The sequence below is a fragment of the Staurois parvus genome, unplaced genomic scaffold (genome assembly GCF_062004578.1).
Source record: "Staurois parvus isolate SC_StPar_1 unplaced genomic scaffold, SC_StPar_1.0 ptg000099l, whole genome shotgun sequence".
NCBI lineage: Eukaryota > Metazoa > Chordata > Amphibia > Anura > Ranidae > Staurois > Staurois parvus.
Window position 1 is genome coordinate 3,327,488 of NW_028317895.1, and position 288,358 is coordinate 3,615,845.

At 39.6% G+C, this 288,358-nt stretch overlaps 1 protein-coding gene across 2 annotated transcripts; it reads left to right on the forward strand.

Annotated features, from left to right (window-relative positions):
* Nucleotides 1-27,418: 27,418 nt before the first annotated feature.
* On the forward strand, nt 27,419-235,819 carry CPLX2 (complexin 2). Of its 2 annotated transcripts, none has more exons than XM_089671110.1 (4): nt 27,419-27,692; nt 190,370-190,467; nt 202,704-202,879; nt 232,726-235,819. In XM_089671110.1, exons 2-4 carry the CDS (start codon nt 190,437-190,439, stop codon nt 232,921-232,923), a joined length of 405 nt encoding a protein of 134 aa, XP_089527236.1. In that variant the 5' UTR covers nt 27,419-27,692; nt 190,370-190,436; the 3' UTR covers nt 232,924-235,819. The 2 variants fall into 2 exon arrangements, with proteins under 2 accessions (XP_089527236.1, XP_089527235.1); XM_089671109.1 differs by lacking the exon at nt 27,419-27,692 and adding an exon at nt 139,902-140,123.
* Nucleotides 235,820-288,358: the final 52,539 nt, after the last annotated feature.

The following is a 288,358-nucleotide window of genomic DNA, read 5'->3' on the forward strand; positions in this document are numbered from 1 at the left end:
GGTTTGATGGTGGCGTTGTTGGATGTGATGGAGAAGTCATTGGGGGGTGGTGTCCGGGCTGGGGGGAAGACAAGAAACTCGGTTTTGGAGAGGTTCAGTTTAAGGAAGTGGAGCGACATCCAGTCTGATATGTCACTCAGTAGGTGTGTGATTCGGGCGGAGACCGAGGGGGTGAGGTGGGGGGTTGAGAGATAGATTTGTGTGTCGTCGGCAGTAGAAAAACAACTACACAATTGACACAATTCGCAAGTAGAAAAACAACTAATATAACGTAATCATTGTGATGGATATGGACATTCCCTGAGAGAGGGGGAAAGGGGATAAATGAGAGGTACTCAGTGTAATAGGAAACATTACACCCCCAGCGTCCCTTATGAATGTAGTGCTCTTTGTAAATATTTGACCAAAGATGAAACTCCCAGTGCAGTAAGCCTAAGGAAATTTCTGAAGATGCCAGCTACTAAAAAACAGGTATATAGACCTCAAGTTCTATATGGAAGCATGGGAGATAAAATAAGACAATTACAGGATTAGCGAGATTAGAACCAGCGGAAATATGACTTTTTGTGACCTTGTCTACAAATTGCATTTCTATTTGACAGTTTCTTGTTCTGGATTAAAACAGAATGATAATCTTTTTTTCATAACAACATGAAATTATAAATTGGCATGTAATAATACATTATGTGCATTTAAAAAAAATGAGTCTCTTCTTTTAAAATCTGCATATAAACAGAACACACAGCATAGAAAAAAAGAACAGTAAAAAAAAAATGAAATCCATATGACAAGTTTATTCTGGCAAGCATGTTTTTGGCAGATTACTCTGTCACCAGTGCCTGAAACACATAATTCTTTTTTAAGCAGTAGTAATAAAAAGGATTCTGAAAGGGTATAATTTTAATGAAGAACTATACCAATATATATTGTACATTAATACCCCCAAAAAATAGCTGCTTATAAGTATTTGCTTTGTTTTCAGGAGTCATTTGGACAAATTCAATATAAATTCCTTTTTTTTTTTAAAGTCAAGCTATACTTTCACATGCAGAGCAAACAGAACCATTTTAATACTGCTCCCCACCACTCCATTTGGCCACCAGAAACAAGGAGAAAAAGCCCTGTGTATGTTTCAAGTTGCTTAAGGCAAGCAGCTGCAGAGCTTACACTAGCCTGAAACTAACCTCCATGTCTTCAGTTGACAGTGAAGGTGTCTGAGCAGTTAATCACCAAGAGTTTGCACTGTCACATGAAAGGAAAAGATGCGAGTCATGTGTTTCCTGTACCCACAAGTGTTAGTTGTTTTTTTTTTTTCAGAGTGCGCTGTTGGGGGCCTGCCTATGAAAAGCATTGGTTTGCTTTAAAAAAGAATTCCAGGAATTCTTTTCAACATGCAGTTGGGCTGTGCCCACACTACATGGGTTAATGGGTCATTTTTCTCTAGGGGTGAGGACAGCGAAGATATACTTACCTAATCCGCCAATCCTCCCAGCGCAAGACTGGCCCCTGCTGCTCCTGCCCCCTCCCCCTGCTGTCTAGCGATCTTGTGTGGTGGACTGTTCCTGATGTCATCACGCCCATAGACCAGCTCTGGACAGCAAGAACAATCCACTGCTAGATGTGGGGGAGAGCCGTTTTCCTAAGGATTGGTTGAGTAAAGCCTTTCTGTGTGCCCATGGACAAAACGATGAGTTAACCCATGCAGTGCAGGCATAGCCCCCACTGCATGGGAAAAAAAAAGGTTCTGCTGTAAGCGTTTTTGCACAAATTTACAAAATCATTTTAGGCCTGTAGATTATGTAAACCCCCAAAACATTATATACGCATTTTCTGAAAGCAGACTCCCTGGAGTTTTCCTGTGCAAAACAAAGAGTGAACAGAAAAATGTGTACATTTTATAATTACAGTACCTTGTGGGCAGCTTATTGAGGGCAGGGATTGATGTAAATGCACAGTATGCAAAGCACTGCATTCATTGTCAGTACTATATAAATACTTATTATTATTAATAATAATAATAATAACAACAGTATAATAAATTTTACTGAACTCAAGTTAGCGAATATGCAAATATTTAGGACCCCTATGATCCCTTCATCAGATTTCATACAGTTCTTTATCTAAGAAAAGGAGATGTCTAAAGCTTTCAACTTTTCTATCTTCAGCTAGCCAATGATTGTATCCAGGCGTGGACTGACCATTTGGAAACTCGGGCATTGCCCGAGGGCCCGGGGTCAGTAGGGGGCCCCATGAGATGCCCCTGGTACCTTTTTCATAGGCTTTTTTGAGTTTAGGCAAGGACACAGGGGCCCCATGATCCACTATTGCCCGGGGGCCCCATGAGTTATCAGTCCACCCTTGATTGTATCACTTAAACTTCAAACTTTCTGCATTGATCAACAACTAACATAGTACAAGACTCTTCTGCTATAACTGAAGTGGAGAACAGTCAGGTCATCAACCCGGTTCTGCTGTGTGAAATGGCTGTGTATATCTCAGGACTGAACGGCCAAAAGCATTTTCAGGTAACACTTGAATTCAACAGTATATTTAGCTATTTGCCTGGAGTTTTAAGTGGAGATTTAAAGATTTAAAGAGGATCTGATCTCTGGAAGCAGCAGTGGTTCAGCTCAGCACTGCACATGCAAAGATTTTGAACCCGGATAAGCACTGGTACTTGTGATGCTGGGTAGAGTTGGGCTTGATGTTGGAATCAAATGTAAGTTCGACTCGAACATTGGCCGTTCATGTGTTTGATCAGGGCGTTCAGCGGGATGGTTAAATTAGTTTAATAAAAGGTAGCAAAAAAGTAAAGTAAAAAGATAAGCTGCTTGCAAAAAAATCAGATAAATTGTGTACAAATAAACATAAATAGATTGCCGCTCTAAATCATCCCTAATTGCAAATGTGTACATATATAAAGGATAAGTGTATAGAAAACACCATCAACATAAAGTCCCAAATTCAGTCCAAATTGGAAGAAACATAGAAAAATGGTGTTTTCTATACACTTATTCTTTATATATGTACACATTTGCAATTATTGAAGGTTTAGTGTGGCAATCTATTTATGGTAAATTGGTTATCTATTGCACTCTGACAGTTCATTGTGATTGACCAAAGTAATGCACCTGACCACAGGTCCTGACCTTTCATTTTCTGACCTGCCAGGCTGCATGCTCGGATAAGGATCTGGTATGGATTTTGGGGGGGACATCCACGCCATTTTAAAAAAATGCTGGCGTGGGTGTTCCCCTCAAAATCCATACCAGATCCGAAGGGCCTGGTATGGATGGGGGGAACCCTACGCTGTTTTTAGTCAAATTTATAATTGCCGTCAACCCTGCTGACAGCTGAAACAGTTTTTCACTACTAAAATACTGCATGACTTAGTAATATGATTCACGCTGTATTTTAGCAGCTGCGCAGTAACTCAGTTGTGGTAAGATACAAATTAGTGAACTGTTCCAGTTCGAAGTTTAAACTTTCATTAGGTTTGAATGTTCAACCGCGAACCGAACAGGGGGGTGTTCGGCCCATCATTAGTGCAGGGGCTACATGCCCAGCATACAGGGGCTACAGGCCCAGCATACGGCACTTCCTGGTATCTATATAGGACAGGGAGGGTAGTTAAAACTGAGAATTTCTCTGACAGGCTTGAGAGAGGCTGCACACGACCTACAGGTATGACATTTCAAAGAAGAAGCTTCTTTTTAAAACCTGCACAGTGATATTTAATCTACTGGGGACTCTTGAAGTCAAATGAACTTTATTGGAAAGGTGAACTTAGCCTTTAACAGATCAGTAAAAGGTGACTGCAGATTAGAGATACGCAAACAGGTTTTTGTTAAACAGAAATTAAGTCAACTCACAGAATAAAAGTTCACTGCTTATCTACGGTACTGCTGGTTGATTTAAACCTAACATCAGAATACATATTTTTGTTACTTTTTTTGTTTTTAGATTACATAGCAATTAAAATTGTTTTTGGAAATCAATAGTGTCTAAAGAAAATCTTGTTTATTCTGGAAAAAAATATACAGTTAGGTCCATATAAATCTGCACACAGGCACAATTTTTTCAGGTATTTACCAAAACATATTCAACCTACAGTTATATAATGGACATGGGCTAAAAGTGCACACTCTTGGAATTAATTTGAGGGTATGTACATCAAAATTGGAGGAAGGGTTTAGGAATTACAGCTTTTAAGAGAAGCCATCCCCCTTTTTCAAGGGACCAAAAGTAATTGGACAATTGAATCAAAAGCTGTTTCATGGCCAGGTGTGGGCTACTCCTTCATTTTTTCTTTATCAATTAAGCAGGTAAAAGGTCTGGAGTTGATTCTAAGTGTGGTATTTGCATTTGGAATCTATTGTTGTGAACCTACATCATGAGTTCAAAGGAGCTGTCCATGCAAATGAAACAGACCATTGTAAGGCTTCAAAATTGAAACAAATCCATCAGAGAGATAGCAGCAACATTAGGAGTGGCCAAATAAACAGTTTGGTACATTCTGTGGAAAGAAGAATGCACTGGTGAGCTCAGCAACATAAAGAGGCATGGACATCCATAAAAGACAACAGTGGTGGATGATCGCAGGACCTCTCTATGGTAAAGAAAAACCCATTCACAACATCCACACAAGTGAAGGGCACTCTCCAGGAGGTCGGTGTATCATTGTCAAAGTCTACAATCAAGAGAAGACTTCACGAGAGCAAATACAGAGGGTTCACCACAAGGTGCAAACCATTCATAAGCCTGAAGAATAGAAAAGCCAGATTAGACTTTGCCAAAAAACATCTAAAAAAGCCAGACCAGTTCTGGAAAAGCATTCTTTGGACGGATGAAACTAAGATGAATCTGCACCAGAATGATGGAAAGAAAAAAGTGTGGAGAAGGCTTGGAACAGCTGATGATCCAACACAACGTCATCTGTAAAAGATGGTGAAGGCAGTGTGATGGCATGGACATGCATGGCTTCCAGTGGCACTGGGTCATTGGTTTATTGATGATTTGACAGAAGACAAAAGCAGCTGGATGAATTCTGCAGTGTTTAGAGAGATACTGTCAGCCCAGATTCAGCCAAATGCAGCAAAGTTGTCTGGACGGCGCTTCACAGTACAGATGGACAATGATTCAAAACACATTGCATAAGCAACCCAGGAGCTTTTGAAGGAAAAGAAGTGGAATATTCTGCAATAGCTGAGTAAATCACCTGATCTCAACCAAATTGAGCATACATTTCACTTGCTGAAGGAAAAACTAAAGGCAGAAAGACCCACAAACAAAGTACAACCGAAGAAAGCTGCAGTTAGAGCCTGGAAAAGCATCAACAAGGAGGAAACTCAGTCTTTTTGGTAATGTCCATGGGTTCCAGACTTCAGGAAGTCATTGCCAGTAAATGATTCTCAACAAAATATTAAAAATTAACATTTTATTTATGATTTTATTCATTTGTCCAGTTACATTTGAGCCCCCTGAAAATGGAGGGACTGTGTATAAAAATGGTTGCAGTTCCTAAAATTTGTACTTGATATTTATGTTCAACCCCTTGAATTAAAGCTGAATGTCTGCACCTCAAATTCATTTGTATTGTTTTGTTTTAATTTATTCTGGTGGCATACAGAGCCAAAAGTATGAAAATTGTGCCTGTGTCCAAATATATATGGACCTAACTGTATGTATTTTTTGTTACCTTAAAGAAGAATTTCAGCCTCAACTGTTTCTGTCCTCTGCCTCTGATGCTTGGTGGAAGACTGTGTTGCTTTGCATTTTTTAACACCTTCCTCTCTCCACTGTATTGCTACAATTTTTTTTTTAATTGAAGGGCACTGCAGCTGTCACACTTCCTGTCTGCAGGCGCCAAGTCTACCAAAAGGCTGTCTGAAACTGTTATTGACATGCTTTGGGCTTGATGTGGCCTATGTGGTACATAACTTCCATAGAGCTAGTTTCATCTGAATAAGTAAGGGTTACCGCAGTGCCTGCCCACTCTGCACACTGAATCCTACCTAGGACATAGGAACTGTAGCCAAGGGTATGTTATAAGTTGTGTTGCTCCTTGTGTGTGAATGCAGTGTTCTTCCTTTTTGAGTATGTAGCGCCACCCTCACGAGAGCTGCTTGTATTATTGCCCAGGTCTCACACTTTTTCGCCTCACAGCCAAGCACAAGGTATTTTTCACAGCCAGGTACACAAACACTCATGCTCATTGTTTTCAATGACCAGTCTAGGAGATGTTTGTTTTTGGAGTTTATTGTAGAACTGGAGACAGGGATAGGAAATGTAGTAGGATACTCCAAAATTAGAACTATTCACACTGAGGACATCTAGCTGATCTCTTAGTTGAGCACTTTTGAAGTCTTGGCTGAAGCAGATAGCAGATTTTAATTTGTAGCAGCAAGTAGTTTAGGAGTGAGCAAAGTCCCTTTTTGCAGTAGTAGTTGCAGGTCTGAGCTCCTCAGGTACAAGCCAGTTACGACAGACTGCAACAGCCCAATTGTAGCTGAGCAAAGTCCTTTGCAGTAGCAACAGCTGGACAAGCTCTTCAGAACACTTTTTCTCAGACCCAAGCTGACCATCAAGCACCAGGGATGGGAGGGTAGCAAGCACACAGAGTTCCCAAATTCCTCAACATGTGCACTTACTAGACCCAAGGACAGAATGGTTGTCTCCTTCCAATCTTCCAGAATAGTTGCCTCTTTCCAATTGAAACCCTCCAGTGATACCAGAGTTTTGGCATACAGCTTCCCTCAGTCAGCTTACTGTAGAACCAGGGTCACTCTGTCTAACTTCAGGCCCTCAAATCGACCCACCTGGTTTGGTTTATTCCTCTCCTGCAAAAGACACAGGATCCATGTACTCACAGAACATAACTTGCACTCCCAGCATGCAATGGAACTGCCCTCTCCTGCAATTGGCCAGGGCTGTATCCATATTCATGGTGTTCATTTGCCTAGTTCCTTCCCAGGTTCTGAAAGGTTCTCATAGTTTCCTGAAGGCAGGCAGAACTCAAGGCAAACTCAGCAGCACCAGAGCATCATGAGCAGACCTGACTAATCAATCAATCACAGCACTCTGTTAAGCAGAGAGCTTAACTATATTTTACTAACAGCCTCTCTGTTAAACAGCTATGCTTAACCTAACTATACAAATCCTACCCTAGGTTCTTATTGTGTTAGGAGATAAAATACAGTATATTCTTGCAGACTGGAGTACTGTTTATTTCATGACAAACTTATTACTGAATTATTAGGCCCAATAATTAAATATACATACTACACTGGTCCCTATAGTGTATACAGATATAGGAGCTCAAGTGCTTACATCGAACCATAATATCATTGTGTGCATTATGTTCATATGACCAGCTGAATATTTTATGAAAACCTTTTAAAAATGATTTCTGTTTGTCTGAGTGTGTTTACCTGTTTTCATTTTACTTCATGATTATTCCTGTTGCTATATCTGCCTTTATAAAACCAGGCATGTCAACTCCAGAGTAGCACCCTGCTTTTTAAACCTCTCACCTAGTCACCCTGTATGATGTATAAATCTCCCTTGATTTCTCTCAAGTCCCAGATATCTGGCCCTAACCTCTTCCCTGCACAGCTGTCAGGTGTCCTATATTTTGGTTACTGGTTCTAGAATGTTGACCACATTTACATATGGGCATAACACAGAACCATGCCTTCTATTGTGCACACAGGATATCTCTTTTCTGTTCTTTGTAAGTAAACATGACACGGTATCTATCAAGATACAATAGCTGCAGTGGAAATTTGTCCATCTGCACTGGGTAGCATGGATGGATGGAGCTCTGTGGGTGAACAGGAAAAAAAAATTATGTGTGTGTGGCCAGCTTTACTTCTTTCCTAATCCTGATAATCTGCTATTGCCATCACTGCAGTCTATTGTTTCCCATTCAAAAATGTATCTGCTAGCTTGCCTAGTGAATTATATATTGATCCTCTTCCTGACTGTGTTGCCAGATATACAGTGCTTTATACATTACAAACCAATGAGTGATGTGTGCCAGGCTGGGCCAGATGGCAGCCATTTATCCATGACCTGTTTGTATGTTACACACATATTATCTGCTTCTCGACCACCGCACACAGATATACCACTGAGAGCAGCTGCTCTGTGCTGGATCACATATCTGGTACATGATCAGCGATTCTGAGTAGGACACACTCTTGTGCGTCTGCTCACCCGCCACCCCGGCTGTGCTGTGAATCATTACAGCACAAGCTGATCAGCAGGTCCCCGCCAACGATTGATCGCTGGGACCCCCTGATTGGCTAATTGATCCATGGAAGAGAGCTCTCTGTTAGTAAACAACACAGAGCTCTCTACACCGACAAGTGATCTTACTGTTTTTTTATTCCCTGAACAGCAGGGAAAAAAACAAGATTGTTTGTTTGTTTGTTTATTTGTTAAAAGCAGTACATATACACACATTACATATTGTTAGGCATGGTTAAGCCCCTGATTGACCCTGGATGTTAACCCCTCCCCAGCCAGTTTTATTAGTACAGTGACAGTAGTATTAGCACTGATCACTGTATTAGTGTCACTATTGATGTACAGTATCCCACTGTCGTTGAGCACCGCCATTACTAGTATAAAAACATAAATTAATAAAAATTCCAGTAGATACTGTACACCATAGTTTGTAGACACTATAACTTTCATGCGTATCAAATCATATACATTTATTAGGATTTTTTTTACAAAGACATTAGAAATTCATGAAGAAATTAGATTGTTTAAACATTTTTATTGGATATGTTTTATAGCAGAAAGTAAAAAACATTGTTTGGTTTTTTTTTTTCAAAACTTTTAGTCTTTTATTATTTATATAATTAAAAAAACAGCGGTGATCAAATACCACCAAAAGAAAGCTCTATTTGTGTGAAAAATTATATAAATTTCATTTGGGTACAGTGTTGCATGATCGTGCAAAAAATGGACTGGTCATGAAGGGGTTAAAAATCTTTCAGAGGTCCAGTGGTTATCTGTGTGTCACATACTTATGTTATTTGTTTTAATGTTTACTATTTGCATGTTGCATACTGTACTTGTTATTCTATGCAACACAAGTAAAGCAATACACTTTGTTTATGATATCTATTTATGTGTTTATAGGTCACTCATATACATCTGCGTTCATACCTTTACCATCCCAGATTCAGTGGGAGAGCCCTGAGATTTGAACCAAATCCTGGTGTCCCGCGAGTCTGAGCTAAATCCTTGAATCCAGTGTTGGAACAAGTTCTGGCACATGGCTCTCCTAATTCACCATGTAGAGGGGCACTGGAAAGAAAGCCCAGGTTTTGTTTAATCATGCTCCTTAAGCCTTTCCCATGGATAACATTTTGGATAAAACTACTTTTTGCAATGGCGTGTCTAGAGATGAGCGAATCGAACCAGGCGAAGTGGAATTCGTTTCGAATTTCAGGAAAAATTTGATTCGCGTTGAATCCGAATATTTGCATACTTCGGGTGCGCGAATCGTATTTTTCCCGATCAGCCGGCAAAAGTGTCCCTGCAGAGAGCTCCGCTATTTCTGACAGTTCTCTGACAGTTCCTTCACATGTACAGCGGTTGAAACATTGTATCTATTTGTTTCCATTTAGGATACAGATGTTTTTATTCGGAAATAAATAGATACAATGTTTCAACCACTGTAAATGTGAAGGAACTGTCAGAGAACTGTCAGAAATAGCGGAGCTCTCTGCAGATACACTTTTTGCTGTACTGGAATACTTCTTCTTTTCATTCTTCTTTTCATTCTTCTCATTCTTCTTTTCATTCTTCTTTTCATTCTTCTTCTCATTCTTCTTTTCATTCTTCTTCTTCTTTTCATTCTTCTTTTCATTCTTCTCATTCTTCTTTTCTTCTTCATGAAAAGAAGAATGAGAAGGAGAATGAAAAGAAGAATGAAAAGAAGCATGAGAAGAATGAAAAGAAGAATGAAAAGAAGAAGAAGAATGAAAAGAAGAATGAGAAGAATGAAAAGAAGAATGAGAAGAATGAAAAGAAGAATGAAAAGAAGAAGAAGAAGAATGAAAAGAAGAAGAAGAATGAAAAGAAGAATGAAAAGAAGAAGAAGAAGAATCTTTTCATTCTTCTCATTCTTCTTTTCATTCTTCTTTTCATTCTTCTTCTTCTTCTTTTCATTCTTCTTCTTCTTTTAATTCTTCTTTTCATTCTTCTTCTTCTTTTCATTCTTCTTCTTCTTTTCATTCTTCTTTTCATTCTTCTTCTTCTTCTTTTCATTCTTCTCATTCTTCTTTTCATTCTTCTTCTTCTTCTTTTCATTCTTCTTCTTCTTTCCATTCTTCTTTTCATTCTTCTTCTTTTCATTCTTCTTCTTCTTCTTTTCATTCTTCTTTTCATTCTTCTTCTTCTTTTCATTCTTCTTTTCATTCTTCTCATTCTTCTTTTCATTCTTCTCATTCTTCTTTTCATTCTTCTTTTCATTCTTCTCATTCTTCTTTTCATTCTTCTTCTTTTCATTCTTCTTTTCAATTCTTCTCATTCTTCTTTTATTCTTCATGAAAAGAAGAATGAGAAGAAGAATGAAAAGAAGAATGAAAAGAAGAAGAAGAATGAAAAGAAGAAGAAGAAGAAGAATGAGAAGAAGAATGAGAAGAAGAATGAAAAGAAGAATGAGAAGAATGAAAAGAAGAATGAGAAGAAGAATGAAAAGAAGAATGAGAAGAATGAAAAGAAGAATGAGAAGAATGAAAAGAAGAATGAAAAGAAGAATGAAAAGAAGAAGAAGAATGAAAAGAAAAATGAAAAGAAGAAGAAGAAAAATCTTTTCATTCTTCTCATTCTTCTTTTCATTCTTCTTCTTCTTCTTTTCATTCTTCTTTTCATTCTTCTTCTTCTTCTTTTCATTCTTCTTTTCATTCTTCTTCTTCTTCTTTTCATTCTTCTTCTTCTTTCCATTCTTCTTTTCATTCTTCTTCTTCTTCTTTTCATTCTTCTTCTTCTTCTTTTCATTCTTCTTTTCATTCTTCTTCTTCTTCTTTTCATTCTTATTTTCATTCTTCTCATTCTTCTTTTCATTCTTCTCATTCTTCTTTTCATTCTTCTTTTCATTCTTCTTCTTCTTCTTTTCATTCTTCTTTTCATTCTTCTTCTTCTTTTCATTCTTCTTCTTCTTCTTTTCATTCTTCTTTTCATTCTTCTCATTCTTCTTTTCATTCTTCTCATTCTTCTTTTCATTCTTCTTTTCATTCTTCTTCTCATTCTTCTTTCCATTCTTCTTCTTTTCATTCTTCTTTTCATTCTTCTCATTCTTCTTTTCTTCTTCATGAAACAGAACATAACAGAACAGAAAAGAGAACATTGTTTCAACCGCTGTATGGAGTGAATGTCAGAGAACTCTCAGAAATAGCCTATTTCTGACAGTTCTCTGACATTCACTCCATACAGCGGTTGAAACATTGTATCTATTTGTTTCCATTTATGGAAACAAATAGATACAATGTTTCAACCGCTGTATGGAGTGAATGTCAGAGAACTGTCAGAAATAGCGGAGCTCTGCAGATACACTTAGCGGAGCTCTGCAGATACACTTTTTGCCGGCTTGGAATTCTTCTTATTTTCATCCTACTTCTTCTTCTTCTTCTTCTTCATCATCCTCATCCTCTTCTTCTTCTTCTGAGGATGAGGATGAAGAAGAAGAAGAAGAAGAAGTAGGATGAAAATAAGAAGAATTCCAAGCCGGCAAAAAGTGTATCTGCAGAGCTCCTCTAAGTGTATCTGCAGAATACAGGAGCTCTGCAGATACACTTTTTGCCGGCTTGGAATTCTTCTTATTTTCATCCTACTTCTTCTTCTTCTTCTTCTTCCTCTTCATCCTCATCCTCATCCTCTTCTTCTTCTTCTGAGGATGAGGATGAGGATGAAGAAGAAGAAGAAGAAGAAGTAGGATGAAAATAAGAAGAATTCCAAGCCGGCAAAAAGTGTATCTGCAGAGCTCCGCTAAGTGTATCTGCAGAGCTCCGCTAAGTGTATCTGCAGAGCTCAGCGGTTGAAACATTGTATCTATTTGTTTCCATTTATGGAAACAAATAGATACAATGTTTCAACCGCTGTAAATGTGAATGTCAGAGAACTGTCAGAAATAGAGGAGCTCTGCAGATACACTTAGCGGAGCTCTGCAGATACACTTTTTGCCGGTTTGGAATTCTTCTTATTTTCATCCTACTTCTTCTTCTTCTTCTTCATCCTCATCCTCAGAAAAAGAAGAGGATGAGGATGAGGATGAAGAAGAAGAAGAAGAAGTAGGATGAAAATAAGAAGAATTTCAAGCCGGCAAAAAGTGTATCTGCAGAGCTCCACTAAGTGTATCTGCAGAGCTCCGCTAAGAAATAGCGGAGCTCTGCAGATACACTTTTTGCCGGCTTGGAATTCTCCTTCTTCTCATCCTTCTTCTTCTTCTCATCCTTCTTCTTCTTCTTCTCATCCTTCTCCTTCTTCTCATCCTTCTTCTTCTTCTCATCCTTCTCCTTCTTCTCATCCTTCTTCTTCTTCTCATCCTTCTTCTTCTTCTCATCCTTCTTCTTCTTCTCATCCTTCTCCTTCTTCTCATCCTTCTTCTTCTTCTCATCCTTCTTCTTCTCCTTCTTCTCATCCTTCTTCTCATCCTTCTCCTTCTTCTCATCCTTCTCCTTCTTCTCATCCTTCTCCTTCTTCTCATCCTTCTCCTTCTCATCCTTCTCCTTCTCCTTCTTCTCATCCTTCTCCTTCTTCTCATCCTTCTCCTTCTCCTTCTTCTCATCCTTCTCCTTCTTCTCATCCTTCTCCTTCTCCTTCTCCTTCTTCTCATCCTTCTCCTTCTTCTCATCCTTCTCCTTCTTCTCATCCTTCTCCTTCTCCTTCTTCTCATCCTTCTCCTTCTCCTTCTCCTTCCTCATCTCCAAGGGCATTTAAATTAAAGGTACAGTGTTCTGCACTAATTTAAAGGCTCTCTGAAGCCTAGAAACCCTTTTTATAAGTTAAATTCGTAGCGAATAAATTCACATCGAATCGAATTTCTTCCTCAAATTCGGCGAATCAGCCGAATTGAATTTTTGAATAATTCGCTCATCTCTAGGCGTGTCCATCATTCCAGAGTTCTAAAGTTGGGAGGTATGCACTTTGTTCATCTCACATGTCAATGGCACATATTATTTTTGCTATGTGCTATTATTTGTTCACAAGTGTGATTATTTGTTCAGTTGCAGTACCCCCTTCTGTGGAGTAGTTGGAACCAGTTCAACCACAGTGCTACATTTTGGAGCTATTTTTCACATTTAGGATTTTTTCTTTATATTATTTTCAATAGCAGTTGGTTTCTAAGAACATATTGCCTCCAATCAAACTTTTCTTATGCCCTCACTAGGAACTATTAGCATGATGTTATTTACAGGAAATTGTCACTCTATAATTATTACTTAAATATATATATTTCACAGTCCATCATTACCCACCAATTTCCAATCATACACAAGGCATGCACAGTGCATCACTACCATGCAAGCAGAATGTAATGGCATAATAACACCACATCGGAAATGCTTATCACTGTGATGGAAAGCTGCATGGTAAGTATGTGTGTGTATATATATATATACAGTGGGGATCGAAAGTTTGGGCACCCCAGCTAAACATTTGTATTAATGTGCATAAAGAAGCCAAGGAAAGATGGAAAAATCTCCAAAAGGCATCAAATTACAGATCAGACATTCTTATAATATGTCAACAAAAGTTAGATTTTATTTCCATCATTTACACTTTCAAAATAACAGAAAACAAAAAAATGGCGTCTGCAAAAGTTTGGGCACCCTGCAGAGTTAATATTTTGTACTGCCTCCTTTGGCAAGTATCACAGCTTGTAAATGTTTTTTGTAGCCAGCCAAGAGTCTTTCAATTCTTGTTTGAGGTATCTTTGCCCATTCTTCCTTACAAAAGTCTTCCAGTTCTTTGAGATTTCTGGGCTGTCTGTCACGCACTGCTCTTTTAAGGTCTATCCATAGATTTTCAATTCTGTTGAGGTCAGGAGATTGTGAAGGCCATGGCAAAACCTTCAGTTTATGCCTCTTGATGTAATCCCTCGTGGATTTCGAGGTGTGTTTAGGATCATTATCCATTTGTAGAGGCCATCCTCTCTTTAACTTCAGCTTTTTCACAGATGGCATCAAGTTACCATCCAAAATTTGCTGAAATTTTATTGAATCCATTTTTCCTTCTACTCGTGAGATGTTCCCTGTGCCACTGGCTGCAACACAACCCCAAAGCATGATTGATCCAACCCCATGCTTAACAGTTGGACAGAGGTTCTTTTCATTAAATTCTGTGCCCCTTCTTCTCCAAACGTACCTTTGCTCATTCCGACCAAAAAGTTCAATTTTAACCTCATCGGTCCACAGAACTTGTTTCCAAAATGCATCAGGCTTGTCTATATGTTCATTTGCAAAGTTCAAACGATGATTTTTGTGGTGAGGACGTAGAAGAGGTTTTCTTCTGATGACTCTTCCATGAAGAGCATATTTGTACAAGTATCTCTTTATAGTGGAATAGTGTACCACAACTCCAGTGTCTGCCAGATCTTTCTGGAGGGATCGTGCAGTCAAACGTGGGTTTTGAATTGTTTTTCTCACAATCCTGCGAGCTGTTCTGTCTGATATTTTTCTTGGTCTTCCAGATCTTGCTTTAACTTCCACTGTTCCTGATGACTGCCATTTCTTAATTACATTCCGAACAGAGGATATTGACATCTGAAAACGCTTTGCTATCTTCTTATAGCCTTCTCCAGCTTTGTGAGCGTCAACTATTTTCAGTTTCAGTTTTCTAGACAACTGCTTAGAAGAACCCATGGTGCTGATTGTTGGGGCAAGGTCAGATGAGTCTGGGCATTTAAAACCTTTGAGATTGACATCACCTAGTCTGCCGAGACGATGATTGAGAACAATCCATGACACTGGCAGGTCTCAGCTTTGCAAAGGGGGCAGTGCATGCTATAAATTCTGCAGGGTGCCCAAACTTTTGCAGACGCCATTTTTTTGTTTTCTGTTATTTTGAAAGTGTAAATGATGGAAATAAAATCTAACTTTTGTTGACATATTATAAGAATGTCTAATCTGTAATTTGATGCCTTTTGGAGATTTTTCCATCTTTCCTTGGCTTCTTTATGCACATTAATACAAATTTTTAGCTGGGGTGCCCAAACTTTCGATCCCCACTGTATATATATATGTATATATATATATATATATATATATATAGTACTTTTCTGTGTTATATTCAGTTAGATAATTGCATTTAAACAAATGTGTTTTTTTTTTCTTTTTGCTCATGTGATTATGAAATACTGCTTAGAAATATTTTGTCTGTACAGCTTATAGCAAGAGGTTGCATGTTGGGCTACTGATTCCAGTGCTGGCAGTGAGTTACTGCTATGCCGTGAATGTAGGTCTGTTAACAAAACCCACAGGTTTTCCTCTGCTTATACATGTAGCTCTGTATAGATTTCCAATTAGAATGAGTCTGTGAGCAAGTGAAAGAGCAGTGCTGGCCATTCCTATTAGAGAGACTTTTGTGCTTTGCAACATAAATATAGCGGAAAATTCATTTTTATAAATGACAACCAGTAACTGATTAGCTGTACTGAAAGCAACTGCTTTCAAAGCTAACCCTTTATTTTAGTTATTAATTTATTTATATTCTTAGAGTGTATATTATATATTATTATATTCAGGGGAGGACTGACAACTCATGGGGCCCCCGGGCAATAGGGGATCATGGGGCCCCTGTGTCCTTGCCCAAACTCAAAAAAGCCTGTGAAAAAGGTACCAGGGGCATCTCATGGGGCCCCCTACTGACCCAGGGCCCTCGGGTAGTGCCCGAGTTTCCAAATGGTGAGTCCGCCCCTGATTATATTATTAAATTATATATATATATATACACATACAAACAATAGTTGATTCCCACATATGTTAATTTAATACAATTCTGGATACACACTGTAAGAGATATCCAGCAAATGAAGACAAAGGTCAGGACACTCACAAGTATTTGAAAGGGCATAAATAATCCAAAGCTTTATTTACTACCTTTTTAGTGGGTCACAGTCCCACAGGCCTTGCTAAATGTGTGCTGTGACCCACTAAAATGCCAATGAAAAAAAGCCTTGGATTATTTATGGTCTTTCAAATACATGCAAGTGATCTGGCCTATAGATATACACACAAAGAGATAATAGTATAACATATTTTTGTAATGTGGGGAAGGGTTAAAGACTTTCTGATATAGGAAGTGAGTTAAAATCTCACTGAAGAAGACACAGGCAGCAAAAACAATATGTGGGGGTTCTAACACTTATCCATCTCACAATATGTAAAATTTAAAATAAAGTTTCAGCTACACTTCCATAGTGGGGTAGCCATGTTTTCAGAAAAAGTTTAAATTATAATCTCAGAATATTACCAACTGCACCCTCTGCTCTCCTCTCAGCTCTCTAATATCAGGTTTGACCTTGGTTATCATGGTTTCATACCTTAGTAAATATGTTCTTGCCCACTTTCCCTGTAAGTACGATCATAGACTTTGACATACATAGAACTTTGTCTGACCTCCCAAGGAATGCCATGTGTAAGATCCAATAAATCTATGCTTCCAGAATTGTGACATGATCCAAAAGATATACAAGTGTTAAAACAGTTTCCAAGGTAAGTCTGTCTCCTTTGCTTTCTTCTTCTTGTAATAAGGTTGATTCACTTAAGAAGTAGCGCATGTTCACTTTGAAAAGTTAGGGTGAGTTTTAAATGAACTGAACAATAAAACACATACACTGTTAGAAAATTGTTTGTTTCCATCCTGCTCCTTTCCAAATTTTTTTGTCACTGGGGTTTCACCCCACTAATGCGGAATGACCCCATTCTGAAAATGAAACATTTCAAACCAAATTCTACTAATGCATAGCCAGCTTTATTGTGGTTATAAAACCTAAACTTTTTTTTATCTTAATACATTCCTTGCATTAAGGCAAAATATGTTTAGGCAGTGGTATCCACCCTCACCCCCCCCCCCCCCCATTTACTTACTTGCCATTTGCTCCCGGAGCTGCCAGTGATGAGAACGTGTGGGGGGTTTGGGGGGTGCACTGGCCAAGTGCTCTGCAAGGGAAATAAAAATAACAAGAATACAGGATTTTTGCTTGCACATGATTATATGATTCAATATAATTTCACCTCATTCACTAAGCTAAATGGATTTTCAATTAACTTAGTGAACAAGGTAGAGCTGTGCCAAACCTCCAATCAAAAGCAAGTGCAAATCTGTTTGTTTGCTTTTTTATTGTTCTCATGCTTAAGAATTCAAAATGAACCTAGAATGACCTCATTCACTTTGACCTAAAAATTCACTTTGGAAAGTGAGCATGCTCTACTCCTTTAGTAAATCAGCCGATACTGTGAAAGATTTTGTGAAACATTCAGGGAACTTAGCCTTTGCAGTCCTGGATGCTCTCCCATCATCCCTAACTAGCAATATACTTGTCCCTGCTCTTCTGAGATGTTCACTATGAGACTTGCTTGGTGCTGTATAGCCTCTTTTTGGATCTTGCTACTCCTATATCACAATGAATGTCCATACTCCACAAATCCCAATGTCAAGCAGGTTGGACAGCAAACATCTCAGTGCAGACAGCTAAGTATGTGGATTATTTAGGGATACAGGAGAGGGAATCATGGCACAATAAAGTGTTGTTAAACCCCAAAAAAACAAGTATGTAATATGTTGCAGCTCTTAGATACGGTTGCTGCATTAGTTTTCTTTTTAATATTTTTTCCTTTATTTAAACCTAGAGATCCTGCCAATAAAAAACTTCCTGTATCAGGTGAAAATGCTTACATATCATTCAGCATCTACAGAGGAGCAGCATAGTCACCCCAAGACAGGACTAAGGAGCTCACCGCCTTTTCTTTCTTCTACTTAACATAGGAGGAGGTATTTTGTAGACCACAATAACAGCTTGGAACAATCCTAATTTATGAGTCTGCACAGTTTCCTTTAATTTATGTTTTATAGTGGTATTGTCTGTCAGTTGATTTGGCTTTTTGCAATATTTCATATTCACTGGAAGAGGGTGGGTTGGCACTCTGAGCCAATCAGAGAAAAGTGTTGTCCAAACATGCTTCTAGTGGAGGAAGGCAGACGTATGACATCATCAGTTGTGTTGCTGTTGCTGTTCCTTCATCATAAAATTTGCAAGTTATGGCAGGTCCTAGACAAAGCTTTTCTGCTTAACCACTTGCCTACCGGGCACTTATACCCCCTTTTTTACCAGGCCAATTTTCAGCTTTCAGCGCTGTCACACTTTGACAATTGCACGGTCATGTAAGATTGTAGCCATATGAAATGTTTATCTTTTTTTTCTCACAAATAGAGCTTTCTTTTGTTGGTATTTAATCACCGCTGGGCACTGTACTTTTTGCGCTACAAACAAAAAAAGTGCAAAACATTAAAAAAAAAAAAGAAATTTCTTTGTTTCTAATATAAAATTTTTCAAACAAGTAATTTTTCTCCTTCACTGATGTGCGTTGATGAGGCAGCACTGATGGTAACTGATAGGCGGCAGTGATAGGCACTGATAGGCAGCACTGATGGGCACTGATAGGCAGCACTGAAGGGCACTGATAGGCGGCACTGATAGGCAGCACTAATAAGGTGGCAAGGATAGGCGGCACTGATAGGCAGCACTAATGAGGTGTCACGGACAGGCGGCACTGATGATGGGTACTGATAGACAGCACTGATTGGTGGCACTGACTGGCATCACTGCTGGGCACTGACTGGCGGCACTGCTAGGCATTGACTGGCACAACTGCTGGGCACTGATTGGAACAACCGCTGAGCACTGACTGGTGGCACTGACTGGCAGCACTGCATTGATGGGCACTGGTGGGCACAGGTGGGTGGCACTTTTGGGCTTCGGTTCTCGGCAGTACTTTCCTCGCGCTCTGACAGCCGAGAACCGGCAATTGCATTTCCCAGTGATCAGCATGTCATTGGACACGGCTGATCACGTGGTAAAAGTCCGCTGTGATTGGCCTTTTACCACATCACGTGATCAGCTGTGTCCGTAGGACACAGCTATCATGGAGATCACCGGGTGCGCGCCAGGGGAGCGCGTTCTGGGAGGACGTCATATGACGCCCTCCCAGAACTGGCCGGCCGCAGTGTAGCTGTCATTTGGCTATCTGCGGTTGGTAAGTAGTTAAAGTGGTTGTAAAGACTGTTTGTTATACCTTAGTGCATTCTCTTCATTAAGGAAAAAACACTTCTATTGTCATCTCCCCCCCACAGCCCACCCCCCCCCTCAAATACCTGAGCTGTGAGCCCAATCTTGATCCAGCACTGTGCCTGAGAGCAGATTTACTGATATCTCTCTCTCTCTCTCTCTCTCTCTCTCTCTCTCTCCTCACTGGACTCCTTTAACTCCTGCTGCTGTCAATCAAATTCAGTGATGAGGAAGCAGGGGTTTGATGGACACAATCTAAACCCCTATTCAACCAGCGCAACACACCCTAAAATAATATGATAGTGCTCTAAATAGTTTCTGCTAAAACTCTGTTAGTGACTTCACAGCACCTGTACCAAAATGAATAACAATAAAGTGTAGCACAACAGACTGACACCATATAAAAATAAATATCAAACAATAATTAAAATCTCATGAAAGTGCAATATGTATAAGATAAATCTCTCTTCTTCAGTGCCAACGCTCAACATGTGGAAAGACTTGTGTACACCCTCTGTGGTCTTCCTCCAGCTGCTATCCCGGCACCGCCACAGTATACACTCTTCCACTTCCTGGTCCAGAGGTGTCCCAAGATGGCTAACGAAATCACTTATGGGTTTGGAGGTGATCCAAGATGACCAATGACATCACTTCCAGGTTTGAAGGTGATCCAAGATGGCCAATGACATCATTTCTGGGTTTGGAGGTGATCCAAGATGGCGGATGGCATCACCTCCGGTGGCCAGGAAGTGATATAATTTCTGGGGGTAGGGAGAAAGGATATGTGGGTTATTTAAGGGCTCTACATTTGCTGGCTCTCTGCCTACTGAGGAAGCCCAAATCTGAAGCTGAGCCCTAGAAGTTTTGAACTGATGGCCATCTGGGAGAGCGGGGTGAGAGCACTATAGTTCCACTTTTCTGTTCTCCATAATACATATTATATGAGAGCATCAGCTGGAGAAGTGTATACTGTGGCGGTGCTGGAAGAGGAGCTGGAGGAAGACCACAGAAGGTGTACACAGGTCTGTCCACATGAGCGCATAATGACCTAGTGATGATGTCATAAAGTGAGGTGAGCAGGTTCTTCACCTAATGGTGGTGGCATAGTTGGCACTGAAGAAGAGAGAAGATTTATATTATACACATTGCACAGTGGTTTTATAAGAGACTTTTTCATGGGACATTAATTATTGTTTAATATTTATTTTTTTATGAGATATTACTCTGTTGTGCTACACTTTATTGTTATTCATTCAGGTCGATGGACACACACAACTCTGCTCAGGATTGAGCCTACACACGTGCCGCCATTGAAAGCATCATCATATGGTAGCACATAGAGAAGAAGAGAAGCCAGGAGCATTGGTGAAAACATGAGAAGAAGAGGATCAGGGCTGCTATGTTTATATCCAATGCACAGAGCAGGTAAGTATAATATGTTTGTTATTAAAAAAAATAAAAAATAATTTTTCAATAACTTTAAGCACAGTAGGAAAAGGTAAGGTCTTAACCTCCTTGGAGGTATTCCCGAGTGTAGCTCGGGGCAAAGTTTCAGCACCACAAGCTACACACGGGAATACCCTGCAGCGTTGCTCCGGGATCTCTTCTTCACTTACCTTGTCCTCCGCTCCCGCGATGTCCCCCTGCAGAGTCCCTGGCAATGACCTCCAGCCGATGCCGGTATCTGTCTTCTGGGTTCTGCTCCCTGCGACATCAGGACGTACGGGGACGGAACTGGCGGGCAATTTAAAAATGTCATAAAGTGACATTCACCAAATACACTAAAATCACATAGTAAAACATTACTATATCAAACCATTTCACATACTTTTTGTCCCTAGTGCTTTGTCCTGTGCCCTCCCTACATTTTTACTGTTCTTTCTGCCTGGAAACAGAAATGTCCATGGCGTCCAAAAAGCGTCCCTTTAGGTCAAAAGCGGTTTTAGACCAGCTAGAGAACAGCGATAGTAAATTAGAACCACTTGCAGAATTGAGTGATAATGATTCGTGGGGAAATTCGTCATCAGACACTGAAAATGATTTTGCGACTTTTGCTCAGTGATGTGCGAACTTGGCGCTATATTTCAAATTTCAGTGTTTTTGGTTTGATTATATTATTGAATTAAATTTATTATTATTATATTATTATTTTTTATGATTATTTATTAGATTATAATTTATGATTTCGTGTTTCAAATTTTAACATACCCGGGATGTTTACTAGACTCTTATTCAGACAGATTTCAGTGAATTATTCCTAAAAAAGACAGGCCTACAATTAAAAAAAACTACATATTTCCATGCAAAAAAAGTACCGCTTTGAGCACAGAAATACTGACATAATCAGACGTTAGGGAGCCTACGCTAGGTACACACTAGCATTTTTTTTCTTTCAACCCAGAAGGCTGAATGAAAAAACCTCAAGAGCTCAAGAGGAGCTCGCTGTACTAACTATGCAATGTTAGTACAGCGCTTTCCCCACTGAGTTATTGTGTTCTGACAGGGTAATGGCCACCCTACCAGAGCATACTGGTCAGCGCTGGCAGCCATTGGCTGCTAGCACTGATCGGATGCTAGTTTTCCAGCATGCCCGTTCCACAGAAGCCAACTGTTTGGCTGGCTTCTGTCGCACAGGCAGGTGTACACACCGGCCGAATGTTGGCTGGTTTCTATTGAACCAACCAATACCAGCTGATACTCAGTCTGTGTATATGGGGCTTTAAACCTGGCTGAGCTGCTGCCAGGGATTCATGGATTTCAAAACTAACTAAACAGATTTACATATACTTGGTATACCAGGTATAACATTAATTTATTGTGAGGTTTGCTGTAGTTCACCTTTAGGAAGAGATAGCCCAACAATGTTTGAACACAACACAAGCTTACCATACTTGAAACTAAATTATAATACATTAATGGTACCTATAGGCAACTGTCCTTATCAGGTGATCATTGCCTGCCTATCTGTGCCTGAAGAAGTTGTACCCCACACTTTTAAGGGATTTCCTAGCTTATCTAGCCACTTTTGTATGCCCCAAGACAAACTGATGATGTCTCTGTTCAGCTTCCCTACTCTACAGACATTAACATGAAGGCTCAATGTAGCCAAGTTTCTATGAGCTTAACTTTAAACTATATTTGATTGCTCCTATGAGAAAATAAAAGTATTTCCTTCTCTGTTGTATGTCTATGCAAATAGTTTTATGCCATAAGCTAGAGTGTCATGTTAGATTTTAGATGTAAAAACGTAAACAATGCTACCTGCATGGTAGCAGTCAAAAAATTTGAAATTATTAATACCTTTCTTTCAACTATATGTTCAAATGCTACAAACAGAGATTGCCAAGGGATCACTTATTTGGCAGCTGGAATCAACAACAGTGTTTCATATGATTAGACTTTAGGCTATAAAACACCAGTACCATCTGCTATCAGTGAATATAAACAGCTTTGTAGTAACAGGTTTAAATAAAGGCTTATCACTATAAACCTCTCAATGTTATTTGCTTTCTCTGGTCTATCTAGATTAAAAGTTCTAATCCTTTTTTGGTGTTGCAAAAGCTGATCAGAGTAATAACCACTCAGCCCTATTTCTGGATTAGTTATACAAAAGTCATAGATTAGAAAAATTAAAGACACATTAAAGTACATATAAACTCTAACTGAATGGCATATAGTTTGTTACAGCACTGCATATCATAAACAAAGGCCATTCTTTTAAACTTGTTTTCACCTTTTTTTTTCATCCTTTGTTGAATCCAAGTGCTGCAGGTTCTTTGCAGCCACATTCTGTCTACATGTATTCTGTTTCTAAAGGTAAGCTTCTAGATGACAGGTCAGAGGACAATGCTGCATAATGTGTGTTGAAACTGCCAAGTAAAGTTTCAATTATAGGCTGCATTACAGGTGACAACACAGGTGGGCAATTGAGAAACAAGGACAGAGAGTCATCTCCAAATATCAAAAAGAGCCCGAAAAAAGACCTTAATGGCAGGATGACAGGTTGTCATTTTAATAAAAGCTATAGATTTGCATATAATCGACATTCATATTGAATCAATATGAGCATGTTAAAGAGTGATGTTTTAAAGCTGAACTCCAAGATCAATGAAAGGCTGCCTGCAGGGTCCTTGCTGAAGACAAAAGAGGCCTGACGTCATCACAGGTGGACAATAGGGGGCCAGTGGTCCTGGGGAACCATCACAGCACTGGACTAGTGGTCCCCTGAATCAGAACTGGTAGCACTAAGGAGCCTCTGCTGGCTGGGGTAACCCAGAATATTGCTGGCTTCACAAGGTAGGGGGAAAAAAAGACTGTCAGCATAGGTTAGAGGTAGGTGGGAGGAAGGATAAGTAAAAAGTTAGTTCCAGAGTGGGACTTTAATGATTGGGGTCACATATGGTGCCTACAAGGAGCTTGAATAGTTTTTGTCAAGCTTCTTATAGGCAGTTAAACATCGTGCAAGCCTGCCTCTCTCCAAAACAGGCTGCTAAAACTTATCATCCACAACATTTTTTTCCAAAAGACGTTTTGTGACCAAGCATTGTAGAAAAAGTTTTATGTCACACACAGAATGTCTCATGACTGCATCAAATCCTTTGCATCATGATAATAAATGATTGGTAAACTTTGCAAAGGTCAAGTTAAGTTAAGAACTCAAACACAGAAGAAAGATATCATTCAGTAGAGATGGAAGTTTCGAAAGCACATTCGACCTTGTGTGTGCAGAAGTCATATCAGAGTATCATAAGTGAACAAATGGGCAATCAAATTAGTCTAAAAAGTTAGTATGTTGTCCTACCAGGGCAGTGTATGAAAATTTTGATTGTTTATTGCAATACACAAATTCTGGGTGAATGAGGAAGGAGATCATTAGAATTAGAATTGGTTTGTATGGTGTAGCTAAAAACTGCCAGCTCTGTAAGAAATATTGGTACAATTCACATCAATTTATGTTAAAATATTAACAATGTGAAAACTGTTCATACAATGAGCTTGACTCAAGAAAGTGGAAGTAGACATGTGTACGCCTGAAATTTGCATTTTGTTTTGTTTCTGAATCTTAACCCAATTTGTTTTCGTAATTTGTTTAGTATCTTCTGCATTCATTTAATTTATTCCTTGGTCTGAGTGTATTTGAAAAATATTGCAGTTCTTTCGGAAGATTGCTGTATAATCAATATATTATTGAATCCGATGGATTAGATTTGGACAAATTAGATATTTTCGGATGCTAGTCCAACCCACCAAGAAAAATGTCATGAGCTGATTGGACAATATCAACTGGTGTCACGTGCATCTGAATTAACAAATGGAACAAAATTCAGATCCATTCATTTTCCGAATTAATTCCGAACTGCCGGTTGCTGTTGTAAGTATGAAAACTATGATTGGTGCAGGCACTTTGCAGTATCTTCTATATACACAATTGAGGTATTTCACTGCAATCAGCTAAGGGGTCACCTTTGCAGTAATAAAAGTGTACCATATGTTATATGTGAATGTCATTAACGGATAAGTTCGCCTTTGGAACATGTTACATGTTCAACCCGTTTTTAGGGTGGAACATGTAACATGTTTCCATAGCTGCAGCCATTCCCCCTGCTCCCCCCTCCCTCTGACAGATAGTACAGGGAGAAGTTTCCCAATACTATCTGTAAAATTTGAAAACAGCGCCGCCAAGTCATTCATTCACAGACTTCCGTGAATGAATGAACTGCAATTCCCGAAAGCCTTGGGGGCTGTGAGCTTGTAGTTTGCAATGGACTACCACAGCGATGTGGAGTGCTGTGGTAGTTCATTGAAGCTTCCTCTCAGAATATCTGCTTGACTGTACATCCTATACGGCAAGCAGATATTATGACAGGTCTGCAGGAGACCTGCATGGCATCAACGATCTACTGATCACTGGTGCAATGTTTTTCAGGCTCTTTTGGATAAAAATAATTGCACATTTTTTTTACCCGCAAAAAAATGTGCATTTATTATTTATGTTCAAAAGGTGAACTTATCCTTTAACCCCCCCTGGCGGTATTCCTGAGTGTAGCTTGGGGTAAAGTTTCAGTACCAAAAGCGGTAACCCCGAGCTACACTCAGGAATACACTGCGACGCTGCTCCGGGATCCCTCGATCACTTACCTTGTCCCACGATCTCCCTCCTGCAGTGTCCCCTGTAATTTCCTCCGGCGGATGCCGGCATCTGTCATCTGGGTTCCGTCCCCTGCTACATCAGGACGGAACGGCGGGAAATTTGAAAATGACAGAAAGTGACATTCACTAAATACACTAAAAAAACATAGTAAAACATTACTGTATCAAACCATTTCACATACATTTTGTCCCTAGTGCTTTGTCCTGTGCCCTGCCTGCATTTTTACTGTTCTTTCTGCCTGGAAACAGAAATGTCCATGGCGTCCAAAAAGTATCCCTTTAGGTCAAAATCAGTTTTAGATCAGCTAGAGAACAGCGATAGTAAATTAGAACTACTTGCAGAATTGAGTGATAATGATTTGTGGGAAAATTCATCATCAGACACTGAAAATGATTCTGCGACTTTGCTCAGTGATGTGCGAACTTGGCGCTCTATTTCAAATTTCAGTGTTTTTAGTTTGATTATATTATTGAATTAAATTTATTATTATATTATTATTTTTTATGATTATTTATTAAATTATAATTTATGATTTTGTGTTTAAAATTTTAACATACCCGGAATGTTTACTAGACTCTTGTTTGGACAGATTTCAGTGAGTTATTCCTAAAAATTACAGGCCTACAATAAAAAACTACATATTTCTTTGCAAAAAAGTACCTGAGTGTAGCTTGGGGTAAAGTTTCAGTACCAAAAGCGGTAACCCCGAGCTACACTCAAGAATACACTGCGGCGCTGCTCCGGGATCCCTCGATCACTTACCTTGTCCCGCAATGTCCCTCCTGCAGTGTCCCCTATAATGTCCTCCAGCGGATGCCGGCAACTGTCATCTGGGTTCCGTCCCCTGCGACGTCGGGACGTACGGGGGACGGAACAGTGGGAAATTTCAAAATGACAGAAAGTGACATTCACTAAATACACTAATAAAACATAGTAAAATATTACTGTATCAAACCATTTCACATACATTTTGTCCAAAAGGTGAACTTATTCTTTAACCCCCCTGGTGGTATTCCCGAGTGTAGCTTGAGGTAAAGTTTCAGTACCAAAAGCGGTAACACCGAGCTACACTTGGGAATACACTGCGGCGCTGCTCTGGGATCCCTCGATCACTTACCTTGTCCCACGATGTCCCTCCTGCAGTGTCCCCTGTAATGTCCTCCGGCGGATGCCGACATCTGTCATCTGGGTTCCGTCCCCTGTATGTCCCGACATCGGCAGGAAATTTGAAAATGACAGAAAGTGACATTCACTACTGAGAAACTGAGAAATGTCCATGGCGTCCAAAAAGTGTCCCTTTAGGTCAAAATCAGTTTTAGACCAGCTAGAGAACAGCGATAGTAAATCAGAACCACTTGCAGAATTGAGTGATAATGATTCGTGGGGAAATTCGTCATCAGACACTGAAAACGATTCTGCGACTTTGCTCAGTGATGTGCTAACTTGGCGCTCTATTTCAAATTTCAGTGTTTTTGGTTTGATTATATTATTGTATTAAATTTATTATTATATTATTATTTTTTAGGATTATTTATTAAATTATAATTTATGATTTCGTGTTTCAAATTTTAACATACCTGGAATGTTTACTAGACTCTTGTTCGGACAGATTTCAGTGAGTTATTCCTAAAAATTACAGGCTTACAATAAAAAAAATACATATTTCCATGCAAAAAAATGTACTACTTTGAGCACAGAAATATGGACATAATCAGACCGCTAGGGAGGTTAAACTGTGCTCCTTTTAATCCTATGGATTGCAAAACATGGTCATTTTTGGTCATTTTATATTTTAAAAAATACAATTTTATTTAGTTTGTTCATCAATCCTTGCTATGACTACCATAAAAAAAAAGACTTACTAGTTTCTCTTAGCTTTCCATAGAAAGATAAGGACTGGTGCCAGACAAGTCAGCTGTTAGTCTGCAAAGCACATAGAAAGAGACAGCATCAGGGTGAGATAGTGCAGGTCTGCCTGGGAGAGTGGATGCTACAAATTCAAGCAATGTATAGGATGTGCTAGTTTCATTGCCAGGCGTGAGCAATCTATTTTTAGAAACCTTTTCTTGCAGAGCAGGAGTGGGAGAGCTGTTAAGTGGTAGAGAGACACAGAAATATAGTGACAGAAAGAGAAAGCAAGCAAAAAGACTGAAAAATACAAAGCCACAAGCCTCTGACTTCATCTCAGGAATACAGTAACATTCCCTAGCAGCATCCATATCCTTCCTCTGTGAGGTAGGTCCATACATTTTAATAATGATCTATCTAATGTTTGACTAGCATTGGTCGTGTAGGCCCAGCTGCATGTGTTTCATTATGAAATCAGGCACAGTACTTAGCTTGTGGTGTTGAGAATGGTGTATTATAATCTAGGCGGTGATGGGGAAAATGAAGGCTGTGTCTGGAGCTGCCAGTGATGTGTATCTGTATCAGCACCATGAATGAAAGGACAGCTCCTCCTGCCTTCTCGGCTCCACACCAAAGCAGACACTTTAGATGGGCAATTAGACTGCAGGGCTGTGCTAAACCTGAATTGTCCCCTTGCTGTTTATATCATCGCTACATGTGCAGCCACTACTGTCCAATGTAAATCCATGTCAGCAAGCACCCCTGGGTGATTCCCCAGTGTAATTCTCTCCTTATTGGGCAAACATTGTACTGATCTCTAATAGTTGCATGTGATCTTTGTCATTAACAGTTTAATAATTTTGGACTACTTCAGTATAAAATAATTTGTACAATATATTCTTTACCAATTGCCTAGATTTTATATATATAGTATATATATATATATATATATATATATATATATATATATATATATATATATATATCATTGATTATGTTGAATAAAGAAGATAACTAAGCACAAAGGGGTAGATTTACTAAAACTGGAGCACTCAGAATCTGGTGCAGCTTTGCATGGTAGCCAATCAGCTTCTAACTTCAGCTTGTTCAATTAAGCTTTGTCAATAAAACCTGGAAGCTGATTGGTTTCTCTGCAGAGCTGCACCAGATTTTGCACTCTCCAGTTTTAGTAAATCTCCCCCAAATTTCTGACTTGTTCTATCATGGTGCAGCTGTGCATGGTAGCCAATCAGCTTCTAACTTTAGCTTGTTCAATTAATTGTCAATAAAACCTGGAAGCTGATTGGTTTCTCTGCAGAGCTGCACCAGATTTTGCACTCTCCAGTTTTAGTAAATCTCCCCCAAATTTCTGACTTGTTCTATTATGGTGCAGCTGTGCATGGTAGCCAATCAGCTTCTAACTTCAGCTTGTTCAATTAAGCTTTGTGAATAAAACCTGGAAGCTGACTGGTTCATCTACAGAGCTGCACCAGATTTTGCACTCTACAGTTTTAGTAAATCTCCCCCAAATTTCTGACTTGTTCTATCATGGTGCAGCTGTGCATGGTAGCCAATCAGCTTCTAACTTCAGCTTGTTCAATTAATTGTCAATAAAACCTGGAAGCTGATTGGCTTCTCTACAGAGCTGCACCAGATTTTGCACTCTCCAGCTTTAATAAATCTCCCCCAAATTTCTGACTTGTTCTATCCTGCTGGCTTTTTATGTATCAGAATTTCAATGTAAATATCCTGCTGCCAGGAAAGGGTTAATTGTCGTCCAAAAGTGGGTCCGTACCAATCATTTGACCAAATAAAAAACATAAGAAACCTTAATATTTTAATAGCTGAAGCCGCACAGATGAGTGGATGCGTTGGTTAGCATTGTTGCCTTGCAGCTGAGATCCTGTACTTTATTCCTACCAGAAAGAACATCTGTATGGCTTTTGTTTGTTTGTGTGGGTTTCCACCATGTGTTTTAGTGTCCTCTTAAAAGTGAAACTGGTAGGTTAATTACAGTGTGACCAAATTGGGCCTAATGTGCTCATGCATGTCTTTGTGTGACTGTAGTAGGGTCAATAGATTGTGAGTTGCCCTTTATTGAGGGGACTGCTATGAATGGTTCTTTGTTCTGTTGTTTAATATCTATACATGAATGTAGATTATTCTACACATACTTTTAAAAAGGACATTTAAGTATATTTTTGTGTAAATATTTAAGTTGTGTTATGTATTTTAAGCCATTTAATAGGCCCTTTAGTTGGTTCTGCCACACCAGATGCTAGAAATAAAACATAAACTCAGCAGCTACAATGTTAAAGGTGCACATTACAACCTGTAATATGCAAAAATTAGAAATGCAATTATTTTAAAATACCTTTCAAACAGTTGGATAGTCACCAGGTTAGTAGTCAAAATGTGTTTCTGCAAACATACTTATTTAGAAGGATGTCTTTGTATTTACAGTTGTGGCCAAAATTATTCAACCCCCACTGAAATTGAGTGTTTTGGCCAGTTTGACATTGCTTTTGATCATTCAGTCATCTTGCTTACATTTACATTAAAGAGGCACTTGTAGGTCAGACAAATATAACATAACAGTTATAATGAAATAACCACAAATGTCTTTTCTGTGCTCACAGCATTATCAGTTTTATTCAACCCCCAAGTGACATTCAATCTTAGTACTTAGTACAGCATCCTTTTACAGTTATAACAGCTTTTAAACGTGAAGCATAGCTTGACACAAGTGTCTTGCAGCGATCTACGGGTATCTTCGCCCATTCTTCATGGGCAAAGGCCTCCAGTTCAGTCACATTCTTAGGCTTGCGCACTGCAACTGCTTTCTTTAAGTCCCACCAGAGGTTCTCAATCGGATTTAAGTCTGGTGACTGCGATGGCCACTCCAAAATGTTCCAGCCTTTCCTCTGCAACCATGCTCTAGTGGACTTGGAGGTATGCTTGGGATCATTGTCCTGTTGAAAGGTCCAACGTCTCCCAAGCCTCAGGTGTGTGACGGACTGCATCACGTTTCCATCCAATATCTCCTGGTACTGAAGAGAATTCATGGTACCTTGCACACGCTGAAGCTTCCCTGTACCTGCAGAAGCAAAACAGCCCCAAAGCATGATTGACCCTCCACCATGCTTCACAGTAGGCAAGGTGTTCTTTTCATCATAGGCCTTGTTCTTCCTCCTCCAAACATAGCGTTGATCCATGGGCCCAAACAGTTCTAATTTTGTTTCATCAGTCCACAGAACACTATCCCACAACTTTTGTGGTTTGTCCACATGGCTTTTGGCATACTGCAGTCGACTCTTCTTATTCTTTGGAGACAGCAAGGGGGTACGCCTGGGAGTTCTGGCACGGAGGCCTTCATTACGCAGTGTGCGTCTTATTGTCTGGGCTGAAACTTCTGTACCCACATCTGACAAATCTTTTCTCAGTTCCTCAGCAGTCACACGGGGACTTCTCTCCACTCTACGCTTCAGGTAGCGCACAGCAGTCGAAGTCAGCATCTTCTTTCTGCCACGACCAGGTAGCGTTTCAACAGTGCCCTTTGCCTTGAATTTGCGAATGATGCTTCCTAAGGTGTCTCTTGGTATGTTTAACATCTTTGCAATCTTCTTATAGCCATTGCCCTTCCTGTGAAGAGAAATCACCTCTTCTCTTGTCTTCCTGGACCATTCTCTTGCCTTCACCATGTTTGTAACCACACCAGTAAATGTCTAGAAGGAGCTGAGTATCACAGTCATTTTAAAGCTGCCTAATTGGTGCTTATTATGCTTGATTGCTGCTCGGTGACATCCACAGGTGTTTTCAATACCTGATGGAAAGCACCTGTATGAACCTCTGTTCTTCAGAGTGGTAGTCTTTAAGGGGTTGAATAATTGTGGCAATGAAGAAACCACATAAGAACCATTTACTACTGTATTACATAAACAATTGATGTCATTTTAGTTGCATTTGGGTAGTTACAACGTCCTTGTAGGATTTGATTCTGAATACAATTCCAAATGTACACTATAGTCCCTAAACCCCTTTACAGCATTGGGGGTTGAATAATTTTGGCCACAACTGTACATAGTATCCACAAATCTCAGATGCTTTGAAATGCATTATGAAAATATTAATACCATTAGATTTAGAATTTGAACAGGATCATGCTGTTATGAATCATATACAACTCCCAAGTGCACCTTATATATAATGAAAAATCCATGCCAAAGAATCTTTTGTTTCTTGACACCGCTGAGACCCACAAGACTCATATTTACTCAGAATATTAAGTTGACTGGCAGTGTATCTTATCAATAAAACATGCATGAAATAGTGAGTGATGCTAGTAAAAACATTGCCTCCCTATACATGTTAAAACTTATAATTATTATTTGAAATAAACCAATTTTATTGAACTTTACCATCTGCCAGATTTGTTTTCCTTTCCAGTTTAGTATGTCTATGAAACCATTCCAAGTATAAATTTTTATCAGTCCTGCACCTAAACTCAAAATATTTAGCTATTCATTTTTACTTATTAATCAATCAAATTCCTTTTTTGTACTCCCACAAAAAGTCACACTTTCTCCCTAGAAAGTATACAATTTCACATAACCTTTTTGTGATAACCATAAATTAAGTATAGTAAATTCATATAATCAAAACTAAAAAATAAAATAACAATCTATAAAGATATGTGAATTGTGTCCAAAATTTTTTTTTTTAACTCCCTATATAATCCCTTAAAATAGCAATTGTGTCCAATGTCCAAATCTCAAATTTTTTAAATTTTCCACCTTGATGCAGTTAGAAGGAAATCAATCCTAGATATTCTGAAATACCTCAAAATAAAAGAAAAGAAAAATCCATAGTGCATTATCTTTTACATATATATCACCCCACTCAGTGCTCAACACAAAAATCACTCTTAAATTGTGCAAAAAAAAATAAAACTTATACAAATATTCTTTTAATTTATATAAAATTCAAACCCAAAAAGTGAAAACTCCGTGATCACTATATAACCACACACTTTGTGATCAACCACTTCAATTCCATAAAGACACTCTGTGCACAACCCCTAGTGAATAGTGATACTAGGTACTAGTACCCTTTTTTATTCCAGCCACAAGTGATACCAGGTACTATTACCCTCTTATAGTTGTTTTCAGACATGGGCTATTAAAAGTACTCCTTCCTTTCCAATGCTTTACTTCAAGGGCAATCCTCCAATATCCTCATGAAAATAAACAGGCTCTTAGGCAGAATCCATATTAAAGGAACATATTTAATCTGAACTTACATAAAAGAAAGCAGAATCCGGCTCCCAGCATTACTCCTTCAATGGCTCTTTACAAACATTTGGTAAACCACATGTACACCACCAAAAAGATGGTCACGGCGACACTTCCGGTTTGGCGTGCGTGCGTCTTGAAGTCACTCTTCTAACGCGTTTCGTCACTTCCGGACTTCATCTGAAGGTATAGAATATAAAAAAGTAATCACCCTTATTAGAACATCTATGGAGATATCATAGAATAAAAACAAGTGCACCAGAGATAGTTGTTACAATTCCAAAATAAAGATACATCCTGAAACTCAATACATTTTATGGTTCACTTCATCAGGGGTTTTGATATTGTCACCTCTGGAAACAGAGGGTAGTATCAATACTTAGAACTCAATATAATACAACATATGTCTTTAAGGAACTATATCCTCCACATTGGGTGGTTACCATAAATGGGAGGTCTCTCCCGGTGGCTGTGGAGATGTGGGGGAGAAAATCCAATGGTGCACAGGATTTTACTTGTCCTTGAGGCATTTTTATCCCTTTTCAAAGTTTTGGTTAAGGGTAAACAGTACGTCATTCATGATCAAACAGGTTAGACATTTAAACAGGATTCCCAGCCAAACATTTGGATGGTTGGTTTGAGCCACTGGCAGTTTTTTATTGCTGTCGGTGTCCCTGTTGGAGATAGGCAAAAGCCAAAAAGTTGAACCAGTTTAAACAGGCTTTTTGTTGTGCTGGAGAATTTTCAAATTGTCCTCTTGGGGAATTCACCCTGACCATTTCTTTAAAATAGGATATGAGAATGAATCTCCCTAACAGGAACAAAGACAGCAATACAAAAACTGAAAGTGGTTGCAACCATTTAGAAAATAAAAAGTTTAATCACTATCTATGATTCACTGGAAGAGATTTCCCCTAATTACTCCAGAAGTGTGAGAAAATATTCCCAACAAGTGAACAGATAGCTGTAATGGTATTGCATTAGCCACATGGAAGCTGTAGGTGACAGCCGCCTTGTTAAGATCTCAGCCATTTTGATTTTCATGAGCTCAGTGATCCCCCTCCCTCCTCCTGAAAACTATGGAATTCATAGCTTCAGCTTTTAACACCCTTCAAAAGAGCCTGTTATCTCAAATTAGGGTCAGCAGACACCAGCACACAGGCCTTGGTCAGAGCTGTAAACCACCAATTAAGGCCTGGAAGGATGCCTGTTTTTATGGACTATAAAAAAACTCTCTAAAGCACTAGGAATGCATAGCATGCCATAAAATATCTACCCAGAAAGCAGGCAGCCGTGGGCGACCTCTGTGAGACCTCTGCCCAAATCACAACTTAACAAAATCTACACACAATTCATAAAATGCAACAGGACCAAGACACATTATTATGAAGTATATATATATATATATATAGGGAATATTATGCCGAACAAATAAAGGTCTAAGCACATGACTAAGCTAGCACATACGACAGGGGAGATACCAGTCTCCTATCTCCTGGGTGTCATACCCATCCAAAATACTGTGTTTGGTATCCCTGAACACGAAATATAATGCTGAGAAACAATCTACCAGTTTTCAGAATGCAACTTGTACATAGTGAAAGATATTAATATTAGTATTAAACTGTGTGTAAGGGAGGGCTACGATACAGTCATAAAATGTGGTGACCTCCCCCTACCCCTTAAACCGGGAAATTGGTCAGATGGTTTCTGGCAACACTGCTTTGATTCGACAGAAAAAGGAAATGTCAGGACCCTCTGACAGCCCTTCTTTAACATAAACCAAGGCACACCTAACTGAACTGGAGAGAGCCACTACACTGTTTTTGCTTGAACAATTGGACTCTGCTAAAACCAAAGACTTTGCAAGTATTTTTCTTTCAGCATAATTCTCTGTTGCTTTATTGTTCTCTTTATTTCTTTGTAACACCTTTTTTCTGTAAATATTTTATTTGGATCATTTTGACCTTTTTGTTATTAAACCCCATTTTGAAAAGTGTTGAAACTGTCCCTAAGGCATTTCAAGCAAATTAAGAATCCATGTCTCTTGAAGAATGCTACTGTATATGACAAATCTCTAAATATACCTGTCTGTGTTGACAGTGTGCGTACAGATGTTTATTTGTTCTTGCTAATATTATGAGTTTCTGCTTTATCAGTCAACAGGTGGTGGTAGTAGCTTAAAGAGTTAATTGCTTAGTAACTTAACCCAGTAACAATCGCTCTCAGGCTGCGGCACCTCGATTGTGGTTCCATGAGCTGGAAAATCTTTGTGCAGGGTGCCACTGAGAGTGGCATTGTTACGTAAGTGACAGCACAGTGTGAGATTGGCTGGTCTTTTGTCACAAGTTGGTGAGAAGGGCAAGGGTTGGGCACTACGCTCATCACAATAGCAGTAGCTTCTAACAGTGATTTTAAATCTCCCTCATTCTATCCAAAATTACATTTAAAATAGTTTTGAAGCAAGTGCTACCAAAAAAGTTTTAAGAGCTATAATATTAATATAAATAAAAGTCAGTCCTAATTAGTAAACCATGCGGTTTCATCAGTAAACCAAGAGATTAAGCCAGCTGCTGGTCCAGGCATCTGGGTGGATCCAGACCATATGATCAAGATCTTTTCAAAACCTGGACTGGCTCTGTGATGTCCGCCGTCAACAGAACTTAGCCCACTGTTGGCTGAAAATGTGTCACAGGTGTCCAGAACGAACTGCACTTCTGTGATCCCTGGGAGCTTTGGCTATGCTTCTCCTTTAAAGTATAGTCATAAACACTAACAGAAGATAAATAAAATATGCATATGTGTAAATAGGATTAATTCACATCAGACAATCTTGGTAAAATAGTCATATCATACTTTATACAGTATGTCAGGGCTAATAATTAACCTTACTATCTAACTCAAATAGGTACAATAATTAGTTTTTATTTTTTCCTTTTCTGTGTTTTACACATTTAATTACAGTTTGTAAATTTCTAACTTTAATTTTACAATGTAATGACAGGTAAATTTGCTACAGGTTTGCGGTTTGTTAACATAGTCATAATAGCCAAAGGGCAAAGCTGTGCCTTTGTAGGCCACATTTTTTCTGGCATTCCCTTTGCCCACAGATGTTCATTATAAACAGATAATTTTTTAATGGTATGTAAAACAATTTAGTTGCATGTCTGAGTGTAATGAAATGTTAATTTCTTGTTTTATTGCCTAAAGTAAAGCTGTAGATAGACTTTTGGATACGTAATATTGGATTGGATTATGATTGGATACGTAATATTTACATATTCCTAACAAGCACAAAACTGGCTTTAAAACAAACCTACACACACCTTTCTAGCCGCAGGCACTGTGGAACAATTCTTCCTCAAAATCCACAAGAAAAGCAGTAAAGTTGTTAATATTGGTTATTAGTACTCCACTCTCTCCTCTTTACCTGGGTACTGTAGGTACAGGGCTCTGTTTTCACATTAGCTGTTAGAAAGTTGTCTGGATGCCAAGTCCTGCTGGGAGGGGGAAAAGGATGAGATGAGCTGCTGAAAATGAGAGTGATAATGTTTCCACTGTAAATTTTAAGAATGAGTCACTCTACATTGCCTTCATCTACAGAGGTCAGCAAGTTTTAAAAGTCATTTACTGCTTGTAAACTAAGGAAACATTTAAATGTATATAGCATAGTCATAGTCTTTGTGACCAGAGACATTCATATAACTTCTGTAAAATAATTTGGACATGTCTGTATACATAATTATCTATTCTTAGCAAGCCTTTGCTGATCTTTATAGCTGCAGGGCAGGCACTGTGATGTAATTAATCCTCAAATATACAACAGAAACACCTTTCACTCTCTTATTTTCAGCAGCTCAGCTCACCCTGTTTTCCCCTCTCAGCAGAACTTGGTATCCTGCCAGCCATCTAATCCCTAACATAAAAACAGAGCAGGTGGACAGGAAGGGGAGTGAGAGCCGGGTGTCATGACACTTCTTAAATGGCTTTGCCATGTCTCTTGAGTATTGAGGATACATTTCTCCACAGTACCTAAAGCTACAGAAGTGAAGTAAAAAATGGCTTGTTTTAAAGCCAATTTACTGTTTAATCTAAACATGTCCATAGCCTTGTCACTGTTCTACTTTACACAATTAAACAAGGAGTGAACATTTTATTACACGCAGACATGCACACATTTTTAAAAGTTATATAAAAGTATCCAGTCACAAAGATCTGTGGACATAGGGATGACACAGTAAACATGGCCTAGAAGGTTATCTGTTGATAAACAATACCATCAATGAATGATTGCCCTCCACACTGAATATATTGCAAATGCTAAGAGTAGAGTTTCACCACAAACAATTTGCAATCATTCCTTGATGATCTGACAAAACTGGGTCATTGCACAGTCATACACCATCAAATATGAATGTTCACAGCAAAATGCAATAATCAGCAATCATCAACAAAGTCAGTGGAGAGGAGATTGACATGACTGATCACGGCAAGCAGTGACTAATTGTGTGCAATTTTCTGACATGTGGCTTGTGCAATTAAACTGAACTCCAGGAAAACTGCCAACTGCATAGATGAAAATACATATAAGGCAGCTGTTTTACCTGTCATAAGATTTACATTTCTATCCATTCTGTCCGGAGAGTCACACAGCCCTGTAACGCACCATAACCAGAAAGATGATACCACTTTTCTGTTACTACAAAAAAAATGGGCGGGGTAAAAAAAACACTAAAAAAACACAAATGCGAAAAAACGCAGCTAAACACTAATGCAAACACACTAAAAAACACTGCAAAACTCAAATTTCTAACGTGAATTTACACAGCTAACGTTATCAGCGTTATTAAAACGCCCAGTGTGCATGGGGCCTAATAGTTAGCAGGATGGATGCTCAGTAGAAAAATGGTGCCATCGAGTATAAAGCAGTTTTAAACTTAAACCCAAAAATTTAATATATTACAGCTTACCAATCATTGGATGTGGTGGCTGCATTCGTTTTCTTTTTTTAGGCTTTTTTCCCTCAGGTTATCTGTCTAGTAACACTCCTCTTGTATTAGTGTGCCCCCACTCTGAAGAAAGGAGCGCAAGGGCACCTTTGGACATCAACAATGTCCTTCTGAGGTGAGGGGAGTGTTAGATGTACTAGCAGATTTAGATATACTAACCAACTGAAGCCAAAATCCAGCTTATACTGTTATACAAACAGTTACTGCAACTGTTTTTTGGGAGACAAAGGTTTTCCATGAATAAAAAAAAAAGATCATTTTAAGCATCCCTGTCAGTGGTAAATGGTTTGTCTCAATACTCTTAATTGCTACGTTTGCAGCAGAGCATGTTCTGAAAAACAATAGACTTACTGGCCATATTGCTAGGTGAAAATAAAAGAAAGTAAGCTTAAAATAGAAAACAAATGCAGTCACCATGTCTTAGAATTGGTGATATAATAAATGTTTGCTTTTAGGTTTAAAACTGCATTAAAGCAGTATATAAATCTACACCAATATACTATGTTTTGAAGCAGTGTAGCTTTATTCACACAAAAAATAGACATTACAGACTAATGTTTCAGGACTGCACTGATATTCTTATCACTTTACCTTGAAAAAGGGACTTTGCACGGTTTCAAAAAAAATGGCCTATTTATTCATGGGAAAATGTCTACATTTCTTAAAAACACCTACAACATGGTGTGCTGGTGAAGATTTGTGTACTGGTGCTCATTCTAAGGCTAAGTTCACATCTGTTCGGGTGGTGTGGATCCGCATGAAAATCCGTGCAGCCGCACCACTCGCACAGAGGAATGCGGACCCTCAGGCGGGTGCCATTATTTCTAATGGCATGCCGACCGCACTGGAAAACGCAACCGTATTGGGAACCGAGGTTCTCGTGCAGGCTGCGTTTTCCAAAGAAGTGCAGGGACAAATGAATGGGCTCTCGTGCCTGTGCAAAACGTGGCCCACACAGCCACATATATGTGAACCAGGGGTTACTGCCAATGTGTTATTTATCAGCATATTTGCATTCAGCTCACCTGGTTCATCTCATTTAAGTGCCGCCCCTCCCTCTATGTCTAAAGCTGGTATAGATTGATAAATTTGTCTAGTTCATCAGGGACTGGCCAAGTTTTGATTCATGTCTGGCTGTGCCTGTGCGACAGAAGTTGATCATTAGATAGACTTTTGTCGAATAGGCTTAATGGAAAAATTTTCCCAATCAGTCAGCTGCTGTCTATTGGTTGATCAGTGTATTGTGACAGACAAGAGTTCTGCTGGCAGTATACAGGGTATCAGAGGGGATGATGCATTTATCCACTTTGCTTATGTGGATGGGGGATTCCGCTCATTTCATTTAATTCTCCCTGCTGGCTGAATAAAAAAAAAAAGAACATCTATGGCCAGCTTAATCTGGTGTTAATTCCAAAACCAAAATGTAATGTATTGCAGCTTACCTAATCACTATTTGTGGTGGCTGCATTAGTTTTCATTTTTAGGCTGTTTTCACCTGGTAATCTGCTCAGTAACCTCATTTTGGATGAAGGGGCATAGGTGCACCATCGTACAGCAGAATTGTTAACTGCTTGCCGACCTCCTCCTGTAGGAGTACCTGGCACTTCAGGGTAGGGCATACATGTGCTGCCGGCACGCCGGCTGTGTTGTGATTAGTCACAGCACAAGCTGGTCAGTAGGTGCTGGCCAATGATTGACTGCCAACACCCGATGATCAGCAAGGAGGAAGACAAAGCAGATCTCTTTTAATGTACATAATACAGAGCTCTGTCCTGTCAGTGGGGATGTGCCAATTTTTGTTTCCCTGTGAAGCAGGGAATAAAAACCGGCACATCCCTTAGTGAAAGTATCTTACAGTACACACATAAACACTGGTTAGGCACACATTTAACCTTTTGATCACCCTAGATGTTTAACCCCTATCCAGCCAGTGTCATTAGTACAGTGACAGTATATATTTTCGGCACTGATCACTCTAATAGTGTCACTGGTTCCATCAAAAGTGTAAGTGTCAGATTGCCCATTATACTATTGCAGTCCCGCTATAAGTCACTGATTGAAAAGGCTCACACTCGCACGCTGCTAAACTCTAAATAAAAGTAAAGAAAGGAAGATTGCTACACCCACTCACTAAGTGTACTCTCACTTAAAATTTATATAAACCAAGATGTAGTGCGCTAACTCCTCATCCAGACATATAAATGAAATAAAATAATCCTCCAGACCAATAGGGTCTCTTCTGTCATAAAAATCTTACCTGCCTGTTTCTTTAGTTTTATTTCACTTTAGGTCATATTCAGATATTTACACTAGTTGAATTTAAAAATATACATTTATTGATGTATTATACTACAATTGATGTAACATCAAGTAAATACTCAAACTGTAAGACTTTAGAATGGGAGACATCTGCTCTTTCATCTTAGTTTTCATTTACTTTTTTGTATTCTCTGCTTTGAGAGTTTTCTCAAAGTTGTCATATCCCAGTCCAGAACGTAAGCCAGCAATTAACAGATCCAGAGACCAGGCTATAGTTCCCTATGAAATACACACAGGAAAAGGCTTAGAGCAAAATTTAGGACTTCGGACAACACACAAAAGAATGATTTTTGGTATAACTTAACACTGCCAGGCTAAATGTCTGCTAACATACAATTATTCAGAGTGATTATCTTGATGTTAATGCCCAGAGGAAATTCCATTCGGCTGTGTTTTCATGTGTATACTTCCATAATTAACTCTCTTGGCATCTCATTTAGAGCGACATGCATTTTCCATTTCACAAGTCTAGTATAATTGTTTATTGCTGGTATCACCAAAAGAGGAAGCCAGAAGCCAAACACTGGAATTGGCTGACAGTTTCAGGCTTATTTTGATGATAAATATATTTTATTTGCATTAAGAACATGCTTTTCTTTATTTTTGCAATGGTTTATTTTAAAGGATCACTGTACTTTAACAGACATATTAGGTATTATAGCATATGCAGGGAACTCATGATAGTTGGCAAATATATCATTCGCCCTTTGTTTTACTGTGCTGTCAGACCTGTCATCCTAGACCCTTGGCCATTGTAAAAATTGCAGAGTGCCCATTATGCTTGTATGCATCTGTCCTGAAACTGCAGACAAGGACTGAGAATAAGGGAAGGCATGGCCCTGATTTACTCAAGTGTAAAGCAAGGTGATATACAGTGAAAGTGATGTAAAGCGAATCTGTATTTTCACTTCAAGTATGCACTCATGTGGAGGAGAGGCTGTGTTTTTAAAATTGGGCTTTACATGATTGAATGTTTGAAGTGAACACTTCTTTTCACTTCATCCTACTTCACATTTTATTAAATAAGTCCCAAGATCTCCAGAGTTAGTTGCCATAATTGATTAATGATGTATTTCACTGCACTCATATACTCAATGGAGATCACACACTGCTGGAAGAAGTAACATATAGTTTTGTATGAAACTACAGACAGCATGACATTAGATACCATAAATATTGTAAATATGAGGAGTCAGCCTTGTTTCATCAAGTCTGCCATGCATACGTTATTATTCACTCCTAATATATAAATAAAAATATCAATACATATGCTGTAGTTACTATGCTATAACACAAATCATGTAAAAACATTAGGTTTTTAGTCATTTATTATATAGCCATGTTTAAAATGTCACCTGTATTTGCTTGATACAGTAATATTTCATAAAGTTCATATGTGGTGCAGATTAAATACCTCATGTAAAAAAATGGGTATTTAAGGCTCAACTACAAACGTGTGTAAAAGGCAAATTGCATAAAAATAGCGCTGCTGTGCAGTGCTGAGCATGAATCAAATCATCATAAACATATAAAATGATGCAAATATGTATGAAATACTTGAGTAACACAAATGTGCAATATATGTGCAATGGGTAAAGAAACCAATAACCGTTACATGCAGACCACAATTTATAAAATCCTTGATTACAGTTCCAGTGCTTAAAAAAACAATAAAGTCCAAATACATTATCCAGGGTAATTGTGCAACTTCAAATCTGACATCATTAGTGAAGACCTCCACCAGAGACCCTCACGGGTGTGTGCTCATCTCACAGATGGTCCTTAATTGTGGAGCCAACTGGATTCTTATGTATGAATGTAGAATGTATGTACTCATATTAGTATGTCAGAGTAGTAGGCACATCAAAGTAGAAACCGCCACCTCCCATCAGGTCTCAGTACAACACCCAGCCAAACCACACAGAGAGAAAAAAACAATAGAAGCCGGTAGCACATTGCACGCCACACTCTCTGTAAAGCTGGGGTCTGTAACTCCACCCTATGCATTTTGTCATAGTGACATCATCAGGGGCACTAAAAAAAATTTATACATCTCTGTACTTATTAATACATATTTTAAATGCAAGCTGTAAGTACCTTAATTTGACCTGGTATTATCCTCTTGCTGTCCCTGTACAGTAGATCTCAGATTGGGGGAGTGAGAAACAGCACAATAAGCCAATCAGTTATGCTGCAGGCAAAGAACATGCTGATAAGACAAGAAATTGGGATATTGGATGTAAATATGCCAGAAGTCTGCTGGAGCAGGATTGATGTCATTTTTACCTAAATGAGAAAGGAGGGAGGGGCAGGCTGGACCAAGAATAAAAAAAATGATTAAAAAACAAGACAAGCCTGTGCTGTGTAGCAAAGCTGTGAAAAATCTAGAACAGGATGGACAAAAATATAAATTACTTGGCAAGTAAAACTGTTCCTTTATATGTAATTTATCTGCATTTAGATGTTTGTCTTGAGTTCAGGGCAAAGAAGGGAGAGCAAAAAATCTGTAAAAACTATGTAGCCTGTAGGTAGGCGGTAGTGCCCATTTAGAGATTCCACTCCCTTGGTGATGTAGTGGGTGGAGTTATGTTCCTTTTATATTCAGTTGTCAGTGGGGCCCTGGGCAGTAGGGAGCATTAGAATAGATCACCCCCTACCAACATCATGTAGGTCTGTGATCTGTGTTATAAAGTGAGCCTTTATGGGCTGGACTGTCCAGAGGCTTAAGATGAGGACCTATATTAGAGGGACTCAAGAAGGAGAGGGTAGAAGGACTTTAGCCACCTCTGACCTACATTTAGCAGGTCTGCAGTCTAGAGTGTAATAGGTCCTCTGGGTATGGGTCTGGAGAGACACCTTGAGTGGGGACCACCACTGGGGATCTCACAAGAGTTTACTAAGCAAGAGGAAGTTGTTCTGCAAGATCATTCTACAGTAAATGATTATAAATCAGCCTTAAAGTTTTATAATCTACCTGAAAAAATAACAGTAGAGTGTTTTATCTAATTTTTCTGAGAAAATCCCAATCCTTCCCTGGTCTGAGACATACATTGCAAGGATTTTGGCCAACTTCATTGCAAAGTGCTAACTGCTGCCACTTGTAAAAGGTCACATAGGCCACATCCTACCTCTGGATTGTTGAGAAGTCATGATCAGTATCGGTGTTGTAATAAATAAAATTGTTCGGAATAACCGTACGCTATGAGCAGGGGATGACATTTCTGGGGACATTTGTACATGAGTTTGTAGGAATTTTATGCCAGGTTTGGAATGGAAACTTAGCTAAAATTGAACTAGAATAGGCATGTGCACGCTGGAAAATTTTGTTTCATTTTCATTTTGTATACATTTCTTAGGTAGAAATTTAGTTTATTCTGTTTATTTGTGTTGGTCTGTTTCATTTTTGGGATTTGTTTCATTTCTTTGGCATTCATTTCATTTATTAAAAAAGTTTTCTAATCCACTCAGTATAACTTTAGACAGATCCAAATTAATTATGAATAGCTGTGGTTATATAAGAGTGGGTGACTGTCGCGTCCTTAACAACAATGACTCATCTGCTGTCAGCGGGTAAGCCAATGAAGTGCCTGTGAACAAAAAAATTTTAAAAAATCAGCGTGGGGGTCCCCACACCAACATTAAAAAAAATGTGTGGGGTCCCCCCCAAAATCCATACCAAACCCTTACCTGAGAGTGCACCCTGACAGGCCAGGAAAGGGAGGAGATGAGCGAGTGCCCCCCCTTCTGAACCATACCAGGCTACATGCCCTAAATATGAGGGAGTGCCTTGGGGAAGGGGGGCTCCTCCCCAAAGCACCTTGTACCCATGTTGATGGGGACAGGGGCCTCTTCCCCACAACTCAGAGTGGTGGTTGTCGTGGTTTCCAGATGGGGAAATTATTGAAATCTTGAAGCCTTTATCGAAAGGCTTGAAGCCTTTATCTGCCCCCTCAGAACATGACATGTCCCGTCCAGGGACACATGCCAGATGACAGGTAAACATTGGGATGGGGTCACCCAGTTACATCCCTTGGTGACCCCACCCCCATGTCTACCTGTCACTGGGCGAGGGTCTCTCCACGGGACACGTCACTCGCCGATTGACAGGTAAACATGGGGGCAGTGGGGGGTTTTTTTCATACAGGTTGGCGTTCAGTGTGATTGACATTGGATCTAATTCAGGGTACATTTATATTTTTTGGGGGGGTTGATAAAGGACTTGTCAAAACTGTCCCTGTGGGTTTTTTTATACATTTAACCCTTTTTTGTGTACTTTTTATGTACTCCATACTCACATGGGGCGGGATCAGATTCTGAAAAGCCCACTGGCCACAGACCTCCATATCAACATGGGGACAAGGTGCTTTGAGGGGCCCCGAAAGTGCCTGGTATGAATTGGGGGGGCCCAAGCTGTTTTTTTTTTTTAATTTCTAACTTTTTTTGTTTGCATTCTGCTGACAGTTGTTTAGGATGTAGTGGCTGCCCACTCCTTAACCCCTTCACGCAGGCGCCTCTCGCCCCTTTAAGGGGTTTCTGATGCCGGGAAGCGGGGCTGGGTTTAGAGTCATGTGACCACCGTGATTGGCTGTCACGGCAGTCATATGATCAGAAAGGTCCTGATTGCAAGGAGAGATCGGGACCTTTCCATGGGACACTGACACATGTGCTGGTAGCGCGCAGGGCGCATGCTCTCAGCACATGTTTGTTTACAAATGGTATGCAAATATGCGGCCACTCAGCATCAAGGCCCAGCTGCTAAGAGGTTGCATATTTGCGTACAGTCAATGTGAAGAGGTTAACAACCACAGCTATTCTCAATGAATTCGGATCTGTCTGAAGTTATAATGAGTGGATTGGAAAACTTCGGATCCAGGGCCAGGACAAGGGGGAGGGTGGAAGGGGAAACTGCCCTGGGGGCAGTGTGGGAGGGGGCGTTGGGTTGTGACCATACAGGGGAATCTTCCCTCCGGGTCTGTCATAATAAGAGTGGTAGCATGGGAAGGGGTGGGGGGCGGAACAAGCAAGACAACATTTCACTGTAGCCCCAAGCACAGTTTGCCATCCAGTAGTCACCAGAGCTCTGCCCAGAGTGGAATGAAGAAGTCAGAATATGGATGGCAAACTACGTTCTTCTCATGTGAGTCCTGACTATTCTGCCTGCAACACTGTATGGAGCTGTGCTGCAAAGGTGCCCAGCACCTTGCCAGAACAGGTATAGTGAAAGTAAAATTCTTGAGTATGTTAGGAATAAATTGGGACTTTTCAGGTGCTGCATAGGTGTATTCCACAAAATCATTCTTTTTATAGCATGTACATGGAATACCTCTATGAAGCACCTAAAAAGTCCCAGTATATTCCTGACATACTCAAGAATTTGATCATTATCAGAAAGTCATCTGTTACAACAACACAGTCTAACTCCAGGAAAGAAAAATAAAGTCCACCCTTGCAGTGTGTGGGGGGGATAACCTCTTTCACCTACCTGTAGCCATGCTCCAGCCAGCTCCAGTGCTCTCCTCCTCCACCCAGAACCTTGGCATCATCGCATACCATACAGTAACATTAACCCTGTATGATATGATGAGGAGGCTGGAGTGTGACCATAACCAGTAAAATATACACAGGATCAATGGGCAACCAGTGACAGTGCTGGAAAAAGCCTGCTGAAGCAAGGAATCAGGTAAAGCTAGATACACACAGATCAAAATTCAGTTTAACAGGAATTGGGCAAATTTTGATCTGTGTGTAACCCTCCCTGTTAGACAGAAACGGATCATTAGACTGACTTCTGTCAAATAGGACTGCTGGAAAACTTTGTTTGATCAGTGGCTTTTAGCCAATCAGCCGCAACACTGATCAGTGTATTCTGATAGCAGAGTCCCCGCTGTCAGAATACAATGTCCTTGTGTGGGGGATTTGTGTATCCAACTCACTTGTGTGCATGCAGAAATCAGTTTTTTTTTTCATTCAGCTTTCTGGCTGAACAAAAGAAATAAACTATGCTATGTGCCAGATTAATTATGTATTCCTTAAAGCGGTAATAAATTCAAAAGCAAATATTTGATATTTTTGCAGCTTGGCATGTTGCAAAACGGTCATGCTGAGCAATGTTACAGGCAGCATTACATGCTCCGCGGCTTCTCCAGACCCTTTCACATCTGTCACATGTGCTCAGGGGGAACCTGTTCTCATCTGTGAAAAGCACAGGGCACCAGTGGCAGACCTGCCAAGTCTGGTGTTCAATGGCAAATGCTAATCGAGCTCTATGGTGCCGGACAGCGAGCACAGGGCCTACTAGAGGATGCCGGGCCCTCAGGCCACTCTCATGAAGTCTGTTTCTGATTGTTTGGTCAGAGACATTCACACCAGTGGCCTGCTGGAGGTCATTTTTTAGGGCTCTGGCAGTGCTCATCCTGTTCTTCCTTGCACAAAGGAGCAGATACCGGTCCTGCTAATGGGCTAAGGACTTTCTACGAGGAGTTGGACTGCCTGTGCAACCTCTGTAGGGTCCAGGTATCGACTCATGATACCAGTAGTGACACTGACCTAGCCAAATGCAAAACTAGTGAAAAACAGTCAGAAAAGATGAGTAGGGAAAAAAATGTCAATGGCCTTTACCTGTAAAAGCATTCCTGTTTTGGGGTTTGTCTCATTGTTGCCCATCAAGTGCACCTGTTGTTAATTTCATTAACACCAAAGCAGCTGAAACTGATTAATAACCCCCTCTGCTACTTAACTGACCAGATCAATATCCCAGGAGTTTAATTGACTTGATGCTATACTCTGATTAAAAAGTGTTCCTTTCATTTTTTTTTAGGAATGTATTTAAAATACTTGGAAGTGTAAATCTCTTTGAAGAGAAGCAAATACTTTCAACTTTCCTTGGTTGTATAGGTCATTTACCAATGAATTCCATTAGTGACTCCAGTGTTCAATATTAGATCTGTAATACACAATGTGAGTACTGTGAATTTGTAATGGTTTACGATTGTCACCCACTGATGAGGAGAACAATTCTCTCCAAACTTTCCAAGATGCTCGCAAAGTTGTAGGGTGATTTTATTTTATTTTATTACAGGTACTTACAAAGAACTGTCAACTTACACAGCACTTTAAATAAAGTATATTGCACATCCACACAGGTTTCTAACCCTTAAGGAGTATACAATATAATTCTCTAGCTCAAATTCATACATACGCATACTAGGACCAATTTAATTTCAATACATTTTTAAATTTCAATAGTTTTTATTGAAGTTTTAGTAACAAGACATTGTAGGTAAATACGGTTTAGTTAGAAATAATGTAGTACAGGAAAGTAAACAAAACAATATTTTTCCCACCATTTGGCTGGGGGTAATACTAGAATAAGTGGGGTTGCATGAGAGGTATGCTCAGTATATTCTGAACCATGTAAGGTTGTAGAAGAGATCTATAGGAGGTGGAGAACAAGGAGTAGGGAAATAGGGGAGGTGGGAAAGGGGAGAGGGAAGGGTAAGTGCACCAGTCCAGGCAGATGGGTCAAGGTATTTTATAGTGAATTTATCAGAATTTTACGGAGCAGTTTGGGTTTTGTAACCATCGAGACCAATGAAGCTTAAATGTGTGATAGGTAGAATTGTTTGGGGAAGATCTTTTTTCCATTCAATACATTTTTATTATTTTCAAATTTTAATAAAACAAGTTCAAAGAAAAAATACACATTCGCAAACTGTAATAACATGACACAGTGAGTGTCACTTTTATCTGATAAAAAAAACATCATTATCGGTTAGAATACAGTATACTATAGGTAACCCAAATTAACCAATAATAGTAAAAATAGACAGTCACAGAGAACTACCATGAAATATTATAGTGCCATCTGTGCAAAATTTACTTTGAAAAGAAATAGTGATTGTGGAGCAAAGATTAGAATGTATAATTATAAAGATTAAACTATACAAAAGTAAATTCAACAGTTTATGGTTCAGGACCTAAGACTTGTGTCAATTTTGTTAGAGAGTATCGTGAAAGAACAAGGAGTAGAAGGTTTTTTTAGATGTATACCACTCATTCCATACCTTCCAATTCTTACTAAAGTTAGAGTATTTTCCTGCAATTGTGGCTAACATACATTCATATGTGTAGTGAGTGTGAAGTGTCAGTATGGTATCATTAATATTTGGGGAGGATGGTGTTCTCCATACACGCAGAATAGTCAGCTTTGCTGCCAAAAATAAATGAGTTGTGAATTGTCTAAAGAAAGGAAGAATATCCTCTATACTCAAGTTCAGGGTGGCCAATGCAGGAGAGGGTGGTATGGATAATCCAGGAACCTGGGTAAGAATATTAAACAGTGCCAGCCAAAAATTAGCTAGTTTGATACAGGACCAGAGATTGTGATATAATGTACAAGTCTGCATGCATTACCTCCAACATAGTGGAAATTGTGAGGATTAACATTTAGCCAATTTATATGGGGTAAGGTACCATCTTAACATAACATAACATAACATAACATATGAGAGTAATTTTCCATAGATTGACACACTTAGTAGAGGTGAATGTGTACCATAGGGCTTTTTGCCATTGTATATCAGAATAGGAGCTGGCAAGATCCCTTTCCCAGGCTAAAATAGAAGACGTTTTTGTAAACAAAGATTTCTCGTCAAAGTTTTAAAATATTGATACATCTCCCTAGTGGATAGTTGTAGACGTGTAGTAATATTCAATCATCCATGGAAGCTCTTGCTTAATGGGGATATTCTTGTGGGAATAAGATGCTACCCTGTGATAGGAATAAAATTCGGAACTAGGTAGTTGGTATTCCGATTGTAGAGAGACAAAAGATTTCAGAGAGGATCCTACAAATAGATCTGATACCTGTTGAATTCCATGTAATTGCCACTGTTCTAGATCTAGATCATACAGTAATATTGAGTATATGGAGATTGGGATGGTCAGTTGGACAGCAAGGGTCAAAATAGTTTTACCTAAAGAACCAATTAGCGTTTTTCATGCGTTCAACGTCACTAAGATTTGTAATGAAAATTCCTTTAGTTAGGTGAGGATATACTAATAGGTACGTATATAGATTCCTTCCTGGGATTTTTGTTTGTTCAATTTCCCCCCATAAGGATGCAGGTGAGTTCGGAAACCAGTACTACATTTGTGCTAATATTGCACTAAATGAGAAATAACCGTCTGTCCTAGACTCCCTGCGGATTTTGCTTTAATTAATTTAGTAAATGCGCAATGAGCTTTCTTCCCCCTCCCACAGAAATCTATGTAATATAGACTATAGGGTATGGGCAATTTTCTTGCTAGCAGGGATAGGTACTGATTGAAATACATAAAGAATTTGGGGTAGTAGTTGCATCTTGAATGCTGCTAATCTACCAGACCATGATAAAGCATGTTTGCTTAAATGTAGTGGACCTTCTTTAACTTGGTTTCCAAAGGTAGATGGTTGACTCTAAATAGTTGGGCAGGACAAGATGTAAGGGTAATACCCAAATAAGAAATTCCTTTCCAAAGATAAGGGAATTTAGATTGCAAGCTGTGTCTGTGTTGTGGTAGCAGCCACATGCCATGTCTAATATATGGGATTTGGTGTCATTTACTTTGTAATACACATTTTATAAAGAAGTGGTTTAGTCAGCATTTAAATAACATCATCAACAAATGGGCTTATAACATGTTTGCTACCTTTAATCAGAAAACCAGAAATGTCAGGGTGTTGTCTAATACTAGAAGCCAAGGGTTCCACCATAAGATTAAAATTAATGGAGATAAGGGGCATCCCTGGAGGGTGCTATTAATTATTTGAAAAGGCTTCAATAGTACTCCTGATGTATATATATATATGTATATATGCAGATGGAAGAGTATACCAGGTCAAAATGGCAGATAGCATATGACCCTGAAAGCCAAATTTAAGAAGCACTTTTTTCAGGAACATCCAATTCACTCTATTGAACGCCTTCTCTGCATCTAAAGCCAGCCGCAGAGAAGGCGTCTGATACCTCCACGCTAGGTGGATGATATTGATCAACCTCCTGGTGGCATCAGAAGTCTGCCTTTCTTTGGTAAAACCAAATTGATCTGGGTGAATTAGGGTGGGAAGAATGTTTACCAAGCTAAGTGCAAGTATTTTGGCATATATTTTTCATTGTTTAGGAGAGATATAGGCCTAAAATGATGAAGGGTATCAGGTGCCTTCCCTGGTTTTGATAACGTTACTATCATGGCCTCTAGTATTTCTGATGAGAAGGAAGTCGACAAAGCAGCTTCGTCATGCACTCTTTTGACATAAGGTGATATTATATTTTTAAATTGTTTATAATATTCTCCAGTTAGGCCATCAGGGCCAGGGGATTTGTTATTGGGTAGTATATCCATGATCTGTAACAATTCAGGTAAGGAAAAGGGAGAATTTAATTTTTTAAGTTGTGGTGAAGAGAGCTGTGGTAAATTTAGATTAGTTGTCTATAGAAGAAGAAGGTTGGTAAACTTGAGTATCTTGACTCAGGTTATAAAGAGAGCTGTAATACTTGCTAAATACATCCGCAATATGCTGGAGGTCATATAATTTGATGTTAAACTTGGGGTTGATTAGAAATGGGATTTTAAAACACTGACCTTGTATTACAGTGCATCCAGAAAGTATTCACAGCGCTTAACTTTTGCCACATTTTGTTATGTTACTGCCTTATTCCAAAATGGATTAAATTCATTTTTTTCCTCAACATTCTACAAAAAATACCCCATAATGACAACAAAAAGATGTTTGTTTTGAAATCTTTGCAATTTATTACAAATAAAAAACAATCATACAGGTCGTGAGAGTGCAAACAGGGTAGCAGAGATGGAGTTTTTGCAGAAGTAGCTGATGTAGAGTCAATTTGAAGATCTGGGGTGATATACACATAGTAGAATGGATCCTTGCTGTACTTTCCTGATCTTTCACATCAGACCATTCAGGAAACAGATTTGGTGTGTATTTGGAGCATAAACACCCACTAAAGTGAATCAAGTGTTATTTATATCGCAAACTATATTGAGGTAATGTCCTGCTGGATCTCTCAGTTCCATATGTAGTTGGAATGAGTCCTTAACAGCAATCATTACGCCTCTTTTTTTTAAAGCATGCTTGTGGTGAAATAATGTTGAACATTTTTGTGGGTGCATCTGGGAGCCACATCTTTGTGGAAGTGGGTTTCTTGAACACACAAAACATCACAATGCATTGAATCCGCTTCTTTCCACATCAATGCCCTCTTGGCGGGTGATTCAATCCATGTGCATTGACAGATAAAATTTTAATAGGCATATCAAGATCTATTTGTTATGCTGATGTTAATACGCTGCTGGTGCTTGCATAGAGACCAACTGGTAACTTTCCGCTGAAGGGAGGAAGTGGTAGATAAGCAATAACCATTTTTTGTTTCTTGGATGATCATATTGGAGAGTAGTACAATTGTGGAGGCAGACAAAGGCCCTGTTCCATAAGGAAACAAGAAATGAATTGAACACAAAAAACATTTAACAAAAAAACAAATATGTGAACAAAGGGTTTGAAAAAAATCCAGGTGCAGAATACTTCTGTGCAGGTATATTGGAGCGATATCATAGGCTCGAGCTCCTATTGGCGATGTTCACTTTATTGGGGCTATGTTCTCATCTGGTTAAGATGCCCCACAGGAGGAGACGTTTCTGTCAGGAATTAGACACCCGTTTCCATTCTGGCAAGATTCTACTTGGACTACTTAGAGGTGGAGATTTCGGTGCATCCCCTGGAAGGATATTCCAGGATTTCAGTAGTTGTAAACCTTTGTTGGGAGAGCTGATGCCATGTGTGGAACCATTTTTAGTGATTATAAGCTTTGTAGGATAGGTCAGTATAAAACTGGAGTTCAGAGTAATTAGTAGAGCGATGTTTCTCCTTGCGTGTGAGTGACATTAAGAGCTCTTTAACATGAAAAAATGTATGCAGAGTAAGGCATCTCTTGGTATATGCTCTGGTATATGTGAAGGCTTAAGAATACGATGAATTCTGTCTATAGTTAGTTCCAATGGAGATAGTGCTGGCATGAGGGATGAAAACATTGTTGTGACAAATGAATGGAGTGCTGCTGGTTGAACTGTTTCTGAAATTCCTCTAATTTTAACATTATTCCTCCTGGACCTATCTTCTAGGTCAGAGAGTTTTCCTTTTAACCAGATGTGTTCCTCTTTAGTGGTGTCATGTGCATCTATTAGCTCATTAATTGTGGTGGCATATTCCCCCATCTTTGTCTCAATATGACTCACTCCATTCCCTACAGCAGTGAGTTCAGTGTTGAACTTTTTCATACAAGCCATCATGTCAGTGCTTCTAAGATAAATTAACATGTCTTTTAAAGTAGTATCTAAAATTGGCTGCTTAGATGTGGGAAAAGCTGTAATAGATGCTGGTAATTCTCTAATGTCTTCTTGTGAGTCAGAGTTAGAATTCACCTCACATTGCTGCAGATTAGAGTAATCCATCCTGATTCTGGATTTCTCAGGGCTTCTTAATGATGGTGTTGAGGCTTGTGATGTTCCAGCAGAGCCTTGGTTGTTCCTGTGATAATTGTTCTGATCTCTGTGTGGGGATTGGGTGGCCACTGGAGAAGGGGTAGGTAATCCGGCGCCATCTTGCCCATGCTGCTGCTGAGGCTGGGAGAAGTAGACTGTCAATTTTTGGGGCCCGTGAACCTCTTTTCTTTTCCTGGGCATGTTGCCTGCAATTGGGGGAGTCAAACCGCTGCATCAAGGTACAATTAGGGAGCCCCTAAAAGCTGTATGCCGCTATTTTGCCCCACTGGTGCCGGAGCTCCGGATCTAAGCCGCCATCTTCAGCTGAGGTCAAGCCATGCCCCCTTACTAGGGCCAATTTAGACTGGAGCCAATTAACCCATCAACAGGTCTTTGGAGTGTGGGAGGAAACCCACACAGGCACAATATGCAGACTCCAGGCAGGCAGTGCAGTGGTTTGGATTTGAACAAACGACCCTAGAGCTGCCTGGCGGAAGTGCTAACCACTTAGCCACTGTGCTGCCCAGTTGTCTTATTTTGTGGTCTTTGTTATTCCCTGGAGTAGCATGAGTTCCTAAAGACCCCATAATGTAGTTGGTATAGGGCGAAACTGCTCTTTTGGTTGTGCTAGTACAATAGCTATATAATAATCAAAAATGTCCGTTAGCCCCAGACCACCAGTCAGTTTATTCTTAATGAGTTTAAGGTGAGTGCATCTTGCTTTCTTACCTTGCCAGATAAAGGCATTAATCATAGATTGTAGAGAGTGGAGATATGTCTGCGGTAGTGATATGGGTAGTGACCTAAAAAGTTACAAGATGTTAGGTAGGACTACCATTTTAAATTAAGCTAGTCTTCCAGACCATTTTAAACTGTGTGATGTTTAAGATTTAAGATATTTCCTCAAAATGTCTAAAACCTTGATGAAGAGGGGGCATGGTTAAATACAGGCTCCAAATGGTTGCACAGAATGGAGCTAAATTGTTTATAATATTCATCTGCAAATCTATCAGGTCCAGGTGATTTATTACTAGGGAGTTGAGCAATGATTTTAGCTATTTCAATGGATGTGAAAGGAGTATTTAGAATTTGCAGTTGAGATTGTAGGATTTTGGCTAAGTTGATTTTAGACAAAAATTGCTGTAAAGATTCAGGGGAGGGTAGGGGAATAGACTTGTCTGCTTTCATATTTTACAATGAACTATAGTAGTCGCTGAAGGCATTAGCTATTGTAATGCACCACCTGGCAGTACCTCTAGCATCCCACGGGATAGGGTTCCCCAGAGCGCGGAGTCTAAGTCCCAGTCTGCTTGTTCACCAGGGCCCCTGATGGTGGGGATGGACTTGGAGCAGACAGAGACCAGGTTGCGGCCCCTGAGTACACCCACCCGTGGTAGAGGGATCCGCCAGAGGTATATACTGGAGAAGTGCCTGACAAGAAGAGGCGGATAGGTCCGTGCAGGATGGATGGATGGATGGCAGAGTAGAAGCGTAGTCAGACAGGCCGGGTTGGTAACGGTGGGGACAGCGCGGTACAAGGCAGCAGGCACAGAGTAGTCGGGTCACTCACCGGGTCAGTAACAGGAGGGCAGATCCAATGAGGGTATCCAAAAGAGAAGCGAAAACAGGCCAGGGATCAGAGCAGGAGAAGTCAGCAAGGTCAGGATCAAGCAGGGTCAGCAGCAATCAATAACAGGTACACAGAAGCAGGAACAGGGAGATTAGACCATATGGCAACCAGTGTTAGTGCAGAGCGGATTTAAATAGCGCGCCCTGCACTGTCATTGGTGCCAGGCGCGCGCGCGCGATCCCGAGTGCGCATGCGCTAGTGCCGCTGTTGTCGCAGCCGCCCAGGACCTAGTGCCCGCATGCTAGTGCGAATCGGCACACTGCGCCTGCTCAGAGCCACGCGCCACGATGGCTGCTGACAGCTATATCCAACGAGTCGTATAATTGAGTTTTATAAACTGGGTGTTGTAAGGGATTTTAGTCTTATTAAAGTGGCCTTTTAATGTTCTTGTTAAAATCTTCCCTGCCTTATTACCAGATACAAAGTAGTTCATCTTAAGTGTCCTAACAGATTTTTCATAGGAGTCGGGCAACAAGGCCCTCAAATCATGTCTCTGCTTAGTTAACAAATACTTGATACCAGGTCAGGGACTACTTTTATTTTGTGCTTCCGGTTGTTTATTATCAGCCAGAACATCACCCATATGCTGCATTTTAATATTTTTCTGTTGGGATCGTAATTGGATAAAGATCCCATGCATGAAAGCTTTGTGAGCATTCCATAAACTGAAAGGGTTTTGTACAGAATTGCTTTTGTTGGAAGAGTTCTGTCAAGCGTTGTTGTAGAATGGCACGGTAGGTTGTATTTTACAACTAGGCTTGATTGGATCACCATGAGCAAGTGATGGTATTAAGAGGACCATCTTCTATAACCAAGCTCATGGGAGCATGGTCCGGCCAGGTGATTTCATGAATCATTGTTTTAGAGACCCTAAAGAGTAGATCCTTGTCACAAAAAATAAGTCAATCCTGTAATATGTGTAATGCCTGGATGACAGGTACATAAAGTCCCTTTCATTTGCGTGACAGTATCTCCAGGCATTGAACAGTTAATGTTTGTATATAAATGGTTGTAGACAGAAGGAACGGCATGTATTCTCAGCTGTAGTATTCATGCTACAATCTGGCATTAAGTTGAAGTTTCCACAGACCTGTAATAGACCTTGTTGTAGTTTAGTTACTTTTTCCTGTAGTTTCCCAAGAAAGGCAAGTTGATGTGAATTTGGTGCATATACATTTACTAAGGTATATTGTGTGCTGTTCATGGAGCATTTTAAAATGATATAGCGACCTGCTGAGTGATGAATGTGGAAGTCTACAGCATCTCTAATAGCTACCATAATACCCTGTTTTTTGGCAGCCATTTGTACTTGGTATATATGAGGGATGTTGTGTTGGGAGCAATTTGGGGCTGAGGTCTGATGAAAATTAGTTTTCTGAATGCAAAGTACATCACATTGCTGGTGAAGTGCTTCACGGTACAGTGAGTGCCTTTTAGCAGAATGATTTAGGCCATTGATGTTCAGAGAAAGGATTTTAAGACCCCTCGTGGTGGTATGGTAACACTACATGGATAAGCAACAGGGTACAGGTAATGCAACATGTGGTACTCAACAAAGCTGGTTGGACTGTGACTGAGTAGCGATGATCATCTTCTAAGTCATTAAAGAGGCAACAGAGAGTACAGAAAGATGATGAAAGCTGACTCAGGCAAAACAGGTAAAAAAATTTAAGAAAATAGTTTGCAAAAATAATTCCATATGTGGAATGAAAAAAAGGCTTTTAGAAGCCACATGCATCCAATGGTGGAAGGCAAAGTTCACTTGTGACAATATGTATAAATCTTGGCACTTTATGTGTTTTAGGGTGAAGTAAAACTACCAAATCACATTAAGAAAATGAAAGTAGTCACTGAGCAGTACGCTTTCCCTTTCGGGACACCACCTGCCAATAGTCCTCAACTCTAGCAGGAGAATGATCTTCATTGGAGGTTTCTGGGGTCTCAAAATGATGTTCCAAGTTTAGAAAAGTTGTAGGCCCATGTCCAGGGATGTAATAAAATGGGATTTGCTGTTCTTAAGACTGAGAGTGTAGAGGTATATTTCCAGTGGTAAGCAATCTTATGACATCTTAATGCCTTGGTAATAGTGTTCAGTTGTTTCCACTTCTGAAGTGTGTACTGTGATCAGTACATAGCTGAATAAAGGCATATGGAGCTGTGAGTTTACCCAGATATCTGGCTTTGTCCAGTAGCAACTTCTTCACATGAAAGAAATGGACTTCATGAGCACATCTCTAGGTAGATTTTCAGGGATAAAGGATGGCTTAGGAATGCGATGGATTTGATCAATAACCACCTTATTTTGTCTACGTCAGGCAGTAAAGCTTATATTAAATCTTGGTCATATCCACTAAGCTCTGATGGTTATACAGATTCTATAATGCCTCTTAGTTTAAAATTATTATGGTGTGACCAATCTTTAAATCTGCCAGTTTGTCTCTCAGACATTCTTGGTCCTCCACGCTATCCTCATGAGCATCTACTAAATCATTTATGGTGGTTGCAAATTCCCTTATTTTCTGTTCCACATGCTTTACCCTGTCCCTTAGAGAATTCACTTCTGTGGAAAAGCGCTGAATAGGAGACATGAAATCAGTGTGACCTGAGGGATGCAGAGAAATGAGCATGTCTTTTAATGTTGTGTCCATTACTGGTTGGTTCTCTGTGGGGAAAGAGGCTATGGAATTTTGCAACTCTCTAGTGTCATCAGTAGATAAGCTAAAAGGGCTCACTTCATTAGCATGGAGCCCAGGATCCTCCAGCCTTTGTTTTGACTTTGCAGGGCAGCAAGAGACAGGAGTGTAGGCAAATGGAGAGCTCTGTGGAGATGGCTGAACTTTTTTCCAGAGTCCCCCTGCTGTGCAGATCCATGCACTGTAGGAGTGGAGTGTGCCTGTTGTCCAGCTGAGCAGCTGAAATCCTGTCTGCCTCACACCGCTGGCTGTGAGAAGAATGGTGTCAGTTTTTGAGGCTTTTTAGTGGCTTTCCTCTTCTCTGTCCTGATGTGGAGCTGTAGTCCTGCTGGCTGGATAAGTTGAGATTGGTGGATTGCTTCACCCTAAAATCCTCTTTACGTGCCAAGAGCTATAGGCTTAAGCTGCCATACTCCTTGTGCACTGGCCATGCCCAGGGGTGGACTGACAACTCATGGGCCCCCGGGCAATAGGGGATCATGGGGCCACTGTGTCCTTGCCCAAACTCAAAAAAGCCTATGAAAAAGGTACCAGGGGCATCTCATGGGGCCCCCTACTGACTCCAGGCCCTCGGGAAGTGCCCGAGTTTCCAAATGGTCAGTCCGCCCCTGCCCACGCCCCCGCAATACTGCTCTTTTAAAGAAAAAAAAACACTTGTAATGATGCACTAATGACCAAGGAGCTTTTTATATCTGTGTGGAATTTATCTTTAAAGGTGACCATACAAATGTTTCTTTGTAGCGGAACTGCCTCATTTAGGTCTAGGGATCAAGAAAAGCAGTTTTACTTATCCAATCCCCACTCCTGCAGGTTACCTCATTCTGTAAAAGTGGCCCCTGCAGCCTCTTTTCTCCTATGCCCAAGGAATTGCAGGTCCTCTGATCTCCTCAAGCCGATGAAGGATCTATAGCCCAGCCAAAGCAGAAGACTGATGAGCTAATCTCTGTCTTTTTGCTCTCTCCTTCTCCTAACAGCATGTCTCTTACACTGCAGCACCTAGCTCCACACAATTACCAGTGCAGTTCTAAATAGCAAAAAGTGGCCTGGTTATGAAGGGGGTAAAATCTTTCGGAGCTCAAGTGGTTAAAGAAGTATCACCAAAAATATATGTTTCATTTATAGAAAATAATCCGTCTCTATGAATGGAGGGGATGAAGATATCAATTATCCATTAGGTCCCTTAAGTTAGGTCAATTGTGCTGTGATGTTGGCTGCACTTTGGCTTTAAGGAATAGTTTACCTTTAAAGACATTTACCAGTTCTCATTTGTGGGTACATCCAACCCTCATCTGCAGGACAAAATGCGGAGGACAACTTGAAAAGTAAGCATTCTTTTATGAAACAAACAGCTGCACATGTACTGAGGAGGCTGTAATGGTTTTTTTCAGTAAATGTCATTAAGAATTAAAGTATTGAAAGAGTTGCTGTGGCCACTTAAGGCCTTTTTCAACACTTTTTGTTTAAATGCAAAAACTTTGCTAGACAATTACATAGAACCCCCAAACCTGATATACACTATATTGCCAAAAGTATTGAGATGCCTGCCTTTACACGCACATGAATAATGGCATCCCAGTCTTAGTCCCTAGGGTTCAATATTGAGTTGGCCCACCCTTTGCAGCTATAACAGCTTCAGCTCTTCTGGGAAGGCTGTCCACAAGGTTTAGGAGTGTGTCTATGGGAATGTTTGACCATTCTTCCAGAAGCACATTTGTGAGGTCAGGCACTGATGTTGGATGAGAAGGCCTGGCTCACAATCTCTACTCATCCCAAATTCATCCCAAAGGTGTTCTGTTGAGTTGAGGTCAAGACTCTGTGCAGGCCTGTGAATTTCCTCCACCCCAAACTTGCTCATCCATGTCTTTATGGATCTTGCCTTGTGCACTGGTGTGCAGTCATGTTGGAACAGGAAGGGGACATCCTCAAACTGTTCCCACACAGTTGGGAGCATGAAATTGTCCAAAATGTCTTGGTATGCGGACGCCTTAAGAGTTCCTTTCACTGGAACTAAGGGGCTAAGCCCAACCCCTGAAAAGCAACCCCACACATTAATCCCCCCTCGACCAAACTTTGCACTTGGCACAATTCAGTCAGGCAAGTAATGTACACCTGGCACCCACCAAACCTAGACATGTCCATCGGACTTCCAGACAGAGAAGCATGATTCGTCACTCCAGAGAACACGTCTCCACTGCTCTAGAGTCCAGTGGCGGCATGCTTTACACCACTGCATCGCTTTGCATTGCACTTGGTGATGTAAGGCTTGGATGCAGCTGCTCGGCCATGAAAACCCATTCGATGAAGCTCTCTATGCACTGTTGTTGTTGTACTTTGAAGACCACACAAAGTTTTGAGGTCTTTAGCTTTTGACTCTGCAGACAGTTGCCGACTTCTGAGCACTGTGTGGTTCAGCATGTGCTGCCCCCGCTCTGTCATTTTATATGGCCTACTACTTTGTGGCTGAGTTGCTGTTGTTCCCAGTTGCTTCCACTTTGTTATAATACCACTAACAGTTGACCATGGAATATTTAGTAGCAAGGAAATTTCATGGATGGACTTATTGCACAGCTGGCAACCTATCACGGTATCACGCTTGAATTCACTGAACTCCTGAGAGCGATCCATTCTTTCACAAATGTTTGTAGAAGCAGTCTGCATGCCTAGGTGCTTGATTTTATGCACATGTCACCATGGTGTATTTTTAAACAGAGCCCATAGAGACTAAAATGGTGGGACTTGCAATTTTTTATGTCACACAGTATTTGCGCAGCAGTGTTTCAAATTTCCTTTTTCCTATACCATAGAGATGTTCAGGGACTTTCTGATTCCCTGTCATCTCTATGGTAAACCAATGGAACCAGAGGGTGGCTTATCTAAAAAAGCAATCCAAAAAAGCCACTAGGATTGCTTTTACAAAAAAGAGAACCAGGGTGATGCCTGTAGCTGCAGGAATCATCCCAGTATGCTACTGGAAACTGCCAACGTACAGGTACGGTAAGCTGTCTTAAAGTGGGTAATCTAAAGATTTTATAACCCACAATCCAGACTGTCAGCTCAGGATGCTTTCTTATTCAGTTGGGCACCAGAATAGTGTCAGGTTTAAACTGTTTTGTTGTGTTGTACATTAATTGTATTCTTCTTCTTTATTGTTTTTTTAAATACATGCATTTATGCTTTTTATTAAATCCAACATATATTTTAAATTTCTAGTATTTACCTCAGGGGGACAGATGAATACATTGTATTTACTGTGTCAAAACTATATTTCCTTTTTTTTGTTCATGCATTTATTACTGTATAAATGTTACTGTTTAAAAGTTGAACTAATCATGGAGTTTCACCAATTTTCGTATTTAGTATATATCCTAATATGATTTTGATTACAATTATGTCTGATCTGAAATAATCACTCAACTAAAGAACCCAATCAGTTATGATGCAAGAATTATATGGGTAAATCTGCATCCATGCATATAAGTAAATCAATTTGTAGATCCACCTTTTTTGCAAATCAGTTTGCTCATCATGAGTTTTTATATTTGGTACACATTTTGATACAGTGTATACTGTATACATACAATATGAAAATATATATATATATATATATATATACATACTGCAATTTATATATGCAGTTTCAAAAATAAAGTTTACTTTTTACTAGCCCAGCATACACACACTTACGCATATGTGTCAGTTTATGTGTGTCAAAATTACCTTTGTTACCTAGTACTGTATCTTTAACTTATCGTCATTGACAGATGACACCAACTCACAGTATATTTGCTTATCCAGGAAAGATAGGAAAAGATCATAAAAGTGCATTTATTGGACTCAGCAGAAATAGAATCCTTGCACTTAGTGGAGAAGGTAAATGTAAAACAGTAGCGGTAAATCACACTTGCAATGTACTTTCAAAGGCTAATTATGTTATTTTTTTATCTTAATGTCAACTAAAAATACTATTAAAAAGACTTTTAGGAAAATGGTGACCACAATTTGATAACACTGGATAATGCAATCATCAAACTCACATTTAGAGATAGTACAGATATGATAGAAAGAATTTCTGAAACATCTCCATTCCACTGAGTGAAACCCAACCATTCCAAGTTATCCTGTTTCAAATGACTGACTTAAATTTAATAGAGCTAGCAGTTAATGGGATGTTTCTGGAAATTGACTAGTTTTAAAAGGCTACTGTATTATTTCTGTGGCCTATTTTATACAGTGCCTTGAAAAGGTATTTATTTCCCTTGAAATTTTCCACATTTTGTCATGTTACAACCAAAAATGTAAATGTATTTTATTGGGATTTTATGTGATAGACCGACACAAAGCGGCACATTGTTTCGTGAATAATATGTTAGTTTTTCATTTTTCTGATTTACAAATGAGAAAACATTGAGAACTATACCTGAATGGAAACAAATATGTTTACTGTTTATGTGTTTGTTGTTTTAAAAGGCAGCCATTGTTATTTCTCTTTGTATGGCTTGGCTATCATTTTGGTAAGAAATCTCTTAATTTATTAATGTAGCAAGAAATCAATCATAGCCTATATGTGTTTTCCACAGCCAGAGTATCTCCCCCTTTTATTAGATCAAAGAGAGAGTCTGTGCTCCCCTTACTAGTGCAGAATGAAAAGTGGTGAAAGCCTACGTGTGTTCCCCACATTCAACGTCTGGCCTACCTTTATTAGAACAGAAAGAAAAGTGGTCATACCCTACGTGTGCTCCCCACAGCTAGAGTCTGTCCTCCCATTATTAAAAGAGAGAGAAATTAGATCATAGCCTGTGTGTGTTCCTCACAGTCGGGGTCTGTCCTCCCTTTTTCAAAAAAGAGAGAAATGTGATCATCGCCTGTGTGTGTTCCTCACAGTCGGAGTCTGTCCTCCCTTTATTAGAGCAGAGAGAAACATGGTCATAGCCAAAGTGTGTTCACACCAGCTGGAGCCCAATATTAGAGCAGAAAGGCCATAGCCTATGTAAGGAAAATAAGTATATTGATACAAACAATTATTAAAGAAAATCAAAGAGTCCCATAAATCAGGGGTATTGAATTAAAATTCAAGGAGGTCCGGGCATTAAAAAATTTTTCTGGCCGAGGTCCGAATCTCATGTTTGTGCTATGACTCAGAGTGTAGTAATTGTATGTCTATGAGAAATGAAAAATGTACAATTTCCATAGCAAAGAAGGAAGGAGTGGATGGAAGGAAGGAAGGAAGGGAGGGGTGGGTGGAAGGAAGGAAGGAAGGACGGGAGGGGTGGGTGGGTGGAAGGAAAGGTGGGTGGGTTATAGGGAGGAAAGGAGGGGTGGGTGGAAGGAAAGAGGGAAGGGGGGTGAGTGGAAGGAAGGGGGGTGGGTGGGTGGAAGGAAGGGATGGAAGGAAGGGAGGGAAGGGTGGGTGGGTGGGTGAAAGGAAGGGAGAAAGGGGTCTGAAGGAAAGAAGGGAAGGGTGAAAGGGGAGGGAGGAAGGGAGGGGAGGAAGGAAGGAAGGAAGGGAGGGAGGGAGGGAGGGAGGGAGGAAGGAAGGAAGGAAGGAAGGAAGGAAGGAAGGAAGGAAGGAAGGAAGGAAGGGAGGAAGGGAGGAAGGGAGGGAGGAAGGGAGGGAGAGTGGGTGTAATGAAGGAAGGGATGGTGGGTGGAAGGAAGGAAGGGAGTGGTGGGTGGAAGGAAGGAATAGGTGGGTGGAAGGAAGGGGTGGAAGGAAGGGAGGGTGGGGGGTGGGTGAAAGGAAGGAAGGGGTGAGTGAAAGGAAGGGAGAAAGGGGTAGAAGGGAGGGGTGGGTGGAAGGAAGGAAGGGAGGTGTGGGTGGGTGGAAGGTAGGTTAGACTCGCGTGTCTCATTCAGATGCATCAGGCTGTCGGCTGCTGTGTTCAGTTTCCCACCCACACCTCCACTGAATCTGTACAGACTGGAGTGTGGATGGGCACAGGGGAAGGCAGAGCAGATCCAGCCTCTCTCCCCTTTTCTCCTACTGGTGCAGAGATGGAGGGAGGGGCTGGGCATTGAGAAGAACACAGCAGTGGTGGGAGGGAGAGGGGGTGGGGTGTAGAAAGAAAACTGTATGTTCTTTGCAGAGGTGGAGGCAGTGACAAGCAGCGATCTCCTGTATGGCTTTCAATGAAGCAGCTGGAAGCTGAATCTCCTCCTTCACTGCTTGCACCGCCACCCCTCCCACACACCCCTAGTCCCGGCACTGCTCACTGCCCCCACCTTATTTCCACTCGTGGACGAGTTATGTTGCCGTGAGGACCACCCTGCTGAGCGGCAGATCTGTCATTGCGGGCTGGTGGTCCGGAAAGGGAGCGCTACTGGGGCCATTCTTGGACCGCGGCCCACCATTTACTGACCACTGCCATACATACTAGATGATCTGCCGTTGAAAATTAGGTTGATTTTTTGTATGCTTTGGTTATTGTTTTTCCAAGTAAAAAGCGTTGTTGACACACTTTGAAATTTTCTCTCATCTATGAGAATTTTAGCCAACCACTACCAGTAATGCAGTGTGCTTTATTCTGCCAATCATAGAGAAGATCTCATAGTGTGTCAACACCAGTCACTTGAAAAAGCAATAACCAAAGCATACAAGAGATACACTGAAATAAACCAACATTTTTAATGGCAGATATTCACAATTATCATGAGGAGACATGAGGCTGGTACCCATATCTAGGAAGGATCTTCATTGCTACACATGCTATGGAAGCTGTAGTTACTTGAAGCATATATTTTGGTGAGTTTTTATTTCACAAGAAGGTGGAAGTTCATGCTTTTTCTGACACATGGAAGATGGGAGTCATTTAAGAAGCTGGTGGATGATAAACCTTTTCACTGTCACATTTTGTATTTATGGGACTCATTGATTTTCTTTATAGATTTTTTTGTTTTGTTATATTTATTTTCCTTCATATCCTTGATATTGCACTGGAGATGTTATATATTAATTTATTGATGTTTATATGTGTGGTGCAACACTTTTTATTTTTTGTTTTACTTCCTTTCGGGTTTTGTATATCAGATCTTTGTGTTAGTAGCCATATTGACTGATTTGCACAGCGCGGATTTACATTTGTAATATTCATAGCCTATACGTGTTCCCACAGTCAAAGCCTGACCTCCCATTATTATAGCAGTGATAAAAGCAGTCATAGCCTGTGTTTTTGCCATACATCCTGTCTTTATTAGAGCAGAGAGAAAAGTAGTCATAGCCTATGTGTGTGTCCAACAGCCAGAGTTTGTCCTCCCTTTATTAGAGCAAAGTGGTTATTTAGTCTATGTGTGTTCCCTGCAGCCAATGTCTGTCCTCCCTTTATTACAGCAGAGGAAAATTCGGTCATAGCCAATGTCTGTGCCCCACAGCCAGACTGTATTGTTGAAATGGCAGCATAGTGTATGACTTGTTATGCTTGCCTACCAGCATGCTGTGTGAGTGTTGATGACTTGCCTGTGGGTTATGCAGCATCATTGCTATTCCTACTACAAGTCATTCTACAGAGATCTAGAGTCAAGTCACTGTCTGTGTTGTTTTTGAGAAGTTTGTCATATCCTTATGGGCAGGGGCTGGAGGTTAGTGCCAATTGCCTGAGGGAACATTGCTGTTACAATTTTATAAGGAAGAGTTAGATATGTGTTGTACCTTCATAAAGTTTTGCAACTAAATGCTTAGACTTTTAGCCTCAAAGTCTCTTTCCTCGAGACATACTGCTAGAATTTTTATTTTAGTTATAAATGTATTTAAAATCTTTCAGGCTTTTATTGCTATAATTTTCCCAAAGGGGAAGATTTAGTTACTTTATGTCCCAGTGACAGTGGTTACTGAGACAAAAAAGTCACAGGAAACCTACAAGACCACAGACAGCAATAAAATAATTTTTATTGTAGTATAGCAGGGGAACATTTGAACCTCTAATGGGTTTTTAATGTGGTCTTTATGTTTGAAATTGGACTAAAGGGTTCCTCCCATCTCCTTTTGAATCAAAAGCAAAATCCTGACAGAAGTTCTATACTTTCTCCACCTAAGCCAAAATAAAAAAAAAAAAAAACAACAACTGACAGGAGTTTCCATTTAATATGCAAATCCAATAAAAAAAATGAATCAGGTAACACAGACATATATTTCTAATGTGTCTGTGTTACCTTGTATTGGAATAAAAACTATCTCTATTCTCCCTGCATTGCTTCCTTTGAGTGAAATACCTGGTGATCTGTCCAGTCTCCCTATTTTCCTATTTAAAACTGCATATTAAAAAGCATATCCATCCCAATGTCAGTTTTCTTCTTAGCACTCTACTTGGGAACACTGTCTGCCTGTATTCCAGTAGTCAGAATTGGGCTGACACCCCCCCACACAACTAATTACTGGGAAGATCAGTGTACTGCTGTTTCTATGCCCCCTGCTGACATGCCAATCTGTTCAGGTCTGTTTCTGTCTCTGCATTTTACACTGGACTGTGCCTGTGCACTGTTCGTGCTGCTGCTCCCCACCGCCCCCTCCCCCTTCCCCATTCTCCATAAGGAGTCTTCAAACCATGAGCATCAATATGGAGTGCAGATGACTGTAATAGAGTCCTCTTGTGGGAAGGATTTCCACAAGATTTTGTGCACTTTGAGCCAAAAAGAACATTTGTCAAGTCAGGTAGTGATGTTGGATGAGATCTGCTTCTCAACCATATATCCCAAATGTGATCAGTATGGATGAGAGTAGAGCTTTTGAAGTCCTTTACACTAGACATATCAAACAATTTGTTTATGAGCCTGTTTTGGTGCACAGAAGCACAGTCATGCTCAAAGAAAGGGTTTCCCTAAAACTAATACCACAAGATTGGAAGCACACACTAGTTTAAAATGTCTTTGAATGCTGAAGCATTAACAGTACCCTTCATGAAAGCACCTCAATAATTTGTCTAGGTTTGCACATACGAAGGGGCATTCAAGTCCAACCAGGACTGTTAATTTTACAGCTATAAAAAGGCTAGCATGGTGGTACTACATGCAGTAGTAAGTGGAAAGTGTGCCCTATTACTGATAGGAAGTGCACATGTCGCGGGCCAGTCCAGTAACCGTTAATCAAGATGGCAAACATCAGTGTTAGTGCATGCATGGTCCAGCATGTGGTGATGAAGTTTCATGTGAATGAAGGAGTATAACCACGGATATCTACAGAAGACTTTAAGCACAGTACGATGATGAGGTGCTCAGCAGCAGTAAGACATTTGAATTGTGTAAACATTTCAAAGAAGGCCGTACATCTGTCAATGATTATCCCAGCCATGGTGGTTCCCAGCCCACAGCAGTCATTCCTGTGAACATTCAGAATGTGGATTGCCTGATCTTGGATATTCAATGCATAACTTGCATTATGTCTTGTGGGAATGATGAACACAATGATGATGAAGTGAAGCAGGCTGCACTAGGATGGTTCAGGTGGGCTGACAAATCTTTCTATGCCAAAGCTTTCAAGACATTAGTAAAATTCTAGGATAAGTGTATACTTGTAGAAGGAGAGCTTGTCAAAAAATAAATGTAGTTTCCACTCCATGAAATTTGTTATTTTGTTATATAAACTCAAAAGTCCTAGTTCGACTTGAACACTTTTCATACTTTGAGCCATATAAGTAGTTGTGATGATCAGGTGTCCACAAACATTTGTGTAAATTCAATACATACAATATGTATTCCTTTGGAGAATTGACTCGTGAACACAAACCACAAAACTCTTTCAGAAGGAATTCAGGTATCATCTGGGTACCTTACTGTGCTACTTTTACTGCAGTACATGACAGCAGTAAAGACCAGGTGACAGGATCATACCTGATCAGATTTTACCGTTCAGGGTAAATTATAATAATCCTGGTGCATCAAAAGTGCAACCAGCTAACTTGGTATACAGCACGCAATATTCTTATCCAATAACTGGTTTATGTGGAATGCACTTATTACGCACATTGTGATCAAGTAGGGATCACAATGTTGGTGCCTTTATATAGCAGTTTATGTAGCCTTTATGTAGCAGGGAGAAATATTAAGTTTAGAATTTATGTAAATATATAAACATGTAATTATAATTCAATTTTTTCAAAAGTTTATTCCTGTTTTGGAAAAATTGCTATTTACTGTCTATAGAATATGGCTCTTTTAGAAAAAAAACATGAAGCAGATTCTCTGCGTAGGGAGTGTGGAAGACAGGGTGTATTATTCATTGCCAAACAACATTTTTTTTCTATTTAATGGTTTACTGCTAATACACGATGTCTGCCCACTCAAAAAAAAACTTTGGGAAACAATTATTTCTGTCATATTTCCATGGCTGCATGAAAAACTACTTAGTCTTAGCATGTATGTTACGGGACTATGTCACGTTCCGATTAGCATGTCACCTAACCTTATCATTATCTTTACTGACATCCAGTTTTAGAAAAAAAAATCTTGGTGTAAAACATTTCAATTAGTTTATGTTCTCTCCAAACATGTATAATATGTCATGTATTCATTACCCATAGCCAAGCGTTAACTTCTTCTTTGAGAGTCTATCAAATGTGTATAAATGTAGCAGAGGAGTATCTAAAAAAAATAAATGCAGTTACCACTTTTTTAAATTTGTTCTATTATATAAAGACAAAAGTCCTGGTTTGACTTGAGCGCCCCTCATACTTTTAGCCATATAAGCAGCTGTGATGATCTGGTTTCCACAAACATTTTTGTAAATTCAACACATACAGTATATATTCCTTAGGAGAATCGACTAGAAAGCACAAATCACAAAACTCTTTCAGTATATAGGAGGAATTTAGGTATCATCTGGGTACCCTGCTGTGCTGTGTACTGTGCTGTTTTTACTGAAGTACGTGACTGCAGTAAAGACCAGGTGACAGGATCAGACATGATCAGATTGTACCACTCAGGGTAAAATAAAATAATCCTAGTGCATCAAAAATGCAACCAGCTAACTTGGTATTCAGCATGCAATATTCTTTATTCCAATTATTACAATAACTGGGTTGTGTGGAATGAAGATGTGCACCTATAACGCACCTTGTGATTAAGTAGGGATCACTAAGTTGGTGCCTTTATGTATATTTAATATGTTAAAATACAACTACATCTGAAACAGGTTGTTCTCTTTTATTTGAAGACACCTGGCTTGATATTCCACTTTCCTATCCAACTGCTGAAGCTCTTTAGTACCCAATACTGCCATTCATATCCTGTGGAAGAACTTCCAATATGTTGCAACATTTGGCAGAAAATATGCATACAATTTCAACTGAGATGTAAATAATTAAATACTAATTTATATTTTCTATACATGTTCCATAGTTTTAGAAACTGCTAATCTGATTAAAAATTCAGGGCTTGAACACAACATCAAGGGGCCTAAAACTGTCTGAATTCATATTAAAATGGATACGCTAACTTTGACTGGGAAACTTTAGTATAAAACCAGGAAAATTTGCAAAGAGTGATGTAACATAGTACTGTATGTTCACACTTGTAGCACACAAATTGTTACTAAACCCACAACAGTAAAATAATTCTGTATATGCAGTAAAGCATGCTTGTTACTCACTGTGGAACCTAATGGGTTAATTCTCTGCATTGCGTAAAAATGCAGTTTGATCTTGATTTCTCTGATCCTCCCCTTCTTCCAGTGCCCCCCTCTTAACTCCTGATAAGACATATCATGTGGAAACACTCTGCACATACTCAGCTTGGTGTGTATTGCTACAGATTTTTTTTTCTGAGAGAGTGCATGTGATCTGCACAGGGCCAATCAGTACTGTCCAGACAGAGGTCAGGGGTTCTGCATCCTCCTAGAGCAGAATGAAAATTCCTCCTACAAGATATAACCAGTGCTCTGCTGAACACTGATAGAAGTCAAAAGACTGCTCTAACTGCAGAAGAGAAAAGATATTTAGCAGTTTATATTTACTAAAATAATTGCATTTCCATGTAGTGTGTACTGTGGGAGACCAGAGTGAATGCAGGGTCCTGGGTTTAGTAACACTTTAAATACTGTAAGTTTTAAAGTGGACCTAATACTGACTTTACAAGTCTTTAACAAAAGAAAAATCCTGACTTGTTGCTCACTATATAAAAAAACAGTATAAAAAGGCAATTTTGAGTTTCACATAACTTTACCTGGGCTGAGAGGTTCAGGAGTATTATATTAATTTTCAAGGAGGCCTGGTCAGAAAAAATTTCTTCCTTAGAGGTTTGGCTCTCATGTTTGTGCTAGTATATGTGGGCATTTTAGAACTATAAAATAGGCACTGTACAATTTCCATAGCAGTTCACTCATATTTGTTGTTAGTGTCCCCCTATCAAAGTGCCCCTTACATCAGGTGTCCCCATCAAAGTGCCCCTTACATCAGTTGTCCCCATCAAAGTGTTCCATACATCAGTTGTCCCCATCAAAGTGCCCCGTACATCAGTTGTTCCCATCAAAGTGCCCCAGCACCTTTTAGTGCCAGGCAGGCAAAGGACAGGAGTGTGAAGAAGCAGTAGGCTGCAGGTCTGAAAGAAGGAAGTTCCACTTCCATCCTCCTGGGACCAGCAGTCTTCACAACCAATCAGTGTAGAGGAGGGTGGGAACCAGTGCTTAGCACTGGCTGGCTGTCCAGCTAGAACTGCCACTCAGACCAGGTTCAGACCAGGGGCGGACTGACCATTTGGAAACTCGGGCACTGCCCAAGGGCCCGGGGTCAGTAGGGGGCCCATGAGATGCCCCTGGTACCTTTTTCATAGGCTTTTTTGAGTTTGAGCAAGGACACAGGGGCCCCATGATCCCCTATTGCCCAGGGGCCCCATGAGTTGTCAGTCCGCCCCTGATTCAGACTGTGGTCCACTCTTTAGTGGTTAAGAGAATAATCAGTCTTCTGCAGGCAGGAAGAAGCTATTTTTTAGCCCACCCTCCCCTAGTCATCCCTCAGACAGTAACAATCTAACTTTGTACTACAACAAATGAGTTAGACACAGCATTAGGGGTTGATCTGTACGAGACAATATTGGTACATACTGTACAGTTCAAAACATAATTGCTGTTGCACAGGCATCAGATACAACATTATTGTCAGATGCAGGGGAAGGATTTTAGCTCAGGAAGTAGAAACTAATCCTGCATGATGTCTTATCTATGGCTGTTCTAGAAAGAAAATAAAAGCATTGTAATAATTGTAGTTACATGGGTAATTTAGAGACAGCCTGATACTATTCTTTATCTGTTTTAAGTACAGTAGGGTTGCCATCAGGGGCGGACTGACAACTCATGGGGCCCCCAGGCAATAGGGAATCATGGGGCCCCTGTGTCCTTGCCCAAACTCAAAAAAGCCTATGAAAAAGGTACCAGGGGCATCTCATGGGGCCCCCTACTGACCCCTGGCCCTTGGGCGGTGCCCGAGTTTCCAAATGGTCAGTCCGTCCCTGGTTGCCATACTAAAGTAGTAGAGAATGCACATTAGTAAAGTGAATGTTCACTTAGTTTGGTGCATAGTTATGTTACGTTCACATTGAATAACCAAAGGAACAAAAACAAAAAGAAATAAAATTTTGGTTGCACATGACTGGATGACTGAAGTTAACTCATCAGCTACAGTACCTTATTCTCTAAGCCAGGGGTATAAAACTGGCGGCCCTCCAGCTGTTGTGAAACTACAAGTCCCATCATGCCTCTGCCTTTGGGAGTCATGCTTGTAACTGTCAGTCTTGCAATGCTTCATGAGACTTGTAGTTTGGCAACAGCTGGAGGGCCACCACATTGACACCTGTGCTCTAAGCTAAGTAAATATTCACTTTGAATAATGAAAATTCTCACACCTTTAGTAAACCAACTATTTCATATCTGTTACAATCATGTACCTTGTTTTTTTCAGTGTAATGTTACTTAGTTAAATAAGCTGAGAAAAGAACTAATTCACCAAATTCTTTTACAATCTCTATTATAAAGGTATGGGGAAGTTTCATCACCAGCAGGTGATCATTACAATATGGTTAAACCAGGAATTATTTATAAGCATATAACACTGTTCAACAGGTAAAAAGTTTTGGGCATAAAATTAGCTAATCTTACATAATTTTAGGGTGCTGAAAACGAAAATGACCCTAAAAAATGTTGATTGGCTCTAGTTTCCATGATATATTCACCCATCTAATGACGTAAGCCATTCAAAATTATGATGCAACTTCAGCTGCATATTGCGCAATTGATACTGGTGACCAATAGAAAATTGCATGTATACTGAGATGATGCAATATTAGCCTTTAATTGCATCACTTCACTGCATAAAAGCTGCAGTATCTGTAGCTGATTGTAGTTCGACAGCGTCTTTACATTTCGTTTTATGCTTATATAGGCTACTCAGTAATGCCTCGAACTTGTGTGAATAAAGCAGATAAATTCTGCTATATCTGCGGTGAAATAACTTTTATCTCACAAAAAAGGAGGATAACAGGAATGATTAAGAAAGCCTACAACTTGTATTTTGGCTGCAAGATAGGAGACCAGGACAAGAGCTGGGCACCACATATATGCTGCAATTCTTGTGGGACGGCACTGGAGCAATGGTTGAATGGAAAAAAGGCATCTATGCCTTTCGCTGTGCCAATGATTTGGAGAGAGCCAACAGATCATGTTAGTAATTGTTACTTTTGTATGGTGCCTCCAATTGTAAAAGGGCTAAATAAGAAGAAAAAGTTATCTGTGCACTATCCAAATATTCCATCGGCAATACGTCCAGTTCCTCATGGAGAGGGGCTACCAATTCCTAAAGCACCAGAATCCTTTGTGGTTGAGTCAAGTGAGGAAGAACCTGAAGCGTGTAGTCACGTGCAGTTGTAAGAGATAGCCCTTTCCTCGAATACAAGAGAAAAGCCAAGAGAAGCAAAACCGACACAAACTGAAGACAAAACTAGTGAGAATCCTAAGTATTAAAATGATTCAACTTAGCTTATGGCTATAATTTTTCTTGGTAATCCTATGCAATATATTATGCCATTTAGGCTTTGTTATGTAGTCAATATCACTTGCTTTATATTTGTGGAAAGACATCTATCTATATAATTATTGTGCATTATGTAGTCATTACGCCTATAGTAGAAAACTTTCCGTTTACAGAAAAACTAGAGCCAATTGACAAATTTCATTGTTATATTTGAACTCAGAATGTGAAATTCATTAAGAAATGGATCCTTTTGTTTCCAAAACTGGCAAAAAATAAAAATGTGTTGAACAGTGTAATTAGAGAGGAGAGAAATTCAACATCTGAATCATCTTGCTATACAAATTATCTTTCAAAAACAGCTAAATTGGCAATAAACAGTAGATAATAATTTAATGTTAGGTAACATTACAGCCATCAAAAGAGAAAGTTGTGAACAGTCTGTGAGCCTTGCTGCTGGCTTGTCTCTACAAATAGAAATCATGAGGGGGGAAGAGAGAATCAGTGCAAGTTTTCAACCCATTACTTTGGGTACTTTTCTAGTAGTTATTGCACTGAGTATAGTGCATTTAACTCCAGAGTGATAATAAAAACACCAATTAATGCTGTTATAGATTTATAAATGTATTTTAAATACATCTAGTATGAATACCTAAATCTGACTTATATTTTAAATAAAAATATTAATAAATCTAATAACAATATAAAATAAGAATAAATCTGACTTAACCAATTCAATACCAGGCAATTTTACACCTTCCTGCCCAGGCCAGTTTTCAGGTTTCAGCGCTCTCACACTTTGAATGACAATTGCGCGGTCATACAACATTGTACCCAAACTAAAATTTTATCATTTTCTTCACACAACCAGAGCTTTCTTTTGGTGGTATTTAATCACCACTGGGGTTTTTATTTTTTTGCTAAATTAACAAAAAAAGACTGAAAATTTTGAAAAAAAAAACATGTTTTCTTTGTTTCTATTATAAAAGTTTGCAAATAAATAATTGTTCTTCATAAATTTAGGCCAAGATGTATTCTACTACATTTCTTTGGTGAAAATAACCCAAATTAGGATGTATTTTTTAGTTTGTAGGAAAGTTATAGAGTTTACAAACTATGGTATAGATCTGAATATTGATCAATCCTGAAGTACTGACAGCCAATCTAATTTCTTGAGGTCCAAGAATGTCAGAACAGTACAGATATCCCCAAATGACCCCTTTTTGCAGAGTAGACAGTCCGACGTACTTCATAAGAGGCATGGCGAGTTTTTTGAAGTTGTATCTTTTTTGTCATAATTTTTCAGAAAATTAAAAAAATTAAAAAATTTTTTTTTTTACATAATGTCTCCAGTGCAGTACAGCGTCATCATATAACTGGCATGGCGGTGATCAGGGACACTGACTGGTGACAGTATAAAAAAAAATTATATATTTTTTTTTTATTATTATTATTTTTTATAAAAAAAATTCTTTTTTTTTAAGATTTTTTTTCATATTTCACTATGACCAAAGTAGTACAATGTTACCATAGTAACATTGTGCTACTTTGGGGAAGTGATCAGTATTTTTTTTTTTCTTTACACAATTTGCTTATAGTAAAGAATTACTTTGCTATAAGCAAGCGTTTACCTGAATGACATCGATTCATTCAGGGCTTTTTTTTTTATTTTTATTTTTTTTTGTGCTTAGCTGTGATTTTGCCACAGCTAATCACATGACATGTGCATGTGTTTAGCTGTGACCATTCACAGCTAGGCAGTAGTATACAATGGATGGCATGAATGAAGCCATCCATTGTATACAACTGTCATGTGACCTGCTGTGATTGGTCACAGCAAGTCACATGGTACCGGCAACAGGGCCAATACTCAGATCTGTCATCAGCCATGTCCGAGGTACACGGCCAGTGACAGATCGCGCCGCTGCGCCGCTCTGCAGGAGCGCAATCTGCACCATATGGCGTCCACCTGGAACGCTGATGACATTTTCCGCCCTCCATTAGTCCCATAGGGCGGGCGGCAAATGGTTAATATCACCTCCATGTAATCCCTTGTAGAGAAACATTCAGTCTAGGGGATGTAAGGACAGCACTTGGGGACAAAAGAGTGTCCAATATTCACATGTTAATCAATTAAAAAAAAAAAGCTGTACAGAAATGCAGCATGACAAAAGTGCATAGTTTGAACAGCAGTAGCTGGATACAGTAAGTTTAAGTTATTTCTAAATTCTGTACAGATTTCTAGTTGATTTTCTTAAATTGTTACTTTTTTTAAATTTTGCTTATGGGTCTGTGTTGCTACTGGTGTAATTGTTTTTGTGCTGCTGAGCTGTTGAGTACTGGGTGTTATCAATTAGCATATGTAAGAGAGGTAACCTGTTGTATTTAAGAGGGGTAGCAACTCTGTAAACTTTGCTCTGTAGACTTTGCTCCTTGGAAGTGCAGCTGTACAGAAGTGCAGCAGGACAAAAGTGCAAGGTTTGAACAGTGGTAGTTTGAAAACAGGAGTTTGGAAACAGCCAACTATCTTTGGTTAATAATATGTGTGTTCGAATTTAAGTAAATCTTTTTTTTTAAATGTCTTGTTTAGTTCAGTGCAGTGATGTTCAGTTCGGCATTTGTTTTTGTGGTGCTTTTTGGAAGCTGGGATGCTGTCCTATTTGTATGCAGATTTCTAGCCTACATGATGATATTGCTTGTCTAAATTCACTGGTTAGTGCCCTGCAGTCTGAGATCAGTTGGTTGTCTAAGCCACTTTGTCCTGTTGAGCTACCTCTTCCTTAAAGACTATGCAGGAGAAGGGCAGTGTGGACAACTGTTGGGTCAGTAAGAGTGAGGCCTGTTGTCAGGAATGGACTTGCCAGTGGTGGTGGGACTCGCCTGCCTTGTGGGCTGCAGTACCAGGGCTGGCCAACGGGTGCTCTCAGCAACCAGAGGCTCACTCCTGCAATGAGCCATCACCTGAAGCTGATTACAAGAGGTGTATTTAAGGAATGGCCAGGCCTGTGATCAGGGCCTTGGTGTATGTTTCACATAGGCCCCTGTACCTGCATCCTGTCTGCTTTCTGCCTGATCCAGATTCTGCTTCGATCCCTGACTCTGCATGAACTCCGCCTGTCCTGACCTCGGCTATTCCTGACTACTCTTCCGCCTGCTCCTTGTGCCCTGCCTGCCCATTTGCTACCGACCTGGCCTGCCCGACTACGCTTAGTATTGTTATCTGTTGGAGGTTTGGGTTGGTTTGTTTGCACTGTGTTGTTGTTTAGTCTTGCACTGCATCTATGTTTTGTTTAGTCTTAATAAATTGTCTTATTCACACTATACCTGAAGTCTGCGTTTCCCTGTGTCAGTCCACACATTTCTGGTTATATCCGGATCCCTAACACCTGTGGACCATAAACATGTAGCTGTTGGTGTGACACTGCATAACTCCTATAGTGTTATTTCTGAGCTAGAAGCAAATACACAGGTTGCAAACATAGCTGATTGTGAGCATGGAAAGGAGGACCCTGAGAAAAAGATTGCTTTGCCAAATGTAACTGTTTTATCTGAGGTTCCATTCCAGGCAAGTGTTGTGGATAAGGCTCCTAAAAAGAGAAGTGATCTTCGTGTTGGGGATTCAATTGTAAGAGGTGTTTCTTTAGGAAATCATGTGGAAATGTCAAAGGAAGTTAGATGTTTGCCTAGTGCTTCTGTTGAGAGATAAAAGGCATATTTTAAAAATGATCAAAAAAGCTAGTGAAAAGTGCAATGTTGATGTTGCTGTGCACCTTGGCACAAATTATTTGTCCCAGAATGATGTGTTCTGTACAGAAGGATTTTCAGTTTTTTTGGGCAAGATCTTCAACAGTTGGGGTGTACTGTCACATTTTCGGAGGTCTTACCTGTGCATAATGGACAAAAAGAGAAAGTACTTCATATAACAGAGTTCAATGTTTGGTTAAAGGATTGATGCAAAGCTGAAGGTTTTGGTTATGTTAGTCAGGTGGTTTGACATTGAGCTGTACAAAAAAGATGGTCTGCATCTCTCACACAATAGCACTGAGCTTCTTAATAATGAATTTAGGAGTTTTTTGGACATGCATTTAAACTGAGAAATTGAGGCAGATATGTAATTGTTGAGGAGCATTTCTGTCCCCAGCAGGCTGAAACAAATGTGAGGGCTTGTGTTGCTAAGGACTGGGCTAATGGGGTCACTTCAGTTAAAGTTTCTGGTGGTAAAAATAAAGCAGTAAATAGCATTGTTTGTCATGTCATGTGCACAAATGTTCATAGTTTAGGCAACAAGCTTTGTGAGCTGACCGATCTTATGTCTAGGGACAACTTGGACCTTGTTGAAATTACAGAGATGTGGTGCAAGGATTCAAATGAGTGGGAAATAACTGTACAAGGGTTTACACTATGCAGGAAAGACAGAGTAGGGAAGAGGGGAGGTAGAGTTGCCATATATGTCAAAAATAGCATAAGGCTAACAATTCAAAAAACAAATGAGATACTCAAAACCCTCTGGGTCTACATTCCAACCAGAGCGGGATCTTCCCTTAGAATTCGTGTAATATACAGACCCCCAGGACAGACTGAAGATTATGATAATTTATTGATTGATGAGATAACTCAAATGGCAATGAAGGGGGAGGTTTTGATTATGGGTAACTTCAACATGCCTGACCATAACTTTAATTCTCAGACTTCTATTACAAGCAGAACCACTGAATGGGCTTTAATAAAAAAGTCTAACCCAAGGTGATCATATTCTAGACCTAGTACTGACAAATGGGGATCGAATGTCTAATGTTGAGGTGGGAGAAAATTTGGGCTGCAGTGGTCACCAATGTCTTTGGTTTGATATTTCTTTGCTATAAGCAAATTGTGTAAAAAAAATAAAAATAAAAAATAGTGATCACTTCCCCAAAGTAATACAATGTTACTATGGTAACATTATACTACTTTGGTCATAGTGAAATATGAAAAACAAATCTTAAAAAAGAGAAATAAAATGTAATAAAAAATAAAAACTAATAAAAAAATGTAAAAATTATCAATTTTTTTTCTCTACTGTCACCAGTCAGTGTACCTGATCACCGCCATGCCAGTTATATGATGACGCTGTACTGCACTGGTGACAGTATGTAAAAAAAAAATAGTGAAAATAATTTTTTTAATTTTTTCATTTTCCAAAAAATTATGAAAAAAAATTACAACTTCAAAAAACTCACCTTTTATGAAATATGTCTGACTGTCTACTTTGAAAAAAGGGGTCATTTGGGGGATATCTGTACTGTTCTGACATTCTTGGACCTCAAGAAATTAGAATGGCCGTCAGTACTTCAGGATTGATCAATTTTCAGATATATCCCATAGTTTCTGAACTCTCTAACTTTTCTACAAACTAAATAATACATCCTAATTTGGGTTTTTTCACCAAATAAATGTAGTAGACTACATCTTGGTCTAAATTTATGAAGAACAATTATTTATTTGCAAACTTTTATAACAGAAACAAAGAAAAACATGTTTTTTTTCAAAATGTTTGGTCTTTTTGTGTTAATTTAGCAAAAAATAAAAACCCCAGTGTTGATTAACTACCACCAGAAGAAAGCTCTAGTGGTGTGAAGAAAATGATAACATTTTTGTTTGGGTACAATGTTGTATGACCGCGCAATTGTCATTCAAAGTGTGAGAGATATAAAACCTGAAAACTGGCCTGGGCAGGAAGGGGGTAAAAGTGCCCGGTATGGAAGCGGTTAAAATAAGAAGTGAAAAATCATATACAAAAAAAAAAGTTTTAGATTTCAAAAAGACGTATTTTGCTGAAATGGTTGAATTTATAAAAAATTAGTTGAAAGGTTGGAGTAAAACTACAGGAGTAAGTAATCAGTGGGCCCTGTTAAAGTCTACCATCCTGGAGGCAACTAGATTATATGTCAAGCAAATTAGTAAGAATAAACAGAAGAAAAAAACAATATGGTTCACTAAAGAGATAAGTATGATAGTAAAGGAAAAAAAATCAGCATATAGGAGATTCAAGGAAACAGGAGGTGTAGCTGGCAAAGAAGAATAGACAAAAGAAGGCCAAGCACATTATTAGTGCTGCCAAAGCACAGAAAGAGGAGGAAATTGCTAAGGCTATTAATAAAGGAGATAAAACCTTTTTTAGGTACATTAGTGACTGAAAGAAAAAAAACGATGGGATCACTGAAATGAAAACTGAGCACAACACTTATGTTAAGGGAAACCTGGATGTAGCAAACCACTTAAATAATTGCTTTTGTTCAGTCTTATCAGAAATAAATTATACTAACAATAATAAGCTGGGAAATAATATTGGTTCTAGTAATGATGGTTCATTTTTAGGATTTCCGGAGACAGAGGTAACAAAGGAACTGGCTCGGATAAAGATTAATAAAGCAATGGGCCCTGTTGGTATTCATCCCAGAGTTCTAAGAGAACTTCCAGGTATAGTTGTTGGAACGTTAACTGATCTTTTTAATCAATCTATTCTAACAGGAGAAGTTCCTCATGACTGGTGGACAGCTAATATTGTACCTATCCACAAGAAGGGCAGCAAGGTAGAAGCTGGCAATTCCAGGCCAGTGAGTCTAACATCGATAGTAGTTAAGTCAATGGAATCACTCTTGAAGAGAAGGATCATTGATCACTTAAAAACACACAGCTTGCTGGATCAAAAGCAGCATGGCTTTACTGAGGGCAGATCATGTCAGACTAATGTAATTGGATTTTTGTGACAATATTACCAATATTTTGGACAGGGTGGTGCTGTGGGCTTAGCATATCTTGATTTTAGCAAGGCATTTGATACAGTTCTGCATAATGATCTAATACAAAGGTTGTACAAGCTAGGACTTAGCCCTTGGGTCATTCAGTGGATATGCAGCTGGATAAAGGATAGGTACCAGAGTGTGGTTGTAAAATGGGGTTCACTCAGAACAGAGACCAATCACTAATGGTGTACTACAAGGCTCTGTACTAGGTCCTGTTCTAGTTAATCTATATGTAAGTGATATAACTAAAGTTTTGTTGGGTAAAGTATATCTTTTTGCTGATGACACAAAAGTATGTAATAGGATTGATATCCCTGGGGGAGTCTGTAACATGGAATATGATTTGGCATTGCTGGAAGGTTGGTCAAAAAAGTTGAAATTGCAGTTCAATGTTTCTAAATGTAAAATAATGCACCCAGGCAAAAAGAATCCATTGAGAGAGTACAACATTGGGGATACAGTGTTGGTCAGCACTTCAGAGGAAAAGGACTTGGGGGTACATGTTTGCAAAATGAGCAAACAGTGTGGCCAGGCAGTGGGGAAAGCGAATAGAATTCTAGGATGCATCACTAGAGGGGTCACCAGCAGGAGGAAGGAGGACCTGATTCCCCTATACACATATTTAGTTAGACCTCATTTAGAATACTGTGTCCAGTTCTGGAGACCTCACAAAAATATATTGATAAGATAGAACAAGTGCAGAGACGGGTAACAAAAATGGTGAAAGGTTTGGGGGTTAAAACATATCAGGAGTGACTTCAGGAACTTAGCATGTACAGTCTGGAGGAAATAAAGGAAAGGGGAGATATGACTGAAACCTTTAAATACATAAAGGGGATGAATATGGTTCAGGAGGGCAGTAGTTTCAACACAAAATCAAAATCATCAAAACCAAGAACACGGGGACATGACCTTAAACTAATTGGGGGAAAGTTCAAAACTAATCTCAGAAAGTACCATTTTACTGAAAGAGTAGTTGGTGCTTGGAATAAACTTCCAGCAGAGGTAGTGATCCAGTCAACAGTAAATAGCTTCAAACATGCTTGGGACAAGCATAGATCTATACTCAGAAAAAAAAATTAACAACAAAAAAAAAATCTACCCCCTCTCCCTCCCCCCCAAAAAAACAAAAACAACAAATGGGCAGATTTGATGGTCTTTTTCTGCTGTCAGTTTTCTATGTTTCTGTGCGATCAAAGATAACATGTATCCAAATAGTGCTGCATAGTAATTGTACCAAAAGATATAAGAAATAATCAGAATAATAATATTCCACTATAACCCCCAATATTTATAAAAAACTTACATTTCAAGATTCAAAATTGTTGTCAGTTAAACTTACCCCTCACAGTGTGCTGTGATAATAATAATGATAATAATAAAAAAAAATCACCACATACAGTTTGTATATAGAGTGTATTGCTTCAATAAGATTGTGTTCTGTTCATCAAATTCCTGTGTTCATATCTTTATTGTATACATTATGCCATGGCATTATAGCTTTCTACTTTCCAATTTGTATAATTCTTTTTGTGATAATGTATTTCAGATTTGTTGAAATTTGTTACTAGTGTGATTCAGAAATTTAAATCTCCAAATAATGAAAATTGTGTACAAATTTTTAATCGTAATGAAACAAATCACACATATCTAGTCATCAGTCTATTGCTTCTTCTTCACTACCCAATCACAGGCTGAGTGCAGGGATGTAACGTGGCTGTGTTGCATACCAGGAACATAGAAACTTCAGATCAGCAGGCTGCCTTCACTGGCTATATGGTCTGTATAAATATTGGTTCTGGATGGACAGATATACAATTTTTGACAGATATGTCATCTCCTATATTGGTAATTTAGCTGTGTGCGTTCAGGCTTCAGCCTTAGATTATACAAGATTTGATATAGTTTTTTAATAGTAATTGATATTAATATATAATGAATCTATATACTGTGGGTGTGTGTGTGTGTGTATATATATATTCACTAAACTGTGCATTTAGGGAAACAATATATCAAAGGCTTTGTTTATATTCATATCCCAGGATAGATTCACTAGTAAATCCTATGCAAACAGCAGGGTTAAACTACTTTGCAAACTACTTTAGTCTGGCTTGTGGGGGTGAAAAAACTTCCTTGCCAGTCATTAATTAGAGGACTGCAGTGAGATCACAGTTTCCTGTCGAGCTTTGTGTAATTCTCGGCTCTGTATCATGTAATTACATCACCTTTAGCCTCATTTACTTCTCTGACAATTTTGCTCTGCTGCAAATAATACTGTTCCAATTCAAATTTAAAGGTGGCTACATTTTCATTAAGTAACCAACAGCTTCGTTTTTCTTGTGGGATCTTTTTTGGATTCATAGTTGTAGATGTTTAACAGCACACTCCAGTAAAAATTGAAAATATTCTGAAGGTTCATTTCCTCCATGCATAGTCCAGTACGCCAATAATCAATTGGTGGAAGTAAGCTGTTATTACCTTCTATATTGTACATTTTTGAAACTTGAGTACTACAGGCCTATCTCTGCCGTAACTTGACATGCTTATGTTGTCCACAGTGTCGCACTCTACCATGTTGTTTCTTCCTGTATTTTGGTTTAAGCTGTGTCTATGACCTGATTGATGCTGTGTGTGCATTTCTTTATATTTTCCTGTAACATGTTGTCACTTCTAAATAAACTTTTATGGAATAAAAAAAATTGAAAATAACCCTGGAGATGCAAACAGGGAGCACAGTTTAGTTTTGCTTTCTTTGCAGGCATTACTGTAGTACACCAGTATACATCTCTGCCATTTTGTTGGTAATCTGGTGATCTGAGAACCCCTGTTCTTGCTGCAGAAGAGCTTTGCCTAAACAATCCCATTTTCTGTGTGAAAGTCCAGTATGCAATGAATTCCAGTACAAGAAGGTTTTTTTCTAGACTCACCAATCAAATTAAAATCTACCGTAGATGGTTAAAAGCAACTGGTGATAATGGAAGCAGAAAAAGAGAGCTATAACAACCTAGGCTTATGGAAATACACTCCCAGTGGCTGTCCAGGAAACTCAAATTATGGTTCCTTAAGTGGACATTTTGTTTTAAGTACAGTTGCAGTATTTGCTGGGTAGAATTCGTATCACACTGATGGGTTTACCTTACCGCCTGAATTAGTTCTTCACCTCAGAAGTGTAATTTGTTTTATTTTTTCAAACCCTATATCCCTACACCCAGCCAAACCCCCCCCTTCCACATACACAGGCAACTTTTTTTCAAATCCTCCTAAAACAGGGGTCTCCAAACAATGCCCCATTGTGAGATTTTGACCCAGCTAGGGCCAGTGACAGATTCTCAGACAAATCACTTGGTCTTCATTCCCCTAATCCCGAAATCTTCTGGTCTGATGGAGACACCAAGAAAAGAGGTGACATTGATGAGGACCCTAATGTAAAGTAGATTCTGATGGAAAACACTGGTGTAACAGAGAACTCTGATGGGAAAACTGATGTTTGCTCTTCTTGCTAATTACATAAGATTCAAGTTTTCAATTATTTAAATGGTTTCATTCATTTATAAAATATATTGGATATTTTGGATTGGATTGGATTGGATTGCTGTAGTACATATGTAAAACCTGCAGCCCTTCATTTGGTCTAATGTTATCATGTGCCCTTCTTCTTTCTTGGTGGTTTCAATGGGAAGTTCATCCTTTTGGAGTGGTCAATGCACACATAGTGTTAGAGTGCTGCTCAGTCTAGGAGTACTGTTGGTTAAGGTGCGGAGATGATGTAGCCCTAGAGGTTGGGTCAAAAAAAAGTCTAGACCTACAAATTAAGGGGATAGGATGAATACAGCCGTTAGAAGTGAAAAATATTTCGAAACAAGGAATCATTAAACTTTTCCTACTCCTACAGTGAGAGAACAATGTTCTACATTACCTGTTATCTTCCCTAAAGTTCTGTGTCCAAACTTTCAAGTATATAATGCTTTCTGAACCGCTCCTTTAAGAAAAAGTAGGTAAGACTGCATTACACCATATGGGAAATTAACCATTTTTTTTGTTAGGGCCTATAATATTTCAGAAGCAAAGGGGTGATCAAATAAAAAAATGTTATGGATACACACCTACCAAATAAAATCTTGGAAACACAAGAAAAGTTAACTTTTAATTTTGATTGGCTAATGCAAAAACAATAGAGAAGCAAATAATGGCTAGTGAAGTTTTTGTATTCTAGTTTGAGATAGTTTATCAGCAATTCTAAAAATGCTGAAAATACATTTTTCTAGGAGTGAATAAATAACTCTGACGTGTTTTTATTGCTGTCTATGACCCTATTGCAGGGACGTCACTTCACCTTTACCCTTGTTCCTATTAAAACAGGACAAGAAATAAGGGAAACAGATGTCACTGGTCACTGGACACAGACAGTAATAATAACTTGACAGAGATTTCTGGAATTCCTTTTTTACTTTATACTGAAAAAAGTGTTAATTTGCAGTTTGTGTGTTCCAACTGGACAGGGCTACCATAACTTCCCGTCCTAGATGCTTGGCCTGAAAATGGTAAAACACATTATAGAGTATTTTTTTAAAAAATCTCAATATGCAGACTTTTTACCTGTTATAATCCTCAAGGTGCAGATGACCTTCCATTTTATAACTTTTTATCTTCCATAACACAGCCCAACAAGAGGCCTTCTTACTGCCCACAGCTCAGTTTGTATATTTGGCTCCAGATGGTGGATGCTGGCTGAGCAGGTAATGAAGCATCAATCCATAAATTGTAACCAGTCTGCTAAGCTGAACTGTTCCCAGCAACCTCACTTTCTAAGACACCAGGTGTGAGAGGCTGGCCATGCAGGGAATGAGCTGCCCGTGGTCAATAGTTCGGAGGCAGCATTCACAGCTTGGCACATGAACAAGCTGGTAATTGGTAATGAGAGATCGATTTGTACTCCTGGCAGAGAAATGGAACAGTTTATCACATTACTGGGATTAACTCCTCTTGTATAAAAGGCACAGGAGTGCCAAGAGCACTAAAATTAGCGTGGATGGCAATATTGTCTATAGTGTACAAACCTAAGCATTTACAGTGAAAACTGTTTTCAGTAAAATAATAATTACAATTCAAAGTGTAGTACCTGTTTGATTGCAGTACCTAATGCTGAATTGATATCATTTTTAATTTAGCAGGTCAGGCTGAGAACATTTTCAACAAGTATAGAAAATAACCATTTTACTTGCCAGAAATGCAGTGTCTGTATCACTTACTGTGAATTGAAAAAGGTACAAACATCCACCATGTAAGAGAGATGAACAAAGGCAGATATATTTGAAGTCCAGCCTGGGTGACAGCAATGACTCCCTCCATTGATACAGTGAAGGAGTGATGTAGTCACCCAGGGACATGAAGTATGTTATTCACAGGATCACCAGGTGAGCATAAAGAAAGAAAGCCTGAAAAAAGAAAATAATGCAGGCACTATATACTAGGAATGATATGTCAAAATATATTTTTTTGTTTTTGCGATTACATAGGTTGTTTTTACAAAAATACCTAGACTTTAACTGCTTCCTGACCGCCCTATAGCAGAAATACTGCTACAGTGCAGCATGGGTGTGCAAAATCACGTATACATACGTGATTTTGCATTCCTGGGTAGGGGGCAGCTGCTACTGTCAGTCACCAGGTCTTCGCCAGTGATTACTCGCCGGTGCCCGGTGGTTGCCGAACATCTCCGAAGGGGAAGAGAACTGTTAGTATACAAAACAGTTCTCATCCCTGTCAGCTCATGCACACTGCTGTGTGCTTACAGTGAAGCACATGGACACAGGACTTAGTAAAACAGCACACAGTTAATCCTTGGATCACCCCTCATTTTAACCCCTTCCTGCCCAGTGCCATTAGTACAGTGTCAGTGTTTTTTTTTTAGCAATTTCCCCGCAGTGTCAGAATGCCCACCACAATCCCACTATAAGTTGTTGATCCCCGCCATTACTAGTAAAAATAAAAAATAAAAATAAAAAATCCCAGTATATATACCACCATTTGTAAACCCTGTAACTTTCACATAAACCAAATAATTTACACTTATTGGGTTTTTGTTTTTAGCAAAGACATGTAGCAGAATACATTTTGGCCTACATTTATGATGAAATTTGATCTTAAAATTTTTTAATGGACATTTTTAATAGCAAAAGGTCAAAAATATTGTTTTCTTTCTCAAAACTCTCGGTCCTTTTTTTTTTTTTATAGCGCAAAAAATAAAAAAGCACAAGCGATCAAATACCACTGAAAGAAAGATCAATTTGTGGGAAAAAAAGGACGTAAAGTTCATTTGGGTGCAGCATTCCATGACCGTGCAATTGTCAAAGTAACGCAGCTCTATAACGCAAAAAAATGGCCTGGTCAGGAAGGGGGGGGGGGGGTAAATCCTCAGGAGGGCAAGTAGTTAAAGGATAATTTCACCTTTTGGGGAAAAAAATGCACATATTTTAGCAGGGAAAAAAATGTGCATTTATTATTTTTTCCCTAAGGAGCCTGGAAAGCATTATACCTGTGATCAGTAGATCAGGGGTGCAATGCCAGACTCCTGCAGACAAGCCCTGCAGCTTTCAGCCCATACCGTCATACGGCCTGTTTAGAAGCTGCAGGTCTTGTGAATTAATTAAAAGGCTGCTCCCCAGTGACCTCGCAGTCCATTCAGAACTACAATCCCTCAGATGCAATGTCTGATGGTAGTTGTAGTTTGTACATTTACAGGAAACTGTAAATGAATGAGAGGCTTGGCTGCGTTATTTTCAATTAGTGACAACAGCGAGGAGATGATCCTCTGTTCGCTTTCACAAAGGGGGGAGAGGCTGCAGCTGCTGGAACATGTAACATATAACTGAATCCCAATGGGAGGGCCCTGCTCCTGGGAGCTTACAATCTAATTCCAAATCGTACTCTCCACTCCTTCCATGACCTCCTGCTCTCTAGCTTCCTTGTCTCCTCCTCCCATGCTCATCTCCAGGACTTCTCAAGAGCTTCCGCCATCCTCTGGAGCTCTCTACCCCAATTTATCAGATTATCGCCTACTCTGCTCCCTTTTAGGCGATCTCTGAAAACCTTTCTTTACAGGGAAGCCTATTCTGCCCTCAGCTAATAATGGAATCTTTTACTCCTCCTACCAGTCCATCCCCACAGCTACTACCTTTTGTACCACTAGCCCCTCCTTCTTAGATTGTAAGCTCCAAGGAGCAGGGCCCTCCTAACCCTCTTGTATTGAACTGTATTGTTGCTGTATTGTCTCCCGTTATATTGTAAAGCGCTGAGCAAACTGCTGGCGCTATATAAATCCTGTATAATAATAGGGATGGACTGGTGGAGAAAAATGTAATACCACACCCCCACATGAATAGATAAGTGTACAGAGTACCCCTACTCATTCACAAAAAATGTGAACAGTAAATACACATCACACACTCACTTTGACAAGTCTTTTATTAAAAAAACAAACAAAACAATGTTCCACAATGTAAATCCATTGTCAATTATACCATCCAGCAGATACTCGTCAATCAATGATACCCACCTAAAGAAAAAACAAGTGGAAAGCCAAATATGGTTATGGCCATATTTGTTCAACGATGTCAGTCACCATTCAGGCCTCTTTGTTTGCATTCACCTATCAGTTAGGTATCCCCAAAGACAGCTGAATTGGCCAGGCAAATATGTTTCACTATTTGCCAGGAAGCTGGAAGCCACTGGCATAAGAATATATAGACAAGAGTAGGTGTCTGTGCTGTCTCTTGGGTACAGATTTTTTCCTGGTAAACAGGCTCCTTGATTATCTGGAACTTCTGCATTGGTTTGAATTTAATTGCCATTTATAACATAAATGTTTTTTCATACCTCTTGCAGCATCAACACAGTTGTTATTTTGTAATGCCATACCGAAGATCATGAACAGTTCATGCAGCAACATCCAATGTAGAAAGGTTTTCTCTATTAAGGGGAATGTTCACATACAGCTGTAGATAAACAATAACAATATGCCTTTATAACTAGCCACATACAGCCTAAAAACAGCAAGCAAAGCTCCTGATTTGTAGTATTTCTTGCAATTATCAAGCCATTTCTGTTCTTGCTGGAAGATTTTTTTTTTTTTGCAAGCTTATCTTCATTCTATACTCTATGGAGAAAAGCGAGAGGCCAGATACACTTTTCATGCACCAATGTAAACCTTTGGAGATGATCGAAGCAAGTGCCAGCTCTCTTGTGAGACATGCAAGGATTGGATCTAATGTTCTTCGGAACATATCTGTGTTTGTATTGCCCTGCCGTTGTTTATATATTAATGATTCTTTAGGCTCCATGTACACTGCAGCTGAAAAACTCACATATAGGAGCTTTTCTGCGTTTTTTTTCAGCAGCCCCTGAACTCTCCCTAATGTTTTCCTATGTGTCCATGTACACATCGTCGTTTACAGTAATTTACAAGCAGTTGAGTTTACAGTCGTTTTTTTGAACGCACCAAACTTTCATTCAGGGGTAGATTTTATCAGCGTTTCAAACATCAAATGCTTGTAAACGTGGCTAAGCACGTTTATAAGCGTTTGTGTTTGGAAATTTTTTTTAACTCTTCCATTTCCAGCTGCTGTCCAGAGCCGTTTTTCATCATGAAAAATGCATGAAAAGCATTTTCCCGGTACTCAAATGGACCTGGTACACCATACTTTGAGGTTTCACATGAAAAAAAATGTTAGACATTACTGCAATAATTTCTGCACAGAAATGAGCTGGAACACATCCAAACACCACAAAAAAAGACAGCTAATCTCAACAACTACTGCTCTCTCTGCTTGTGCTCTCTCTATTTCTCTCAAAATGTCTGAAATAGTTAATTTTTTACTGTTTTTCAGTGCATTCTGGGCATTTTGGAAGGTCTCCTGAGGTTATCTTTAAAAAACTCTTCTAAACGCAAACTCGCATAAATGCGGTATGCAAACGCGGCTAAACAGACGTTTTTTAACCTACATTTTCCAGCAGTCAGTTTCCATCGTTCAGAAGTGTCCCGTGTACATGGAGCCTTAAGATCAAATTTTACCATTCTTGATTCGATCAAAAGTGTCTATGTTGCTATGTTTTTATGCTATTACTAGCTAAAAGGATATGTGTATTATATTGAATCTAGCTAACAAATGTCACTGAAGATTGTATAGCCAGGAAACATTTGACTAATCCACAAGTTGATTTGTCAAAGCAAATGGCAAAGGAGCTTCAACACAGAAAAAACACAATTTAGCATAGACAATGTTTGCACACGGGACTATTTGACAAAGTATATTGGAAATACATCATATGTCTTCTGCAACCTTTTCTTACAATATCCTCTTCTTAACTGAATGTTATTTTATTCAAAGTCTCTAAACACAGTAGGCTGATGAAGATCCACAGATAGAAACTCTGATTGTACAATCTGACTGCTATGAAGAACAAAGTATAAAGCTCTCAACCCATAAGTTAAATTCTCCTTAAAGCTAATAGAAACATTTTCCATCTAACGCAATGATAAATAAAGCTTCAATTATAATTTGGGTTTTGATAGAATGGTATCACTGTATACTAGACACATTTATGTGCCCCTCAATCTTATCAGTCAACAATCAGGCTGTTATGTGTACCCAAATTGGTACTTGTCTGTTAATTCACCTGATTTATTTATATATATATATATATTTGTGATATATTTAAATAAAACATATAAAATATCTACAAACAGAAAATGCTGTACAATAAACTCTCAAAAACCATGTGCAGTCCAAACCCCACAAGTCCAATCTTTAAATCAAATTCTTCTCGTGTTCAAAAAAATTCCTCCGTTAATATACCTCAAAAAGAAAAAATATTCACATAGTGCATTATCTTTTTTTTATATATCCAAATAATAGTGACTTCATACAAGTGAATACCCAATCACATTAATCAGTGAAAAAGTGAACAAAGTGAAAAAACTGTGAAGCCAAAAAATGAAAACCCCCCGTGAATGTGAATCACTCTTCAGTGCTCTAATCCAACCAGCACTGTGACACTTCTAAATAAGGAATGCATACCCTTACCAATATTCAGAAAAAAAGGAAGCTTTTTCATATATCTTTCCAAAGGGAAGGTGGGAGACAGTCCTCCTATTGGTCTTTACTCAATATAGTCTGCCTTCATATTACCATCAAGATCCACCAGCCTTGAGACTCCATATATCCATACCAGGCATATTCCATATAAATATAAATATATAGGAAACAAAAATAGTATAATACCGCCAGAACCAATCTTAAAAACAACTTTAATCAGGGTGCTCACATTTTAACAGCATAAAAACCGCTTTAAAAGGTACTCAAAAGTAGTTTACTGCAATCCAGGAAGTGCCCAGGGGAAATCAGACGATCCTCCCTCATCCAAAATGACCGCCGGTCAACTTACGGTTCTCGTGTGCGCGTTGACGTCACTTCCCCTTGATGCGTTTCGTCATCGACTTATGATTAAGTGGCACACTCAGTGTCCTCAATTCAGAATGCTGTCACATATTCACCATTCACCATTTATATATATATATTTCAACCTGACATGAGTAAACATGGAGGTTTCTTTTACCACTTCTGAATATTTTCATTGCTTGGCTGTCACACTGAACCACTTGGTTCAATACATTACATTAGTGACCTATGACAAGTAATGCAGATACACTTATGCATGGAATACTTCAGAGAACATACACAAGGCTTTTACTGGAAAGTGGCTTCCTTTCTCCTTTTGCCTGGAAATGCGGAGTTCTTGTTCAATGACTTAAGGCATATAAAGTCTTACTTTTTTTAAAATAACAAACAGATATATATATATATATATATATATATATATATATATATATATATATATATATACAGTGGGGCAAAAAAGTATTTAGTCAGTCACCAATTGTGCAAGTTCTCCCACTTAAAAAGATGAGAGAGGCCTGTAATTGGCATCATAGGTAGACCTCAACTATGAGAGAAAATGAGAAAAAAAATCCAGACAATCACATTGGCTGATTTGGAAAGAATTTATTTGCAAATTATGGTGGAAAATAAGTATTTGGTCACCTACAAACAAGCAAGATTTCTGGCTCTCACAGACCTGTACCTTCTTCTTTAAGAGGCTCCTCTGTCCTGCACTCATTACCTGTATCAATGGCACCTGTTTGAACTTGTTATCAGTATAAAAGACACCTGTCCACAACCTCAAACAGTCACACTCCAAACTCCACTATGGTGAAGACCAAAGAGCTGTCGAAGGACACCAGAAACAAAATTGTAGACCTGCACCAGGCTGGGAAGACTGAATCTGCAATAGGCAAGCAGCTTGGTGTGAACAAATCAACTTTGGGAGCAATAATTAGAAAATGGAAGACATAAAGACCACTGATAATCTCCCTCGATCTGGGGCTCCACGCAAGATCTCACCCCGTGGGGTCAAAATGATCACAAGAACGGTAAACAAAAATCCCAGGACCACATGAGGGGACCTAGTGAATGACCTGCAGAGAGCTGGGACCAACGTAGCAAAGGCTACCCTCAGTAACACACTACGCCGCCAGGGACTCAGATCCTGCAGTGCCAGGCGTGTCCCCCTGCTTAAGCCAGTACATGTCCGGGCCCGTCTGAAGTTTGCTAGAGAGCATTTGGATGATCCAGAAGAGGATTGGGAGAATGTCATATGGTCAGATGAAACCAAAATAGAAATGTTTGGTAGAAACACAACAAGTCGTGTTTGGAGGAGAGAGAATGCGGAGTTGCATCCAAAGAACACCATACCTACTGTGAAGCATGGGGGTGGCAGCATCATGCTTTGGGGCTGTTTCTCCACAAAGGGACCAGGACTACTGATCCATGTACAGGACAGAATGAATGGGGCCATGTATCGTGAGATTTTGAGTGCAAACCGCCTTCCATCAGCAAGGGTATTGAAGATGAAACGTGTCTGGGTCTTCCAACATGACAATGATCCCAAACATAACACCCGGGCAACAAAGGAGTGGCTTCGTAAGAAGCATTTCAAGGTCCTGTAGTGGCCTAGCCAGTCTCCAGATCTCAACCCCATAGAAAACCTTTGGAGGGAGTTGAAAGTCCGTGTTGCCCAGTGACAGTCTCAAAACATCACTGCTCTAGAGGAGATGTGCATGGAGGAATGGGCCAACATACCAGCAACAGTGTGTGCCAACCTTGTGAAGACTTACAGGAAACGTTTGACCTCTGTCATTGCCAACAAAGGATATATAACAAAGTATTGAGATGAACTTTTGATATTGACCAAATGCTTATTTTCCACCATAATTTGCAAATAAATTATTTCCAAATCAGCCAATGTGATTGTCTGGATTTTTTTTCTCATTTTGTCTCTCATTGTTGAGGTCTACCTATGATGCCAATTACAGGCCTCTCTCATCTTTTTAAGTGGGAGAACTTGCACAATTGGTGGCTGACTAAATACTTTTTTGCCCCACTGTATATATATATATTTACCTGCTCTATGCAATGAATGGAAAGACACAGAGTAGGCTCCTCCTCTTCTCTGAGTGCTCTCATATCAAGCTGCGTGCTATGGGGGCACTCATGGGGGCTCGATCCTGAGCCGCGCTGCCTGCATCTATAGACACAGATAGCGTGGTTTAGCCTCACCTATACTCTCTCATCACAGGATTTGACTGGAGCCAATAGCTCCCACTGCTCTCAGTCTGTCCTGTGAGAATGGGGAAATAAGACAGAGCCATTGCAGATGGGCACAGTGCTGGATAGAGTAGGGACTCAGGTATGTATAAGGTGAATGGATGATACTATTGACTAGACATTTGACTAGGTATGTATAAGGTGAACGGATGATACTATTGACTAGACATTTTTTAACTTAATACAGGGAATGCATTAAGTTAAAAAACGTTTAGACTCTGGACCAACTTTAAGCCAAAACTTTTTTTTTTGTTTTAGTTTTGGATAGATTGGTGAGAGTTTAGAACCTTCAGGCTCCCCATTAGGGAAATTCACCTCTCTGTCTCTCCTGGTGATCACAGGAACTAGAACTGAGGGAAGATCTAAAATACTGAGTTGTCACCAGAACAGGAATAGAATGGGACTCTTTCATTTGGGACAACTGCTGTGGTGACAGCTGTCTAAGAGGGGGTTTCCCTAACTTTTCTAACTTTGGAAAGATTTCCTCTCACATCCTGTTGAGTCAACAAGACAGGAAATGAAAGCAAATCTTAAAACAAATCTTAACAATGTGACATTGATGCAAGAAAAATAGAAACTGACAGGATTTTAATTATTTTGTATTCTATTCAAGATGAAAAAAAGCTTTGGATTTTGATTATTTATTATTATTTGTTCTATTTTAGAACAAAATCCCTCTGCCTCTCTATCCGCAGTTTTACTTTAAAAACAGGGTGCAGTTTTAAAAACAGGGTGCAGTTAAATAGCTTCTCAAACAAGTAAGATACTTTTTTGTGGAATTGAAATGGGAGCAGAGAAAAGCGACTATGTAAATACAGGGTACGTGGACAGTGAATCAGGTTGAGACAGCAAACTATGACAGCTACAGAAACTAGGAATAGCTGATTTATTATTATTGCTCCAAAATATGTCTGTAAGCATACCAAATAGCATATGATATAAGCAGCTGATTAATTTATAAGAAAAAGTATATCGTAATGTCATTCCATGCTTACATCTATTAAACTAATAATTTTTTCAACTGCAATCTAAAAGTTACACAGGAAATAGATGTATAACTTTGTGATAGAACTTTGGAAAAAATGAAGAATGAACTAAATTATAACTGCTTATACTCTTTATAACTTATCTTATTTGACAGCCTGTATGGGAGATTGATTGACTGAGCTACTTACCTTGCTGCATGATCAGCACTGCCGGAGGAATAGTTTGTGTCATGCCAACTTGAAATTTCAAAGCTAGAAATGTGGAATAGAACACTGCATTTGTGACAGAACTTTTGGAAGGAACACAAAGACAAAATGTAATTGCTGTTTGCAACTCAACAACAGCAAACAAGTGCACTGAGGCTTTTCATGAAGTGGCTGGATGTTGGATTCTTAATCACATTGTTATAAACAGAACCAGATTGGGGCACTATGTGAGCCAATCAATGTGCCCTAGGGTAACATCATAGCAACACATCTGCACACAAACAGAGAAATGGCAATGAATGCCCAAACAAGTATACATTAAGGCAGGGGTGTCAAACTCCATTTCATCATGAGCCATATCAGCATTATGGTTGCCCTCAAAGGGCAGGTTGTATATATAAGACTAGATGTTCAGAGCTCCCCACCCCCCATTACATCAGATGTCAAGAATCCCACACCCTCCCTAATATCACCGTGCACCTCCTTTGGGGGCAGAGGTGGAAAGCAGTAAGTGTAGGGTCTGGAGGAGGACCAGAGGAGGAAAGGAGTCAGTTACCAGAGTCTGCTGAATGCTGAGACCAGGAGAGGTAGAGATGAGGGGGTGATGCAGCTGCACTGAAGTACAGGATTTGGCAGAGGCGTTCTATTCTCCTCTATGCTGCCATCTGCTGAGACAAGGTGGGAGCGGAGACAAGGGGGTACCTGCAGGAGAGGTGCAAGGGCCACATGAAATGCCCAAGGGCCTTGTGTTTGACACCTGTGCATTAAGGGATATAATGGTATGGGCAGGCTAAGTATGCAGCAGTCACTGTTTGCTTAGAGAAACAGAGATGGCACAAGTTTTTCTGTTGAAAAGTTCAATTCCTCTATATTGACTTGCTAATTCCCAGGATATAGCCCAACTTTTATTTTTTTTATTTATATTTGTTTGTTTACTATTGTGAACAAACCCAAGGTGGTGGCTTACAATATTATGAGCATTGTTGAGCATTGGATGAAGGAGGATTGAAGGGATTTATCAAATACTTTAACTTTGCTAATCTTTTTGGCTGCTTAAAGGACGCAGAAACCCAAGAATAAAAATGTAAAATATTGCACCTTACCTGCCCTTAGATGTGGTGACTGCATTAATTTTCATTGTACAGACTATTAACATTTTCAGCAAGTATAAAAAATATGGAGTTGGTGCAGCTGTGCATAGAAACCAATCAGCACCAGCTTTTGCACTCTCCGGTTTTAATAAATTAACCCATTTGTGTTGATTGTGCCTCAAATGCAGTGTCTTTGTCATGCTCTGTGAATTAAACTGATTTTTCAAACAATGTTATCTTTCTTCTAAACTTTCTGCTGTGAACTGCTATTTCCCCTACCTCCATGTAATAAAGATGAAGAGAGAAAGATTTGTTTGTAGTTCTGATCTAGGGTGAAAACCATGGATTCCTCCATATATACTGGGAAGGAGTGCGTTTAGCCACCCTAGGACAGGACGTTTGCAACTTGCAGTATTACCAGAAGAACGCAAAAGAAAAAAACCTGAAAAAGACTAGTAAGCTACAATATACCGGTAGTACATTTTTGAGGGAGTTTAAACATGGTGATTACAGAAAGCAGTGGTTATTGATATATTATTATTATTATTATTTATGATTCTTTTTAACTGGTCGGGGAGGGACAAAGTTATATTATTTTGGGTTCTTTAAAACCACCCTGTCAACAATCTGAAAATGCTCATAAAGTGCCTGTAATAGCACCTTCATTTGTGCAGCAGCCCTGCACCACTCTGAAAAGCATTCTGCGTTGGGCACTTGCAGGTTGCATGGGTCCAGTTTGCAAGCAGTGAAACCTGTCAAATGGGACATGCTGTTTCATTTTTGCAACTGCCACAAAGCACAGCATCACATGAACAGCATGTGCACTGCCTTGAGTGGCTGTAGGGTCCTTTTTTCAGGTGGGAGGTTGGGGGGGCTTAACAGCCTTTTTTTTATTGCTCTTGAGCCACATGTGACCCTGTGCTATAGCATATAAATGGCTACAGCGTAGCTCTCCAGTTCTGGGAGGATGTCCCTTGACATCATAAAATGTTATAACAGAAACTAAGAAGAACATTTTTTTTATTTTTGGTCTTTTTTCATTTATTTATCAAAAAAAAACCTCAAAGGTGAATAACCATTTGCCTTCTGGAAGATTTACCCCCTTCCTAGCCAGGCCATTTTTTGCTATTCAGCACTGCACTGTTTCAACTGGTAATTATGTGGTCGTGCAACACTGTACCCAAACAAAATTGATGTCTTGTTTTTCACACAAATAGAGCTTTCTCTTGGTGGTATTTGATCACCTCTAGTTTTTTTATGTTTTGCACTATAAACAAACGAAAAAATAATTTTGAAAAAGAAAACAATATTTTCTAATTTCTGTTATAAAAAATATCCAATAAACTCAAATTTCATCATAAATTTAGGCCAAAATATATTCTGCTACATGTCTTTTGTAAGAAAAATCCCAATAAGTGTATATTAATTGGTTTATGTGAAAGTTTTAGCGTCTACAAACTATTGTATAGATACGGGAATTTACGTCATTTTGTGCTGTATGGCGCTGCGCTAGTTTAACTGACAATTGTGCAGTCATGCAATGCTGTACATAAATGAAATATGTGTAGTTTTCTTCCAACAAATAGTGCATTCTTTTGGTGGTATTTGATAGCTGCTTACAGGAGCCTGAAATCCAATCACCCCTTTGAAAGCCTAATGGTGCGTAAATTTCACTTTCTCACTACCTATCACAGTTTCAGAGGCTCTGAAATTCCAGGATAGCACAACCTTCCCCTTCCCCTCAAATGACCCTTTTTGTAAAGTAGACACCCCAGGGGGCGGGGGGTGTACTATTCTGGCATTTCAGGGCCTCCAAAACTGTGATAGGTAGTCAGGAAGTGTAATGAGAAAATAAAACCCTTTAAAAGTCTGAAGGTGCTTATTGTATTTTGGGGTCCTGTATGCGGATAGACTGCAAAAACATTTCTTACATGTGGTATCTCCATACTCGGGAGAAGTAGCAGAATGTATTTTTAGGAGTAATTCTACATAAACCCATGGCATGTGTGAGAAATATATCATTAAAGTGACATCTTTGTATAAAAAAAAAAAAAGTTGTCATTTTCCAAAAACTTGTGGTAAAAAGTAAATTCTTCTATTGACTCAAAATGCCTCTCAGCAAATAGTGTTGGGTGTCTACTTTCCAAAAAGGGGTAATTTTGGGGGGGTTGTTATCTTGGCATTTTGAAGACCAGGCCTTTTCTGACACATTTTATTTACATGAAAAAATCTGAGTTGTTTGCTTTTGCTAGAAAATTACTTTGAACCCTCAAACAGTATATTTTTTTTAAAGCAGACACCCTAGAGAATAAAATGGTGGGTGTTGCAACTTTTTATGTCACACAGTATTTACGCAGCAATTTTTCAAACGCACATTTTTTGAAAAAAATTAAACTTTTTTTAATTTCAATGCACAAACACAGTATGTTGGCCAATTGTTTGGTAAACTATAAAAGATGATGATAAAATAGATACTAAACATGACACGCTTTAAAACTGCACACACCTTGTGTAATGGCGACGAACTTTACAGGCTAGCACTTTAGATTTACACAGGAGGTCTAGTGCTAGAATTATTGCCCTCGACCTGACGTTCTTGGCGATACCTCGCATGCATGGTGCAACTGCTGTTTACATACTGACTCGGGGCTGATGTTTGCATGGGGGGGTGATGGTGCTTTAATTTTTTTTTGTTAGATTTTTTTTTTTACACTGTCCCTTTCACTTTTTTTAATCACTTTTATTGTTATCACAGGGAATGTAAATATCCCCTGTGATACCAATAGGCAGTGATAGGTACTCTTTTCTGAGAAATCTGGTTTCCATTAGACTCTAGATATCTCCTCTGTTCTTAAATCATCTGATCTCACCAAGATCGGTGTGATCAGATACTTTCCCAAGTCCAAAATGGTGCTGTTTATATCTGGCGAAACCAAAGTGATGAAATGCTCTTAGCTTCCGGTTTCTTAGTCTATAGAGATGATTGAAGGAATTCTGGTCTTCAATCAGCTCTATGGTCAGCTGGCAGAAATGCCGACTGCATCCTCAGGTTCCCCGATGGGATGGGACTGCCTGATAAAGCCATAGAAGGCAGCGGGGGGGGGGGGGGGGGGTGATCATACATGAAATGTTCTTTTTTTTCCGCTCAGCCTGTGGGCTGAATGAAAAAAAGAAGAACCTCACAGATTCCTCTATTCACATCAATCGATGTGGATGAAGAAATATCTCCCCCCAAAAAATTTAACAAATATATTCCGAAGCATAGGAGCGATCCACCCACTGACCACCCCAGGCCCCCATGCTTAGGCATATATATTCTTTTTTTAACTGCGGATGAGAAATATCATCCAGCAGTGCTGCATGTACTGAGAGCACACCCTGTTGCTGTCATAATAAACAGATCGTTGCTGCAGCTGAATGGCATTCCTGCAAATATAACAATAATGCTTAACAATAAAACAGTAACGATAGAGTAGTAACTAAAAAAAAACCAAAACACTTTTTTATTGAAATCTGTGCCAAAAAATATGAACAAATATATATGCCGAAGCATAGGAGCGATTCACCCACTGTCCACCCTAGGCCCCCCTGCTTGGGCATATATGTTCTTTTTTTAACTGTAGATGAAAAATCTCATTCAACAGCGCTGCTCACACTGACATATATTCTGAGAGCACACCCTGTTGTTGTCAGAATAAACAGATTGGTACTGCAGCTGAATGTTCCTGCAAAGAAAACAACAACGGTTAGCAATAAAACAATAAAACATAGAACAGAACAGTAACTAAATAAAACAACAACTTTTTAATTGAAATCTGTGCCAAAAAATATTATAAAATATATACACACATATATATATATATATATATATATATATATATATGTGTGTGTGTTCTTTTTTTAACTGCGAATGAAAAATCTTATTCAACAGAGCTGCACACACTTACTTATGTATATTCTGAAAGCAAGACCCTGTTGCTGTCAGAATAAACAGATTGGTGCTGCAGCTGAATGGCATTCCTGCAAAGAAAACAACAATGGTTAACAATAAAACAGTAACTCAATAGAATGACAACTTTTTTTGTTATTATTTTATTTTTTTATTTTTTTTCTACTTTTTTACTTTTATTTTTAAACTGTAAACTTTCAAGAATTGTAGGGTCTCTCAAAAGGCAAGCCATTTGTGAGCAGAGAGAGGGGGTTTGGGGTACAGAGGTGAGCAGAGAGGAAGGTTTTGGGGTACAGAGGTAAGCAGAGAGAGGAGTTTTGGGGTACAGAGATGAGCATGAGGGGTTTGGTGTACAGAGATGAGTATACAGGGGGTGCGGAGGTGAACAGAAAGAGGGGTGGGGGAATGGAGGGAGCAGACAGGGAGTTTGAAGGTGAGTACTCCAAAATGAAGATTCACATCTGTGCTGCTACTTGTAGTGCAGCCCTTTCATTTCTATGAGCTGCCCTACCCACAAAAAAACAGGTAAAGAAGTCTCTGACCCTTTAGCTTAAAACATGGGGCTACCATTAAGAATCAGCAACACTGCATCTGATAAAGAGCATTTGTCTGTGTGTCAGGAACCCTTTCCTCAGTTTACAATAAAGCACCTTAAGGACTTTCAGAATGTGAGGGACAAGATTCTCTGGTCTGATGAAACCAAGATTGAACTGTTTGGCCATCTAGCCACTCTACCATAAATCCCAGATCGGTGGAGGACTGAAGTGATAGCTGTCCTGCAGAAACTGTGTCTTATCCCCACATAGGATCTCTGTTGCTCAGTCAAAGTGACCATATGGTTCTTGGTTACCTCAGTGATGTATTTAGGTTTTGTGCTGCCCTGGGCAACACAAAAAATCTGCCTCCCCCACCCCTCCCTGAATACTTTCTGAATGCACTATATACAGTACATCTATGTGTGTTTGAGCTTTGGGGTGCACACCCTAATGCCATAGGCTATGCACACCTATATTCACTATTGTCACTGTTATTGTAATTGCCTGGGTATTGTCACAGTTACTTGTACATTGTCATGATTGCCTATTTGTTGCCAGCATATTGTAATAATCACCTATTTATAATAAGTGCAGTGATTGCTCATTTGTTTCTTACATTGTCCAGATATTGCCACTTTCAGACAAGGCTGCATTGGCAAGGGCTTACTAAATCTGGATTGGCCCATACTTGTTTGGACAAGCAAAAAGATTTCGCTAGTGTACAAACTTATTAAAGTGGTTTATTATTTTTTGTGGAGTGTGCTGCGTTGAAGCTCAATAGGAAAACATTTCAAAGATATATATCAGTCGATTTCACTTTGTTAGTATACATATCTCAATATTCAAGTTATGGGTGGTGTTTGAGAAAAGGAGTTATTATTTTTTATTGTTTTTTTTTAACCCATTCACCTCTGGACCAGAGCAAGTTTTACAATTATGTTATGGGATTGTTTATTTGGTGATTTTTTTTCCCCTTATATTACAAAGTAACAGGGTACATATGTAATTTTTACTGGACAAGCAAGGCTTTGTTTTGGGGATAGCAGGGACAATTCACAAAGCAGTATCTTACCACATCCGAGTATGTGGTAAGATACCGTGCAGCGTTCTTCAAAAAAATTGTTGGTATTCACTAAAAAAAAGCTACTAAAATACTGCATGGTCCCTCCAAAATCCATACCAGATCCTTTTCCAAGCATGCAGATCAATAAAAGGGGGGGGGGAGGGCAATGAGCACCTTGTCCACATGTTGATGGGGAGAAGGGCATCTTCTCCACAATCCTGGCCAGTGGTTGTGAGGGTATGCGGGCAGGGGAATCTGGAAGCCCTCTTTAACAAGGGGGGCCCCCAGATCCTACCCCCCATGTGAATGAGCATTAATTAATGTATGTAGGCACTGGCTGTATTCAGCAATGTTGCAGTCATTTATAGCAAAAAAAAATAAAAATAAAGAGTGACACAGCTGCAATATAATTGGAAATTTAATTGGTGATTGAAGGGTATAAATACCCTCTTCAATATGGCGGATTTTGTACTTCCTGAGGATGACTTATTGGTCAAAACTAGTCGGGGGCTTATGACACAACTTCCGCTGATGTCACTTCCGGGATTTGGAACACATGCTGGAATGTGGCTTCCATCTTAACCTCCCTGGCGGTATGATTATTTCATACCATTTTTTTGCATGGAAATATGTATTTTTTTAATTGTAGGCCTGTAAAATTTAGGAATAACTCACTGAAATCTGTCCGAACAAGAGTCTAGTAAACATCCCGGGTATGATAAAATTTGAAACACAAAATCATAAATTATAATTTAATAAATAATCATAAAAATAATATAACAATAATAAAAAATTTAATTCAATAATATAATCAAACCAAAAACACTGAAATTTGAAATATAGCGCCAAGTTCGCACATCGCTGAGCTCAGTCGCAAAATCATTTTCAGTGTCTGATGACGAATTTCCCCACGAATCATTATCACTCAATTCTGCAAGTGGTTCTGATTTACTATCGCCGTTCTCTAGCTGGTCTAAACCGCTTTTGACCTAAAGGGACACTTTTTGGATGCATGGACGTTTCTCAGTTTCCAGGCAGAAAGAACAGACAAAATGCAGGCAGGGCGCCGGACAAAGCACTAGGGACAAAATGTATGTGAAATTGGTTGAGACAGCAATGTTTTACTATGTAAAATGTAAAAAAAAAAAAAATGAAATTTTTTAAAATTTTTAAATTTCCCGCCGGCGGCGGCGCCCGTACGTCCCGACGTCACAGGGACAGGACACAGAAGCCGGATGCCGGCATTGGCCGGAGGAGATGGCCGGGGACGCTGCAGGGGACACATCATGGGAGCGCAGGGTAAGGTAAGTGAAGAACACATGCCGGAGCAGTGCCGCATGGTATTCCCGAGTGTAGCTCGGGGTTACCGCTTTTGGTACTGAAATGTTACCCCGAGCTACACTCGGGAATACCGCTAAGGAGGTTAATTCCCATTCATAATATACAAGGCTGAATACACCTAGTACCAGGAAGGGCACTCTTTTTGTGAGTGGCATTTCTATTTTTTGACCACATATTAAAGTTTTATACAGTTTCACACTATGGGATGTCTGGTTTTGTTTTGATATATGCTGAAAATATGAAATACTGCTTGTGGAGGAGAGGAGTTGCCTAACATTGATGCAGATCTAGTGGAAAGTTATTGGTTACTACCAGCAACCACGGTTATAAGGGCGCAGGAATATCTGCCATCAGGACCGGATTGCAAACTGGGATAGTCCCAAAAAGTGAGTGTGACTTATCTAGAGATAGGTGGTCATGAAATGACGATGAGTTTACATCTATGTGGGGCACAGTGAAGCACTTGTCATTTCAATATGAAGTATCACCATTAAAGATACAGCACCATTGCACCAATTATTAAAATGTTGGGACTGAATATTAATATTGTATTTGTATTTTGCTCAGCGCTATCACTTTAAAGATTGCAAAGTTTATTTTGTCAATTTGTGACCTTAGCGCGGTCCATTTTTTAAATATATAAGATTTTGTGTCATGCCCATTAATGCACATTAAATCCGTTAGCACGTTGCAGCACCATTTATTTCAATGCACTAAGTCTATGCATTTCAAATATACATGCATTGCAGCACACCAATACACTGCCAAGTGCTGTAAAATAAAAAAAGCTGCATGTCCATTTATGATCAATAGTTAAGGGATGAAGGGTGATGAAGTTAGTTAGGGCCGAATAGAATTAACTACGTGTTAATAAGAGAAAATATAGAAAAAAAATTGCTAAGGGAGGAGGAAGTTATTTAAAGATGATTAGCATTAACTAAGGGTTAATAAGGGGTTAAATAGGAACAAACACTATTTATGTAATTTATTTGTAAGGTTGCTGTAACTGCTATCATATACCAAAGGTCACCCCTTTAAGTTTCATATAAATGAAACAGTAATGTTAATGTTACATTGTCTATCTCAGTTATAGAGAAATGTTAGCCGGGGGATATTTTTTCCACCTGCTCCTCTTCTAGGATGACATCTTTGAATATTGCGTGTGCCTGTGCGGCAGGTCTCTGCCAGGTCCTGTGTACTGGTAGCAGACCTTGTATAGATCTGCAGCTTGTATACATATGTACATGTATAACCCAGTGTGTGAGCACATGCACCACTTAAGAAAACACTGTCTCCTAGGATGTGTGACGTGGACATTGCAGGAGGCAGCGGGCTCCGACGTCATTTTTACCTAGGCAAGGAAGCAGCACAAAAGAAGGTAATAAGCCTTTCTACTAATGTGAAACTATGTTTCAGGTTCTCTCATTTCATAAGAAAAATCTATACTCTGTACAACTTATTGTTTATGCCTATCTTTATAAAAAGTTCAAGTCTAAAAATCTGCATGATAGTGGCAAGAGATAGTAAGAGCAAAGATCCAACTCAAGTGCACTCAATACAACTGAAAAAAACTATTCTCCTGCAATTATATTGCGCCCCTGTCCTCGGTGAACCAATTAAAACATCCTTGGGTCTTTTTACCCTATCACCTGATACAGAGTAAAGTATCAAAGTGGCTCTTGTCTTTTAATCTATTCCCACAATAACCTCGTTTCATTAGAGATTCATTGTAGTTACTGACTCTTGGGTTTTCTGTAGATTCCTAATATCTAGTTCCCATGCAGTCAAGTATAATTAATTAAATCTTATTTTATACATTTTTAAGCAGAGCTATAATTAAAAGTTTAGTAAAAGTAAAAGCAACTTTTTTTTGTCAGTTCAAGTGCAGCGCATACACTTTGTACTGTAATGTACAGTTGCAAAAAAGAAAGTGCTGGACCCAGAAGAACAAAATATGATGGCAACTGTGACCACAGAGGGGTGGCAGGAAACGCAAACCTCAGATTGCTGCAGGAGAGAAAACCAAGAGGTTTCTGTGCATACTTACACTTTATAGAAAAAGCTGCCATTGCCACACCGTTCCACTTTAAAGAGCATCATCCACAGCAGAACATGTTACACAGATTTTATACATCATAAAGCAGCAATGCAATACTGATACACTATTTTAACCTGTGGCCCCAGTGTGTACCTACATTATTGCACATTAACCTGTAAGTGAAAATTTTCCAGCTGCTATGTCCCCCTTATTCAATGTACAGTTACTCTTTATTGTGCATTCCTATTCCCATTCATGTCACACTAAAGCCTATCTTTAGGGAAAACAAAAACCCTCTCTTGCAGTGGGGCTGTCCCGGCACTGCAAGGGTTAAATGCTCATTTCTATCTAGGAGGCCAGAAAATGCCATTTTACTTACCTGGTCCTGCTTCCCCAGCAGATGGGGAGTTGAGGCTGAAGGGACCAGTCTAGCTTATGGAGAGATTATATACTTCACACTGCTCAGGTATTTACAGTATCTACAATATGCTATAAATTATATATTCCACACTGCTACACCGCATGACATCCCACCTGCAATTTCCTAGCACTCCAGTCTTGGAAATGTCAGACTATAGGTCTGGTGTACCTGACTGGTATCATTCTATTCTAGTCTATATTGTTTAAAATTGTAATTAAAAATTAACTGTTTGACAATCTTCCCTATAAGCTATAGTGCCCTCCCCCCTGGGAATTATCTGCTGCTCTACCTGTGTACAGTATTATTTATTTATTTCAGGTACTTATATAGCGCCGACAATTTACGCAGCGCTTTACATATATATTTTACATTCACATCGGTCCCTAACCCTCAAGGAGCGTAAAATCCATGGTCCCTAACTCACATTCATACTAGGGCCAATTTAGACAGGAGCCAATTAACCTACCAGCATGTCTTTGGAGTGTATAAACTGACTTATACAAGCAGGAATTGTCCACAGAAATTTGATAGGGTCTGGTCGCCTTGAACGGTTCAGTAAAATCACAGACCATATTTTCTCTGGTTGTTTAGGAGCACCTCCCATCTTTCCCCCCTCATCCCTTCTCCTTAGCTATTTTAAGTCCAACTCTAACTCACTTTTCCCCTTTTTTCCCTCTTTCCTCCCTACTGTCCCTCTGTTTTCCCCCTTCCAACGGCATTAATCCTGATCACTGATTTGGGTGCCGGTTTGGCTCGGCCTGGTGCACAACCATTGGTGGATTTTCAATACCAGGCTGCCCTTAAAAAGTATTCACTGTGTCAGTCATTCTGCTGCTGATCGTTTCCCAGGCTCTGGTGGGCTGGGTGGATTCCTATTACTCCCAACCTATACCTATGACTGGTTCCCATTGCTGGATGGATGTTTTTTCCTGGAGCCTGGAGAATAACGGTTTGCTGATTACTGTCATGCTGATGTGTGCCAGATGATCCCCTGAGTTACCTTTCCAGATCCAGATGACCAGGAGTGGTCTGATTTACTCAAATGCACGATATATTGCGCTTTCTAGTTAGTGCAATATACATTTGTTTTCAAGCCACTGGAGTCACGGAATTCACTTTATAATGTTTATTGGACTTTATTATTGAATCTATTGAATTTATTTATTATATTTGTGTAATTTCCGCACTTTAAACGTCAATACCAAGATGTTATTTTCACCATTGGATATAGCGCTCCACAGCGCAGTTGTTTACGTTAATTACATCATACATACATGTTGATATATTTATTTATTTACTCATTTTTTTATATAGCGCTCCATTTTACGATTACTGATTACTGATTTGCCTAAGTGTAGTTTACATTAAACTTTGTTCGTCACCTTGTGACTGTAGACGTATGACCACTGTAGTTTGGTAAAATTCTTGCATTTCTTATGTTCGACAATAAAAAAATCATGTACTTAAAAAAAATGAACTGTTGAGAAATATATTATCCAGGAGCAATGTTCTTTATTATCTGACTTAGAGGGACAATTTACATACTGTAGATCTTGTAATGGACTGTGGCACCACACTTTTAATTTGAGCTGCGTGATCTTCCAGTGGTGATCCCCCACCCCTAGAACCAATAAGGAGGCAGAGAGATGGAGGGACATAGTTTCGATGTCTGAGTCAGACTCAGCCTGCTGTTAGGAGATTTTCCCATTTTGGTGTTATGGAGACCCTCTCACTACTTACGCATAACTACAATCTGTACAATCTGATCACCAAATATTGTCACTTACATGACTGAAGCAGTCCCCTGAGTTTCCCATTTTCTATGCCAATATTTTTGTGATTCTATCATCATTGTGTGCTCTTCTAAAACAAGGACTTTCAATTTGGGACTTCTCAAGCACAGAACAGGTAGTTGTATTTGTATATCTCCTGTAACGAAGAAAAAAACAAAAGCGCACCAACCTTGCACATTACCTCCATAAGTAAAGCGTGAATTTGTTGAATTGAGATATATACTGACAAAAGTAGCAATAATAACAGCATATAAAATCCAACATCAGCGCACTGGAATGGGAGACACATGCAGAAACCATCGAGAGGGGAGACTCTCAGGATCAAGCTGACTCGTTTCGAAGGGGGATCCCTTCTTCCTCAGAGCTACTCAAACCAAGAATAACCTCCTCTTCCACTTGTGATTAGATCATATACATCTTTTTTGCAGAGTGATCTAAAAAAAGGTCCAGATTGTTAAAGCTCTTAAAATGATTCAAAATTCTTCACTCTTTAAAACCCTTTCAAGGTGGGCAAATAGATATGGCATTCAATTGTCTTAGATTTGTATAAATTGAAAAAATGGCAGTGGAGAGAGGAAATCTAAACAGCAGAGGCTGCTCCTGGGAGTTTTTAAGAATTTTGAATCATTTTAAGGTTGGTGCGCTTCTGTTTTTGTTCTTCATTACAGTTTTTATTGGGCTTCCCCAGCCTTGTGTTTAAGATGCACAGCCTTTGATAGGCTATTGGATGAACTTTTATATATTGTTCTACCCGTTGAATTCTGATCTGGGTTTCTGAGCACAGGAGGTTTTGTACCTGTTTCCATTCGTATATCTCCTTCAGAGGAATGGAGTCCTTCGGGGAAGAAAGATTTGCCACAAGTGTCAAAGCATGACATTATAAGAGTGGGTAGCCAGATGAAGGCAGCTAGGCTATCCTTCATCTCAGCACTGAGGTCTTTTTATTGTTGCCACAAGGTGTTAAAGAGACACTAAACAATATCTTTATTCTCCAAAAACAATCCATTCTATTTTTCAGGAAATTGTTTTATATTTTGCCACCTTGTAATGTCTTCCATGAGCTTCTGAAACTCACTTTATGTTAGTTGCTCCATGCATTATTCATCTCATAGTCCTTAGTCCCTAGTCCATCCTGGGGACCATAAAAGAGAAGGTGTCTACATTCCAACATATAGTGGGACCATGGGGAATGAACATAACCACTCTCTAAAAGGAAGTTGGATCACGGCAGCCAAAAAAAAAGGAATCTGGAGATTTGCAGGAAGCCAAATGTAATATAAAGTACTTTTCTGAGTTAAGAATACATACTTGAATAGAATATAGTGTGTTCTTTAAATCAGAGTTAGTAGTGTTACTTTAACCTCCATAAAATGGTATGAGAAGCAACTATACATGAGTCACACAACTGCAGTGGACTGGAGGTTTTTTATGCAGCAAGTATGCATCATGAAACTTTGTGCGAAAGCTAAGAAGAAAAAGAAGGACCAAACTTAACCATGGAAATAGATGAGACTGCAGATTGTGTGCCCCCTACAAAACAGTTGTTTTTTGGGGGAATTTGCAGAGAGTTAGGGTATTGTTTCCTAGTTCAAGTCTCCAACAGAGCCCTGACCACCTTCCTACATTCTATAACTGAAAGCATTAACTGGGGTCCATTATCTATCTGTATTTTGATTTATGGAAGGCATACTGCTGCAGCAGACTAGATGAACCATTTCTAGGTCAATCATAGTACCACTTTTTTGACACAGAAAAAGGACCACATACCCAAACTTTTGAGAGACTAAAGGGTAGTTTGAATTCGAGGAACATATGAGAATGAGGGAGTGTAAGACCCTACAGTGTTGTACTTTGCAGGCGGAAACACAAATATGGTGACATGTTCTATCGTGTACTCTATAGTATACTATAGTTTTTCTATTGCAAAATATTGAAATACTTAAAAAATTTTCATTATGATATACATGAATATGTTCATATACAGACAGTCCCCAAGTTACATACATCCAACTTAAATATGACCCATACTTACAAACAGAGGGAGAAAACAGGAAGTTAGAAGAAATCTACCCCTAGGAAGGGACATTCATTCCTGTAAGAGTTATCATGGGAAAAAGGTGTCTCCACTAAAGCTTTATCATCAATTCTTGTTTCCACAGCAATCCAAAATTTTCAAAATTGTCACATTTGTCACAGGGACAGAAAGTGAGGTGATATCTTCTGGATAGGGGCACTGACAGAAAAGCAAACATTACAGTGGTGTTAACCCTTCCCTATGCTATTCAAAAAAAAATGTGCTGGAGTTACACTTAAAACATTTATCTCTTCCAACTTACATACAAATTAGATTTCAGAACAAACCTACAGAACCTATCTTGTTTATAATTTGGGGATTGCCTATATGATATAAATTAGTTCAAAAATAAATATATTTTTTTCTATTTTTTATTCTTATGAGTGGCATTTCTTCCAGAAAATGGAACAGTACCATTTTTTAAACATTCCTTAATTTTTCAATAAATATGTCTCTGACATCCAAAAGTTTTCAAATGTTTGTACTGGATGAATTCCCAAAAATTTCAACTGTAATTCAGTTTTCGGTGGACAGCAAACAGTATAACTGAGAGTTATTACTGTTAAATGTATTTAGGTCAGTGTGCTATTACTGGCTGATGCTCTAGAAAGAGTGACCTATATTGACTATGAAGTATGAACTCATTTCTTTGAATTACATCAATTCATTTGATTATGCAAAGCTGATCCTAGATATGAATCATTTCTGTTTGTATCAGTGGTTAAAAAGTTTCACAACATGCATAATGTACCAAACAAGCACTTAGTCTTTTTAAAGAAGAAATACAATAATTTATATTTCTAAACATGATTTAAAATGTGTGAATTGTATTTTTTTTTTTAGATTACTGAGAGGAGTCTATTTTATTCTACAATGTGCACTGTAATTAAAGCCCAGTTAAAGCCCTGGCTAAAATAGTAAAAATGACACAAGGGTGCAGCTAAAGAGTAAAAGTAACCTTTCCTTGTCAGCTGCTGTCCAGTCAGTTGCTGATCCTCTCTGGGGCCATCTTGACAGCTTACCTGCCAGTTGAGGGGACCATTTTTCAATTTTTTCTCCCTTATACAACACCCCCTTGGCACAGTGGTGTATCTAAGTTTTGTGCTGCCCTAGGCAACACAACCCCCATGGAGAGACTCTGACACCAGCCAACACCCCCCTTCCCCACGAAGAGAGTCTGAAATTGACCAACAACACCCCAGTCCCCCACCCACCCCCACCTGAGAGAGCCTTCAACTACCACCGCCCCCCATACACTGGCAAAGCCCCCCACCCTGGCAAGAGATAAGACACCCACCTTCACAGCTTCCTGGGAACAAGAGTCATGCTCTGCATACACCATCAAGCAGCCTGCAGCCTCTCTCAGATCTCACCTGGTCCCCGTGCTGCACGTGTCCCTTTTTCCTTTCCTTCTTTCAGGGGATGGCACTGCCCCCCTGAAAAATGCTGCTGCCCCCCTGAAAAATGCCGCCCTAGGCAACTGCCTTGTTTGCCTTGTGGTAAATACACCCCTGCCTTGGCATACCCATGTTTAGTTGATACCCAGACAGAGAGAGAAATATGTGGGATTAAAATCATTGTATAACATTTTAAGGAGATCAGTTTACTCTGGTACTGTGTCTGAAACAGCAGATGATGTTCTGTAATACACATATACCTACCACATGGAACTCTGTCATTGGTATATGCAAAATGGATTCTGGGGATATATACACTCACTGGCCACTTTATTAGGTACACATTGCTAGTGCCAAGAAGATATCTGCCATACCATTACACCACCACTACTAGCCTGAATTGTTGATACAAGGCAGGATGGATCTATGCTTTCATGTTGTTTACACCAAATTCAGACCCTACCATCTGAATGTCGCAACAACCAGTCTGCCCGCAGTTTTTGTCCACACAACTGCCGCTCCCTGGACATTTTCTCTTTTTCAGACCATTCTCTGTATACCCTAGAGATGGTTCTGCGTGAAAATCCCAGTAGATCAGCAGTTTTTGAAAAACTCAGACCAGCCCGTCTGGCACCAACAACCATGCCATGTTCAAAGTCACTTAAATCCCCTTTCTTCCCTATTCGTATGCTCAGTTTGAACTTCAGCAAGTCATCTTCACCACGTCTAGATGCCTAAATGCATTGAGTTGCTGCCATGTGATTGGCTGATTAGCAATTTGTGTTGCCAAGCAGTTGAACAGGTGTACCTAATAAAGTGGCCGGCATTATGTATACATTATGCTGCATTAATGTAACTTCTACAGAACTCAATAGGTTACAATAACTAACTTAGTTTTAGACATATGCTTAGAATGCAAACTCAACAAAATGTCTATGATGGGAACTTTTTTTTAGTATTTGATGTACTGTATAATTTTAAATGAGAAAAATTAAATGGCTGATGGTTTTACCAGTCTGACAATTATTTAACACCGTGTTCTTCCCCAAGTTTTGATAAAAGTCCCAGGTTTTTACTATAAAATTGTCTGAATAAAAGGATTAGTGACATCTTGAATGCATAACTGAAAAGGGTCAGAACTCCTACTAGTCTGTACTACATAAACATTTTTTAACTTTTATTAAGTCCTAAAATTGAGTATGTTGCTCTTGATGATGAAGGTTAATGTTGTTGAAATGGTGGCACACATGTCAAATGCAGGGGTAGGAAGGTGAGTGGACATTTCATGTTACAACTTACATTATAATGATACTTTAACTATGACCTGTCTGGTTGTTGGTCAGTGGTCAAAAAAGTTGTTGGGTAAAATTGGGCTGCCTGTATATGCAACTACTCTGCTTGGTTACTCCACTGAGATTTCCATATATGACTGAGTTGCCTACATATACCAATGATCTACCTGTGTTCTTCTGTATGGAAGTTACACAGTTGGCTCCGGAACAACTCCCAAGGTGTTCCTTGCACTTGGTCATGTGATATCACAGATATCATTAATAAAGTGAAAATTTACCCGTAACAACTTGATGAAAAATAGTGTTCTTTAGCAAGGAACATACATTATTAGTGTGTGCTGTAAATCGCCTCCAGCATTGTTCCTGTTTTTTCTTTCTGGAGGCTGCCATTTTCATGACGTTCAAAGTCCTGAGCAGCAGGAATTCTTTAGACTGATAGCAGATCAACCTCTAGTGGCTATGATTTTTGGCACAGTGCCTAAAAATAGAGAGCAACTGAGAATGTGCAGAGCAGGGTGTGATAGTTTATTTAAAGAAACCCCCAATGGCTAAACAGCCTGTCCTGGGAGTGGTACACCAGCTCATGCCATACCCCCAGTACACATATAACAGGGGGGAGGTGCATCCAAAAGCAATAACTTACAAAAAATCTCAGAAAGAGATGCTGGCCCTTGTCACCCACTTCTCTTTCTGAGATTTTTTTTAGGGGGGGGAGGAGATGAGAGGGGGTCTGCTGTGGGGGTTGAAGGTGTCCTGGGGGGTGGAGGAAGGGGGTTATTGCTGGGGTGGAGCTGTGCCTTCTGGAAGGGTTTTCTTTGGGGGTGGGGGCGGTTTTTGGGCAGGCGGTTGGGGGATGCAGTGTATGGGATGTGCATTGTAATTTTTTAAGATCAATAAATATATCCTGTTCATTAGCCATTGAGGTACTATATTCTTTCTTTCTTGTGTGTTTTTTGTGAGATAGTCTATTATTGGAATTTAAACAGTATAGGTACTTATTTGTAATATTTTACATAACTATAACTGCAAGTGTCCAGCCTGAAGTGACCTAGCAGAACATCACTTTCAGACTAAAGTTCCACTTTAAGTACAGGAAATGCATGCAGAAACGTCCCTGTACCAGCCCATGGATGTCTCAGCAGAATTATCTGGCAATATTATTCTGCATTTTTAATATAAGTAGCATAGTAATGTGTGATATGTTCTAATATATAGACAATTGATGGGGTCTCAGGTACCAGTTGAGCAGGGGCCTAGCTGCAGCTACCAGTGCTCTGAGCCCTGTCCTTGCAACAGGGTCTATTAAATGGTTGGATATACAATTGTACCAAAGAACACAAGAGGTAGATGTATCCTCCACATAATCCTCTGGTCAGCTTCAGACAAAGGACCTAATCGCCACCTAGAAAAATGTGAATTCTATATTAGGGTGAGATTGCATAAGTTATACATTTTTCTGTTTATGGCAAAAGTGCTCAATATGTATGGTATGGTATCACACATTTTATGGTGTGAGCGTGTAATATGGGAAGAAAAAAAATCAATAAACTCGTACATAAAAGATTCTTAGTGTAGAGCCTGCTGTCTCCCCTATGAGAATATTTTGAGAACATGGTTAAGAATTATTCGGCTACCAGCCATTCAAGTGCTGATTGATGTGGAGGCAATTTGTGTTATGTACATAATGCAGGTATACATCAGCAGTAATGCTTTGTATATAGGCTTTGAATCCAGAACAGAACAATAGACACTATCCTTTAGTAGCACCTGTATTACTGGAAGCCCAGGTGCGCCAGTGTGAGCATATTCTGGAGTATGTCTACATTGTTTACACCATCTGTCAGAATAATAACACTGATGCCTAGATGAAAACATGCATGAACAGCACACAGAGAAGAGCTAGTATAATTCCCCAATCTCCAGAGACATAAACTGTTCATATTCTTTAACATGTTTCATCTGCTTGTAAAAACACTGCAAAATATGAAAAGATGTGGGAAGGTACTGACATATCTGCCTGGCATTTGTTCTACCCAGCACAATAATTCTGAATTTAAACAAGTATAGCATTTGTCTGCTTTTAGATATGAGCAAATCAATTTACCAAGTCCAAGACTCAACCTAGATCAGGCTGATTGGAATGCATGTTTGGTGGTTTGAGCTGTTTTTCTTACCAAAAGTACTACACTGTCCTAACATTGGATTGATGCTTGATTGGCTTTTCCATGGTACTTTGTACCTCTGTAACTCACTATCAGCTGTTAGGGCTTGTTCCCATGTGTGTTATGTGGCCTACTCAATGCTATGATTTAACTCTGTAAATGCCACACTGCCATGTCGCAGTTGGTTGCAGAATGGCCACATAGGCTTGCATGGGTCATGTTCACTGCCGAATGCAAAAAGCTGTTGAATGTTTGCATGGCACGTGCACAGCCCTGAGCAGTTGCATGTCGATGTCCAGGAGGGGGGTTAGGGGGTGGTTAAACTGCAGCTCAGCTGCCTGGTTTTACCCCTGCCTGGCCACTTGTGTGAATGGGCCCCTATTGTGTCTCTGCCATATTGTCCCACAACCAATCAGAACCATATTACAGTATTTAACAAATCTTGGTGGTGCTCAAAATGTTCACCAATAGTTGCATTGCTTGATCCTCATATTTTTCATCCCAAGACATCAATAGGTAAGCAGTACTGCTTGGAACCTTAACCACTACTAGCGCCATTACTTTTTTCATTCAGAATCCTCATGGTTATCCAGAGGTCATCAGCAGTGCCTTCTGGTGAATTCAATACAACTCTTTTTATTATACATCAGCAGTGCATCCTGGTATGTTAAACCATATGCAATGTTTAAACATTTTGATTTCCACGTATTGAAATCAGCATTTGCTAAGCTGAACTTCAGAATTTTTTTTCTTGACCAAATGCTGCCTTGTATCCATAAAAATAAAAAAGATTTTGGTGCAATACTCACCTTCAATCCAGAGCTGCCAGACCTCCCAACCCCTCCACGCCAGCAGTTCTTTTCCAGTACTGAATGTTTCCAGTCTTCAAGGCTGAATGAATGCCAGCACCATCAATCTCATTTCCCGTAAGCCCAGGGGGCTTCAGGAGGGAGGGAGCTGGAGTTCCATTATATAATTTAATTTATTTCTATTTAAAGAATAATTCCAGGTCTGGATATTTTTACATAGTTACATTGGTCCAGCTTGGAACTTTGTACAGTATATACCATACCTGTGAGATCCCTCTAGAAGCTTGGAACTTTGTACAGTATATACCATACCTGTGAGATCCCTCTAGAAGCTTGGAACTTTGTACAGTATATACCATACCTGTGAGATCCCTCTAGAAGCTTGGAACTTTGTACAGTATATACCATACCTGTGAGATCCCTCTAGAAGCTTGGAACTTTGTACAGTATATACCATACCTGTGAGATCCCTCTAGAAGCTTGGAACTTTGTACAGTATATACCATACCTGTGAGATCCCTCTAGAAGCTTGGAACTTTATACAGTATATACCATACCTGTGAGATCCCTCTAGAAGCTTGGAACTTTGTACAGTATATACCATACCTGTGAGATCCCTCTAGAAGCTTGGAACTTTGTACAGTATATACCATACCTGTGAGATCCCTCTAGAAGCTTGGAACTTTGTACAGTATATACCATACCTGTGAGATCTCTCTAGAAGCTTGAAATAACTCTCTGAGCATTCTCTGATTGAATGAGGCGGAGAGAGGCGGAGAGAGTTGTCACTACCCAACCTCTCCAACTTGTCCAATTAGAAAACACTTTGCATGATTTGAAAAAAGTGATCACTTAATGGTGCCGCCAGTTTGACACCCCTCTTCTAGAGGAATCCCACAAGATTGGCATAAGCATAGTTACTCTGATTCAAGCTGGACCAATATAACTATGTAAAAATATCCATACCTGGAATTCCTCTCTAATTTCCAGTGATAGCTGTCACTATTATGTTAATTTTTCTGAAGCAGCAGGATTTAGGCAAAAATCAAAGCATGGAGGTGATACTGAAGGAGGCCAGTGATGCTTTTCTACTGGTCCTGGAATTGCTCAATGTGTATGGAAACCCTTGTGTTTTCTGAATCTGTTGCTTACCTAGAGAACCTTCCAGTAATAGCACTTCCTGTTGCAGGCTGACAACACTAAGCTGCTGCCTTGCAGTTAGAAGCAAAGTTGTCAGCCTGCTATGCATGCTTCTATTTTTTTGCACCACACACATGATTGAGTATTAAAAGTGAACAAATGTTCAACATACTATCATTAGCTTTGCAAAGTGAACAGCCACTACACCTTTAGTAAGTTAACCCTTTTGTGTCAATGACCTGAAAAAAGCATTTCAAACATGGAATTCTGACTTTTCTGTGTTGTTTCTGATGGACAATTTAGGAGGAGGTAAACAATTGAAGCCACCATATTTTTCTTATGTTTGCTTTAAAAATTGCAAGTTCTGAAAATCATTGGAAAAAGCTATATTTTATCATTTACTATTGTAACTAATGTGTTTATATGTTGTCTCAGTTCTTTTCAAAATTAGTCAAATGAATGTTGATGTCTACACTGGAGTTGGGCAAGAAATAATGCCTGTAGTTTTGAAGATAAATGACTGCATATGACGTGATTGCCATTGCCAAGAAGTGGTTTGTAGCATGAGACTGAAATCACCAATGTAGTTGAACTTCTAGTCATAGGATTTACGTTTACAAGAACATAGGATTTGACCCTTTGATGCTATTGCCTATGTACAGTATGCAGATTTAAAAAGAGATTTGCCAGCAAGGGGTAGAACCAATTCTTAAATATTATTAATGTGTAATTGAACCTCTGTTTTAACTTGTCACAAATTCCCATCAGGAGTTTCTGGTAGCTGGTGGAAATGTACTGATTCTACACCAAGGAGGTTCAATCCATTTAAATACATGTATAAAACCATAAAATATTTCCCAAGATGGTGAAAACTACATTTATATGTCAACAAGGGAATATGGAAGAAATTTTATGGCCGGTATATACGATATATTCAGAGTATAATGCAATTATTCATGCTGTTTTGTCAGACCTATATTACCAGGCACTGCAAAAAAGTAACACTATTCAGTAACCCTTACAGATTAATAGAATTTCACCTTTCTTTAGCTTGGAGTTTTTATAGCTGATGATTGATTAATATGGGTTGCCACAATTTTCACACATTTCATATTTACCTAATTAAATAGCTGCCAAATGGTTACTGTCCTGTTGTGCTTAGACTATTTGTCTGCTCTAGTATGTTCCTTGTTAATTCTGATATGCTGGAGATTATTTAGACTCAGAACAGTCCCTAATTCATTGGACTGTAATTAATGGTAACTTTGATAAAGCAGGTGAGGACAGCTAAAGCAAAGTAATCTTTTCATATTAGCCATACTGAACTAATTTATTGAACTAGTTTTGGGTTATTATAATAGTTTGGGGTCAAATATAATTTTAGTTTTTATTTTTTTGCTATTTAAACTGCTTTTATTTACATTTTTAAATAAAATGTTTGATTATGCCCTACAGAGCATATTTTAATTTAAGCTTCAGCTATTGAGCTCTGTAAAAACAGACTTAAAGCAGTAGAGAAAAGCCAGGTTAACATGTAGAAAATAGCCTAGAGATCCACATTCAAACAGGAATATGTATTTATAAGCAATATTTCATATGTATTTTACTAAAAAAATAGGAAAAATTATTTGTAAAGATTTTTTTTTAGATGAATAAATCAATATAAAAATCTCTTAGAAAGCTATACATTTCCTCAACCACTTCCCATCCACTCCAGCATCCCTTTAAACAATAAGCCAGGTTAACATGTAGAAAATAGCCTAGAGATCCACCTTCAAACAGGAATATGTATTTATAAGCAATATTTCATATGTATTTGACTAAAGAAATATGAAAAATAATTTGTAAATATTTTTTTTAGATGAATAAATCAATATAAAAATATATTAGAAAGCTATACTTTTCCTCAACCACTTCCCAACCACTTTAGCATCCCTTTAAACAGTTTGAAACGGGGCAGGAAGGATCAACTATCACGTGACCACTGTCAGAATGGCAATATTCTGTTGGAAAGACTTGTGAAGCCAGGGACTGTGATACCTTCCCTAAGGGTACAAGCCTTTATTTGGTAAAACACAGTTTTGATGTTATGCTGAAGATAAACAGGCTTTGTTTTATGTTATCAAGCTATTTTCTTTTGCTGCTGGGAGCATGGTTTGTTTTGCATGTTGGGAAAAATAAAGACTGTTTCTGATGTCATATCACTACCCTGGTGATCCCTGAACATCCCATTCCCTACACAGAGCTGTCAGCTAACAGCTTTAAAGTGATTCTAAAGGCATAATTAAAAAACAAACAAACATGTCTATACTTATTTGCTCTGTGTAGTGGTATTCCATTCCTTCAAAGTAACTCAACTGACCTGAACAAAGGCTTTGCATAGCATTATAGATTGCTTTTTTTTCTAGCGGTAAACCTGAAAGATTTCGGCCAGTATTTTGTGATTCATGAACTTCACAAACCCTCGAACCTAAACCTCACCCATAGCCCCCATGGCAAGGTAACATGTAACACCCCTAGATTTCCAGATCTTCTGAGAGCATAGTAGAGAAGTTTGATCCTTCCATTTGTTTTTTGGGCCCCTTCCTCCTGTAGAACCTGGTCTCTCCTGATAAACATATAGGTTGATATTAGTAGAGTAGGGGCACACTCTAACCTGCACTCATGCTATGGTAATGGAGTCTAAGGGGAAGACTTTTATTTTAAATGTCAAAATTATTCCAAACAAAAAATATAATAGATACGTGAGCCTAAGTGAGATAAATAGCAAAAATGTATCCTACCTCATTCATATTTTCTTAGTGTTTGCACCTGTTTATTATGTTGTAATTTTTTGTTTATTTGCAGTATATTCAGCAGTCTATTTCAGATCTGTTTTCTAAGGTAGTCATATAATGCTGTATAGGAGTGGGAGACAAAGATACAACTGTGGATCAAATCTTTGACACAATCACTCATGAATCTTCATGAACCTTTCTATCAATAATAAGCCTTTCTGAAATCCATTATAATATTCCTATAGGCATTCTTAGGCTGTTACTGCAGTCACTATCACTAAGAGAACAGCTTGGGTCTTACAGGACATGCTAAATCGGGTAGAGCTTTATACTGCGAGTCTACCAGAAAAAGTAATTTTCCATTCTCACATTACTATGTAACTGTAACTAGTATGCTGTGTTGATTCTCATACATTCATTAGCACTAGCATTCCCTATGGCTTTGGCTACACCTACAGCATGGATTTACGCTAAGAAGCTGTTACAAATGCAATAGAACAAAATATTTACTGTTTGCACAAGATTGATTTTCTTTCTGATAAGGCTACACATGCTTGCACATTCATGAAAAAATCTTAGGAACATTTTTACACCAAATATATTTGTTAATCTGTCTTTTTAAAAAGCGCATGCAATGTCTTGTGCAAAAAAGCAGTAATGCGCATATCTCAAAATCAGAAAAGTTCAGCATAAAATAAAGCATTCCAAGTGAATTCTGTGGATTACTGCACTTTCCAGTTTGATCTCTGCTTTGCATTTCTCTTCAATCCTGTGCTAATGTGCAGTATGTTTTCCACATCTCTCATCTCCTAGCTCGTGCCCATATACTGGAGTCAGTAGTTCTCAACCCTTTCTCAAAGCTGGTTCATTGAAGTTTTGTGACATTTCATACACTGAAGCCCATTATCAGCATGTATTGCAGTCAATAGCCTAACTGTATCTGTTGTACTGTACAAGGCATGTCAGTTGTTTGCTTTGCATGTGGTCATTACCAAAGATATTGCTATCATAGTTGCAGTAGCGACACTTGGAACAATATATAGGGGGGCACATAAGATACCACAGTCAAATTCTGGGGAGGCACTAATCATTTTCACCACTAAATCATATCACTGAAAAAAACTAAATAAGTATATATAAATAAGATTGCAAAATATGAGAGTAAAGTTGTGTGCAATGATACCTTTTTATTGTACTAACCTAACACTTAAAAGATACATTTTCAAGAATTTTCCTTTTTTCCTCAGGTATTGCTTCAGACCTGAGAAAGAGAGGAAAACTCTTAAAAGCTATTCTTTATAGTTTACAGGACAGTGTACAGTGGTCAGCAGTATGTAGAGCAATGTACAGAGGTAAGTAAGATGTAATCCAGTGTACAGAGGTCAGTAGAATGTAGGGTAGTGTACAGAGGTCAGTAGTATGAAGTGCAGTGTACAGGGGTGAGTAGTATGTAGAGCAGTGTACAGGGGTCAGTAGGATGTAGTGCAGTGTACAGAGGTCAGTAGTATGTAGAGCAGTGTACAGAGGTAAGTAAGATGTAATCCAGTGTACAGAGGTCAGTAGAATGTAGGGTAGTGTACAGAGGTCAGTAGTATGAAGTGCAGTGTACAGGGGTGAGTAGTATGTAGAGCAGTGTACAGGGGTCAGTAGGATGTAGTGCAGTGTACAGAGGTCAGTAGTATGTAGAGTAGTGTACAGAGGTAAGTAAGATGTAATCCAGTGTACAGAGGTCAGTAGAATGTAGGGTAGTGTACAGAGGTCAGTAGTATGAAGTGCAGTGTACAGGGGTGAGTAGTATGTAGAGCAGTGTACAGGGGTCAGTAGGATGTAGTGCAGTGTACAGAGGTCAGTAGTATGTAGAGCAGTGTACAGAGGTAAGTAGAATGTAGGGTAGTGTACAGAGGTCAGTAGTATGAAGTGCAGTGTACAGGGGTGAGTAGTATGTAGAGCAGTGTACAGGGGTCAGTAGGATGTAGTGCAGTGTACAGAGGTCACTAGTATGTAGGGTAGTGTACAGGGGTCAGTAGAATGTAGGGTAGTGTACAGAGGTCAGTAGTATGAAGTGCAGTGTACAGGGGTGAGTAGTATGTAGAGCAGTGTACAGGGGTCAATAGGATGTAGTGCAGTGTACAGAGGTCAGTAGTATGTAGAGCAGTGTACAGGGGTCAGTAGGATGTAGTGCAGTGTACAGAGGTCAGTAGTATGTAGGGTAGTGTACAGAGGTCAGTAGAATGTAGGGTAGTGTACAGAGGTCAGTAGTATGAAGTGCAGTGTACAGGGGTGAGTAGTATGTAGAGCAGTGTACAGGGGTCAATAGGATGTAGTGCAGTGTACACAGGTCAGTAGTATGTAGAGCAGTGTACAGAGGTAAGTAAGATGTAATCCAGTGTACAGAGGTAAGTAGAATGTAGGGTAGTGTACAGAGGTCAGTAGTATGAAGTGCAGTGTACAGGGGTGGGTAGTATGTAGAGCAGTGTACAGAGGGTCAGTAGGATGTAGTGCAGTGTACAGAGGTCAGTAGTATTTGGGGCAGTATACAGAGGATAGTAGTATGTAGGGTGGTGTTTAAAGGTTAGTGGTATGTAGGGTGGTGTCCAGAGGTCTATAGTATATAAGGTAGTGTATAGAGGTCTGTATTATGTAGGGTAGCATCCAAAGGTCCATAGTATGTAGGTGTCAGAAGGCCACTCTGCACTCTGGGTGGCTGGGTGTAAACAGACTCTACTGTCCATTTACACCTGACTGCTTTTTGATCCACCTAAATGGAAGAGGAAGGATCCCCTTCATTTTTTTTTCAGCAGACCCAATTGGACTAGAGGTATGCAGGTGTAAACAGAAACAAGTCTGTTTACATCTGCCTGTCCATAAGGATTAATGGAGGGTCTGATCACGTTTGCCTCAAAAACTGACACTACGATTCTGCCCGCGATCACAAAATACTCTGCAAAAATGACAAATCGCACCATGCGTGTTCAGGTGCCCTTTGTTTTTAATAGCACCTAAATGTAGTGCAGTTCTGCTGCGATTTTGGTGTGATAAATCGTGTTGCAATCACGACAACCTGCATTGCGTGAATCTTGCTGCCCAAAAGAAGTTCCTGTTGCTTTTTGGGGACAAGCTTTTAGCAATGCAGTGATTTATTGCGCAACAATCGCAGCAGAACCGCACCTCATTTAGGTGCCATTGAAAATCAATGGCACCTGAATACACGTGCTAGAATTTGTCATTTTTGCAGAGCATTTTGGGATTGCAGGCATAATCTCAGCGATTCTACCCGAGATACAAAATGTCCAGGTGTGAATGGGGCCTTAGTGATGGTGTCAGCAAGCCGTGACTGTGGGAAATTGGGTTTAAAACTGCTTTTAACAGCTAACAACACTTTTTTTTACTGCTAAAGGTTTAGATAGAAGTAAAAAAGTGCTGTTAGCTGACAAAGATAGTGTCTCCTTTTTCATATAACACTGTCCTGACTGTGAGAAATTGGACAGTACAGAGTTTGAAATCCTATTTCTCACAGTCGCTGCTTGTGTTACATGAAAAAATGAGATATATGCCCGTTGCAGACTTTTACTTCTATAATAGCACCACAGTTTTACTATCTGTATATCAATAGATCCCACAGCCACAGAACTTACCTCAATTGCTCACACTGAATCAGATAAATAAATGGGGTGGGGCTTAGGCGGTCATCTCTGAGGCTGGCCACATCCTGTCCCACCCATTCACATGCTGGAGTCCAATGAGACCCCCTGGACAGAGCTGCTGGGGAAGGAAACGAGGGAGGGAGAGATATTCTGTGTCTCTTTAGCTTTCTGCCCGGGAGCTCAACAATGTATGTGCCTGGGTGTGGGCACCCGAGTGGCAATACATGTGAAAAAATCCCACAAAACCTAGTTGCAAGAGCTTAATTTAGTGTGGGGGGAACCTGGCAAGGAATAACCTGGGGGGGGGGCAATTGCCCCCCTGTAGTAACAGCACTGCAGAGTTGGAGCCCTTTTGGCTTATTGAGTATGTAAGCATGGACAGAGGAAGTGAAACACTCCTGCTGCTGCTCACACAAATTGTGCAATTAATTCATATCAGTGTATTATGTGAGGTTGATTTGTACAGTGATTTAAAGGTATTTCATTTTTTTTATTGTAAATGCATACATGTAAAAATCTGTGCTCTAATTAATGCAAGGAGTTCAGCTTTAATAAGAGAAAGCCCGGTTATACATAGTGCAATAATCCTTAGAAACTCATAGGAGATGATTTATGATAGGTTTGATTTTACTCCTAAAAGCTGAGATGTGGTTTGTAGGTGTGTGGTTATTTTCCATTCTGCAGTGTTATTGAAGAGTTAGTCCATCCAGAGGTGATACTTCAATTACAGCAAAAAGCACACAGCACAGAAAAGAAGACTTCTTTGTAAGAACTTCAGTGACTTCAAGCAATAGAAAAGTCAGACATGTCAGGAAATTTAATACCTAAGTGTCCTTGATATCAACACAGTGAATCTGTGCAAAGAAAAAGAAATAGCATTACTTCCACAATAGTAAGTTACTAGGGGGCACCATTAGGTTTTATAATAATGGCTACCTATACTGGACACTTCATAAATCAGGATTTGACTAAATGTGACAGTGTCTTTGGGTCCTGTGATAATGAATAATGTTCTTTTTACTCCTCTTGTTGATGATCATGGGTTTGAACTAGATGAATTTACTGTAGGCTATCCCTATCCGTTTGCTTAATGGAGAATGCTGGAGAATTAGAGGACATTTTTCATCATTTCACTTGATTTTTTAACAATAATGGTCTACATAATTTTCCAGTGCCCATACCACATTTCTATTGGCTATATGCACAATCCTGTACTTTTGGTAAGGTCACCTAGTGCAACTAGTTGACCTGTACCCAAATAACACTCATCTATCCTTACACTCATGCTCCAAAAATGACAAAAACTTTGCAACTCTCCAAGGGTTTAATGAAGCTAACCATGCAAGATCAACCAGTGTTTGTTGTTTTAACATAAGTATGCTGTAAAGCTGAACTCTAGAACATATAAAAGACACAAATTAATATAGCACTGCAATCATCCATACATCATTAACCCCTCTTTGGCTGCCAAACACATATGCATCACTGGGCAGCAAATGTTTATGAGCGGAGAGCGCGCTCACTGCACACAGACCAAGCTGTTGCAGACAGCCCTCTGCCTGGGCTACAAATTGGTAGCCAGCAGGACCAGGTTCTGATCACATGACCACTGTGACGGTGGTCACATGATTGCTGATCCTTCCCACCCCCAGGTGTTCCAAACTGCTGAAAGTACACTAGGGTGAGTGGGAAGGAGTTGTTTTTTTTTTATATAAGCAGTGTAACCGAGTTTGATCTGGTATTAACCTCTTGCTCTAAAGCTGGAGTACAAGAGAAAGAGAAAGAACAAGAAGGCAATCAGTTATTGTGCTGGCAAGAAGCACACTGTTAGGAAGAGAAGCAGAGTGACAGAGAGATGAGTTCATCACTGTGTATCTTCTCCTTTTACTGTCCAGTGACAGGTTGGGACAGGTCCAGGATGACCTGAGCTCAGAGGAATTGGGTTGATGGCAATTAGACTAAGGACATCCAACAGCAGAAAACAACTACTGTGGATAAATCTCTGGATTGAAGGTGGATATTGCAGCAAAAGTTGTTTTTTGTGTGAAAAACAAGGAGGCAATCAGTTATTGTGCTGACAAGATGCACACTGTTAGGAGGAGAAGCAGAGTGACAGAGAGATGAGTTCATCACTGTGTATCTTCTCCTTTTACTGTCCAGTGACAGGTTGGGACAGGTCCAGGATGACCTGAGCTCAGAGGAATCGGGTTGATGGCAATTAGACTAAGGACATCCAGCAGCAGAAAACAACTACTGTGGATACGTCTCTGGATTGAAGGTGGATATTGCAGCAAATCTGTTTTTTCTGTTATTTTATCTTTTTCTTAGCCTGTTCCTTTTCATCTTGATATTTTTGGCTGGAGTTCTGCTTTCCACTATAGCTGTCTATAACTCAAATTGTCTGTGTTATACTAATATATACTTAAGGTTATAATATAAAACTGTCTTTTTATTATTTAAAATATAAAAGAAATGTGAATAATATAAAAGCAAATGTGAATACAATTTGTGCAAATCTATATAATTGAGTTACACATTTGTCCGCAAGTCTGTGAATGTTAATGTGTACAGCTAACTCAATTTCTCTCTTGATACTCTAGTGTTCAGAAGACGCCAACAACAGCATAGTTCTATAGGTTACCAAGCTATATGGCCAGTTATGCATAGAAAAGGCAAACATTAATTCTCCTTTCCAGCAATACCTAAGACCATGCTGCATTTTCTTTGAAAATAGCTTCTATAGTTTCTGCTAATACACTTCAAGTAGCAGAACATGGACTAGATTAAAGGTTTCCTGTGTGTACAATTCAAGAATGTACCACTGGAATGTCTATATAAATAAATGAAGAATATATCCATCAGAATTAATTAGCATACAGCATTGTGAAAGCCTAGGCTTCTTTAGATTGGGGCTCCTCATTGAACCTTTCAGTAATGTTACCTGTACTGCTACTCCCTTCTGACCTGCTCCTTCGGTGTCCTAGCAACCAGTAAAATAAACATTGCTCCCTTTCTTTTCATGAGAGCACAAAGGTTAGCAATGAACCTCCCAACCTGATTTCAAAAGCATCTACTTTTCTACAGACATATGCTAATGAATGGCTTTTGGTGACAGCTGCTCTGCTTGAAAATTAAATTACAGTTAGTACTGTACTTGGCATCTTTGACGTTTTAATTCTTTCCAAATAATTTGAAGTTTTCAAACTTGGTAGTGTCACAACTGTTCTTATTGGCATATATATAAATATATATATATTTTTTAATTTTTCCAGTTTCCTCCGACACGCCAAAGACCTGCTTTAAGGTTAAATTGCTCTAGTATGTATAAATGTGAGTTAGGGACCTTAGATTGTAAGCTTCTTGAAGTCAGACATATGTGAATGTGCAGTATATATGTAAAGCACTGCATAACTTGTCAGTGCTGCAAGAATACCTATAACAAATAAATACACCTATGTCAACTGACCTTCTGTCTTTTAGTTCTGAAGACTCTTTCATGCTGCATATATGGAAGTTATTTTACTAAAGGGGCACCTTTTGCTTTTTGTTGTATTCAGTTCAAACACCCATTATGACCTTAGAAAACTTTAAAGAAGACATTACTCTGGATGTTGATAAGGTATTGGAGGTGAACAATTCAGGGGGAAAATTGCTTCTTTAGTAAATCAATTCAATTGCATTGTATTAGCATTTCCAGTTAACAGACTCACATACTTTACAAAGACTGTACTGGGTCCTTTGCCAATACCTTCAGCTAATAAGCATTAATAATATATGGTGCTATTGAAAAACCACTATGAGAATAAATGTAATATTTTGTGCTATTAGTATAGTAAGGAATGTCATCCCAGGCAACACAACTGCATCTGCCATTTTTCCCTTGGATGGCAAAGTACTGGGCTTGATATGCAAGTTATTTCAGGTATATGCCTATAGAAGATCTCCAGACATGACCTAAATATATCCCCAAATCCCCCCCAGAGCATTTCCCATGATTAATTTTTTTAACCTTGTTTATTTAGTGAAACAAAGCTTTTATTATTCCATGTAACATTCTCACTAGACTTGTCCAATTCTTGCAGGGGCAGCTACTTGAAGAAGGGATTAGCTAAGGCCATAATAGTTCTGATTGATTGTTGCATATTCCACCCTCCCAGATTCTTGGAAGTTAAAGTGGCAGCATTGTTTTCCTGGGAAAGAGATCAATGTATAAGGAAGGGTGGAGTTTTGGGGTCCAGCAGGGGAAAAACAAATGACTGAATCCCAACTGGAATTTTATGTCCCACAAGGGCTCCAGCAGTGAGATCTTTGTCTCATAGTGTATGGCCTTAAACAGAAGTGCAGACTGCGCCTCCAAAGAACCCAAAATGCAAAAAAACCCCTAATGTTTCCACTGTATATTTACACTACTCCACCAGAAATTGTATTTGCTGTTTGTGTTTAGTGATAAGAAAATCTGCCTGGGTTTGGTCTGTGAAATGTTTTGCAAGTTTTGTTCAAAGTTCACAAACTATATAACAAACTCCACTGAAATCTATAAAGGGCAAATCTTATCATTCTATCCCACCCAACTATTAAGTAAGCTATTCTCAAACAAAAGCCAATGCAAGCTGGGTACTGTCACAGAGGACATCTACCAATGTCAGGAATAATTAAATAAATAAAACATTAAAACAAACAAAAAAGAGCTCCAACACACTGGCAATATGGCTGCTGTGAGGCCACTTTTTTATAATTATTGGCTCCTGTGACTCAGCTGACCAGGGTCAAAAGTTATGCACTGCATTATAGGTTGTCCCTTATTTCTGGCTGCAAACCTAAAAAGTTTTTGACTGAAGGTTTGTGATTTGTATACAGGGAATTTGAAGTAAACCTATGGCAGTGGTAAACCTGAACCTCATCCCCATTTGAGTTATTGGCTCACTGTATTTTCCAGAAGTCTACACTTAGATACAATTTTGTTTACAAGTCTCTTAGGCTCTTCTATTTCTAAATGAATACAGATGCTGCAGTCATACCAAAACTGAATTTGACCAAGTGGTAATAATAAAGGCTGAACTTCCCATTCAGATATCTTTTTTTGTTCTCCTCACATGCAGGGTCCTCCTCCCTTGAAAAATAAGAAAGCATCTAGGATTAGGGAGAGCAAACACACTGCAATGTAGCAGAGGAGATAGGAGTACCATTTTCTGTTATTCTCTACATATTTGTGATTTTCATAAGGGCCACTTATAAAGATGTGGTTCCAAGAAAGCCTGCCCTGTGATAGTTAGAGGCAGCACGGGAACAAATCTTCCAGAAGCTTCCTGAAACACTAGAAAATACTTTATCAGTTTTTGTTCTTCATTTCTGTGTTGGCCGCTGACTGCATACCTGCAACATTTTGGCTGCAATTGTTTGTGCTTGCTGCAGCTATGGCTTTATAAAATGTGTAGGCACAGGGAACATATCTAATGGTTGGGCTTTCTCTCTTTGTTAAAACACTCATAAGATCCCCTAGCAGTCCTGTAACCATCCCATGGCAACTGCACCATTTTGTATTGGTTAAAAATCCCTGGTTAGCAGCTTAGGCAGCCAGCAAGAAGTAAAGATGGAGACCCAATTCAGACAGGACTTGATGCCAAGAAAAAACACATATATATAAAAATCCCATTTACATACAGTATTTGTGCGTGTTTCTATACCTTGACAGGTATTGCTAACAAATATATATTTGTTAGCCATGCTTGTTGCTCAGGATGTATATTTGTATTGCAGTCATCCTGCCCTAAAGTAGAACCAGAACCTGGGTTTATCCCAGCTTAGGTGACTCCAGAACTGGATATGAGATCTGGGGAAAGGAGAGAGGGCAGTGAGGCTAATAATGCGCACAGGCAGGCAATTAGCCCACGGTCTAAGCAGGAACAGACAGGACATGCTGCTTTGCCAGACACCCAGGGGAGGAAAGGAGGGTAGCTTAGACTATGGAACAACTTTGATCAGAGAGACATTAGTCCAAATTAAGGTAAAGAAAACTCCTAGGAGGAGGATAGTTATGGATGCAGACTTGTTATAAAGCAGATCAACCTGGCTTGGTCTGAATGGCTTAATCAACATACATACAGATATTGATCAATCTGCTAGGGTGTTGGAGAATCCATGTGGGCATAACAGATCTTTAAAATGCTGTGAGGTCACCAGAGAATGTTTCCCACTTGCAGAGGATACAGAACCCAAAGTGCCCAAAAAATATGGGTGACATATCCTTTTGCTTTGGAATCTACCATACAGGAGACTGAAGAAAAGAGAGAGGTATGGTGTGCTTAAGCCATCTGATACTATCTAGGAGTACCTAAGTCACATATAGAAGTGGCTGTCACCCGTGTATGGTGCTAATTGTAGGGGCAGCCTGTTTACATGTGATAATGGAAGACACATACTAGACACATACTAGCTGATTAGGTAGTAATCAAGGGACCATGTCAGAAGGATACAGTGTATTGAGTAACCTCACTGGGACAGAATGGGGCAGAAGGGAAAACCTGTTACTTTGCCTGACCCCTAGTTTTACTAGTGAGATTGACCAGGGTTTAGCAACCCTGACTTTAGCAGGAATGTCTATCAAATTAATTATTTCTGGCTGTACCCAGCTGATGCTTATTTGATAGATGGCATGGTTTCTTTTGGTTTCACTAATTTCCGCCCGATTGCCCACACCTGCTTGCTATAAGAACGTGTTCCTGGTTATAAAACATGGAGAGTCAATAGGGCTGGATGATTATTTGTGTTCCTCTCTGGCCAACCACCAGGGGTTTTGTTGCCAATTGTGCAAGCTGGGAAATTACATAAATATTTAGGGGTTCAGCACAAGTTTGAGAAAGAAGGACTGTCCTTTTATCGCCCCCTCTTACCACCAGCTCATAGAGGTTACCATGAGGCAGTAGGTACTGGTGCTGAATGCTGTTTTTTAGCTGTCTTCTGACAGCTAACAGAGCGGGTCCCCATAATGCCAGCCAGGGGAGCTGATGGTTTCTGAACACAGCCTTGCTTTGCCTCCACCTTGGTGATCTCTACCCCATATGCTGATTATCTAGAATTTTAACTAAGTGTGCTAAGTTCTTCTCTTAATAAATGATTATTTTATGCTAATGAGGATCCCAAGCTCCTGTTTTCTTGTTGTTTGAGCTGCACTGGATCATCCTTCTTCTTTAGAAGCTGCAATATCCACTTATTGCATGGCCCCTGGTCACCCTCCTGATCTGATTAAACTTTTTTGATGCCATTGATACTAGACATTGAAAGCTGGGACTTATAGTGCGCTGTGCTGGTTTGTGGATTTATTTTCATTCTGGTTTCTCTTAGATGACACTGTTCTGGATGTTTTTTTTTGGCACAGCTGACACAATGTTTTATACAAATGAGCTGTACAGACAAAATGTGGATGTAATTGTTGATCCTGACTTCTTTCATTATGTTCAGGCCTGTACAACTAGAAATATTCAAGTGCAACAAGATCGCATTGCCAGGACAGTGGATTAGTAAGGCTTTAAGTGAATTTTGGTTAGTTAACTGTGGGATTTCATAATTATTTTAGTGTTTCAGTAAGATTGTATAATGTGATTTTATATTTAAATGCTTTCCAGCACAGTGATAGGAGGCAAGCCTGTTAATTGCTGTGACTCCAGGGTATATTTATACCCCTATAACCAGGCCAAAGTTTTAAATACCATGCAATTAGTACTAGTCACCAATTATATATCAGCAGTCACATCCTCCTACATGGGTTGAACTAATTTGCAATTATTCATGTGTGCGTGTGTAGTTTTGGCAATATAATGTGCTACTGTTAGAAAAAAAAGTTTAATTGTGTAGCTTTACAGAAGAGATGCTTTAAATGACAGCAGCCCATATGTAAACTAATCTTAGAGCACTGTCATTGTGCCTCACAAAGTAACAGAGTCTTTTTAAAAAGCCACTTCATCCTTTGTAGCAATTTTTCTATTCTTATCACTAGAAAAGCTGACTCTGCATTTCTAGACTATGTAAACTGTGGTATTGATTAACAATAAACAGGGAAGGTACCACTCAAAGGAATCTCCAAGCTCTACTGAGTAAAATTTTAAGAGAAACTTTAGTGTTACAGCTTAAAGAACATCCATTATTTATTAGAAAGTATAATGTTCTGAAAGCATGGGTTAAGTAAGGTAAACCCTGTATGTGGCCCTTTCAACAAGAGAGCTTTTTAGATGTTTTTGGACGTTTTATGTGTTTCATGGAGAAGTGAAGTTTAAATTTAACAAAATGCACTCTTTTTCCCCAAAACTCATACAATAACATAATTAACCCCTTCCCAGCTGATTTGCTTATTGTTCTAATGCTATTTACATCATACATCATAACATATGATGCATAAGTACAGCCTCACAATGGAATATGGTAGCTGATTTTACATTGTACATAATGATGTTGCTGAGAAGGGCAGTGGCAAGACAAGCTAAAGATAGGCACAAAAAGCAGTTTCAGGGAACTGGTTGTCAAAGTTTGAGCTAGCGGGAAGAAAGGCTGCAGAGCCATGGATTAGCCACTTGTCTGTCAAAGTACATTTATAATTGTCCTGGTACTCAAGTGGGTAAAACAAACTCACGGCTGCAGCTTTTTACCATTTTATTTATAAATCCAAAGTTCCGTGCTAATCAAAACAATAATCATCAAGTGACACAATGGGGTTGATTTACTAAAGGCAAATATACTGAGCACTGCAAGTGCACTTGCTCCAGAGCTTAGTAAATGAGGCAAAGCTTCTCTTTGCAAAGATTACTCAATCATATGAAAGAAAATTTTTTTGCTTGCACATGATTGAGAGATAGAACTCAGTAGAGTGTGGTGTCATTTCAGAGCTTCCCTTCAGGTCTATACAAACTGCACTTGCAGTACACAGACTTTTTGACTTTAGTAAATCAATCCCTATTTCTGCCTTTAGTAACTCAACCAGCCCATATGTGAGTCCATTTAAATAAGTGCAAAAATAACAATACCAGTCCCAAAGATAAAAAATAGCAATACATCTTGATCCACACTTGGAATAATAGAAAAGAAGGAGCACCCAATATTCAAAAGAATGCACTTTTGATGGTAGAATAGGAGGCATCTATTGAAAGTAACAACAAGTACATCATGCCAATGCGTTTTGGGAGAAAAGACTCTCCCTTCTTCAGGCTGTTGCTGCACGCTATTAAATGGGAAAAATGCCCACTCCAGTTATATATTTTTCAGGTTTTGGAAGAAAAACTGACAGTGACCACGGTCATTCCAGGGGCTGCCTCTTAATCTACCATCAAAAGTGCATTCTTCTGGACATTGGGCACTCCTTCTTTTCTATTATTCCAAGTATACATGTGGAACCAACCTTAAGGCCATACCAGAAAGGCAGCAGCCCAAACCCTAACATGGTTTACCGCCAGTATCAACCATTGGCACAACTGACTGGAGGGACATCTCCCTACCCACCCACGCAACCACCCAGTGACTAAACCAGTTCAGAGCAGTCTTCTGCACAAACAAGAACTTCAGACACTGTGACACTTAAGTGATCCACCACCTTTCACTCAATAAACCACTTACCAGAGAAAATGGACTCTTTATATCAGAAAAAGAATCAAATGCACCTGTGGATCCATATGGTCCCCGCTTGGGATAATGTATCTCTGCCTGTGTCCAATTATGTCTTCACGGATACCTCATAGAAAAGGAAGAGAGCCAAGGGATCCACATAGTATAAAATCATAATAAGAAATTTATTAAAATGTACTAGCTACTTAGAATGGTAAAATAAAAGGGCTTATCTAAGATGAGCATGTCCTGGGACTCAGACCGACCTCTTTCTGTGTACAAGATGTGTGATGACGCCATGAGTCTTGGGTTTGCCCACTGGCTTTTTTTTAACCAGTTTCAGGCTTTTATATAAAAAAAGATCATGGTGATTAAATGAATCCCAGGACCACAGTAAACACAAATGGAAACACAGAGCTCTGACCATTTATGGGTTTAGATATGTCAAAAACTTGGGTGAAATGCTGTTCAAACAGCTGATTAAGTATAGTCTTGCACTTCATCAGCTGTAGCAGATGGCAATGGAGATAATAGGGGTCTAACAAACCCCTAATGTCTCAAAAAGAGAACCTGTCATCTGTCAATGCTATCGCATGGAGGCTAGTTAGCCCCCTTTGATAGGAAAAATGGTTGAATGAAAAACTATTATGAGCATTAAAAAAATTATAATAAACTAAATAAGAGTAACAAAAATAATTTGAAAAGCAACCTGTCACCCTGCACACACATGCAAATGTAAACACGTAGAGAGCAGATGCATATGTAAACAGCAATTGCCCAACACATAATAAGCATCACTGTGAAGGCTAGAATGAGAGCAATAATCCTGGGTTCATCATTCGCTGTTAACTTTAAAAGTTAACATTGCTTAAGGCATTGCTTATGGACAATTTTTTGTACCACAGTTTTTCACCGTTCCACAGGACTGCACAATGTTAATGCTTGACATGTTTGATATCTATTTGAGGCAGCCCCATCTTTAACAATGCACTAAAAAAGGTTGTTAAATTTTATGTGTGTGCACTAAAATGCAGAATACTGAAAATATGGGTTTGATCTACAGTTGTGCAAGTATCATATAACATAAAAATTGCAACCACCATTTTTACAAAACTCTCCTATGGTCTTTGTGCATTGGGGAGGTTGCCTGCTCAGAAGAAGCCCCCGATGATCGCTGCTATCACTGTAGTAGTGCCAACTACTATAGCAATTTTCAGCTTTCCCGTAGTCACTTAGGTATGAATTATGCATATTTACATTGGTCCAAGCTGCAAATCAGCTTTAAATACTTCACACCAGAACAGATATGCACACACACATGCACATGTGAACTTTTTTAATATTTGAGAGCTTTTCTGCATCTGTTAGGAATAATTAACCCTAAGTTATTGTTTATGTGTTATGCAAAGTGTGAAAGGAATATTTAAGAAAATACCTATCTCACTTCATTTTAATGGGTCTGATTAGCAGCCAAAAAAGGGTTTACCCACTTTTTGTAAATGTAATGTGCTGAGCTACAAACCTGTGTTATATGTGAAGTAACAACAGAGTAATAAATGGCATTTCTCCATAAAATGTATTTTCATATGTTTCACTACAGAAAGATGGGGCTCTTGTAGCAGCAGAGTTTGCACCTCTTTCTCAGTCTGTATTCAGTAGACATAGCCTTTCTTTCTGTCTGTTTAGAGGAACGGGGGAGTACTGAGAAGGTCAGAAACTATGAGATACAATACAGCTTCCTGCCCCTTTACCCAATTACCAACAGTGCTTCCGTTATCACTATGTAGGCAGTGGTGTATTTAGGTTTTTTGCTGCCCTAGGCAACAAGAAAATCAGACCCCCCCCTATCTAAAATCAATACCTTTTCTAATGTTAGATAAAGTGGTGAGTGTTTGGAAGTCATGTTAGGTTTTTACTGCTGTCTGTGTACCTGCTAGGGAGCTTCACCTTTTGAATTTCTTTTGGTGACAATTGTCAATGGAGCTGGAAGTGCTGCGCAATACAAAGTTGTCATCAGAACAGGAACAGAAATTAACTCTTCCTATAAGGACACATGCTTTGGTCTTGTTTCAGATGTGATTTTCCTCACTTTGGAAAGAGATCCTCTCCTATTGTGTTTACAGAACAGGAGAAAGACTTTGTCCATGCCCAGCTCTATAAAAATGTTTTTAAAAGATTCGGCTTTAGATATACTTTAAGAATCTTTCAAAGCTTGCTGAAGTCAGCATATTTAGGAGATGTAAGGTTGACAACTCTGCTCTCCTTTATATTCTGTCCTGTCAGTATCTTAGCCAGAAGAACCTCTTCATGCTAAGGGGATGGGAAGAACTGCCTAATCAAGTGAAACCTTGGCTGATCATCGATATATGTGCAGCATGTAATTGTTACGTGGGTGGCAAGAGGTTAAAAAGCCAAAGTATGTCATGAGCTCAGAAATATATTTTACACACAATATTCTTTAAGTGTGAAGAAAACATTATGGGTCTGATTTTCAGAAGCAAATGAGCATGAACAAATCATTACAATATTATTGCATTGCAGGCACATGTACACATACTGATCATGCTCCCACAACTTATCTAGATGAGAGTGCAGTGATGTCCTTTGTGCATGGTGTCATCCTGGTTTACCATGAACATTGAATGTTTGAACAATTATGCTTTTGTGGCTTCTGTTTTTATAGGGTGCACTAATGAATGTGAATTTCAACATTTTACTTAAAAACGCATAAATGTCCCTGGCTCAGTATCTCATAATATGTACTTGAACCATCATGGCATGTTAAACAAAAATACTATGCTGTCATAGGAGATAGGGCAGTGTATGTACAGTTAATTTTTAGTGGAATTTCTTTTCCAAGCACCCGCATATGGAATCTCATACATTAGCTATTGATTTAATTTTTGCATATGCACATAATTTTTTTTTGCTGGCTCCATGTGCACTTGATACAGCTTTGTATCTAAATACAAATAAAAAATGCTAACAGTAGTTAGACTGACCCAAAACAATTTGAGAAAATTACAGTGCATTTAATTTTAGGCACACCATGTTTTAGCTGGTGTACATTTGAATTCTGAAGCATACATTCCTTAGCAAACCGCACTTGTTAGAAAATTCCATATACATATGCTGTAGCCTATGCATGAACATCTGTGCACATTGTGAGCTCATAGTTGGCTGTTCAAGCATGCATATGCATATATTCTTTGGTAAATTAGGCCCCATGTTGTTTCCATTTAATTTTCCCTTAAGCTCTTTAGAACTCTTAGTAGTTCACTTGCGCCATCTAAAAACCCTTCCTAGGGAGAGTTTATTCAGCTCATTTAGTAAGAAATAAAAGATTTCCAGTTAGAGTTTGATGTATTTACATCAATTTATATATTAACCAGTATTATTCTTTTTTTCTATTGTAGTATGCTATCTTATCAGATAAATGATTTAGTGTGTCATAGTCATATCAGTTATGTAATCTCCTCATGTTTTATCAATCCTGACATTAAAAAGTAAGGGTAGTATGCTAGGGAACTAGAACCCCTTTATAATCTGCTTTCATGGCCCAGTGAGCTATATATCAGATGCCCCAGAGCAAATTGCAGGTCAGATTTGGCAGAGCAATGAAAGAATATTACTGGATCTGCTCATTTCTTATCTTCAAAATATAAAAACATATTTTTTTTCTAAAGGGGTTCTAGAAAGAGTGTACTTTATATTTGAAGACAACCTTCACTATTCTTTGATCGACATTATTAAAGGAGATCTGTCAGTTTAAAAAAGTTCTGCAGGTATAAAGTGCAGGTAACTGTTATTTATTCAACCGAATACGTAATAGATTTGGAGCATGTGATTAATTAATTTGACAATTATGCATTTTTTTTTATCTCAGTGATGATGGGGCCACTAACATCCTGCAGAGGTGGCCATGTAACCAAGGCCTGACCTTGAAGCCAAGGAGTTAAATCCCAAAAAGAATTGTACATATGTTTCTATGGAGCTGAAAAAAGAAATGCCATATCTGCCTTCTAATTAATTTTCTATAGAAATATTTGAAATTTGAAGGCAGAAGCAAAGAGAAAGGCAGCTCCTCTAGGACTGTGAATGCATGAAGCCCTCAGGAGACAGTTGGAGAAAAACAGAAATATCTGAAATCACTAACATTTATTAAAAGCCAAAAGTCACATGTTATTGATCTGTGACCCACCGACCTTGGGATCAGGTTTTCCACCACTGAAGTCACTTGACGTGGCTGTAAAATATGAGAAGGGATTTTATGTGAGAAACAGTAACTGAGGCATAATAGATCACCTAAAAATGACTCGGAGCAGGGGTCATTTTATGTGTTTCCTTGTAAGGCATAATAAATCATTAACACAGAGTCAGTCAACATTTTTGGCCAAGGTAACTCAGCTAGGGTTTACTAACAATCTGAAAAATATTATATCTAAAGGCATAGAACAAGAATTTCAGCACCAACATAAGTTTCTGTGTTCTAAAGACAAACAGAAGCTGCACGAAGAGGTATTATTGTCTATGATTCCTAGGTCATTGTGCTTCACACATACCAGTCTAAATACTTGGTGTGCTGGGCTGGTTAGTTTTAGGGAGAGAAAAAATTATGTTTTGTTTGTTTTAACTGCCCTAGTGTCGAAAACAAGTATAAACTCAAATTCACCAAATTCAGGAAATAAATCTATTTTCTTCAGCTTCTGTACATGTGTGATTCAACAGCTGTCTGTTGCATTTGCCTGTGCACATTCATTTTTTGGCAAATAAGGATGAGTGAATCTGCTCCAAATTATATCCTGTTAGTAAATTCTTTCCATTCTTAGGGCTAATGGGAAAACTACTGTAAAAAAAAAGAAAGAAAAAAAAAACAGGCATAGGAAGCTGGACAATGCCATCAAAATGTTTTAAAAATACCATACAGTAGGGAGAGGTTCTTTTCATGTGGTTTGAGGGCGACATTGAAAATGCACAAATCCTTGCGGTATTATGGAAGAAGTGTGATTTTTTAAGACAATTTCAATGACGGCATACACTGGCAGCTCATTTTCTTTCTTTTACAATTATCTTGGCTTATATACAGTAGTAGCACACTAATCCTATTTATTTCAGTTTGAAAAAAAGCCCCTTTGGGTAATTTCAACAGATGCATGTTTTTCTACAAGCAGTAATAGGCTTACTTTGGCCGCCTTGCTTCAACCAGATAGAAATTGTTCAGTAGATAACTGAGGCTGTTCTTGTTCTTGCTAATGCAAAACTGTCCTTCTGCTGGCCAGTTTTGACCATATTCTCATTAGGAATTAAAAGACTGCAGATGATACAGCAGTGTAAAATTAGCCAGAAGCAGGACAGTTTTAATGATGAACTAACTGAAATGTACTGGAGACAAAAGTACAGGCAGCCATTTTATTACAAAATTTGAGATACTGCACATTATAGAGTAGTGTAAAATTGGCCAGCAGTAGGACAGTTTTTTTTTAATCGGGGATAATAGGTCTAAACAGTTTGTGTCTAACTTTTATTTGTATTATGAGGATATGGGGGTGCTTTGAATTTGACTGATGTCATTTGAGATGGTTTAGGTGCCCAATATTCTTGTTTTCTTTCAAATGATGCCGTAGTGTGCAATAGAGTTGGGTTCAAAAACCGGCCATTCATTTGTTCTCTGACATTTGGACGGTAAGGCCATTCTGTTCACCCACCAAGTGCCCCACAATGTGCTCTCACAGTGCATTGTGAGAGCCATGATTGACCAAAGAAATGCACCAGACCACAGGTCAGGTGCAGTGCTTTGGCCAATCACAGCACAATTCACTGTGAGAGTCATGGTGACTTTGGCCAATCATGTCTCACAACTAAGTAATTGCCCCACACTACTGTATATAAGGCTGCTTACAATGCAGCCTTATGCAGTGTGTTGCTGGACACTGCAGAAAAAAGGGGAGAATATTAAAAAAATAAAAATAACACAAAAATTACATTTAAAAAAATTCATAACAGGTCCTTTAGGGCTTTTAGGAAGGTTAGGAGGGACCCCACAGTATTTTTTTTTAAGTGCATGGAGTTCCCCCTAAAAGCCATACCAGGCCCTTTAGGCCTGTTAGGACTTTTAAGGGGAACCCCACCTCCCAAAATTGGGGGGAAGAAAGTGCGTGAGGTTCCACTTAAAGCCATACCAAGCCATTTAGGCCTGGTAGGACTTTTAAGGGGAACCCCACCCCCAAAAAAGTGTGGAGTCCCCCCTAAATTCCTACCAGACCCTTGATCTCAGCACAGGCCTGACAGGGCAGGAAAGGGGGGGGGGATGATCGAGCACCTTCCCTCTCTGCGACTTACCAGACCATGAGCCCTCAGCAGTAGGATGGTTTCCCCATGCCGATGGGGACAAGGGCCCCCTGACCTGATGGTTATGGGGGTCTGCAGACAGGGGGGCTTATTAGCATCAGGGTACCCCCTTAAATAAGGTAGCACCCTGATGCTGTCCCCCTTTGTGAATGAATAAGGGGTACTTGTACTCCTATTCCATTCATTAAAGGGTTATATTTTGAAAAAAAATAAAGACGCCAGACTTTTGAAAAATCCCTTTAATTGAACAAAAAACAAAACAATAGTTTTTGACAAGTCCTTTAATTTAAAAAAAGCAAAAAAAAAAAGATTCCCTTTATGTAATCCATCACTCATGACTTCCAGACTTGCCGAAATTTAAAAAAAGCCCACCAACTCATCCGCACCTGCCGAGCACTCGCCGTAATATAACAGATCTGACAGATGCTGGTCATATGTAAACAATTAGGAAGGGGCCATGCTTTTCTCCCAATTTTTGGGGGTGGGGTTCCCCTTAAAAGTCCTACCAGGCCAGAAGGGCCTGGTAGTACTTTTAAGGGGAACCCCACGCACTTCCCCCACACTCATTTTTTGGGGGTGGGGTTCCTCTTAAAAGTCCTACCAGGCCTAAAGGGTCTGGTATGGCTTTTAGGGGGAACCCCACACACTTTTACTTTTAAATGTCTTACTGTATGGTCCCTCCTAACCTTCCTACCAGACCTAAAGCGTCTGGTAGGGATTGGGGGGGGGGGGCTCATGCTTTTTTTTTAACAATCTCATTCAAAATAAAAAATATTAGTCCAGCTGCAGGAGGTTCTATACATTGTACAGATGTGCAACTTTGCAGGTGGTTTAAGGGGACCCCCAGGCATGATATTTAAATTAATTTTTATTATATATATATATATATATATATGTGTGTATATATATATATATATATATATATATATATATGTGTATTTTTTTTAAGCAATGAAAAATGACTGCCCTGTTAAAAACAGTAGTTTTTGAAAAAAATTTTTCGCTGATTCATGTCCCTCAGGGCAGTACCCGAGTCCCCATACCTCTTTTATGGCCAATAACATGCATATAAGCCTCAAAATGGGTACTTTTGAATTTACAAGTTTGAGTCCCATAGACTTGCATTGAGTTTGAGGTTCGCGGTCGAACGTTCATTAGGTTTGAACGTTCGATCGCGAACCGAACACGGGGGTGCAAACAAAAAGCAGCTCTAAGAACAGGTGGCCAGTAAAAAGTGAAAAATAGAAACTATCAACATACAATAAAAACTAATACAGCCCCAAATTAAATGAAAACCCCAAGGAAGCTGACAGCATTCCTAACAACTGACAGGTGGGAAGGGGAGGAGGTAATAGCAGCAACCATGTCCCCTGCTACACAGCATACAGAGACAGGCAAATGCCAGCTAACATTTTTTAAGCTTTTTAAGCAAAAGTTTTTCAACCTTTTGGTTTTACATAAATGAATAAAAGCTGACAATTGTAAACAATTGTTTGTCATTGTTAAATTGTTTGCCTCAACCCTCTAACTGATGCTTTGTTAAGGAAGTTGAAAAATAACAGACTTACTGGTTGGATCATCATTTAAAACAAAGGGGGAAAAATAAACGCAGCCACTACATTTAAAGCCCAACACGTACACCAATCAGCCATAAATTATGAGCACCCACCTAATTTTGAGTAAGTACCCTTTTTGCCACTAAAACAGCCCTGACCCACTGAGGTATGGATTCCACTAAACCTCCGAAGGTATACTGTGATATCTGGACCAAGAAATCAGTACCAGATAACAACTTGTGCTGCCATGCCTTCCTCCCATAGAAAACAGGATTAATCAGAGCAGGCCACCTTCTTCTATCTCTTTGTGGTCTAGTTCTGATGTTCACATGCCTTTTGTATGTGATTTTGGCTATGGACATCAGTCACCATGGGCATCCAGAAAGGTCCGGGGCTACACAGCCCCATACAAAATAAACTGTGATGCCCTGTGTGTTCTGACACCTTTCTATCAGAACCAGCATTTACTTTTCAGCAATTTGAGTTACAGTAGCTCTTCTATTGGATCAGACTACAAACGCCAGCCTTCACTCCCCATTTGTATTAGGGAGCCTTGGCTACCCATGATTCTATTACCAGTTCACCGGTTTGCCCAGACCACTTTTGGCAGGTCCTGACCACTGTGGACTGGGAACATCCCATGAGAACTGCTGTTGCTCTGACCCATTCCTATTGCCATTACAATTTGGCCTTTGTCAAAGTTGCTCAAATCCTAGTGCTTGACCATTTTTACTGCTTTCAACACATCAACTTCAGAGACAACATGGTCACTTGCTGCCTAATATATTCCACCTGTTCTCAGCTTCCATTGTAATGAGATAATCAATGTTATTCACTTTGCCTGTCAATAGTTGTAATGCTATGGCTGTTCAACCAGGGTTGGGTCCTTCTCTCTTTATACTTCCTGCTAGGGTGCTTCTTCCGTGTTTACATGTCATGGTCTGTGAGACATGGACAATTCTCAATGGCTATCCATCAAAGGGGATCTCTTGGGATCCAGAAGACTAACATTGGACTGAGAGGAGTAAAGGGAACCATGTGGTTAAAGTAAAAGTTTAGCAAGGGACCTAGATGGGGAGTCTTAGGTGAGTATAATTTGCTCAACTGTGTAAGAAAGGTAAATGCCTCGCAGGATGGATGAAAGGAGTAGAAATGGATGCCCAGTGTCGGGCTTTAAAGTGGTGTTAAACCTACCAGTTTAACACCACAAAAGTTTAAACCTACCAGTGTTAAACCTACCAGTTTAACAAACAAAAATGCAATATATTGTAGCTTACCAATTCTTAGATATGGTGACTTTATTAGTTTTCTTTTCTAATACCCTTCCTGCCTGCCCTGACATTCTCTTTGGTGATCATGTAACCAATATGATTGACTATCAAAGCAGTCTTATGAGTGGAAGCTGGTCCCACCAGCTACCAATGTCTTCACTGGACCAAGAGCCATGTTTGGCAGCTCAGTCTTTGGGCTGGGAGCACTTAGAGAGCTCAGTCTCAGCACACAAACATTGCCCATCCAATAATGCATATGTGCAGTGTGTGGGCATTAGAGCCCAGCTTTTTGCTACCTCAAACATGGGTTACTGCCATGTAAAGGGTTAAATCATAATGTAAGCTTTGTACACATCATACAATCAGTGCACACATCCCTGCGTCCATTGTTTCGACATTTGATAGCATTTTTGTTTCTGAATGTTCAGAATCAGTACAGTATGTTTCCAGCATAAAACAAAATGTTTGTCTTCTACATTTCATTTATACTACCAATATTGGTATATGTAATGTCTTGGCATGAGGGTTATTTATTGGGAGATATTCTAATTTATATCAGCTGGTAAAAATGAACACAAGAAAGTGCAAAGAGCAATGATACTGTGCAATAAAGCAGAGCAGCCAATGCCATATTTGTTTTCTGTAGCCAGTGGATTTTGGACTGATTGGACCGCATACTTCCATTGTACCTGCTCTGCCTTTGTGAGTCATTGTTGAAGTGACAGGATGCATAGCAAAGCAGTGCTAATGCTGGAAGAGCCCATGACAACGCTCCAGCATCCGCAATGCCCGCACTAGGAGAGCACTAGCCTGCTCCGTATGACTAATTCATGAAGCCCTCTCTGCCTGCTACCAGGGATGAGTTTGGCAAGGGTGAAGGCGCTCTTTGTAGTCAGCCATCATTAATATTACGCTGCCCATTGAAGCAAACTTGACAGAAATAATGAAGTATCTCATTAAGATCTTTACAAGAAGGTCAAATGTGGGTTGTCTTCCGGGGGACCCAGCCTTTACAGCATGCTGTCAAAATGCAAGGTTATCCCTCCCCCCAACATCAGCCCCGTCCAGCATTCTCCCCCCTCCGGCAGATATGTTTAGCTGTGTTATACTAATGGGAGGCGCCTTCCTATACAGTCGAGTGGCTGCTGAAGGAGGCTGACAGCCAGCTGATCATTATCAATCAATGCGGAGCAAAGACTAGTTGGGATTTGCGCTGCTCAGGGAGGGAGTGGAAAGAGACGAAGGAGGAGGGGAGACAACGCGTCAGTCGGGAGTGACTGGAGAGAGAGGAGGCATCATCACCATCATCATCATCATCCAGGGGAACACTAAGCACATTCCTCCTCCTCTCCGCACAGCTCGGGACACGGCTGGGAACCGGGGACAGACACTGAGCTTGCACACGTCCAGGTTAGTGATCCATCCGTGCGGGAAGAGCTGGGAACGAATGGAGCGGAATGGTGCTCAATGGACAGCTCCTTATACAGCAAAAGGAATCTGTAGAAGTTCCCAGGCAGGGCTAGTAGTAGAATGAATGGAGCGGAGTGGTGCTGAATGGACAGCTCCTAATAGTTCCCAGGCAGGGCTAGCAGTAGAATGAATGGAGCGGAGTGGTGCTGAATGGACAGCTCCTAACAGTTCCCAGGCAGAACTAACAGTGGAATGAACGGAGCAGAGTGGTGCTGAATGGACAGCTCCTAACAGTTCCCAGGCAGGACTAGTAATAGAAGCAATAGAGCAGAGTGGTCCTGAATAAACAGATCCCCAATTACAGCAGGAGGAATGTAAAAAAGTTCCCAGGCAATGTTAGTAGTGGAATGAATGGAGCAGAGTGGTGCTGAATGGGCAGCTCCTAACAGTTCCCAGGCAGGGCTAGTAGTAGAATGAATGGAGCGGAGTGGTGCTGAATGGACAGCTCCTAACAGTTCCCAGGCAGAACTAGCAGTGGAATGAACGGAGCAGAGTGGTGCTGAATGGACAGCTCCTAACAGTTCCCAGGCAGGACTAGTAATAGAAGCAATAGAGCAGAGTGGTGCTGAATAAACAGATCCCCAATTACAGCAGGAGGAATGTAAAAAAGTTCCCAGGCAATGTTAGTAGTGGAATGAATGGAGCAGAGTGGTGCTGAATGGGCAGCTCCTAACAGTTCCCAGGCAGGGCTAGTAGTAGAATGAATGGAGCGGAGTGGTGCTGAATGGACAGCTCCTAACAGTTCCCAGGCAGAACTAGCAGTGGAATGAACGGAGCAGAGTGGTGCTGAATGGACAGCTCCTAACAGTTCCCAGGCAGGACTAGTAATAGAAGCAATAGAGCAGAGTGGTGCTGAATAACCAGATCCCCAATTACAGCAGGAAGAATGTAAAGGAGTTCCCAGGCGCGGTTAGTAGTAGAATGAATGGAGTAGAGTGCTGAAGAACAGACAGCTCCCCAATTATAGTAGGAGGAATCTAAATAAGATCCCAGGCAGGGCTAGTAGTAGAATTAATGGAGCAGAGTGATGCAGAATAGACAGCTCCCCAATTATAGTAGGAGGAATCTAAATGGTTTCCCAGGCAGGGCTAGTAGTAGAATGAATGGAGCAGAGTGGTGCTGAACAGACAGTCCCCCAAATATAGTAGGAGGAATCTAAATAAGTTACCAGTCAGGGCTAGTAGTAGAATGAATGGAGCAGAGTGGTGCTGAATTGACAGTTCCTTATTTAAAACAGTTCCCAGACAGGGCTAGTAATACAAGGATTGGAGCAGAGTGATGCTGAATAACCAGATCCCCAATTATAGCAGGAGGAATCTAAAGAAGTTCCCAGGCAGGGCTATTAGTAGAATGAATGAAGCAGAGTGGTGCTGAATGGACAGTTCCTTATTTAAAACAGTTCTCAGGCAGGGCTATTAATAGAAGGATTGGAGCAAAGTGGTGCTGAATAGACAGCTCCCCAATTACAGCAAGAGGAACATAAAGCTCCCAGGCAAGGTTGGTAGTAGAATGAATAGAGTGGAGTGGTGCTGAATGGACAGCTCCTTATTTACAGCAGGAGGAAGTTCCCAGACAGGGCCAGTAGTACAAAGTCTGGACACATGGGAAACCGCATATTTTCAATAAATGTCAATACATTTTACAACAACATTTTATTTCATAATCAGTACCATCTTCAATGTGATTTCCACCATTTGTGATGCAAAGTTCCATGCACTTTTCAAGATTCACTTGAACCCGATGCAGTAACTCCACATTTTTGTCAATTCGAGCACATTCATTTATGATGCATTCATTCAGGTGATTCATATCTGTGATTTTCATAGAGTACACCTTCTCATTTGGCATACCCCAAAAAAAAGTAAACAGGGTTAAGACCTGGTAAGATCATATATATATATATATATATATATATATATATATACACACACACACCTATAGTGATGTTATCTATGCAACCAGATTTTAGGGACACCCTGTACAATAAATGTAGTAGGGTTTTGCTGAATGGACAGCTCCTTACTTATAGCAAGAAGAATCTGTAGAAATCAGGCAGGCTAGTAGTAGAATGAATGAAGCAGAGTGGTGCTGAATGGACAGATACTTATTTACAGCAAGAAGAATGAATCTGTAGAAGTTCCCAGGCAGGACTAGTACTAGAATGAATAGAGTGGTGGTGCTGAAAGGACAGCTCCTTTTTTACAGTGGGAGAAATCTGAAGAAGTTCCCAGGCAGGGTTAGTAGTAGAATGAATGGAACAGAGTGGTCCTGAATGGACAATTTCCTATTGGCAGTGAGAAAATAATGAGTCGTGGAGTCAGTAGGAATGAACAATGACTATTAGAGGGAGTAATAGTGCCCCTTTATTGGTATCGGTGGGAAGAATAGTACCCCATCATTGGTTTCAATGGGAGGAATAGTGCCTCATCATTGGTTTCAATGGGAGGAATAGTGCCCCATCATTGGTGTTAGGGTAAGTAATAGTAACCCTTCATTAGTATCAGTGGGAGGAATAGTGCCCCATCCCATCATTGGTATTAGGGGGAGTAATAGTGCTCCTTCGTTGATATCATTGTTAAGAATGGTGTTCCATCATTGGTGTTAGTGGGAGGAATAATGCCCCATTGGTGTCAGTGGGAGCAATAGTGCCCCATCATTGGTGTCAGTGGAAGGAATAGTGTGGTGTCAGTGGGGCTGTGCCTGCTCTGCAAGGACAACTGTTTTTTTAGTTTAGGGGACCAAGAAAAGCAGTTTTGCTTACTAGGATCCTCTGTGCTGCTAGACTAGTCCCAGGAGCCTCCTCTCCCATAGGCAATAATGGTCTAAGGTCTTCTGAAGTCATCAAAACCAATGCTTGGTTCATAGCCCTACACTGGATGTGAGGATGCTGAGTGGTAGTCCACTAACAGAGCATCAGGGAGCATCATCTGCCAAGGGAGCAGAGGATCAGGTAAGTAAGTGCTCTTACCATCTCCTAGACTAAAGGAGTGGTTAACCTCTTAAGCACTTGGGCAGCCCAATTGCAAGGGAGGACTTTTAGTTGTGCTATAAGACACCTTCCCAACAGCAGAGCTATCAAGTATTTAAAGTACAGTATGATGTTTTATCTCAAAGGATCACTATTGAAGAAAATGATTGCATCATCAAAATTGTATGAGGGTAATGTGTGTATTGTTATAGCTGTTCAGCAAAAGTTACAGAAGTTGGGAAAAACTATAACATTATCCAAAAAGCTTGAGCAATTGACATGGCAGTAACTAATTTAGAAATATTTAAAGCTGAATTCTGGGAAAAAGAATATTGCTTCCTTGTAAAGGGGCAGGGTTAAATGCTTGTTTAGGTCTAGAGGCTGCAAAAGGAAAAAGGTCTTCTCAAATATGTATAGTTGCAGATCCTCTGACATCATCAAGTTCAGTGCAGAGCCCATAGCCCTAGCTGTTTTTTTACTGTGCATGCACAGCACAGTATTCACACTTAAAACCCAGATGTTAGGGTAGTTTACATGTAGCATGCATGCACTGGAGTTACATCATCAGCGGCATCATCAGTGGCTGTCCAAAGACCAAAAGTAGATAATGCTGGGTCATACGAAGGGCCAGAGAAGATGATAGGGCCAGAGAAGATGATAGGAACAGAGCATTGAAAACAAATTAGAGGAGGGCAAACTCAGAGGTAAGTCTTCCATGATGTGCAAGTATTCTCTGCATATTTGCACATTATGGGAATAACTTTCACACCTCCCATATCCATCAAAGTAAAGTTCCACTTTAAGCCATATGAATAAAATGTTTCAGTTATAAGAACATCTGGCAACATTATGGATTGTCCCAACCCCTCTCAATTTTGTTGGACAGTTTGGTGTGCTTGCAGTTGTAGAGGCAAATATAGGTGTGTGAAATAGAAAAAGGAATTCAAATACCAAACACTATCTTTACATATATCAGCTGCCTACAGCTAGACAAACTATTCAGTAATAGTAGTCTTTGAAATGTTGATACTTTGAGTGCAATTCATTGCAAGGTTTCAGTAACTGAGAGTTTCAAGCATGCTTTACATGATGTGCATTCGTATATTCTGTTTAGTCTCAGCTGTTACCTTAAATGACCAAGATACTTAAAAGACAAGTTTTTAGAAGGGAAAAACTAAAAAATAACCTGTTTGTAGATCATAAAGAGAGTGATATAACTTGCATATATGTTCCTTGGCTTTCCAACTTTTAGTTATATGTTATCTGGTATTATACACAAAAAGAGCAATATATCTAGCATTAGTGGCTATTAGTGTCACTAGACACTAGGTCAACTACAGTATATGTAGACAAATATCTCTTCCACACTGCTTGGTTTTTCTTGGGCATCCTAATCCTGATAAATACCTGAAACCTTTAACTACTCTTCCATGAAAGTTAATAATTGGTCCATTTATATAAATCCATTTCTATTTTTGGTTATTGCCCCGTTTAATTTCATGTAACAAACAAAAGTTATTTTTAATAGGGAATTCCAAAATTAGTTACAGTATACATTATATCTGCTACAGTAATTTTAGAAGAACCTCTGTCTGTATAGTCAACAGGGTGAATAATCACACAATAATGTATACAAGGAATACAGGAAAGGCATAAACATACATGGTAAATGAAAGTATCAGATGTGATAGATAAATTTGAAAGCCCCTCTACGGCTATCAAGTAGGATGGCTGATGTTCAGTCTGATTAGATTTTCCTCATGCATTGTAAATTACAGTCCATATGATAACTAATACATTTTATTAATCAATCCAGGCTAAAAAACATTTTGAATAAAGAGCAAATTGATTTTGCAGAACTGACGTTAAGACATCAGTCAACCACACACATTTATCATCAGATATGGATGGAGAATCTCAATCTAAGCTCAGCTGCATTTGATGTTATATGAAAGCTACTTTGTGTGATTCTTATGATTGTTTTGATTATAGAGGAAAATTGAGAGATCTGTGTAATCATGAAATGATTCTGTTGTTTAGCTCTATATAACTTAACATTTCTCCCTATAAACACACTTTGATTTTTTGGGGGTTTTTTTTAAGGACCACTATCATGGAAATTATTGTATTCTGATAACAGTTGTTATATGTTAATGTTGATCATTCTTGGTGATAGTATCCAGTACATTAATTCTTTTTGTATTTCAAATTTATGACTTCTTCATTTATATTTTTCCCACATTCACATGCAGATGCAGCTGACAGTGATAGGGGTTGGAACAAATTATCAAGCTGCTTGGAGAGCATGCAACAGTCACCTTTTATTAAAATGACCTACGTTTTGATAAAAAAAGATGTATTTTGCTGAAACACCCCAGCGTCACAAAATAGGAAAGTTTACTACTGTAACCCTTGGTGATTTTACAGTTTGTCCCAACCCTGTCACTGTCACCTTTGTGAGACAGCTTGGCATGTGTATAAATGTGGAGAAAATATAAATAAAGTCATGTGAAACAATCATGCACTTATTACTATCATCGTATGTATTAACTCCACAAAGTTATCAAAATACAGTATTCTTCATGATAGCAGTCCTTAAATTCTATTTTACCATTTGTACAGATAATTTTGATTGTTTATTCCTTTATTCCTATTCCATTTCACAAAAAGTATGTTGTGGAAATGGAATGAGTACATTAATAAGGGGTATGGGCAACCTAAGAAGAAAGAAAAAAGAGGCATTGGTGGTGGTGGTGGTGGTGGTGGAGGGGAATATGATCACCTTGTATATCACATAAATGATCTATATATAGTAAACCTGATGCAAAGAGCGTCACTTATAGATCATTAAAAACGACAAGAGGGCACTCTTTGCAACTGGAGAAAGAGAGGTTCTCAGATATGGAAAGACTTCTTTACAGTAAGAGTTGCACAAATGTGGAATAGTCTTCCACAATAGTTAGTTCAAACCAGATTGCTAGAGTAGAGGGCTGAATGTGTTTTTAAATGTAAAAAATATAACTGCACAGCATTACCAGGAAATATTTTTTAGGTGCAAATTGAACCCTACAGTATACATTTTTTTATTGCCTTCCACAGAATCCACTGTAAGTTTAAGGTTCTGAGGATACTAAGTTTTCCATTTATTTTGTCTTTTAAGTTGTATTTAATGGATGTGTCTGTTTTCAAGTTAACTATGCAATAATTTTAGTAAAGTTCCAGCATGGTTAAACCCTTATCGTTTTAGCTCATATGTTGTCCATTACTCCATCTAGGTTCCACAAATATATAGGCATAACTAGAAGACATTCTAAAAACATAAAAATCTAAGAAAAACACATTTTGGAAAGGTGGGGCTATATTTCCAACCCATTATGTCAATAGCGGTTGATTCTTTTTATTTGTTCCACAATAAAATAATACTAATAAAAATAATATATAGTGTGCAAGTTAAAGTGTAAGTGCATTTTTAAACAGCAGTGGCATAGCCATAAAGTGATCATATTGCATGTTTAAAAAGCACAATGGTGGTCCCCTAGTGTCCTGCATCCTGCATTTAGAAATGGGCCATAAATACAGACCATGTAATCCACTTCCCATTTCAAATGGGCCTTTAATGTTGTCCCAACTCCCAACCATGTACAAACCTCTGATGCTCACAGAGCCATATCTTGGCCTACTCGTGGCTCCAGCAGTGTTTATGTCCTTTGAAATCTCAGTTTATAAGCTGGGTCTACCATAAAGAATAATTGTCTATTACAGCTTTTGGTAGGCATGCACACTTACCTTTTTTGTATGCTTCTGCTCTGACAAAGCTGGCGGTGAAATGATGGCCTGGCACTGAATGCATATCGGTTCTTACGTAAAGACTTACAGAACATCTCCCTTATGTAAATTGGAGATTACTTGTATATAAAGCATATGTATGTGTAAGTATTCTCACATAATCATTCAGCTTTTCTGATATCTAGATTTTTGTGTTCACCGTCAGCATATTCATTTGTAAACACTGCACTTGTTCAAGGCTTCACCGTAATGCATTAATCTAGTATGCAAGTTATTTGCGTAATCTAAAATTCACTTCGTACTTCAAGCTTTGATAAAGCTTTCTGTGTTTTCTGCATTCTCCTGAGTGCTGAATGGACAGCTCCTTTTGATCACATTGGTTTGTCATCAGCACCTGCCAGGATTCAGGACTGCATAAAAAACCCAGTATAAAAGCAAGTGATGTGATCCTACCTATTGCATAGAGTCTATTGTTTTCTAATCTGTCCTGTCACAAATATTGACACAGTGAACAGATACTGCAGATGGTGTACTAGGGAATGAAAGGACATGTTGTTTTGTTCAGTTATTTTTGTAGGGATCTTTGATAATTCATTTACAGATCTAGTCAATAAAGCATAGAAAAGATTAATGGTGGTGAACAATCAGTTATATTGCAAGTTACTGTTGTCAGATCAGTGAAAAATTATATTTGATCAATTACTATGGATAACAACTCTTGGCACATAATTATTTCACTTTGTATCACCTTAAAGAGTCTGTTATTGTGTCTGTCACACCAAAAATGCATCATTTGAAGACTGTATTGGTGATTTATATCTACACTTAAGCTCCTGGGTCTACACACCTGCTGTGCCCATTTTGAAGGCTTTTTTCAATCTATTTTTTTGCCTTGAAGAATGCAAAATGAACTGCTGGGCGTGGAAACATACAAAACACCAAGGAGGACAGTTACAGATTTGGAAATATTTATCTTGCTGTTAGAGTATTTAAGATATAAGAATGCAGGGGTTAACTCAGCCTACCAGTCAACACAAAGATATCTATTTTGGGTGTGCTTAGCCTTTAATGTGTGTAGCATTGGATTAAAAAGTACATAGGTGTCATAGAGGATGCCCATATAAATTTAGGACAAGATACAACTACCTATCAACCATATTGAGTGCCTTATAAACCTCTATAAGTTGTAACTTATCACTACACACTAGACCCTCAAGACCCTCCCCCTTGAATATGATTAATTAGAACCAGCAGAAACAAACTTAACCACTCTGATTTTGTCGATTCTGTTCAGTTTGATGGCCAATGTTTTGGTTATATGATTCAGGAACATGTGATTACTATTCAACATATAGCTACCTTTGTTGACATTTACAGATTTTGTATTTAAACCTGCAGGCTTTGTAAGTGCATCTGTCTGTATATAGAGATATAATTGCACCTTGGAATGCATATAACACCTGTTTTACTTTTGTATCAAATAAACATATTTGAATAATAAGAAAAGCACATAAGTGAATGCCTTGGCCCTAAATAATTTGAATGCATGCTAATGGAAATGTGAAGCTCATCTACATTCACATAACTAGATTTGCCCACATCCATTGAACATCTGCTGGCACTCATTCCCACTCTTTGCAGAAGTATAGGAACATATGCAGGTATATACAAATTAACATTTTAAAGTGGACCTGAACTGTGGAGGTTATACCAAAAAAAAAGCAGATTGCAAAGATTAGTCTCCAGCATTGCCTGAAGGCTCCCTGCAGCTGATAGTTTCTTTATCACTGACTTACTATGACTTGTTCGGACTTGTCCTGAACTGTGTCTCTGTATGGCCAACTTGACAGAGGCAGGGCTTTTTGTTCCTCATGTATAAGCTGTTTCTTCATGCAAGAGCTGCCCCCTGGATAATTGGTAATCTAATTGATGGGGAATGTTTAAAAAGCAGCAGGAGAGGTTGAGAAAGCATATATCCAAAAAATGAATGAAGCAGAAGCAGGGAGATGCTTGCAGTACAGCTCTTCAGTTACAGCTCCATCTCAGACATGGAAAATACTGAACAGCATAGTAGTGACATCACCAAATTTTACTCCAGATGTTGTGAGACTAGCAGTCAGAGGCTATATTATCTTACATTGCAGATATATACACTAGAGGACAGGAGTATCTAGCCACAATCACACCAAGAACTCCAGAGGTACACTTTTAGGGTATTGCTTAGTCAATAGATAATCCCTTTAAAGCACCTCAACACTGTTCCATTACCAGGTCACCATGGAAACTGAATAACCTCTTTGGTGACTGGGTCATTGAGCACTATTGTCAGAGGGGACAATGGCATTGAAGCTCACCACTGCACTAAAGACCCCCTCCTCTAATAACAGCAGCCGTATCACTGAGTAAACTCCCACATCAGAGTCTAATGTGACTCCTGTGCAATGCCTTCCTGGGCCACACCCCAGCAATTGGCTACAGCTTGAATTTCATAGGTGTGTCATTACTCAGTGACTACAGGGGAGCAATGTGTTAAGAAAGGAGAAGCTTCCTGTGTATACAGTCCTGCTTCTACTATACAGCAGCCAGGGCTAACATTACACTTCTTCCTGCTGTACTGGTACCAGCACTGACATTGGAAAACCAGTTTCACAGTAGCATAGCAGTCGTTTTTGGAAAGGAATATAGCTGGTTATTAGTCTTTCATACAAGGATATCTGTGCTCTACATTTAATGTTTGCATATTATTAATATTTATTACCTATATAGTTTAGTAATGCATGCAGTGTGGAACAACAGTCATGGCAATCAGTGACTTTATAAGATTCCAGAATTCCACTGTGTGCTGCTTCATATATATCTCTTAAGGGCTCTTTCACATGGGCATTTCAATCAGGTCCACCTTCCAGTTTTTCAGGTGGACCTAACCAAAACATCCAAGAAGCCCTGGGACTTTTGTCCATTTACACCCATCTACCTTCTGGACCGTCCAGGTCAGGAAAAAATGGAAAAGGACTTTTTCATTTTTGTAGACAAGATTGGGGGTAGCTTGATGTAAATGGAAAGTGGAGTCCATTTACATTTGGCCACCCATAGAGCTAAAATGGATGCACCCATGTCCGCTGGGCAGAAACTAAATGGGCACAGATGTCAAGAAACTTAAGTCCAACCTATTCAGGTCCAATTCAGCTTCGGATATGCTCATGGATCTCCTGTTGAGTGGAGCCAACTCTGCTCCATGTGAAAGGAGCTTTAGACTTCCCAAGATTGATTGATTTTTTTTTTAAAGATCAGAAAATGTGATCACATATCCTATAATGTTTCTGTAATGTTATTTCTGCTTCAGACTGCTTTGACATTGTGACCGTAAACTCTTGCAAATCAATTTCTTTCCAATACAATATGTTTCAGTTTTCATTTGGTTATCCAGAAATTTAAAAAAAATTATAAAATTTGTTTGATTTTACAAGGCATGATACACCATCAAAAATGCCCCAAGCTTTCTCAATATTTTGATTTGCTTTAAAGTGTATATAAACCTACAACCTATTTCTCAGTTTATTTGGCATCATGTCTCACTGTGTACAGTTTTCTTAAGCAATTTTTTTTATTAATGTGTTAATGAAGTTCCTTGCATGGAGATCCTTTCAGTGACAGAACTTCTGCTTTAAGGCAGACAGCAAAAGGCTGCTACATCACAATTATCACCAGCATTGCCAGTCTGCTATTTGCATTCCTTCAGTTGGCTGTTGGGCTATGTATCAGGTCTATCAGATAGGCATCCCAATGGTCAACTGAAGGAGCGCACATGGCAGGTTGACAACCCTTCTGCTAAATGTAAAGCAGTAGCTTAGCACTGTCAATCTTCAGTAGCGTTTACATACACTTTAACCTTTAAAATGAAAATCAGAAATGTCAGTATATACAATATCTGTTCAACCTTAAGGTTTATTTCTTAAAATAAAGTCTGTTCAAAATTAACAGAACAAATGTTTTACTTTTAACTGGGGCTTAACTATATGTACTTTGTAGCTACCTATTTAGTCATATGCAGGTTGTGTAGTGCTGGCTCCTAGGTTTTTAAAGCTGGCTCCTAGTTCTGGGTGATGTATGTCCTTAGCTGCCCTATATAATAGCAAGTTTTAATTTTTTGAGCTCAGGTCTACTTTAAGCTGAAACCTATATGCAGTGCATTAAATGTACCATGATGAATGCCAACCCAGTGGGATCAAGCAGGGCTGGTCTCTATATGGAAGTCAAGAGTTGTCAGTGACGTAACACGTAGGTTCGCGAGTCCGCAGTTTCCGGTGTGCGGTGACGCACTTCCGGCGTACGACGCCATCTTGCTACACCTAGGAAGTCCCATTCACATGCAGTGTACCCACACATCGGTGAGGAGGGAGGACTGCCAGGGAATGTGAGTGTTGTTACTTCAAATCTTTTAATAAAGGAGTCATATAATACTACACTTAGAGGGTGTTTTCTTTCTTGGCTCACTGGATTGGTGAGCCACTGTTCTTCAGAGACACCTTGGCTGAACAAGGGAAATAGGAGGCCCATAAAGAAATCCAATGAAGGAGGAAAGCTGCTGGCCTATTTAAATTTAGGATCCAGGGTGATCCTGCAAGCCTGCTGGCCCTTAGGGGTCACTGGGAGGAGGTGAGGAGGAAATCTAGCCACCGTTAGGAGAAGATTTTGGCACAAATCACCAATTGATTATCACTATACATTGCATGAATATATTTATCACCTGATGGACATTGTTTTCAATTGATTTCTAGAAAGATTGGACAAACGTTTTTTTTGCACTATTTTTGGCACTTTAGCACTTTTTATCTTTATATAGGTTGTCACACAATTTGGTCACCATTTTGTCATTATTAAGCACGATATTTTATTTGAGACACTTGATTAATTTAGAGTGTGATCACCTGAGTTCTATTTGATACACAATTATAAATTATCATTTAACTAATTTTAGTTTATGCTAGTTGTGGAGTATTTTTGAGATTATATTATATGAATTGGTCACTTATTTGTATTTATATATATTTATTTATTTATTTTGAGCGCCACACTATTTATTTATTTATGGAGTTCACACTGCACTAGGTATTAGTAGGTGAGTGTTGGCAGCTTAATGTTGGTTGTTTGCCATTTATAGCGCAGGAGGATTTTGGATTATCTATATGGAAGGAACTGTGAATAATTTATACAACCAATAAAAAACACAAGTTTAAAATACTAGTGAGTATAGCCTTATCCATTCTATAAATAAAGCTAATATTACTGAGACTTCATTTTCCATTAAAGAAATATAAATTAAGATGTTGGGTGAGTAGTGACTTCATCAGGCAAACATGGAGGTGAATGTGCTTTGTAAATATGACAAATCGTTCAATGGCACAGAAGCAGCCTAATAAATATGCATCATTTAGTGTGCACAGCCGGGGAATAGTGCTTATCTCCTATTTCTATATATTGCCTCGGGGATGTGTACATAAAAGTCACCTGCCCATTCTCAAAGAAGTCTTTAGCTGAGAAACCTGGCAAAACACACTGTACTTTAATAATTAATGGCACCTTCATTTGTTGTATGTCATTGAATGCATTATGAAATATGTAGTTTTTTCATCTCCCTTGCTTCCGTGCTCTTTAAGCAGTAACAGAATATTTTGGGAAAAAAATTATTATCTGCTTCCACCCATATTAACTGGTCCTGTGATACAGTAAATGCTGCTCCCCAGAATGCTGAGCTGCTTGATGCAGATATCAAAGTCTTGTGTTGGAAACTGTGTCTCTCAGCGGCAGGAAATGAGTTTCTACTGCCAGTGACTAGGGGATTTCATCTAAACCGAAATGAAATAGACTTGCTTATCATTAAATGGCAAACATTCCTGAAGAATGCAGAGAATTTACTTATATGTAGAAGATAGGTTTCTAGACAGCTAACACAATTTACTGGAAAATTAGAAATTTATTTAAAAAATGAGCAATATGATATTGAAAGAATTACTGAGCACCCTGGAAAACTTTGGCTTAAATAGATGTGTGTGTTTGTTTGTATACTTGTATGCACGCATTACTATGAATACATTACAGGGCATGTAATGTAAAAAAAATAACTTCAGTCTATTCTTATATTCTGATATATTTCCAACATTTGTAGTCCCGAAAGAAGCAAAACAAGAACTTTAGAACTTTGGAGAAGTGGTTGCCAGTTTAGCCTCACTATGTAAACACTCCTTAAAGAAAAATTCTGAGTAGGGAATTTTTAAATAGTTACATTGGTCCAACTTAGACCAATGTAATTAAGTATACACCATACCTGTGGGATCCCTCTAAAAGCTGGAAATTATTGCAGTAGTCCCCACTGCTACAGTGATCTCCACTAGCTTCTGAGTTCCATGCCAAGCAGCTTGAGGACCAAGGGACGTATTTGTCCCATGTTTTTAATTGCGTGTATCATCTGCTTAAGAACTTAAAACGCTTTTTTTTTTTTTGGTTTGAGTCAAAATATTAGTTCTTATCAACAAACAACAAACGGATCTAGCTTTTTGCCAATTATTTCATGAAATGGCTTAGTTACAGCAACTGAAGTGTACGAACTTTAAAACAAAAAAATTGATTCTTTTGGCGTTCCAAAATCTTACGGTCCTCAAAGGGTTAATTACTGGGCACTATTCAGATAATGCTTTGCATTTTTTCATTGTCACTGCCACTGTCCCGCCTCTCAGTCCTGTCCAATCAAAGAATGCCTTGCATTCATTCGGAAAACAGGAACTAGAGGCTAGTGGAGATCACTGTAGTAGTGGTGTCTATTACAGTGATGTCCAGCTTCTAGAGGGATTCCACAAGTAAGGTATATGCATAGTTACAGTGGTTCAAGCAGACCTAATGTAAATATGTAAACATATCCATACCTAGAATTCTTCTTTAAAGTGGTTGTAAACCCATACATATAACAAGTGACCAGCCTCTTGTAATACACAGAGATTAAACAGATCCTCCTGCATAAGTTGCACATGTTTATCTGCAGTATTCTATTCCCTACATCTGTTCAAAGTCCAGAATTTATAAAGCTTTCTGAGATTCGAGAAAACAGGGGGCGGAGAACTGAAATTACACACTGCAGAGCTCAGTGAAGAGAGCTCTGAGAGCTGAAGGAAATAAGGGAAGAAACAGAAACAGAGCTGAGGCTGCCAATCTGTTGAGAGATCTCTCCCCTGTCACCTTTTTTCTTTTGCTGTCAGGAAAACTTGACAGAAATGATTAATGTTGATAGAAGAAAAATTAAGCCACAGACAGAAATGATAATTAGTGCTCTTAATTGACACAAATATACACTATAGAGGAATATGCTTTGTTCATACTTCATGTTTGAGGTTTGCAACCACTTTAACACCATCACTGACAGTTTAGTTCAGGCATCAACCTACAAATAAATTATCATATTGGTCCAAAAAGATAGGTGGGTAGGTGAATTAATGGAAAATTTGTCAAGTGGTTGAATAGATAGGTGGACAAAGAGCTGTTCAACACCTGCTTAAAATTTATTTCCACTTCTGCAGTCAAATTTAGGAAAACTATATGTGTTTATGTGTTCTGATTCATGCAACATATGAAAAAAAATATTTCTTAACTTCTTAAGTATCATAACAGACTGCAAGCATTTTTGAATGAGTTCAGAATGAGTCTACCCCAACAGGCCCGGACTGGTCATAGGGCACACTGGGCATTTGCCCGTTGGGCCAGGGCTGCCTGGATAGGAGGGGCAGACCGTGCATTTCTCTCCTGCCACCACTCCATTCCTACTTCTCAGCTGCTGGTGGCAGGAGAGAAATGCAAGGTTCAGTTTCTATATGTGCTGCCCTTCCACCCCTCCTATCATCTCCTGCTGCCGTGGGCTCCTGTATGCCCCTCCTCCCGTGGCCACCCCCCTCATCTCCTGCTGCCGTGGGCTCCTGTATGCTCCCACTGTGGTCAGCCTCCCTTCATCTCCTGCTGCCATGGGTTTCCTGTATGCTCCCCCCATGGCTGCCCCCCCTCATCTCCTGCTGCTGTGGGTCCCGTGTGCTTCCCCCACAGCCAACCCCCCTATCTCTTGCAGATCTGCCATCAAGTTCCCCCCTCCCTGCATCTGCTGTGGGGAATCTGTCAAGATAGGCTGTCCCCAGTGCTGACAGTTCCTCCACCACCACAGAAGGGAGAGGAGAGAGAAAGCTGATTCTGCCCCTCCTCCTGACACCCTCTCCTCCTCTGTCTGCCCCGCCCACAATCCCCAGCAGTCTTGTGTCTTCTCTCTTTTCTTCCTTATTTCTCTCTCTATCTCTCTCTCCCCCCCCCCCTCTCTCTCTCTCTCTGGCTTCTCTTTCTTTTTCTTATTTCTTTCTTTTCCTTCCTTCTTTCATTCCTTCCTTCTTTCTCTCTCTTTGTCTCTTTTCATCCTTATTTCTCTCTTTTTGTCTCTTTCCATCCTTATTTATCTGTCCTTCCTTCCTTCCTTCCTTCCTTCCTTCCTTCCTTCCTTCATTCTTTCTCTATTTTCTCTCCTTCTATCCTTCCTTCCTTCCTTCCTTCCTTTCTTTCTTTCTTTATTTCTTTCTTTCTCTCTCTCTCTCTCTCACACTCTCTCTTTCTCTCTCGCGCTCTCTCTTTCTTTCTTTCTTTCTTTCTTTCTTTCTTTCTTTCTTTCTCATCAGAACACAACATAACTTTTCAAGTTATTTGAATGAGAACTTTCAGGCCTTGTTTAGACCTACTTTGCTGTCTGAAGTAAAATCCCTGTTTGAAATGATATTCAGACAACGAAAGACAGTGGTGTGAAAGTGGTGCATCACCTCAATACTTGTCATGCATGTCATGATGGTCCTTTGGCATTTTTTTTTTTGGTTGGTTACAATGCTCGGTCCACCAGTTACTCTCTTGCATTGTCATGTTTTCTCATTTGCTTCCTGTAAAGATATATCCCAGGAGACATCAGGCATTTTTTTTTATTAAAAATGTTTCTTCTTAACCACGATGGCAACACGTAAATAGGTTGCCTTGTTGAAAGCTAAGTGCATTGCAAAATGCTGAATAATACAACACAGATTATGAAAGCTGCACAGACATGGACCCTTTACAGCAATGTCTCTGTGACTCAATCAGGGTAACATGTAGATGCATAGTATAGTCTTTATAAGTCTCTATATCAACAGAGAGTCAAGCTGAGAATCATTACTTCAGAAAAACTTTTCAGAACATAAACTGCTACTCATAATCAGTGTCCATCACAGTGAAGTCTAAGGCAGCTCTGCTAACACAGGTAAACAACTGGAGGGATCCAAGCAAAAAAGGACCACCCCACTGGAATTGTAGTATGCTGGTAGCAACTGGGGGAGGGGGGTCCTCACAGTAGCTGGGTCTTCAGGAGAAGCTGCACACACCATTAGGCTCCTGGCTAGCTGTACATATGTCAGTTCTGACAGTGGAGGTCCTTTCACTTTGCTACAGATCACTTGCACATCTATCTATGCCTTATCAAATGTGGCCTATCTGAACTGATGCATTAGGAAAGCAAAGACACATATATTCAATGGGTATGTTCAAGAACTCAGGGAGCTGTGGGAAATAGAGTTAAATTGACCTGTATCTGAGCATAGTAAGTAAATGAGAACTCCATTACAAGTATAGGTTCACTTTAAAAGATACAACTAAAACGTTATGAACAATGCTTTAGACTCTGAAAGGTTGTAGGTACCCCATATTTGGGGGGGGCTGCTAATCTTGTTTTCAAATGATACAGAGTTTACAAGATGTATTGTTTCTTTTGTTTTTATTCTATTTACTGACCTAGATACACTGACCTAGATGACTGACAAATGAGGCTCAGTGTAGATAAATTTAAAGTTATAGACCTCGAGCCTAAACAAGCATCATCATATAATGTGGTAGAAAACCTGGAAAATCAATAACACAGAAAAATCTAGGCTTCCTTACAACATACAATGCCAATCAACTACTGCTAACTCTAATGAGATACTTTCCTATGATAAAATAGGCACAAATGTCACAAAATTTGTGTTCCTATGCAAGAGTTCATCATATACAATATATGTACACTCACAAAATAGGACACCTAAATAATAGGGAACATAAAGGCCTTCAGCAGCAAGAAAGAATAAAGTGATATTAAACCCTTAAAAAAAACAAATATATATATATATATATATAGTACTATATATATATATTACTGGCTGGATCACCAAGTGAAAATAAAGGAAATAGAAGCCTAATAAAAGAAAATAAATGCTGTCGCCACATCTAGGAATTGGTAAACTACAATCTAGCCCATTTTTATTTTTAGGTTTAATATCACTTGCATCAAAGAGCATTGCATTTTGTTCTATTCTGCAATAAATGTGCTTCCAATGCACTAAAACAGACAAAAGTCAAAATCTAACATTAACATTTTTTTCTAAACCAGCACACCACAATTTATAACATGTGTTTTGGTGCAATGTAGTGCATGTGCATTGTTCACTACTGTTTGTGTGTGTTGAGGTATCATTCAGTATGAAGGACACTACACAGAGATATCAATTAGAGATGAGCGAATTATTCAAAAATTCGATTCGGCTGATTCGCCGAATTTGCGGGAGAAATTTGATTAGATGCAAATTCATTTGCCGCGAATTTAACTTATTAAAAGGGTTTCTAGGCTTCAGAGAGCCTTTATATTAGTGCAGAACACTGTACCTTTAATTTAAATGCCCTTGGAGTCTGCTGGGGAAGAGAAATAATACTGTCAGTCAGTATGACATGCAGATGAGTGCCGTCGATCTTAGAATCACCGCACACTTCACTCATTTGGGCAGTCACGGGGCACGACGAAGAAGAAGAAGAAGAAGAATGAAAAGAAGAATGAAAAGAAGAAGAAGAAGAATGAAAAGAAGAAGAAGAAGAATGAAAAGAAGAATGAAAAGAAGAAGAAGAAGAATGAAAAGAAGAAGAAGAAGAATGAAAAGAAGAATGAGAAGAAGAATGAAAAGAAGAATGAAAAGAAGAATGAGAAGAATGAAAAGAAGAATGAAAAGAAGAAGAAGAAGAATGAAAAGAAGAATGAGAAGAAGAATGAAAAGAAGAATGAAAAGAAGAATGAGAAGAATGAAAAGAAGAATGAAAAGAAGAAGAAGAAGAATGAAAAGAAGAATGAAAAGAAGAAGAAGAAGAATGAAAAGAAGAAGAAGAAGAATGAAAAGAAAAAGAAGAAGAATGAAAAGAAGAAGAAGAAGAATGAAAAGAAGAATGAAAAGAAGAAGAAGAAGAATGAAAAGAAGAAGAAGAAGAATGAAAAGAAGAATGAGAAGAATGAAAAGAAGAAGAATGAAAAGAAGAAGAATGAAAAGAGGAATGAAAAGAAGAAGAAGAATGAAAAGAAGAAGAAGAAGAAGAATGAAAAGAAGAAGAAGAAGAATGAAAAGAAGAAGAAGAAGAATGAAAAGAAGAATGAAAAGAAGAAGAAGAAGAATGAAAAGAAGAAGAAGAAGAATGAAAAGAAGAAAGAAAAGAAGAAGAATGAAAAGAAGAAGAATGAAAAGAAGAATGAAAAGAAGAAGAAGAAGAATGAACAGAAGAAGAAGAAGAATGAAAAGAAGAAGAAGAAGAATGAAAAGAAGAATGAAAAGAAGAAGAAGAAGAAGAATGAAAAGAAGAAGAAGAAGAATGAAAAGAAGAATGAAAAGAAGAATGAAAAGAAGAATGAAAAGAAGAATGAGAAGAATGAAAAGAAGAATGAAAAGAAGAAGAAGAAGAATGAAAAGAAGAAGAAGAATGAAAAGAAGAATGAGAAGAAGAATGAAAAGAAGAATGAAAAGAAGAATGAGAATGAAAAGAAGAATGAAAAGAAGAAGAAGAAGAATGAAAAGAAGAAGAAGAAGAATGAAAAGAAGAATGAAAAGAAGAAGAAGAAGAATTAAAAGAAGAAGAATGAAAAGAAGAATGAAAAGAAGAAGAATGAAAAGAAGAAGAATGAAAAGAAGAATGAAAAGAAGAAGAAGAAGAATGAAAAGAAGAAGAAGAATGAAAAGAAGAATGAAAAGAAGAAGAAGAAGAATGAAAAGAAGAAGAAGAAGAAGAATGAAAAGAAGAATGAAAAGAAGAAGAAGAAGAATGAAAAGAAGAATGAAAAGAAGAAGAAGAAGAATGAAAAGAAGAAGAAGAATGAAAAGAAGAATGAAAAGAAGAAGAAGAAGAATGAAAAGAAGAATGAAAAGAAGAAGAAGAAGAATGAAAAGAAGAATGAAAAGAAGAAGAAGAAGAAGAATGAAAAGAAGAAGAAGAATGAAAAGAAGAAGAATTAAAGTACAGCAAAAAGTGTATCTGCAGAGAGCTCCGCTATTTCTGACAGTTCTCTGACAGTTCCTTCACATTTACAGCGGTTGAAACATTGTATCTATTTACTTCCGAATAAAAACATCTGTATCCTAAATGGAAACAAATAGATACAATGTTTCAACCGCTGTAAATGAACTGTCAGAACTGTCAGAAATAGCGGAGCTCTCTGCAGTGACACTTTTGCCGGCTGATCGGGAAAAATTTGATTCGTGCACCCGAAGTTTGCTAAAATTCGGATTCGATGCGAATCGAATTTTTCCTGATATTCGAAACGAATTCCACTTCGCCAGGTTCGATTCGCTCATCTCTAATATCAATGTATATGTATAAATAGCCTATATAGAACATCTCACGGAAATGGCTCACGTTAATGTTACAATAATGGACAATAGGGCACACCTTGATGGAAGAAAAGAGTATGTGAACTTCTACACATGAAATGGGTTCTGCACTGTATGAGCTGAGAAACTGCAATTTTTGTATCATAGGTACTGGGTAAGTTCTAGGAAATTCAGTATATTAATATGTAATATATTGTAGACTGTTGATACAGTGAGTTATAGAATTGCATTAAGGGTTTTGATAGTATTTTATCCCTTCTAAGGGCAAATTGGAGCAAGACATATGCTATGTTATGCTCTTCTATACTATATTGTCTTTTTTGTTTTTCTCTGTATCAGCTAGACATTATAGGTTCTGAGGACTGAAATGCTTTTTTTAATCTATTTTTCTAGTGGATGAACTGTGTAATTGATCTTTTGGCTGGCTGCCTGATTCACGCCTACAATTAGGTTTTCCAAGTTTAGATCCTCCTTTTTTCATCCTAGGGTCTTTTATCCTCCCCCTACAATTCCAGATCTTCTATTCATTTAAGATTAAAAACCATACCTTAGGTATAATAATTATTCAACACCTGGAAACCCCAGATTGAATGAATATTGCATTGTTTTGTTATATTAATGCATTTTACATGTTTTTTGTTTTTTCAGAGATTCCTAAAAGATTAATTTATTAATCATAATGTGTTTTATTAAAAGGCAACATTAAACAAGTTCCAGCATAGAAGGAGGGGGGAGGGAGAACACTGTTTTCTAATTTATTAACTAATCAGAGAACTGAGGGACACTAATTCTTAAAATGGTTGTAAAGATAGAAATTTTTTTCTTTTCTTTAACCTTTATACATTCTCTGCATTCCCTCTTGATCCAGTGCTGTAACCAAGAGCAGCAGCTCTCTTCACTCTTTCTCTCCTCACTGGACATATAGGCAATAGTGGAAGCCATTGGCTCTTGCGGCTGTCAATCACAGCCTGTGAGCAGAGAATAGGGAGTTATGGTAGGAGCACCACAGGAGTAAAGAAGTCTAGTGCCTGTTGGAGCTACACTAATTGCTTCCCCCTAAATCTTAACCACTTCAATACCAGGCACTTAAACCCCTTTCATGCCCAGGCCAATTTTCAGCTTTCAACACTGTCGCACTTTGAATGATAATTGCGCAGTCATGCAACACTGTACCCATATTACATTTTTATTATTTTTTCACACAAATAGAGCTTTCTTTTAGTGGTGTTCAATCACCACTGAGTTTTTTATCTAAAAAAACACCTGAATTTTTTGAAAAAAATGCACTTTTCTTCATTTCTGTTATAAAATGTTGCAAAGAAATAACATTTCTTCATAAATTTAGGTCAAAATGTATTTTGCTACATTTCTTTGGTGAAAATAAAAATAATAATTGAATTTGTATTTTTTTTCAAATGTTTCTATTTTTTTTTTTTAATTACATTTTTTCTTTTTTTTACTATTTTATTTTTCAGCACACTGTGACCAAAGCAACACAATGTTACCGTAGTAATATTGAACTACTCTGGTCAAGTGATCAGGATTTTTTTTTTTACACATTATGATTGCTAATACCAATGTTACTGAATGAAACTGATTCATTCAGTCTTTTGTTGCGATTAGCTGTGATTGGTCAAATCTGGTCACACAATACAGATGGGCTGTGATTGGCCCTGTCTGTATCACGTGGCTGCCTTGACCAGTCACAGCTAACAACATAATTGTATACAATGTATGGGATGACAGGAAGCCATCTATTGTATACAATTGATATGTGATCTGCTGTGATTGGTCACAGAGGTCACATGATACTGGCAACGGGCCGGTGTAGTGATATGACATCGGCTGTGTCCCATGGACACAGCCGGTGACAGATTGCACCGCTGCGCGGACCCATGGCTCGTTTTGGCAGGACGTCATATGACACACAGTCACAATGGAGAGCCCAGCCGTCAATCTGCTATAGGCCAGGCGGTAAGGTGTTAAAGCTACAACCCAATGCAAAAGAGTCATAAAGACTGGTGTTAGCTCAGAAAGGTGCCTGAGCAGTATTAATCCTTGTACACACAAGCTGAAAATCAACAAAAATTGGTCGATTCGGCAGGAACCAGCCGATGTTCGACCCATGTTCTACAGAAGCCTGTCTTATGACCAGCTTCTTTCAAATGGGCATGCTGGAAAATCAGCACCCAACCATCATCTGATCAGCTCTGGCAGCCAATCAGTGTGTTCTGGCAGGATACAGAAAGGCAAAGCAGGAAAGATCACCGCACTAACATTGCTTGTGTTAAAATGGCAATCTCTCAGTCTTTTTCCATTCAGCCTGCTGGGTTGAACGAAAAAAAAAAAATTCTAGTGTGTACCCAGCTTTGGACACCTTGCTATGTCAACATCAGACTATACAAAGGAACAAATAAATAACACAGGTTTGGGTTGAAGCTGAAATCAGTGAATACTTCTTCAAATTGGTTTGCCGATGGTCAAGTGTTATCCCTGATAGGTATTTTGATTAGTGAAAAGAATAGATGGATAGATGGATGGACAGGTATTGTAGAAGCAGAGTATACATTTGATACTGCGATTAATGTTAGCAATAATTGCCTATAATGTGTTTCTATCAAATCTTGCAGTGTCAAAATTATTGTTACAAAAATTACAACTTTGAGTGTATAATCACATTGCTGCAATACCCTTGCATAAAGTAGTGTCAATAGATCCTGACTGTCCATGTATACAGTTGGGGATTTCATTACAGTTTTCACAATCGAACTGCTGATTGCTCAGCGTTGATGATATGCATTTTGAAAGCAAAACAGCTTTCTGCACTGTCAGTCTGCGCTTACAAATTATGACTTTTCTTTAGATCCATAAAATTTGTTTTACAGCTATGGATTTTGCATGAAACATTAATAAAATGGGAAAGACTAACCTGCTTTTCTACAAACCATTCAGGCAAGATAAGTAATTTATTAAAGGCTCTATCTTTAGGACTCATTCTCACTGCTCCTGTTACCCTATATTTTTGTGAGTTATATTTCAGGGCAATACAGAATGTAATGCTTTTAACTAAAGCATGCTGTAACATAGATGCTGCATTGTGGTGTGTCTTGAGAAAATCCAAGATGTTGAATGTGCAAATCAAAATGCAGCACACTTGGCAGTGTGTGGCAGTGTGCACTGGTACATGCGTTATGGTGTGAATGAACCCTTGAAAAATATATACTGTATGTATTAATTCTAAGGCTCATAAAATGCAGTTTAGTGATTGGAAGTGTGTGTGTGTTTGTGTGTGTGTGTGTGTGTGTGTGTGTGTGTGTGTGTGTGTGTGTGTGTGCCTGTGTGTGTGTATACAAGGTCTTTCTTTTGGCAGTACAAGTTTTTTTAAAAATAAATGACTGTTCCATTAGATACAAGTAGTTGGTTAAAAACTATGAGACTCAAAAGGGAATTCAATGCTCCCTCTGGATTCAAACCCGTGGTGTCTGGATCTTTCTGTTCTATTTTTATGTCTTCTGACATTATGGTATTCTCTCATCATCAAGTAGAGAGATTCCATTTAAAATGTTTAGTAGACAGAATTATCCTAATCTATACTGCTGTTGCACATGGCTTTTCTATAACAGATATTGCAAATGATATCCTTGTTTTCACAAGGATTTAACAACTGTTGTAGTAGAAAATACACAGACGATTATCACTAGTTTAGAGATGAGCAGAAATGAGCATATCTAAATAAATGTTATAAATAGAAACAAAGTTGTTGTGCATACGTAAAGGCAAAATCTTTTTTGTTTTTTTTTTTGTTTTTTTTATAGAGTAGGAAAGGATTAGATACTCTGGTCTGGTTACTTGTTTCTAGATGTGCAAAGCTGAAAGTGCCAGAAATAGAATGTTTAACTACTTTGCCTCTCACACATTTTTACATTTCTACTATAGACCTATTTATTCAGCGATAACTTTGGCATTTCTTAAAGAGAATGTCCAGTCTAGATAAAAAAAAAATAAGTCAGCAGCTACAAAAACTAGCTGCTGACTTTTAAAAAACAGTCACTCACATGTCCCTTGATCACGTAGTGTCCTCACACTGGCCGTGTTCACCGGCAATCTTGTGTCCCATATTACACACACCCTGTGTACAATGATGACACTTTTTTGGGCATGTCTAACATGCCCAGAGTCTGAAACTGGTTAAGGTCCAGGTTTATTTTTATTTAGAATCTTGTATAATAAAAAGCCAATTTGTGTTTGGAGTTCAATACATGCCCCTTCATCAGGGCTACAAAAAAACAAGGGAAGAGTTTCCCCCTTGTTTGACTAGGTGACCATTATCCCTGAGATAGGAATTAAGGGAAAGCTACAATTCTTGAGTTGTCATGAGTTTAAGTGGTGAGGGGAAATTTTCCAATTTGGACATATTTTCTGTAGACACCTGTCTAAGGGTTTGTTCTCACTAACTGTTGTACACTCCTTACTCCTATTGTATTTCCAAGATGGGTATTAAAGGGAACATTTCTGCAGCAGGATAAAGACTGCAAAAATAACCTATCAGGGGTTTTAACTTCTCTTACTTCAAAGAAAAACTAACCCATCCTGTCTTTTATAGCCATAGAAGTTGCCATCTTAGCCTCTATGTGATCAGCAGTTGGCATGGTGCTGCATTTGTGACCAGCCATTTGATGGCTTGACAGTTCAGTGAGAACACAAGCAACTGTGACAGTTATCATTCATGGCATGACGTGAATGTAATTGTGTTGGGAAAGAGTTACATTGATGGGTTTAGTTCTGCTTTAAGTGCTTGCACTATTCATGAAGTGTTGGCATCAAGCAGAGAGTAAGGTAAAAAGTGATTTTTACTCCAAGATATTATTCAGTTTACAATATTTGCTTGTCAAGTATAGCAAACAATCATTACACCACAAGGTAATATCTAGGAATGTTTGCACCCTATGCACAGACTGTGAGGGCTTTTGAGTCAAATCTGCGTCTATCTCTATACAAGTCACTGGGAATACAAAAGCATCTTGAAGCAGGCTGATGTAGCTTAGAAGGAGGTCAAATGCAGGCCAGTACTCTGAATGTTCTCTGAAGCATTTCAAACTAATGTCAAATGCTAGCAGAACACATCTGAAATCAAACTGCATTTGCCCATGGACAGCAGCCCTAATAGTGTTTCAATTCCAAGACTTTAGATCACTTTAAATTTGCATTAATTCTCATTGTAATACAAGCCAATTTTTAGATTAGATTACTGAAATTGTTATACATTACATAGAAATAATCATAATAATAATAAGTCATAATTAGTCATATACCTGCAGCTCCACTGCAGTATAGTGTATATATGTGTACAGTGTGTAGAGAGCTTCATAGAATGGGTTTCCATGGCTGAGCAGCTGCATCCAAGCCTTACATCACAAAATGCAATGCAAAGCCTCAGATGAAGTGGTGTAAAGCACGCTGCCACTGGACTCTAGAGCAGTGGAGACGTGTTTCCTGGTGTGGCAAATTATGCTTCTCTGTCTGCCAATCTGATGGACATGTATGGGTTTGGAGGTTGCCAGGAGAATGGTACTTGCCTGACTGCATTGTGTCAAGTGTAAAGTGTGGTGGAGGGGGGATTATGGCGTGGGGATGTTTTTCAGGGGTTGGGCTTGGCCCCTTAGTTCCAGTGAAGGGAACTCTTAAGACATCAACACACCAAGACATTTTGGACAATTTCATGCTCCCAATTTTATGGGAACAGTTTGGGGATGGCCCCTTCCTGTTCCAACATGACTGCGCACCAGTGCATAAAGCAAGGTCCATAAAGACATGGATGAGCAAGTTTAGGGTGGAGGAAATTGACTGGCCTCCACAGAGTCCTGACCTCAACCCAATAGGACACCTTTGGGATGAATTAGAGCAGAGACTGCGAGCCAGGCCTTCTTGTCTGACATCAGTTCAGTGGAGAGCACAAGCAGCTGTGACAGTTATCATTCACAGCATGACTTGAATATAAATGTGTTGGGAAACAGTTACATTGATGGGTTTACTTCTGCTTTAAGTGCTTTCACTTTTCATGAAGTGTTGGTATCACATATGTTTTACATATAGTGTATTCCTATTCAAATATATTTCTAAGTATTAGACACAGGCAGACCCTTTTCTATGGACCTGTCAACCTAATCAACGTACATTGTTTTCCCACCTTTTACTCTATTTACTACAATGGGGACCAGCTTTTAATTTATGTCTTGTCAACGTTATGTTTCTAGTCTGAAGAATACCTTTATTCTTGAAAATGTAGTCTGGTCAAGCATTCAACTTTAAATGTAGATTTTCTCAATTATTAAATGATATACACGTTTAGAGGCTAACAACTATTGCTTAATATTGAAATAATAATCGTAATGATGATAATACTACTAATAATAATATCAATAATAATAATAATAATATTAATAGCACATACAAAACTAGAACAGCTACAATTGCTGGGGAAATTGTGTGAAGTGTTCTTGCCTCCACCAGTAGTCTACAACTGGAGTGGGTGGAGTAGCTTTTGTCACTCTGCTGCCTGCTCACATACCTGGGTTCCTATGGCAACTCACTCTACAGCAAGGGCAGTGGAGTGGTTAAAAACAAACTGCTCCAACTTGCTCACTTCACTGGTGGTTGCCATTGTCAAACAGTTGTAGTTTTAAAACTATAAATCCTACACCGAAGAGCTTTATATTGTGAGGATCATAAGACCCAGACCTACATTTTGATGCATAGTATGTCTCTGAAATGTTAAAAATGAAGGCACAGTCGCAGTTTAGAAATTGCCCTTCAAATTTGAGGTGGCTAGAGTGGAGTTTCAATGAATGTCAATGGGCGGCATGAGTTGCAAACAAATGGTCATATTGTAAAAACTATCAGGACTATGGCTTACCCGGGGACATTTTTAGTGGCAGCAGGGATAGCTGAACGTTTTGATATAAGATTTGTGTAGGTGGGCTTGAAAATGAGGGAGTGATGGCAGTTTAGAAATCATGTCCTGATTTTTCATCTCACACTCTAGCTTTTGTCAGCTTCCACTCTAGTTTTGAACATTGCGCCATTCATTCCTATGGGACCAATTTCACCACAAAAACGGTGATATTTTGTGAACCATTCGGCGAAACGTTCCACAAAGTAATAGCACACCAATCGGGAACAATCCGCACGTTTCGGTATATTACTGTCTATGTAGTGTAAAAACTGTGGGAGGAGTTAGGGTGGTAAATTTGGCTATAATAATAAGAATATATATGTGAGATAACAGTAAGTGGTTTTGCCATGCAAGAACACTTAATAATATGAATAATATGAAATACATGGGTTTATATGAAAACCTACCGCACTACTAGAGTGCCTTAATGGTCTCATACAAACACCTTTTACTTGATATGAGCAGATGTTTCCCTGAGAACAACAAGCATTGTGTTATTTGCCCTTCCTGGATCATGATGTAAAGGTGGTAAGGATGCACCATGATTCTCTCTCAAAAGTGACAACCATACATGTGGAGTGCTATCCACCTTCACTCTTCCAGGCAGAATAAACCTGCTACTGGGGAGGTTTTACAACAAGGCAAATCACCATGATTGTCCCACAAATCACCAAAGGCACTTGTAATCATTATGTAGGAAATCAAAAATGCCCTAACATAAAACATGCTTATAATCAAATGCATTGTATATTATTTTGCAACTTTCACAGGAGCCTAGGTAACTACATCTGACTGTTTGCCACTGACTTTTTAAGTTCAAGTATTTGGCCTAGGATTGTAAATTATAGTTTATTACAGAAAGTACATAGATTTGAATATTGTTGTTGATTGCAGGATAATTAGGGCTGCTTTTTGCTTGGCCGTTTACATTTGGAAATGTCTTATTGCTTTTCTGGCAACATAAAAATATTGTAAGAAAAGCTTATTAACAAGTGTAAGGGATTAGTATCCAATAGCAAAGGAAACAGGCATTTCAGGATATCAGTCTAAGTACTCCTTTATGGCGTGTGAAAACAAAAAGTCCGGAATTTCCTGCACTCCACTCCTCAATATCTTTATTTAATACCAAATTACATCACAGGTATAGCAGGAACAATGAAAGGTAACTAATTTCACACTAAATACAGAGCTTACTTAAACCTCCTGTATTGCAATCTTAGCATAATATTAATATATATATATATATGACACAAGTGAAGATGATTGACCAATTAATTAATTGAAAGTTGCCTCCCATTGATCCCAGTGAGAATCCGATCCAATTCACTTTCTCGGATCTCATATGTCATGCCACATACACTACAACTATTGAAATCTCTCAAATCTCTCAAAAAATCACAAATATCCCACGGCTCCTCCCACCTGCCACACATCACTACCATAAACCAACTGCAATAGTGCACCATTAAGTAATGTGTGTAGAGTTGGGTAATGACCCATCAGAGCTAGCAGAACAAAAAGATTCCAATAAGCTGTGTGAGCCGATAAGGGCTCCCCACTGCCAGTAACAAATGACACGATGTAACAAGTCCATATAAACATGTAATAATAATAAGATGCCTTATTTGAAACTCGAACTCACAATGAATATTCCCTGAAAAAAAATGACTATCCTGAATAGGTCGGGGTGGTCCAAATATACAGTCAGGTCCATAAATATTGGGACATCGACACAATTCTAACATTTTTGGCTCTATACACCACCACAATGGATTTGAAATGAAAAGAACAAGACGTGTGTTAACTTCAGACTGTCAGCTTTAATTTGAGGGTATTTACATCCAAATCAGGTGAACGGTGTAGGAATTACAACAGCTTGCATATGTGCCTCCCACTTTTTAAGGGACAAAAAGTAATGGGACAGAATAATAATCATAAATCAAACTTTCACTTTTTAATACTTGGTTGCAAATCCTTTGCAGTCAATTACAGCCTGAAGTCTGGAATGCATAGACATCACCAGACGCTGGGTTTCATCTCTGGTGATGCTCTGCCAGGCCTCTACTGCAACTGTCTTCAGTTCCTGCTTGTTCTTGGGGCATTTTCCCTTCAGTTTTGTCTTCATCAAGTGAAATGCATGCTCAATCGGATTCAGGTCAGGTGACTGACTTGGCCATTGCATAACATTCCACTTCTTTCCCTTAAAAAACTCTTTGGTTGCTTTTGCAGTATGCTTTGGGTCATTGTCCATCTGCACTGTGAAGCGGCGTCCAATGAGTTCTGAAGCATTTGGCTGAATATGAGCAGATAATATTCCCAAAACACTTCAGAATTCATCCTGCTGCTTTTGTCAGCAGTCACATCATCAATAAATACAAGAGAACCAGTTCCATTGGCAGCCATACATGCCCAGGCCATGACACTATCACCACCATGCTTCACTGATGAGGTGGTATGCTTAGGATCATGAGCAGTTCCTTTCCTTCTCCATACTCTTCTCTTCCCATCACTCTGGTACAAGTTGATCTTGGTCTCATCTGTCCATAGGATGTTGTTCCAGAACTGTGAAGGCTTTTTTACATGTTGTTTGACAAACTCTAATCTGGCCTTCCTGTTTTTGAGGCTCACCAATGGTTTACATCTTGTGGTGAACTCTCTGTATTCACTCTGGTGAAGTCTTCTCTTGATTGTTGACTTTGACACACATACACCTGCCTCCTGGAGAGTGTTCTTGATCTGGCCAACTGTTGTGAAGGGTGTTTTCTTCACCAGGGAAAGAATTCTTTGGTCATCCACCACAGTTTTTTTCCGTGGTCTTCCGGGTCTTTTGGTGTTGCTGAGCTCACCGGTGCGTTCCTTCACTGATAGTGATTGCTTGCTTCACTGATAGTGACAGCTCTTTGGATCTCATCTTGAGAGTTGACAGCAACAGATTCCAAATGCAAATAGCACACTTGAAATGAACTCTGGACCTTTTATCTGCTCATTGTAATTGGGATAATGAGGGAATGACACACACTTGGCCATGGAACAGCTGAGAAGCCAATTGTCCCATTACTTTTGGTCCCTAAACAAGTGGGAGGCACATATGCAAACTGTTGTAATTCCTACACCGTTCACCTGATTTGGATGTAAATACCCTCAAATTAAAGCTGACAGTCTGCAGTTAAAGCACATCTTGTTTGTTTCATTTCAAATCCATTGTGGTGGTGTATAGAGCCAAAAATGTTAGAATTGTGTCGATGTCCCAATGTTTATGGACCTGACTGTATACGTAGCATATATAGCGTAGCATCAAGTACATGATATACTCAAAGTGTTAAACTATGAAGGCACATGTGACACATATATACTACATGGCTGTTCATATTATACACATAGTTATATTGTATAAATTATGCCTCTGTGTCCACCTGCATACAAACCCTATAACACAATGCTACAACGTATAGGAACATCTGGACAATGAACCAAAAGCAAAAAATAGACTCCACAAATCTCATCCTGGTACAGGACTAGGATGCACCACTGTACAATTTTTCTCATATACTATGATCAGTGGAAAATACTTATGTATTGTGGTCACCACTCTTTTTTTTTCTCCTTCATTAGGTTGTCCCTAGATGTAGCTCCAGAAATCTCAAGGACCCTATTTAGATAAGACTTGGAATAGCCCTGCTGAATGAAGGGTTGGCACATTTTTTCCAATTTCTGTTGTATACTCCACCTCATCAGAACAAATTTGGCAAATTCTTAGTAGCTGGCCCATTTTGGATCCCCTTGATGGTATGCTTTGGGTGCCCCAAGTCAGCTCTAAGACTGGTGTTGCCTGATAAAGGATTTCTGTAAAGGCTGTTTTCACCTTTCCCTCAAAATCTAATATCTCTACATCCAGAAATTGTATGACCTGATCACTCATCTGTCCCATGAACCTCAAATTTAACTCAATCCTGTTTAGGTAATCAATTAAATTTCCTGATACAAAATCAGATCCATCAAGGACAAAGATCGGGTCATCAATATAGCGACAGAATAATTTGATCCTGGTCCTGAAGGGATTCCCCTCACCATAGTTGTGGACCCTCTCCCTCCAACCCATACTCATTTTTGGCACATACTGGTAAAAGGAAAAAAGTGGTGCGTCCACAGGAAATACAAGTTCAAAGCTTTTTTTCCCACATTTACTCTTTAAACAGATAAAATGTCTTTCTGAAGTACATCAGATGCAACACAAAAGTTCCAGCATGCAGCACAACAGATCCAAACAGGTCTTAGCTCCAGCAGTCAATCAATTTTAGTGTGTACCCCCTTCTACTGACACTACCAACCTATTTACACACTGAGATGCCTCACCTCCATCAGAGACATATGACCTTCCACCTATGTGCCAAAGCCAGAGTTAGTGTTCCTTGCCTCAGGTAGTACCAAAGTTAGGGCACAGCATGAAGCGCATCTAGTACGAGACCCCAAGACCATGTTTTCCAGAAGGTCTACATTTTATGGTGTTTTACTAAAAGCACAGACCATTAAAGAAGATACATACTGGTGAAAGTATAGAGGCTGTAGCTGATTACCTCTACTTCTGAAAAAGTTATATGGTATAATGCTTAGGGCTACTGGCTTACCTCTGACTTCACCCATAAAAGTTTGTCCAAGTAAGCCACAGACAGGTCAATTAACCTTTTTTGACCAAGTCAATAAACCGTTTTAGAGGGAGGCCAACAATGACAATTCCATATTTTACTCAGTATATGTTTAGACCATTAGAAGACCAATAAACTTAAGCTGCAAGTTGATATATTTAGGGGAGATTTAATAGCTTTCACATGTATATTTGAAAAGGTTTTAAATGCTTTTCAGGCTGAGAGAAAAAGCTCTGAGTGCCAGTGAATAATTTTTGCTGCTAACTTCCTGTCTCTTAATCCCTTTAAAACACATTACAGTGAGCCCCTTCTGAGCCTCCTCCAGTCGGAAATGGCTGATAATGTAAATGGTTGAAAATGTAACCCAGCAGGTTGTTACACAAGAAAGAGTAACACAGTGTGAAATGTCTCATATTCTGTCAAAGTATAAAAACTAAGTTTCTTTTATAGGTCCTGTTAATTGCAAAGTACATGTGGCAATAACATACAACAATATAATTCTTTCCTATAGTCAGTTATCTTCTGTAGACTAAAATCTTGTTGCTATGAGGTACAGCATGTGCATTATTTATGTATACATTTTTTTTAGTAAAGCTTTCATTTTCCAGACATAGAGCCATGTTGATTATGTAGGGACATGTTAGTGTCAAATGACATCCTTTTAATATTAAAAAGCTAATCCACCATGATCCAGTTCCCTTTTAGTGCCTCAAGCTCTCTTGGGTCAACATCATGTCAGTATGGGTTTGTTTGTCTAAAAGACCTCTGACCTACCCACCCCTCAGTTAAAACTGGAAGAAGTTAAATGCCACAGTCATAATTCATCTTCCACTTACCCTTTAAATTCTCATATATGCATTTATCACACATATATATCATTTCCAGGTGAATGAAGTGAATATATAAAAGTATCACAGGGACAGAAGGGTTCATTGGCCTAGTTGTTTAGATAACCTTTAAAGGGCAGATCCACACTGGACTGCCTTTATAGAAGACTATGGGTTAAAAAGATCTAGTTCAGTGGCTGGTGCCTAGGGGAGTGACACAGTTTTAGGAAGTGCTTATCTAGAGCTACTTTTATAGGTATTTACTTATTCTTTTTCCCAGAAGACCTTGCCCTGAATCACATAACAGTCAGTGTTAACCTCCCTGCAGTATCTATGCTACAGCTTCCTCCATTTGTTTAAGAAAATCAATAAACCTGGATCAGTTACAGGTACCTTTCCTATGAAACTGAAAAATGGATACACTCTTAAAAATAGAAACCAAGTGAATTTATGAACAGATATGGTTTAATACAAAGCAGATTAAGTACTTAGTTGACTGCTAAAGGGCAACTCCAGCCAGGCAGCTAAATACCTAGTTGAAATTCATATTTAGGAATAACGATATCTGGAAAATGAAATTTAAAATAATGCACATACATTGTGAAATACCCATCCCCAGTTCTATATTGCTGGGTAGCTGTATGAGAGTGACTGTACTTTTTAATGTAGACTAGCAATGAACGAACCAAGCAAAGTTCAGTTTGCTGCACATTCGTCAAACCCATCAGTTTGCAAATTCCAAACATACTGCCAAATCCTACTAGTCTTTTTTCATGGCTAATTTGCAAGCAATAAAAAGGGCATTTGTACCTGGGTACATGTATCAGTGCAAGGCATTTTCTTTACTGTACCACTCAGCAGGGGTACCACTCTTTTATGTTGCCCAAAAGGCAATGTTAAAAATATACCAATCTTTTAAATAACATGCTTTATGCATGCCTTAAACCTGAATGTGAAGTTGCGGATGCAGTAGGATGTATTCCTTTAAAGGTCCCATTCACACGAGTGGTCCAATCAGGTCCACTTGTCCGTTTTTAGGTGGTCCCAGTCAGACCCTCCATTCTCCTCTATGGATAGTCGGATGTAAATAGACTTGTCTCCATTTACACCTGCTACCTCTGATCCAACAAAAACAAATTAAAGAGGGATCCATTCTCCTCGGTCTGGTCAGATCCGGTTCATTTACAACCGACTGCCCATAGAGCGGACTAGGCTGTGTTCACTCCGCTTATGCGGCAACACTGATCAGCTCAGCAGGAGATCAGCGGACGGATCACTGCTAATTAAAACAGATCCAGCCATTGTGAAAGGGTCCTTAAAGTGATACTGTTTACAAACAGCTGCCAGGCATTTGCCATTTAGTATCAGTGCCACTACCATCTTTAAATGACAGATCCCTGGCCAGCTTTTGTTGGTAAACAAACCAGAGGATCTGTTATTTATCACTGGTAGGTCTAACAACACTAAAGGACATATTTTCACTATTTTCTGTGTGTATATACTGTAAACTGGCCAGGAATCCTGGATTATGTGATTAACTATATTTAGTCAATGATGTTGCCTAGCATCCACTGACTGTTTGTTTACATACAGAAGCCAGACAAAGAGCTGTAATTTCTTTCCCTAGTCATGACCATGTTTTGTCATTGACATCACCCAGGATACCTGCCATCTTGTTTACAAAGAGAAGCAGGCTGGTGAACTAACATGTCATTTAGTGATGGTAGTGCCAAATATAACCTGTTCAACTGCAAACAGGCAGCTCACCCCTAGTGTATGTTCAGTGTAACTGCCTTATTTCCTGCACTGTGGACTACTGTGGAATGTTGACACTACCTACCAGTAAGTACCCCGCCTATGGACTCCTACCAATCCTACTTTTTACATTTTAGTGTGGACATGTGGCGAATGACTAAAGAGACAGTCTTAGGATTACTATGCCATATATACTGGACTACTTCTAAATAAATCCACAGTTCCAATTGCTGTTAGTGCTTTCAGGCATTGGAGCTACCTTCTTCAGGCTAGTGAGTAGTAGTGGGCACTCTTTAGAGACTAACTCTCTATTGGGCCTAATGACCATTCAGTCTCCTGTCTCCAAAGATGCCCTCCACTGACAGCTGGGTGCTACTTAATCACTTGGCAAAGGGCAGCTTGATCACCCACCATAGGAATATGAAAAGTAAAAAATGCACTGTTGAAAAGACCAATGGTCACCTGTAAAGGTTTTCGGTTTGGTTTCCCTCTTTTTCTTAAATCAGACAAATGTAAATAAGACACTTGTTGCAAAAGTGCATTTGTCCATTACGCATGTGACAAAAAACACCAAAATTCTGTTATATACAGTATATGGATGTATTGTTAGAAGTGGAATTTGCAAGCTCTTGGATACTGATGCAATAAACACTGCATTACTTTTATTATTATTGGGCTGACATTTGTGGGGCTTTCTAGGTTAGGCCTTCCCTCTTCCTTACCACCTGTCAATAGTCAGGAATTAACCAGTCAGGAATGGTTCACTAACGACTGGCTGTAAAAAAAAACTAAACACATCTCAGTGTTTTATAGAGCTTTCAAGGGTTTCTCACACCAGCGGCATTGGTCAGGGTCCTAATGTTTCTGTAAAGACCACAGCAATGCATTATGGTGCCTTGCAAAAAGTATAACAGACTGTATTTTTGTGCAGTGCACTGTGACGTGCTGCAAAGCATTGCAAGATTAAGTTAAAAAAGGAAAAAGTAAACAGTGCAATGTATTTTTACACCCCTACACACCAGAAAGCAGAGCATAACACACACTTACTGGTGTGAATGGGACCTAAAGCTAATAGTATACTCAGAGATTTCTTTCTTTTGGTGTAGGCAGAATAAAAGAAATCTAACATATTCCTCCATCCATGATAAACAGAATAGCTAGACTAGTCCATAGTTGTATACCCATCCTGAATACCCAAACAGGGACTGCAACTGATTGAATGCTGTCACTGCTCAGCCAACAATTTTCTTCCCGGCTCCATTGACTTTCAGATCAAAGTTTGTCAAGCTGGGTGGTGCTGATGACGCTGGATGGTGGTATGGTCAACTTAACTCAAACCTTCTTCTTAATCTTTATCACCCTCAGGCCTAATCAGCACTGAAATGAGATTCCCAACCTCCTCCCCCCTTCCTGGTTGGAGGAGCCTTCCGATTTTTTTTTTGCTTACCAGGCTGTACCTTTTATTGATCACAGTTACACATAACACAGGCTAGGCAGAAAGGTGGAACATTTAGTTATATTAGCAGAAAATGGCAGACATACAGTTACAAGAAAAAGTATGTGAACCCCTTGAGATTACATGGAGGTTTGCATGAATTGGGCATAAAATGTGCTCTGAACGTCATCTAAGTCACAACAATAGAAGAACACAGTCTGCTGAACATAATACTACACAAACATTAGATGTTGCCATGGTTTAATTGCACATAACATGTAAACATTCACAGTGCAGGGAGGAAAAAGTATGTGAGGCCCTAGCTTAATGACTTCTCCCAGAGCCAATTGGAGCCAGGAGTGAGCCAACCTTGACTCCAATCAGTGTGATGATATTGGATGTGTTGCTGACAGCTGTCCTGCCCTTAAAAAACACACACCTGTTTTGGGTTTACTGGTTTCAAGAAGCACTGTCTAATGTGAACCATGCCTCGCAAAAAAAAGCTCTCAGAAGACCTACGATCAAGAATTGTTGACTTGCATGAAGCTGGAAAGGGTTACAAAAGTATCTCCAAAAGCCTTGAGGTTCATGTGTCCACGGTAAGATAGACTGTCTACAAATGGAGAAAGTTTAGCACTGTTGCTACTCTCCCTAGGCGTGGTCGTCCTGTAAAAATGACTGCAAGAACACAGCACAGTATGCTGCATGAGGTAAAGAAGAATCCCAGAGTGTCAGCTAAAGACCTACAGAAATCTCTGGCACATGCTAACATTTTTTGTTGACACATCTACAATAAGGAAAACATTAAATAAGAATGGAGTACATGGGAGGACACCACGGAGGAAGCCATTGCTGTCCAAAAAGAATATTGCAGCACTTTTGAAGTTTGCAAAAGAGCACCTGGATGTTCCACAGCACTACTGGCAAAATATAATGTGGACAGATGAAACCAAGATTGAGTTGTTTGGGAAGAACACACAACACTATGTGTGGAGAAAAAAAGGCACAGCACACCAACATCAAAACCTCATCCCCACTGTAAATAATGGCGGAGGGAGCATCATGGTTTGGGGCTGCTTTGTTGCCTCAGGGCCTGGACGGATTGTTGTCATTGATGGGAAAATGAATTCCAGAGTTTATCAAGACATTTTGCAGGAAAACGTATGACCATCTGTCCGCCAACTGAAGCTCTGCAGAGGATGGGTGATGCAACAGGACAATGACCCAAAGCATACAAGTAATTCAACAAAACAATGGCTGCAACAGCACAGAATACGCCTTCTGGAGTGGCCCAGTCAGAGTCCTGACCTCAACCCGATTGAAATGCTGTGGCATGACCTTAAGAGAGCGATTCCCACCAGACATCCCAAGAATATATTGCTACACTGAAACAGTTTTGTGAAGAGGAGTGGTCCAAAATTACTCCAGATCATTGTGCAGGTCTGATCTGCAACTACAGGAAACGTTTGGTTGAGGTTATTGCTGCCAAAGGAGGGTTATTAAGTCCAAAGGTTCACATACTTTTTCCTCCCTGCACTGTGAATGTTTACATGTTATGTGCAATTAAACCATGGCAACATCTAATGTTTGTGTAGTATTATGTTCAGCAGACTGTGTTCTTCTATTGTTCTGATTTAGATGATGTTCAGAGCACATTTTATGCCAAATTCATGCAAAACTCCACATAATCCCAAGGGGTTCACATACTTTTTCTTGCAACTGTAGATTAAGGCTGCCAGAGCTGAGGCTATGTGACCCATCCCCACAGCTGGTCTGAAGGACCTCATCACATACTGTTAGACAAAATAACATTGCATATGGAATTATTATGCTGAATAGAGTGGAGGTGGTGATATTCTGCAGATTAGTTTTTTTCTCCATGACCTTTTTCATTATTTCAACCTTGCTTACCCACCCTACCCTAAGGCCATTTCCTCATATTAAAAGTTAAATTCACTCAAAATGTGTATTTGAATTTTGGATATATTCAAGTGTGTTGAAACAGCCACATTATGTACAGATATATCAGTCAATGCATTTACATTTTTTGGCCAAATAAGTAGACAGCCAGCTATAGCTCTATAGCTGTGTTATCAGCTTTGCTGAGACCTGAGAAAGCTTTATAAAGTTGCCTGAAGCACAGTTCTCTGGTATTACTTAAAGGAATTACATTCAGTCAGGATAAACTCTTGAAAATGTCCATATTTTAGTGAATGCTATTAACTGCTCTTTATAAAAATCAATTGTTAGGCATTCAGCTCCAGAGTATGCTAATGGCCTGTATTTTATTTCAGACTTATGAAGTTACTGGGTCCACTATTCTGTCTTCCCCCATAATATACCATATACCACCTAAGCAATGCCCATTTTTTTGTACTACAGCCTTCTGGCTTTTAATATTACCTTTAATTCATGACATTCATAGGCGACATTTAAATGTGTAGCTGAAGTTCTAGTACAATCCATTTAAAGCTGAACTCCAGGTATGATCTTAATTGTGTGCTTACACTGGTCCAGCTTGGAAGATCATGGCTATCACTGTAGAAATGCTGACTACTACATTGATTGTCAACTTCCCCAGTGGCCCCTCAGTTATGAGATATACATACATACATTAGTCCAAGCTGGACCAATGTGGGTATGCAATAAAGATCAAACCTGGAGTTCAGATTTAATATGTATAATGAATGAAATAACACTGGCAACAAAACAGTGAGGTTCACTACTATGGTCTATGGGTGAACCATACAGTGGGCTATTGTCTAGCCATAATAAAGGCAACAGTAGCTATGGCTTAGGAACTGAGATGCCATGTTGAGGCACTCGAATCATGTCTTCCATAGCCACCAATTTTGCACATACCTGTAGTCTACAGAGGTCTTTTAAAGCCCTAGCAGTACCATCGAGGACTTGTGTGGAATTTATGTGGCATATTTATTTATGAATGATAGGATTCTCCAAAAACTGAAGAAATCTGTAGGTGTATATGCAGACAAAGCAATACATTTGCTGATTCACCAGATTTGCAAATCGATTTGCTCATCACTAAAGGCAGACCTGATCGTTTAATATGTGTAACAAACCTGCAGTTGTTTAGTACATAACCAACAGTACTTGTATTTTAATTTCTTGGTAGTGGCTGAATTACATTTAAATGAAATTAAATTTATGGATTTTACGTACTTTAAGGGGCAGAGTAGATAGTGCTGCATGGATAAAGACAAACATAACTGCTGTGACTTGGCTGTCACATTAGCAAAGACGACAAACTGTGTTTCTACTGTAAATGGTGTGTTAGTCAGAAAGCTACAAGGGAACAAATTCACACGGATGCATAAACACACTGAGAGATCAACTGATGGAATGATGAAAGAAATCTGAGGTTCATTTTGTTGTTTCTGTGACAAGGTGCAGGATCTGTACAGTAGGCATATGGTGGGCATAATCAGTGGTGTCTATGACCAAATATTTTTGTCAACAGGGTAGTGATGGTTGTACCAGTTGACAGTTTTTAAGAAAGACCTATAAAAGATGCATAAATTGCATTTTATTAATGGTAGCTGTATGGGAACTGGAACGTTTTAGTAAACATTTTTTTATAAAAACTCTATTCTTAGTTTTATGTATATATGCATACAGGAAGATGTGTGATCATGTAATGTAAGCTGCACCTCCTTTTTAAAATAGAACTCTTGTACTTTCCATCTTGAAGACTAGTTACAGATAGCTCAGACTGCAAATTTACTGGCAGAGATAAAAATGTCACTGCTCCAAACCTCTACAGCTTTAGCTATATGAAGAAGAAGGTAATGATCAAATCAGAAGAATAATAGTTTTATCTTTCTTTTTTTTTTTTGCCTAATATTTCCATGGCAATCGGTCTGACCTACAGTGAGTGACACAGTTTAATATTTAAAGCAGCCTAAAGTCACTTCAAAGATTTGCCAGTTTGCCTAGTTTTAAAACCAATCTTCTTATCAGTGCCCAATTACACATAATATATATTACATAATATTATAAACACATTGGGGTTGATTTACTGAAACTGCAGAGTGCAAAATCTGGTGCAGCTGTGCATGGTAGCCAAGCAGCTTCTAACTTCAGCTTGTTCAACTAAGCTTTGACAAAAAATCCTGGAAGCTGAATTCTATGTAGAGCTGCATCAGATTTTGCACTCTCTAGTTTTAGTAAATCAACCCAATTTTCTTTATCTTGTGAGAAATTTAAATTTACATTATATAGACATATAAGCAACATTTATTTTCATAGTCTAAAGTCGACTTCCCTGTTGTCTAAATATGACTTCAACAAGCTCTACGGCAGTGGTTCTCAACCTTTCTAATGCCGCGACCCCTTAATACAGTTCCTCATGTTGTGGTGACCCCCAACCATAAAATTATTTTCGTTGCTACTTCATAACTGTAATTTTGCAGTAGGAGGAATAGTGCTACGTCATTGGTGTCAGTGGGAGGAATAGTGCCCCATCATTGGTATCAGTGGGAGGAATAGTGCCCCGTCATTGGTATCAGTGGGAGGAGGAATAGTGCCCCGTCATAGGTGTCAGTGGGAGGAGGAATAGTGCCCCGTCATTGGTGTCAGTGGGGGGAGGAATAGTGCCCCGTCATAGGTGTCAGTGGGGGGAGGAATAGTGCCCCGTCATAGGTGTCAGTTGGGGGAATAGTGCCCCGTCATTGGTATCAGTGGTAGGAATAGTGCCCCGTCACATGTGTCAGTGGGAGGAATAGTGCCCCGTCACATGTGTCAGTGGGAGGAATAGTGCCCCGTCATTGGTGTCAGTGGGAGGAATAGTGCCCCGTCATTGGTGTCAGTGGGAGGAATAGTGCCCCATCATTGGTATCAGTGGGAGGAATAGTGCCTCATCATCGGTATCAGTGGGAGGAATAGTGCCCCATCATAGGTGTCAGTGGGAGGAGGAATAGTGCCCCATCATAGGTGTCAGTGGGGGGAATAGTGCCCCATCATTGGTGTCAGTGGGGGGAATAGTGCCCCATCATTGGTATCAGTGGGGGGAGGAATAGTGCCCCATCCTTGGTGTCAGTGGGGGGAGGAATAGTGCCCCATCCTTGGTGTCAGTGGGGGGAGGAATAGTGCCCCATCATAGGTGTCAGTGGGGGGAATAGTGCCCCATCATTGGTGTCAGTGGGGGAAGGAATAGTGCCCCATCATTGGTGTCAGTGGGGGGAGGAATAGTGCCCCATCCTTGGTGTCAGTGGGGAGGAGGAATAGTGCCCCATCCTTGGTGTCAGTGGGGGGAGGAATAGTGCCCCATCCTTGGTGTCAGTGGGGGGAGGAATTGTGCTCCATCCTTGGTGTCAGTGGGGGGAGGAATTGTGCCCCATCGTTGGTGTCAGTGGGGGGAGGAATTGTGCCCCATCGTTGGTGTCAGTGGGGGGAGGAATTGTGCCCCATCGTTGGTGTCAGTGGGGGGAGGAATCGTGCCCCATCCTTGGTGTCAGTGGGGGAGGAATAGTGCCTCATTGTTGGTGTCAGTGGGGGGAGGAATAGTGCCCCATCGTTGGTGTCATTTGGGGGAGGAATCGTGCCTCATTGTTGGTGTCAGTGGGGGGAGGAATAGTGCCCCATCGTTGGTGTCAGTGGGAGGAATAGTGCCCCATCATTGGTGTCAGTGGGAGGAATAGTGCCCCATCATTGGTATTAGTGACACCAATGATGGGGCACTATTCCCACTGACACCAGTGATACTTACCTTGCAGACCCCTGCTCCAGCCTGGGCTCGCTCGCTCCCTCCCTCTCCCATTGTACCGACACTTACCTGTCAGCTGTCTTCCTTCTCCGGCCGCTCTCCTCCTCTTCACTCGCTCGATCTTCGCGGTGCCGCTCGGCCCCTCCTCTCCAAGCTCCACCTCCTTGCCGGTGATTGGCCGCCTGTGTGCCTCAGCTACAGTGCCGGCGGCCAATCACAGGCGAGGATTGATCTCGAGGTGTGTCCAGATGACAGGGGCGGCATGTCATCCCGCCCACACCTGGAGACGGCGGTGGCGGCGGCGAGGAGCGGTGTCTCGATTCCTAAGACCATCGGAAATATGTGTTTTCCGATGGTCTTAGGCGACTCCTGTGGAAGCGTCGTTCGACCCCCAAAGGGGTCGCGACCCCCAGGTTGAGAACCGCTGCTCTACGGTTTGACACTGCTGCTCACTACACTTGGTAACTTAACATCCCCTTTCTTAGTTACAAGTCTGAGTGATGACATTGATGATGAAAGTAGCTGATACTTAGCTGTGCCAGTATAGAGCACTGGGGTGGGAAAGGCAGGAAGCACAATTCTACTTAAAGTTCACATTTGTTCCTTCTCTAAAAAGTGATCAGAAGCAGCTGTCAGAAATCCAGAGGTTGATTCCGCTACATCCCGAAAGCCTTTCTTGTTTTTTGGAGGGTTTTTTTGTCTGACAGGCAGTTTTTAATGGCTTGAATGGGTGAATTTGACAGGTGGTGCTGCCTTGAAAGTGGATGAGCCATATTAAATTTGTTGTGCGCATCATAGCCATGGCATGTGAACACCCAGTAGGTGGTCAGGGAGTGGTAAAACCATGGCTGGACAACCTGTTTTACCACCCCCAGCCTATCTTTTTAAGTTCTAGATAGAGCAGGGAAGGGTTAGGCTCTCTGTCAAGTTTTTTCTTGCTGTCTGTGTACTGGAGACTGTTATCCCTGAGAAAGAAGGTTAATCTGCAATTCTTTTTCTGGGGACAACTGTCCCCTAACTTTCCATTAAAGCATCTCTAGGATAGGTGAGAGGGAAGGGAAATTTCCCCAATGGCACACACCCAGCAGTACAAAATAAACTGGTATGGGTTTTTTATTCTTTATTTTAATTTATGTGATGCATACGATATTGTACAATATAGGTTGAAATGAAAAGAGACATTACAGGGACAATTTGAACAAAATCATTGGGTGATGATGGTTTTGGATATGCTAAATTATCATAATTATGATGTTATAGGGAAGCTAATACGTGATTGTTCAGGTCTCTAAATAATCATGGGCAGCACAGTGGCTAAATGGTTAGCACTTCTGCCTGGCAGTGCTAGGGTCTTTGGTTCAAATCCCAACCACAGCACCACCAGCCTGGAGTTTGCATGTTCTCCCTGTGCCTGTGTGGGTTTCCTTCCACACTCCAAAGACATGCTGCTAAGTTAATTGGATCCTGTCTAACATGTCCTTAGTATGTGTATGAATGATGTAAGTTAGGGACCTTAGATTGTACACCCCTTGAGGGTTAGGGACTGATGTGAATGTACAATATATATGTAAATAGTTGCATAAATTGACAGCGCTATATAAGTACCTGTAATAAATAAATAATCACATGCTGCTTTTTCCTTTCTTTTTCTGCAATGAGTGGCAGTGGATAGAAATGTGTGTGTGTGGGGGAGGGAGGTAGAAGGGGTTAAATCATAATAGGGTGTACGGGGAAAATTATCAATGTAAATTTCAGTTAAGCAGGGGAGGGGTATATGGAGCATGGCCCTGAAGACAGTATAGGATCAAGGGTGAAAAAAGAGAGTGGGAGGAAGGAAGGCACACCAGACATATAGAGCCATGATAGGAAAAGGAGAGGGGAGGGAGGAGAGGGTCTGTGGGAGGTTAAAATGAGAAAGAGCAGAAGAGAGGTAGGGGAGTATAAGATTTTAGTTAAATGATCTCTATCCAGTGGAACCAAGCAGTCTTGAAATTGTCATCTGTCCCTTTAAAAGAGCTAGTCAGGTCTTCCATTATCTTTATATCTTCTACACGTCTGAGCCATTGCTGTTTTGTAGGTGGGGAAATAGACTTCCACATTGTGGAGATACATGAGCATGCCACATTGACCAGATGTATTACAGATGAGTTTTTATATGTTTTAAATGGGATAATATTGTAGTGGAGGAGGAAGAACCTTTGGAATGGATCAGTCTGTGAACTTTTGGACAAGGGTATCCAGAATGTCTGTAGGGCTGGGCAGGACCAGAAGATTTACGAGGAGCATTCAAGTCAAACCGGAACTTTTGAGTATAATAAAAGAACACATTTCAAGTGGAAACTACATTTATATTTCATTAATAATAAACATATAATGATGTAGCACAATCTCTAAAAAATTATGCAAGAACAGAAATAAAAATAAAAAACAAATAAACAAAAGTCCAATTTTCAGGAAATTTCAAGTGTCCATAAAATTCCACCACCTAAGTGCCGTGCTCTTAATCTTTGCTTCTAATTTCAAAATTGCATCCAAGTGTCAAATGCTCCATCCTTTGTTCATCCCACATGCTCTCCTACTTCTATTAACCTAATAGTGTATCAAGGTCACAGTGCACTTTTGCCCCACCACAGACTTTTTGGCATCTGTTCTCTTTTCGGCTTATGGTTTCCACTGGCAGTATTCTACCCGTAAGATACCCACTTTCTAGTAAGCAAACATGCAAATACAAATGGGACCCAAACTAGAGTTCTCTGTTTAGCTCAAATGTATTCAATTAAAATACCTAATAGATATACACTCATATTTAAAACGCACCCAAAGTACTATGTTGACAGCTTAAACCAGCAAAACTAACGCTCAATATATCCACATCTCTATCATCATCCATCTCACCAGTGTAGCTCCTGCTCCTATGGAATTTTATCGACACGTTTATTTTTATTATCATTATACAGGATTTATATAGCACCAAAAGGTTGCACAGCGCTTTACAATAAAAAAGGGAAACAGTACAGTTACAATACAATAAAAAACAAGAGGATTAAGAGGTTCCTGCTCATAAGAGCTTACAATCTAATAGGGTGGTGCAAGTGGTACAAAAGGTTATAACTGCGGGGGATGAGCTGATGGAAGTGATAAATGTTTAATTGGAGGTGTGATAGGCTTCCCAAAAGAGATGAGTTTTCAGGGATTGCCTAAAGACTGCCAGAGTAGGGGATAGCCAGACAGATTGAGGCAGAGAGTTCCAGAGGATAGAAGAGGCTCTGGAAAAGTCCTGGAGACAAGCATGGGAGGAGACAATTGAGCCTGAGAGCAGGAGATCCTGAGAGGAGCGGAGAAAATGGTTTGGGCAATATTTGCAGACAAGATTGGTGATGTAGCTCAGAGATGTTAATAGCTTTGTGTGTTGTTAGTATTTTAATTTAATCAACTGGACAATTGGAACCCAGTTGAGGGATTGGCAGAGAGGGGCAGTGGACAATGAGTGGTTGATAAGGTAGTTAAGACTGGCAGCAGCATTCATGATAGACTGAAAAGAGGATAGCCTATGGAGAGGAAGGCCTATGAGAAAGGAGGTGCAATAGTCAAAGCGAGAGATAGCAAGGGAGTGAATGGGTAGCTTGGTGGTTTTCATTAGTTAGGTAGGGGTGAATTTTAGATATGTTACAGAGGTGAAATCAACAAACGTTTGACAGCAATTGGATCTGGGGCCGAAAGGATAGGTCAGAGTCCAGGATTACAACTAGTACCCTTGCTTGAGGGGAGTGACTGATAGTTGCATTATTGATGGAAAAGACATGGAGGAGGGCACAGGGGAGGGGGGGGTGGATATTATCAGCTCGGTTTTTAGAGAGGCTTAGTTTAAGGAAGTGGTGTAACATCCTTGCTGTTATGTCAGTTAGTTCATTGGTAATGGGCGAGGACACTTGACATTTTCTGAAATTTGGACTTTTGTTTATTTGTTTTTTATTTATATTTCTGTTCTTGCATAATTGTTTAGAGATCGCACTAGATCATTATATGTTTATTATTGATGTTTATACAGGTGGGATGAGAAGCACGTGATGTGTTAGTAGCAATAAATATTGTGACACAAAATTATTTAACTGCGCCAACTGAATGTTTGTATGCACTTATTTTTTACATACTCCCCTACTACATTTATACACTTATCCCAGCATTTAACTAATGCCTGGAAAGCTTCAGCATAGAAAGATTTGTCAGTATGCCTGAACCAGCCTAGAACAGCCCGCTTCACTTCATCATCAGTGCAGAAATGCTGACCAGAGAATAAGTCATCTCTTTTCACAATTTCACAACAGGTTATGCATCGATTATCCAGGATCAGGTGTTCCACATGCTGAATGTTCACAGGGATGATGTACGCCATCTTTGAAACATTTACACCATTCAAATGTCTTACTGCAGCTGAGTGTCTCATCACCGTACTATGTTTGAAGTCTCCTGTAGTTATCCATGGGTTCTGCGCCACATGCTTTTCCATGCACGCACTAATACCATTGTCTGCCATCTTGATTAACAGTCTATGGACTGGCCCGCAACATGTATGCTGCCTATTAGTAATAGGACACACTTGCCACTTACTACTGTGTGTAGTACCACCACACTAGCATCCCTTTTTAAACCTGTAAAATTAAAAGTCCTGTGCTTTTAGCTGCACCGCATCTCCAACAGGTCTCTGGAACCAACAGATAAATGGGATTTATGATGGGGGTACAATACCAGCACGTAAAGATTTTTTATCTGGAATCCTAATATTTGTTGCTTATGGAAGAACAGTATGAGAGTGTAAACCTGTAAGGGTTCCCACCTCTTTCCAAAAACAAAATTACATATATACTGTACATTAATTATTATTATGAAAATATGATGCAGCCAGATGTGCTTTTAGACAAATAAACCATTAGTAGTACAAATGAATATTTTCTTAAAATACCTAGATATTTCATTTCAAGTATATAACTGCAGACAGAAACCTCAGCTCATTTTAAATAGAATTCTCTATATAACAGCGTGACCTATTTGAGTACAATATACACATTGCTAAGGCAATTATACCATACAGATGCATATGAACAAAAGAGCAAGACTTGCTTATTAACATTCATGATGCAGAAAGGCTTAAAATAGTGTTTTCCCTAAGTATTCCTCAAAAGGACAGGTGTCAGTGCAGTTTTGTGGAAATTGATAGTGATGTGATGGGTAAAAAGGATTTTTCTTGGTATACCAGTTTGCAGTTCTGATGATATGACTTTGCCTGACGCGTATAAACCCTGTGTATGCCAGTGATCACAAACGGCTTGATATTTTCATATTTATCTGTTGCCAGTTTTGGGTCCTATCTGTGGCAGAAATGTCCACATTGCAAATGCTTAATCCATTTGGTAAATGAAGAGGAAATAATCTCTTTTCCTCGGATTAAACTGACATGTTTCCCATTGGTTGCCGAACGCCATTTCTCATTTACATGATCTAGCAACTAGATTCAGGTAATTCCCATAACATTTTGTAATTATGGTAATTGGGACTGTTTTGAAGGCAGAAAACTGTCAGATGCCACTCCAACAACATTGCAGCACGTAATTATCTTAGCTTTCCAGTGGTTCATTACAGGGTCTATAGGTTTATCACAGTTGTTTACATCAAATAAGTAACTAGTTACAGTGTTTTTGTGAGAGGGAAGCTCTGTGATCTGGTAGAAATATTTAAATTAAACTTTTTCCAAAGATAAAATGAAGGCTGCCTTTGTGAATTATCCTCTGAAAATGCTAATAGTTTAGCCTTTTCTGGTTGCAGTCACCCGGAACAAGTAGGCAGATAAGAAAAGTCAAAGTAAAGTCAATAGTCTTTAACTGAATACTTGCATGTTTTCCAACCATATTATTTTGGCCATTATGGTACCAATATTTAAAAATATGCATTGGTTCCCAGGACACACACTGGTCTTTACGAGCTTTAAAGAATGCATCACCACCTTTGCCCTGCATGGAGCTGCCTGCTTCTTTCAAGCTTTCTTTGCCAATTACACTGGCAGCCTCTCCCTCTTGACATAATCACACATGTGGCCACTCTGCTTAGCTAGAAGAAACTACCAAACAACCTAAAAACACAAAACAAGTCCAGCTAAATGTGACTACTACTAGCTATGCCATGATCTGGATAAATATGAACCTTCACAGGCATGTCTGGAGTTAGGATCCAAACCATCTAACATTTCTTAAATCTCTGGACACCAAAGCCTAGATCTCTGGATGCGAGTTCCTGAACCCTTGCCCTGATGCATGCCACCGGCTGAATTTTTGTTGTATCTTATGTTAAGAGCAGGTAGTGTAGAAGTGAGCCATTAAATACACTTGTTGGGTTATTGGCCTGGGTGCAATCCATGAAAAAAGTATGTATAATTAGAAGCATGCAACAGGTGCATTCAATGGGACTTACAACAGGAGAACTGCCTAACTCGGTTTTGTTAATGTCAATGTTCCCAAAACATTGACAATAATAAACCCATATTGGAAATTCCTCCTGTTGTAAGTCCCACTGAGTGCACCTGTTACCTGCTTTTTATGTTATGAAGAGTTCAGGGTGAAGTCTGGGAACATCCTGGGATGGGAAGAAAGACCCAATTCAAACAGAGCAGGGATCTATGATAGGATAATCTTGCCACTGGAATCCTCTGCAGATATAATCAGCCAATGGATGACTCGGCCCACTAGATCTCTTTTCTAAATGAAGTATTACTGTTGCACTGAATGACCCTTGAAAGAGAATATACATAGTTTTCTTTTAAGCTTTATTTTCATGCCTCTGTAAATTAGCTTGTTTGTGTTGGCTTTGTATAACCTATAATAGCTGGTGGCAAAAATAATTCAGGATTCTATTTTTGCTGGAAAAAGTGTCATGCCCCTCTTTGTTCAATTGCATATAATTAGGAAGTTTCTTCTGCAGTGAGACAAAAGCATAGAATAGTTGTTTAAAAATACATTAAAGCCCAAGTTAAATTATACGAAAATGTCAGCAGAATTAAGGGATTTCTGTGCACCTGATATCATCTATTTTTTAGCAAATTTATGGGAAGGACAGCTATACTGATTCTAGTATTGCGACTATTCAAAACCAAACCCAAGTTTAAATATTCCACTAGGATACAGTTACTTAAAGGTGAACTCTAGGGAGATATAAGCAGCTATGGTATCATTAAATAGATAAGTACCAGTACATTTTATGTTTTATGAAAGCACTATATGTACCTGAATTGGACCTCAGTCTCTTGCAGTCCCTCTCAAGCAGAGCTGAAGTGTGAGAGGAAAAAGCAGTATAGGGAGCTAATCAGTTCATGTGTTGACAAGAAGTATGTTGATAGGAGGAGAGAGCAGAGTGATGGAGAGATCAGCTCATCACTGTGCTGCTTCTCCTTTTACTGTCCAGTCACAGGCTGGGGTGGGTCCAGAATTACTTAGGCTCAGAGAACATGGGTTATATACTAATCGCCATCACACTGAGGATAAGGGCACAAAAAAGTACTCTGTAGGAAATCTGTGTGGATTGCAAGTAAATTTTGCTGCAAAAACTGGTTTTGTTATTTTATCTTTTAATTAGCTATTCATTCTTATTTTGTTATTGTTGGCTAGATTTCTGCTTTAAACTCTTTTTCCTACTTTTTTTAGTTTTGGATAGAGTAGGGAAGCTTAAAATCCCAGAGCACTTATAAGTTGCTGTTTCTGTCTTTTTAGGGAGATTTTCCTTTGCTTCCTGTCTTGGAGGCATAACAGTAAGTGAGAGAAAATCTACCCAAAGTAAAGGGAGCTCACCTCTTAAAAGGTTGTCAAAGCAACAGGTTCAGCCATTTGAAGATTTACACTTACTTCTGGTGACAACTGTATAATTGTAGATTTCCCATCAATTTATGTTTTGGTGATTAAGGACTCCAGCTCAAATGGAGAGACAGAATCCAGCAGGGACACAGACAGCATTACAAACTTGACAGGAGGCCTAACCCTTCCCTACTCCATTTAAAACTTAAAAATAAATGTGTTAGCTAAACACACACTTTAGCACTTACATTATTATTATTATACAGTATTTATAAAGCACCAATGGTTTGCTCAGCACTGTACATTGCAAAGGGGGACAGAACATGTGACAGAACAATACCAATACAATGCAAAACATGAGGGGATCGAGGGCCCTGCTCTTTCGAGCTTACAATCTAGGAGGGAGGGGATAGTGGTACAGGAGGAGATAGCTGTGGGGGATGGAGTGGTAGGAAGAGTGGAGGAGGTCGGCAGGTTAGCAGGGGGTTGGGTAGGCTTCCCTGAAGAGATGGGTTTTCAGGGTGTGCCTAAAGGAGAGGAGAGTAGGTGATAATCTGATGGGTTGGGGCAGGGAGTTCCAGAGGATGGGTGACACCCTGGAGAAGTCCTGGAGGCGGGCATGGGAGGAGGAGACCAGGGAACTAGAGAGAAGGAGGTCTTGTGGGGAGCGGAGTGTGCGTGCTGGGCGGTACTTGGATATTAGGTCAGTGATGTAGTACGGGGCAGTATGGTGTATAGCTTTGTACGTCAGTGTTAGGATTTTGAATTTGATCCGTTGCGCAATCGGAAGCCAGTGGAGGGATTGGCAGAGGGGGGTGGCAGAGATGGAGCAGTTGGAAAGGTGAATGAGTCTGGCAGCCAGGTTGGAAAGGTGAATGAGTCTGGCAGCCGTATTCAGGATCGACTGAAGCGGGGATAGCCAGCGGCGAGGCAGGCCAGTGAGGAGGGAGTTGCAGTAGTCAAGTCGTGATATGATTCAAAACAGGTTCACAGAATATATCTGGTTCAGATGCCAAATCCAAACCCTACTTACATAGCTTCATTTTTTAGTTGTACAGTATATGTACCTGTGAAGCTGGATTTCTAATGCACCAAGGTAGACAGTGCTGGTCGGGGTGGGGGTGTAGAGGGGTAGGAGAAACTGAGCAGGGTTTAACATCTGTGCAGCTATAGCAGTAGTGAAGGTGACAGTGCTGCAGTGATTTTACTATAAGAGGAACAGCATTGTCATCCTATCAAAAAAAGTCATCCTATCCAATAACTCTAGTGGCAGAATCAACAATAGATACAAATCTTTCTAATGGGGTACTTGGAGAAATAGAGAGCCCAGCCATACCAGTATGGGCAGCTTACATTAAATATTTGATTTTGTAGTTTGTTAGCAGTCCTACTTTATTGTAATTTTCTAATGAGGGTAAAGGGAAATTATGTGCAAGATATAATTGCTTTTTTTAAACCTATGCTACCTAATATGTATTGTTCCATTTATGTGACGTGCCTATTTCTTCATGTTCTGATCGTTCTCTCTTCTTTTACATTATTAGTGCCTCCCACCAGCTGTACTGAATGCGAATACCTCTTTGACTAGGAAGGAAAACTCAGATAAGGAACATGGATTTCGTTATGAAACAAGCTTTAGGGGGTAAGACTGATCTTCTTTTATAAACAGTTTAAATCTTCCACTGTTCAAATGACTTTTGCATTTACTGTGATTATTATTGTCTCTTACTAATTGCAGTTTAAGACCTGTATCGACCTTCAATCTCTGCACTGCAATTTCATTACATGTAACTAGGCAAAGACCCTGTTGGATAAATCAGAATGAATAGAGCTTGTGACAATGGATTCCATGTCTCTATACAGACCAATGCTGGAGAATTCATTCAGTAATGCTCTGTATAGCCATCGCTTAAAGCCCACCTCCAGTTTTGAATAGAGCAGCTAAATGTTTGAAACTCTGCTGCCTTCAAATTAAAATGTTCTTCTTATTTGTGCCCAGAACAAGGAGTACGGCACACGCAAACAGCAATAAATTCATGTAAGAGCTTTTTATTCGTAATACTTTAAAATGGAAAGTCAACCAAAGCTTTAATGGTTGGACAGGGTGATGTAAATTTAATATGTAAATTATTACTCACATCTTGTCCAGTTATGATCAAGATCCATATCATATCAACATTATTATTATCTTCAGGTATAAAAATAATTAAATCACTGTGACCCTAAGAAAAAAGGTGGTAGGAATGAGCCATATGTGCTTGGGTTTGATTCAAAACAGGTTCACAGAATATATCTGGTTCAGATGCCAAATCCAAACCCTACTGAATTCAATGGAAGATGGAAGTCAATGAATGTTAAAAAGTAGTCATGAAAAATAAATAGTAATGGACATTTTTTAGGCTAATAGGGAAGGGATTGTTAAACAAGTGTCATGGGGCAGCACAATGTCTAAGCAGTTAGCACTTTTGCCCTGCAGCGCTAGGGTCATCAGTTCGAATCCCAACCACAGCAGTCCCTGCCTCGGGTTTACATCTTTTCCCTGTGCCTGTGTGTATTTCTTCCCACACTCCAAAGAAACCTACTCCTGGTAGGTTCATTGGCTCCTTTCTAAACGTGAGTTAGAAACCTTAAAATGTAAGCTCCTTGAGGGCAGGGACACGTAAATTTACAATATATATGTAAAGTATATACAGTCATGGCCGAAATTGTTGGCACCCTTGATATTTTTCCTGAAAATCAAGTATTTCACACAAAAAAGGTATTGCATTAACACATGTTTTGCTATACACATGTTTATTCCCTTTGTATGTATTGGAACAAATATAAAACAGAGGCAGAAAAGCAAATATGACATAATGTCACACAAAACCCCAAAAATGGGCTGGACAAAAGTATTGGCACCCTTAACTTAATATTTGGTTGCACACCCTTTGGAAAACATAACTGAAATCAGTCGCTTCCTATAACCATCAATAAGCTTCTGACACCTCTCACCCGGAATTTTGGACCACTCTTCCTTTGCAAACAGCTCCAGGTCTCTCTTATTGGAAGGACACCTTTTCCCAACAGCAATTTTAAGATCTCTCCACAGGTGTTCAATGGGATTTAGATCTGGGCTCATTGCTGGCCACTTCAGAACTCTCCAGCGCTTCTTTGCCATCCATTTCTGAGTGCTTTTTGACGTATGTTTGGGGTCATTGTCCTGCTGGAAGACCCAGGATCTTGGACGCAAACCCAGCTTTCTGACACTGGGCCCTACAGTGCGACCCAAAATCCTTTGGTAATCCTCAGATTTCATGATGCCTTGCACACAGTCAAGGCACCCAGTGCCAGAGGCAGCAAAACAACCCCAAAACATCATTGAACCTCCACCATATTTTACCGTAGGTACTGTGTTTTGTTCTTTGTAGGCCTCATTCCGTTTTCGGTAAACAGTAGAATGATGTGCTTTACCGAAAAGCTCTATCTTGGTCTCATCTGTCCACAAGACGTTTTCCCAGAAGGCTTTTGGCTTACTCAAGTACATTTTGGCAAACTGTAGTCTTGCTTTTTTATGTCTCTGTGTCAGCAGTGGGGTCCTCCTGGGTCTCCTGCCATAGCGTTTCATTTCATTTAAATGTCGACGGATAGTTCGCGCTGACACTGATGCTCCCTGAGCCTGCAGGACAGCTTGAATGTCTTTGGAACATGTTTGGGGCTGCTTATCCACCATCCGGACTATTCTGCGTTGCAATCTTTCATCAATTTTCCTCATCCGTCCACGACCAGGGAGATTAGCTACAGTGCCATGGGTTGCAAACTTCTTGATAATGTTGCGCACTGTGGACAAAGGCAAATCTAGTTCTCTGGAGATGGACTTGTAACCTTGAGATTGTTGATATTTTGCCACAATTTTGGTTCTCAGGTCCTCAGACAGTTCTCGTCTCCTCTTTCTGTTGTCCATGCTTAGTGTGGCACAGACAGACACACAATGCAAAGGTTAAGTGAACGTCTCTCCTTTTTATCTGCTTTCAGGTGTGATTTCTATATTGCCCACACCTGTTACTTGCCCCAGGTGAGTTTACAGGAGCATCACATGCTTGTAACATTCTTATTTATCCGCAGTTGTGAAAGGGTGCCAATACTTTTGTCCAGCCCATTTTTGGAGGTTTGTGTGACATTATGTCGAATTTGCTTTCTTTCCTCCCTTTTTTTGTTTTGTCCCAATACACACAAAGGGAATAAACATGTGTATAGCAAAACATGTGTTAATGCAATACGTTTCGTGAGAAATACATGATTTCCTGGAGAAATATCAAGGGTGCCAACAATTTCGGCCATGACTGTACATTTATATAACTACCTATAATAAATGGGGGGGGGGGGGTCTCCGGGCACTGCCCTTGGGAAAATGTACAACAGCAAAGAAAATGTTTACAAATTCAGTTTGGTGGGGAGCAGCAATTGTAATAATGCTTTGAGTGAAACATTAAAAATGCAAATTTCCTTTAAATTACATTTTAGAAAAAGCAAATGAAAATGGCATTATTGTAACTAGACTCTGTGCTCCCTAGAGAGCTGGTACACAGCAATCTCCTCCAGAATTTTTTTTTACTTCAAAACCATTCAACAGAGGTATGCTTATGTATTTCATTCTGTAAACCAAGGGGTAGAATGGCCACTAGGTGTTACTAGAAAGTTCTATTCCTATCTTACTGGTGACTGAACTGAACACACTGATGCATTTTTCAAGTGCCAAAGTGAAAAAACACACAGAGAACTGGAAGTCCATACAGTGTCCAGGTTTCAAACTTTTCAGCTGTTAGCAGCCAAAATGTCCATCATAATAGTAACCTTTATAGAACCGTTTCTCTACAGCATCTTCTAATTAACCAGCAGTTCATTACTTTTTATAAATCCCACAGACTTTTCCTTGATGTCTACTAAAAGAAACTAAGGTTAATGACTTGATCTTCTCACTGAGCCACTGCACATAATCATTCTAGGTTATGGATTTAGATGGCTTGAAGGCTTTACATGAATATTGAGGAACACCACCTGCTGCGTTCAGTCCTCAAAAAAAAAAAACATGACTGCACGTTGGATTTGAATCAGAACAAAATGATTGCAAACTCTCATTATCACCATGACTTTACAATGCTAAATATGCTCTTTGAATAAATTGCAGGCTGGCTCTGACCATCTTGTGTTTGATATACACCAAAATCCTTCTAGTCATTACATATGGAGAGCAGTGAATAAATAAACTGCTTCCACTAATTTGTATTAGTGAGTACATTATAGATGCACTAGGTCCCAGTAGAGATAGCACACCACATACAAACCTAACCAGGGCTACTAAAATGTTTACATAAAAAACACAGATTTCAATGACCATATGTGTATGTACCATTGTGTTTAAGCTGATGGAGGGAGCATAGAAATAATCTACAAGCTCTGCTGCTAACAGCCTCCAGGCATTGTTAGAAAGCACTCCTGTTCCCAGCTTGGTATTTGCAGCTGATTTTTTTTATTCTATACAGTGCCGATCTCCTTCCTAAAGCAATTCAGGATGTACATTTGGCTGTATACATCTAAGAAGATCATCTAACATTCATAATCTTTATTATCCTCATGTACTAGTAAAATCCAGGTTTTAAGTAAAGGGAAACGTATATTTTCAATTAGCATATATTTTTAATCATTGCAGTGATTACCTTAAAGTCGTTTTTATATGGCTTTCACATTACAAACTTGCTGTTTCATATTTGATTGTTACAGATTCAGCCTTTCATATTTTTATTGTTTTATTAAATATATAGATCTGTGGTTTAAATACTTAATGAAGCTCCATTTCTCTTGCAATTGCTCTGTTTTTCTTTATATTACAACTGCTGCGATAATATATTTGCAACACAGAGAGTACATTTTTAATGTTTTGGTGGACTCATAGGGTTTGATTTACTAATGGAAAAAAGACTTTGCTTTACAAGAGAAGTTGTACTTTATTCCCTTAGTGAATGAGCTGGAGTTCTGCTGACCTTTATCATCTAATGCTGATTTTTTTTTATTCTCATTTCATGCTATTGGGTATTCTTTGCAAAGTGAAATTGCACCATATTCACTAAACTCTGTGGAAAATCCCCTTGCAGAGTGCAGCTCCTCTGGCAAAGTGAACAGATATTTACCTTAATAAACCAACCCTTGTGAAAAAGAGAAGTCTGGCTCAGCCATTGTGTAACACCACAACGGATGAAGCAGGCAGTGGTGTAGTTAGGTTTTGTGCTGCCCTAGGCAACACAAAAATCCCCCCCCCCCCGCAGACAGAGCCTGACATTGGCCAACAACACACCTGCCCCCCACCCAAGAGAGCGTTCCACTACCACTGCCCCCCATACACCAGCCACCACCCCCCATGGCGAGAGAGAAAGTAACTCACCTTCACAGCTCCAAACATCCCCAGGAATGAGAGTCGGGCTATACATACACCGTCATGAAACCCGTATTCTCTCTCAGAACCCATAGGTCCCCATACCGTGTGTGTTCTTCTGTCCCTTCCAGAAAGGGGCAGTGCTGCACCCCCCCCCCTGAAAAATACTGACCTAGGCAAATGCCTTGTTTGCCTTGTGGTAAATACACCCCTGGAAGCAGGGCATAAAATTAGAAAAATATAGCCCCTAGCCATATTTGCCCCCTGTTAAGGTATACAATTACAAACTATTTTACATGTAACTACTGTACAAAAAAAATGCAAACCACTGACACACATGAATAAGAATGTTTACAGCAAGAAGATCTCTTTTACACATATAGCTAACAAGCACTATAAATACTATACACTGCCTGCAAAGAGACTTGAAATACAAAAAAAAAAAAAATGACTCATACATACTAAAACTAAAAATACTTTTGACTTTTATTACACTTTGGAGCCTAGCTCTAAGCACAACCGAAAAAATACCCTTGCAGTGCCCCCACCCTGCCACCTGCACAGCAAGGGTTATTATATCTAGGGGTGCTAGAATAAGGAGAACTACTTATCCTATTCCACAATCCACAAAAGAGCAGCACTTAAGCTGGTCAGAGTAGGAAGTCAGGTAGGTAACATTTGTTCCTTTATTCCTAGACTTAATGAGTATTTAACACCTGCGGTGCAGGGGGACCGAGTGCAAAAATAGATGTTTTTAGATTTCAGGATTTGGGCTTTAAGAGTCCTTATAAACAAAATTTCCAATGAAAGCTCTGCCATCTTCCTTGCAGATAATCTCTCATCTTGGTAGCACTCCCTGAGCTGAACTATGCTTCTATTTCGGCAACCGGACTTCTGTCCAACACTTGCCAACACATCAAGAACCACATGGAAAACAAAGGAAGTCACCCAGTATAATAAAAAACAAATAGCAGTTACATAGGAAATGTTATAAACAATAGCAGAAAAAAAAACAAGGTTCAACTCTTATAGACTTCAATGTTCTGGCGCTATGTTCTGGGTTTTTCAGTGATCACTAACTGTGGACAAAACTTGTGGTTTAAAACTTATATATATAACTTATATATAGGAGTCATATGCTCATTATGTAAGTGATAAATGGGTATTCACACTGGCCTATTTAGTTTTTACCATTTTAACCTGGATCTGCTGGGAGCTATCATAATGATGTAGTTCAAACGTAGTACCCCATGTTAAGTATGCCATATGTCAAGAAAATTTTCTAGCAATGTGAACAATATACCAATTGTCTTAGGGAAGGTTGTTCTATACATAATGGTTAACCTAAAAAATGGTTATTGTAGCATGTTATGTCAGTTGTTGAAGTCCTTAGTTATAGCAAATTAATATTTATGTCCTTTATGTGCAGTAGAAGAAATAAATCAAAATCAATTATGATTATTAATTGGACTAATCATTTGTTACTGGTGGAATAATGCACATTTATCATTAACCACTTAAGCTCCTTTTGGCATGTCCCATATGCTCAGGCCATGAACAGGACAAAACAAGCTCATGGCTAAAATAGAAGCAGGGAGAGTGTTTCTATTTTACTTAGCAGACCCCAGATTGTAGTAAAGGTGATCTGGATGGCTGAAGAGCAGCCTGATCACTTTTACTAGGCTCGCAAAAAAAGTTATTGTGCTTTCTGGGCTCTCCGTCTCCTCCTAAAATCCTAGGACCACAAAAAAAACCTTGTCAGGAGTGTGAGCAGGAGGACATCAAAGATCATCCATTGCGCAATGTCTTTGCAGACTGTAAAACATGGAAGCGATCAGTTCTGAGTACTACCAAGTTTAGAGCTGTTAAAATCCTGACTATAAACAGTCATTCAAGAACAGCATGTGCTTATTTGGCTGGAAAAACATTATTTATTTCAGTTACTTATATAGCGCCGTCAATTTAAGCAGCACTTTACATATGTATTGTACATTCCCATCAGTCCCTAACACTCAAGGGGTGTACAATCTAAGGTCCCTAACTTACATCCATACACATACTAGGGCCAATTAAACAGGATCAAATTAACCTACCAGCATGTCTTTGGAGTGTGGGAGGAAACCGGAGTACCCGGAGGAAACCCACACAGGCACAGGGAGAACATGCAAATTCCAGGCAGGTGGTGCCGTGGTTGGGATTAGAACCAATGACCTTAGTACTGCCAGGTGGAAGTGCTAACCATTTAGCCACTGTGCTTCCCATTGGGGTCACTTGTCCAATGTTTGTTTACCCCCCTGTTATAACAATGCCCTTAAGCGAAAAAAAATCTAAATGTTACAAAAATGTAAATTAAAATAAAATGAAAATAACAAAAAATGTAAAAGCACATCTGTCACCCCACAAACACACTTACAAGCACAAAAGTACATGTAGGACTGCACATGTATGTGCTGCTCACACCACAGTGAGAGAAATAATTCTAGGACCCTCATTTATGGTTAACTCTAAACTGATGAGCTGTAAAGACACTTAAACCATCGCCTACTGATAATTTTGGGTACTGTGATTTTTCACCATTTCATGAGTACACACAATTTTGACGCTTAACATATGTGATATCTATGTACTCAACACAACCTCATCTTTGATACACATTAATGTGCAACATAAAAAAGTCATCTGCAATCTTTTTTTGCTACAGAGCCTCTGCTTTCAGAGAATATACAATGTTTTGGGTTTTTTGTTTTCTAGTGAAAGATACAGAGGCAAAGCAGTTAAGGTAAACCTATCCAAAGAGGCACAGTGGAGTTGATTTACTAAAACTGGAGAGTGCAAAATGTGGTGCAGCTGTGCATGGTAGCCAATAAGGTTCTAAATTCAGCTTGTTCAATTAAGCTTTGACAAAAAGATTTTGCACTCTCCAGTTTTAGTAAATTAACCCCATGGGGCTGCCAATGCCAATCCTCTTATGATGATGCTAGTTGTCTGGCTATTACACTGGCCCACTGGGTTCAGTAATGTTTGAGTCACTGACATGTTATGTATCAGAGAAAAATCAGATGTCCTTTTACTTGTTCCAGGTTGGGGAAACAACAGGCTTAGCTTACAAAGTTTTTAACACAAGGGTAAGGGTCTTTCAGCCATGGGGCTATAACTTGCAAATCTCCCTGATTTATTAGGTTTTTAAGTATGTCTGCTTGTGTATTTGTGTTTATATGCATGTGACTTTTCAGTTTTCTCTTGCTGGTCATTCTTCCTGTATCCTATTGCTAGAAACAACTTACTTTGTTATACCTTTTGTATTTATACTTTAAGCCTAAAAAGTGAGAGAACAAGCATTTTCATAAGGTTTACAGTAGCTGCATCTATATTTATTTCTGTATGTTGTGTGTGTTGTAAAACACAGAACCTCACACATATGTCAGTCGTGCAAAATTGCAGAACTACTTGTTCTTGTTTTACTTGTACTTAGATATAAACTAAGTCCGACACTGTCTGAGAATTCATTTCCAAGTGAGCATTGCATAACTGTCATTTAGTTAAATCTCATCCATGATAGCTCTTACTGGAATCCTTTGGGCTGATTTACTAGAATATTTTAAATGGCATTAACATAATACAAAGCTTGCATTAACAGCTAATCCTAATATGCACAACTTTGCTCATATTATTTGATTCTTTCCCATGTGTGATTTAATAGAAGAAAAAAAAATGTCATAACCCCCATAGTGGCATTTATTTTGTACTTGAGTGATAATTAGCTGTCAGTATGGATGTATAGTTCCATTATTAAACTGCGTTAAGGATTTAGAACTCTGTAAGCTATAGTTCTCTGCTGTGTAGCCTGAATATTTGTTTCTAATTGCAAGGAGTTCATTTAATGGTATTATAATGGTATTCAGTATCTGAACACCAAGCAAATAACCAAAGATATTGTCATATACCGTTAGCTGTCTTACTTTCAGAAGATTTATAGTCTTGTGATCAAGACATTTCTTCCATACAGCAAAGTCATGTCATTGACCTCACATCTTTCTACTGCAGTTAAGCACTTTAACGTGGTCATCAACCCAACCCTGCCTGTGACTGGATAATGCAAAATCCCATGAACTCATCAGAAATCCACAAATGAGTTCACCCACATGTTCTCCCTTCCTTTAAGAAATTTTCAGTGTTAGACTGACATCATTGTGCAGAGCAATAGAGTCCAGACTGGCTTAGAGTGCCTATCCTTTCTCTACCAATATGAATGCTGCTGTGCTAAATATACAGGATGCTAATATAACAACATGAATGTATTATTGTAGTTGTATTTGAAATACAAAAATAATTATTTTTTTATAGGTACACAAGTGAGTGAAATTGAGTTTTTATTTTTATTCACCTGGAGTTTGGTTGTAAAGCCCATCTGTGGGCACATTTGGCACATTCTAATTTTAAATACCTTGTGTTTTTATACTCACCTCCTTCACATATGCCAAGGTACCTAGCCAATGCTGTTCCCAGGTGCTGTAAACCAGTGCTGCAGATATGCCTGTTTTGACCGATCCCTGTCTGTACCCTTGTATCTTTGAACTGATGTCATTGCCTGTTGACTGTATTCTGAATCCTGAGGGGACCCAGGCACTGAATATCTAAGAGGAAGTGTCCATGTATCACAGTAGTAATACGCACACCCAAAGAAGGACCCTACAACCTGTGCACAGAAGAAAGAGGACTTAAGCCCAGTACACACGATGAGAATATAGGACGAATGATCGACCTTTTTTTTTTTTGCATGCTAGTCTCATATTGAAAATTAAGAGGTTGCTAAAGTTACGAAAATTTTTGTATGACAGAATACAACTTCAGAAGTGATCTAATGTATTGTACTGCAATGTATTCTTTCATTTCTGAGCATGCGTGGTCTTGTTCTTACAATTTGTTTCGGATGAATACTCTACTGATTAAAGGAAAATCGTACAATCTGATATCATACAAAAACTATTTTTGTGTCTGTCCCTTCGAATAATTTCGGATGATAGCTGTGTACTAACAATCAGATTATCGTACAATCACTTCAAAACCAGTATTTTTCATCCAATTTTTTGATCGTGTGTATTGGGCTTTAGGATTTAGGTGAGTAAATAGGGTATTCAGGTTGTTTTTGGTTTTTTTTTTTCTGATTAGTTTACATTACATGTACATTTTTTTTCTGATTAGTTTGAAGGAGTTCAAATTTAACAAAAACCCTGAACTCACTGAACAGTAAGCATAGTCAATGCTTAAAGGTGGCCACAAACATATCTAGAATAATTTTGGATGATAGCTGTGTACTAACAATCAGATTATCATACAATCACTTCAAAACCAGTATTTTTCATCCAATTTTTTGATTGTGTATATTGGGCTTTAGGAATTAGGTGAGTAAATAGGGTATTCAGGTTGTTTTTGGGTTTTTTTTGTTTTTTTTTTCTGATTAAATTTTTTTTCTGATTCGTTTGAAGGAGTCAAAATTTAACAAAAACCCTGAACTCACTGAACAGTAAGCATAGTCAATGCTTAAAGGCGGCCACAAACATATCTAGAAAATGTGTTCACTTATGTTATATATCTATTTATGTTTTACTTTTGTCAACTTGCCAAATCTATAGCTACTAGGAGCATAAGCCCCCTAGCACAATTTAGGTGGGTCCCCGACAACCACTCTCTGTGACATCTAGCAGTGTGGCATGTGAGAGCTGTAATAACACTGTCATCAATCTTAACATAAATTATGTCTAAATGAAAGACAGATTGCAAGAGAGCTGTGAGTGTATAAAGTACACTGCTAGGGAATTAAATCATTGCTGTGGGATAGAAGGTGTCCATGAATAGGAAGGAGGGTGCAGCTGTGCAACTAATTAACTTTTTAACTTGAATTTTTTCAAAAACCATCCTCAGTAGCTCATCAGTCGATTTCATCATATCAGATCTCAGAGTTATTGTAGTAAAGGTAATAACCTTCAGAATATTTTATATTATTACAAAAGTACTAGTGCTAAACTTCTTTAGCCCTTTCATTTTCAGGTAATTTTTTCATTTTTATGCATACATTTCAAATTACCCATTTTAGGCTTGAAGATTACTTAAAATCCCAATAACATTGTATAATGTCTAAAGCAGTGACCCTGTTGAATAAAGTTGTAGCGATTACCACAAGATAATTGTGCAACTGTTTATCAACTCAAAGTAAAAAATGCACTCAGATTAATTAATTTGTTACCAAAGTACAATAATATGTTGATTTGTTACCAAATTTTAACAATATGTTACCAAATTTTTTGGTACAAAATAATGAGATGAGGATGTGTTGAGTAGATAGATATTGAATTTGTCAATCCTCTAAATTGCACCCGACAGGATACAGGAGTAAAGCTTCAGCCTAAATATGCTAGTGTGTTACTAGTGCTATATGCTAGTGTTGTATCCTACCATGGCGCGAATAAAGAATTGCTGCAATGGATGTTACTGAGTAGTCAGCTCCATTGTATTAGAGGATTATTGCTAAATTCAAAGGCATCTGGGCCAGAGCTCCGGTTCCCAGTCTCCCAGGTAATTTGCAGAAGAGTATGTTCTCTTTGTTGTTCTAAATCATGCATGCCTGCGAGACAGCAAAAAATAAGTTACCCAAAGTTGTCCACGGATGGCCTTTACTGCTTGTTAATTTAGAGTTAACAACGAATTATGGCCCTAGAATATTTGCTCTTACTATGGCATGTGTGGTGATACCTAATATGCATGGTGCAATTATAAAGCAAGGGCATTTAAAATGTTTTGATTTTTTTTTATTTATTTTATTAAACTTTAATTTTTAGAAAAATGTTTCACTTACATTTATTGCTATTACAAAGGGGTTGTGATAGCAATACCTTTTTACACTTTGACAGTTTGGTCCTGGTGACCATCAGTGCAAAAGTCATTCTTAAATAGGTAAAATTATATTTGTAAAAATATGGTAAAAGAGGACAAAGGACTATAAATATAGCACTGGAGAGGCTATCAACACCAAAGAGAAAAATATTCTCAATTTGTATTCCATACAAAAATGTAAAATGTATGCATAATTTAAAAAAAGGTCTCACAGTTTACAATGCACCAGTTTGCATACATTATATCACTACAAATAATATGACAACACTATTTTATGGCAAAGTAGTTCACATGGGTACATCACAGCCACTTTTCTGAGCTTAATCAGTCAATGCATTTCACAGAACTATCCACTTCTTCAAGACTGAACACAAGTGGTAATCATATTCTGTGCATATGATGATCCAGATTTTACATAAAGTATGCTAGATATATTGATAGAAAAATATTACATAAAAACTCTCTCCAATACTATAGGATTTTTAAAATAGGAGGAAAATATGATGATATGATGATATATAGATTTTGTAGTAATGAAGCAGGCAGAAACCAACTGATTTTTTTGCTCTTCTTTTCAGGGGCAACAAAGGATATGGGAAAGATGTTGGGAGGTGAAGAAGAAAAAGATCCAGATGCTCAAAAGAAGGAGGAAGAGAGACAAGAAGCTCTACGCCAACAAGAGGATGAAAGGAAGGCAAAGCATGCCCGAATGGAAGCAGAAAGGGAGAAAGTCCGGCAACAGATAAGAGATAAGGTGCTCTATTTTCACCAATTATATTGGGCATTAACAGATACACTTAGGTCCATATATATTTGAAAGCAGGCACAATTGGTTTTTTTTCAGGTATTTACCAAAACATATTCAAGCTATAGTTATCTCCTAGATTCTCCTAGATTGTAAGCTCGAAAGAGCAGGGCCCTCAATCCCCTCATGTTTTGCATTGTATTGGTATTGTTCTGTCACATGTTCTGTCCCCCTTTGTAATGTACAGCGCTGAGCAAACTATTGGTGCTTTATAAATACTGTATAATAATAATAATAATAATAATAGTTATATAATGGGCAGAAAGTGCACAGTCCCAGGTTTAATTTGAGGGTATGTACATCCAAATTGGAGGAAGGGTTTGGTAATTACAGCTCTTAAGAGTAGCCATTCTACCTTTTTCAAGGGACCAAAAGTAATTGGACTATTGAATCAAAAGCTGTTTCATGGCCAGGAGTGGGCTACTCTTTCATTATTTCTTCATCAATTAAGCAGGTAAAAAGTCTGGAGTTGATTCTAAGTGTGATATTTGCATTTGGAATCTATTGCTGTGAACCTACATCATGTGTTCAAAGGAAAAAGAAATATAAGCGAGCGCATATAATGAGATCTTATAGTTAGTGTTATACCTAGTAGTCGTTAGTACTGTAGGATATAGGTAATAATTTATATATTCATAAATTCACATAAAAAGAGAGTATAAAAGCAAGTTCTAAAAAATTATATGTAAAATTATGTAAATAAATTAATTACGGATAAATGAAATAGCTGCTAGCACTTAAGGTTTCGGTAACGTATGTCATAAACGTGCAGCACTGTAAACTCATGAAACATAAATATCTTATATCATACTCAATTATATAAAGTGCAAAATGAAATAGCTGCTAGCACTTAAGCTATTGGTAACTCTCCCAATGTAAACATATGTCATAAACGTGCAGCGCTGTAAACTCATGAAACATAAATATCTTATATCATACTCGAATATATAAAGTGCAAACAAATGCGTGAATAGTGCAATCATATAAATCACTGAGAGTCTGTGACGACCACAAATATTATACAGCAGGCAGTGAAAACTGCTAATGTTTGTCCAAGTGTGCAAGTGCAAACGTGCGGTTATTGATGAAGAGAATCCATCGCCTCGGATGGATGTACACTCACCAGACTGCAAGTAAATCATCGCATCTGTTTATATCACACATCTGGGGGTATAATGACAGCTCCGGATTTACTCCTAAAGCTCCCTCCATCTGTCAGTTGGGGCAGGTGTCATCTAATCCTGGGGGGAATCCGCTCAACCACAGGAGCTAGAAAGTGCTTATATAGTGCAGTATTTATTGATGAGTGTAAATCACAGTAGTAAGAAAACATCCATGTGGAGTAAATAAATTGTAATACCAAGATGGCCACCGTTCCTCGGTAGCGGCGGCGTGACGTCAGCAATGTAGGCTCCCTTCTACTGCCTTCTCCAAATCACTGTCACAGAAAGGGCAGAGGTTATTTCTGATGTGCATCTTGGCTTCACCTTTTATGCAGTGTGAGAGGCAAGATGTCAGCTCCCCATGGTGAAATAACTGGGTCTCAGGGGACAGACTGGAGTAGAGTTTTTGTGCATTGATTATGCATCAGATGGTTGTTTATAAACATATATTTCATATTGGGTAGTGGTTTCTCTATCACTGAAAAATTAAAGAGTTGCTTTAACATTATGATGTAGTCTTTCTGTTACCACCACATGGGTTTCCTTTTTGAAAACTTAGAGTATTCACATATTGATATGGATATGGAACCTGTCAATACCTGATTATATTCTGGTGGCAGCATACAGGATGTAGCTATCGCAGCAATAAAAATGTTTCACAGAGCATATAATCCTTCAATATATCAAATCTCAATTAGACTATACCAGTTCACATACTCCATACAGTCCAATGAATACAGTCCTACTGGTTCAAATAGCTGGCACAATGAGACTCTTGGATCTTTAAATGACAGGTACATAGGCACATAAAAGAAGGATCCATAGAGCTGATGCAGACTCTGAAGTGAGGTGATAAAAGAAAATAAAAAATTAAGACAGCTTTAATAAAATATAAAAAACACTCACATTTCAGCAGATGTTACAGAAGTTATTCTCCTCTGATTCTGTTGGCCTGTGGTGGAACTAGGAGATGTAGAGTCTGGAGGACCCGCTCACAGAGGGAAGTAGGTGGCATCCTCATTGCTTGAGTAGGCAACTGAGTTTGACAGCTGAGTGTCCACTCCTGGCTCTCGTCTCTAAATCTGTAATATTTTGCAAACAGAGGGGATGTGAAGGCAAATGGCTTTTAAGAAAATAGCTTAATAATGAAAATAGGCTTCCCACAAATCCCTTATATTGTACTAGTATCCCTATAACATTTTATCTAATCACCTCTGGGTGCCATGTATAATATTTATCCCCAAGGAGGGTCCCAAACTACTGCGACAGAATAAGGATAGGCCTTAAAGTTTAAAAGCCCATTAAACTCTCTATGCTAACCAGTTTGAGTCAACTAAAATGTATATACATGTATAAACATATAATAAGCTAAATGTCATCCACAGAACTTGGAACTTCCAGAAGAAATCACAAAATGATCAGCGATGTAAATATCATTATCTGAATGTTCTCTGAGTACCTAATCACCATTCAGTACATTTTCATGCATAAGAAACGTCAACACCTGTGTATGTTCTATTACAAAATACACAGCTGTGAGGAAGCTATGAGGACTTTACTTTTATGATTTAAGAGTTAAAGAAACCCTGTCACAAAATTAAAAATTGCAGGAAAAAGTACAGAAAAAAATCAAGCATATAAAAAGCTGACTTTCCTTTAAATGAACCTTTTATTTAATTCACTTGCAATGGAATAGGTTCGCTCCACAGAGAGATGATACCCCCAGCACAGCCACAGTGCCCCTCCCTGCTGCCATGTCATAGCTCTACCCTCTACTGAAGTACTGTCTGTGCTGGCCCATGTCCTCTGCCCCATACCTTCCTTCCCCCATAACATTCATGCAGCTGCTATGGTAGGAGTGAAGAGGAATACTACAGAGTGTCAACTGAGTGACAGCTCTGAGTTTGCTGGCTTCTGACATACTTAGGATGGAGGCGCCCAGCAGCAGTCTCATGTCTCTAGGATGCCTATGCAAGGGAAGCGTTTCCTGTGAAATAACAGGCATGAAACACATTTAATGTACATAAGATTTTTATGGAGAGATTGTTATTGAAATAAATTATCTGGAAACAGGGTATTTTTACATGTGTAAAGTGTGTTTAGAAAAGTGGAAACGTTTTACCAAAGGAGAGTCAGTTATTTCCCTCATATAATATTTTAAATGTATCTTTTATCTTTGTCAATCACACTTGATAATAAGAAATGTGTTTTTGTTCTTCATAGCATAAGCAACCAACTTGATCACATGTGTCAAACACAAGGCCCTCAGGCCAAATCTGGCCTGCCTGGGCACTTCATGGGGCCATTGCACCTTTCCTGCACCTGTGGAACCCCCTCGTCTCCACCCCACCTTGTCTCAGCAGTCAGCATCAGAGAGGAGGACAAAACTCCTCCACCAGATCCTGCACTTCCCTGTGCATCCAGAGAGAGGTGCATCAATGCCCCCCCCCATCTCAGCAGTCAGCAGCAGAGAGAAGGACAGAATGCCTCCTACAGATCCTCTCTATGCAGCCACAGCACCCCCTCCTCTCCGCCTCCCCTGGTCTCAGCGTTCAGCAGACTCTGGAAACTGACTCCATCCCTCCTCTGGTCCTCCTCCAGACCCTGCACTTTCTGCTTCCCAGTTCTACCCCTAGCTTCTTCCCAGCAACAGTACATGACATGAGGGAGAACGGGGGACTCTTGATTTCTGATGGTGGGGAGGGCTATTGACATCTGATGTAAAGGGAGGTGGGGTGCTCTGGACATCTAGTCTTACAGATACAACTGACCCTTTGAGGGCAACCATAATGCTGATGCAGCCCACATTGAAATTAAGTTTGACCCTCTGCTTTCCCCCTAACTTCATAATGGTTTCCTCCAAGTGCACTTATTTCCTTTCACAGTCTAAAGAAACTAGTAGGTTAATCAGCTTCCCATGATTAGTTTTGAAGCTGAAGTTTAGATAAATAAACATTGCTTTCTCTACAGCTTTGGTTACATTACTTACCTCTAATGAAGTATGGCTCACAGTGTGCCGGCTGCAGGATTCTGTAGAAATCTTCACTTCAGGGCTGCCCTTTCCTCCTCCTGCTACTGAACATTTAGTACTGTGGGGGTTAATAGCTTTGGTTCTCCAGGCGTAGCTGCACTAAAGATAATCTGACATGGAATACATCCCTTCCTGCCCTCTTGTCTTTTGAGAAAAGTTCTTTCACTGATTACACTGCCTGCAATATGATCTGTGAATGGGGCAGAGTATGATCAGTCACAGGATTCTATCCCTCATTTACATGTCATGCTACATGTACTGTAATCAATAAAATAACTTTTTACAATTGAGGAGAGGGCAGGAGGGGATGTGTCTCAGTCAGATCATCTTTAGTTCAGCTGAGCCTGGATATATGAAGCTGGTAACCCCCACAGTGCCAGAGGTTCCACAGCAGGAAGAGGACAGGGCAGCCCTGCAGTGAAGATTTATGGAGAATCCAGCAGCCTGCACATCATAGTACATACTTCATTACAGTTAAGTAATGTAAATATAACTGTAGAGAAAACATGTTTTTTGAGCTAAAGTTCAGCTTTAAAGATGTCTCTCAAGGAGTGTACACCGACTAAACCCAGCATTTATCAGCATTATGTAAATGTACATACATGTGTAAACTAAATGATGTTCAGTAGGAATGAGAAACACAACTGCATTATACAAGTACTCTACTGCATTTGAAGAAATGAAATTACAATGCTAATATTATTTAACTTCTTAAATCATAAAATATTGCTTGTATAACTGCAACACAATAAACATTATAGCAACAGCTGGTGGATGAAACATGCCTGTACCAGGTCCACATCCCTTGCAGTTCTGTGAGTTCAGGGCGAAAGCATTAAGGAAACATGAGTTTACAGACAGCAATAATGAAATAAACATAGTTAGGATTCATCAAGCGTGCATGGGATGTACTGCATTCTGTACACACAATAGCAGCTGTTGCACAATGCCTGGACAATGACAGGAAATGTGTTTCAGATGAATAAGTTAGAGATCTTTGCATATTATTTACTTTGATTAGCAATCCATTCAGCAACTGTAGCTGGATGTATGTAATTATATAAACTATTTATTGAATCGTAGCCTGTAAGCTCTTGTTTAAAAGTGCAATTCCATGTTCCCGATACATATCATACTGCAACATAGGACACTGAATTAATAACCACTGTCATTAGTATCCATTACTTGTTTAGTGCAGTCATGTCTATAATGGCTTTTGACATGTCCAGTGTGTTCAGTGTTAAATCTCTAAATTCGGCTTATTGCCATCGGGGGGTCTACAGCTGTCCGCAGTTTATCATATATAGACATAATATGCCCGTTGTCCAGAACTATTCTGTGGCAACATGAAGGCTCAATATTTCATTTTAAGCCCTTCGGATATTTCAGAAATGTATACAGTCATTCTGACACATAGTAAAAATAAATACATATCAGAAGTTACAGCTTTCCTCTTCAATATCACTCAAAGAAGATTTGAAATTTGCAGAAGTATTATCAGTAATACTAATGTAGTGTTACTAATATACAGATATGTAGAAAGTAACAATTAGCATGCCTTTCATAATTTTTATGTTTTCTGTGCTATTTTCTGATCGCATTACATACACAGATTAGTGTTCCATCCAGTTGTTCCCTGACTCACCCAAAGGGAAGATTTACTTAATAAGATGAGACTTTCACAAATAAAATCTGGCTTTGTACATCTTGTGAAGTTATAAATACAGTGATTTTGGAACACCCAATTATGTACAAGGAGAATTAAGCTTTCAGATGTCTGGGCAACTGAAAAGAATACAGCCTATGCTTTTTGCAAATGAACATTCAATCTTTAATAAACCCACCCCTATGTATACTCAAATGCTTTTCCAAATTATTGTTGAGAGAAAACCATATGTAAGCTGATTAGATTTTATTAGCATATGTAGACCCTAATTGCAAAACATTCACAGTATTTTGCTAAAACACTGTGGGGGGAATCCAATAAAGATGTTACAAAACTTTTTTCGCCCCTTTAAAATAACCTAATTCAGAAAAGCTTTCCCCAAAGATTTTCAATACAACAAACACCGAATTCATGTAATTCTAGTCACTGCAAGTTTTAAAATCACTTGCTTTGGCTGCAGCAGATTCTAAAAAATATGAGTTCAAGGTGAAAGCGTATATATAACCTATATTGCCAAAAGTATTGGGACACCTGCCTTTACACACACATGAACTTTAATGGAATCCCAGTCTTAGTCCGTAGGGTTCATTATTGAGGTGGCCCACCCTTTGCAGCTATAACAGCTTCAACTCTTCTGGGAAGGCTGTCCACAAGGTTTAGGAGTGTGTCTATGGGAATGTTTGACCATTCTTTCAGAAGCACATTTGTGAGGTCAGGCACTGATGTCAGACTAGAATGCTTGGCTCGCAGTCTCTGCTCTAATTTATCCCAAAGGTGTTCTATCGGGTTGAGGTCAGTACTCTTTGTGGGCCAGTCAAGTTCCTCCATCCCAAACTCACTCATCCGTGTCTTTATGGACCTTGATTTGTGCACTGGTGCGCAGTCATGCTGGAACAGGAAGGGGCCATCCTCAAACTCTTCCCACAAAGTTGGAAGCATGAAATTGCCCAGAATGTCTTGGTATGCTGATGCCTTAAGAGTTCCTTTCACTGGAACTAAAGGGTCAAACCCAACCCCTGAAAAAAACCCCACACCATAATTCCCCTCCACCAATCTTTACATGTGACACAATGCAGGCAGGCAAATACCGTTTTCCTGGCAACCGCCAAGCCCAGACAGAGAAGTGTGGTTCCTCACTCCAGAGAACATGTCTCCACTGCTCTAGAGTCCAGTGGCGGCGTGCTTTACACCACTGTATCCGACGCTTTGCATTGCACTTGGTGATGCAAGGCTTGGATGCAGCTGCTCGGCCATGGAAATCCATTTCATGAAGCTCTCTATCCACTGTTGTGCTAATCTGAAGGCCACATGATGTTTGGAGGTCTTTAGTTATTGACTCGGCAGACAGTCAGTGACTTCTGTGCACTGTTCACTTCAGCATACACTGACCCTGCTCTGTCTATTTACGTGGCCTACCACTTCGTGGCTGAGTTGCTCTTGTTGCCAGTTGCTTCCACTTTGTAATGATAACTCTAACAGTTGACCGTGGAATATTTAGTAGCAAGGAAATTTCATAGATGGACTTATTGCACAGCTGGCAACCTATCACGGTACCACACTTGAATTCACTGAGCTCCTGAGAGCAACCCATTCTTTCACAAATGCTTGTAGAAGCAGTCTGCATGCCTAGCTGCTTGATTTACCCTCCTCCTAATAGCCGTGGAAAATCCAGCTATCTGTGAAATAGGGAGGAACCTCTGGTAAGTCAGCATCCTTCATTACTTTAGGTAAAAAAAGGGCAACTTGAGGAGGAAGATTTTTTAATAAAGTTTGTTTTTGTATGTTAAGTGCAAAAAGATGAAAGTCTCAGGACTGTCAGAATTTTATTTTTGGAAGACTTTGAGCAAATACTAAGTTTACTTTACAAGTGTTTTAAGCAGTTAGATGGAGAGATTTACTAAAACTGGAGAGTTCAAAATCTGGTGCAGCTCTGCATAGAAACCAATCAGCTTACATGTTTTATTGTCAAAGCTTAACTGAACAAGCAAAAGTTAGAAGCTGATTGGCTACCATGTACAGCTGCAACAGATTCTGAGTACTCCAGTTTTAGTAAATCTCTCCCAAAGAGTCCATGAAATTTATTGTATTAGCTTGAGAAATTGGAGGCATTCAGCAAGTAACAGTAATGATATAGACATACAGTATGCACAAAAGACTGACTTTAGTGTGTAAAAATTGCCAACATTTTAGCTCACTCTTCTTTCCAGATTCATAAGTGGCGAACAAAAAATTATGCAGATTTTAAAAATCCTTTTAATAATCAGAGCTTCTTCTAGACCACCTTGTCATAAATGGGAAATCAGGTTTGTATTGTTTCAATAACAGTCGACAAATGTCTACTGCATAGGAAAGATCTTCACCGCTTTCCCCTGCTGTTAAAGGAAAGTGGGATAGAATCAATGAGCCATGACTTCCTCTATCTGTTATTTTGTCACCCAAGAGTGGCAGGGACAGAATCAATGGTCCATGGTTCCCTTCTTAAACTTGCCTCATTTAATACAAGGTCACCTTCAGACAAGCACATCAGTTTCCTATTTTCTGTTTCAAACAATTTTATTACATTCATAAATGTAAAATCTGAAAAATCTAGGCTACTGTGATGATTGTATTTATGCCTGTGTGAGGAACCAGCAATTAAGAACAATGAAGCAAATAAAATAAACTATTTAATGGTGAACTCCAGGCACATCTTTAATCTAGTTGTGTATTTTAAATTAGTTAAATAGGTATTAAACCCAAAACAAACATTTAATATATTGCAGCCTACCAATTCTTTGATGTGATGGATACATTAGTTTTCTTTTTTCTTTCCTTTATTTTCAGATGGTGATCTGGCCAGTAAGTCTGTAATTTTTCAACAGAACAATCTGTCCTTCTAATGTAGCAATTAGAAGGTTGAGACAAACCATATAATACTAACAGGGGTGCTTACGATGAGCAGTTTTTGTCAATTTATGTAAAACGTTTATCCCTTCCATGCCCTGTAGAAGTGATCTGTGGTTGTAGAGTTGCTTAGGTACCTTCCAGAGGAAAGTCCATCGCTGGATGAAAATGTTCACACAGGGATCACAGTTACAGCCATGATCTTTGTATAACTACTTCTACCTTAGGGAGTACAGTGGATAAGGGGAAAGTGGGAGGTGGAGAGAAAAAAAAGGCTCTCCCAATCCTTGTGTAATGGTTTTACTGGTACCACACCCCGAATGAAATAATTGAAACAAACACCCTAACCTAAAAAGATAATGGGGCTTTAGAGGTACCAAACCATGCCAGAACAAATGAAGTGAAAACCTGAAAACAGTAGATAAAAATGAAAACCTTTTATTAGGTTAAAAAAAACACTCATCAGTGGAAAAAATTTAGTCAGACATAAATAAAAAGGCATATAGTCAGACATATGATTCAAATCAGCAAGGGGTAACTATAGTAGGTGAGAGTCTCTGCCCAAGACGAAAGGAATGTCACGGGCATTGGCATTGACAAACTACAGCCACTAACTTAGAGCAAAGTAGACTCAACTGTACAGATGGTATATGAAATGGTAAATGGTTATCTGTGGAAATATATACATATATAGACAAAAAAAACACCCGGTGTTGATAAAACTGGTAATACAGTATCCACTTGAAACCATGAAAACTGCTTTGCGTTATAGATTCCTTAGAGCAAGGTAAACTCAACTGTACAGATAGTATATAAAATGGTAAATGGTTATCAGTGGAAATATGTACATATATAGACAAAAAACACCCAAACATAGGACATAATAGGTGTTGATGAAACTGGTAATACAGTATCCACTTGAAACCATGAAAAATGTTTTGCGTTATAAATTCCTTTGCGTTATAGACTCCTTAGAGCAAGGTAGACTCAACTGTACAGATAGTATATGAAATGGTAAATGGTTATCTGTGGAAATAAATACATTTATAGACAAAAAACACCCAACCATAGGACATAATAAGTGTTGAAACTGGTATTACACTGTTCACTTGAAACCATACAAAATGCTTTGCGTTATAGATTCCAACACGTTTCGTGGGATGAAACCCACTTATTCAGGGAAAGAGGGCAAAACATGAGTATCTATAATGAATCAAATAAAAAGAATCCAAAAACATATAATCAATAAATGGTATAAACATGTGCAAGTGTATACAACAAAACAAAATATGAACAAACAAAACAACAGCAATTACCAGTCGATGATATCAGCACACTCTCAGATAGTTCCTGCTAAGTATAGATCAATGGTATCTGGGTGAACAGGAAGAAACCTCCATCGACCACAAGGAAGGGTCATCAATCAGAACAGGGTTCAAATGTATATGAAGACTTGTGGGAAAACTTAGGGAGTACAGGTATGTCCTAAGGCCATGGTGTGATTAGGATGAATTCCATGCATGGATGTTTTATACATAGATACATTGGTCGAGGTAGGGGGTGTCCTTAAGAAAGAATAGCAATGCAGTGCGCAAATGTACTTTTTGTTTTATAATATAATATATGGAGCTACCAATGCAAGGCAATTACCTGAAAAACATACATGACCTTTTTTTAAGAATTTGTACTATGATGTCCCGCAGACCAAGTGCATTGCCCACTAGTGTAGTTGTTCATTCTAAATGAATTTCACTTTAACCCAAGCTGCTAACTGCTGTGCATTAATGCATGTTGAAAAGCAACATATAGGTCTGAAGGGGACCTTAGACTATTTTACTGTACAGGTACTGTAACCTTGAGATTGTTGATATTTTGCCACAATTTTGGTTCTCAGGTCCTCAGACAGTTCTCGTCTCCTCTTTCTGTTGTCCATGCTTAGTGTGGCACAGACAGACACACAATGCAAAGGTTAAGTGAACGTCTCTCCTTTTTATCTGCTTTCAGGTGTGATTTCTATATTGCCCACACCTGTTACTTGCCCCAGGTGAGTTTACAGGAGCATCACATGCTTGTAACATTCTTATTTATCCGCAGTTGTGAAAGGGTGCCAATACTTTTGTCCAGCCCATTTTTGGAGGTTTGTGTGACATTATGTCGAATTTGCTTTCTTTCCTCCCTTTTTTTGTTTTGTCCCAATACACACAAAGGGAATAAACATGTGTATAGCAAAACATGTGTTAATGCAATACGTTTCGTGAGAAATACATGATTTCCTGGAGAAATATCAAGGGTGCCAACAATTTCGGCCATGACTGTATATGTGCATTGTTTGTTTCAGCATTCGAATTTACCTGGCCAGTTTTTGAAAAGGCTCTCAGTACATAATGTATCTATTCATTCATTTTGCTCCAAATTGTCAAGGTAATAGTAAAATCTTGCTAAGTGTCGTATCAAAGTACTAAACATCCTTCAGAGAATTTCCACCAGGTTAGGTTCACACTAGTGCAGATGGAAGCCGCTGCAGGATCCACACTTTGTCCACCAACTGCAACCATCTACACACAAAACGTGGGACCCACGGATAGTTGCCATTAATATTAATAGCACAGCTCCCGTACTGGAAATCGCACCCGCTGTAGTGCGGTTCCCAGTGCAGGCTGCAATTTCTGAAAAGGCGCAGAGACTTTTTCCCTACGTTTTGCGAGGCACAGCAGCCCATTCAAAAGAATGGGCTGCTGTGCTGCAGCCCACAAAACCGCACTTCACCCATGCAATCCATAAGAACATTCACATAGGCATTTAATTATTTTTCTTCCAATGCAGCTTAAAGCTAAATCAAAGCAACAGACTCTGATTCTGAGTCCTATGAGTTCTCTGTCTCATGGAAAAATTGGAAGATGGTTCAAATAGTAGTTAAACTAAAAAGTGATTTATCCAAGTGTTTTAAGAGAGTGAATAAATTATGTAAAACCTATCAACACTAAATGTATATTTTAAAAAAATCAGTAGTAAAGATAAGAACAGTATTCAGCAGTATACAACCTCCTGGTCAGTAATCATATAGGACTAGGCTTCTTAAAGAGCATCTAAACCTAAAACTAAGGCATAATAGTGCAGATTACCAGTCCTTAGATGTTTGTGGCTGCCTTAGTTTTCTATTTTAATGCTAAGAACAAGTACAGAAAATACTAGGGATGCACCAATACTTATATCCGTGCCGATACCTGGTATTTTCATGTGCACTCATACTCATGGAAACCAATACTTTGAAGTGTGATTTGCGCCAATACAAAGTGTACCAGAAAGATTAGCTTGCAATTTGAGCAAGAATGTGATTCCTGTCCAAATCACATGTGGTTTCCCCACTGCCCCTGTGTGAACCCAGGCTTGTTGTAGCCTGAGTACACACAGAATCAGTGCGGGAAACCTCCCTACAGGAATCCTATGTTGAACGGAGAGTGGGCGTGTGGGGATGTATACTATGGAAGCAGATGATCCACATTCTCAGCAGTAGGAGAGGAGAGAAGGCAGCGGGGATTTGAAATCCCCACCGCTTTCTCTCTCCTTGCAAGGATAATAGTCCGAGCTAGAGGGCTTTTGATTGGTCAGCACCGTCACAAGAAAAGTGCTGACCAATCAGATGCCGGCTAGCCCATACTGCCATTGCTGCAAGGAGAGAACAGAAAGCCTCGGGGATTTCAAATCCCCAGACCTGTGAAGCAGCTTGCTCTAAAATCTTTACAATGTACATAGATCATCCAGAGGGGAATGTTTTTTCTCAACAATAGTAGAGTTAATCTTTAGCGTGATGCTAGGCTTTCTTTTTTTTTTTTAATAACAAAGATTTTATACTTACCGGCTCTATGCAAGGTTTTGCACAGAACAGTCACAATCCCCCTCTTCTTAGGTTTCCCAGTGGCACTCATGGCTCCTCCCCCCTGATGAGTGCCCCCATAGCAAGCTGTTTGCTATGGGGGCACTCGTGCGCGTTTACTCCCGAGCATCACTGTGTGTCCGTGAGACACAAAGCATGGCTCAGCTCTACCCCCCTCTTTCCTCACCGGCTGTGATTGACAGCAATGGCTCCGGCCGCTGTCTGTGAGTCAATGAGGAATCGGAGAGCAGGGACAACAGCCACTCTCATGTACATCACTGGCTTGGGTAAGTATTAAGGGGGCTGGGAGAGCTGCACACTGAAGGTTTTTTGCCTTCATGCATAGAATGCAAAAAGGAAAAAACCTTTAAGACTTACAACCACTTTAACCTTTTTATGATTACAGATCCCCACTGAATTATTCAGTATGTCCCCATACTTCCACAAGCTGCACAAATCCTCATCCTCATCATCACCAGTCATATTAGGTTCCATGGCTTCGAAATACCCGTATATCAATAGTTTGGCTTCACTTTAAATATGGATGGTTAGAAACAGAACAGATGAAACAAAATAATGAGTATTTTGTATTTATTTATTTAAAAAAAAACAGAAAATCACAAATGCACAGGTTAGATACAACTAGTAAGATTTTTACCTTGCTTTTGTACTAGCAAAGCAAAAAATGAAGAAGCCATTGCTGAGAATGTTATTTGCATGTCATTTGACACATCAAGTTTCTCCATTTAGATTTCAGGTTTTTACAATTTTTTTAATCACAGATCCTGTCCCATACCCGATCATTTCGTTTTCATACCACAGGAGTCCTTGTCCTAGGATAGTAGTATTGACTGTCATTTATAACTTCCCTTAAGCTGGAAATTATATTTTTGAAAAAAGTTACTCAAATATCAAATATCTGAATCTAGTTTTCGCTGCAGGTGTGGAAGCATTTACATACATTTATGAATCTATTTAGCTGCTCTTTTACATGAAGTAACTTTTTTCTTTTAAGAGAGAAAATTGCTTTTGGGTTTATGCAAGAATGTGTGCCCCTAGCATTAAGTACCATAATTTCAATATAATTTATAGCTTAGTTCTTAGTTTGTAGGTTCAATTCATTAAGTGATAATGATTAATATTGCATTAAGATTGTTGTCTTTAGCAAAGAGCAGAAAATAATAGCTACGTGGTTGAAAACAAATATTCATTATAGCAAATAATACATCTTTTAGACTTATAAAAGAAAACAGCTCAAAAAGGTGCTGCTTCCACCTTGATTAGCAGAAAACCTTCCTCTGTCCACCGCTCTGGTTTATTCCCATGCCGCTACTAGCAACTTGGTTCCCCTGATGTTTGGGCTAAACTCCCCCCATCTGCCTACGCCATGTTTAATAATAATGCCCTTAAGTGTGGATTCATACAGGTGCGGTGCAAATTGAAGCTCTGTTTTCACAGCTAAATGACAAAGTAGTTGTTCAGCATTTCAGGTCAGGTTTAGATCAGGGTCAGGTAAGGATTTTTTCCTGTTTACTACTGAGTGACATGTGCAATTCAGAAGCATTCCCATAGCAGTCAATGAGCCTAAATTTGCACCTGAGCCAGCCCGCAATGCTCAGGAAATTTGACAGGACTCTTTTTCAATTTGCACTGAATCCACACTCCAACTGCACCGGACATATGTGAACAGGCACAATAGAAAGCATTTTTCTTTCATATCCCATGCAAATTGGATGTGGTTCAATATGCATCCAATTCGTATGTGTGAATCAGCTCTAATGGTTTTTGAACTGCACTCACTGAACAGAGTGCTGTCCCCCTCTAGTCAGAACACTTTGGGGGCCATTGAGGGCACTTTTATTTGGCAGTGTGCAGGGAGATAGGGGGAGCTTAGCCCAGAGGTCAGAGGAAGTCAAGCCCCTAGTAACAAGGTGGCACTAAATTACAGAGACTAATAGCAGGAGATTCTAGTGGGGGGGCTAATAAAGATAGTCTCAGTCATCTCTTGTACCTGCTTTCAAGAAGCACCCAACAGTATAAATGGTTAAAATTGAGGTCAGGTTTACTTTATAGTGGTACTAAAGTCTTTTTCTCTGAATTAAGGTTACAAATGCCACACTACCTGCCCTACCTCCCAAAATACTTCCCCTGCTCCATATCACTGCTCTACTGCTGTCTTGAGCTCCATCACCGCTCCCCTCACTTCCTGCTTTTACAGGGGAAACTGAAGGCAGCCTCAGGCTATTGCTGCTGTCAGTCAAATGTCTGTGAGGAGGGATTAGTGGCGTTGCTTACCAGAGCTCTGTGTGTCTTTACACACACAGGCAGGCTTAGGATCCAATGGTAGTGTGCATGCATGGTTGCCTTCTTAAATGCTGGCTTACTACAGGAGGCGCCCAGAGGACAGAGCTGGCCACAATGTTGGGGACTGCCAGAAGAGGTGGAAAGTGACTGCTCTGTACAGTATCATTGCACAGAGCGAGTAAGTACTTTGTAAGTGCCGTTATCTCTGGGGCACTGCTTATATCAGTTTCAGCAATTACTCTTTATCACACTGGGATGCTGTCTTTATTTGTCCTACATTCTGGCTGTGGATGTCAATAGGCGACCTCAGTGTGGGATCTTTGTGGCCCTCTTGATTGGGGGTGTTGTTTAGATGGCGCCGGTGGCGGTTGCAGTGACTTATGAGAGAGGCCTTTTAATCTTATATGGCAATATTTGAATAACAATATGAATACTGAATGAGTTCTGTACTTTTTCTTCAGTCCACCCCTGATGAAAGAAATATGTTTTCTGAAACGTGTCAGGTATTTTACTGAGGATACCATATCTGTCCAGCTCTACCATTCCTTAAAGGAGGACTCAAACTTACATCAAATGTACACCTGCACACTATGTTTTTTGCCCCCTTTTGTGTGTTTTTTATTACTCTTTGTCCTTATATAGTGAAATTTTATGATTTTTTGTAATAAAATGCTTTTTGTATATATTTTTTATGGTGAGTTGAGTTGCCTTTAAAGTCCCACCAGTTCTACAAAGTGGAAAAAACCTCTGTCAGTAAGTATAACCTCTTTTACATTCATACAAAATTTCTAACACTTTAAAGAATAGATCCCCATGTTAGGAGGATGTAGACACATATCAGCTCTTTAAATAGACCATTTATAATAATGTTTTACTGATTATTAATTTTTTTCAGTCATTTAATGACTGGTTATCTTTAAAGTTAATAGCTGTCCCCTTCAAGTCCATGTTTATTATATTATTTAATAGCATTCTAGGATTTTAAAATGGAAGTCAGGTTCACTTTAAGGAACAGAGCCCATATTAGGACAAGGATTTTTGTTCAGCACTGATACTGTGGTTGCTGCTCACTACTTTCAGTTGTAAACACAGAAGGCTTGTTTCTGTGTCTACAATTGACAGCACTCCTGTCCCAGTGGTTTCACAAAATCTTCACTGCCCTCCCTTTCCCCCTCTATCTGCCCCCAACACTCTGCAGTGTTCTCGCTCTAGTGTTGGCTGCAGAATAAGCTCCAAGGTGGAGGTGGAGCATCAATACTGTTGGCTTCTGCTGACATGTGTGGGCGAGAAGTTAGCTAACTGACCTACCTCAGAGATCACGAAGGAATGTAACCTCCAATAGTTTTTCTGAAGGATGTGTATGGAGAAGTGATCTGGTGGGATGTTTTGGAATGTCAGGAAAGTGTGAAGGTGGCAGTGTGCCAAGGTGTTAGGAGAGCAGGGAGGTGCAGAAGTGGGGTAGGTGTGCAGGGGTGTGCACGGGAGCCATGTGTCTGCAGTTAGCATCAGTTACCTGTATGCATGCTACTGCCCAATGGCTCTGCAGTGATGGAGCATTGATTTAGTGTTCATTCATACCGTGTAACTTCATAGAATCTCTCTTTGCACATACTACCTGTTGTCATACACTCCTCACCTGAACATACTACTGCACCCTTGAAACCTGCACTCTGCACCCTGTACATGGAGCACTCCTGCACTCTGTCTCTGCACTCTATACATAGTGCACTCCTAAACCCTGAACTCTGCACATAGCGCACTCTTGAACCCTGCCCCATGTATGTATTGCACTCCTGAATCCTGCACTCTGTACGTAGCCCACTTCTGAACCTTGCACTCTCTAGTGCAGTCCTGAAGTCTGTATGTAGCACATTCCTTCACTCTGAACTCTGTACATAGTGCACTCCTAAACTCTGCACATTTTCCCCTCTTGAACCCTTCCCTCTGTATGTAGTGCACTCCTGAATCCTGCACTCTGTACGTAGCGTACTTTTCAACCTTACACTCTGTATGTAGTGCACTCCTGAACTCTGTACATAGCACACTACTTCCCTCTGCACTCTGTTCACAATGTACTCCTTCGCTCTGCACGCTGTACTGTACACAGTGCACTCCTGCACTCTGTACATGGAGCACTCCTGCACTCTGCCTCTGCACTCTGTACATAGTGCACTCCTAAACTCTGAACTCTGCACATAGCGCTCTCCTGAACCCTGCCCCCTGTATGTATTGCACTCCTGAATCCTGCACTCTGTACGTAGCCCACTTCTGAACCTTGCACTCTCTAGTGCAGTCCTGAAGTCTGTATGTAGCACATTCCTTCACTCTGAACTCTGTACATAGTGCACTCCTAAATTCTGCATATTTTCCCCTCTTGAACCCTTCACTCTGTATGTAGTGCACTCCTGAATCCTGCACTCTGTCAACAGTGTACTCCTTCGCTCTGCACGCTGTACTGTACACAGTGCACTCCTGCACTCTGCAGTCTGTACATAGCAGGGGCAGACTGACAACTCATGGGGCCCTCAGGCAATAGGGGATCATGGGGCTCCTGTGTCCTTGCCCAAACTCAAAAAAGCCTATGAAAAAGGTACCAAGAGCATCTCATGGGGCCCCCTACTGACCCTGGGCCCTCGGCAGTGCCCGCGTTTCCAAATGGTCAGTCTGCCCCTGGTACATAGTGCACTCCTAAACTCTATACTCTGTACATATTGTACTCCGGAACACTGCTCTCTGTATGTAATGCACTCCTGAAACCTGCACTCCTGGTATTTGAACAATGCCTTTTTAAAACCCTCCCACTGTTAATTCAGTTTGGCCACATCCACCATTTGATGTGGTGTGCTCTCCATCCTGTGGTGGGGTGGGGGGGGATGTGTGGTCCCAGCATCTATTCTCTGAGAAAAAAGAGCCCTGTGTAGGCAAATATAAGCTCTTTAAATAAGGCATTTATAATAATGTAATACTGGATATTCATTTCTTTTATCAGCACTTTAATTAAACTGGTAATCTTGGTAAATGACTGTCCCCGCCAAGTCTACATTTATTATATTGTTTAATAGCATTCTAGAATTTCAGTTCTTTTTATCTCATTTCAGTTATCATTAATATTTAATGTTGAAAGAGGTATACTGTATAAAGGATACATATGTATTTTCATTTCTAGGGTAATTAAAAGTCAAAATTGCATTACTGAAATGTTAGATTCTGTACTCTATCGCAGATCTGTTGATACATCTCACCAATCTGTGGGGAGGGGGTGTCCTTATACATAAAGTAACAGACAGAACAGCTGCTGTCATTTGTCCCTGCAATCCATCCCTGCCTAACTGCTTACACAGCATTTCAAAGGCAATTTAGAAAATGCTGTTATTATAGTAAGATCAGTAAGAGCTGATAAAGAAAACAATTACTATGAGCAGATACAGTAGTTAAACTGAAGCAGAAAACTTATTTCACATGTTCAAAGGAAAAACACAAAAAATGTAATCTAGCTCAAGAATTTGTAAAAATAATGTTGATATCAAGCCTTTAGGCAGCCTTATTCAATAAAAATTCTTCAGACTATTTTATGCATAAATGCCAAGCAATTGCTGTTTTATTTCTTAGCAGACTTCTTTTGTGACTAACATCCTTTATAAGAATGTTCCAGTTTTTTAAGGCAAATTTTGAATGCTTTTACCATTAGCAACATTTAGAAATAAGTAAATAAGCAGTAAAATAAGTAGTTATCAACATAACAATATTAAGTTGTCTATTTTTTTATTTCTTATTTCTTATATAAACCTGCAAATTCTATGTGTAACTTGTGTGTATTAAAAGCTTTTTTAAATATGTACATTTATATAGTTCTCATTATCATATAGTGGCGCCAAAAGGACTCTGAATATAGATCATTTTGCACATTACTTGGATTGCACAATCTCCTTTAGGCTCCATTCATACTAGTGTGATGTCAGATGTGACATGAGCCACACACAATCACATGACAAGGGAAATCACATTGTTTTCATTGGTGTCCATTCACATCAATGCGACTCAGCATGGAGTGATTTTGAAATAGGTTCCTGTACTAACTTGGTGTGGTTCTAGTGTGATTTTGGCTCCATAGAATATACATATATACTTTCATTCTAAACCAGAGTTTACCGTCACTTTTGTCCATACCCTGCCTCTGCCTAGCCAAAAATTACTTGAATTCTTCTCCCGCAGCCTTCAGGGATACACATATCCCAGGAGGCGCAAGGAAGACAGCTTGAAAGAAGTGCAGACCTGGTGCTGAATCATCACAACATCAAAGGGTCAGCTGCACAAACCCAGATGAGAATGTAGGTTCCAAACGACAAAGATAAGAAGGTGACAAGGTAGGATGGTATGTGCAGCAGAAGAACAGCAGTGGGGGGTAGGGGGGGGGGCATCTAAGGTACATGGTAATTTGGGAAAAACTTTTAGGAGCATGGGTGAAGTTTTTTTAAATTTTTGTTAAAGTCTAAATCAAATTGTTACTATTTGTGGCCTAAATTGAGAACCTCAGTGGACGAAGGACCTAGCATGTCTGTTCCTGTCAAGTCCAATTCCAGCACTCCTACCTTCTTTGATACTCAGTTTAAACAACAGACCCCAAATGTGATCCTGCCTAAAATGAGTTGCCCCTGTGTGTGACAATGGTCAAATCTCTGTGAGCCAAGCAAAGAGTAAAAACAAATTTTTAGAGACTGTACTGCTAGTATATTAGCAAAGGCAGTTTGTAATCACTGGGTGGATGGGAGAGAAGGTCAAAGGTAATTCAGATAAGCTGGGGTGTCTGAAAAAATGATCATAATTAGGAAAAAATGTCAGCACCTCAAGCTCGGACAACTTAAAGTAAAACATCCAAATTCCACTGTAAGTTCACTGCCCCCCTCCCTGTCCAGAACCTTCTGGAATATTTAATAGTTTCCAGAAGGCTGCAGGACCATTGACAAAGCGGAGACTGGCTCATGCATGTGTAGTGGGAAATAGACTGTGAAGCCGCAAGGAGTCACAGTGTGCTCCCCACAGTTAACATTCAGGTCCCAGGGACTCGAAGACTGGCAAGGAACCGGCCCAGGTGAGGACAGCACTTGATGCCTGGACAGATAAGTGTTATTTCATTAAACGTCAGCAGCTACAGTGTTTGTAGCTGTTGACTTTTAATTTTTTACAGTGTGAAGAACCTCTTAAAAATGGGCTGTCTGCTTTGGTGATTTCTCTGCTGTGTTGCTAACTGTTCTCCTAACTGGAAGCATTAGAAAGCAAAGCCCTGACTTTACCATGATCACCTATACACAGAGACCCAGTGCAGGGAAGCCATGGTAGGTCATTAATGGGGAAAGATGAGATGCTGGTGCTAGTTCTTTGCCCTCTAAATGCCTTTTTGTGCACAGTTCCATAGATCAGTTCCACTTCAACTGGGAAAATTAACTGTATTTTCTGGCTTGAGCCCTTCTGTGTTGTAGCCAGTAATGCTGATGCATTCTGTAAGGTAGGAGCAGGTGGAGTAATTGGAATATCCATAGATTGGCACTGATCCTACAGCTGCTGTTATTATCGCTCACTGTTGTAGTTCTCTTGACCTAAAAAGGACAGCTGCAATCCCTTTGTCAACTGTCTTCCAAAAGGAACAGTGTACTCAGGGGATGAGGTGCACAATGCACCCAAAGAAGAATTCTAAGATATTAAGATGAAATTTCACTCTCCCAATAAGCATTGCCTATTTTTAATCCTTATGCTGCTAGCATTAGTAAATTGATAGGAAAGTGTATCAAATTTACTCATTTTAAAAGTTTTTTTTAAATTTCTTCAGTTACTTCCTGGTTTTCACGCCTAGGAATACATCCCGAGTCTTTCGGAGGGGAGGAAGGATTTTCTCAGCTAAGCATACCCTCCTGCCTGTATGCCAGAGTTAAGGGCAGATGGATTCCAGGAAGTAAATTCTCTATAAATCATCTGCCCTTACTCAAGATGGTTATGGCCAGAAAAGCTAGGGGGAGTTTTTCAGAGTGATTTCTCAGCAAAAAAAAAGCATAGAGCCATGGATAGATGGGTGAGATTGCTTTGAATATTACAAAAGAGTTAAATTGTGTTTTGGTTTGTGTTGCTCAGGTGCAAAGTAGTTCCACTTTACGTCAGACAGGACCAGGGGTGGACTGACAACTCATGGGGCGCCTGGGCAATAGGGGATCATGGGGCCCCTGTGTCCTTGCCCAAACTCAAAAAAGCCTATGAAAAAGGTACCAGGGGCATCTCATGGGGCCCCCTACTGACCCCGGGCCCTCGGGCAGTTTCCAAATGGTCAGTCCACCCCTGGACAGGACAAACTTAAGTTAATTTACTGCTACAAAGTGTTCGGTCAATTAAGGAAACATATACTGAGATAAAATAGGAGGCTTTTAATGCTAACATCCTGCTGAAGGTACTAGTTTCCTGTCCATGTCTGACTTCAATGCTTTTTGAGAAACTGAACTACAGTAATCATGATAATCAGAAAAGTCAGAAATCCTTACCTATATATTTGTTCCCCATATTTGTGACTTAAAAAGTACTTAAGCCTATGGATTGCCATAGCAGCCAGAGAACATTTATTTTCAGAAGTATAGGTAAGCTATGGCAGTTTTCATTGTTTCTCACCGCTTAATTATAAAGCCTGAATGTTTTCACATGTATTGATTTATTGAGTGTGGTAAAGCCTATCAACACATCCTATAGCCTGTGACTTTGTGAGTCAATGCCTATACCCTCCCCCCAATCTCCAGCAGGGACCATATCAATGAAGTTTTGCCTGTGATCGTTCATGATAATTAAACTAGTCATACATGTAGAAATTTGACATTATACATTTGAGATATCACACTTTCACTTTTTTTTTTTAATTGCAAAACAAGTGAAGATATAAAATGGTAGTGTCTATCATCTGCAAGAAGAATGGACTGAAATTTTCCAGAGTGGTGTTAAAATATAACTGCTTTCAAAGACATTGCTGTAGTTTTTCTTGGCTTTCATTTCTATCCTTTAATAGACAGTATTGCAGCTACCAATTTCATAACTAACTAGACTCTGGTGGTCAACCAAACTAGTTGGTGGTAGCTTGCTTATTTTCTGGAGATGGATTGCAATCGTATTTGTGATTACCAGTTGAAGGAAAGTGGTTAAAATTGACTGAAAATTTCCACTTGTATACCAGATTTAGACCTCAACACCCAATAATAGCTGCTAAGTGTGTTCAGATTACTCTAATTATTAAAAGCTAATTATAACGAGATTACTGATGTCAATTGGGATTTTTACAGTTAAGGGAATGCAGTAATAGATTGTAGTAATAATTGCAGAAAAGAGAAGTTGCCCAATGGTGAGCATGGTGATAGTAAGACTCACTGGAGTAGATTTACTAAAACTGGAGCACTCAGAATCTGGTGCAGTTGTGCACAGTAGCTTCTAACTTCAGCATGTCCAAATAAGCTTTAACAATAAAATCTGGGAGCTGAGTTTTAGTATAAAAAAAAACCCACAGACATTCCTGAATGATAAAGGCATACAGTATATAGCTGGTTCTGTCCTATTGATATACTGTTTCTTTTTTGTGTGTGTGTTAACAGGTTATCTGATTGTTAATTCAGTTTAAAAAAATAAATAAAATAGATATAAACATTTATCAAATTAATCTGTGCAAATAGCAATAATGATGTGCAAAGACAGTAACCCATAGGATTAGATCATTTTACCTTTTACAGTTAGATTGACCAAAAGATGATTTATGTAGCTGCTGTGGCTTCATTAACTTGCACATCATCATTGAACTGAATAAGTCCTGAAATGCATTAGATGTGCAACCAACATAAATAGTATGTCAACAGGCAGCACATAGTATTTTTGCATTTTGTTACACACACACATATATATATATATATATATATATATATATATATATATACACACACACACTGCTCAAAAAAATTAAAGGAACGTTTTCAAAATACATCAGATCTCAATGGGGAAAAACATCATGCTGAATATCTATACTGATATGGACTGGGTAATATGTTAGGAACGTAAGGATGCCCCATCATTTGATGGAAATGAAAATTATCACCTACAGAGGACTGAATTCAAAGACACCACGAAAATCAAAGTGAAAACAATGGTGCAGTAGGCTAGTCCATTTTGCTGAAATTTCATTGCAGCAACTCAAAATGGTACTCAGTAGTTTGTATGGTCCCCACGTGCTTGTATGCATGCCTGACAATGTCGGGGAATGCTTCTAATGAGACGACGGATGGTGTCCTGGGGTATTTCCTCCCAGGTCTGGACCAGGGCATCACTGAGCTCCTGGACAGTCTGAGGTGCAACCTGGCGGTGTCGGATGGACCGAAACATGATATCCCAGAGGATTTCATCCCAATACCTAATGGCAGTCAGGATGTCTATCCTGTAGAGGTCTGTGCATCCCTCCATGGATATGCCTCCCCAGACTATGACACTGACCCACCACCAAAATTTCCTGCTGAACGATGTTACAGGCAGAATAATGTTCTCCAGGACTTCTCTAGACCCATTTACGTCTGTCACATGTGTTCACAGTAAACCTGCTCTCGTTTGTAAAAAGCACAGGGACCAATGGCGGACCTGCCAATTTTGGTGTTCAATGGCAAATGCCAATCGAGCGCTATGGTACCAGGAGCACAGGGCCCACTAGAAGACGTCGGGCCCTCAGGCCATCCTCATGAAGTCTGTTTCTGATTGTTTGGTCAGAGACATTCACACCAGTGGCCTGCTGGAGGTCATTTTGTATGGCTCTGGGTGTGCTCATCCTGTTCCTCCTTGCACAAAGGAGCAGATATTGATCCTGCTGATTGGTTAAGGACCTTCCACGTCCATGTCCAGCTCTCCTAGAGTAACTGCCTGTCTCCTGGAATCTCCTCCATGCTCTTGAGACTATGCTGGGAGACACAGCAAACCTTCTGGCAATGGCACATATTGATGTGCCATCCTGAAGGAGTTGGACTGCCTGTGCAACCTCTGTAGGGTCCAGGTATCACCTCATGCTACCAGTAGTGACACTGACCCTAGCCAAATGCAAAACTAGTGAAAAACAGTCAGAAAAGGTGAGTAGGGAAAAAAATGTCAGTGGCCTCTACCTGTGAAACCATTTCTGTTTTGGGGGGTCGTCTCGTTGTTGCCCATCTAGTGCACCTGTTGTTAATTTCATTAACACTAAAGCAGCTGAAACTGATTAACAACCCCATCTGCTACTTAACTGACCAGATCAATATCTCAGGAGCCTAATTGACTTGATGCTACACTCTGATTAAAAAGTGTTCCTTTCATTTTTTGAGCAGTGTATTTGCTGGTGTCAGAAAGCAGCATAAATATTGTGTTCTCTGTGCAAATGAGCCAGACTGGAATAAATGAAATAATGCTATAGATAAATAAATGTGAAGTCATTTCTATATTTTCTGTACTCGTTACTTTTTTAAATGATTTCTGTCACAGGGGATGCTCTCTGCTGACTTGAAATTGGACTAGAACTGTTATGTGCTATGAGGACGCAGACTGCATGCAGTGCATCAGACTCTATCTTTCCAAGTCATCAGTGTGCAAAATAAAGGGGTCTGATCTCCGAGACAGAGATCAGACTTAAGGCGCTGAAGCAAAACATCAGACACATTGTGTCTGAATGTCAGAAATTATAGAGTAGCGTTGCTGTACACTATGCTTATTAGTCGGTCTGTTCTATTTTCATGGATACCTTCTTCTTCACTTTGTGCTCTTCTGTTCATGCACATTAAGTCTAGGATGGAGGAAATGGCGTGACAGCTCTGCCCATCTCTCTCTCCTTTCACCTTTTTCCCTTTGCTTTGTTTATTTCTGCTGATGCATCCATTCTTATCATAATGTTCAGTGTGGTGTAAGGAGTTAGCAGGCTGTGCACTGCATTTATCCACTTAATAATTTATTAACTCTAGAGCCCTTCCACTCTTTGACCATATGCCATACGGCAGCAGGCAGCTCTTTAATTTCCTCAGTAAGCAGAAAGTTTAGAGTTAAAGGGCACCTATGCTGAAAAAAACCCAGAGGCTGCCAATGTTGGCTTCTTTCTGACTGTTAATTTCCTGCTTTCTCTGGTCTTTTTATTTTATGAGTATAAACCTATCTGCTCAGCCTGCTTCTTATCCATGCATTGCAGCAGTGCACCAGCTCAGCTCAGTTTACTCCTTTTTCACCATAGTCTGGTTGTCCTGGATCCCACCTGCTGTCAGTTCTGGAGCTTCCCTGCAGGCTCTTTGCCGCCTCTTATAGACAGCAAAAAATGCAGTACTATGCAGTTAGTCTCAGCTACTAGTCAGATTGAAATGTGGAAGTTTGATGTTTAAATATAATTGGTGGTACAGTAAGCAGAGAGAAAATTACACAGCACAGGTATCAGAACAAACACTCCTACTGCCTTTGTGTTGCCCCAGTAAAATCATGTTGCAGTGGATTACAGAGAATTCAGACTTTCAGTCAAAGGATGCCAGGCATAGTGGTGCCAGCAGTGCCACCCCACTGATCACATTTCAGCCTGTTCTATTGGAACCAGCAATTTCCAGCTTTAGGCAAAATGAGTGACAATCTTGATTTTAGCACAGCTGTGGTATTTGCTTTGTTAGTAGCTCATTGATTCCATTCACCGATTGCCTAGAATGGCTCTTTAAAATGATACCATTCATTACTCAATACAGTTGATTGAACATACTAGACATCTTCCTCTGGGTTGGTATCATGCCTGTTAGCAAAAAAAAGAAATCGGATTTGTTTTGAAAGCTTTTTTTTTCAGTCTCCAGAGTTGTCAAAGAAATTTGTATCATTCTAACTGGAAACATTTTCTTTTCACCTATGGCCAACATATTTCAGCATTCTGCTGTCATTATTTCTCTACAATTTTAAGCAACATCAACATTCAAATAGCAATAGCAGAAAGTAGCAATATACATCATGGAGGCAATTGAAATGTGCTTATCTTTATCACAGATGTTTATTTATAGGTTTTGAATTAGTGTTTTGTTATGGTTTTTGAAGTTATGTTTTTTGTCTGTTTTTACTTTATGTATGCAATCTTTGTTCTGAAAATACATTGTTAATATATAAAAATTGCACAACACTATGGCCTATTCAAGTGACATACATTTTTGTGTTTTTTTTTGTTTTTTTAGCCCTAACATAATAAACAATAGTTTCTTTTTACACACATTTTAGAGCTTACCATATGTTGATTGTAAAAATAAACTATTGTTAGATAATGATCACCTGTGCTAAGGACACACCAATCAATAGTGCACACTCAATATTGAACAAAAAAGACTGCTGCTCCTGTAAAGGTACAACCTTATCAACATAATACCAGAATACCCCAGAAACCAATAAACAGCTCATCCACTCCCTCATCATATCACGACTCGATTACTGCAACTCCCTCCTCACTGGCCTGCCTCGCCACAGGCTATCCCCGCTTTAGTCGATCCTGAATACGGCAGCCAGACTCATCCACCTTACCAACCGCTCCGTTTCCGCCACCCCCCTCTGCCAATCCCTACACTGGCTTCCGATTGCACAACGGATCAAATTCAAAATCCTAACACTGATGTACAAAGCTGTCCACCATACTGCCCCAAACTACATCACAGACCTAATATCCAAGTACCGCCCAGCCAGCACGCACACTCCGCTCCTCACAAGACCTCCTTCACTCTAGTTCTCTGGTCTCCTCCTTCCATGCCCGCCTCCAGGACTTCTCCAGGGTGTCACCCATCCTCTGGAACTCCCTGCCCCAACCCATCAGACTATCACCTACTCTCCTCCCCTTTAGGCGCACCCTGAAAACCCACCTCTTCAGGGAAACCTACCCCACCCCCTACTAATTTCTGACCTCCTCCACTCTACCTACCACTCCATCCCCCACATCTATCTCCTCCTGTGCTACCATCCCCTCCCTCCTAGATTGTAAGCTCGAAAGAGCAGGGCCCTCGAACCCCTCATGTATCGCATTGTATTGGTATTGTTCTGTCACATGTTCTGTCTCCCTTTACAATGTACAGCGCTGAGGGAACTGTTGTCGCTTTATAAATACTGTATAATAATAATAATACACACAGTGACAGGAGTGCTGCCTCAAAATATGTTATATAACAAAAAACAAATTTAAATAATAAAACACATTATTTGATTGTGAAATAAAGTCCGCAATGTGAAATCAGCAAGTGTAAAAAAATTCCTTTTACATCCAGAAGGTGATAAGTGCTCTGTGCTCCCCGCCTGTGTGCCCCCTAACTCACCAGAATCAATGGACTCCTGGGCTAAAATAAGAGTCATTCACACTTTTGGTGGGGCATAGGAAGTCATGCTGGAGCTTGTAGTCCTCCTGGTTAAGGATTGATTGCTTGCTTGCAAAATCTGATGTATCTGTGCATGGTAGCCAATCAGCTTATAACCTCAGTTTGTTTAATTAGGCTCTGACAAAAAAAAAAGGAAGCTGATTGATTTATATGCAGAGCTGCTCCAGATTTTGCACTCTTCAGTTTTAGTAAATAAACCCCTATATGCCCAAAGTCCAAAGCCCAAATAAAAAAAGCAGACATATTTACCTATTTGCTTTCTGGGGACAGAGAAAAACATGCCACTTCCAGGTAGAGAGGCACTTGCAATTCACCTCTTCCAAGTTATGCCTGAGTGGCTAGTCTTCAAGCTCATGTGCTGTCATGTGAGGGTGGGGTCCTTAGCCGTACTCATGCACCGCTCATTGTTGGGTCAGGACTTTGATAGAGGTTTGGTGGGAAGCTCTAGCAGGTGTACAGGATGCCAGGGGATCTCATGAAAGCTAAATGTGTGCTCCATACCATAGGTCTGCATCTCTAGGTTTACTTTAAATATATGTATTTACCAATGGGAAATGTTTATTCTTAGTTTGTGTAGCTAACGATTCTGTAGAGGTTTATATTGCTTAAATTCTATTTATCAGAAAGTATGTGACACAGTTATGGCGTGCCTGCCAGCTTATTCTTCCTCATTGCACAGGCTTTCTTCCAGGCTGAAGTCTTTCATTGCCTATCTGATTTAGAGTGCCTGCCAACACTGTCAGCAACATAAAGCCAAATCAGATAAGACCCATTGTCATAATAAAATAATCACCTTGGTAGGGAAAAAAAACTTTTTGTAATTTACTTCTACGCATCAGAGTAGCCATCTCATTATAGCCAGCAATGATGGTTATAATTTGACAGGCTTCAGGTTAAATAAACTAAACATAAGCCAAAGATTTCATGCTCTTGTCTGTGACCTTGTGAGATCAACTGTATGTTGTTATTGAAGAGGTTTAAAAAAGTTCAATGTTATCAAGCCATCTCCTAATATTAGAAAACCTTGTGCTATCTCTATCATCTTTCACTGTGAGCCTCATTCCTACTGCAAATGTTTCATCTAATCATAAGGTGGGCAGAAGGACATGGATCTTTAATATCCTGTCAGGAAGATGTGGGTGATAATGAAAAAAAATAAATAGACCTTTTCAGATTTTTCCATTTCAGAAAAATTAAAGTTTCTTTTTCCCCCCCAAATAGAGACAAAATGATTCTCTTTTTTCCTGTGTTGTGTAGGTAGAAATTCCATTTACTGCTATCTTTTTGATGTATGGTTCTAGGTTTCAAACCTGAGTGGGATGTTTTCTTTGCTGTAGAATCTGTAGATGATGGAATGAAAAGTTATTTTTCTCCGGAGTCACTATCAATAGAAATTGATGGTAAGCTGTATTTATATGGGAGTGGAGATATATTGAGACAAGGTTTTCCTCTTAGTTTCCTTGGAAGAAAAAAAATGACCCTAAGTGTAAGGCCCAAATGCTACATTTGCACATAATTGTTGAGGGCGCACACTGGCTCAGTGGTTACCATTGCCACTTTGCAATACTTGTGTCCTAGGAACAGTTTCCACCTAAACATTACATGTGTGCATGTATGCAGGGGTTATCTCACTCAGTCCATACCCTAAGCCTTAAGTGGCTTCTACCCAAATGGATGCTAGTGCGTGCTTGTGGTTCTTCCCAAATGGACACTGAGATACACCTATATGACTGAGGTACACATTTATGATTGTACGATCCTCTAGAAAGAGATTATTATGAATACAATAGGATTTTGGGGTTACCTAGGTTTATGGTGGTTAAAGAATAACTCCAGCCACATTTTGTCTTTATTTTATAGTTTTGGGCATAGTGAGGAAGGATTATGATTGCTGTTTTTATTGCTGTCAAAATTTCATTGAAAAGATTTCCCCATACTCCTTGTGACTCCTTGTGACAATGACAACACTATGACCAGGAAAGGACAAAATAATCTCAGAGATTTTACTGGCAGTAATTCATTTCATGACCTTTATTTAGTTCATGAATGGCTACAGACAGTCTCTTGTGCATGGAAAACAAATTATCCAAACGGTCAGAAAACATGCTTCCTTATCATTGCACTTTTGTTCCTCTTAAAGAGCCAGAAGATAAGATATAGTGTATATTGTCAAAAACAATAAACATAATAGGAAGCTATTTGTCCACTCAGATATGTTTATGCTAAATTTGTTATCCCTGTTAAAATTTACATATGATGCTCAATCATATAAACCAGTTGGAGTCAGAGGTCTCATTTGCTGTGATAGCATTACAGAAGAGGACATATCTCTGTATAATTATATGTGGTAGGAGGGGGTAGGGGGTCTGTGGGAGGCAAACATGGATAACAGAAAGGTCCTTGTTAAAACTTCACATGTATTGAAGTGTAGCAGCATTGATTAGATCAGGTACTCAGAATTCTGAAACTATCTCTTTTTATTTTACAGTATGGATTAAAAAAGAAAGAAGAAAAGGAAGCTGAAGAGAAAGCAGCAATGGAGCAACCTTGCGAGGGCAGTTTGACTCGCCCAAAGAAAGCCATCCCTGCAGGATGTGGGGATGAGGATGAGGAGGAAGAAGAGAGTATTTTGGACACAGTACTCAAGTACCTCCCAGGTCCTCTTCAGGACATGTTCAAAAAGTAACCACAGCCAGCCAAGCGGACCTCTTCTTTAGCCAAACTTATTTTCAGCTACAAAAAAGGGACCAGCAATGAAATCCTTGATGACAAGAGAAATAAATAAGCACACGAATGGAAAACACAAGTATAAGCAAGCATTTGTCTAGCCACATGTTCTGTACCAACAAACAAAAAAAAATACATGCAAACTTGCAACCACGAACGCACACAAACGTACATATCTGTGAACGCAAGGACACAAAACACCTCTTCTCTTTTACTTTTTTGGACATTGGTCTTTATGCCATACATCATATCAAATGGACCAAGCTCACTGCTGCTTAAAAATGCTGGTCTAAGCAGTGACAGATTTGACAACTTCTGCCAGTTTTGGAGCAGTAATCAAAAAGGTGCTCACTCTTGAGCAGATCTTCTAGCAGGATAATCCATTAGGGTTAACTAACATGCCCTATACGGGTCTGCTAGATGAGAAGCCTGGAAAGTTCCAACTCTCCATTGCTCATCTGTAATTTAACCCTCATAATAATCCTTGGAGTGTTATGTGTAAATATTTAGCTCCTTTCCCGTAAGGGCACTAGGATGCAAAGTGGCAAAGTTCATATGCAGAATTAACGTCCATTTTGTGAATTTTGTCACACACTTTGTGACATCTGGGAGCTTGGAATATGTCATGAGATGCATGTGAAGAAACCCGGGTGTGTTTCCATCTGTTCTGTACATTGTATATTGTGTTTTTCTGCTTTTTGCCTCCCCTTATTTTTTCATTGCTTACGGGACCTGCAGTAGACAGCTTCTGGACTTCAGATGTTCTGAAATATCAATCATATTCCTTCTAAGAACACAGAGACAAACATCTTAAAGTTCTGGATGGGTCTGGATACAAGCTGCAGGTCTCTTAGCAATGCTGTTCAAGGGGAAGTATGATAAAGGAGTCCAGGGCGTAGAATAAGACCTACTCCATGGGCTCTGACTTGGACCAAGAGACTTCTTGTTTGGATTTCTATGACTCTAATAATGCTGACTGCATGCTTAGAAAATTACAAGTGTTTGATGCCTTTTTTAAAAATTGGAAGCACTGTCTGTCTTAGTTCTGTGCCTACCACCATAGTTACTGTTTACATTCATAACACAATGACCAGATTAGAGCTGGTGTGTGTGTATATATATATAGGCATGTGTGCATCTGTTTTCAGCCAATCTTTCTTTAATTTAAGATAGTTTTTTATCAAACCAAAGTGATTTATCTCTTTATATGTTTATCAATGTCTGTTTTTAAGTCTACCGTCTTCATTAGTTAACCATTTTGTCTCCTTGGGACAAAGTGATTTTACAAGGACCAAACTGCAGACCCTGGTAAAGAAATAGCTGATATTTTGATTCTGTACTTCTTTGTGGCCCAATGTGAAAATATACTGCTTTTTATTTTTTAGCCTTAGCAACAACCCTATCCAGCAGCATAGTGTACCTCTCCAGTCAGTGCATTTTGCAATATGTTTGCAGTTGTAAAGAGCTAGCATCAGTTGAGGGACCAGTGCACAGCTTACTTTTTCAGAGCCTTGAGGGCCAGTACAGATATAGTAAGTTTGCAGTAGCTTATCATAGTGACTGCTGTTTGACAAAAACTAAAACAATCACATAAGAACTAGGGTATTTATTTATTCCTAATTATGTAAAGTACTTTTATATTTTTTTAGTAACAATGCCTAGATTAGCAACTTTTGCAAAGAAACTGCCAGATGAATACTGTAACATTCCAGAGATTGGACCTGAAGACAAGGATCCATACATTGATTCTCCTATGACCAAGTTCTAGATAAGTGGTTATTGCTCTGTAAAGTGTCAGTTTCATAGTGTCCTGGGACCACAAAACATGTATTACCCAATAAAATGTACTCTATATATATAAATATTTACCTATTGGAGGGTGTAGCTAAAACATTAGATTATAGGACCAAATTTGAGGTCCTGAACCAAAAGGTTTGGGATTTCTGTTTTAACGCAAATACTACAGACTGACTTAAATGTTCCCAAAATCCAATATTACTGCCTTACCACTTTATATGTATTGCAGTTAGGAAATATCACCACAACAGTACATTATTACAGTTTACTTTCTTCACACATTGCTATGTACATAATTTAATGTGTGTAATTACTATAATATCTTAATATTGCATTGGTGAAATACTGAATTTTCAGTGACAGCGTAAATAAAAGGCAAGGGCTGTTAAACTATATACTTAAACGGACACTATTTTAAACTATCACTATATTGTAAAAGTATGATTGAGATAGATATATATATATATATATATATATATGTATATATATGTGTTTTTTAGAAGTGATGATAACAATATTAATAATAAGCTGGGATACTGTGAGTGGTCCTTGCGTACATTTATGTACAGTTCTGTGTGTTTATATATATGTGTATGTCCAGTCTGTATGTACGTACATGAAGATGTTCTATGTTGCCGCTTATGTTTCCTGTGTGTTTTGACTATCATATCCTATGACTTTAAGTAAAGAGTATATGTTTCATACATGCATGCTTCTGTTTCACAGTGATACCAAGCTGCCCATGTCACATGGCTGGGAGCCAGCCAACAGTGACCAGTCGCTGAGGCCCCAGGGCTTCTGTAGGAGATAAAGCCATAGCCATTACTTGCTGTCTTGTAAAGTTTGTGTTGTATTCTGTTCATTTTGTTATGCACACAAGTATATATGATTCAGCAACAACTCTGCCCTAGAGGTACTGTTGGGGAAAAATCTGAAAGCAATCAATACTGCCTGAGATCTTTGAGTTGTGAATGCGATATTACAATTTTATGTCACAAGAGATATGACATCTTTTTTACTATGCATAAACATAGTAATGAAAAAAATGAGCAAACTCATTTGTTTCTGTTTCTGTTGTTTGTATCATTTATGCACTGTTATTCCAGTACGATAAAAAAAAATTTGCACTTTATCTTCAAAGAGAATATGACATGTTTGGGGAACCTCAGTTCAAAAACACAATTTTTTGCTGAAAGTGAGGTTTAATGTTAGTGATGTAACTAATCCAGAGATAGTATGCACCCAGGAGTTTTGGGATGGCTGCCTTAGAAGTCAACCTAAAGTGAGTCTGAATTCAGGTAAGGAAAAAAGTATTAGACCATCCCAATTCAGATTTTTAAAAATTATGTATTCTAATGGAATTAACTATCCACTGACTTATGTGGAACTCTAGAAGCAATATCTACTTGCCTGTATTCTCATTCATATTCCCTGCTGCAGTTACTGCAAAGACAAGCAAGGACTTTGTTATTCGTCTTGTTACTTGAGCCACCTCAGGCTTGAAAAGTCTCAGGCAGGTGTGGAGACCAAAAAACTCATTTGCAAATATTACTTACTGCTAAAGCTGGTCATACATTAGCCGATTTTTGAATGAACATACATAAAAAAATTATCATGAATACTATTCAATAACTTAACAAATGTTATTCAAAAGTACCTCAAAATAATTTTGCTATTAACATTTGATTTTGGAATGAATGCAATTTCCTGAATGAAATTTACATACACTGTTAGAAATTTGTTCAAGAAAAAATTCTCAACTTGCCCCTTCTCTCTTCTCTTCTATTCTCTCATCACCGGGGTTGAAAATGAACGTCAATTTGACTCACCAATGATTCAAAAACAGACAATAGTTTCTGAAATGAAGGATTTCAAACAAAATTCTTCTAGTGCCCAACTTTAGTCTTCTAATGGCCAACTTCAGTCCTGAAATTACAAAGCTGTTGGGTGGTTCAACTCACTGGCATTAGGCTGAAATAGTTTTCAATGGATTGATCCTTTAAAACAAATATAGTAACTATCTTCTATAATTAGCAAATTGTAAGATTTCTACAAGCTGCATGCAGCAAAATGTTTAGACAGTTTCATATACAGAATATACTGCCTAAGTATGAGTAGAGGCTACATTTTGTGCTTTTAGAGGCACAACTGATACCCAGAGAGAAGTTGGGCATCCATAACAGGGGAATTCTGCTCTTAGACAGTCATCGCTGGAACAAGTGTAGAATATTTACCCTCATCTCCTGTTCTGGTGACAATTGTAAAATTTTGAATTTCCCATCATTTTCTGAGGTGTTGGCAATCATCACCAGGACAAACAGGGAGAGATTTACTAAAACTGGAGTGCTCAGAATCTAATGCAGCTGTGCATGTTAGCCAAACAGCTTCTAACTTCAGCTTGTTCAAGCAAGCTTTGGCAATAAACCTGGAAGCTGATTGGTTTTTATGTAGAGTTGCTCCAGATTTTGCAATCTCCAGCTTTAGTAAATCTCTCCCACAGAGATGTTGGATCTACCTAGTGGAGACATGGGCAGCAAAAAAATTACAGAGTGTTTAACCCTTTCCTACTTTATCCAAAACTAAAAAAAAAGTTTTGGTTATACATATTAAATATTGTACTGCACATCATTCTGTATATTGACATTGTTACATATTTCTCAGCAACACCGTTGTAGCCTGCAGAGCCTCCAAATTATTATAATGATCTTACAGGAAACACTACTGCATTCTGCAGTTTGTGCACCCCTGGCAAACTCACCAGTAGGTACAATGATACCATCCCAACAGAATGCCTTTAAGAACACAACCCAGTCTTGTGGAAGACAGGGGCCAGGTTTGATCCAGCAATTGTCTGCTACAATAGTATGTATAGGGCTTTGGTAGTATCTAAAATGGGTTTGGGAAGCACAGCTTTAGGACATGTCCTTAAAGCCTTCCATAGGTTTCATTTCATGCTGGTTCATAATAGCTGTTTTCTGCACTACCATAAATCCATAAACATAATGCACAGTGAGGAACATCTCTAGAACTTTAATATAATTATGCATTTTGGCAAGATAGCAAAAGAGACAAGATTATTCTTTATTTAATACTTTGTGTTTTGGGGAAAAAATGCACAAAGTGTAGATATTTCCTGAGTTTATCTTGTGTAAGTCTATAATTGTCCCCAGTGTCTGCCAAATTCTGTTCACCCTGCAGGGAATGGAACCGTGTTCCAATTTATCATGGAGGTACTGAAAGCTTTTGCTTGCATTTACCAATAATGTAACAAATGTGCTTTTTTTTGCAAATATTTCAACACTTGTCAAAACCCCAGAGGGCACTTTTTTAACATAGTTTAGTTAAAGCCATATTCCTATATAGGGAATAGCAAAGCAATCATTTGAATAAACTGACTTGAGCAGTCAATTCAGTATCTGTGCATTTATTTAGAGCTGATAGAACAGCTGGTTTAATATGTCAGTCTACCCAAAATATTTTTTTTTTTTATGCAAAATAGTTAGCAGCTTGTTTGAGTTGATTTACTAACAGCAAATAAGCTATTTTGCAAGCAAATTTGAAGTCCTGTTGACTTCCATCATCCATTCACGTACAAGCAAAAAATTCAGTTTTTAATTTACTTCCACGTGATTGAATATTCAGTTTTAACAACATTCTCCATGCTAAATTAAAATGTGAACAGCCTATTTGCCTTTAGTAATTTAACCTCATTGTTTCTTGGGGACACAAGTGGCTGATCTTAAAGACACAGGGCCTTTTTTACCTGCTAAATTTTTTTAGGATATGGACAAAACTATATCTTGAGCAGCAAGGTAGGTGTATCAGAGTCATTGTAACTATCTACGGATACAAGAAGCCAGCAGGTGACCCAGCCCAACAGACTCTAACTATACCTGAATAAGACTTTTGGGTGGACTGACACTTTAATGCTGCAACCTTAACAGTAGGTAATATCTACTTTGATAACTGCAATATTTAATCACTACAGTCACTTGAAAATATGAGCAGATGTAAAAAATACCTATTAAAAGAAAGTTGTTCTATACTTCACCAGTGGATTGCTGACACCAAATATGAGCAAACCTCCCTACCCTATACCTATATGTAATATAAATTATCAAGTCCTGACTAGAGGTCTAATAATTTGCATGAAGGTCTAATGTGTCAGAAAGTGTTTGTGACCTTCTGGAGTTCCTGTTCAACTGAATTCAGCCCCGTGTTAAAGCTGAATGTTGGGTATATATTAAAGACATAGATTAATGTGGCTTTGTACGTTAATAAAAAAAAAAATTACATGTATTTTTTTGCAATGTAACTAGTTGAACAACTATTATTGAGTCTTTTGCAATCCCCTGTGCACCACAGTTAGGGCAGAGTGAGCAGAGGGATAACCCCAATTAGTCTGCTGCTGCTGTTCTGTCACTGTCTAGTGGAGTTGAGAAATGACATCACTAAGTGCTGTCATACACCTAGCTGTACTGTGGGTAAAAAATCTCAAAACTAGATGTACAGAAATATAAAACATTTTGCAGGTAAAACAGCTCCCTTATATGTTATTGTGCTTTTACATATTTAGCTGTTTGTCTGGAATTCAGCTTTAATATAGTAACCAAATGGCTCTGTGATCATCACAAATAAATCCGTTGCAATATACTTTAATTTACAGCTTTAAGCACATTTTGATTGCATCATTAAAGGTAGATTTCTTTTTTTTTATATTTTGAGGCTTCATTTTAGCCCCAGTCCATTATTGAAGAAAATGCACATCGGACCCATAATGCTCTATGGGTATGTGCATTCTTCAACTGGCCTCCCATTGCTTCAGAATTGCCTAGGAGCTAATCCAGTCTGTGACCAAGTTGAATGAAGTTTGGACTTGCTTACTCATTCAAAATTTTTTAAGATTTTCACCACTAGAGCCCATGTTTGATTAGGCAGGTTTTCAGCCAACCTTTTCAGAATTCTGCAAACTTTAACTTAGAGGCAAATCTCATTAAATTCTATGGGGGGGGATCTTCTGAATTTCTGGCCATTTTTAGGGCTGATACGCAAACCACTGTCAAAATATGCAAGGGAACCGGGGCAATGCCTAGGGGGACGTGTACCAATGCAAAAAAAAGAAAGCAATTAAAATACTATACATTGGTGAGAGGGTATTTTTGTGCGGTTTTAAGGGAAACATTAAAAATACTCAATTCCTTTAACCACTTGCCTACTGGGCACTTATACCCACTTTGTGCCCAGGCCAATTTTCAGCTTTAAGTGCTGTCACACTTTGAATGACAATTGCACAGTCATGCAACATTGTACCCTTATGAAATTTTTATAATTTTTTTTCATATAAATAGAGCTTTCTTTTGGTGGTATATAATCACCACTGGGGGTTTTATTTTTTGTGCTATAAACAAAAAAAGTGCAACAAATTTGTTTCTGTTATAAAATTTAGCAAACAGGTAATTTTTCTCCTTCACTGATGGGCGTTGATGAGACTGCACTTATAGGCAGCACTGATTGGCACTGATAGGCGGCACTGATGAGGTGGCACTGGTGGGCATTGATAAGAAGGCACTGATGATGCTGCACTGGTAGGCACCACGGATGGCACTGATAGGTGGCACTGATGGGCGGTGCTGACTGACGGCACTGACTGACAGCCTTGACTGGCAGCACTGACTGATGGCACTGAATGGAAGCACTGCTGGGCACTGATAGGCAGCACTGATGGGCTTTGCTGAACGGCACTGATGGGTGGCACTGCTGGGGGCACTGATGAGTGGCACTGCTGGGCACTGATGGGAGGCACTGCTGGGGGGCACTGATGGGTGGCACTGGTGGGTGGCACTGGTGGGTGGCACTGGTGGGTGGCACTGATGGGAAGCACTGCTGGTTACTGGTGAGTGGCACTACTGGGCGACACTGCAGGGCACTGATGATCAGTGGCGATCTCCTCTGTGACACCTACCGGTTATCGGCAGTACTTTCCTCATGCTGTGACAGTGTGAGGAAAGTGCTGCCGATGACTGGAAATTCCATTTGCTCTGTTATCTGCTGTGTCATTGGCGATCACAGAAATCGCCGGGTGCGCACCCTTGGGGGCGTGCAGGAGGGCACGTTCTGGGAGAACGTTGTATGACGCCCTCCCAGAACTGTGTAACCACGATGTGGCCATCTTTTGGCTATAGCGTGGTTACCAAGGGGTTAAAGGACATGCTTGGGGCATGCCTTAAAACTGTTTTCATAGTATATGCTGGTAGCACATATTTGGCTGTGGAATCTATTATTTATTTTACAATTTGCTTGGCTTTCATACAGCAGCAGCACCCCAATCATTTCAGTTTGAAGAAAAAAGATTTTTTTAAGTAACATTAGCAGTAACCAGGGGCGGACTGACCATTTGGAAACTTGGGCACTGCCCGAGGGCCCGGGGTCAGTAGGGGGCCCCATGAGATGCCCTTGGTACCTTTTTTATAGGCTTTTTTGAGTTTGGGCAAGGACACAGGGGCCCCATGATCCCCTATTGCCCGGGGGGCCCCATGAGTTGTCAGTCCGCCCCTGGCAGTAACCCATGCTTTTTTATCAAAAGGATGATGAAAGATTATGCTCCAGATAGAGATCACTGTACCTGTCCCTGTTCTCACTCATGCAAATCTGTCCTGCCAATTTCTAGTAAGCTTTCATTAATAATTTAGAGACTGAAGCAGTGTAAAACTGGCCAAAAGCAGGACATTCTTGTTGGAGAAGAGTGGGCTGAAATGTGCTAGAGATGGAAAGTACAGACAGGTGTTTTACTGCAAGAATTAAGAGATCTTTGATGACTCAGCAGGAAAACTGGTTGTCAGATTTTAAATTTTTATTAACAATGCTGGGCCCAAATATACTGGAGATATGGTAAATGTGAGTGATATACAGTGAGGTGGTTTAACTGCATACTGTTCTTTAACTTAGGCGAGTCAGTTTCAACCAGGTTAAAAAAAAAACTGACCCAATTCCCCCTTCCATACATTCAAGGTGGACGGGGGGGATCCTCCTTGCTGTGTCTTTGTATTGTAACAGCAGGGAGACTTCCATGCCATCAGAATACACAGATCAGTGCTGCAGGCTATAGCTTGCAGCATTGATCAACTGGATATTTACCAAAAGGACAGTTGAACAGAAGTTGATTTGTAGATCAACTAATGTTCAACAACAGTGGTCATATATGCATCGAAATTCGGTCAGTCCCTGCTGAACTGGCTGAATTTTGATCCATGTATGGCCAGCTTCGTTTTTTTTTTAACTTTTAAGTGAAGCAGCAGTGTGCTGTGAAACAAAAGGCAACTCCAAGAACAGATGGTCAAGTTATTGTTCTACTCCAGGAACTTAAAGTGGTTTTAAACACTAAAGGTTTCTTACATAAATGCATTCTCTGCAAGTCTTCTCTCCCCTCTTCCTGGTCTCAAGGGCTTTGCTGATGATAGTGGGAGCCATTGGCTCCTCCTGTTGTCAATCAAATCCTGTAAGGAGGGAGCAGGGGGCAAGGCTGAGCAACATTGTGTGTCTTTGGGCGCACATAGCCTGGCTCAGGAGTCAGCCCGCACATCTGCCCCCAAAGGAATGCTATGGGGCAGACACAGAAGAGGAGGCGCACAGAATGCTGGCAGGGCAGTGTTTAAATTATTTAATAGTGATATCTTGGAAATATTCACATGTTGGGGGAGATTTACTAAGACGGGTTAAAATTTCAAGTCCAGGCCTACTAGCCGGTCACAAAACTTACTCTCCACCAGTTGCCCTACCCAACCTTGCCCAGGTCCGCCCCCTACCCCACCCTTGGCCTGCCCCAAACCCCACCCCCAACCCGCCCCCAACCACGCCCCCTTAAAACCTTATGAAATTACATTTTTCTTTAGAATAAATAGTCCAAAATATAAAATTGTACACAGTAATGTATATCCCAGCTCCCCTGTACTCCATTATAGTGATATGACATGTATACAGTAATGTATATCCCAGCTCCCCTGTACTCCATTATAGTGATATGACATGTATACAGTAATGATTACTGTATACATGTCATATCACTATAATGGAGTACAGGGGAGCTGGGATATACATACTGTGTACATGTCACATCACTATAATGGAGTACAGGGGAGCTGGGATATACATACTGTGTACATGTCACATCACTATAATGGAGTACAGGGGAGCTGGGATATACATTACTGTATACATGTCATATCACTATAATGGAGTACAGGGGAGCTGGGATATACATTACTGTATACATGTCATATAACTATAATGGAGTACGGGGGAGCTGGGATATACATTACTGTGTACATGTCACATCACTATAATGGAGTACGGGGGAGCTGGGATATACATTACTGTGTACATGTCACATCACTATAATGGAGTACAAGGGATCTGGGATATACATTACTGTGTACATGTCACATCACTATAATGGAGTACAGGGGAGCTGGGATATACATTACTGAGTACATGTCATATCACTATAATGGAGTACAGGGGAGCTGGGATATACATTACTGTGTACATGTCACATCACTATAATGGAGTACAGGGGAGCTGGGATATACATTACTGTGTACATGTCACATCACTATAATGGAGTACAAGGGATCTGGGATATACATTACTGTGTACATGTCATATCACTATAATGGAGTACAGGGGATCTGGGATATACATTACTGAGTACATGTCATATCACTATAATGGTGTATAGGGGTTCTGGGATATACATTACTGTGTACACGTCACATCACTATAATGGAGTACAGGGGAGCTGGGATATACATTACTGAGTAATGTATATCCCAGCTCCCCTGTACTCCATTGTAGTGATAGGGCATGTTGTATACAGTACTTACTGTCCCCCCAAGTCCCCCCGCGGTGGTGGAGAGGGTGTCTCCTTACAGTGGAGGAGAGCGGACCTCTCCTGCACCTGTCCCCTCGGCGCAATGTTGCAGAAGCCGGAAACCGGAAGTTGTAAACCTGAACTCGGCTTCACAATGAGGCTTGGAGCACAGGTGCAGTCGCTCCATGCTTCATCTGTGCTCACCGCTCGTAGCCGGTCGCCACAAAGGAATTTCTCCTTGCATTTGGCGAGCAGGCGAGTGGCTTTTTCAAGCCCTGTACTAAGATTCAAGCATGCAAAATCTGCATAGAAACCGATCAACTTCCAGGATTTATTGTCAAAGCTGAGGTTAGAAGCTGATTGACTACCAAGCACAGCTACACTAGATTCTGATTGCTCCAGGTTTAGTAAATCTCCTCCAATACGTTTCACTTTAGGTAATCTGTTGGGCCTATACATATGGTACGAACCAAGCAACTAACGGTTTATGGATCTTAGAATTTCACTCTCTAAAGCAAGTTAATTACCTAAAAAATAGTTACCTGGGGAAAAACCTGAGAAACCATTGATGCTTTGCACAGCTTTAGTAATGTATCTGCAGTAGAATGTTTGTGCAGTGTTAATTGGTTTATCAAAGATGGAGAGGTTTAAAACACTAATTACTTTAAATATTATTACCAAAGTCTATTCTATATTAAAGTATATCTTCAGATAATTTTTTTTCAGTTATGGATAGAGTGGGAAAGAATTAGAACCCCTGTTGGTATTTACTGCTACCAAAAGTTTTGTTACAGAGATTGTCATTTACGTCCAATCACGTTGACAACTGTTTTACTTTTCTTTTTTTTTTACTGCAAATGAGGATGAAGCTGGCCATACACTAATTGAATTTCAATAAAAAAATGTTTGTTTTTGGAACATTTCAATTTCAATTGTTAGTGGGCTCAAAGGGTCATTTTCAACTGTAGCAAGGAGAAAATTCAAAGAACAGGATGGAATTTTTTTCTCAAACTAACTTTTTATGGCGTATGTGACTTTACAGGAAATTACATTCATTCCAAAATCAAATCTGTAGGCATTATCAAATTTACTAATGGGATTTTTTGTATGAACATTCCTGCAAAAATCTTCCAGATGTATGGCCATCTTTAGTCTCTACCAGCAGTATAAACAGAAATTTGTTTTGCTTTGTTTCTAGGTAGAGAAGTGTTAGGCTGTGAATCCAGGGTGGAGCTGAATTTCAAGCAATATTTAATCCAGTTATATGCTTGTCAAAACACATTCACAGTATCACTTACTATGAGTGGGGTAGACAGGGGGATACTAAAAGAAAGGGAAACAGAGCTCTGAGCCACCAAGGACTCCATTGCTTTGAACATCATATGATTACATGATGCAAGAGCAGGTGAATGACTTTGTGTATAGATACAATATAAAAACATATATACCTTTTTCCCTGTTTTATAAGTGATCACAAATTCTCTAAGCTCCTTAAGCAGCTGGGAACAGAGAGGTTTGGGGAGGAAAAACAGCAGTACACTGATCTTTCCAGTGAACGGCTGTGCAGCGGGCCATGTCAGTACAAGTCTGATCATTGGAGGAGAGCACACTGAATTCCCATCACAGCTAGAGAACCACATTGTGCTCTCCTGGCTACCGTAGTTAGTTTTTCATAGGAACTGGTAAGATCACCAGGGATTTCACATAAAGGAAGTAATACAAAGAGTACAGGATACTTTTTCAGACAAGTACATGGTGCAGCAGACACATATCAGGAACATGAATTGTTGGGTTAACATACCCTTTAACTGATATTAATTTCCCTGGCAGTTGGAGCTCTCATATGTTCTAGTGGTGGGCTGTCTCTCGGTGTCCTCATGTCCAATTTAGGACTATGGGCCATGTATCTGACCACTACCAGAGCACAGATAAGAAGAGGCTGTGAGGACTGGCCTAGGAGAGCAGAGAGGGCCTGCAGGAGTGAAGGATCAGGTAAAACAAATGCTTTTGCTGGTACTCTAGATCTAAAAGAACATTTAACCCTAATGGTGTGGATATGCCCCACTGCAAAGGGAGGATTTTTTCTTTCCCTGGCATTCAGCTTTAAGTGTGTTAATTAAATATAAACAACACAAGGATATGGTCCTAGGCTTGGTTCACACTGGCGCGACTTGGGATCCAACTTGTGAGATCCCAAGTCACATGACGTGAAATCCTATGTTAGTCAATGAGAGCCATCTTAATAAGTACTACTGAATTTGCTCCGACTTTAGAAAAGATTCCTGTACTACTTCAAGGCGACTTCTATCCGACTTATGTCCATATACTTTAATAGAAGTCGCCTCCAAGTCAGATCCTCATCTATATTGATGTGATTTGGATCTGACATTACAGGAAGATTACCCAGGCATTCCTTGAAAGTTGCTTCAGAATTGCTTCAAAGTAATATTCAGGTCGCCTGGCAAAGTCGTGTGACTTTCAGGTAGCAATAGTGTGAACAGAGACTTAAGGTGCCATACATGGCTCAAATTTTTCTCATTTAGCTCACAAGTCCTGCATCCACACTAACAGCAGGGGTTGAAAGATCTCCACTGTTGGCTATCGTATTCAAACAGCTACAGCATCTGCAGACGCCTGCATACAGTGAAGCTGTTGACTAGTGACTAAATCTGATAAGATTCAGTCACTGTTCGGCCAATAATTTTTTAGCAGACTCAGTGAATTTTGAAAATGTTTCTAAGTTGGGTGATGCTTGCAGAGCCACTCACACCTGAAAATGTAGCTGATTCAACAGGAATTGTCCAAAATGCAAGCCATGAACAGCTTTACACTAGGGGATTCATGAGGATTCAATAGAAACAGTGCCACTTTAAAAAATCTGGAAATCAAATGTATAGCTAGGCTAAAGTAAAAATGAAAGAGTTTTCAGTGGTTCAGTGTAGTCAGGCTGTCAAAGGAAAATTTGCAACTGGTTGCTACAAGCAATTGCACTTTGTACAAGGCTCTCTGAAAATTATATAAAGATCCAGGTCTTTGCTTAACTGAATTAAGTGATGTTACGTAGCTGTATCAGGTCCGCTGTTGACGTATTCTGAAGAATATTGGAAATGAATATGCATTGAATATTCAGATGCAATATAAACCGTTATGTTTCTAGTTCTATACATTCTTATGTTGCCTATGATGTCTGATGCTGAATGAAATGGATTTTGTTTTCAGTGAACTGCGAGGACATCTAGTAATGCAGCAATTAAAGGGCTCTGAAAAACAAATGCTGATCCCACAAAGCAGCCTGTTTATTAAATCATGTTCAAGGTGAAAGCAGATGAATGCTAATGCGTACATTCAGTTACATTAAAATGTCAAAGCTGGTCAGGTGGTGTGAATGCATTATAGCATGTATGCATGTGTGTGAATGACAAATCAATTGTTACATGCATATTTAGACTATATAATAGGAAGAGTATAATGGAAGTGTTTTCATATTGTGTGCATGAGTTACAACATTAAGACAAGTGAAAGGTTTGCTTCCGGTGGCTAAATGCAAGTAATCATTCTCTTCCTATTTATGATAGCTCTAATAAAAATCTTTATGAAAATGTAACTCCTGCAATTTTATAAAGGCCTATCCTCAGGACTGGATTTAGCACAATAAAACTGTGCCCCTAGGTGCAATAGTCGAAAAAGCATATTTTCCCTTGTAGTAAATGGCCGCATATTTTTCATATGATCAGTAGAAATAAAAGCACTTCAGTAAAAGCTTATTCACACTAGGTCACAATATTCTAAGACAAGTTATGACCAATATGAAAATGTTCTGAATAAAGGATAAAATCTTATCAGACAGATTTAGGCTTTGAAGGTGTGTACCTGCAGGCTTCAGTGGAGAAAATCCATTCACACTTTTTCAAAACTATGGTTATACAGAAACATATGGGTGGAGAGCAATTCCATTTTGGGGTAGCGGTGGGCAGCATAATTTGTATGCTGATATTGATGTTTGGGTAAGTCTAAAGATTGGCTCCAGTGATCTATGAACCATATGCCCAAGTTGCAGCACACTCTGTAAGTTCACATATTTCTATATTTGTGACTTTCCCCAGCTGTCATTTATTCTGCTACATGATATCCAACTATGTCAACATCTACAAATAAAGAATGTGTCCTACCAGAAACTCAAGGCAATACATTTTCTCAAAAGGCAATTACATTAGTTGTGACTTAGAAGAAACCTATACTAAAAGAAAAACAAAGCTTTCCATTGCTAACCACCATATAGAACAATATTAGTAACTCGTCTGCTTTCATTGCTTTTTGAGCCAATGATCTGGAATAGATTGAAGAGTCAAGCCAAACCCAAGCTCCTGATCTACATGATTGCTCCAGGTCATTGCCTCAAACATATTACAACCATTGGATAAGCATGACAGCTATGCACTAGAAGCTAGTATTTTCAAAATAAAAGATCACCAATGGGAGCATCTATATTCAATCTGTAGCAAAATTAGGAGGTTGGAGGAAGTGGATGGATGTGTATTAGCAGACGTGGAAAAGAGGTGAGGAATTTGCATTTCCCTTTGCACTAAAACTTAGGAGTGAGGTTATAAACACATGACTTCATCCTCCCATTAGTACTTGTGAGTTACATGCCATCTAAATGTGTTTTCCAAATGATTTAAGCCTTCAAGCACACTGAGAATGTAAAATGGGGGCAATTTGCCATTAAGACTTTACAGGCTTGCATCCATAAAGAGATGAGAACTCAGGTGTAATTGTGCAAGATTGACACATAGGGGTTGATTTACTAAAGGCAAATAGATTGAGATTTTTCAAATGCAGATGCACTCTTCAAGTGCAGTTGTTCCATAGGTTAGTAAATGAGCTGAAGCAAAGCATACTCAATAACATGCTAGGGTAATATTTTTTTAAAAAAAGCATGTTTGCTTGCACATGATTGGACGATGGAAGTCAGCAGAGCAACCCCTCATGTACTAAGCTTTGGAGCAACTGCACTTGCAGACTGCAAATGCACTTGCAAAGTTCCCAGTCTATTTGCCTTTAGTGAATAAACCCCCAAGTCTGGTGGCTCCCAGTCACCTGCTATCATAGATCCTAGGAAAACACCTCAAAGATGTAGAATCTGCATACTGTATGTGTATTGTTACACTTGTGCTATTATAATGTGTGCTGCTCACAGAGATGGATCTTCATAAAGCTTCACATGCTGTTAAGCTGGCCATAGACAATTCAATTTTTTTTCCTGAAACCACGGATAGCAGGAAAGAAAATTGCTAGATTCCTCCATCAACACAGGCAGTGTTGATGGTGGAATCTCTCCTGTGGAGCTATTGTGTTCTCCCATCAGGGAGAACACAGTAATTATTGGTAGCGGCTATAGTCACTGACAATAATTGAATGAAAAATCCAACAGACTGGTTGTACCCACGTCATACAACAATCAAATTGGGTACAATCAGCCTGACCATAGATGGTTCTAATCTCAGCCAGTCCCTGCTGAACAGGCCAAGATTCAAATCATCTATTGCTGGCTTTAGATAGAAGATTTTTCACTTGCCTGATCCCCAAAACTTTTCTATTGTTTGTCAAAGGTATCAGTTAAGTTTCTGAATTGTGAAATACATTTTAATACTAGTAGGCAGATCATGGAGGCACATTTGATCTTGTTAACAAGGAAACTCCTTAACAGTGGATACACACTGGACATGTTAGCCAGTATTCTCATGGCTGAAGTACCTTGAGCATGCAGATCCTGATGATGCTGAAAATAGGCAATATTTTGTCAACATCATGCAAATCTTTTAATGTAGAAATTTTAAAAAGGCAAACTCAGGGAGGATCCCTTCTCACAACACACTCTGGTGCTAGCATGAATTAGGCTGCAATTCACCACTGGTGCTGCAAAAAGAAGTGCAACAGTGTAGAGGGCTTATGTTGATCATACTTGTGCTTCCAATGAAGGGCAGCCAGGCTACTAGCTTCTCTCAGTGAACTTCTTACCTTGGACAATAGTGTAATTTTACTATATTTTAAAACATTATCCTACCGGGATCAACAACAGAAAGTGAGTGCTCAGAGAGAGAATCAGCTAGCACAGAGTTGGTGACAAGCCAAAGAATAAATAAATAGCGAATAGGTGCAGCGCTTGAATAAAGTGATATGAACTATAAATATAAGTATAAATAAATTCACATATAAATAAATTCATTCAGTATAATTCATCAATGAGATAACCAACCTAAAAAAAATAACAGATCTAAATTACCACCACAAAGTGAATAAAACAAAATGCTCAGTCCAAAAAAATGTCCAAGAATCAGAAATAAACTCTTCATTTGGTAGGCATAGCCTCTGAATACGTGCTGGTGCACGAAATGCATAGGGAGGGGCCTTACATGCTGACCTCACACCCCCGTATCCGTGTTTGGAACAGTAGCCATCTTAGTAAGTCTGACTGCTGGCAGTTTATATGTTTTTTTTTCCAGGTGGAGCATTTGTTTAATCCATTTGTTTTAACGTATCTGGGTTATAATACATTTACTACACTATGAAATGAATTCTGGGCTCCGTGTGGTAAACTTTTGTTCACAGGATCGCTGGCCGTTTGTGGTAGTACCTGGAAAAATGAGCAATCTGCAGAGATTGTAATATGCATTGGGCACAATTACATAATGTCTTTTGGTGAGTGCATAGTGGTGGTGGATTCACTCGAGGAGAGTTTACCATTTGACCTTCGCAACAGATGAGTTGTTATGTATGAAGAGTTTATTTCTGATTCTTGGACATTTTTTTTGAACTGAGCACTTTGTTTTAATCACTAAGGTTTTATTCACTTTGTCTTGGTAATTTAGATCTCTTAAAAAAATTTAGGTTGGTTATCTCACTGATGAATTATACTGAATGAATTTATTTATATTTCATATGAACTTTATTCAAGTGCTGCACCTATTCACTTTATATAATCCTAAAGCTGAACTCCACATAGCTATAAAATATATATAACAAATGCAGCTCTTTATTTAATAATACATCATTAAATTTATTTTTCTAAATAGAGCTAGTGTGTCTAAATTTGATTTGGTATCAATCCTCATATAGCAGCACTTAGAATGAGAGAAGGAATGGCAGGTCTGGCAGCCAATCAGGAACATAGCAGGACATTATTGTTCTCTTAGTATTCTGGGAGTGTATTCCATACCTGTAAGTAATGTCATCCACCTGGCTGTATCTGCTGTGTGGAAAGCCATGTAAATCTTAATATTCAGTGGACATAAGAAGAAATTCTAAAATGGTTTCTTTATACGAAATTCATCTGTGAAATTAACATATATTCTCATCTATACCAACTTATATTACACCCACCCTTCTCCTCTGTCAAATCTATGAGTTCTAACCGTGTGTAAGCTCGTGTAATAACTGAACCCGGTCACTGGTTGCTCAACCCCAAACACAGCATTCAAAAGGTAGATCACATGCGCCCCTATACCCCGAAGCACTGGTTGCAACAGCTCCAACAGAACGCTGTATATATAAGTGGGTCAGGAGATGAGGTAGTAAAATACTCTAAATTAGTAAAATCACAGTCTTCTAAGTCAGCAAAAGTGCACATGCCCTCAATGAAGCCTAACATTATTGCTCCTTAATTTACTGTACATGCTGTCAGTGGTATACAAAGTAAGTGGCACAGGGATGGCTTGCAAAGCTAAATGCTAGTGACTTGAACAGGAGGAAACGCTTGCTATCTGAAAGGTGATTTACTTTTAGTCACTTGCACCATCACAGTGGGTGATAACAAGGAAGGGGTACCAGGTCATTTATGTACGCTGGCAGAAGGGTAGAAAAAATGGCATTTTCTAGTATACCGTTGACCAGATGCAAGAAAAGCTTCAAAACGTTATCATGCCTAGAAACCATATAATTTGCAGTTTAATAAAGAAAAAGATATGCACAAAGCATCAAAAATCTTTTCATGACTAAGGTCTCTAATATTATCCTCAATGTCACCTACATCTACCTTTTCTTTTCTGCTCCTTTTAGCTGTCCTTTTCTGTTTAAATACTAATTCCCATGACTGTTTGTGCGCTCTTTCCCTTTTTATCTATTTTCCTCTCATCTACTTATTATCTTTCCTTCAGTCCTTGGTGTATCATTTTTAAAGCAATTAGTGGATCTCCATCTTCTACTCAGAATCAATTAACTAATTAAGAGGATGTCCTCTGGCAGAAATTGAACTTAAAAACATAAGCAAGCTATTTTTTAAGGGAATCTTCCCTGGAGCAGTTCACAAACCCTTATCCAAATGGAAAATCAGTAGGTGGAATTCATTAAAGATTTACTCCCTCTTGCTAAATACAATTATTGGATACTCCTTTGTGGCTGGTCTGTAAGTAACAAGATGCCAGTAAACATGTCACATATAAAAACTCTGTCACTGACTGATAACGAACAGGAATGCAGTTTTTGGAATCACTTTTATTGCAGAATAGCTTGTGAAACAATTTTCATTATGAGTATCAGAATCATGGGATTAATGAAAAGAAACAACATAACTGCCTAAAGTGTTATAAAAGAGTAAAATAAAGAAATCAATGAACAGCTTATGGGGAGACAAAGCCATTGTAACGCATTGCAGAATGCTCTTGATGACCTCAAAACTGAAACCTTTGCAAACTTTGTACAGGCTTTAGTTAAATAGTATCTAAATCCAAAAATAAATATGTAATATATTGCAGCTTCCCAGTCCTTAGATATTGTGACTGCAGTTGTTTTCTTTTTCAGACTTTTTCCCCTCTATTTTCACCTGGTAATCCTGCAAATGACACAGTATGATTTCTTTCTCCACTGTATCAATGGGAGCAGCTACAGTTGTCACCCAGGATTTCAAGTACATGGATAGAAAGCTCTAGAACTCTTTAAACCACTTCAATACCAGGTATTTTCACCCCCTTCCTGCCCATACCAATTTTCAGGCCTGTTGCACCATATTAAGTTTTTATAATTTTTTTCACACAAACAAAGCTTAGCTTTCTTTTGGTGGTATTTAATCACCACTAGGTTTTTTATTTTTTGCTAAATAAACAAAAAAAGACTAAACATTTTGAGAAAATGTGTTTTTCTTTGTTTCTGTTATAAAATTTTACAAATAAATAATCTATCTTCATAAATTTAGACCAAACTGTATTCTGCTACATTTCTTTGGCAAAAATAACCCAAATCAGTGTTTATTATTTAGTCTGTAAGAAAGTTACTGAGTCCATAAACTGGTATATATATTGGCTTATTTTCTTAAAGAATAGGTGAAGGAACTCAGCCACCCCCCCCCCCCCCAACTATTCCCTGGGGTGAGATTACTTGTGCTGCAGCAAATGGAAGTGGGAGGGTCCTAAAGGAACATTAAATAAGAGGAGTGTGCCACATATGCTATGCAGAGTTCAGGAGTGCGCTTTGTGCAGAGTGCAGGTTTCAGCAGAGTGCTATGTACAGAGAGCAGGGTTCAGGAGAGACTCAACCACGGCCCCACCTTCCCCAGGGGGGAGGTTATGCATGCAGCAGCAAATGGATGTGGGAGGGTCAAAAAGGGGCATTAAATACCAGGAGTGTACTAAATACAGTGTGCATAGTTCAGGAGTGCGCTTTGCACAGATTGCAGGGTTCAGGAGTGCAGTTTGTACAGAGTGCAGGGTTCAGGAGGGTGCTATGTATAGAGTGCAGAATTCAGGAGGGTGCTACAGACAGAGTGCAGAGTTCCACCCCCATATCCTCATCCTTGACAGCATACAGCAATGCCACGATAAATGTTATTATTTCTGCTCCTCAAATCTCCAGACGCAGACCTCATATACTGCGCTGCTCGATGCAGCAGGGTATTATTATTATTATTATTATTATTATACAGTATTTATAAAGTGCCAATAGTTTGCTCAGTGCTGTACATTACAAAGGGGGATAGAACATGTGACAGAACAATACCAATACAATGCAAAACATGAGGGGATTCAGGGCCCTGCTCTTTCGAGCTTACAATCTAGATGTTCTTCCTTCCAGGCTCCTCCTCACATGTCATAAGACACGTCAGAGCCAAGGAGGATCCTGGCTGAAGTTTCCCTGGCTCCAATGTGACAGGGCAGGCAGTGGTAAGAGATTTATATATATGCTTTATTTTACATACAGTGGATATAAAAAGTCTACACACCCCTGTTAAAATGTCAGGTTTCTGTGATGTAAACAAATGAGTCAAAGATAAATCATTTGAGAACTTTTTCCACCTTTAATGTGACCTATAAACTGTACAATTCAATTAAAAAACTAACTGAAATATTTTAAGTCGGGAAGTAAACATAAAAAACTAAATAACGTGGTTGCATAAGTGTGCACACCCTCTTATAACTGGGGATGTGGTTGTGTTCAGAATTAAGCAATCACATTCAAAATCATGTTAAATAGGAGTCAGTACACATCTGCCATCATTTAAAGTGCCTATGATTAACCCGAAATAACGTTCAGCTGTTCTAGTAGGTCTTTCCTGACATTTTCTTAGTCGCATCCTACAGCAAAAGCCATGGTCCGCAGAAAGCTTCCAAAGCATCAGAGGGATCTCATTGTTAAAAAGGTATCAGTCAGGAGAAGGGTACAAAAGAATTTCCAAGGCATGGAACACAGTGAAGACAGTCATAATCAAGTGGAGAAAATATGGTGCAACAGTGACTTTACCAAGAACTTGGACGGCCCTCCAAAATTGATGAAAAGATGAGAAGAAAACTGGTCTGGGAGGCTGCCAAGAGACCTACAGCAACATTAAAGGAGCTGCAAGAATATCTGACAAGTACTGGCTGTGTGGTCCATGTGACAAAAATCTCCCATACTCTTCATATGTCTGGGCTATGGGGTAGAATGGCAAGACAGAAGCCTTTAACTTACAAATAAAAACATCCAAGCCCAGTTACATTTTGCAAAAACACATCTGAAGTCCCCAAAAGCAAGTGGAAAAATTTGTTATCGTCTGATGAAATCAAGATTGAACTTTTTCGCCATAATTCCGAAAGCTATGTTTGGCGCAAAGACAACATTGCACATCACCAAAAGAACACCATACCAACAGTGAAGCATGGTGGTGGCAGCATCAAGCTTTGGGGCGGTTTTCCTTCAGCTGGAATTGGGGCATTAGTCAAGGTAGAGGGAATTATTAACAGTTCCAAATACCAGTCAATATTGGCACAAAACCTTCAGGCTTCTGCTAGAAAACTGAACATGAAGAGGAACTTCATCTTTCAGACTGACAATGACCCAAAGTATACATCCAAATCAAAGGAATGACCAGAAGAAAATGTAAGTTTTGGAATGGCCCAGGCAGAGCCCAGACCTGAATCAGATTGAAAATCTGTGGGGTGATCTGAAGAGGGCTGTACACAGGAGATGCCCTCACAATCTGACAGTTTTGGAGTGTTTTTGCAAGGAAGAGTGGGCAAATATTGCCAAGTCAAAATGTGCCATGCTGATAGACTCATACCCAAAAAGACTGAGTGCTGGAATAAAATCAAAAGGTGCTTCAACAAAGTATTAGTTAAAGAGTGTGCACACTTATGCAACCATATTATTTTAGTTTTTTATTTTTACTTCCCTCCACCTAAAAGATTTCAGTTTGTTGTTCAACTGAGTTGTACATTTTATAGGTTACATTAAAGGTGGAAAAAGTTCTTAGATGATTTATCTCTGTCTAATTTTTTTACATCACAGAAACCTGACATTTTAACAGTGGTGTGTATCGGGGTACATTCCACCCTGTACTGCAATGCAGTGCATAAATACACCACATCCCAATCATACAATAAATATATTCGCCCAGCGGTATGATTTCTAATGTGTTGTGAGGAGCAAAAGTTCCCCAAACCATCACGTTGCCCCTTACTCTGAAACCATTGCGTCTCCCCTAAGGTTCCACCAGAGTACCTAGTGGCCCCTACAAATCCTACATGGCTCCACAGCAGAAACCATAGCATGCAATTAGCATTTCAAACATTTAAAAAAACTATTCAATACGCAATGGGTATGATGGGGGGTGTGAAAGAGGGATGAGGGTGGAGTAAGAGTTCACAGGTCCGAAGCTTTATTGAAAGGACAAAGATGCACTAGGGAACATGGGGGAAGGAGAACAAATGACAGTGGAAGGAGGTATAGCTTGCTAAAAATTGTCAATGTCACAGCAGTATGACAGCATGGTTAATGACCTCCATTTAATTGCAGCAATGCAGTGCTAATCCTAAAAGGATCTAAATGGTCTTTGACCAGACTGTGAACCAGTCTGTGACAGTCCTCGATGGACATGCTCTCCCACTGGTGGATGAGGTGCTTCCTGGCACACAATAAAGCATCCTTGAAGCAACAGAGCACCCACCAGGTGCAATCAATGTCCTCCTAAGCAGAAGTCCCACAGAATAGTCTGTTCAGCACACCAAAGTGAGTGATGGCTGCCTGTGGCACAAAGTCTTTGAGTTCTGGTTCCAAGGCCCTCAATAGGTACTGAACAAAGGGGCTCTCCCAGAAAACGTGCAGCACAGTTTCCTTCTGGATGATGCAAAAAGTCAGTGCCTATATCTGCTCAGGTCTTCAGGCAAAAATGTCCTCAGTGGCAACCCAATATCAATAAAAAAAGAAAAATTAAAAAAAGGTTCAAAATCAACTTGCCAGCCAGCTTGACAACAACCGAATTAACCTGTCTAACAGTATGCACTAAAAACAGGGGTTTAGTTAGCACACATTTGCAAATACATACGTAAGCCATAGAGCCACATAACGGTACCCTGGTATTCTGTGGTCCTAACTCTACAAATTTTGAGAGCCCCCATAGTAGAGGCACATGCATTTAAAGGATAGATCAAGGGCAGGTGCACCCCTCTTAAAGGTACAGGACTGCAAAGGACACCCAGCATGTAGCACAATGGCAGCCAGGGCGTCCAGTGCACCCACTCACCTTCAAATCAACAGTACAACAAAATATGGCACCTACCCCAGTCTATAACTGGCTTATGAAGCAAGGACTACGTGAACCGGGCAAAAATGTCCTGAGTGGCAACCCCCCTTAGATCGCCATCCTTGCCAGGTCCTTGTGCCTGTTGGTGAGTTTCTTGAAAAAAACATACCTCCAGATCACCTTGCAATTCGCTGAAGGCAGGTCTAAAACAGGCTTCACAGTGTCCTTGGCTCTAATCATCATTTATCTGTTCACCAAAGTCCTGCAGATGCAGCTGCAAGCAAAGTTGGGTGATGATGTCAGCCACACCCTTACCTCTTTTGAGGGACTCCTTGAACATGACTGCCTGCTTCACTCTGCTCATCTTGGGTGAAGTACTGCAACACAGGGAGAATCTTACTGCAGAGTACCAGTGTCTGTCTTTTGAAGTTCTCTCAACCTCCATAGTCCAAACTTCTATTTCATTTTAGACAGTCTCTCCTCCCAAAACTTCAGGGCTGCACCCTCAGCTCCAGGCCAGACTCCCAGATTTTTGATGAAGTCTGTCTTGCTGCTGAAAGGGATGGATGCAGATAAAAACAGGGACCACTTACTGAAGAGCATGACTTCTGACTTCACACAGTTGACTTTTGCCCCCAAAGCTTGGTCGAACTCCTCACAGGTCTGGTCAAGCAAGTCGATGGAGCACTGATCAGCACAGAACACCATCACGTCATCCATGAAGAGTGAGCACCTGACTTCCCTTCTGTCTGGTCCCAATGAGGTGATCCCTCTGATCTCTGGATTCCATCTGATGCATTCAGAGAAGAGCTCTATACAACAAACAAATAACAGAAGTGAGAGAGGGCAGGGTGGAGGGGCACAGGGGGGTGGAGAGGGATGGGCCAAGGTGTCAGGAATGGACTCAGCACTGGTGGTGGGACTCACCTGCCATGTGGGCTGCAGTACCAGGGCTGGCCAGCGGGTGCTCTCAGCAGCCAGAAGCTCACTCCTGCAGTCAGCCAACACCTGGGGCTGATTGCAGGAGGTGTATTTAAGGAATGACCAGGCCTGTGATCAGTGCCTTGGTGTATGTTTCCCATGATCCCCTGTACCTGGTATCCTGTGTTCCTGCCTAGTTGCTGACCCTGCATTGTTCCTGACCCTGCTGACCGTCTCCTGTTTAACCCCTGGCTTGCCTGAACATCCTTCTGCCTGATCCTCTGTACCATGCTGCCCGTGAGTTACTGAACCCGGCTTGTGACCCTGACCATTCTCTGTCTGATCCACTGTACCCAGCTGCCCGTGAGTTACTGAACCCGGCTTGTGACCCTGACTATTCTCTGCCTGCTCCTCCGGTACCTCACTGCCCGCACGTTGCTGACCTGGCCTGCCTGACTACGTCTGACGCTACCCAGACGATCCATCCATCCCGCACGGATCCAGTCACTACTGTCCAAACTTGCCAGCCCCTTCACATCAGGCTTTCCCCCAGTACATACCCTCGGTGGACCCCTCTATCACAGTTGGGTGCACTCAGGGGCCGCGACCTGGTCTCAGTCCTGCGCCAAGTCCATCCCGACCATCAGGGGCTCTGGTGAAAAGGCAGACTGGGGCTTAGACTGGGAATCCTGTTCTGTGGGTCACTAGAGATCCCACCGGGTGGTGCCTGACAGTACCTTACGACCCGCCTGACCATTCCACCTTTCCAGCCCTGACTACGCCTGTGTTCCTGAAGCCTGCTACTTCCCTGTGTCAATCCACAAATCTCTGGTCATACCTGGATCTCTGACACAAGGGTTAGGGCAGGGGCCTGGAGAGCATGAGTTGTCTTCCTCCCCCCGGTGGCTTTCCAGGGCTCTTTTGCCATCTTTCCTGCTCTGGTAGGTGTTTTGCACTGGATCAGGGCTCCAGTGAATGTTCTGCTTCTGTGGGGGCAGTCCTTTTAGACATGCTCAGTCAGTCCACAGAGGACCTGCAAGCAAGCTCACTGCAATCCTTACCAACATGACCATGCTGGCCACACCTGCAGCAGGTGTGGGGTTGATCAGCATAATGCAGCATTCCTGTGGAGGCTCCCAGAGAGCAGCAGGACTGCAGGTACTGGAGGTTCTCACGAAGTCCGCAATAATTGGCGGACGAAACACGTCAACGTAGTGACATCATCACGTCCATGCTTCACCACGCTGGAACTTCCACGAGGAGGAAGATGTACGCCACAATCCTCCATCTTGGACCCTTACTTGGCAAGACGGAAACTGAATGTTAAATCCTAACTCCCGGGAGCAACCATAGTACTCCATGGCAATTTACCTGCTAAGATCTTTACCAATGGCAAGTAACCTCTATCACGCATAACGTTATGCTTTATACTTGATAACACAGGGAACTTCTGTGCAGAAGAATTCATTTATCACTTGGCCTTAATACAAGCACATACTTATAGTGCCATTATCATCTTCAGATATGCATATTGAAGGACAATTGATCACACACATTAATAGGGGGATTACCCCTTTTGCTGGAAGGTGTTTGCAAGACTCTTTCACTTATAGTCTGGTTATTACAGATCCATTTGGGTACAAGTCCTTTTACTTTTCATATTGATCATTCACTATGTGATTATCACATTTAATTTGTTTGACCCACATATGTTTATTTACTCTAGATCTAACCCTTATTATCGCTGTTTATAGCTACAACTTCACTCAAGTGATTGGCCTAGTATTGCTACATCTTTCATGTTCAAGTCACTTCAATGATGATGAGACACTGTGAAGGTAATACTTGTAATCTGTTAACACTAAGCCCTATCCACGCAGGTCCGTTACTAGACTTATCTTGTATTTGAACTCCTTTGACCATTTATTATCTTTGATCTAACTTGTGAGATGGCTATTTCTTCACATATCACTCATCACTATCATTGATTTTCCAGGATTTACTCCACATGCTACCTCCACACCCAGAATTGATGATTATACTAGGGAGGTGAAGTCATTTATCCTCCCTCAGTTATGCTATCAATGGAAATCAGTAAGTCATCCCATTATGAAGACTAAACATCTTGATCATATAAGAAATGTACTTTCCATGAATCTCTGCAGCTCTGCTGCCTGTATAATACTGTATATTGATATACTTCTCCCAGAAGGTTACTTTTATCGGTTTCCTAGCCTCCTACTGTTTTTCAACTATTCACTAAGTGAATGCGCTGGACTTTTGTTTTTGTTTTTAATCACACTGTTTTTATTGTCTGATTTACTGTGTGTCCACCATGTTTCAAGCCTATCCTTCAGAGGATCACTGTGATCATAATAAAGTGATTGTTTTGCATCTATTTGGATGTATTCTTTACTCTGCTTTTGATTTAGATACCGATCTTTTTGCTGTTTGCTCTTGTCAACTGCTTCCCTTTTTATATGCTAAGTGTTCGGTTTAGAAAATCCACACCTTTATTTATTGTGAGTCAAAGAAATGTACTGGGTAGTTTTTACCTTATGATATGGCATTTTGGTTTTTGTTTAAAAGGTACTGGAGCTCCCCTATGGATGAGTCTCTCCTCAGCCTGAAAAATACAGTCCACTTACTGGTCCACAAGCCATTTGCATTGAGGATGCAGACTGGGTCCTTCATCACGGTGCAGAATCTCTGAAGGTAGATGGCAATGTCTCTTTTTGGGGTATGGGGGCTCCTCATGGAAACTGTCACCTGTCTTTCATCCCGTTAAATGGGAGAGTTTGCAACAAAGTTGCGGAAAGGAGATTCTAGCCCACAGGACTTCACTATCTTCCAATATCTTCTGCCGAACTGTAAAGACACGAAAGTGATATAAAATAAACCTTTCATGAAGGTCTGCATGGACAGTATCTCTGCCTCGCTGATCTCCCGATCAAGGATCATCTTCTTCCTGTGGTCATGTTTGGGGACTCGGCCTTCCACCTCCTTCAGTTTCAACACCACTGTCTGCTTTATCCAGGGCTCCAGGTTAAAGAGCCCGTCTGTGGACAGGTTCGGCTTCGCTGATCACGATGGGCCAGAACAAGCAAGGGGGACAGTGGAGGTCAAGGAGACTTGACCCAGGGTATCTGAGGAAGTGACAGGAGCTCTGTTCTTCTTTGCTTTGCTCTTTCCCATCGTTGAGGAGCTGGCTGGAAGGAACTTTAGGAGTTCTTTGGTGGCTTCCTTCTTGTTCCCTGATGTCTTCACTCTTGCACAGCCTTTACAAGGCCTTTGGGTGTCTACCACCAGTAATACATAGTGGGGGAGGAGGGAGGATCGCAAACTTATTCCCTGTGGGTCTAAGCCTCTAGTCCAATATCAGCAAGCAGGTGAAGCTGAAGTGAATCAACAATTCTGCAAGGCCAAGCACAGGGTACCCCTAAAGGACCACATGACTTGGGTAGAGGCTCTCAATGTCCTAGCTGGGCAGCAGGAACAGCCCTTAGTGCTAAAGTAGATACTAAACTTGATCTTAGACAAAAGGTCTAGAAAGGAATTCTCACCATCAGGGATGTAGACAATGGGGAAAAAATGCATTTTAGTGGAGTATGAAATGGTTAGAACTTTTGACACTTTTTATATCGCTTTCAGTGTTTTCCTGTCCCAATGACAACTGCTCCCCCAGTTACTTGTATGAGTGTCACAGACAGAGTAAGTGAGGCAGAATCTCCAGACAAAATTGAAACCGGAAATGTTTACTTCTTACTTTAAAAAAATAACTGGAGGATATTAGGTTTTTTTTGACAGTTCAATGCAGGTCAGCAATGATTTTCATGCTGTTTATAAAATGCCGAACAATATTATCATCTGCTTGGATATCTTAAGCCTTAATGTCAGATAAAATATTTAAACAGCTAATGATATCTTAAGAGTACATTAAGTGGACCTTCCAACAGAGGAGTCAGAATTAGATGCACTTTAGAAACCTAATAGGTTTGTGAACATTAATAACATAATGAACAAAATCCAGTCATGTTGTTAAGGTTACTGATTTCACTGAGATCATTTCTTTGCCATTATGTTTTTATAAAATAACACGAAATACAGAACATTAAGGTACATTTAAATTAGGCAGTGAATGTGACAATAAGCAAAATTTCAAAGGAGATTAATTGTCAGTCACCTGCAGTGGATGTTTGGGAAAATGGCACATTAACTACTTTTCCCTTTAAAATACCCTTTAAAGTGACACTAAACTCTGGTTTAAAAAAGAAATATGCTATTCAGGTATGTATTCTTAACTCATAAAATACCTTCCATTGCTACCAGTTTCTTCCAAATCTCAAATTACTATTTTTTTTTTTTGCTGCTGTGTGTGATCCAACTTCCTGTCAGAGAGTGGCTACCTTTATTCTCCATGGTCTCAATGTAAGTAAGAGCGTAGCCACCTTCTCAGTCCCAAGATACATTCCATCTCTCCAACTTTTGACAGCACCTAAAGGGCTTAAGCCACACTTTACCTCCCCTTCCAGGTCAGTCCCAACCACACTCATCATCAAAGCCTTGACTAAGAGGGAGGCCCTTCCCACAAAACACTCTGACTCCACTCATCACCTGTGATCCGTGAATTTCAAAAAGCATTCTTAATAACAACTTCAAATGTGATAACCTTTCATAATTACTGACCATGCCTCTACACTCTTCTGAATCTATCTTGCAGAGCACCTTTCCATTGCTACCAGAGAGGCAGCAGCCGAAACCCTAACTAGGCTCACTCACTAAATAAAGAAGTCATGCTTTTTACTGCTATATGGGAGTGTTGCTACCTCTTCCTTGTCTCGTCACCCACATCTTACCTTCTTCAGCCCAAGCATTACCTTGAAGGACAATACATCTCGGATCACTTCCATGGAGACCAGACTACATATAAGTTAATTTACTCCCAGGATGGAATAGGGACTATAGACTAAAGCCGACCATACAAGGGTCGAATTCCGTAATAATTTTCTTTCGAAAATCTTTTCTAAGAATTTTGGCTCGAATTTCACACCATTAGTGGGTCACAGAAACGTCTGATTTTTGTGTGACCGTCAAATCTGAGTTATCGGGAATGTTGGAAATTTGTTGAAAAATGAACAAATTTCAAATCAATAATGGGAGAATTGTGCAAGAAATATAAAGCTGCAACCTGGAAAGAAAAGAATATTCTTGGCTATGAAATTCTTTTCTGCAGCAACATGATGAAAATTTAAGGTTTGGTTGGTTGAATTTCAAAATCAATGGTGGCACCATCGAATTACAAAATTTCCGATTTTCTAAAGAAAATTTGTTCAAAATTCGACCCATGTATGGCCTGCATAAGGGTGTGTACTGTGTTTAGAGCAGTGAACATGACTTCAATTAAAATGCATTGCTAGTTTCAAACAAGCAGAAGTTGTTTACAGGACCATTAAGTAGTGGATGTGCATGTATTATTTTTGAAAAACAATCTTATCGTATTTTTTTAATGATTGGATTTAGCTTTTATATTTTAATTTGCTGCTGTTCGCCAACAAAAGCCAATCTTTTTTCAAATTAGTCAACATTTTTCCACAAATAAAATAAAAGTGGCACCTATTTCAGGTACAATAGCCTACAGTTAAAAAAAAAGACTTGTTTTAGGCCGGATTTACCCCTCTGTGTTGCAGTAGCACACGCGTTACCACAACATTCAGCAATGTTGGTGCACAGTAATGTACGTTAACAACACACCTGCATTGCAATGCAACACATTACCATTTGTCATGGTGCCCTGCTTTGCTAAGAACAGTGCATGCACTATTTTGTGTTGCATTGTCAAGGCCATTCAAATGAATAGGCTGCCTTTATTAGACACATGTTAACATATGACATAGTGTACATTAACTTCAGCACATGTAAATGTAGATGTACATTGGCCTTTAGGGTCTTCAGCTGTTTCCTGTTTCCTGCTCGTTCCTGTGTGATTTCCTTGTTGCTGACCCGGCTTGTTCCTGACCTGACACTGATTACTGGCTTACTTATGATTTGGTACCTTGCTGTCCGCCCATTGATGACCCTGGCTATTCTTATGACATTGCTCCTGTCTCCCATCCCAGCTTCCTGACTTGCTCTGGTGTACACTTGGCGATCTACCATACCAGCTCTGCATATTACTACTGTGCCTGAATCGGAGGTTCATCAGTCTTCCAAAGTCTCCAACTGAAAGAGCTGCAAACAACATCTGCTGGCGCTCTTGTCCCCCTGGTCCCTAGACACCCTCTGTTCCACTTCCAGGGGGGTCAGGGCTAGTGACACAAGTGAGGCCGACCTTGTCATTTCCAATCAGGTACGTGACAATACCATTAAACTTCATTAGTTTGGGAGTTTGTGGTATGGTTTTAACTCTTGAAAAATGCCTATCAAATGCCTGAAAAACGTGCATAGGGCATTTGGGGAGCATTTGAGGAGTGTTAAAAATGCTTACCAAATGCCTAACACCTGTCAAATGCTATAGGGGCGTTTGGCAAGAGTTAGAAATTAGTCACGTGTGAATGAGCCGTAGAGATACAGCTTCAGCCTGAACTCCTCCTGGTTATGCTCCTCTAATGTGTTTTGCTCCACCTACAGGGCTTAATCATAGAGATCTCTATAATTAAGCCCTGTAAGTAAGGTGAAACACGTCAGAGGACCATAGCCAGGAGGAGCTCAGCCAGAAGCCTTATATTTACAATGAAAAAAAAACCCTGTAAAAAGATTACCTGGGTAAAGAGTAGTTACTTTGGAGGTGCATTGACACCCAGGGTGTTTGTATTATGTGAAACCTAATAACTTGTATTGAAAAAAATCCAGCCACTATCTAGGTAAAGGTATGGCTTCTCAAAAAAAAAAAACCATAATTGAACTTTTTTCATGATTGTAACCCAAAATTCCACATATTAGGTATTGTCACTATGCCTGAAAGTCCATTTCCATAACAAATGCAACATTTATTGTTTTAGTGGTTGCAGACTAGGTGTTAACTTAATTCTTGAGTTCCCAAGGGCTGTAAAAACATAAGATACTACCATATTTTTGAACAATTATTGTTTGATAATTTGGACACAAATTGCGGTGGTGGATACTTGTTTCTAAGACTACTTGGCATCCAGACGAAAAGAATTCCTTATATGTGTTTTTTTTTTGTTTGTTTGTCTAACATGAACTCTCTATGTGTCTTTTAATTATGAGATAATAATATATAATGCTGGGAGCTTATTATTAATTAGGTTTCTAATTAATTTTATAAGATTTTGATACACTAAAGCCGAGTTCCGGTCACACTCTAAAAAAAATAAAAGTCAGCAGCTACAAAAACTTTAACTGTTGACTTTTAAAAAACAGCCACTCACCTGTCCTTTGATCCCGCAGTGTTGTCCCTGCAGCACGTTTCACCGGCTGTCCGGTGTTCCTGGCTCCGGCATCTTCAGTGAGGGTACCCAGCTGTGACAGTTTGCAGGTTCACAGCCGGGTGCCTACTGCACATTCGCAAGTAGTGTTTTGCATTCTGAATAGTTCTGTAGTCTTCTGGGACCTGTCACGTGTCCCAGAAGACTACAGGGTGGGGGGGGGGGAAACATCCGCTTTCGATCGCCTAGGGGATCACAGTGGAAGTGGGAGCGGGTACCTGTCAATTTTGGGTACACACTCCCCAAAGTTTCCAATCCTTAATGGTGAGTGGTGGACCAGCCTTAAAAGCGGAGCTTCCCCTTTTGGGTGGAGCTCTGCTTTAACAATTTATAATTATTCAAAATAAAGTGTTTCATTTTTTAATAAATCCAATCACTATTTTTTGTCATTAACGTAACCACTATTTACCCAGGCAATCTTTTTACAAGGTTTTTTTTGTTGCATTTGGTTTTTGATTATAGTGACAACACCTAATAGGTGAGTGGAAATTTGGGTTACTATCATTATAAAAAAAGTCATGCCATATGTTTTGTTATTTTTTGAGAAGACATATCTTTACCTCTCTATATAGTGGCTAATTTTTTTCAATAGATTTTATTAAGTTTCACATATTACAAAAACCCGGGTGTCAATGCACCTCCAAAGCTGGGTCACAGCCCTATATACAAGAAATAGTAAGAATTTGCTGAGGAGATTGGTATACAGTAGCATATAACAAATCATACATAACCCCAGTTTTTTTTTCTCAGAGAATAGGTGCAGGAACTCCCCCCTTCTGAGTCACTTCTGGTCCCCCAACCCCCCCTTCCACCCACTCCCCCTCCCCCCCATTAGAGAATACAAAGCCACGTACCATTTTGTTGTGCTTAGTCAATTGTATGGAATTTGTTAATGATAACAAGAAAAGCAGTAAAATAGATTCTCTGCAGCGAGCAGCAATAGACCCCCTGGGCAATGATGGACTCCAGCAAAAAAATACCACCAAATGCAAAAACTACAGATCTCCCAGCAACCAGCACCGATAGACTCTCCAGCAGCCAGCAGCAATAGACCCCTACTTCCATAGTAGATCCCTTCCAGAAACAATTGACCTACCCCAGCAACAAGAGACCTCCCCAGCAACAATAGATCACCATGCAAAAATAGATCCCCTCCAGTGACAACAGATACCCCTGCAACCAGCATCAAAAGGGCCTCCAGAAAACCCCTGTATCCTTTGCCATTAGATACATCCAGAGTCTAGGCTCTGAGGAAAAGGCTACTCCTCGAAACGTGTCAGCCATTTTGGATGTCCATCATTCTCATCACCATTCAGAAACGCAGTGCAAATTGGATAGATCGGTCTCATATGATGTGCTTATATTCATGTACTTTTTTGAGTAGAATACCTTCTTTTAAATTTAATAAACATATTTTTAAAGGTAATGCATAAGGCCGGTGCCCTCTGTTTTTGTTTTTAGTACTTTTGGACTCCCCGGTTCTTTGAGGGCAGCAAGGTGTGCCATATTCCAAGACATTCGTTGTGTGATCCCTATGTCATAGAGTCCATCCCTAAGCGCAGGAGTATTTGGGTTTTCCACTTTCAGATACATCCAGTATTGGAGGTGCCAGAAGTGCGCTCCCCCCGTGTTCCCGCTGGAAAAAAGCACTGCATAATCCATATAACTAAATAGGTATGGCTGGATTCTGGTGTGAGACATTTCTATCTTCTGTCTTCTGATCTGGTTCAGCTAGCCTGGATGAGCTTGTTATAATGTCAGCACCGGATCTGTGCTTTGGACTACAGGGGGAGGTTTTGCAATGCTTTGAGAGGTGCGCCATGTTTTTTTATATGGATCACGTTTGAAAATTGTCATCATAATCAAGTATGGCAATTGAAGTGGCAATAAGAAACAGCTTATGCCACCTTATATTATAGTAAAAATGATGGGGAAAGTAGTACCTATCTATGAGTGAGGGAGATAAGGAGATAAGGATGGGTAACAAGAACTTGACTCCTAAACTTCTATTATTTTCTTCTTTATTGCTACTCATTAGACATCTAACTCTGAGCCAGGAGGTGAGGATAAGTAATGAGTAAGTTCATGAAAATCAAATCATGTTGTCAAGAAAGAGGGAGGTGTTAAAGAAGATGAACTGCAATAACGTATCATTATAATGATAAAATAGCAATATGTGAGTGGGAAAAGTAGAACGTGTAAGTTGGTTGATGAGGGTTTGCCTGTCAACCCTTACATCACCAAAGGGCACATGTGACATAGGGGTTGGTGAAAGGAACTGCAGCAATAAAAATTTAACTCACTTGATACTGAATAGGAAACAAACCTTTCTTTTTAACAGAGTTATTCTAGTCTCTTTGACCAGCTAGCAACAGGGTTGTTTTAAAAGATTAGTTCACGTTTACCAAAAAGCTGCCTATGGGCATCTGTAGATAAAAACAAATTGTGCAGCTTTGACTAAAAATGAACAATGCCCTTTCTGTAGGTGTAGGCAATTATATACCTCCCAATGCCTGACTGGAACACTTCCAGGACATTGCAAAGTGAGGTCTAGTTGTTACTACTCACCTCCACTATTACAGGAGCAAGTTCTCAAATGCTAGGCTCAGAGCTACTGCATCGGGAGAGAGAAAAAGCATGTGAGGGGGCTTGTATAAGAGAAAAAGCTCACTCCTGTGATGGTGAAGGTGGGAAGTAATGACTAGGCCTTACTTAGCAACATAGTAGCAACATCCTGGAAGTATTTCCGTCAGGCTTTGGGAGGTATATAAATGGCCTACAGCTAGAGTAAGTGCATTATTCAACTTTAGTCAGAGCTGCACAGTTTATTTTTATATACAAACACCCCTTATCTGCATAGGCAGGTTTTTTTTTTGTAAAGGTGAACTAGCCTTTTAATGGACAAAATTGATCTTTTAAGTGGAACTAAAATACCTAGCAAATTGCTAGCAGATAAATAATGAAGCTTTGTGTCAGAAAAGACATGCAAAGTTTCTACTGTCAGAAATCTTCTTTACCTGTCATGTAGGATGTTTTGTGTAATTAAACACTACCCAAGACACATGCCCAGAGCAGTATATAGATTTGGCATCTGTAACATGCTGAGAGTTCAGCTGAGCTCATGGACAATGTAACTCCAGTAGGCCTGCACAAAAGTTGCATTATCATCAGCTGCGTATTGACTGGAGAAAGAAGCCACCAGTCTAGATAAAATTGGGAAGAGCAGTAGCAGCAATGAAGTGGCAATGCAAAGCTTGGAGCTTGCAACACAGGAGGGGGGCAACATAAGAAGTAAGTTTGTCACAATGTGCACCTAAGTGGCACCCCTGAGGATCTCCGATGGATCTCTTCTGCTTTACATATAGATAGAGCAATTACTGCTTTGGAGTTTGGATCTGATGATAAAAGAATGGCAGATGGGTGGTACATGAATGCACGCATAGTGGCTGATTTAATAAAAGAATTGAGAATATTTACACAATAAATTGTGTGAATCTCTTAGATTGTAAGTTCCAAGGAGCAGGGCCCTCCTAACCCTCTTGTATTGAACTGTATTGTTGCTGTATTGTCTCCCTTTATATTGTAAAGCGCTGAGCAAACTGTTGGCGCTATATAAATCCTGTATAATAATAATAATATTTACATCAGTTATCCAATGATGTGAAATGAAAACCACAGATGACAAAAGAGTGTAAAACTGGAAACAGATAGGATAGTTTTAATAATGGAGAATAGGTTCAACCAATGTAGGCCTAAATTTGAATTTTACTATGGGAACGGAGGGGAACAGTGAATGTCAGTGATATAATGTGAGGTGGTGGTAGGTGCACACCGTTCATTTTTTTGTTTCAAAGTATGTAGCAGTGTGCTGTGAGCAAAAGGCAGCTGCAAGTACCCATGGTCCGCAATATGTTAATGGTGCACTTTGAGCACCCCAAGACTCAATGAACCTAAAATAAAAGACAGTATACTCCCAAAATAATTGAAAATCTCAAAATACCAAACTAACAAAATGCAGCATTGGATGTAATCAGGGGCGGACTGACAACTCATGGGGCCCCTGGGCAATAGGGGATCATGGGACTCCTGTGTCCTTGCCCAAACTCAAAAAAGCCTATGAAAAAGGTACCAGGAGCATCTCATGGGGCCCCCTACTGACACCGGGCCCTCGGGCAGTGCCCGAGTTTCCAAATGGTCAGTCCGCCCCTGAATGTAATGTAAGCTGGGTCCTTGCTGCTAACCTGTGTCTGACTGACTAGATGGTGTTTGAACATGAACTCAAGGAAAGTCGGACATGTTTCTCAGCATATGCAATACCTTATTGATAGGTGTTTGCTGGCACACATATTACCCAATAATAAAATTATTATTAATGCAAATAGTACAGGAAAGGAAACATTCAATAAGAGAGACAGGAGCTGCATTTGCTGACCTGTTTCTAAAAATGATAATTGCCAGAATGTATTGAAGCCAATGGATCAGCAGGACAGCCAGGCAGTTAGCATTTTCAAAGCAAGATAACAGCAATGGCAGACATCATAGTTATTACAGGTATCCTTAAAATCTGATGTACTAAACAGTGTATATATTAGTAATCCTCTGATACAATGAAGCCCGCTATTCAGTAACATCCATTGGAACAATTCTTTATGGCTACATAGCAGGATACAGCAGTAAAAATTCTAACGCATTTCAGCTGAAACCTTACACATAGCATGAATAAGGCTTTGGCTGAAACAAGTTGGCATGTTATTGCTGTATTCTGCTATGTAACTAATAAAGAATTGCTCCAATGGATGTTACCAAGTAGCCGGCATCATTGTATTAGAGGATTATTGCTACATTTCAAAGGCATTTGGGCCAGATCACCAGTCCCCAGTCCCCCAGGTAGAGCATACTTACTTTGTGGACTAGACAGCCAGATAAGTCTAAACACTATGAATGAAGCAGTCCATTTGTGTAAAGCTGGCCATAGATAGATTGAAATTCGCCCGGTTCAGTGAGGACCAGCAAAATTTCAATCCATGTGTGGCCTCTAAATGCTCAAGAGAGGTTGATCTAACAGGATTTTTGGAAAATGTTTCTCCATCAGTGGCTGCAGCTGCTAATCAGTGTATTTTGACAGTGGAGGAGTTCCACTGTCAGAATATATTAAGTGCAGAGGGAAGAATCCACCTCGCTTGTAACACTGTTCAACAAATTTTTATTTTTTGCCAGTTTTGGAAACAAAAGGATCCATTTCTTAATGAATTTCACATTCTGAGTTCAAATATAACAATGAAATTTGTCAATTGGCTCTAGTTTTTCTGTAAACGGAAAGTTTTCTACTATAGGCGTAATGACTACATAATGCACAATAATTATATAGATAGATGTCTTTCCACAAATATAAAGCAAGTGATATTGACTACATAACAAAGCCTAAATGGCATAATATATTGCATAGGATTACCAAGAAAAATTATAGCCATAAGCTAAGTTGAATCATTTTAATACTTAGGATTCTCACTAGTTTTGTCTTCAGTTTGTGTCGGTTTTGCTTCTCTTGGCTTTTCTCTTCTATTCGAGGAAAGGGCTATCTCTTACAACTGCACGTGACTACACGCTTCAGGTTCTTCCTCACTTGACTCAACCACGAAGGATTCTGGTGCTTTAGGAATTGCTAGCCCCTCTCCATGAGGAACTGGACGTATTGCCGATGGAATATTTGGATAGTGCACAGATAACTTTTTCTTCTTATTTAGCCCTTTTACAATTGGAGGGACCATACAAAAGTAACAATTACTAACATGATCTGTTGGCTCTCTCCAAATCATTGGCACAGCAAAAGGCATAGATGCCTTTTTTCCATTCAACCATTGCTCCAGTGCCATCCCACAAGAATTGCAGCATATATGTGGTGCCCAGCTCTTGTCCTGGTCTCCTATCTTGCAGCCAAAATACAAGTTGTAGGCTTTCTTAATCATTCCTGTTATCCTCCTTTTTTGTGAGATAAAAGTTATTTCACCGCAGATATAGCAGAAATTATCTGCTTTATTCACACAAGTTCGAGGCATTACTGAGTAGCCTATATAAGCATAAAACGAAATGTAAAGACGCTGTCGAACTACAATCAGCTACAGATACTGCAGCTTTTATGCAGTGAAGTGATGCAATTAAAGGCTAATATTGCATCATCTCAGTATACATGCAATTTTCTATTGGTTACCAGTATCAATTGCGCAATATGCAGCTGAAGTTGCATCATAATTTTGAATGGATTACGTCATTAGATGGGTGAATATATCATGGAAACTAGAGCCAATCAACATTTTTTAGGGTCATTTTCGTTTTCAGCACCCCAAAATTATGTAAGATTAGCTAATTTTATGCCCAAAACTTTTTACCTGTTGAACAGTGTAATAAATACATAAAATAAAAATAACATCCATCCACCTCGGTTGAAATAATGGGAAAATCTGTTCATTTTTTTTTCTATCAGCCCATCAATTGATTGAAAATAAAGTAATCGTTGGCCAGTTTTAGTCAGAATTTGCTCTTTCTACTAGAGACTGTAATAATTTTTATTGAATTCTGGGGTTAATTTTTCATATTCATACTACTGTTTTTTTATACAGGAACAAATATTTAAAAAGGATCATGAAAAAAATTGTTTTTTTCTGTTTAAGATAAAAATAGAATATGCACCATGGTGGTTTTTTAATTTCTTAAATGTGAAAAGGCAATAGGGTAGCAGCCAAGCAAGGACATCATCTTCTCCACATTGCATATTACCTTCATTTGTGTGATCGTTGTTACCATCTGGAAACACAAAGGAAAACGGCAGAAGGTGTTCAGTCAGCTCCATACTCATTGAGAGAGGACAAAAGAGAATTTCTGAAACAATGCTGCTTGATTACTAGAGGGAAAAGAGAATGTAAAAAACTATAGTTACGCAGCCAAATGCAGGGGAAAAAAGACATTTTCACTGCTTTGAAGGATGAAATTCCACTGTAAAATGAAATTAGAATAGCTGTTAATTACTGTAATAAAGAAATGCCAAAATGAAGAAATTAAGGGTTTGCTTTAAAGTGAACTTCTGCCCAGATTATGCACACTCAAATATTTACACATTCTGAACAAGCAAAAAAAAAGTACTTTAAAACCCTCAGTCATCTCTGTATCAGTAAGCATTGAGGAGAAATTAAAGTGGAACTATGAGCAACCTCAAAAATGACATGTGATGAAATCTGTCAGTAGTATTAACACGGCAGTATTTGTTATTCTGAGTCTCGCAATAACATTGTTTTACTTGCTGTTCATCCTGCCAGTAGATCTGTTATTTTTCAACCTCCTTTCAAAGTTAAGTGGAAGTTAGAGGGCTGAGAAAGCCTATTTAGCACTGACAGGGGTGCTTACTGTGCACGTTTCCCACACCACATTCAAAACGCGCTGGGTTTGCAATCTGCTGTGTGTGTCAATGTATTCCTTACAACATCCCAAACACAGATTGCAAACGCAGTGCAGTTGCCTGCACCCAATTGCATGGTACAGCAATACTATGCAATCTAATTGCAATACATTTTGAACAGTAGCGCATGCTCTACTTTGATACAATCCAGTGCAATTTCAGCCCATTCAGATGAAAAATTTTTAAAGCACTCTCCCCATGCTTGCACAAAGGCAGACGCATACGTAGGTTGCACACGCATACGTAAACAGTGTTCGCACCACACATGTGAAATGTAGCAATGAGCACTATAGCAAGAGCAATAATAATAATAGCACATCATGAAAGAACAGCACTGTCCAATCCACACTAAGTGACTATCTGCAATGGGAACCCTGGACTTCCACCAGTGCTGGCTCTAAGGAAGAGGCAAGTCCTTGAAACAAGTTAACCTGTTGGAAGTCCAGGGTTCTCATTGCGAGCAGTCGCTTATTGTGGATTGGACAGTGCTGTGCTTTCATGATGTGCTTTTGACATTATTGTCATGTGTGAGTACAATACCTATTATTTTTTATCAATAAATGTTTTTTAACCACTTGCTTACCAGGCACTTATACCCCCTTCTTTACCAGGCCAATTTTCAGCTTTCAGCACTGTCGCACTTTGATTGACAATTGCGCGGTCATGCAAGATTGTAGTCATATGAATTTTTATAATTTTTTTCTCACAAATAGAGCTTTCTTTTGGTGGTATTTAATCACCGCTGGGCACTTTACTTTTGCGCTATAAACAAAAAAAGTGCAAAAAATTTGAAAAAAAAAAAGTTTCTTTGTTTCTATTACAAAATTTTTCAAACAGGTAATTTTTCTCCTTCACTGATGTGCGTTGATGAGGCAGCACTGATGGGCACTAATAGGCGGCACTGATAGGCAGCACTGATAGGCGGCACTGATAGGCAGCACTAATGAGGTGTCACAGATAGGTGGCACTGATAGGTGGCACTGACTGGCATCACTGCTGGGCACTGACTGGCGGCACTGCTAGGCATTGACTGGCGCTACTACTGGGCACGACTAGCACAACCACTGGGCACTGACTGGCAGCACTGCTGGGCTGCACTGATGGGCACTGCTGGGCACAGGTTGGTGGCACTGGTGGGCACAGGTGGGTGGGCACAGGTGGGTGGCATTGCTGGGCACAGGTAGGTGGCACTTCTGGGCACAGGTTTGTGACACTGCTGGGTGGCACAGGTGGGTGCACTGCTGGGCACAGGTGGGCACACTGCTGGGCACAGATGGGCGGAACTGGTGGGTGGCACTGCTGGGCACCGATCATCAGGGTACTGATCATCAGTGCCCTGATGATCGGTGCCGATCCCTGCTCTGACAACTGTCGGTTCTTGGCAGTACTTTCCTCACACTCTGACAGCGTGAGGAAAGTGCAGCCGAGAACCGGCAATTGCATTTCCCAGTGATCAGCGTGTCATTGGACATGGCTGATCACGTGGTAAAAGGCTGCTGTGATTGGCCTTTTACCACATCATGTGATCAGTTGTATCCTTAGGACACAGCGATCATGGAGATCACCAGGTGCGTGCCCCTCCCAGAACTGGCCGGCCGCAGTGTAGCTGTCATTCTGCTATCTGCGGTCGGCAAGTGGTTAATGTAATGTGCTAGACCGGTGCACCCTCTGTTTGTTTCCTTTGTATCCAGTGTATTTGGACTTCCCCGGTACTTTGAGGCAGCAAGGATTTGGGGTTCCGGGAAATTTGAGATGTGGTTGTAACCTATGTTGAGTTTATCCCTAAGCGCAGGAGTATTTGGGTTTGCCATTTTCAATAATTCTAGCACAAGACCTCCTGAATAACTCCAAACTGGTAACCAGTAAAAGGCTTTTAAAGTGTCTCCTATAGAGATTTTTTGTACCGTAGTTTGTCACCATTCTATGCTCAATGGTAAAGTGTCAAATGTTTGGTATCTATTTCCTCAGCATAACATCATCACTTTTATATTTTACCAAACAATTGGGTATTATATTGTGTTTTTGTACATTAAAATTCATTAAAGTGTATTTTATTTAAAAAATTGGTACGCAAATACCGTGTGACAAAAAATTGAAACAACCACAATTTTATTACTAGGCTCTCTGCTTTAAAAATATATATATACTGCTTGGGGGTTACTAGTAATTTTCTAGCAAAACAAATGCTGGTTTTCACATGTAGGAGAGAAGTGTTAGTTTTGGCCTGATTAAAGTGGTTAAAGTATATTTCTACTTTTGCATTACATATAGATATTATGTTATATTTGGATAGCACATACTTTATATTCATTGCTCATTCCCATAGCATAACTTAAAAAAAAATAAAATGTCTGCTTTTCAGATAATTCTATCACTGAAAAATCCTAGTTAGTTTATAAGGGCTGTGGAGAGCCGTGTTTGACATAATTAAAGTGGAATTCCAGTCATTACCCAACTAATAGTAGTAAACCTACTCCTACCCCATTCTAAAGCTATTCTATCTAACCCTGTAAAGAAAATATCACCATGCTTACCTATACTGAAGCCATTCCGGTCCAATCCCAGGCTGATGCCCCATAGTAAGTCTTTGAGTGATGTCATCTATCGGGCATTTCCCAGCAGTTGTCATCTTTTCTACACATAAGCCACCCCTGGAGACCTGACAGGAGTGGCTCTAGAATAGTTAAGTACAGCAATCTTGCCTTTGTCTGTTAGGCTCTTGCTTGTGGTACAGCAATTAAAGCATATTTTGTAGGTACAAGAACCATGACGTGTGTGTGCTTTTTATATAGCAAGTCGACTCAGGTTCTATTTAACCATGCATCTTTAAGCCCCTCTCACTGTCCGAGCAGTACAACCACATCCACCATCCACCGTGGCGCACATTCCAAGCCTCATCATTTTTCCCTTTTTTTAAAAGTGATCACATAGTCTCTGTTCTCAGCTACATGACAACTAAGGGAGGATAAACTGCAGGACACTGATCTTCCTAGTGAAAAGCTATGCAGGGGAACATGTCAGGACAAGTCTGATCAGTGGAGGAGTGCACAACAAGAGAACTGACCACACTGTGTTCTTATATCTAGTATGGTCAGTTTTTAATAGGAAAGCAGAGTGACTGGCAGGAACACCAGGGATTTCACACAAAGGAAGCAATGCAAAGAGAACAGGATACTTTTTCATACAAACACGTGGAACAACAGGCACAAATCAGGAATATGAAATTATGTTTTTACATATTCTTTAGGGAATTGTCTGGTCTAAGTTACTTTGGGAAGTTGAATTGACTGTATTCACAGTTTATTAAAGAGCTTGGGAATGAAGATTGCCAACTAAAGATAACTCTTAATGTTATTGAACAAAGTGTGTATTACATTTAATACTTGAGATTAAATGGTAAGTGTTAAGAAGGATCAGCCAGTTCAGGAGTGGAAGTGGTGGTGGCCAGTGACAGAGGTTCTCTAGATGGGGGTGGCCTGGCACTGGGCCCTGTACTGCACGACAGGGTCCCTGACTCAGGGCCCCCTGCATAAAGGAATCCTCCTAGGGACTGAAACTGGAACCACAGGTTTGAAAGGCCTTGCGAAGGAAGTGCAGTGGCTTCCCTCTTTGCCTTCAAGCCTGGACATGAGTAGACAGAAAAGGGAGTTGTGAATAGTTGGTGGAGGAGAATCAGTGTTTTGTGCTATTCCAGATGCAACTACCTCCACAGTTCTAGCTTCCACCCCCAACACACGAAACATGCCATCATACACAGTCAGGCCGTTAGATACCACCGAATATGTTCTGACCCAAGAGACAGAGATAAACATCTTGGGACACTAGCAGACTCCTTCCATAAGAAAAGGTTACAAGGACAAAACTATCAACACCAGCATAAACACAGCCTTGGGACCCCGAAGGGAAAATCTACTTCAGTACAAAGAGAAAAAAACAAACAACCGTGTACCTCTAGTAACCACATACAACCCAGCACTAGAAGGAATAAAAAAAATAATCAAAGATTTACAACCCAACATAACAGAGGATGGAACTCTGAAAGAAATATTCCAGCAGCCACCAATATTGACCTTCAGACAACCCCCCAACCTCAGAAATAAACTAATCAGTAGGAAACTTCCTTCTGATTATGAGGTCACAAATATTGGAAGCACACCCTGCAATAAAAAACGCTGCAAACTGTGCAACCAAATCAATCCATCAAAAAGTGTCAGACACTCAAAAGGGATCTTCAATATCTCCGGATCATACAGCTGCACCTCCAGTAATGTTGTGTACCTCATCCAGTTCAGAAAATGTAGCAAAGGATCTTATGTTGGCGAAACAGGACAGAAGTTGCAAACAAGGATGAATTTGCACAGACATACCATCAAGGAACATAAAGAAGATGACTTTTGCACACCTGTGGGACACCATTTCGCACAACCAGACCACACAATGGGAGACGTCAATATTTTAGTTCTTAAAGGAAATTTCAATTCAGGAAACAAAAACTTTTGAACTAAGAATGATAATTCTATTTGACACAAGAGATAACAGCCTTAATTTGGACATGGGATTCCTCAATCATTATCCAACAGTTTTATGACTATCACCTCAAGCATGACGCCCTCTGTGAGTGTTGACCTCCCCCCCAGTCTTTGCTTTTGCTGTGCCTTATCTCTAGTTCCTTTTTTTTCCCCATCCCCCACATCTCTTCTAACATTCTGCTACAACTTTGTGATCAGTACTGCTTGGACCTTGAAGAAGGGAGCATACCCCGAAAACTTGTCCTCAAAATTGTATGTTAGTGCAAATAAAAAAAGTATCACGGACAGTACTCAAATGTCTCTGTGCTATTCCCTCAAACTAATTCTGTCATCAGTGCTGGGCCAGGAGTCACTAGCAGGAAAGAAAACATGATCCTGGTGAAGTAGTTTGGCCTCTGGCCATTAGATAGCATTAATCCACACAAGAATCAATGTCTTGCGGTCAGCATGCAGTTCCCCCATGCCGTTTAAAGATGCGAGTCACCTGCTAACAGGTTACTTATCTGAGATGCAGAAATTGCTTATTGCTTAAGGAGCCCCTAGCAACCTTTAGAGGAACCCTGGTTGAGAAAAGCTGTTAAAATCAAAGTGGCAAATGACTATATATCTTTGATTTTTTAATGTATTTTTATTTATTGATAAATACAGCTATATTTTTTAAGCACATTTTTTGCTGAATAGCATGGAAAATAAATAGCTATTGAATTCCCTAAATTAGGATTGATTTTAAACAATCAGATGACAAACCAATCAAGATGTTGTATCTGGTAGACAATACAGCAGCTTTTATTTCTGTGTAGGCATCTTGCTAATGACCTTGTTATGTCCCCGTACTTGAGAATCTCAATACATTAGCACTCACAACAGCTTTTTATTGGATTTTGCAAAACTGTTTTTGACATCACTCATGTAAACTTGAACTGTCATTGAGATCTCAGCAAACCTCAGTTTTGAACCACTATGGTTGTATCTTAAAGGACACAAAAATATCTATTAATGCTTAAAGTGGACAAAAAGCCTAACACTAACTATTCTTAAAAGCATTCCATCCCCTCTCCTTCTACCTATCCTGCATACCCTGTGTAGAAAATGATCAGGGTACTTAACTTTTTTTAATCTGCTCCCATCCAGTCACCTGATCCTGCAGCTCTGGCTGCCCCTTGTCAGTGAGCAGCTGCTGCAGAGAAATTGGAGTGCCAACAATGGATGGGCCATTGAAGTGTATGGGTGACATCACAGCTCCACAACACAGGGGTGCCAGAGCCAAATCATGTGACTGGCTTAAAAAAAGGTAAGTATTCTTTTTTTATATAGGGTATGCAGGAAAGGTATGAGGAAGGGGAAGGGAACATTATTAACCACTTGGTAACTGTGCTATAGCCAAATGATGGCTACAGCGCTGTTACCCAATTCTGGGAGGGCGTCATATGATGTCCTCCCAGAACGCACCCTCCCACACGTGCACAGAGGCATACACCTGGCAATCCTACGGATACAGCTGATCATGTGATGAGGTAAAAGGCCAATCACAGTGGCCTTTTACCATGTTATCAGCTGTGTTCAATGACACAGCAGATCACGGAGTAAATACAGTTGCCGGTCATCGGCAGCACTTTCCTCACGCTGTCACAGCATGAGGAAAGTACCACCGATAAACGGCAGCTATCACAGAACAGATCGGCACTGATCATCAGTGCCCTAATGATCAGTACCCAGCAGTGCCACCCATCAGTGCTTCCCAGCAGTGCTGCCCATCAGTGCCCAGCAGTGCTGCCAGTCAGTGCTGCCAGTCAGGGGTGTCAGTAAGGGGTTTATTTACTAAAGCTGGAGAGTCCAAAATCAGACTCTCTTCTGCATAGAAACCAATCAGCTTCTAACCTCAGCTTGTTCAATGAAGCTTTGGCAATGAAACCTGGAAGCTGATTGGTTTCTATGCAGAAGGGAGTCTGATTTTGGACTCTCCAGCTTTAGTAAATAAACCCCTAAGTGTCATCAGTCAGCGCCTCCCGTCAGTGTTGCCCATCAGTGCCGTCTATCAGTGCCCATCAGTGCTGCCTATCAGTGACCACCATTGCTGCATATCAGTGCAGCATCATCAGTGCCTCCTCATCAATGCCTACCAGTTCCGCCTCATCAGTGTCCATTAGTGCTGCCTATCAGTGCCCATCAGTGCTGTCTATCCGTGCCACCTCATCAGTGCTGCCTATCAGTGCCCATCAGTGCTGTCTATCAGTGAAGCCTCATCAACGCACATCAGTGAAGGAGAAAAATTACCTGTTTGCAAAATTGTATAATAGAAACAAAGAAAACTTTTTTTAAACATTTTTTGTTTATAGTGCAAAAAAATATTAAAAATTCAGTGGTGATTAAATACCACCAAAAGGAAGCTCTATGTGTGTGAAAGAAATTATAAAAATTTCATATGGGTACAGTGTTGCATAACCGCTTCATTCAAAGTGTGACAGCGCTGAAAGCTGAAAATTGGCATGGGCATGACGGAGGTATAAGTGCCTGGTAGGCAAGTGGTTAAGAATAGTTTTCCACTTAGTTGAAACTAATCTAGAATGTTGCTGCTATATTTAAGCCAAGCTAAATGTAAAAAGTTAAAAAATCAATTACACATCCAAAATATGCAATGCCAAAATACAGTGTGGCTGATGCTATCTGAAAAATTATACTGTTCCATAATATCACATACAGCTTAAAGGCATCTCACAAGCATGTCATTTAAAATATTGGTGTTTTTTCCGTTTTGCCCCCAAATTCACATTAAAGAATCCCATCCCCACTGTTCAGTATTAAAAAAAACATTGTTTTGCTGTGTAAATGTTCCCCAATGAAAATATCCATCTCCCAATGCCATTTTGACAATACCTTGCCTATTAGCCTTGAAAATTGCCAGAATTTAGCATCAAAATTCAACCCCATAGATTTCAATAGCATTCAAGAGACTCACTGTGAATTGAACCCAAGCAGGTTAACTCATCCCCACATGTGGATAATATGGATTTCAACAGTTATATTACATGTGAAATAAAATAACAATTACACACAGAGTAGTATTACTGCTTGTGAATATTTTATTAGAAGATAGCATCTGGAGTTCAAATAACACTGAATCACCTTTTGTGAATTAGGCCTAACTCCTTCCTTAGTTAAAGAGACAGCTTGAGGTGATTGTAGCCGTATTAGTGCATTTGTGACAGAAACAATTGTGTACTGTCCGTGATACTTTTTTCATTTGCACTAACATACAGTACATATTTGAGGACAAGCTTTCGGGGAGTGTCCCCTTCTTCACGGTCCAAGCAGTACTACTACAAATCACAAAGTTTTAGCAGAATGTTAGAAGAGATGAAAAAAAAAAAAAGGCTAGAGATAAGACACAGCAAAAGCAAAGGGGGGGGGGGGGGGAAGACAACACTCACTCACACATAGGGAGTCAAGCTTGAGCTGATAGATAAAACTGTTGGATAATGATTGAGGAATCCCATGTCCAAATTAAGACGTTATCTCTTGTGTCAAAGAGAATTATCATTCTTAGTTCAAAAGGTTTTCTTTCCTGGATGGATTTGAAATTTCCTTTAAGAACTAAAATATTGAGGTCTCCCATTGTGTGGTCTGGTTGTGCAAAATGGTGTCCTACAGGTGTGCAGAAGTCATCTTCTTTATGTTCCTTGATGGTATGTCTGTGCAAATTCATCCTTGTTTGCAACATATGTCCTGTTTCGCCAACATAAGATCCTTTGCTGCATTTTCTGAACTGGATAAGCTACACAACATTACAGCTGTATGAGGTGCAGCTGTATGATCCAGAAATATTGAAGATCCCTTTAGAGTGTCTGACACTTTTTAATGGATTGATTTGGTTGCACAGTTAGCAGCGTTTTTTATTGCAGGGTTTTCTTCCATTATTTGTGACAGCTTGATCAGAAGGAAGTTTCCTACTGATTAGTTTATTTCTGAGGTTGGGGGGTTGTCTGAAGGCCAGTATTGGGGGTTGCTGGAATATTTCTTTCAGAGTTCCATCCTCTGTTATGATGGGTTGTAAATCTTTGATTATTTTTCTTATTCCTTCTAGTGCTGGGTTGTATGTGGTTACTAGAGGTACACGGTTGTTTGTTTTTTTCTCTTTGTACTGAAGTAGATTTTCTCTTCAGGTTCTCAAGGCTGTGTTTATGTGAAAAGCTTGACTCCCTCTGTGTGAGTGAGTGTTGTCTTTCCCCCCCTCCCTCCCCTTTGCTTTTTCTGTGTCTTATCTCTAGCCTCTTTTTTTTCAATCTCTTCTAACATTCTGCTAAAACTTTGTGATTTGTATAGTACTGCTTGGACCTTGAAGAAGGGGACACTCCCCGAAAGCTTGTCCTCAAAATTGTATGTTAGTGCAAATAAAAAAACACGGACAGTACTTAATTGTTTCTGTCCCAAATGCACTAATACGGCTACAATCATCTCAAGCAAAATGGAAGATACTGCATATAGCCGCATGAAGAAGCGTAAATACAATGAACTCTCCTTATGCAGAAGGACTTTGCAGACGCACCAGCGAGAGATTAAGGAATAACCTCATCCACAAACTGTATGGAAAAAGGGTAACTATCAGGATACAAAAGCAGTCTTTGTTTGAAACCCTAACATCATTGGACCCTACCAACATTAACCAAATCAAGAATGAATTGGAAACTTTACAAAGACAAACACAAAAACTTGCCATGAATGGGAAACAAAAATAACTTCAAAAGCTACACCAAGAGCAGACCTTTTGGATACAACCTAAACATAAAAGCAACCCAAAGTCTATACCTCCTACTATCAGTGACCTGGAATCCAATCCAGAATCCCAAGGTACCCTTTGTGTAAATGCTGACCTGACTGAAAATGTGGATATAACAGAGAAAATTGGAATCATCAACTTGTCAAATCATAAATTTTCTGAACCAGAATTAACCATCCTCTCCAAAGGCCTTACATTCTACCCAACCACCAAATTGGATCATTTACAATTATTGTCAGATATGGAGGATTTCTTCAGGGGACTAAGGCTCAAAGAATATTTCCACAATAATCCTAGGACAATGGAGTGCTACACAAAGAAAAAGAACAGCTGCTTCACACCCCCACAAGGACACAACCCCAAACTGGACACCTATATTGACAGTTTCAGATTGCGAGCTACATCCCTGATATCCACCCAGCAAAAGAAAATTCTGTACAATATTTCACCACTAGAGCGAAGGGCTATACACGGTTTGTGCAATAATCAGGCCATCACTATCAAACCAGCAGATAAAGGGGAGCAGTTGTTGTGATGGATACAAACAAATACATACAAGAAGGCCAGAGGCAGCTGGAAAATGCCATCTACTATAAGAAACTGGATTATGATCTGACCCAGGACTTTACAAAGCAATTAAAAGGTCTCATTAAAACACTTCCAGCCCACCTACATTCAGAACTTATAAATGCGATTCCAGATCATCCAGAAATCGGGGACTTCTACATGCTGCCCAAAATCCACAAGCCAGGAAATCCAGGCAGACCCATCATAACAGGTATGAATACACTCACCAAACAAATCTCAGGCTTTGTAGAAAATATTTTAAAACCGTTAGTCAAGAATTCTGCTAGTTTCCTGCAAGACACAACTGACTTTCTGAATAAGATCAACAACATACAGCAATTACCATCTAATACACTTCTAGTGACTATGGATGTAGTGTCCCTGTATAGTAATATCCCTCACAAGGATGGATTAGCTGCATGTCACAGATCCTTATCATCCTCACCAAACCACAAATACACTGCTGAGGATGTTACACAGCTCATTGAATTCATACTTACACACAACTACTTTGCCTTCAATAAAGACATCTATCTTCAATGTATGGGTACTGCGATGGGAAGTAAAATGGCACCACAATATGCCAATTTATTTATGGCTGACCTGGAGGAAGAATTCCTGAACAGCATGGAACAAAAACCATACAGATACTATCGCTATATTGATGATATTTTCATCATATGGACAGAAGGTGAAGAAAACCTAAAACAATTTTACTCATTGATCAACACTTTTTATCCATCAATCAAACTAAAAATGGAATACTCAAACACACACGTCAACTTCCTAGACACCACAGTATACATCAGGGATAATACGCTTCACACCTCAATATATAGGAAACCCACTGACAGATGCAACTACCTCCACAGTTCCAGCTTCCACCCCCAACACACGAAACGTGCCATCATACACAGTCAGGCCATTAGATACCACCGAATATGTTCTGACCCAAGAGACAGAGATAAACATCTCGGGACACTAGCAGACGCCTTCCATAAGAAAGGTTACAAGGACAAAACTATCAACACCAGCATAAACACAGCCTTGAGAACCCGAACGGAAAATCTACTTCAGTAGAAAGAGAAAAAAACAAATAACCATGTACCTCTAGTAACCACATACAACCCAGCACTAGAAGGAATAAGAAAAATAATCAAAGATTTAAAACTCATCATAACAGAAAGAAATATTCCAGCAACCCCCAATACTGGCCTTCAGACAACCCCCCAACCTCAGAAATAAACTAATCAGTAGGAAACTTCCTTCTGATCAATATGTCACAAATAATGGAAGCAAACCCTGCAATAAAAAACGCTGCTAACTGTGCAACCAAATCAATCCATCAAAAAGTGTCAGACACTCAAAAGGGATCTTCAATATCTCCGGATCATACAGCTGCACCTCCAGTAATGTTGTGTACCTTATCCAGAGCAGAAAATGCAGCAAAGGATCTTATGCTGGCGAAACAGGACAGAAGTTGCAAACAAGGATGAATTTACACAGACACACCATCAAGGAACATAAAGAAGATGACTTTTACACACCTGTGGGACACCAGTCATGAACACGGTTCATTCCATAAACAGGTTTTTATCTTGCTCTCAGCAGAATATCTTGTGACTTTGTTCCTTTGACCTAAAGAAATGACACATCAGTCACCTCTCATGCCCCTGGAATTTGGGCAACAATGCTTTATTGTAAAAATTACCTAAGAAACAAAGGGTCCAAGGCCAGCACATTTCATAGGCATTGCACCCATGACCCTCTGTCTGGACAGTGATGTTTGGCCCTGTGCTGATCACATGCACTCTCCCAAAAAAAAAAAAAACTCTCTAGCAATACACACCAAACTAAGCATGTGTAGCTGCCCCCAAGGCTCTGTTTTATCAGCAGATGGATTGGGGACTGTGGAAGAAAGGGAGGATCAGAGAAAACAGGATCAAACATCCTTTTTACACAATGCAGGGGATTAACCTCTTAGGTTGCAGAGCAAGTATAACAATCATGCTTTACTGTGTATACAGACTGATGTTACTGCTGTGGGTTTAATAACACTTTAAATAAAATGCTTATAGTGCCATAACTTTTGATTTCCTCCAACAGCAAATTAAATTGCAGTTAAGGCATGCTGCAGAGCAGTACATAAAAGCTGTGATATTTTCTGGCATGTGTAGAACATGTAGAAAGTCTATATTTTTTCACATTTTAACTGGAATAATAATTACAGATAAAAAAAAAATGTCCTCGTGATTGCTACTTTTTTTTTTTCCTTTTTCAATTCAGTCTGCATTGTGATGCCTCCCACGTCTGTCCTTTTGGTCTGTATTATTTTAAATGTGCTTCCCAGTTATTCTGTCAATCTATATTCATTCTATGCATATTAATGTTCTACCACAGCCTAGTCTCGCTTCCTACCTGACCACAATCCCAAAGCTTTTTATTCTGTTTTTCACAGCTTTGTTGTTAGTTTTAAACTCTTGAAAGTACCTGTCTGAACAACAAGATACTTAGAAGTTTGATCTTAATCTTTAGGAATCAAACCTCAAGAGTCTTCAAAAGGTCTCAGAAAGGTTATAGCCAAAGACTTTCCTTATCTCTGCTCAATCCTTCAGTAGTCTTGCCCAAGAGGATAAAAAGCTGCAGTGTCAATCTAAAAGAATCAATCTTAGACATTTGCATGAATTCCTGATAGCTCATGGGGTTAAGGGCAAGGAAGTCATATCATGCAATAGTGCTGAGAAGATCATGTTGTTTTAAGTGACTTTGAAAAGCACAGATAAAAAGCATCTTGGGAGGGAGAGAAAAAGACCAATTTTGCTTAGCAACATTTACAGCAAAATGACTGAGCCATATGTTTAATGCACCGAAGGCAGCATATGTTCAATAGAGTCTTCTGAAAGTGAATTGTGAGAATGTTCAGAGCAACAAAAACAACTTCTTGGAATAAACAACACTACCTTGAAGATGGTTAGGCTACATTTAAAAATGAGCATAACATATTCACGTGATTTTACAGGTGTTTTTGGTGCTTTGGGGAGTTTCTTTGGCACAGGAGCATGTGTTTTTGACTTTTTTTAAAGAAGCGCCTGAAAAACACATGTAACAAGCCTTTTTGTATTTTTTTTTAACCAGTTGCCCTTCAGAGGATTTACCCCCCTTCCTCACCAGGCCATTTTTTGCGTTGCGGTGCTGCATTACTTTAACTGACAATTGTGCTGTCACGCAAAGCTGCACTTAAACGAAAGTTACATCCTTTTTTCCCCACAAATAGAGCTTTTAATTGGTGGTATTTGATAGCCTTTGAAAGTTTTATTTTTTGCGCTAAAAAAAAAAGACTAACAATTTTGAGGAAAAAACAATGTTTTTGACTTTTTGCTATTAAACATGTCCAGTAAAAATTTTAAAAAATCAAATCTCATCAGAAATTTAGGTCAACATTTATTTTGCTACATGTATTTGTTTAAAAAAATCCCAATACGTGTAAATTAATTGGTTTACGTGAAATGTATAGAGTTTACAAATGACGGTGTATAGTAATGGCGGATACAGGTGACTTATAGTGGGACTGTGGCAGACATTCTGACACTGGGGGGAACTGACTTGGTGTCACTGACATCTCCAGTCACACAATGAGACATAAATCTACAGATTTGAGTAGCTGAGATGTGACCTGTAGCAATGTGTAATTGTAAATTTAGTTTCATTCCTTGTTATTAGAGATGTATTCAGTCATATATTCAGTCATAGGTATTCAGAGACATGTGCTCAGCCATTAGCATCTGAAAAGACAGAGCAGCTTCCTCAGGCTGGAAGTGACACCTAAGTGCCAATAAGATTTGTCACCTTCCCCGAAACCTGGAAGGAAATGGCTCCAGACAGTTCAGCTTCAGATGACCAGGGGGCTTCGATCTGTCTGAAGAGCTTTAAAGTATATACATAGATCAAAGGAATATGTTTCATCTCTCATAAAAGCTAAAATATTAGTTTCAGAGAGATGAAAATACTTCCTTCTGATTGGACACTCTGTAGGCTACATCTGCATGTAAAAACCGTATTTGTGGACTATGTAGAATGCCAGAAAAAAGCAAGAAATGGTTATGTGGAGCCGCATCGCTACAGCTGAACAGTGATTGGTACTGTCGCGACTGGACTGATGCGCTGGTGTCGGAAACTCAATCCCTGACTTGGTGATTCAAACTGTTCCTGGTCCAATCGACTTTGGGCATTTCAGTACCCAGAACATCCTGTGGGCTGGTACAGGAACACCCCCCAGAGTCAATTGGTCAAGAACTCATGTCCAGCCCACGTCCATATTCCCATAAATTGAGGACCCTGAGGTATGGACGTTGTGATTCGTATGGAGCTAGTTCGATCGACTAACGGATTGCTGACTTTCCCTGACTCGCTCCAGTCGCAGGATAAATCTTGGTAAAAGTTTTATTTCTGTTTTAAATTCCCTTTTATTTTATAGTGAATAGTCAATTGTGTGTCTTCTTGTATTTTTTGTAACTTTTATACTTTGTACATATTTTATGCACTGCCCACTTTCAGGATATTAAATCTTAAAATTAACAAGTGACTTCTGGGTACTTAAGCGGGCTCATATCTCCGGAGAGATTAGATTGTATTGTATTGTAGTGCCTTTAAATGCTTGGTCAAGTTCATTGCCTATCTGTATGCAATTGCACTGTGTGTTGGCAGATTATGTGCAGATTGTAAAGGTAGCAGATCTGCCAGACGGAGATCTGTGTGTGTGTGTGGTGTCCCAACAGACCGTTCTGCGGATAAACTGTTGGGTGGTGGCAAGCTACCATTTGTGGTGTGTCTGGTGTGGGGGTGTGTGGACAGTGGAAGAGTGATTAACACCGGGGTTCTGGCTTGTAGGATAGCTGGAGGAATCCTAGAAGGGTGTGTGATTGCTAGGCTGCTCCTCAACCCTAGTTAGTGCATCAGATTGTATGTAAGATTTGTATCTGCCAGTGTGTGGTCGGCCGGCTGGATTGGAGTGGAGTCTCCCTCCAGTGGTTGCCAAGAGGTAGTTCGGGCTGTGAAAGTGTATAACGGCCGGTCTTATATACTTTATATATTAGAAGTTAAGTCCCCCTTATTCCCTCTTACCCCAAGTCACGGCTACACGTGCGTGCCTCGGTTAGCTAGTCACTGTGGGCGGGTGCTTGTGGGGTGAACCGTGACACACCAATACAGTGATCAGTGCTAATAAAAAGCACTGACACTGTACTAATGGCACTGGGCAGGAAGGGGTTAACATGTGGGGTGATGAAAGGGTTAACTGTGTGCTGTTTTGCATACTGTGCTGTGTTTGTGCTTTACTGTAAGCCAGGGCTGCTGTTAAAAACCACTGTGCCCCATACAGCCAAACTGACAACCCCCCCCCCCCAAAAAAAAAGCTGTTTACTAGGCTTCAGTTATGAATGAACACAGTGTGTGATCTGTACCGTTCACTTATTGTGTTCATTCAGGAACAAAAGGGGCTGGTAAATGTGACATATTTACCAGATCCTTGACACACTCTACCTCCAGAAGGATCCTAATGTGTTCTTGCAGCTGCCAGTGGCAAGGAGAAGAGAAAATCCAGCAGCACTGCAGGGGTGGGGGCACACAGGGGGGCCTAGCCAGCAGGGGGAAACAAATGGTGCACAAGGAGAGTGATGGGTGCTGGGGGAGAGGCAATTACTAGAACCAATCCCCTGTATGCCTTTCTCTCTCAGCTGCTGCAGAGACAGCCATAGAGGGTGTTTGTTCCAGTAACTGCCCCTCCCCCACCAAGCTGATCACAATCTCTGCCCACATCCGATTTACCCATTTGCATGGGCCCCCATGCTGGACTGGGCCCCATACAGGAGGACTGGTGGTACCCCCTTATCCATGATCCTGCTGTAAGCACACTGCTTTGCCATACAAAATAGTGTGCAGGAGGTGACAGGGGAAAGAACTGTTTTGTTTACAAACAGTTCTCCCCCCCCCCCCCCCATCAGAGATGCTCGGCAATCATCGGGCGCCATCGAGTAATCACCTGGCGGGACCCGTTGATTGACA

Bases quoted from the DNA above. Each gene is read 5' to 3' on its own strand.
- CPLX2 (XM_089671110.1), top strand. From the start codon at position 190,437: ATGGATTTCGTTATGAAACAAGCTTTAGGGG. The intron at 190,468-202,703 runs GTAAGACTGATC...TCTTCTTTTCAG, and splicing joins TATGAAACAAGCTTTAGGGG to GGGCAACAAAGGATATGGGA. The intron at 202,880-232,725 runs GTGCTCTATTTT...TTTATTTTACAG, and splicing joins GGCAACAGATAAGAGATAAG to TATGGATTAAAAAAGAAAGA.